This window comes from Myotis yumanensis, unplaced genomic scaffold (genome assembly GCF_028538775.1).
Source record: "Myotis yumanensis isolate MYYU_CA2020_CCGP unplaced genomic scaffold, mMyoYum1.0.hap1 SCAF_11, whole genome shotgun sequence".
In the NCBI taxonomy this organism is placed as follows: domain Eukaryota; kingdom Metazoa; phylum Chordata; class Mammalia; order Chiroptera; family Vespertilionidae; genus Myotis; species Myotis yumanensis.
The window spans coordinates 11,388,484-11,663,667 of NW_027223762.1; the positions used below are offsets into that span (position 1 = coordinate 11,388,484).

Genomic DNA, 275,184 nt, shown 5'->3' on the forward strand with positions numbered 1-275,184 from the left:
TATTTTTCCTTCATTGACTGGCTTGTTTCACTTAGCATAATGCTCTCCAGTTCCATCCATGCTGTTGCAAATGGTAAGAGTTCCTTCTTTTTAACAGCAGCATAGTATTCCATCGTGTAGATGTACCACAGTTTTCTAATCCATTCATCTACTGATGGGCACTTAGGCTGTTTCCAGATCTTAGCTATGGTGAATTGTGCTGCTATGAACATCTGGGTGCATATATCCTTTCTGATTGGTGTTTCTGGTTTCTTGGGATATATTCCTAGAAGTGGGATCACAGGGTCAAATGGGAGTTCCATTTCCAATTTTTTGAGGAACCTCCATACTGCCTTCCATAGTGGCTGCACCAGTCTGCATTCCCACCAGCAGTGCACAAGTGTTCCTTTTTCTCCACATCCTCTCCAGCACTTGTCGTTTGTTGATTTGTTGATGATGGCCATTCTGACAGGTGTGAGATGGTACCTCATTGTTGTTTTGATTTGCATCTCTCGGATGATTAGTGACTTTGAGCATGTTTTCATATGTCTCTTGGCTTTCTGAATGTCCTCTTTTGAAAGGTGTCTATTTAGATCCTTTGCCCATTTTTTGATTGGATTGTTTATCTTCTTTTTGTTAAGTTGTATGAGTTCCCTATAAATTTTGGAGATTAAGCCCTTATCAGATATGACATTGGCAAATATGTTTTCCCACGAGGTGGGTTTTCTTGTTGTTTTGTTGATGGTTTCTTTTGCTGTGCAGAAGCTTTTTATTTTGATGTAGTCCCATTTGTTCAGTTTCTCTTTAGTTTCAACTGCCCTAGGAGCTGTATCAGTGAAGAAATTGTTTTGGCATATGTCTGAGATTTTGTTGCCTTTGTATTCTTCTAGAATTTTTATGGTTTCCTGTCGTACATTTAAGTCCTTTATCCATTTTGAGTTTATTCTTGTGTATGGTGTGAGTTGGTGGTCTAGTTTCATTTTCTTGCATATATCTGTCCAATTTTCCCAACACCATTTATTGAAGAGACTATCTTGGCTCCATTGTATGTTCATGCCTCCTTTGTCAAAAATTAATTGAGCATATTGGTTCGGGCTAATTTCTGGACTCTCTATTCTATTCCACTGATCTATATGTCTGTTCTTGTGCCAGTACCAGGCAGTTTTGAGAACAGTGGCTTTGTAATACAGCTTGATATCTGGCATTGAGATCCCACCTACTTTGTTCTTTCTCAGGATCGTTGCAGCTATTCGGGGTCTTTTTTTATTCCAGATGAATTTTTGGAGAGTTCGTTCTAGATCTTTGAAGAAGGCCATTGGTATTTTAATGGGAAGTGCGTTGAATGTATAGATTGCTTTGGGTAGTATGGACATTTTAATGATGTTGATTCTACCAATCCAAGAACATGGTATGTTCTTCCATCTGTTTATGTCTTCCTCTATCTCTTTTTTCAACGTCCTGTAGTTTTCTGAGTAGAGGTCTTTAACCTCTTTAGTTAAGTTTATTCCTAGGTATCTTAATTTTTTTGGTGCGATGGTAAATGGGATTGTTTTTCTGATCTCCCTTTCTGAAAGTTCACTATTGGTGTATAGAAATGCCTCAGATTTCTTGGGGTTAATTTTGTATCCTGCTACATTGCCAAATTCATGTATTAAGTCTAGTAGCTTTTTGATGGAGTCTCTAGGGTTTTGTATGTATAATATCATGTCATCTGCAAATAAGGACAGTTTTACTTCCTCTTTTCCAATTTGGATGCCTTTTATTTCTTCTTCTTGCCTAATTGCAATGGCTAATACTTCCAGTACTATGTTGAACAGGAGTGGTGAGAGTGGGCATCCCTGTCTTGTTCCTGTTCTTAGGGGAAATGGTGTTAGTTTTTGTCCATTGAGTATGATGTTGGCTGTGGGCCTGTCATATATGGCTTTTATTATGTTGAGGTATGATCCTTCTATTCCCACCTTTCTGAGAGTTTTTATCAAAAATGGGTGTTGCATACATGTATATTTTATGTGTTAACATTAAGTTCTTCGTTTGTACACCGCAAACCGCTGAAATGTAAACGAGAGCCCAGTGGAGGAGGGAGCAGATAAAACCTTGCCCTTCTCTTGTAACTGAAAGCACTTTAAGAGATTTCCAGACAAAAGGGAAATGCCACCCGGAGAGTTTTAGATTTTGTGTCTGGTGAAAATGATTAGAGAGGGCAGACTAGTCAACTGATCAGAGACCAACTGAAGGGAAGGACCAAGTTCTATTTAATACATTTTAACTTTTAGGAAAATTTTCTGGTTGGACCTCAAGTCATATTTATGCAGGCACTCAGATAAAGCTTATATACCTGTTAATATATTTAAAGTTCTTGGCAAAGCGTTAATTAGAAGATTATCATCTTCCTCCAGTTTTCTTCAAATTGTACTAAGCAGGATACCAGTGCAACCAACACATGCCCCATGCCCTTCGTGTGCATTTCCTCGTGTAGTTGTCACAACAAGGTTAAAAGAATGTGTTATGATCCCCACATTCTGTGGGGGAGCTAAAGCTTAGATGGATGAGCTAATTCTCCAAGGTCAAGTATCCAGAAAGTAGCACAAAAGATTCCAGCCTGTAGCCTTTGTTTCCCAGGAGAGAGCCTAGATTATAAATAAATCTAAAATCAACTACTGGGGACATTCACAACCTCAGGTTTGGGTGCAATTTTCATCAATGTTCCAAGTCGACAGAGGACTTCGAGGCAGCTCTTCTCTGACCAAAGGAGGTGGGTCCAAGAAAGAAGAGAGGCAAGAGTCCAAACGAGGCCCACTAAATGTTGCAGAAAACGTTTACTGCCACTAGAGGGCTCCCTCCCCCTGGGCAAGAAGTGCAGCATGGACCTGACGAAGCTGCTGTGAGGCGCGGAACTGGGCTCCACTCTGCCTCCCCAAGCTGCCCGGAGGACTCCATAGGTCAGTGCCCCAACCTGGAGAAGTGCGGGAAAGGACGAGTTATGCCCCAAGTTTTCACAGCCACACCCCAGGCTCCCCTTCAAGTTGGGGTTTGCCGAGCCTGGACCAGGGGTCCTGTGGGGTGGGCTCATTTGGGGGCTCCCTGCCTAAGCTCATGATTGGGGTGAGGGCAGTAAGCCTTCCTCCCAGGAGATGTGGAAACTCAGTGGAGGTCATCCAGAAGTGCGTCCCCCAAGTGCAGCCTGGCCTGCTCCAGGCTGTAAAGGACTCCAGGATAGAGAGGGCAGGGGCTGTCATCCCCACCGCAAAGGACCGCGAGGCAAGTGACCCAGGGCACCTCACCTCGGCGGGGTCTGCGGGCCAGCGCCCGGGTAGATTTTGCTGGAAGGGGAGGGGACACCCTCCAGAGTAACGAGACATGGTTTGTTTGAAAATATCCCGCCGAGGGACCCACCTCTCGGGGCTGAGCAGCCGCAGCCAGGAACTCCCTCACCTCCACCCCCCACACACACACCCCACCCCCACCCCACCCCTCGGGCCGCAGGGTAGGGGCTTCGGCTGGGAACGGGAAGAACAGGAACGCGGGATGGAGTTGGAAGCAAGGACTCAGTGCTGCACTTTAACACCATCTCAATGGCAGTGCTTTTGGAGTGACATTCAGTCAAAAGAAGCAAATTACTAAACTGTATGTAAGCTATTAGTACAAATACGTAAAACAACAGACGGTAAGGGCTTGAGGGGATCAGGAGATGGTACGAAGGCGTAATGATCCTCTTTTTTTAGATTTGCTGTTTTTGCTAAATTATGTGCACCTGTAAAGCGTGAAGATACAAGGTGGAGCAGATGTAAATGGTTATCAAACATGTCCAGGGGCTCCGCCGTCCCCCGAATAAGGGGTATCGGAAATAGGGCGGCGGCTGGACCCGAGGGCTCTGCATGGAGAAGCCCTAGCTGAGCGCCAACAGGAGTGAACTCGGGTTCGAGCCACAACAGAGGGGATGTGAGGACGTAGGTGGCCCGGAGTGGCCGTCCACTTTGTGCGGGAGGACGTTTCCCCATAATGACAGCCCCTGCCCTCCCTATCCTGGAATCCCGCCGAGTGTCCACTTCGAAGGCGTCGGTCTGGGTCTGGGTCTGGGTCTGGGTCTGGGTCTGGGCAGGAACGGGGAGGCTTTAGCCCGGCCTGCAGCGAAGGGCAGGGCCTGCAGCCGCGGGGGAGAGGCGGCCGGGCATTGTTTCAGCCCCTCGGGTGGGGTCCTGCAGGGGGAGGGGAGGCGGTCTGCCCTCGGGACCGCCTCGTCCTCCCAGGGGACCAGTGCATCAGCTCGTCTGAGAGCCCGAGCTTTGTGAACAGTCGGGAGTCACCATGGAAACCCCAAGGAGCGCGGCGCAGGTCACGAGGGGAATTGGCAGCGGATGCCGAGCCTCGCCCTCTGCCCCGTCTCGGACCCGGGTCCTGCAGCAGGGCCTGTCGGGAGTTGTAGTCCCAAGGCGGCGGCCGTGTGCGTCGCAGAAGATGCCGGGCACCGCCTGTCCCCGCCTCCCCCTAACCTGCTAGACTCGAGCGAGGTGGGGGGGCGCTGGGGCGGAGCCGTGGGATCCGTGATTGGCCGAGGTCGCCGCCAGCCCCCACCCACACCCCCTCCCCCGCTCCCGGCTTGGGGACTCCAGCGCCCGGCGCGCCACGGCAGCTCTTCAGCGAGCGCGCGTGGAGCCGCCGCCGCCCCGGCGAGACCTGCGAGAGCCTGGCGATCGCACGGACCCCTGCAGTCGCAGCATCCTGGAAGAGTGGGTGATGGCGGGGCGGGCGGTGGGCTCCTTCTCCCCGGCCTGGGGCGTCCATCTCGCGACCTCTGTTTCTCCGAGAGGCTCACAAAAGGGCGGGGATTGCTGTGCGCCCAGGGGCCCGGCTGCAGGGAACGTGGAGGAGAGGATGAGTTGGGGCGGTGGGCGGCTAGCGAGGCTAAACGGAGGCCCGAATCCGGTCCTTTTTGTACGACCGCAGAACGCCGTGCGGTGCCTGGTTCACACAGTAGGCGTTTAATGTGTGCTCGTGGGATTGCAAAGAATAGGAGTGAAGAGGCGGCGTGGTTGAAAGGGCTTCACCCCTAGGACCCAGTAGGCGCCCAGCCTCGCTGGTCCAGGCGCCGTGAAAGGCTGGGAGGCTGGGTGGGGGCTCCTTCGGCTGCGGGCGGGTCCTGCCCGAGTCCTGCCCCAGCCCCCGCCCATACACACACACCCTCCGTCCTCCCCGCCTTCGAGATGGGGTTTGCCTAGCCTGGACTGGACCCGGCAGCCTTTTCCACGCGTCTGGCTAACGGGGCGGACGCCTAAGGACCGCTCGCCTGCCGCCTCCGAGGCACCTGCCTGCACCACAAAGGCCGCCGCCTCGGCCTCTGCCTCCGCCGGGCCGGGGAGGGCGCTGAGCCGGATCCCTGCGTTTGCGCCCTGGGCGGGAGCCCTGCCCGCAGCACTGAGCTCGGGGGCGAGGGGCCGCGACGCCCCCGGCCTGGGTAGGGGCAGGAGGCCGCGCTGGAGAGAAACTGCGATGAGGAGGGGCGGAGGCGAGGCCACTGTTTGAGCCAAGATGGGGAGATGGGGAAGCTGGGTGGGGACAGGTGCCTGGTCTGGGAGGAGGGAGAAGTGGAGAGCAGGGTTTGAGGTAGAAAGACAAGGGGGCGGAGGGCGGGGGGGAGGAGGGAGGGAGGGAGGGAGCTTGATGCCTGTGGCCCCAGGCGAGGCTGGGGCTGATGAAGAATGAGGCCGCGAGGGGCGATGCTGGAGGGCGGAGACCGTCTAGGTTTCTGGGTTGACGCGAGGGAGGAGGAGGCTCGTGGGTACGGGAAAGGGAGGTCTCTGGGGAAGGGAGGGGCCGGCAGCTAGGAGGCGGGCCTGCGGCCTGAGGACCCTGGCTCTCGGCACAGGGGCTGGAGGTCCAGGTGGTGGGCTGGGCGTGGCGCTACAGGCGCGGATCTGGACCCGGACTGCTCGGTCCCCGCAAGCAGCTTTGTCTCCCGGCCGCGGGGTCTGTGATCGCCCGCAGCGCCGCGGGCACACCCTTTTCTCGGTGGAGCTGAAAGGCTGGGTCCGGGGGCAGATGCTGCCAGGGAGGCGGAGTGGGAGCCGTCTCCCGCCGGGGAGACCAGGAGAACAATAGCCGGCCCTGGTCTCCGCCCGACGACGAATCCGCGCCCCCAGAACTCGTGCGCAGTTTTCTGGGGCAGAAAATGCTCCCGGGCCCATCTCAGGGCACGTGTTGGGGCACCGAGCCCCGCCGTTCGTCTGGGTGGGAGCCGCGCGTGGCGGGGCAGCCGGACAGCCGCCGCTCCTGGCTTTGCTGCCTTCGGGCTGCGGCACCATCGCCTGCCCCGCGCTGCTGCCCGACCGCGGAGACGCCTCGGTGTGGAGCGGGCTCCCCGAGCATCTGGCTTTGTTTTCGGAGGCTGCTGTGTGTTCATAGAGGAGGCAGGCAGGGCTGGTGTGGATTGTGGTAAAATAGGGAGAAGCGGCCGTGGAGTTACGCGCCAAGGATGGGGCTCCTGGTCTGAGAGCCTGCAGCCAGGGCCCAGCGCGTCTCTCTGCCAGTGGCCACACCCAAGCCAGTATCTCACCATCCTTTGCAGATTTCGCCCATATTGTCTGCTGACCTCAGACAGGGACGGCTCTGGGGTAGGAGGTGGCTGCTTGCCCATGGGAAAGCAGACGAACAGCTCTGGAAACACAAAACAGGGATTCAGCAGAGCTTGCCATGCACTAAGCACCCTTTATGTCAGGCTGCAGCATCTTGGGTGAAACGACAGCTCAAAACCAGAATTTTGTTTTACAGGTTTTCTTTGATCATTGTTTAGCTGACATTAAGGGTGATTCGTTATCATAAGGTTTATAATTTCTGTCATTCATTAAAATAAAAAGAGCAAGGCAAAATCATTTTTATTCCACAGTGGAGGAAGCTTGGCTAAAAGACAGCACTGAAGGACTAAAAGGTGTGATTTATATTTGCCATTACGTTATCTGATGCATCTGTTGGCCTCTTAGCCTTGAAACCTCCAGATCTTCTTTCTTACCCAGTTGATGCAGATGGTGAGGGGCTGTGATAATGACGGTTGGCTCTTGCCCACATGTATGGCAGTTGGTAACGTGAAGGTCTCTTGCCTGGGTTGTACCAAGTGGCCATGGACAGCAGCAGTAGGCTCTATCTTGCTGGTTTAAAAGGATGGTGCTTCGCCCCAGCCTGTGTGGCTCAGTTGGTTGAGCGTTGCCTCATGCAGGAGAGATCGCCAGTTCGATTCCTGGTCAGGGCAAATGCCCAAGTTGCAGGCTCAATCCCAAGTGGGGGGCTTGCAGGAGACAGCCAACAGATGTTTCTCCCTCTCATCAATATTTCTCTCTTTCTCTCCCTCTCCCTTCCTCTCACTCCAAAATGAATGGAAGCATATTTTAAAAAAATAAAAGGATGGTGCTTTGAAAAAATGGCTCTCAGAATTTTCGAAACTACTGAACGTACTAGCTGGAATATTGCTCATTGTATGTTTTTAACTAAATGAGCAGGTCTGCCTATATCCAGAGTTCATGGAAACCAGGTATCCCAATATAAGAAAATTAGAAATCTGACACTGAAGGTTTTTCTTGTGGAAAAATGCCAATGGGAAATGTGTTTTCATGTCATTACCCAAGAGCAAAAGTTTTAGGAGGGGATGTTTCCTTGTTTTATTTTTTATTTTTTTGAAAGAATTTTATGGATTTGTTTAGGAGCGTAATCCTGTCCTGGCCGGGTAGCTCAGTTGGTTAGAGCATCTTACCGATACGCCAAGGTTTTGGGTTCGATCCTGGGTCAGGGCGCATACAAGAATCAACCAATGAATGCACAAATAAATGGAACAACAAATTGATATTTCTCTCCCCGCCCCCCTTCCTCTCCTCTCTCTAAAAAAAAAAAAGTTTGTCTTTAATTTTTTTTATCGATTTCAGAGAGGAAGGGAGAGGGAGAGAGAGATAAAAACATCAATGATGAGAGAGAATCATTAATCAACTGCCTCCTGCATGCCCCCTACTGGGGATTGAGCCCACAACCTGGGCGTGTGCCCTTGACCGGAATCGAACCTGGGACCCTTCAGTCCACAGGCTGATGGTCTATCCACTGAGCATAACACGCGAGGGCAAGAGTTGTTTGTTTGTTTGTTTGTCTGTTTGTTTGTTTTAAGTGTAATCCTATTAAGACACTGTGTGAACATCTATCTTTTTTTCATGGTGGGGAGTCCATAGATGAGGAATGCCCAGTATGACCAGCCCATTGCTACAGGGAAGATGGAGAGAAAAGCATCGTTCCCCTCCCACCTCCTGTGACAATGCCTAGGAGACCGCGCCCAGAGGGGAGAGGCAGGTGGCCCTAGAAAGGACTTTATGTCCCCAGAATTCTGGGGTGCCATTCCTAATCCCATCTCCAAGAGCCTGGAGACCTTGGCAAGGTAGATAGAAGGTGCTCATGGGGCATGGCCTGGCCATTTTCAGCATAACCTCTCCAGGAGGCAGATGGAACCAGAGGAGTTTCCATATTCTCAGTGCACTGCGTGTTTTCGCCTCTAGAAACAGTTCCACAGCAAGGCAACTTTACACCACTGGTGACAATTGGGTTAGGGGGCTTGGTGTAAGCTTCATCTGTGGTTCCCCCTCTTCTCTCTGTCCTCTCTCTGCCATGGACATCTGAGAGTTTCCCCCCAATAGCTGCTCCGACCCAGGGTTCAGCCTGATCCTGCATTAGCGCCAGGAACTGTAGGCCAATGGCCATCACAACTGTGGACAAATCTCAGGGAAATTAGGATTTAGATACATATTGAGAGCCAGAGAAGTCGGTGTTATTAGAAAAGAGTGTCCAAGACCCAATCTATCTTTCTGGTGTAAAAATTAACTAAATTCGGATAGAATCTCATCCTGTGTGTACGTTTTTGTTTTCTGTACTTTAAAAAAATATTTCAGAGTAGTCGTCTAAGGCTAGGTCACCGGATCCTGTAGGAGAACAATAATACAGAACACCCTTGCAATGTGAAAACCTGTGGGAAGAAGGTGGCTTCATGAAATCGAATGAGAATAATAAGTAGGAAGGTGTTTGATCTTATTGCACTGCGAGTAAATAAATGAGAAATCATCTCAAGATTGCTTTGTCTTAAATTTTTTATGTGAAGATCAAAGGTTTAAATATGGTATGAATGAATCTTTAATGAACTTTAATGTTTACATATAAAAGCAGATACAACATATACTTTACCAGAAGAAATTCATGGTGGAATATTGTTTATGATTTGTTCTATTTCCATTTTTAAAACTCGTTAATTTAAAATAAGTTGACTTAACCATCACATTCCCTGAGCCCCTCATGCCCTTCCATCAGTCACAGCTCAGTTTAGTGCTTGTGCCTGAGCCTGTGCCCGCTCCCACCAGGACCCCCTCCTCACCATCCAGGCTCAGAAGCAGTGTGTGCAGGAGGGAGGAGGGTCTGAGATGCCTCGGTGTGGGTCAAATGCCAACTTGGCCACATTCTGTTTGTCTATCCTTAGGTTAGGTTCCTTTCTCTCAGGGACTGTTTCTGGGTCCATACGTAGGGATTATATGAGTGAACATGTATAACCTCAAGGGCAGTGTCTGGCACTTAGTAAATGCTCAATGAATGTCAGTTATCACCATCAGCATCGTCTTCATACTCTTCCCCTGGAATGTGTGTTCACAAATACAACATTTGGATTTCCTAATCTTTCATGCCAAGGGGCCAGGCAGGCTGCTGTGGGTATCAACAGTAGGAACAGAGAGAATGACTAGGACCCCTTTCTGAAGCTCGTAAATAGTAGGAACAGCTCTGTGCTGAGTCTGAGCCGCTTTCAGCACAGCTGTTTATAGCAGCTGAGAGCTTGCAGAGGTAAGAATGTTCCAGAAGTGCTCTGACCCCAGCTTTGCCAAATTATCCCCATGTATAGGGTTGGCCCGGTGTCCCACCCTGCTCCCGCAGCTGTGGCTGGTGAGGCTCTGTTTGTTCATAGGCTGTTCTGTTCTTGGTGTGGGAAAAAGCGATCGCGTTTGGTTGGTGGCAAATATTTGATCTCAAGTTTTCCAGCTGAGAAGTACACTCGGCTCCACAGAATCACTTATTTAACAAACACTTTTAAAGTCCTTACTCTGTGCTAGGGGTTGTTGCGGTTCCCTTGAGTTCGGTGCTAGTATTATCCCCATTTTACAGATGAAGTAACAGAAATCACCCAGTGAGAGAAGTGGCAGAGCCAAGCTTCAAACCCAGGAGTCTGCTTAGAGTTGGTATAAGTTGGGGTTCCCCAGAGAAACCCAGCCAATCAGGATTGGCTTATGTGATGATGGGGGCTGGCAAGTCTGACATGTATAGGGCAGGCGGGGGTGATGCTGAGGTCTTAAGACAGAATTTCTTCTTCCCCAGGGAAACCTCAATTTTTCTCTTAAGGCCTTTCAACCGAGTGGATGAGGCCCAACCACATCATCAAGGAAGTCAACTGATTGTAGTTGTCAACCACATCCACAAAATACATTCACAGCAACACTTACAGATGAGTTTTGGATAACTGGGTACTATAGTTTAGCCAAGTGGATGCACAAAAACTAACCATCACAGGGCCCACACTTTTAAACACTCCCCCAGGCTAAGAACCTTACATATTGGGTCTAAGATTTACAATAAACTAAAGATAATTTAGTAACGGGCTATCCCTTTACAAAATGGTCCTCCTCACCTAGTTTCAACTAGAATTTGAACCTCCTCCTTCCTCCATGTAGCTTCTAGCACAAAATATTGCTCCAAGTAAGTGTGCAATTGGTAATATTGAAAGAATGAGCAACTGGATGACTTAGGTGATATTTTATAAGACTTCCCAGGCATTGAGACCTCTGGCTCCCCGTTTAAATTTAAAATCATTTTGCCCGAGGAATGTACAGGTTTTATGAACGACTAGATTTCCTTGAAAAATGGAGACTATCTGCATTTTGAATTGAGCACTGTGTCACTCCCCACACCCAACATCTGTCCATTTTCATTGGCTCATGGAAGATTTTGGGGGTCTGTCACCACCTCGACTCCTTGTGAATGTGTCTCCCACACTTGAGCAGTGCCCAGCACCCGGTCACACCATCGCTGTGTCATTCCAGTGTCCGTGTACAGACAGCTCCTTTGTTGATTTCAAGTCCGCCCTGGGTTCGCTCTGATTTCTCAGGCCTTGGGTCTTTATTCTGCCCGCTTTTGTCTGGTCCTGCCCTGCCCTTTGTCCTTCTGCAGAGCAGGATCCACCATTCATGGAGGAGCCGCCTCCTTTCTTCTTTTTACCACTCCAACCAGTTCTGTTGTTGCAGATCAATATGTTCATTCTCTTATAAAAATTCAAACACAGCCCCCGGCTGTCATTCAATGTCCTTTTGCTCCTGTTTCCAACACATGTGAAACTCGACTTTAATGCAGTTGCTTGGATTGGTTGTTTTAAATTTGCCATATTACTGCCGAAACCGGTTTGGCTCAGTGGATAGAGCGTCGGCTTGCGGACTGAAAGGTCCCAGGTTCGATTCCGGTCAAGGGCATGTACCTGGGTTGCGGGCACATCCCCAGTAGGAGGTGTGCAGGAGGCAGCTGATCGATGTTCCTCTCTCATCGATGTTTCTAACTCTCTATCTCTCTCCCTTCCTCTCTGTAGAAAATCAATAAAATATATTAAAAAAAAAATTGCCATATTACCAATATGTGGGCAATAGATACAAAAAATGGTGACTTTGTGGGGGGATAAGGGTGTATTTTAAAAATAAATTAAAAAAAAACTTTTAGTGAAGTATAACATATACAGAAAAGTATACAGAAATCATAAATGTATAGCTGAATAAATTTTCAAAAACTGAGATATCTATGTGATCAGCACCAGATCAAGAAACAGATTACCAGTATCCAACAGCTGGTAAACCCCCTCCCAGTCCTTACTCTTCCTCCATGGTCACTAACCACGCTCCTGACTTCATACAGTATAGATCAGCTTTGCCTGTTTTTCAACTTTTTACAAATGGAATTATAGAGTGGAGTACTCTTGCATACGTGGCTTTTTTTTTTTTTTTCTCAATGTTACATTTGTTGCACTTAATTCGGTCATTTTCATTGCTGTATAGCATTTCATTGTGTAAATGTGCCATGATTTCCTTATCCATTATGTTATTAATGGGTATTTGAGGAGTTTCCAGTTTGGCATGTCATCATGAATAGTGCTATTGTGAACATTCTGATACATGTCTTTTAGTGAACATATGTGTTTCCATTGGGGATGTACTTAGAAATGGAATTGCTGGGTCAGGGGTACGCATGTGTTGTGGTTTAGTAGACCATGCTAAATAGTAAGATTAATGGTGAATTAAAAAAAAAAAAAAGATATTCTGAGTATGCCATGCTGTGATGGAACTATTTTCAGAAACCCTAAAGGCTGGTAGAATATGTGGCTTGATCAGAGAGATTGGTTTCAAACTCTTATTCTTCAGCAAAAAGTAGAACTTTAAGCGCTGACTCCACGGTAGCTGAGATGAACATTTTTAAATGGTTGTGCTTCAGCCTTAGTCTTGCTATAGCAATTTCCTTACTCCTGTTTCTTAAGGAAGAGATGAGAATCAGATTATTGTTGCAACCTGGGTCTAAAGATTACTCCAGGGATGTTCTGTCAGCCTTGAACAAGATTAACAAGTGACTTTTATTCTGTTAACTATTTTGTATTTCTTATATTGGGTCAAATAGCAAATTTGAATTGTATAAGTTCTGTGGCCTAAAAGAAGTCCTGAAAAGTATCAGGTTGGAATCACAAAGTTCATGTTTCTTAATTGGGAATTCAAATGATAGCATATATTCCATTTTTTGGTGGCTTTCTAAAAAGAGGAAAAATGCACATGATTTTTACATCTGGGTTATAATGGAAAAGAGCTCTGTAGCTACTGACAAACAATACAGATGAGGCACAAAAATACGCACAATCAACTTCCGAGTGTGGATATAAGGCAAATCCATCCCATCTCCATGGCTTCATTGTTGGCCCAGGAGAGATGGTGATAATGAAGGCGGCCAGTGCAAACCAAGGGCAGGAATTGGGCCTGATTATGGGATGCGGGTAGTGAAACCCCTGCCACCAGAGGAGCATGACAAGGCCGTCATGAATTCCTCACGTGGCTGACTTGTCCTTCTGAGCCCATTTACTGCCCAAGTTGCTCCTGAGAAAGAGTTTTCTCCTGTCACCTGTCCTGCCATGCTTGGTATTGGTCCTCAAGCAAGCAGGTGAGTGACATCAGATGTACCAGTATCATTGCTTTAAAACCTAGATTTACTGCTTGAATTGTGAGTCCCCTAAGCACTTTTGTTATCTAGGACTTAATTCTACACTTTAAAATGTATAAATATGATCTGATATGTAATCGATTATAAACCACCTACAGACCGTTTTCCTAATACAGCTAATGCGATTTTTGCTTTTTTCATCAAATCCTTGTCCATATGCTTGCATAATTTTTACAGATCCACTTCCAGAAACAGCTCCAGGCTTTTGGCACCCCTCCTAAAATGCTTGTAATTTCCTGAGTGATTGGAGTGAACCGAGTGTCTTTTTCTTATTCATAATAAGCCCCTTTCAACCATACCTGAGTTTATGCTAATAAGGTGTCTCTCCAAGGATGGGAGCTGGTTGCCAAGGAAACCCACTTGGTGATTAGAGAGTTGAAACTTTTGGCCCCACTCCCTACCACCGGCCCCACCTCTGGGGAGAGGAAAGGCGCTGGAGATTGAATAAATCACTAGTGGCCAATGATTCGGTTGTGCCCATGTAATGGAACCTCCATAAACACCCTAAGGAGTTTGGGGAGCTTCTAGGTTGGTGAACATGTCCAGGTGCTGGGAGGGTGGTGCACCCCGAGAGGGTGTAGTCCCAGGTCCCCTCCCCAGACTGTGCCCTATGCATCCCTTCCATTTGGCTGTCCTTGAATGTTACCCAGTAATAGTAAGTAAAGTGTTCCCCTGAGCTTTGTGGGCTGTTCTAGCAAATTATCAAACTCAAGGCAGGAGCGTGGGAGCCTCTGATGTATGGTTGGTTGGTAGGAAGTAGAAGTGACAACCTGGGCACCTGCGGGGAGAGCGGTCCCGTGGGACAGAGCCTTTGGCTGGGAGGGTCTGCCCTAACTCCAGCCGGTAGTGAGTGGATAAACAGCTTTCCTCTGGACAGTGCCACAGGATGTCCAACCGTTCCCCTTCGACGGGGATTAGTTTGTCTCTAGTTTTTGTTGTTGTTGTTGTTTTGCCCGACCAACAGTGCTACAGTGGCCCTCTCTGTACATGTTTCTTATGTTCTTACGCTTTTATTTCTACGGATGGAGTCCTAGGAGTGGAGTTGCTGACTCAGCGATCTTTCTAAAATTTTAATAGAAGTCTTTTCAGGCTGTTTTCCCAAACCATGTAATTCACATTTCCACCAGCATCGCCCACCAATCACTCCCAACCTGCCAATCCAGGGTACCACCCTGGAATTTTTGCCATCCTGATGGATGTGAAGTGCTACTTCCTTGTGACTTTCATTTGCATTTCCTTGATTGCTGGAAAGGTTGAACATCTATTCAGATGTTGTAAGTCATTAGATTTGCTCTTCAGGGTATCACTTATGCTATTATGAGATAAATGTGTTTGTAATATTATAAGCTGCCTCATTCTGCCAATTCTCAGAAAAGCAATGGGACACAATGAACTGCAACAGAATCGTGCAGATTGGCAAGGGCTCGGACCAGAAAGGGTGGGGTCAGGGTTCAACTAGTCACAGACACTGGAGGAATTCATTCCACTGAGCAAAAGGACCCGTGACAGCAGAGACCACAGCTGGCAGGGGACCCAGGCAGGCATATGGCAGAAAACAGGCAGGTAGAGCTCAGCAGCAAGATTGTGGGCACAGGTGGTGCGAGGAGGCAGTTTATGTCAGGAGAGTGTGCCAATAGGGAAGGGGGCCTCAGACCCAGATGGACAGGCATTGACTCCCTGGAGAAGGTGATAGGCAACAACAAGGGAGGGTGTGCCAACCTACTGGAAATGAGATCGAGAGCAGGCCCTTCACCTGATGGGGCTTGGGCACAGGGAGTCAGGTACTGATGTGGAACCTGGAGTCCGACCCTCAGGAGCAGAGGAGTCGGAGCACAATAAGGGCTTGTCCAGCGTCAGGTGTCCTGACCTGGAGTCTCCGTGTGTTGGAATCTAGTCTTTAGACTTGCCTTCAGGGCTTGGTCTTTGGCCTGGGCTGGATGTAGGGAGGAGGCTACCAGGGGCTGGGAAGGAAGGGAATCTGGCCAGCCCTTCTGGGAAGTGGAAGGGAACTAATTGTATTTATTAAGATAATTAGGTGTCTGCCATCAGCTCCAGCCCCACCTCGCAAGAGCAGGTGGAGAGGAAATGCTGGCATCCAGCATGAATGAGAGGGGCAGGCATCAGACTCCCCATCACTCCCCTCTACTTGTTTTCAAGAGATGGAGGCTTATTCATCTCTTTTGTTGGCAGTTGTTCGGCAGGTGCTCCGCAGCCCAGCAAGGGCTCCACGGAAAGGCTCATTCCCTCTTTTTATTTAAGTAAATGAAGGTATCTCCATTTTTTCAGACTTAACTCTCAGAAAAAGCCTTTGAACCCTAAACCATCAATTGCTCCATCTCTCCAGCTATTCATTCAAGGAAAGCTGCAGCCAGATGGACGAGTTAAAGGCTGTTCTGCTCTTACTTTGCAGCCATTTGAGAAGATACCGTGTTGCCTGGGGCCCTGGTGAACAGAAGGGAGGAAGGGGGCCATCACTGTTGCGGTGCAGGCGGCCCTGTCACTTGCTCCCCTCGCTGAAGATGAGGTCCTTCGTGCTGGCTTGCTCCCAGGGTGGGGGTTGGAGGGTCTTCTACTAAGGTGGGGGACACAGGAAGAGGAGCCGGGTGGAGACAGAGGGTGGTGAGCTTAGTTTTCGATGTAATGAGTGTGAAGGGCCAGTGAGACATCAAAGGAGAGAGACCCAGTAGGCCATTAGATGTACAGATTGATGGAGGCGATGTTACCTCGCTAATGAACTGCCTGCCCTGGCACTGATTTTCTCTGAGTCTCCTCCGCGGCTGCTGCCCCCTTGGCCAGGGCTATTGTCGATTCCACAGCTGGTTTGTTAGAGAAATATTTTTACAGTAACACAGTATGGAGAGATTGAGTCTGGCTGTGATTCTTTTTGAGACAACGGCAGTTAATCGTTTAGTGAATAACCTTCCCGGTGTTTCATACCAAAAGCTCATGTATGTTTCAGCGAGTTTTCATAGATATATATGAACACGCGTAATGACAAAAGTGGGTACACAGGCCATGAGCCCTTTCTGTAACCGACGTCCTTCACGTCTGTGTCATGGCTAGCCTGCCATGTAATACTGAGCCGTCCACATAAACCTCTTCAGGGGCTGCACGGCCTTCAGCTACGTGGCTATGCCCTTGTTTATTTAAACAGTCCTCCTCTTGACAGGCCTTAAGCTTGTTCTCAAACGATTTGCTCTTATAAACAATGCAACCAAATACACACAACACATTTTTGTGCAATGGTCCGATTATTCCCTCAGGAGACGCTCTTCGATGTGAATGCACATTTCCAGTTGTCATCTAGCTTTTCCGATATCCTTCTGGGAAGGTGTACCAGCTCCCGCTCCTGCTAATAGTGCAATGGCCTTCATGCTTTCTCACTTGTTCCCTTTTCTCTGTGCCGTTTTGATAGGAGAAAAAAAACGTCATCTCCTTGTTTTCATTCCAGTTTCTGTAACCGTTAATAACGATGAACCTCTTTTCATTTGCTTCTTAGCTATTTATGCCCTCCCCACTGAACTCTTTGGGTTGCCTATTTGCATCCTATGCCTATTTTTCCTATTGAAATATTTATTTGTCTTTCTGTTAGGATTTATGCATGCTCTTGCATATTACAGATATTAATCCCCGGTTCTATGTTGCAAACACGTCCTACCCATTTTTACTTGTCTTTATTCAAAGCAGTTTGCGGTCTCTTTTGTTACACCACAGTTTTTCATTGTTATATAGTCATATCTAAATCCATCACATCTTTCGTGATGTCCAGCTTTGGATTATGCTAAGAAAAGCTTATCCCACCCAGCATTTATAAACATATCTTTCTATGTTGGGCTTTTTAAAAATATTTTATACTTTTTATTTTCCCCTAAAAGGCAAACCTAATGAGGTCGTTTCTCTGCTTGCCATGCCAGCAAGCCTTCCAGCCACACTCAGCAGCTAGCCCCCTCTCTCAGCACGCCTCCCCGGGCTTCCCACCCTCATACAACAAATGCACCAATGCTGACTGCGCGAGCGAGATCATGCCGGCTTCTGTCTAGAATGCCTCGTCGGGTTTCTCCCCGCCCCCTGGTGAACTCCTAATCAACCCTCAAGACTCATTCACCTCAAAGGCATGCCCTCTGAGAAGCAGTCCTCTGTCACCATCAGAGATCAGTGCTGCCGCTCCTCCTGGTACCCACACGGCCCTTCTCTCCACTCACATTGAAATCGTTGTCTCCGTATTTCTTTCCACCTCAAGCTTGTGAGTTCCTGGGGATTGGTGCAGCTTCTGGCACGTAGTATAGTGCCGTAGTGTAGGAGGTGCCAAGCCTGCCTCTGTGATCTATTTGCATCTTAGCAAGCTCACTATGCTGAAGTGTAGAGGCGTGGAGACCAGTTAGAAGTACCCAGGCAATAGGGATGTCGTCGTTCAGGTAGAGGGTAAGGGTCTGAATGGAGGCTTTGATAAGAAACAGATTTAGCAGGTAGAATGGCCAGTGCCTGAGTGTTTGGTTTGCAATGTCTCATAAATGTTCAACACACGAATAAGTCAAATGTTAGCCCATCGGCATGTCCAGATCTTCTGATTCTGATGTTATTTGGTGTTTGGAATTACCCCTGCTTCTGTGTCTTTCCATAAAGCTGTGTGACCTGGGGTAGTCATCGCTTCCATCCATCCAGGGGAAAGAGCACATCACCTCCAAGGGCACTGTGCGGTGGTTTCAATCGAATGCCGTGTGTTAAGAGCCTTCACGGCCCCTGGCACTCGGGAAGTGTTCTCCGGTCACCTCCTGACCTTGGGGTGTTGGGTCAGTTACCAGCTTCTGGCTGATCTAAAGGATGGATTCCTGGAGAGAGAAGCTGAAATCCGTTTTGTTACTGGGTTTCCACAGACCACAGGCGCCCTGACAGCTGGTCGCCATCTGTCCACACCAGTCTGTGCTCTGTCCCGTTTGCCCACGCCGCCATTCTTACGTCGTCCCCAGTCTCTCCTTCCCTCCGGAGAAGCTCCCGCATTCAGGCCTTTCCCAGCTCTGCCCCTGCCTTTCCTAGTCTGCGGCACCTTCTACTTAACCCACGACAACCGATGCCTGGGTGACCGCAGTCTCTGCTCCCCCGGCCGGCCGTCACCCTGGGCCAGGTAAAGCAGCAGGAAGACCGGCCCCCAAATCATGTCTCATCCCCCAGACATACTCAGCATCTCATGCTCTGGATTCTCCAGGCTGCCCTGGGCCCTCAGGCCTCACTCAGAAGCCTGCGCCTCTTTTTTTCTTTTTCTTTTTTTATTAAATAACTTTTATTTTTCCATTGATTTTTAGAGAGAGTGGAGGGGAGAGAGAAACATTGATTGGCTGCCTCAAGCCTGCAACTGAGGTACATGCCCTTGACCAGAATCGAACCCCGGACCCTTCAGTCCCTGGGCTAAGGCTCTCTCCACTGAGCCAAACCGGCTGGGACAGAAGCCTGCACCTCTTACCCTGTCCTCCTTGACTTCACACCCTGGCTCTCCAAGCCGCTTCCTCATCTGTCTAACCTCCGGCCCCAAGGCCATTTGTATATATAATTACTCGCTTGCCATCCCCAACCCACACTTGCTGTCTGCCTCTTGTCCTCCCAGAGAATGCCTGCTCTGTCCTCCTGCCCCAGGCTCTGCACCAAACACCCTCCCGACCAGCACAGAACCCTTGAGACACCTTCCTTCCCATCACCAATAGCCCGTAGCTGTGGCGGACGCACAGAGTGCTTTCACACCACTGTCTCATCCGATCAGCCCTCCTTCCCTCAACCAGCGTGTGCGGAGTCCCCTCTGAGGGCCGAGCCCCTGGAAGGCAGAAACAAGGCCTAGGCTCTGCTCTCGGGGTTCCCGTCGAATGGTGTGAATCCCAACCACAGTCTCCTCAGCCACAGCTCGGGACAACAATGGCTAATTACCTCCAAGGTTGTTGTACGATGGACATGACGTGTGGGAGCCAGAGACACAGAGTTCAGCAGCAAAGGTCTGCTGATGGTGCCCACGTTGCTGCTGAGAAGACGGGTGTGGGGCGGTTACGGATGTGCCCAGTCACACAGCTAGCGGGGCAAAGCCAAGTTTGGTGCTAGGGGCACTGGCCTACCCATCACCCACCCCATCTCCTCCTCAGAGTCCCCCTGCATCTTTGGTGTTCCCACCCACTCCCGGTCCCTGCTCTCTAAAACAAGCCTCTGAAATGCAGACACCAGCAGGCAAGTGGCATTGCCGCCCCATTGGAGGGCAGTAGGTCACCTTCACCCATCGTCCTTCTTAAGTCTCCTTTGAGTGCCCACTTGGCCCCTTGGCACAGTGCTTCCTGCGTGAGCCGGGCTGTCTCGCCTGAGTGAGTTTGTCTCTGGCAAGAGAATGATCTAGCCCGCAGTGGCTCACCGCCTTGCGCCCGTCTCTTCAAAACTGGGTTCCATGTTCTGTGTATTTCCACAAGCACTGATGCGATTGCTTCTCAGGCTCCAGGGATTTGGATTGGGGTAAAAATGCCTGTTTGTCTCGGTGATGGAGCTGAGTCGGTCGGGCCATGAGGAGACAGCTGGCAGAAGCAGGCACAGACGGGGGGTTGTCACTGATTGGGCAGAAGCGTCACTGTGTCAAGTCCGTGACGAGTAAAAGCATTACATTTGGGAGAGAGAGCTAGGAGCACATTTTAAGTATAAGAGGGACTACCCGGTACCTCTGCAGGCATCTGTCATCACAGAGGAAAAAGCCTGCGCCCTTCTGAAATCTGTTTCAGTCGAAATAAGGAAAAGACGGGTTTGTCCTGCAGCCCAGTCCTTTCAGGAAATCTTCCAGAAGGTGGCAGATGAAGGCAAGACTTCCTACGCAGAAGAGGGGCAAGCTCTCACCTTAATTCAATTTTTTTTCAAACAATATGAATGTATGTATGTGGCTTTAAATGACCATCTTCATTTTTCATTATAAAATCAATATAATCTGATATAGAAAGTTTGAAAAGTTAGAGGAGGGAATTACCTATGATCCCATAACACAAACCCTGTTGTTCCCATGAGTCTGTTTTTTGTGTCCATATTTTTACGTGGTTGTCATAATACTTGACATGTCCTTTTTGTTTGCTGGTATGCAGTTGTGTGTTTTTGTAATTTGGCCAGGCTGCCCCTGCCTTTTCTATCCTATGGTGCCTTCTAATGAACCCACTACCACCTCGCCTGGGTTACCTCACTCTCTGCTCTCCCCGCCTGCCTGGACCAGGCAAAGAAGCAGGAAGACCAGCCCCCGATTCATGTCTCATCCCCCATCTCTGGAGGCTCTAGAGCAGCGGTTCTCAACCTGTGGGTCGCGACCCCTTTGGCAGTCGAACGACCCTTTCACAGGGGTTGCCTAAGACCATCCTGCATATCAGATATTTACATGACGATTCATAACAGTAGCAACATTACAGTTATGAAGTAGCAACGAAAATAATTTTATGGTTGGGTCACAACATGAGGAACTGTATTTAAAGGGCCAGAAGGTTGAGAACCACTGCTCCAGAGAGACATGCAGAAAATATATATGTAGAGTTTAAAGCATAATTTAAAGCGAAAACCTGTGTAATCCCCCTCCCAGGTAGACTAGGTAGGGTAGATGCAGCTTTTAAACAGCGTCCCGCACAGGTACCCTCTCTAAACTCAGCCCCCCGCCTCCCCCCCCACCTCCCTCCATAACCATATTCTGACTTCTCTCCTAATCATTTCCTTGGTTTGGGTTTTTCTTCATTTCTCTATCACTCTCTGCCTAAACACTGTAATTCATTTGGCCTGATTTTGAATGTTGTATGAATGGACTCATACCATATTTACGATTTGGTGTCTTCCTTCTTTCCCTCAATTGTTTGCCAGATGTTGGTGGTGGCTGTAGTTCATACTCATTTTCAGTTCACAAGGAAAAATAAATGTAGTCTTATTTTCCCGCTCAATTTCTTCCCCAAATCTGGACTTTGTGGGGTAGCCCAGGTTTGTGATACTCTCGTAACTAGGAAAACTCATTCTCTCCCCCTTTCTGTGACTTTCCCCGCCCCACATCCGAGGATGTAGGTCTCAGACCAGGAGGGCCCTCGCCGGCCGCTCTGCCCTTTGGCTGTGGTTCTAGGAAACAGCCCCTCTGGGCCCCTGGAGGCCCTTGATCCACAGCTGCCACCCTGGCCAGGGCGGCGATGGAATTCCTTCTGGGGCCTGGAGACAGCTGGTGGGAGCGTGGAAAGCTCAGCAGGCAGAGGAATCCGCCGGGGGGTCAGCCGGGGAGGGTGGGTGATGGTGACCCCCCTGGTCACGAAAGGCCTGGTGTTCTCTGGCTCAGGCTTCGGTCAGGAGCCAGGAATTCTCGTCTCTGGTGTGTGCACACCCGCCTCGGCCCGGCTCCAGGGCCCGGGCAGGAGGAGTGAGCCCTCACTTACTGCTGTTCCCCGTGCTCGGCCCCCCTGAGCCTCCGACGAAGAGGCTCCTGGCCGCAGTGGTGGAGCGGGCACCGGAACCGAGCCAGTTCGCTGCTTCAGTGCGTGTGTGGGCTGTGTCACCACGAAGAGAAGCCTCGCACACACCCTCCGCTCTGCCCTCCGACAACTGCCCTGTCTCTCCTCGCTAATCTGGTTGAACAAGTGGTCTGCTTCTTGCCACCCTCTCCTGGCTAATCCTTTGGAATCTCGCCTTTGCCCCCAGCGCACTGATGGTGTTTGCTCGCTAAACCCAGCCGCACTGGGCCCGGCCAGGGCATCTGAAGCCCGGGATTAAAACCTCTTACTTGATCTTAGCCTGTTAAGGACTCCCACGCCCCCTCTCCCCCACCCCCACTCCCCACCCCCCATGTCCCAGTTGCCATTAGGATTGGCTTAAATGCCACGGGTCCTTCACGTCACCGGGCAGCTGTGTAGCTCTTGTCTCCCATGTTCCTTGATATCACAGGGCCGGTTTGTAAAATCACACATTTTTCTGTGGGTGCTACCCAAAAAAATGAATGTGAGTCTTAAGCCAATGCCTGCTATAAAGAATAAATGTATGCCTTAAACCAGTCCCTGTCAGATTAATTTCAAGTCTTTATGTGCAAGAAGTGTCGTCTTCGCACCATGCTGGCCCCGCGTGTCTGTGCCGAGCCCCGAGCCCCGGTGTCCTCCGGCTGAGCTGCCGCAGGACAGACTGTGCCGGCTCCGCTCGTCTCGCACCTCCCGCAGGCACAGGGGAGCTGTGGAAGGTGATGACAGACGCAGGCGACTCCAACACCCAGTGCTGGGGCTGTCATTTCCTTGGCAGGGCTAACCCCGGGCGCCTTCCAGGAGTGAGAGGTGTGTGCGTTTCATGAATGAGAAGCAGCAGCTGCAGGTACCTTGACCCCCCTCGGCAGGATGCCCCGGTGCCGTGATGCATCGGAACTGCTCCACGGCCGTGAGACGGGCAGGAGGTGGCGGTGCGGGAAATTTCCTGTTAACCAGCAGGACAGTTATTGGGTGGCAGGTAGCAATAATGGCTACTATTTTAAACATGAAGAGGCTCTCTCGTGAAAGACTGCACTCCCGGGTTATAGTGTCACTCCCCCGACCGACACCGGAAGTCCCCGTTTCCCCAGCTTGCACATCACCAGCTTCTCACCGATTTGGGAGCATAGGGAGCCCAGGCCACAGAATGAGGAAATTGGGGAAAACAAGATGTGTACAGTTGGATAACTCTGGCATATCCAATGTACCCAACATCTTGCTATGGAAGGCATCATTGTTTCCCTGAACAAGTTGTAAAATCTTTAAGACCCTTATATTCGCAGCATAACGTCACCCATAACACCATCCTAGATTGGTTCTCTTCGATTCAAGGGTCACTGTCAGTGAAGTCCAACAGACCCAAGGGTGGACTGGATGAAGCTAGGCGGCTCTGGAATTCCCCATCTCTGATTTATTTTTCCTAATAGCATGTAACTATTTGGCATATTTTCCATTTTTGCCTGGGAGGACAGACATGTGGTTTGAATTCTTTCATTTGCATAAACAAAATAGCTGGATGATCAACGTTTTTGGCTAAACAAATAGGAATGTGCAATATAGCCAGAAGTCTTTAAAGGAAGTAGCATTTCTTTTAGGGCCCAGTTGTTACTTCATGATGATTTGATTATAATGTTCATTTCTGTCTAATGTGGTATCTCAGGCAGCTTGAGCTGCTCTAATAATACCATAGACTCTGTGGTTTAAACAACAGAAACTCATTCCTCACAGTTCTGAAGGCTGGGCCGTCCAAGATCAAGGCGCCCATTAATTTAGTTCCTGGTGAGAACTTCCTTGCTTGCAGTCATCTGCTCTCTGTATCCTCATACGGTGGAGAGAGAGAGAGAAATCTCATGTTTCTTCTTATAAGGGCACTAATACCACTTAGGAGGGCCCACCCTCATGACCTAAGTACCTCCCAGAGATCCCATCTTCAAATATCATCACAATGAGATTAGGGCTCCAAGGTATGAATGTGAGGGGGACATAAATATTTAGTCCATAGCATGAAGTTAGCCAGTGGGCCAGATATTGGCTCACTGGCTACATCGCATTTTAGAGTAAAATGGGTGACTTGAAGCATCATAAATGAGTAAAACTGACCCTTCTCTAGACCGTGACCACTGACTAGAACAGTGATGGCGAACCTTTTGAGCTCTGTGTGTCAGCATTTTGAAAAACCCTAACTTAACTCTGGTGCCGTGTCACATATAGAAATTTTTTGATATTTGCAACCATAGTAAAACAAAGACTTATATTTTTGATATTTATTTTATATATTTAAATGCCATTTAACAAAGAAAAATCAACCAAAAAAATGAGTTCGCGTGTCACCTCTGACACGCATGTCATAGGTTCGCCATCACTGGACTAGAATATTTCTGAATATGCCGTCCCAACCAGAGCAGAGGGAAAGACAGTCATAGCCAGTGGCTTGTGCGGTGCTTAGGAGCATCTATTTTAACAATTGTGCTCAAGTTCTTCCCCTTTGGGGGGGCTCTCCTAAGAGGTCCAAGGTACCTCCCCACCCACCTCACTCTGTTATGTTTACACACTTGGACACAGACACTCTGTGGGAATAGATGCCAGTAACAACTTTCCTTTGTTTGGTTTAGAACAGACTAGCAGAGAAAGCTGTAGGAAGCACTAATGAGGTTACTAGGGAGGTAAGAAGCATAATGAATGTCAACCGTCAACAGCAAGGAGGCTTAAACAGCAAATTTATTTTCTCACAGTTCTGAAGGCTGGAAGTCTGAGTCAGGGTGCTGGAATGGTGGATTCTAGTGAGGACTCTTTTCCCAGCTGATAGATGGCCGTCTTCTCTCTGCATGTGCATGGTGCCCAGAAGTAGGGAGGGGAGAGCACTCTAGTGTCTCTTCTTATGAGGACACTAATCCAGTTCCATCAGGGCCCCACCCTTATGACCTTAATTCACCTTAAAAACTTCTTTAGAGGCTCCATCTCCAAATACAGCCACACTGGAAATTTGGGAGAACATAAGCATTCAGCCCACAATAACTCTGAAGACAACAGTCTGCCTCTCAATCCTTACTCTCTTACAAACTAGGTGTGTAGCTTTGAGGAAATTCTCTAGCTTTAAAAAATATGGATTCTGGGGACCCAGTCTGGATCAAATAAATTTGAATTTCTGGGGGTGGGGCTTGAGCATAGGTACTTTTCAAATCTCCTTAGATGAGCTTATCAGTGTGCAACCAGCTGAGTAGTGGAGTTTTTGAGGCAAATACAGGAGGTCGAACTGAAGCAGAATCCGTCTGAAGAATGATGTGAATGAAACAGCTGTGAGGCTTGGAGAATTTGGCTCTCTGATATCTTCATATGGCGTCGTGGGGACATTCTCCGTACAAGACATCTGGGTTTGACTCAGCTACTTCTAGCCGTAAATTCCTTACTTAGCAGTTTTAGCCTTCTCACCTCTAAAACGCCAGTCCTCAGGTTTTCTCTGGAATAAAATGAGATGGTAGATGTGAAGGAGCTCTAGAACCTACATGCATTTCAGGAAGGTAAACACTGAGGCTTCTTTGGGCCCCAACTTCACCCTGACCGCCAACTGTGTTGTGATTCCCAGTAAGTCCCGCTATGAGGTCAGTGACCCCATCTGTAGGACCATAGAATCTATTGGCTATAGGACCAATGTCCTCCGGCTGTGGAGACACTTCCTCCTCATCCCCACTCACTTACCTCTGCCCATTGACTTTGAGCTCTAATGGGGAGGGACGGGACCTTGGTGACAGCGAAAGGGGACTTCGACCTTGACCAATGTCCCCCTCTCCTCTTCCGTAGGAACATGCTTGCCAATTCAGCCAGCGTGCGGATTCTCATCAAGGGAGGCAAGGTGGTGAACGATGACTGCACCCACGAGGCCGATGTCTACATTGAGAATGGCATCATCCAGCAGGTGGGCCGGGAGCTCATGATCCCCGGCGGGGCCAAGGTGATCGATGCCACTGGGAAACTGGTGATCCCCGGAGGCATCGACACCAGCACCCACTTCCACCAGACCTTCATGAACGCCACGTGCGTGGATGACTTCTACCACGGGACCAAGGTAATGCTCCTCTTCGCCGAAAGTGCCCTCTGCTTTGGCGTCTTCTCTTTCTGGGGCTACTCCTGAGTAGACACCGGTGAACCAGGTGCTCCCACTGTATTGCGAGAGGAGAAGAGTGCTCTCGCGGGAGCCACTGTGGCAACTAAAATGAAGTGTAGACGTCAATGATCTTTAGTATATTTACCATAAGTTGGTTTTAACTATGAAAATGAAGTCAAGCGGTATGTACCCTTGTGTTGGCTTCTTTTGCTCGACGTTATTTTTGTGAAATTCACCCATGTTGCTGTGCATCGTTTACTTTCATTACTTTATAGTATCCACTGTATGATAGACCACATATCGCACGTACTCATGCTGCTATCAGTGGGCACTTGGGTAGTTGCTAGTTTGAGGCGATTACCAACACTGTTGCCCTGAGCATTCTCACCCCTGTCTTTTGGCAGACGTGTCCGCACACATGTCTGTTGGGCATATTCCTAGGACTGGGATTGCTGGGTCCTAGGGTAATGTATGTTCAGCTTTTGCCAAATCATTTTCCTAACTGGTTGTAACAGTGTTAACTCCCAGCAGTCATGTAAGAGAGGTCCCAGTATTTACCATCAACATAATGCCGATAACCAGACCCGTCCGTGTTGGGGTCCATTCTGTAGTATGCTCAGGCCTTGCACCAAAAATTATAGCTTCCTGGTTACTTTCCCCACCTGGGAGACCTTTAGTCCAGGGCCGGATGCCACACCGTCACTACTCTGTTTCCTAGCCTCTCGGAAGGCAGGCTGGCCTTCTTTGTCTTATGGTCACACTGTCATCTGCCAGACCTCATTAGCCAGGAGTGACAGCTTTCCCCCTGAGAGCCTTTAGCTCTTCAGAGCCAGTGAAGACCTCTGCACATGCATCTCTGTGCAAGGTGGTGGGTCGCTCTTGATCTTTTCCAGACCTCTCATCCATGGGAGCCGCTGCCTCTGGAAATCACAGAAAAATCCCTGTGTGATTCAAGGCCCCAGCTCTCCCATTCCCGCAGGCTTGGGCTGCCTCAGGCACCCCCTCTATGCCAGGCCCTAGTGGTGGGGAATTTAAGGGTCCATAGACCCTGAGCCGCCCTGGCTGGTGGTGTCACCTAACAGACCCTTTGGTTATATCCACCCCCTAAACAAGATTGCGCCTTGTCCTTGTCCCTCAGCTCATATTGAGAAAGGCAGTCCTCCCTGGACCCCAGGACCCCTTCAGTAGACCCCTTCCAGAGTCCTGCCTGTGGCCTCCCATCCTCCCAAGAACTGGCTTCCTGTCCCATTTCCCCTCCCTCCCAGGATTTCCCCTCCACAGTGGTGCTCCTACCATTGGATATGTTGGCTTCCTCTTTCCTCTAGTTCCTGACCATCTCCTGGGGAGAGAAAGTGCTCTCCTGTTGCAGGCTGCTCCCGGGAATGTGTGGATTCAATTATTCACGCGGCCTGTGGCTCTTGTACAGTCTGCACCCTGATCCATTGCCACTGACCTACTTCGTACCTTCTAAGAAAGGCAGCAGTGGATTCACTTTAAGCATCTGGGTTTATAATGGAATAATAATCCCAAGGAAAAGCTCACCCGAGTGATTAGCCCAGAGAAAAAGAGAGATCAAGTTGCACCTTTTTGTTCTTGTCCGACAGATCCGTGGGGCCTTGAACTCCGCACCCCCTATGCTCCTGCGGGCTTGTCAGTTTGGCGGCAGCAGCCAGGCCTGGGAAAACAAGACTGTGAAAGCCTGGCTTTTCTGAAAGCATCTGGGACTCCATTGTCCTGGGTCTGAAGGGATTTCTCCAGCACGTCTTAACAAACGCCTTGCCCGCCCTTGCCTCTGTCAGAGGCTGTGACAAGCTCTGCCTGGCTCCCCTGGCTCTGCGTCTCATGCTCACAGCTGGTCACTTGATCCTCCTCCCCACACCCCACACCCTCCCAACCTTTAGACCCCGCCTTCCCCAAGGCCAGTACCTGGGTTTCCAGACCACCAGGACCACCTGCTTGTTAATATTGCAGACTCCATCGAGGACAGAGGTTATCTCCTGTGGGGAGGCGAGGGAATGCGGGGAGGAGAGAGGACCAGAAACAGCAACTGGGTTAATAAAGGTCTAGGATTCCAGGTGGCCATGGGGTCTTTTCTTCTTCTTCTTCCTGACTTATAAGTTATACTTATTCTTTAGTGTATATCTAATATTACACAGTAAATAATGTCAGTGCACCCCACCAATGGCTCTCCCTGGCCAGGTGGGAATATCAAAATAAGCTTTTTAAACTGCTGGCACAACCCCTTCACTAAGATTGGGGGCGGGGGGTGGGGGGGGCGGGGAGCATGGACAATAGAATAAAGAGCTTCCTAGATGCCTTTTCTGCTCCTGCTCCTCCAAAAATAAATCAATAACCGCCGTGTAGGCTAAGGATAGGGAACCTCTTTTCTGCCAAGGGCCATTTGGATATTTATAACATCATTCACGGGCCATACAAAATTAGCCTGCTATATTTGGGCATCATTTAATTAACTCACCCCTAATGCCTTGGCAGGACCAGGCTAAATGATTTTACCAAATGATTTCACAGGCCTTATATGGCCTGAGGGCCGGACGTTCCCCACCCCTGGTCTAGGCCAATGGTTTTCAACCCTTGGCAGCAAATTATAAGTCAGAACTATTTGGGGGATTTTAATTTATTTTTTTAAATATATTTTATTAATTTTTTTACAGAGAGGAAGGGAGAGGAATAGAGAGGAAGAAATATCGATGAGAGAGAAACATTGATCAGCTGCCTCCTGCACAACCCCCACTGGGGATGTGCCCGCAACCAAGGTACATGCCCTTGACCGGAATCGAACCCAGGACCCCTCAGTCCGCAGGCTGATGCTCTATCCACTGAGCCAAACCAGTTAGGGTGGGGGATTTTAATTTAAATAATACTAGTATCCAGGCCCCACCCAGACCAATGGAAGCAATGTCTCTAGGTCTGCCTCTCCCCATTGTATTTTTTAAAGCATCTTTGATGATTCTAACACTGGCAGGCACCTTATAAAGGAACTTTCTCAGCTGTTTTGAATGGCACGTTGTCCTGGCTGTTACTTCTGTCACCTACTGACCCTCACCTTTCGTGCCAGGGCTGACCACTGAATCCCCTTTGAAAGCTGGGGCCTGCCTTCCCCTTGCCAGTCTTATTTATTTCCTTGTCTCCTATGTACATGCCAGGGTCCCAACAACAGGCTCCCAAACCCCACCCTGTACTTGCTAAGTTTCCCTGGCCCCGTGTTCTGCCCTCCTGTCCATGCCCCATAGAAACCATCAGGGAGAGAGGAGTTGGCCGTGGTAGAGGTGTTATCAAACGGAAGTCCGGCTAGGTGCCTCCCTCTTCTTTGATGGCCCAGAGATTCCCTCCTGTCTGTGCCAGAGCCATCTGGCCCCAGAGACAGCCTCCCACTAACTCAGAATCAGTAGCAGCAGGACATCTATTCTGGTAGTCAACCTACAATGGAAGCCAAATGCTAGCCAGAAGGGTGCTTGGCCAGCGTGGGATCTGCCCAGAGAATGTTCAATGGCGTAAGGAAGCTAGGATGGCCTGCCACATCCCAGCCGCCGGGGCGGGTCCTGACACTCCTCCTCCCCCTGCAGAGGAGTCCTGAGTAGGATAGGCTAGGACAGTGGTCGGCAAACTGTGGCTCACGAGCCACATGCGGTTCTTTGGCCCCTGAGTGTGGCTCTTCCACAAAATACCGACTTCTGCGCATGGGCCACGAAGTTTCAATCGCATTGTACGTGCGCACCTGCACGTGGTATTTTGTGGAAGAGCCACACTCAAGGGGCCAAAGAGCCACAGTTTGCCGACCACTGGGCTAGGACATAAATGAATTCCCTTTGGTGCCCCACCTGCCAACATCCTCACCAAGGCCCCATTTATCCTTTGGGCAGGCTGTGAACTGTTTGCCTTTGAAATTTGCTCTCTTGGAATTAAGCCTTTAAGTGCTTCTCACTTCCTTCTTGTAGCTTGACTCCAATGTTCTGTCCGTTTCTGTTTAATTCTGGCTTGAAATGTCTTCAGTCTTTTATAAAGCTCTGTAATAACATTTCTTGCCCGGCTAGTGTGGCTCAGTGGTTGAGCCTCAACCCAGGAACAAGGAGGTTCAATTCCCGGTCAGGGCATATGCCCAGGTTGTGGGCTCAATCCCCAGTAGGGGGCATGCAGGAGGCAGCGGATCAGCAATTCTCTCTCATCACTGATGTTTCTATCTCTCTCTCTCTCCCTGTCCTTTCCTCTCTCTGAAATCAATAAAATGACATTTCCTAGCTTATTGGGATCCAGACTCATATGATCTTGCTCATTAATTGATGTTCCCAAGTTCATGCGTGTCTGCAAAAAGCTGGAAGAGACCTTAGAAATCTAGTCCCACCCTCTCATTGATGGATTGATAGGAGGGTGAATGAGTTGCCCCAAATCCCAGAGGTAATTGGACCAGAATGCAAGTTTCTCAGTCTGAGGCCCTTTTCACTACGCCACTCAGGGGTTCCTGAAACCCCAGAGCTGGACAGACACCCCTTCCAGACAGTCTGTGACTTCTTAATGGGCTTCATGCAAATAGCTGCCTTGGCTCTGTGGCTCTGAACATACCCCGGCCAGAGAAGGGCATCCCGGAACAGACATACCACAGGCAGACAGTGGAGTGAGCTCTGTGCCTCTCTAGGCAGCGCTTTACAAAACACCTCTCCTCCCTGGAGAGTAACGTAGATGTCAGTGCCTTCGAGCTGACAGCTTTTACCATTTACAAATGAATGGTTGCTCTGAGGATTAATGAAGGGATGCAGGAAAAACACTTCGCACAGCGCCTGGCACAGAGGACTAGTGTGCATGCGATAAACGTCGGTCCCCAGGCCGTGACTACCTGCTTCTACCCCAGGCCTGGCCTCTCTGTCTTCCAGTCTCTCAGGTTATTTGATCCACCCACTTTGACTTTACAGCGAAATTATTCGCTGTCCATCTAGTGCCCATGATGCCTGTGGCCCTGGGCCAGCTGCTGCCACACTGTGCCCACTCTGCCTGCTGACCTGCTGCCCTTCTGGCCTGGCTGTGCCGGTTGGGATCAGCAAAGCTGGCTCCTCTCTCTGTCTTCTGAGTCACCCACATTCGCACTAGAACCCCAGGAGTGCTTCATGAGGTGACCCCCCTCCCCAGCCACCTGGAGGACATCCCTTCTCCTACCTCTTCATCTGGCAGGCACCTCATACCTGACAGGGGATGTATTAATTTTCTACTATTTTCTAACAAACTACCACAAATTTAGCCATTTAAAACAATACCCGCTTATGAGCTCACAGTTCCGGGTCCGAAGTCGGGTCCTGGTGGGACTGGCTTCTCTGCTCGGGGCCTCACAAGGATATACTAGTAATTAAGGTGTCAGATGGGCTGTGTTCCCATCTGGAGTTCAGGATCCTCTGCTACGTTCACAAAGTTGTAGCAGGATTCAGTTTCTTGCAGTTCAAGGACTCAAGTCCCCAATTCCTTGCTGGCTATATCCGCTGAGGGCCCATCTCAGCTCCCAGAGGCCGTCAGCATTGCTTGCCATGTGGCCCCTCCATCCTCAAATCCACGCTCTGAAACGTTGCCAGTTCAAATCCAGGTCAGGGCACATGCCCGAATTGCTGGCTTGATCCCTGGTGGGGGCTTGCAGAAGTCAGCCGATCAATGTTCTGCTCCCACATTGATGTTTCCGTCTCTCTCTGTCTCCCTTCCTCTCCCTCTAAAAATCAATAATAATCTTTTAAAAAAACCTTTTTAAAGATTCCACATTTACTTTTTTTTCTTTCATCAAAAGTCACCTTGGCCACCCTTTACTTCACAGCTTTCTGTGCCTCCTCTCGTGTCCCTGCTTGAGAACCTGCAATGGCTCCCTGTTGACTAAGACATCAAGTTTGGTCTCTGGATCTGCACCCTGGGCACCTCCCCACCCGACCTTGTGTTCCCATCTATTCCCCATTCCCAGCTGCTCCCCAGCTTGTGCCCATCCATCAGGAAGGCGGTTTTCTCAGCCCCTTCCCTTATGACCATCCATGCTCCCTCCTGCCATCCCTCCCGCCCATCCACAGAACCCCTCCGCAAGGCCTACCCCACTCATGCCACACTCTTCCTCCAGCTCATTCAGATCCAGAATCCTCCTTTCTTCTCACCAACTGAAATAATTTGTCATCCTGGGGCTTTCAAATTGTGTCCTGCATAAAGTTCTTCTCAGCTAGATTGAAGACTCTTTAAGGGGTAAAGACCATAGCTTATGTTTAACTCATGGCTCACCACAGAATTCACAGAGCTCTAAACATATACTAGACATTCAAGAAATAGATGAACGTCAGCATAGCATGGTAGTTGTGAACACAAACGGGAGGAGACTGCCGGATTAGAATTTCAGCTCCACATTTACTAGCTGTGTGATTTGGGTAAGTTCACGTCTCTGTCCCTCAATTTCCTTCTCTGAAAAATGGAGATTATGTTAGTATTTTGTGAATATGAGTGACTATTTGTAAAGAACTTAAAATAGTCTTGGGTGCTTACTAAGCACAATATGAGTGTTAAGTAAATAAATAGATAGTGCTGATCGAGGACCAACTCCTGGAAAATCCGTTTGTACAGGTTCCTCATGAGTATGTATTAAACTGTTAAGCATCAAATAGAAACCAAAAAAACTGGATTCCATTTCACTTTTTAAAAAAATATGTTTTATTGATTCTTTTAGAGAAAGAGCAAGGGAGATGGAGAGAGAGAGAAACATTGATCAGCTGCCTCCCCCAATGGGGCTCAAACCTGCAACCCAGGCTTGCATGGGACGAAACCCAACCAACTGAGCCACACCAGCCCAGGCTCTATTTCAATGCTGAGGGTTGACTGTGTGTTTTAAATTTCAAATGGAATCTAATCACAATGATGATGATGAATTCTAGGTAAGTTTCTCTCATTCTCTTGTAAGCAGAAATAGCCAGTCGTAAACTCTGTAGGCATCAGGGCTATTTAAAGATGCCCTGCTTCAAATCAGTGATCTTGCTTAACAAGACTTGCTGGCACCTTTCCTTCTACATCTCCATTAATTGGCAGGCCAAAATGTAGGCCAGGCTGACCCTTCTTAGAACAAATGGAAGAGAGGAGATCTATCCTTTCTTACAAATGTTTCACATCTAGTATTGGAAAAAAATCTATGGTGCCCAAGCAGCTCCTCGATCCTTACAATAAAGAGTGTTTGCAAAGAACTTATCTACAGGGAGATTGTTATGTTTTAAAACCTTTGGCTCAAAATAGAAATAAATTCACCCTCTGTGATAGACCCCAAGCATCTTGGAAACCTTTCATAGTTCATACAAGGAGTTCTGCGTTTATACTCTCCTCCTTTAGGGTTTAAAAAAATAAAAAAGGAAGAAGGGAAACACATTACGTACTGGATGTATGCTTCAGTGATGCTTATAGTACATGAATTATATATATTTTTCCAATTTTGTTTCTTAAAGCTTGCACATTTTTTTCATATTTCAAGAAATATTTGAATATGGCCTTAGAGAATGCTTCAAAAGTCTCGGTTGGAAATATCTCTTCTCCCAGACCTCACTAAGGTTTTCCATATTCCTGTGCTAAAGGTAAGGGGCTTAGAATGCTTCATTGACAGGTGGAAATGACGGTAGACACCTTACCTTGTCCTCCTGGTGGTTCCTGCCTCCCTGTTCCCTCAGGTTGTCAGGGCAGCCAACCGTTTTTCCTCTTTCTGATCCTTCTTTGTTTCTTGTTATTTAAAAATTAGGAGCTATAGGATTTTTAATTAATGATTATATGAAGATAAAACTATGGGCCAGCTACAGTGAGAACTTTCTTATTAACCATTATCTATCTGTCATACTACACACACACATTCACACACTTAGACACTTTCACATACTCATAGTCCACACGTTCGCACACTCACCCTCACTAAGACACAGAATTCTAGAGCTGGAAATACCATTAGAGGTGAATGAATCCAACCGCTAATCCATAAATAACTTTCCTATTTAGATTAAAACTCTCCACGGTATTCTAAATTAATATTTTAAAATAAAATTAAATTTGATATATGGTGGGAATTCTATTCTTGGGAAGAGTACGTATAGAAGGGAGGTCATGATTAAGTAATCTAGGAAGCCACCTTTTTATTTTTTTAATCTCTGTGTTACTTCCCCCCCCCCCCCCCCCGCCCCCCCCAGCAACTTGATTAACGTGTAATTGACATATAATAAGCCGCTCATTTTAAAAGTGTGTAGTTTGGTATGTTTTGACATATGTATTCACTGGGAAGCAGCACCATTAATATAATAAGCATATTCGTCGCCCCCAAAAGTTTCTTTGTGGCCCTTGTAATCCTTCCCCGCCCCAGGTAGCCACTGACCTGTTTCCTTCCGTTAGGTCTCCGTTCTTCTTGGGGTCCTTGGTTACCGCCACGCCCGCGCTGCAGCTTCTCTTGTCTGGTTTGGTGCCCTGGCTCTCACCCTGCAGGCTTTTATGACACTCCAGGGCTCATGTTTGGGAGAGCGCTCTGGCTTCCGATCTCCAAGCCCTAGACTCAGTGGCCCATCAAAGGATGTTTTTCCTGCTGTGTGGGAAACGGAGCTTGTTAAGCTCCCGAAGGACTCCAGGACCCCGGCCCCCAGGTGGCACCGGGCTGCGGGCTGCGCATGGCTCTCCAGGGGACCTACCCTTGAGCTCCCATCCCCTGCCCTCCCGGCCTGGACCTCAGACCCGCTCGTCAGAGCATTATCCACTGTACCCTTATTTTGACCTTTGAAGCCCCTCAGGCAGGTCTTCTCCTTCCTTTCCCAGGGGCCTGGGAAGCTGAGTCTCAGGAAGTGAAATAACTTGCCAAGCTCATAAGTGCTGGGCCAGGTCTGCCTGCCCACCTGCCGCTCCAGCCCCCATTCCTCCAGGCCAGGGTCCCCGGAGGCCTCAGGCAGGCTCCCCAGCAGTTCAGTGGCACTGTTGTCACTTAGCTTTGGGACCAAAAGGAGGGACTCTCGGAGGGAAGAAGAGCAAGTGGGGTTACGTGTGGCTTATTTCTGGATTGTTGATACATCCCTCCCCGCCAGCATCTGCGGGCAGCCTGGGCTTTTCAGAAAGGGGGCTGTGGCCTGCTGGCTTATAAACGTTCCCACTCTGGGACGTGAAGGGGCTTTGCTAAGGAGGAGGGTGACAAAGGGCCCCTCTGTGCGCCTCTAGTTTAGAATGGTTTCTCTGGGCTTCTCAGAAGCTGGCAGCCATGTATTTCTGCCACAACTCCCTTTGAGGATCATCTCCAGTCTCCATGGTAACTGCATGTCGGGAGACAGCCGGCTCTGTGCTGTGGCTTTGTATTAAACACAATGAATTTAAATTGGATGCTCGGCAGTGAAGATAATCATTCTGGATTAGAGAGGAAGCCTGGAGCTCCTCATTTCATAATTTTTGATGTTGGCACAATTCTCAGTGTGAGCCCTGTAATCCGAGCCCAGGCCACACCTCCCTCTCTGTTTCCAAAGCGAGGCCCCATTTTCACTTGAGTTTTTCTCCATCCCTTGACAAGGGAGTCTGGGAGCCAGGAGCCCCTCCGTCAGGCCAGGGCTTGAGCTCTAGGAGGGGCAGCCTGTGCAAAGGAGACCTGGGGGCTCCGGACTCTGACGGACCCTCCTTCGGTCTGGCTGTCTGACTTCCTCAGCCTCCGTTTTCTTATCTGTAAAAGGGGAAGAGTCACCTGCACCCTCCGGAATAATATTCTTTTAAATGTTATTGCGATAAAATGTACCATTTTAATCATTTTCAAGTGCACAGCTCACAGAGACAGTGAGTGCATTCAGTGTTGTCACCACACGAATCCATCTCCAGAACTTCTTCATGTCCCAGCTGAAGCGCCTCACCTACTCAATTCTAACTTCCGTCCCCCCTCCCCTCCGCACCTGGCAGCCGCCACTCTCCGTTCTGTGTCTATGAACTGACAGCTCGTGTAAGTGGAATCCTATCGCACGTGTCCATTTGTGACCGGCTTGTTTCCTTCAGCATGAGGTCCTGCAGTTCATCCCTGCTGGAGCATGCGTCAGGATTCCCCGCTTTTTAAGGCTGGATAACCTTGCACTGTGTGGCTAGACCACCTTTTGTTTATCCACTGATGGACACTTGGGTTGCTTCCACCTTTTGACTATTTTGAATAATGCTGCCATGAACATGGGTGTGCAGATATCTGAGTCCTCTGCTCAATTACAGAGTCATTTTGAGGATCGAATTAGATGATAAGTGTTATCTAATTTGCACATAGTAAGCCATAAGCAAATGTGAATTTCTCTCCTGAAAGTGAGTTCAGCGCATGCGCTCGCTGCCACAGTGGTCCGAGCTTCCGTGAGAGTGCTATCACCTTTGGCTACGAGGCTGCTTCTGTCTCCCTGGGACATGCTGGTCTGCCATGTCTGGGAATGAACACAATTCATCCCAGAGTTTAAAGGGACTGTCTTTTATATATATATATATATATATATATATATGTTCTTATTGATTTCAGAGAGAGGAAGGGAGAAGAAGAGAGGGATAGAAACATCAATGATGAGAGAGAATCACTGATGGGCTGCCTCCTGTACACCCCCTACCCGGGATGGAGCCTGCAACCCAGGCATGTGCCCTGACCAGGAATTAAGCCCAGTCCTCCTGGTTCCTGGGTCGACGCCCATCTACTGAGCCACACCGGCCGGGCTATAGGGAAAGTCTTAAGCATGGAAATGTGCAGTAAAAACCATGCCTGTTTTTACATTCCTCCCACAGTTGGTATTCGTATATTCCTAGTTCCAAAAGGAGATATGTTAGAGCCGATGCATATAATTCCTCATCCGTTATCTATTTTAAGCACACCCTCTGGGAGACCCCGATGCTGGGGTTGGATGCCCCCAAGCTCTGAGTTTCTGTGCTTAGTTACTATTTCAGCAGATTAGATCTGTTCCCAGTATTACAGAAAAGTGTAGGATTTGGAGTAAAAATACCTAGATCCAGACTTGGCTCATCTCTAAAAAACCGAGATGATGAACATGTGTTGCATATGGTGTTTGTGACGGTTCGGTGAGGGAAGTATTCTGCTGTGTGGATATACTTTCTGCACAGAGGCAGAAAGGGACCAGGCCCTTGGGCTGGTTTGCAACTTTCCGGGAGAGTCCCTCTGGGTCTGGTTTCCTCCAGAAGTTTCCAGGCCCCTCCCAGGTGAGCATGTCTGGGTCCCAGGAACCATCCTTCGCTGTAGAGCCTCTGAAATTAGCCTTTCCTGGCTGGGCCATGAGGGCCAGCTCCCCTTTGTATTTAGGCGTTTGTGACCAGGGAAGGAGGTAGGAGCTCTGGTGACCCCTGCATGACCCCAGCTGCTCCCTGCAGGTGGAGGTCAGGCCTGTTATTTTGGGGGGGGGGGGGGGGGGGCGGGGGCGGTGTGAGGGGGCTGGGGAGGAGGGGAAGAGAACATTCATTTATTTATAAAATCACAGAGGGCCAAAACCGGTTTGGCTCAGTGGATGGAGCATTGGCCTGCGAATTGAAGGGTCCCGGGTTCGATTCCGGTCAAGGGCATGTACCTTGGTTTCGGGCACATCCCCAGTGGGAGATGTGCAGGAGGCAGCTGATCGATGTTTCTCTCTCATCGATGTTTCTGACTCTCTATCTCTCTCCCTTCCTCTCTGTAAAAAATCAATAAAATATATATTTTTTAAAAATCACAGAGGTAGAAAAAGTGATTTCTAGAAGAAACGGGCTGAGGAAATGAGTTACGGAGGTAAAGGAAGGGCCCTAGGAGCCTAGGAGTGAGGAAGGTAGTGGTACTGCGCCTTTTGGGGGAGGGGAAGGGAAAGGGAAAAGGAAAGGGAAAGGCGTGGTGGTGCTGGGGGCCGGGGGGAGCGCTCTGGGTCCTCAGTCCTAAGGGTTTAAGGGTGGAGACTCAGGGGAGGCCCCAGGGGAAGATCTCAATAGAATATTCAGCAGTTTTCCAGGTGTCTCCACTGATGGATGGGCCGGCACCAGGGCAGGGGTCATGATCCCATGCAGCTGGTCCTGAGGTCAGCAGTGGCTGGTTTTGTTGCTTTTTGGGGGGCCTGGAGCTAAAATACAACTGAGGCCTAGATGTTATCTCTAGGGAGGGAAGGTCAGGGGTCCAAACCGCGTGACCAGCAATATACTAGGGGAGAAAAGTCACCCTGGCCCGAGCCGGTTTGGCTCATTGGATAGCACATCGGCCCATGGACTGAAGGGTCCTGGGTTTGATTCTGGTCAAGGGCACATACCTTGAGTGCAGGCTCGATTCCTGGCCCTCATGGGGGCGTGCGGAAGGTAAACAATCGATGTGTCTCTCTCACATAGATGTTTCTCTCTCTCTGTCTCTCCCTCTCCCTTCCACTCGCTCTAAAAATCAATGGGAAAATATCCTCCGTGAGGATTAACAACAACAAAATGTCCCCCTGGGGGTGAGGTCCCAGGGCCTACCTTTTGGGCAGGAGCCAGGCAGGCTGAGGTCAGGGCTTTCTCAGTGCATGTCCTCATGTCCGAGACCCGAAAGCTGCCCGGGATTATGCACCTGTCGGGAGGGGGACCTGGGTTTCCTGGGAGGCCTGCACCTGAACCCCAGAACAACTCACCTCTCCTGGGAGCCAGGTTTCTTGCCTTGGTAGGAGGGTTTGCTTGGATTTCATAACCCATCCCAGCCTGGCCTTCCTCCTACCTCTTGGCCGTTCCTTCCCAGCTTCCTTCCTGGTTTTATCTTTGTCTTAATCTTCCTATTCGTGACTGCTTCTCAGTGTCTTACCCCAATTTGCCTTCTCCTTTGACCCACGTCTCAATTCGTGACTGCTTCTCAGTGTCTTACCCCAATTTGCCTTCTCCTTTGACCCACGTCTCTGCCTAATCTGGTACCCATGACTCCACATTTATAGCTACAGCTTAGACACCTCTGTGCACATCCCCCAAGCTCAGCACATCCACCAGAACTCGACTCCTCTCTCAGGGAACCCTCCTCCCGGGAATGGCACCCCATCCTCCCAAGCCAGCGCTCACTTGCCCATGACCACAGGACTCCTCAGCGATACAGCCAGAACTCGATCCAGGCCTCCGGGCTCCCGAGTCAGGCTTCTCCCTCCAGAGCATCCTGCCCCCACATGCCATCAGAGAACCGAGCTGCATTTCTGACTAACTTACAAATGCAATGTCACTCTAAGCCAGTGGTTCTCAACCTGTGGGTCGCGACCCCTTTGGCGGTCGAACGACCCTTTCACAGGGGTCGCCTAAGACCATCCTGCATATCAGATATTTACATGACGATTCATAACAGGAGCAACATTACAGTTATGAAGTAGCAACGAAAATAATTTTATGGTTGGGTCACAACATGAGGAACTGTATTTAAAGGGCCAGAAGGTTGAGAACCACTGCTCCAAGCCCTTGCCAAACTCTGGGCCTGCCCAGGGACCCCTCCCCATTTCTTGGCTGTGCTGGACTCTGCCTGGACCCCTGTGTCGGCCATCTCTGGCCCCATTGTTCCCCTCCCTCAGCACCCCAGCCTGCATTCTCTGCCCCTGCTCCTGGCCTTGCAGAGATAGCCGTTACAATGGCATGTTCACTCCAGCCCTTCCTTCTTGAGTCTGTAGTGCCTCTCCTGTACGGTTTTCCCAAACCTCATCTTAGCTCAGACCAATACTCCAACACTCCAGATTTTCCCAAACCTTAGCAAAACAGGAAATATTGGCATGATTTCCTGTTTTGCTAAGAAGTCTGGGACCTCGGGACTGGGCACCCTCATTTGTCCTCCATGTCACCTCTGATCATCTCCCTCTTCGCCCCCCTCCTGGATGGATGGGAAGAGGTGTCCCTCCAGCCCTCAGAGTCCTCATCTGCATAACGGAGATAATAATACACCTATTGTACAGGGCTCTTGTGAATATTAAACAGGCACAGAATAAGTGCTCAGTGGATGTTGGTTACAATTAGAGATTTTCATCTCTACTTGCATGTCCCTCCATTGGCTCTCTTAAGATGTCCAACATTTTTCTTCCCTCCTGAATTTGATAGTTTCTCTCCTAATAATGTTTTTTCAGCCACACAGTGCAGCACTTCCCCCATTATTTACATCGCCTCTTCTTCTGTCATCAAACCCTGCTTCTTCCAAGAAACGGGTTTCACACATGTCCCCCGCATCCCATCCCTGAAATTCAGGTCCATCATCCCGGCACTGCAGCTCAGCTCGCATCCACAGCCAGAGTAACATCCAAAGTCTGGTTTTCATGTCTCCCTCCCCCAGAAGCCTGCTGTGACTACAGACATGTGCAGGGGTGGGGTGTGGCCAGGGTCCTTCTACCCCCACACTTCCTGAGCTCCCTCATGACCATCACCTCCACACACACAAGTTGTTCATCGTTGCCGACCAGATGGAATCCAAGTTCATCAGGTTCCCCCAGTCCGGTCCTAACCAGAACTGCCTCGGCCAAAACCAAGCAGGTCTAGTCTCCGTCCCCCGGCCGTGCCCCCAGCTTTCCCACATGATCTCCTGCCCCGGGCGCGACTGCATCCCCTCCATGCAGCTCTCAGCTCTCCATCCTAAGGTGGCCTCCCCTTCCTCTGCTCTTCTGTTGAACGTCATCGTCTTGAGGAATGTTATCTTGTGATGCCTGTACTCTCACTTTATTTTGAAGTTACATCTATTAAAAATGAACTTTATCCTTGTCCTGTTTGCTAACTGGGCTCTTAACCCTTTGAGTGCCAACCAGTATCCTAAGAACTATGCTAAAATTGCCAAGGCATTTTTGCTGATTTTACAGCAGTTTAGGGAAAAAAAATTATGAATCAAAAGTAAATGAAATTACATATTCAAAAACTTAAGGAAACCTTTACTACGTTGACATATTTAGCAATATCACCATCACTAATAAAAGCAGACTTAGAACCGGACGCCATTTTGAAGCTTTGATAGCGCTCCCAGCACTTTTGGTGAAAGACAGGAGGAGCCTGAGCGCGCACCCCGGCACTCTAGGGGTTAATCTCCCTCAAGGTGCTTCCCTTTCTCACTTCATCTGGAGCAAGCATGTCAAACTCAAAGGCTCACACGGGCCAAATAAACACGGTTTAAGTGTATATGGGCCGCAAAAAGACAAAAGCTTCCATTTTCATAGAAACGTAGGTTTATTTCGATAGAGACATGCTGAATACAAAGGGCTGAAATAGATGAGTCATCGTTAACATAAAATAATAGAACATTTTAATAAGAAGTGATATCTTTTTCTTGAACATTAACTTACCAGACACTGAATAGCTGCACAAATTAATAAGCGTAACGCAAATAAACCTATTTTTCTTGTTCTCCGAAAGCGAAATATTTCCTGGTGCACACACCAAACAAGTCAGTACGAGACTAATGACGTGGCCATCGGCTGCTAAAATATTCGCTGCTAGCATTAGTGGAGAGAAATGATGCGCCCGTGCGTAAGGCGCATAAGGGAAATGAATGAATGCAACACGATTATAGTAATCAGTCATTAGTGAACGTTGTAGTTTGTTATTAATAATGATGTATAACAGGATATTGTAAAAATTAAGTTACGAAATTTTTATTAAAACGTTTCTTACATGCCGTTATATTGGCTGGGCCGCAAAAATATTCGTTGTGGGCCACATGCGGCCCGCGGGCCACAAGTTTGACATGCTTGGTCTGGAGCATTTGATACACATAATAGATGGTACATTAGTGCTACCTACAAATTATGCTTATTTATTAACTATATTATCATGGTATTGTAAATCACTACGATTTCTTGGGCTCCTACTATGTGAGGGGCTTTCCATGCATTATCTTCTTTAATTCTCATAGTAATCCCTTGAGGGATATATTATTATCCCACTTTACAAGTCAGGAAATGAAGATTAAATAGCTTGCCCAAGGTCTTGCAGCAAGTAAGTGACGGAGCTGGGATTTAACCCTAAATCTGCCTGCCTTAAAGTGCAGTTCTCCTCACTGTTCTATTCTTGCCTTTAAATATATAATGTGCCTTTAAATGACAGGGAGAGTAGGTGTGGGGAGATGTCCCTTTCCCAAAGTGCATTGTGGATTGAATGTTGCCTGTTTCCTCTGTAGAAAGTTCAAAGAGTGAAGGGTGAGTTTTAGGAACGGTGGTGCTTAGAGTGAGAGCATTGCGAGGTCAGGACTGTGTCCTCGATGATGTAGCGGAGGCTGCGCACCCTACGAGAGGACAGTGAAAGGAAGTTTAGGGGGGCAGTGAATTGCAAATGTACAACCTGGCGGAAACCAGCCCGCTGTGGGATGAGCTCAACGGGCTGCACATGATGGTCAGGAAGACGCTGGAGAACCGTATGTAGACAGAAAGGATGGCCCAGGGGACTGATCACTCAGATGCCCTGGAGAAAAGCTTGGGGGTCAGTGGAGGTCCAGTGTGTTTGTTTATTTGTGTTTTTCGAAGAAAATGGGTATTTGATGGAAGGTGTTGGGGAGACTCCAGCAGAGGATGAGGTGGGGGTCAGCACTGAAGCAGCCTGGAAGCGCCCTAACCGGTTTGGCTCATGGATAGAGCGTCAGCCTGCGGACTGAAGGATCCCAGGTTCGATTCCGGTCAAGGGCATGTACCTTGGTTGCAAGCACATCCCCAGTAGGGGGTGTGCAGGAGGCAGCTGATCGATGTTTCTCTCTATCACTCTCCCTTCCTCTCTGTAAAAAAATCAATGAAATATATTTTAAAAAAATAAATAAATAAACAGTACCGCCTTGGGTTGGTGAATGGGCACTTCTGGTCAGCCACCAGACTCCAGGAGGCTCTAGTGAGTTAGTTACCTGTTCCTTGGCCATGTCTGGAGCAATCGGAGAGGTTCACTGTCATGAAGCTGCTATTCCACTTCCTGGCAACATACCCTGAATCCAGGGACCACTCAAGTGAACTTGAGGATGCTCCAGCCACGTGTGGAGCAGCAAACGCCAGGAACTCGGAAATGAGTACACACCTGGAGGGGTGCTCACACGATGAATTAAAATGAATGAAATAAATCTACATAAATAAATTCTCAATGGCGTTGAATTTAAAAAGCAAGTTGCAAACGGATAGAGGCAATACGATGTTATTTGTATATATTTTAAAATTTATAAAATAAATATTATAAAAGCATATAATCTTAAAACATAAAAACATGAATGGGGAAATTTTTATCAACCTCAGGGGAGAGGCATGGGAGTAGGACGGAGGGCTTCAGTTATATTGAGAATATTTTATTTCACTTTTTTATAAAAAAACATGTAAGGTAAATACAGCAAAAATGTTACCCTCTTATACCAGTATTTAACTAGTGGGTTTATAGGTATGTAGTGTACTATTTTCTATACTTTTACTGTATGTTAAAACATTTCATTTAAAAGAAGATATTTAAAACACATAAGTATGGTTAACTAAATTTTAAATAGTTTTAGCTTCCTCTAAACTTATTTTAAAATATGTATTATAAAAGTAATGTATTCTATTAAATAAAAGTCAGAAAATTAGAAAAAATTAATTACTCAGAATCTTCTCACCTAAAAATGGTCATGGTAAATCTTTTGGTGTATTTCCTTTCATTTTTTTTCCTTTGTGGGTGTGTGTGTGTTTAAGCAGAGTTCCAAGCATCTTGAATGCACACTGAATTCTGCCTTTTTCACTCATTATGACATCCTCCTTTCCCATGTGATGACTTGGCCTCTGTGAGCATCGTTTCTATTGACTGCCATTGAAGCTCCACAGCTTGCTTAGCCAACACCATTTTTGCATAAAAACAGTTGTGAACATGCAGCCGTCATATGTTCATAAACATAATCCTTTTGAAAGCCCGAGGAACAGGACTGGGTGGTGCTCGGCTGTTGATTTCTGCACGGCTGTTCTGTGGGGGGTGACAGTAAAAGAGTCTGTCACATCTGTGATATCACATTCCCGAGGAGACTGACTTGTCAGCATCAGCCCGGGGGTAGGAACTGTGCATATTTCAAGAGCCAGCTCTGTGTCTCTTGCCTGAGAGGAAACAAGTGCTCCAACCTGCAGCTGGGGGAGTATTTGCTGATTCCATTAAACTCTTATTTTGAGGCCTGGGTAACAGCGGGAATAATTATTGCAGATATTTCTGTGCGCCCTCCCGGCTTGTAGATGCTCTCCAGCCCCCTGTGATCCTCTCCGGGCCCCCGAGCGTGAGGTGCAGAGCAGGCACACAGGTGCCCTGGGTTACCACAGTAAGCAGGAAAGTCAGGCCACCACCTGATGCTCCCACCTCCTTCCAGAACCTTTCAGTGATCATCCTTAGACCAGGCAATAGGAGCCATGTCTGCCCAGAGCCCACTATCCCACCTCTAGACCACAGCCTGAGTCTGTCCTCCTGGGGGCCAGACCACCAGCATGTGCACGGCTAGGGCCAAGGGCCTGATTTGCAGGGGGTGAGCAGAGCTTACTGGTAGACCTGTGGGCTGCAGGATGAATCATGCATGGGCCAGGGGGTGTGGGCTGGGGCAAGCGCAGAGGCTCAAGGCTCAAGGCCAACGTCCCCTACAGTGTAGCTCAGAAATGCAAGGTCTCTGAGAATTCTAAAATCAGGCCTGGCCTTCTTGGTCATTATGACAATATGCTTGTGGGAGTAGGAGGATGTACTGTTTCCGTGTGACGGTTGTTGGCTAGATCTGTACCTTAGATTTGGTACGTGGACCTCCTTTTCCACTCTTGCTCCAGTACCCACAGATTTTAAGAACATTCTTATCATACTCCCGTTTCCAGGTTCCCCTTTTTCTACCCAAGGCCACCATCATACTGGGGTGCAGTGGGAGGGAGGGGGGGGCGAAGAAAGCAATCTGAAACCACAGAAAATGAAACAATGATCTGACACCTCCATGTCCATGTGTAAAAGCAAGAAATGCATTTCAGCGGGGAAATGCATAGAGTACAGCCACCTGCTACGAGGATGAATCAGCCTGGCACAAGCCAGCAAATCGGAAAGAGAAGCCAGCGAGCAGCGCCGCAATCTGCCGCTCTGCCTTCTCTCCGCTTCCCGCCGCCCCCCATCACCGGTCCTCCTCCTCCGTGTGCGCCGCTCAACTGCACCCTCTGTCGGCCGCTTTAAGCTGTGCAAGAAGTCCGACCCCTGAGATTCCCCAGACCACACGCCCAGCAGAATCAGCATGGAAAATCAATGTTGCAAGAATCCTCATTTTAATTGTTGTTTGGCCACTGAACTGATTTTTTGGGGGGTCCTTACTCCCCAGCGATATTTCTGATTTGTGATCCAGGATTTAACTGAATAGGGAAGCATGAATCATTAAGGCTATTTCCTTTTCCCCTACAGAAGACAAACAGCTATTCTGAATGATTACACACACACATTAGGACAAGACTTTACAAGTCCATTTTGTCAGTGAGGGTTCCGTTGACTTTCACAGCTACCCAGGAAGGAAGCTATCCCCCCTCGAGTAGGAAAAGAATCCGCATCTCAGAGAGGCTAGGTCGCCTGGCTGAGGTTGTCCAGCCGGGAGGTGGCAGCGTGGGGGCCGGACCTTGGGTCTGACTCCAAATCACTGTGAGGGCCCACATGGAAGGACTTTTTACCACCAGAAAAAAGAGAGAGTTTCCTTACATCGTCAGAGTCCTCGCAAAATCTCTCACAAGATCCTGTCTCAACTGTTTTCATTTTAATCAAGTTTTGTTTGAGAACAGCACATTAGCCTAGAACAGGCTTTGGTCCCTACTGGTTTTAGAAGCTCGTGGAACTCGCCTGACCAAATTTGGTTTTTAAAAAAGGTGTGTTGGGGGAGGAGGGGTGGGGAAAGGGGAGAACTTTAATACAGATTTAGTCATTATTCCTGGAACTATGCTTTGTGGTTGCCAGTGAGGCTTTTTAAGATTTCTTTTTCAAGTGGTATGTTGTGGAGATGATGAGCTGGACCATTTTTCACTGATAATTTATACAGGGACCTAAGAAGTGCTCTGTCTCAAACAGAGAGAGGGGGATGAAGTTCGTGTGCATGGAAAACTGAAGACAAAGGCCCCGATGTTGAAGAAGCATGTGAAAACTTTGAATAGAAATGTGAGAGAGTAAAACAAAGCCATATACCCAAATTAACGTTTTATTTATAATGGTTTAAATAGGTAGGTACAGCTAACATTAATAAATATTACAAACATTGGATCATCATCTGTATTCTATCATATCATATATTATCTATCGATATTTGGTTGTGTCATCTGTGTATTCAAGTGGGCCAAAAATTGTGTGGTGGGTCTTCTCACTGGGAAACAGGTTGGCTGAGGAAGAAGCAGGTTTATGTGCTGGATCCACGGTAAGGATGGTTCCACGCTGGCCCCTGCGCCTTCAGGCAGCTCACAGCTCCCCAAACATTGCTGCCTCCGGGCCTCCCAGCCTCTTGGGAGGTAGGGTCTGAGGTTGTCCGGGATGCCCACCCGAGGACCCCGTGCTTCCCCGTGTCAGAGACTTGGGTGTGGGAAGAGAAGTGACGAGACTGCTTTTCCCATCTCCCTCAGGCAGCGCTGGTTGGAGGGACCACCATGGTCATGGGCCACGTCCTGCCTGACAAGGAGACCTCCCTCGTGGAAGCCTACGAGAAGTGCCGGGGGCTGGCCGACCCCAAGGTCTGCTGTGACTACGCCCTCCACGTGGGGATCACCTGGTGGGCACCCAAGGTAACAGTGGCCTCCCCAAAGGAAGAGAAAATGCTCTATTAGGCGGAGGGGCCACTTGGTGGGGGGCAGCTGGGGTGTGGAACTCTCCCGCAGGTGTGGGACACCCCTCCCACCACCGTCGTTACTCCCCCAAATGCCAAAAGCTTCCTCCGTCGCCCCTCCCAGCGTTGGCCTGGAATAGCGGGCACAGTCAGCGCTCAGCAACTCTGAGGTCAGAGCAGCCATCCCAGAGGTCGCGGGGACTTCCCTGCATCTAGAATTTTAAACTCGTTTTTCTTATAATCAAATGTGATTTCCAACTATAGATTTTAAAATTTAGAAAAGAAAGAAAGCCCATAATCTGGTCACCCCCAGCACAATCACTATTTGTTGTTTAGCTTCTTTCCTTCCAGTCTTTTTTTCATACACGCTTTTTACCTGGTAACTCTTTTGCTTAAGCGTGAGCATTTTCTGTTTGCCTGCACGATCTTCATGACCACTGATGTAGGTGACCATCGATTATTTATTCTGTCAAATAAATAAAACTCAACTTACTTCCCTCTCATCAGACCCGTGTTCCATTTTTTCCTAATATGAATAATGTTGGGGTGAATCTCCTTATTCACATAGCTTTGTACCTAAATTAGATTTACCTTAGGGTCTCTGGATTTTTAGCATTACTGTGCCTTCTTTTAACACCTTTTTTTGGGTTAAGGGGACTAGGCCGGAGGAGTAAAAGGTATTAGTGTGTTTACCAATAAGGCTGATTTGAAGTCAGAAACACAGAACAGCCTACGTGCTAGGAGAAACATGCCTAGGAGGTAACAGTAGAGTCCCTATATTTGTGTCATGCTTGACAATATTCAATACACATCTTCATCCATTTGCTCGTGGGACCTCACAGCAGCCTGGGAGGTGGGAGGAAAGGGAGATACTGCGAGGCTGCGAGTGGTCCTATGGTGACTCCACTGACCGAGCCACAGCTCCTCCGTGCCCGGCCAGCACCGGCCAGGCAGCCTCTTGAGCATCTGTCCTCACGTGGCATTGCCTTTCATGTTGCTCTCCAGGTGAAAGCAGAAATGGAGACACTGGTGAGAGAGAAGGGCGTCAACTCGTTCCAGATGTTCATGACCTACAAGGACTTGTACATGCTGCGGGACAGTGAGCTGTACCAAGTGCTGCACGCTTGCAGAGACATCGGGGCGATCGCCCGCGTCCATGCTGAAAACGGGGAGCTCGTGGCCGAGGCAAGGCGGTAGAGCCTGGCGGGGGCGGGGGCGGGGGCCGGGGCGCCAGTCCTCAGGTGGATTCCTGACCACCCACCTCTGTCCCACAAGGTTCAGATGAAACAAGGGGTAGAAGAAAGTGTGAGATGGTAACACCCCCGATGACAAATCTTGGTCAGAAAATTCAAACTTTCCTACCGTCTGTGAAAAACAAATCTCTATCATCCAGAAGGGTTTCTGAGTCTTAAATGATGTCTTCATTCTAACACTATATTAAAATTCCAGTGTAGCAAAGGAATCTGGAGCAGCGCTAAGAAATATTTTGATGAGATTTCCAGCAGGGAAATTCTGATGTTCAGATCAATAGATCTTGTCTCTGGTGTCCCAGGCTTGCCCTCTAGTATTTTTAAGAGGAAAAGATATTTTCAATTATTACGAAGTGAGACAGCGGAGAGCCCTCCTGGAAGGGAGCCCTACTCTGCGCTCTGCAGAAGATGGGTTTACAGGAGTGAGAAGGGAGCAGGCCTATCAGAGTGGCGTGTCTGGCATCGTTTACTGCCCCTTGGGCCAGGTATTGTTTGGTGTCACCGTGATTCTCTCAGTGTTCTTTCTTTTGCTCCTTTTCAGGGTGCTAAGGAGGCGCTAGATTTGGGTATCACGGGCCCGGAAGGAATTGAGATCAGCCGTCCAGAAGAGGTGAGGAAGACTCCTGCGTGCCCTTGGTCAGCTTCTGCCCCGAGATTCGCAGGCACCAGTAAATGTGAGCTGTGTGGTAGCATTTTCTCCGTGGGCGAAGGTCCACGGGGCAGCTTCACACACACACACACACACACACACACACACACACACACACACCGGCTGAGGCCGGCTTGGCTTCAATTGATTCTGATTTCAAGGATCCGAGGAAGACAATGTGAGCACCGGGGGTTGCTTGACTCAAAATTGAATCGGGAGAGAAAAGACAGACGGAAAAGGTGTGCTTCTTCAGATGTTAGAAGAAATTTCAGACTAGACCGTGCTGACTCAGCATTTGGGGATGGGATCCCCTTGAGTCTGTGAGGAAAACGTTGGACCCTTCCCACCGAAATGAGAGGCCACCTCACTGCTCGCTGCCCTCTGGTCTTGCCCGTGTATAGTTTTGCAGGATGTCAATTCAAATCCCCCAGGGTCCCCGGGTAAAGAATTCTGCTCCAGAGGGACCACATTAGACAGATAACGCCTTCTTGCCCTATGACCCTGTTCAGACATCCCTGACCCTTTGTTAGGGGAAAGCTGTTTTCCATTTCTTCAAAGCCTTAAGTGCAGAGTGGCGGTTGGATGTCCATGAGGGATCGATGAGGAGGCCTTGAGGGAGGAGGCGCTGGAGGCAGGGCGTGATAGTCCTCCCATCAGACAGGAACAAAGTTGGCCCTTGTGGGTCAGCTTGGGGGAGGGGTCCCACCTTACTCCTCCCCAGGGGCTGTCCCTGTCTGTCCGAGTCCTTGAACATAGCTCCTGTTTTGACACCTAAGAATCGGTCAAGAAAGATGCACCAGATTCAGCCAAGTGAGCACTGTGCCTGTGAGAACCGGGGCGGGTGGGGAGCACAGGAGTGGACGTGGTAGAGTTACGCAAGGGGAAGGGCAAAGCTTTGACTGCGGTTGTGGCAATAGCAAAATTTATCATCGTCCTCGTCTGTTGGCCAAAAGGGAGGGTCCTGGGTCTACACCAAGGGTGATTTTTCTCCCCAGCAGACACTTGGCAATGTCTAGAGGCTTTTTTTAAAAAAAAGAGTTGGTTTTTCTAATGCTTTTATTGATTTTTAGAGAGAGGAAGGGAGAAGGATAGAGAGATAGAAACATCGATGTGAGAGGAACATCGATCGGCTGCCTCCTGCACGAACTCTTACTGGGGATCAAGCCCACAACCCAGGCATGTGCCCCTGACCGGGAATTGAACCTGTGACCTCTTGGTTCCTGGGTCCACACTTAACTGCTGAGCCTCACCGGCCAGGCTAGAGATGCTACCGGCATCTAGTAGGTAGAGGCAGGGGATGCCGCTAAAGATTCTACCGACCCCAGACATCTCCCCACCACAAAGACTTCTCCAGCGCAAAATGTCAATAGTACTGACGTCCAGAAACGCTGATCTAGGCTAATTTCCAGTGTGAAATCGATCCGTGTCGCTCCTTTGCTGCTGTGGAGAGAATACACCAGGAAACAGGGAGAGATGCAACTCCAGGCTTTCGTTCGCTTTTGTTTCATTGCCTTTTCATTAAGCCCTGAGTAGCACCCAGCAAGGATGCGCCTGGGATTCTCTCAGGGTGAGCAGAGGTGGTTGGAGCCGGTGCCCCTGCCCAGCCTGTGGGTGCAGTTGCCCCCCTGGCTCTGTGTCAGGCACTCCAGCACCCGTGCTAGGAGGTGGGCTGGCTTGGGAGAGACGGTGAAGCTTGTTTCCTTTTGCCCTTTGTTTCTAACAGCTGGAAGCTGAAGCCACTCACCGAGTCATCACCATTGCAAACAGGGTAAGTAGACCCACCACCCCCGGCACCCGTCCCAAGTCCATTCTCGACTCTGGGCTCAGAAACCAGCCCGGACAGTGGAGTGCTGTTCTGTCCTGGGGGCCAGCATCATGCCTGGCTCACAGGACCCCAACACTGAATGGACATGGTTATTCCTACAGACCCTTGTTTTAAGTTATAAGTAGCCTTTTGTCGGTTGGTAGAAAATGTGAGGTTCAGCTCTCGACATCTTGCCCCATGTCCCCCTGCTGGGCTCTGGCTCAGGGTGCTGCCTGCCCCTCTCTGCATCATGCATTTCCCCTGCAGCTTGCATCCTGGCTGCCAGGCCTGCATTCCCAACGTCAGACCAGCACCCGAGGGTGGGGCTGAGCGATGCAGGGGGAGGGGCTAGGCCCAGGGTTTGATTTGGCCGGGGTGATGGGCGGGGGTGGGGGGTGATGCTGGTGCTTGTTAGGTTTGTGGGGTTGATGCTCTCCTTCCACTGCATTTCCACGTTTAGACTCACTGTCCGATCTATCTGGTCAACGTGTCCAGCATCTCGGCCGGTGATGTTATCGCAGCTGCTAAGATGCAAGGTGAGTCCTTGAGCTGGGATGGACAGAGCACGTGTGGTAGGATTGGCGCCACAGGGGGCCCGCCAGGTCCATTCACTCCGTGGCCCCAGCTCCCGAGGCCCGGCCTGCGCCTGCCCTTCCTCTTCTCCACCCGTCTTCCCCAGATGCACCCGCGCTAGCCTCGCTCAGTCCATTAGAATCGCAGTTCCTCTGCACATCTATATGCGTAACAGCTCTACAGAGGTATCTGTCACCTCTCTGGGTCGGGCAACATTTTCAAGTTTTCAGTTGACTCATTAATTGGCATCTTTTTGGCTTCTTGGATTTTATTTGTGGTTGCCTTGGTAACCAACATGAAATCCTGGACCAGCTCCAATGGGCATTTCAGGGGATGCCTGGGATGTCCTTAGAGAAGTAACAGTGTGTGGGCCCAACTTCCCCTGTGGCCGCCTGGAACCTGTGAATGAGCCCTGGGCACCTGTTGTGACTCCTGTTGCTGAGCAACTGGCAACACCTGAAGACTCTGTACTTGCTTATAGTGCCAGCCAGGCTCGGGGTGCCAGCGAGGTCCTGGAAACGGGGTATAAATCAGGAACAAGGGCAAAAAATTCTGAACTGCCCCTTAGCGTGGCATTCACAGCCCTTCATCCTCCCGTCAGCACCCATGCTCCAGCCAACGTGTGCTCCTTGATGCGCCATCAGTGCTGCCCCCCCCCGCCCGGTGACTTTGCCCTTCTGTTCCCCTTGCCCGCAGCCAGTTTGCAAGGGGAACAGCCAGCGTGGGGATTGGGAGCACTGTGGCCTTGAACCCAGCTGTGCTCTCCAATATCGAGTGAGCTTAGGCAAGTCCCTTCCTCTCTGACTCCACCTCCATCACCTGTCAAATGAGAGGCCCAGACGAATGATCGCTCAGGTTCCCTGGCTTCCTGGTTATGGCTTGACCCGTCTCCTTCTTCCAGGGAGGGTGGTGCTGGCCGAGACCACCACTGCACATGCCACGCTGACAGGCCTGCACTACTACCACCAGGACTGGTCCCATGCTGCCGCCTACGTCACAGTGCCTCCCCTGAGGCTAGACACCAACACCTCCACCTACCTCATGAGCCTGCTGGCCAAGTAAGACCTGTTAGCCGGACCGTCGCAGCCCCATCTCATGTCATTGACTCGGTGCCATTCCAGGAATCTGTAGGTCCTTGAGGTGATGGCGCAGTGGCCCCAGGTCTGACCTAGTTTGATTTCATTGTGCTCAAAGGATGGTTTTGCTTTTGTGACCTTCTCCAGAGCTAAGTCATCCATCTCCCTGTGGATCTGGCCGAGGGTATCAGGCATTTGGCAAGAGCTGTGACTGATGAGCCCCCAGGCCCCAGCGGTGAAAGCCCTCTATGCACCCGACCCAGAACGGCTGAGAGCCTTAAGCATATGCCTCCTCGCAGGGAAATAACTTTTCTCTGCCCCCAGAATCCCCTTCTTAAGCGGGCATCTTAGAGGGTCCATGTGCACAAAGCTGTGGTGTCTCCCACAAGTAAAATGAGGCTCTCGGGTCCCCAGTGTGTGGTCCCGGCAGGTGTCCCCTCTCCCACGTGACCCCCATGCTCCATTCAGGCCCCTCCCTGCCCGCCTAGGATGTTTCCCCTGAGGTTGCCCTGGCCTGGGTGACATAGGCATTCTCTCTCCTCCGCCCTCACCATGTCTGAGGCCTGCAGAGACCTCTGAACAAGGACCAGCTGTCTGCCTCCCTCAGGATGACAGCTTGCCACCATATGTACTCTCTCGCTGTCGTCTCTGCCCCGAGTTCTCAGCTGGCTCAGGAGGAGATGGCCATGGATGGCGGTGACGGTGAACCAGTTGACTTGCCTGCCATTGCTGGCTTATTAAGACAACCTGATCTTCTGTCTTGTCCCTCCTTTCCCCTCTGGGCCATCAGAGCCCCCACATCCAGGGAAGGCTATGGCTCGAGTTCTTTGTGAGGCTGGATGTTGAACTTGTGTGCTTTACCAAGCACATGCTTGTGGCCAGCAGGGACTGGTGGGGGTTGAGGAAGGAGATGAGAGGGGGTTTGCATATGGTGCCACGGTAGTAAAACTGCCTCCACCCTCTACTTCAGCTAAACTCTTACGTGTCATTTTTCTCTTCCCACTATCTTAACTCTTAAAAGTCAGCACCCCAGAGACTCTCGATGTCTCCTGTGACCGTGATGGTCTGCCACACTCAGCACCTATTCCCATTCTGCAGATGAGTAAACTGAGGTTCTCACAGTTTAAGTAACTCGTCAGAGGTCAGACAGCTACTGAGTAGCAGAGCTGAGACTGAAAGCAGCTTTGCCTGGTTCTTAAGCAACACTTTTCCCTGCACCTGTCACCACCCTCTGGGACCCTGGCCTCCTTCCCTTTATTGGTCACGTCTTTCTCTCCGCCCAGTGATACTCTGAACATCGTGGCATCAGACCACCGGCCTTTCACCACAAAGCAGAAGGCTATGGGCAAGGAGGACTTCACCAAGATCCCGCATGGAGTGAGCGGCGTGCAGGACCGCATGAGCGTCATCTGGGAGAGAGGCGTGGTAGGTTCTTGGGGGGGCCCTTCCCCACTCTGGAGTTTCACCCTGAGGGGGTCCGGATCAACCACAGCTCCTGCTCCACTCAAAAACAAAACCAAACAGATCTTTTTTTTTCCCCCCTGATCAGAAAGGTAGTAGCCTAGTATAGAAATTCGAAAAATACAGAAGAGTATTAGAAAAAAATTTCTCCCATAATTCTACACTGAGAAATTAAACTTAATATTTTAGCATGTTTCCTCCTAGTTCTATGGTGTACTGTACATTATTTTAATAACTGGATTCATTCCTTGTTTTTCATAGAACATATCTTGAGTGTCTTCCTATATCAGTAAAAGTTCTTTAAAAACATCTTTTTTCATGGCCAAATGTTTTCTCCAGTGGAAGTATCATACTTCAGCTCATGCTTTCTTGATGTTTGAAACTTCCTGCTGTTTCAGGTTCTTGCACTGAAAAATGGGCCTGCAGAGAACCTCTTGTTCATGAGTGTGTGTCCGCATTTCTAGTGATTCCCTAGAAGAGGATTTCTGGGCCAAGGGATGTGAGCATGTTAAGGCTCTTGGTATATTTTGTTCAGTTACTTTTCGATAAAGAGAGGGACTGGGACTTGTTAGAAGACCACCTAACGGATCTGCCCGTGAAGAATGTGTGTGATTGGTCTTACCCTATCACAGACTAGAATCAGTGATGGCGAACCTTTTGAGCTCGGTGTGTCAGCATTTTGAAAAACCCTAACTTAACTCTGGTGCCGTGTCACATATAGAAATTTTTTGATATTTGCAACCATAGTAAAAAAAAAAGATTTATATTTTTGTTATTTATTTTATATATTTAAATGCCATTTAACAAAGAAAAATCAACCCAAAAAATGAGTTCGCGTGTCACCTCTGACACGCATGTCATAGGTTCACCCTCACGGGACTAGATGCAGGAGAGAGTCTGAGCCCCAAGGAGGTCTGGCGTCCTCAAGACTAAGCGCCAGCTCAGGGAGGACCCAGGACTCGGGAATCTTCTTTGAAGAGAGTCCGCGGTGCTGTCCTGGGTGGGTAGGTGGGGTAAGAAGATGCTTTTCCGGAGCCCAGAATACATGACCCTCTGTGGATGAGGGAGGCTCCTGACTCATCCCTAGTGGGCGCCCGGGCAGAGCTGGGTTTACAATCGGGGTAGATTTCCACCAGGGACGCAGCCGCTTGGAACAAGGGCCCGCTCACTGATGCCGGATGAAGGAGAGAGAAGTGAGCGAGTGCCTGGAACCCAGCCGAGCCGGTTGGTCGCCTGCAATGGTGCCCGGGGTGTTGTCCACCTCAGCACCATTGTTCTGACCGACGCGAAGGCCACAGGCCAGAGCCAGGGGCGCCTGGGTGGGAGGCGCACCCAGGCCGGGTCCACTTGACATTCTGCAACGTTCCAGGTCGGAGGAAAGATGGATGAGAACCGCTTTGTGGCCGTCACCAGCTCCAACGCGGCGAAGATCCTCAACCTGTATCCCCGCAAGGGCCGCATCATCCCGGGAGCCGACGCCGACGTGGTGGTGTGGGACCCGGAGGCCACAAAGTAAACCTGCTGCCGGTCTCCCGGGCTGGGGGGGGGCCTGGGGGCCTGGGGGCTTAAGCAGCTTGTGTTACAGAATTCCAAAAGCAGAGCCTCTCTGCACTCCTAGCACAGAGGAGTGTGACCCGAGGCGTGTTCAATGTAATGGCTATTTGAGGGCCTCCCGTGGTCCGGCCCTGGACGCATAGCAGTGACCAGCTCCGCCTGACAGTGTTTCCAAGCGGCTGCCCATCCATTATCTCATTTGATTTGACTCGCAGCCCCGAGAAGCACTCACGCCTGGGGTTCTTATTTCCTTCCCATTGACCAGAGTGTAGAGGGAGCCCCACACCCTGTAGCTAGTACGTGGCTGACCGGACAGACGGCCTTGCCCTCCGGCCCAGGCTCCTCCATCCTCTGCGCCTCTCGCTGCGGGCAGTTCCTTGAGCGCACAGCGCTGGCACCCGCGGCGTTAGTGAGCGCACCTTGAATGAGTGAGTGAAGTGTGCCGGGAGTGACCAGCAGCATGTAGGGCATCATATTCACTTGAAGATTTGGGCAGATGGGAATCGCGTTTTTAATATTACAATTCATTCAGTCGTCAAATACAGGGGTGGCAAAAATAGGTTAATAATAGTAAGTAATGCAATAATTAATTAGTTAATAATAATAGAATTCTGTTTAGCGTGCTCACAACTGTAAGCTTACGCTTGCCCACCCCTGAATTTATTAAGTGCTGTTGTTTGGCGGGCACTTTCCTAGGTGCACAGCCAGCAGTGGACAGGGTAGACAGAAATGTGTGGGAAGTTGAAAATGAAAGAAAGCCCACACAGGGTCCCCACACTGTGCCCTCCGTCAGGGCCTCGAGAAGCCCTGTTCTGCATCCTGGCACCAGGCGCTGGTCCCTGTCCCTGTGATGGGTAGGCTGTTGGTGGAAAGATACCTAGAGTTTAGCCCGTGTACGAGTGTGCGAGGGCTGCTTTAAAACATACCGCAGCTTGGGGGCTCACACAGCAGAAATGTTTCCTCACAGTTCTGGGGGCTAGAAGTCAGACCGAGGTGTCGGCAGGGTGGGTGCATCCTGTGGCCTCTCTCCTTGGCTTGCAGATGGCCATCTTCTCCCTCCTCACATGGGGTTTCCTCTGTGTGTCCTCCTGGTGTCTCAATTTTCTTTTCGTATAAGGACACCAGTCATGTTGGACTAGGGCCTACCCATATGACCTCATTTTAATTAGATGTTTAAAGGCGAAATACAGTTACATTCTGAGGTACTGGGTGTTAGGACTTCAACATATAAATTCAGGGGACACATTTCAGTCCATAACCACCAGCCTTTGGGGATAGCTTTCGTTCTGACTGAGCATCTTCCCTTCCCTCTGAGCATCTTCCCTTCCCTCTGAGTATCACCCCTTCCCTCTGAGCATCTTCCCTTCCCTCTCAGCATCACCCCTTCCCTCTCAGCATCACCCCTTCCCTCTGAGCATCTTCCCTTCCCTCTGACCATCACCCCTTCCCTCTGAGCACCACCCCTTCCCTCTGACATCACCCCTTCCCTCTGAGCATCTTCCCTTCCCTCTGACCATCACCCCTTCCCTCTGACATCACCCCTTCCCTCTGAGCATCTTCCCTTCCCTCTGACATCACCCCTTCCCTCTGACCATCACCCCTTCCCTCTGACCATCACCCCTTCCCTCTGAGCATCACCCCTTCCCTCTGACCATCACCCCTTCCCTCTGACCTCACCCCTTCCCTCTGAGCACCACCCCTTCCCTCTGAGCATCTTCCCTTCCCTCTGACCATCACCCCTTCCCTCTGACATCACCCCTTCCCTCTGAGCACCACCCCTTCCCTCTGAGCATCTTCCCTTCCCTCTGAGCACCACCCCTTCCCTCTGAGCATCACCCCTTCCCTCTGAGCATCTTCCCTTCCCTCTGAATATCACCCCTTCCCTCTGAACATCACCCCTTCCCTCTGAGCACCACCCCTTCCCTCTGAGCATCTTCCCTTCCCTCTGACCATCACCCCTTCCCTCTGAGCACCTCCATTCCCATTGAGCTGTGGCATCTTTGCCTCTCCTCAGAGCTCCCTCTTCCACCAATTCTTCCCCACCAGGACCATCTCGGCCAGCACCCAGGTGCAGGGAGGAGACTTCAACCTGTACGAGAACATGCGCTGCCATGGCGTGCCGCTGGTCACCATCAGCCGGGGGCGGGTCGTGTATGAGAACGGTGTCTTCATGTGCGCCGAGGGCACCGGCAAGTTCTGTCCCCTGAGGTCCTTCCCAGACACTGTCTACAAGAAGCTGGTCCAGAGAGAAAAGGTAAGATGCGGGATGGGGAAGAAGATGCGTGGGAAGAGGTTGAAGGCCCGTTAGGGGCATCTCATATGATGGTTTTAAATCTCAAAGGTGTGCTCTCTCTATTTTCCCACCGAGTCCTATCGCCGGAAGTGGTCACTTTGGGAACAAGAACCATAGGGAAGAAGCGCCTGTAGCAGAGTAGAATGTATTGGAAGGGCCCCCCATTCCCTGGAGCTGAGGGAACACTATGAGCTGCTCGAGGCTGAGCCGACCGCTGGTCCTGGGAGGGTTCTTGCTGTCCTTCAGGGAAGGGTTCCCTGTCTTGGCCTGGAGCTGCTCTTTCTTTTCTTTTTTTTTAAATATACTTTTATTGATTTCAGAGAGGAAAGGAGAGGGAGAGATAGGAAACATCAATGATGAGAGAGAATCATTGATCCGTTGTCTCCTGCACGCCCCCTACTGGGGATTGAGCCGGCATGTGCCCTTGACCGGAATCGAACCCAGGACCCTTCAGTCCGCAGGCCAACGCTCTATCTACTGAGCCAAACTAGCTGGGGCCAGGAGCTGCTCTTACTCAGACACCTCCGCTTCCCTTGTGATTGCAGTAGGCTGGGTGGGCTTTGCTGGGTCTGGGCCCGCCAACACTTAAGTGGTCGGGCCAGGTCTGGAGAAGTTCCTGGCCTCTTGGTAACCCGGCAAGTGAGGGGAATGCCATTGCTCAAGGGGAGGGGTGCTCTACAAGGTTAATTATCTCAGGTGTACCTGCTTCCTGGGAAAAGATCCCACCAATATTGAGAGCAAGCCAGTGGGCATCTCCTCTACACACACACACACATGCATGTACACACACATGTGCACGGGTGCACACACATGCACTATTGAGAAGGCACAAGAAAATAATTCTCCACCCCTTGTGCTCAAGGCAACGCAAGCCTTTGTGGCAGTCGTTTGGTTCCTGAGCAGAACGGCAGCATCTGGAGGCCCGGCCGCCATCGGGGAGGCTCTGGTGTTGGTGTCTGGGCTCTGATGGTGTCTTTTCCCTTCTCCTCCTCCTCCCTTCACTAGACCTTGAAGGTTAAGGGAGTGGACCGCACTCCCTACCTGGGGGATGTAGCTGTCGTTGTGCATCCTGGGAAAAAAGAGATGGGAACGCCGCTCGCAGACACTCCTACCCGGCCCGTTACCCGACACGGGGGCATGAGGGACCTTCACGAATCCAGCTTCAGCCTCTCTGGTAAGAGCAAGGGCCACTGGGACTGGCACCTGCGTCTCCACCACAGTGGGTGGTGGGAGAAGGCCGAGGGGCAGGTGGGATGTGTGCTGCTTTTCCCCTCATCTTCCCTCCCTCCCCATGGCATGTCCAGTGATGAGCGCTGGGTCCACTGCCGTGTAAGTGGCAATCGTCAAGGGAGAGCAAGCAGAGGCGCGGTGCTGGTCCTGCAGGCAGCTTTGCCGACAGCACTGGGAAGAACCTTCCTGAACAGCCTTCAGGACTAGCCCCGTGCAGACCTAGCATCCGCTCTGCAGGTGCTGTGCTGGGCCCGGAACAGCGAGAGGAGCAAGATCCCTCCTCACAGGGTGTGGCTTTTGCTGGGGGGGCAAGAGACATGCACACAGACCCCCCTAACCTGAGAGGCAGAGGGCTAAACCAGAGGGACCCCTGTGTCCAGCTGTGTGCTGGGGGCAGCTCCAGACAGAAGTCACGTGGTTCCTGTTTGAGGACTGGTAGCCTATGGGGAAGTGTCCTCTCCACCACTCCCCTTCCTCTCATTACCAAGGTAACTGCTCCCTAAGCCTGAGGGCCACTGCCACTCCCACCAGGGACAGGACACGTTTTCAAAGAGTCAGAAAGGGATCCGTGGGATGGAGTGTCCATGGGCACCCAACCTTGCCAATCCAGAGGTGTGGATTCCCATGGCTGCCTGGGCATGGCCCCCAGAGCCATGGGCCCCACTGGCTTTTGGCGTCATCTGCTCCCACCGACACCTTGGGGCAGAGCCAACACTGGGCAGAACCCTCAGACCCAGCCAACATTGAGCAGCCTCCCACCTTCCCTTTGCCCACAGCCGAATCTGTTCTCATCAGACAGGCCGAAGACTGTCCCACTGCCCCCTGGGGCACCGGGCCTCCTGTTCTAACTAAGTCTTGGTGTTTCAAAATGGGGAGGCCTTTAGGGTGTGGTTCTTTGTTTTTCCCTTTTTTCTCTCTCGCTCGTTAACGGGCCAATCCATAGTCCGAGCTCCCCGCAAGAGACCATATGTCCAGGCTTGGGAGCAGTGAAGGTGGCATAGCAGGGCAGTTAATCGTGGAGATTCTGAATGAGGAAGACCTGGTTCGAACCCAGGCTCTGCCACTTACACCCTGTGTAACAGAGAGCAAGTGACTGACTTCCCTGAGCCCGTGTCCATGTCTGTAAGATGGGATGGAGTTGTGAGGGTTCAGGGAGATCGTGCGCACAGAGGGCCTAACAGCCTCCATCAGGAGAGGCGGCCGTGCTTTTATGGACCTGGACAAGAGCAGCCCAGCTCACCCTCTGCTTCCTTCCCTGCAGGTTCTCAGATCGATGACCATGTTCCAAAGCGAGCTTCTGCTCGGATCCTCGCTCCCCCCGGAGGCAGGTCGAGTGGCATTTGGTAAAGGCACCGCCCAGCCCCCCCACATGAGGATGCACCGCTGCCACCAGCCCGCACACCCTCCCGCACAGCTGCAAGGGCAGGAGAGGCTGGGCTGGGCAGCTCACCACCTGAAGGGCCGCCGGACCCGGAGCCCTCCCCATGTCTGACACGTGACTCACTGTGCTTCGAGCCGACCCAGCAGGCCCTTTGAGATGTGTCCCTCCTGCTGCAGTCCTTTCCTGCCCTGGCCTGTGGGGCCCAGGAAGCCCACACTATGCACAGAGCCCACCGCATAGCCTGGCCAGCCCCTCCCCTCCCACCTCCGTGTGCTGGCTTCAGGAAAGCCCAGGCTCTAGTGCCCTGCCCCTGGCTGACCCGCCAGTCGCCCAGAGCACTTTAGCAGATGTGTTTAAAAGGACTCCCTCCCCCATCCCCTTAGGCCCCGTGGTCACCTTTCTCACGTTAGACAGGTGTTAGCTGCCCAGCTGTGCACAGAATGTCCCGTTCCTCCTGACTCAGCTCCGGCCCTGTGTGGATGCAGTTGGGACACCCTGGGTGTGGGTGTTGTTGGGACACTCTGTACCCTTAACCAGCTTCCTCTCCCCACCCCGCCCTCTGGGAGTCATGCCCAGAAGGGCTAGCTGGGCGGGGCGCAAGCCTGGTGCCAGGCGCGTGTACATGATTTTGTTTTGCACGTTGGTTTGCGCAGTGGTTTGGTTTGACTTGTTCGTGCATCCTGTGAAAAATAACGGTGCTTTGTGTCATAGCATAGCATAGAAACAGGGGTAGATGTGGACCTTAGGAGATGCTGCACTCCACACCAACCAGACAGCCCAGGGCATGGGGGGCGGGGGGGAGGGTGCTAGACTTACAGGCCCTCTCCCCCCATGGAGTCCTCCAGGCTGCACAGCCCCCATCCCAGGCCCTGTTCCCATCGCCTCCCCGCCTGGTCTAGTTCCCTACATTCTGAGAGGATGTTCAGGATGCTGACCCTGGAGACCTTTGGGGAACAAGAAGGCCTTTCCCGTCTCTCAAACACCCAGCTTCCTGTAAACCGCCCTGCTGTACAAGACCTGGCTGCTCCTCCTGTGTGATTGGCAAGAGGCCTGATGTCTGCTAAGAGGGGGGGAGCAGGACTAGGGCATGGCTAGCTAGGTGCAGGGAAGGAGGCCAGGCCAGCAGGACCTGACTGTAGAGCCCGCATTGCTGTGCTCTAGTCCCCTGTGGACAGCACCGTGCCCTCACCTGCTGTGGTCTCCATCCTCTCCTCCCATATCCAGTGGGGCCCTCCCTGCCTCCAAAGCTCCAGGAGGTTTCCATGGAAACCCCTGAGGCTGGTGATCTCCCAGCTGCCTGCCCTTGTGAAGCCTTGTCCTCCCCTCCGGGAAGTGATTTCATGTTGCACATTCAGTTTGAGCGCCCCAGGCTGCGCGAGGCTCCTGGACTCCGGCTAGCCGTCACACCCCGTACATCGTGCTGTTCATGTTTCCAAGCACTTCCATATCCGAGCTCTCCAATGCTTCTCACCACAGGGCATGTATGACTCTCTCCATTTCAAAGATGAGGCCCAGAAAGTTGAGGCCTTCTGACCCCAGACGTGTCCATGACTGCCCTGAAGGGCTTGGCTGTCTCCCCCAGCTGTGGAAAGGAAGAGTGGGGCGAGGTCCCTTGTAGATCCCCGGGAGTCTAATCCGTCAGAAGACTCGCTGGTAGGCGTTTTGCTTTGTTTTGCACAAGTAGGTAGGTTTTTGTCATAAACAAACTGATGCATCTTCCCCGGATGAGCCAGGACTGCTTACAGGTCGGGGTTTGGCCACGTGGTTTGAGCTGTCTCCACATCTCCATTTGTCCCTTCATGCTCATCTTCCTCACTCAGGGGCTGATCGGACAGAGACCGTAACCCAGGGAACAGAGGCAGCAAAGGCACTGGTGGAGGGAGGCAGCCATGGGCACAGGAGTAGGGAGGGCTCTGGGCCTGGGGGGCCATGGCACTGACCCCTTGGTACAGTGCGCATCGTCTTTATCTCTTCAGTCCTTGCTGGGTCACGGGCCTTGGGCAGATGCCAAAGAGCCAAGCAGGGGCGGCGGCCCATGGGCAGAGGATCCCTGCTCCGGCTAGGAAAGCTTTACCTTCTCTGAGTGCCTCCGCCTGAGCGGTGCATGGCCCGGGGCCCTGGGAGGCCACGTCTTCACGTGGTCCACCATAGGCCTTCCGCTTCATCCACCCTGATCCTTACAGAGACCCCACCCTTGCCCAGGAGCTTCTAGACGGAAATCAGAAGGAGGTTCAAGGAACCAAATCAATGGTTAGCCCCCACCGCCTGCTCCTTGCCCCTGTGCAGGGCTCCAGCCGGCTCCATCACCAACCCCACTGGCTCCTGGTTGCACTGAATGCAGCTCTCAAACTGGTCTTGTACTTGCTGAATAAATACTGTTGTTCTTGCCTTAGCTGCTCTCTAGGTTTGTGGGGTTAAGTTGCAGAAAATTGTGCTACTGTGTGTGCGTGTGTGTGAGTGTGTAGTGCTAGGAGTCCACAGTAGGTCTCTGTCAAGCCAATGCCGTCATGAGGGCTTTTCCAATACCGACCCAGAAACCACAGAACCACACAGAAACCCAAACCCCCTCCAGCTGCCCAGGCGGCAGGCACAGCCCGGGGTCGGGATGGAGCCTCCGGCACCCCAGCACCCGGGTGACTCACTCCCTCACTCCTCTGTAAAAGTCATGGTGCTAAGATTGTGTCAACCCCAAAACAACACATGGTCCTGTGCTTCGACCACCCATTGGAGGCAGAAACAAGACAGCCCGACACATTGTGTTCTGGTGCAGGTTTGTATTAAACTGTAGCTACTTCTCACGTGGTCTCAGTTGTGTTTCTTCAGAGGAGAGGGGCCTTGGCAGGGGACCCCTCCTGCAGTGGCCGAGGCAAAGCTCACGGGGCTGAGGAGGCTCGGCGTTGGCTTTTCACTCGTGCTGGCAGGTGGCAGCTTCCTGGGGGGCCTAAGCAGAGTCTGCAGGTGCAGAAAAGTTGAGATGGGAGCCGCAGTGACCCCACAGCTGTCCGTTCTGACTCCTGGTGGGAACAAGACCAAGGTTCATGGCACCAGATTTCCCAGGACAAGGTTGCTGAGTTCTCTGAAACTAGGACAATCAGGGGGAAGCATCTATACTAATAATAGCCTAGGTGGTCGTCACGCCATCACAATCCCACAATCCATCACCAAGAGGCTGCGGGCGCACGGGTGGGTGGGGACTTGATGGTGTGTGCACAGCGCAGAGGCAGGGCCCGGCAGCTGCTCCACACGCCCCAGCTCCGGCCTACCTCTTTGGAGCAATCCATCGAGGAGCCCCGGTGGGTGGGCGGGGCCTACCTCTTTGGGGCGATCAATCGTGGGATTCCCACACTGTGAGAGGGCACAGGCCAGGCTGGGGACACGTCCGTCCCCCCCCCCCCCCCCCCCCCCCCCAGTGCACAAATTTTGTGAACCAGACCTCTAGTTAGATATAAAAGAGGGGGACGGGCTTTCCTACCTCCCTTTTGTCACCTGTTCTCTTGGCTACCATTTTGGAAACCCTCTTCACGCAGTGGAACCCTTAGCTGATGGGACTACGGCTCAATCACACGGCAAAAGGTTGCCCCGAGGCCAGTATGTCTGAGGACCTTCAGAACCTTACCCTTGGATTGGCCCACTGTCCCCGCAAACCCCATCGCCTGCATCAAGACTCCTCTGCCTTCTCTCTGGGTCTCAGCGGAGGAATGATCCACTCAGTTTCCCACTACAGAGTGCGTGAAATTGTCACTTCCAGTACTAGGGAGTCACGTGTACTTATTTCTGAGCCCCCAAAGACAAAACCCTAATGAGGGGATTGTAGGTCCTGTGGGGAAATGGTTGGCAGCAGGGGAACTTCCCCGGCGCTCACCAAATCAACCCACCTGCAAGTAAGGCAGCCTGGGACCAAAAGCAATGCCTGGCGCCCCGCAGCCAGGGCAAAGCACTTGGTTATGAGGGAACGAGCTGTGTGCACAGCTCCCGTGCGGTGTCTGAGCCAGGTGGAGACACCATGACATGGTTTGCAGGATGCTGAGTCCCTGGGATGGTACTGGGCCAACATGTCTGTGTTACCTTCTTTTCCCATAACGTGGGGTCACACAAGAATTTTATTAACTGCCAAAAATCCATTGTGCTTGGATGAAAATGACATGACCACACATTTGGCAGGTTTCGGGTGGTTTAAAGAGAAAAATAAAGGTACCCAGGAAGACACTGGATGCCTTTGTATGCATGTAGTCATGGAGAAATAAAAGACCACAGACAGTGAAATAAGGCTTGGCCAATTATAATAATATGCATTTGGGAAAATCTGAACATTGGACAACACAGAACCACCACTGTATCCTTTTATAGTATCTACTTGGGATACTATAAAGGAGGAAAGGCCTTTTAAAATGAGGCAAGGGATTAAAAAATCACAAAGATCAGTTAAAGCAGCCCAGCCTCAATGGCTCAGTGGTTGAGCGTTGACCTATGAACCAGGAGGTCACGGTTCCATTCCTGGTCAGGCACACGCCTGGGTTGTGGGCTCAATCCCAGTGTGGGGCGTGCAGGAGGCAGCCGATCATTGATTCTCTCTCATCATTGATGTTTCTATCTCTCTCCCTCTTCCTTCCTCTCTGAAATCAATATATATATATTTCCCATTCTGCATGTAAGGAGTTTGGAAGTCTCTACTCTATCCTAACAACAAGCAAAAAACTGAACAGACTGAAAAATCAACAATGATCTTGGATCCATAAGAGAGGAGGGAGGACACAGGGTTAACACTGCCCCCGAGATTAAAGAGAGGCAGATAAAGTTGAGGGGTCACACTTGCTGATTTTAAAAGCTGCTACGAAGCAACACTAATCAAGACAGTGCTATGTAGGACTGGCTTAAGGGTTGACATTTAGATCAATTGAATAGAATTGAAAGTCCATTTAAAAAAATGAAGTGTCTATGGTCAACTTAAGTTTTACCAAGATGCCAAGATGATTTAATGGGTAGAAAGAATGTTTTCAACAAATGCTGTTTGGACAACTAGATATCTCCATGCAAAAGAATGAAATTGGAACTTTACCTCATACCATATATAAAAATTAACTCAAAATGGAGCAAAGACTTACCTGTGAGAGCTAACACTATAAAACTCTTAGGAAAAAAACATAGCGGTAAATCTTCATGACCTTGGATTTGGCAATGAATTCATTTATATAACAGAAAAAGCATGTGCAACAACAACAACAAAGTAGATCAATTTGACTTCATCAAAATTTAAAACAGTTTGTGCTTCAAAGGACACTATCAAGAAAGTGAAGTGACAACCCACAAAATGGGGGGGGGGGGGGATTTGCAAATTATAGGTCTAATAAGGGATTTGTATCTGGAATATATAAACCACTCTTATGACTCAATAATAAAAAGATAAATAACTCCATTAAAAATGGGCAAAAGATCTGAATCGACTTTTCTCCAACAAAGATGTGCAAATAGCCAATGAGTCCATGAAAGAAGCTCAACAGCATTCGTCTGTAGGAAGATACACATCAGAACCACAATGAGATTTCACTTCGCACCCACGAGGATAGTTACAATGGAAAAGACAGATAAGGATGAGTGTTAGGAAGGACGAGGAGAATTGAACCCCCAGGCACTGCTGGTGGGAATGTAAAATGGGGCAGCCACCTGCAAGGCCTGGGACCTGCAAGGAACAGCTGGAGACGCAAAGGATCTTGGGAGAGGGAAGCCCTGAGCAATGACGGCCTTTGGAGAGCGAGTGCCTTCAGGTCCCAGGTGGCCAGAACCGCAGCTGTAAACTGAACGTTCCGGGGCGGTGTGTCGTCCCCTGCCTCCTCTTCTCCTCTGTCCCTTCCTTGTTTGGCTTTTCTTTGCTCCCCAGAATCCTGGGTCCCTGAGATGGCCCCTGGCCAGAGTACTACCCATAAGAGCCTCCAGGTGGCGCTGTAGGCCCATCAGTGGCTACTTTCTTGATTTAAAGATGCGAAGCTGATTAAATTAGGTGAACAGGTAAGGCCCAAGAAAGACAGATCTGTTTAGGTTACCATGGCTTCAACCCCAGCCCCCAGAGCAGCTCAGGGTCAGGTCAGCCTGGAGCGTGACTGAGGGCCGTAGCAGCCTTTCTCCTTCCAGGAGAACCCCTGGGGAAGTCGTCCCTTATGAGAGGCCAATCTCAGGGGTTAGGTGAAGGTTGTCAAATTTACCAAATAAAACTACAGGGTGCTCTATTAAACTTGAACTTCAGATAACAAATAATTTTTTAGTATTTTTAGTGTAGTTATGTCTTAAATAGTGTCTGTGTCGTACTTATACTAAAAATTATTTGCTGATTATCTGAAATTTAACTCAGCATCTTGTATTGATCTGGAAACGCTAGTTTAGTTTACTTGTATGAGTTTTCCACCTTCCATTTAATGTATGCTGCTGGGATATCTGCCAGGCCTGTGTTAGATGGCACAAAAATGAATCAAGTGCAGCTCCTGCATGTACAGATTTGGGGAAAAGAAACACTGACAAGTAATTATTGTACAGAAAGTATAGGAAGCCTGGGGTGATGGAAGAAGTTTAGAGTTTTGTGTCGGCTTTAGGTTCACCCTGCTTCTGATGTTCATTAGCTGTGTGATCTTATACAAGTGAGTTAACCTCTCAGGGTATCTGCTTTTTATTGTGAAAATGGACATGAGCCCTGCTGGTGTGGCTTAGCGGTTGAGTATCGACCTATGAATCAGGAGGTCCCAGTTCAATTCCTGGTCAGGGCAGGTGCCCAGGTTCCGGGTTCGATCCCCAATAGGGCCATGCAGGAGGCAGCTAATCAATTAGTCTTCTCATCATTGATGTTTCTCTCTCTCTCTCCCTCTCCCTTCCTCTCTGAAGTCAATAAAAACATTTTTTTAATGGAAATGATACCAACCTCAGGAGATGACCAGGGAGGTTATAGGAAATGGTATGCATTTCAAGCCTGGCTGTCAGTAGGAGCCGAATAAATGCTAGTTTCCCCTTTATAAATGAGGAATACTGTGAGAGACAGGCAACTAAAAGTGTCACGGGAAGGTCTGTGCACAGAATATAACACCTCACTTTTAAAATAAAATGTACTAACTGATACTGTTCATTGAAAGCCCACAGCATGAGAGTGTTACCCTAAGCACCTGATAAACATGACCCCATCTCATCCTTACATTAACCTCTGAAGTTTTTACTATTATTAAGAAACAGAGTTCAATAGCATGCCACAGCTAGTGAGTGACAAATGTAGGATTTCAACCCAAGTCCCTCACCCATGCTCCTAACCTCTGTCTGATGCTGCCTTTGCATGAATTGGCCTTGATGCTTGAGTTGGTGGTCACTAGGAAGAGAGGCACGATGGGTGCCCCCTGAGCAACAGGAATAACTGATAGGGATGCAAAAGCTGGAAGAGTCCTGGGACCTGAAGCCGCTTCTAACCCATCCAAGTGAATCCAAGCCTTTCCCACCCACCTCATTGTCGTGGTGTGTGTTTCCCACAACAAGTAGGGTAATGTCTTGCCATCTAAGCCACTGGCCTAGAGTTGCTGTTCATTCTGGACACAGTAGGTCATAAATTTTCACAGGAGATTTGTCTTAAGACCTTTGCAATTCTAAAGTTGCATATTTGCTCCCATATAATGTAACAGGGTATAACTGAGAAGGGTCCTCTTGACCCTAATGAGAGTTTCTGTTATTGTTGATAGTTACCATTTATAGGGTATTTGCTGTGTATCGTGCACTGCTAGGCATTTTTCATATATTACCTCATTTACCATCACAGCACATGAGAAAAACCAAGGCCCAAGGTCACGTAGCCAGGAAGTACTGGACCCAGTGCTAGAGTGGCTGCCGCAGGGCGGAGGGTTGGGTTCACGCTCTAGATAAGGACTCATCTGCTACAAGTTGTGTGATTAAAATTCATTCCTCGGCAAAATTACGTATTGCCTACACGAGTCCTTGAAAACTTTAAAACCGTGTCAAGGGTTTCCTCTATGTAGGAATCGGTCCTATTTGAGTGCCCTGTTCCACTTTCAGCTGCTTTCAAATGAATAATGAACACTGTTGGTAGCAATTACCGGCATCACTGCTCCTCCCTGCCTCCACCTCACACCCAGGCAGGACCGCTCTGCCTGTTCCAATCTAAAATCAAACCCCCACCAGCCAGAGTTCACCCACTTTCTTATGCTCCCTCCACGACCTGGCTTCACCAGTGACCCTGGGGAAAGTGCAGAAAGGGCAGATTGTGTTTAACTTGCTTGGCTGTTCTTAGTCCCACGTGAGGTGCTGAGAATACAAAGGTAAATAAGATATACTCTTTGAGTGTGAGGACCTCTAGTGGAGAGAGATGTGAACAACATGGTGACAAAAGACGAAGGGAGACCGTGGTAAGGAAAGGATACCTGGTACCAAAGAGAAGGTGCCAACTCTGTGGGGGAGGTCCGAGACGATGTCACAGAGGAGATGACACTAAAGCTGGTCTTGCAGGAGTAGGAGTTTGCTCAATGAAGGGAAAGGAGAGACTCCAAGCAGGGTGAACCCCATCAGGCAGGCTCAGCGGCGAAACAGAACTGCTCGCTTGGCCAACTGCAGTGTTTGCTCTTTGTGGCTGACATATGATGGCGAGAGGTAGCGAGGGAGTAGAGAATAAAATGAGATGGGAACCCTGGACATCTTCATTGTTTAAGGGCAGGTTTAGGGAGCAAGGGAGAACGAAAGAAAGAATATCAAAAAGTCAGGAGCGCCCTAACTGGTTTGGCTCAGTGGATAGAGCGTCGGCCTGAGGACTGAAGGGTCCCAGGTTCGATTCTGGTCAAGGGCATGTACCTTGGTTGCGGGCACATCCCCAGTGGGGGGTGTGCAGGAGGCAGCTGATCAATGTCTCTCTCTCTCATTGATGTTTCTAGCTCTCTATCCCTCTCCCTTCCTCTCTGTAAAAAAAATCAATAAAATATATTTTTAAAAATCAGGAGGACCCATGTCCCTGGTGAATGGCCAATTCCAGGGCTGGGGCAAGGAAGGGCCAAGATGAGCCTGCAACATCTTGTGCTAGGAAGCAAGGAAATGTTCCGAGAATGATGGAGACAAATCCAAAGCTACACGGGAGCTTGACGTTTCTTTCACCGGCCAAATCTGTGACAAATTGAGCCTCAAAACAAATCATCATAGAGAAGGATTATAACCAACTGGGGGAGAAAATCCATGTCAACACTGAAATAAATGAATGGCTGTGAGTCCAGGCTCTGAACTAGGGCCTGGCAGCAATGTGGGCCTGGCTGGATTTTAGAATTGCTGCAAAACAGTAACGGCTGTGTGTGCCTTCTGTTTGTCTCCCTTCTGAAATGACGACGTCTGGAGCAGTTATCCTCTGTCTGTGCCACTAGTGTATGCTAGGTGCGCGTGGGGTGAATGCTGTGTCTCTCTACTCCACAGGTTTTCACATCAAGAGGACCGGTACTCAAGGAGTTATATCCAAGGAACTGGACCTGAGGAGCCCTATCCACCCTGGGACCTGAGATAGATGTGAGACCCTGGACTTCAAGGTGGTGCTATGATGGGATGAGTTGGGGGTCTTGAGGGGAGGGGTGAGTGTATGTTGCATTGAGTGGGGTGTGAATTAGTGTCGTCAGAGGGTAGCGTGTGGCAGATCGTATTTTCCAAAGAGAATGTCAACAATATCTCCCAGCCACATGCTCTTATTATGTGACTTGGACATTCCTCCCATTGAAAGGTGGGGTCTATGTTCACTCCCCTTGATATTGGGTAGACTTTTGCAATTTTTCTCAACCAATAGTATCTGGCAGACGTGATGTCAAAAGGGCTGGGTTAGAGATAATAGAATGGTGAGGTGCGAATGGTGAGGCAGGATTCATGGAGGAGGTCAGCACCCAATGAGGAAATTTACTTAGTAGAAACATTTGGGAGACTAGGTAGAGGGGGGGATTCAGGAAATTAATTTGAGTCTCAAATTAGATGACTAGAGTTTTGGCATTAAGATGGAGGGCTAAGGGAGTGAGTTATAATAGTAGTAGTAGTATTTAAAAGATTAAATACAGGTAAAGATCATAAAGAAAATGTTTATTGAGACTCTGGGGTGGTTAGGTCAGAGAAAGTGAGGAAGAATGGGAAACTTTTATTTTTTACCTTTTGACCCCCTTCACCCACTTCTTTGGGGCCAAAGGAAATCTTTGAAGAATCTTTGAAGAAAATCTTTGTCCTCACTTGATTCAATTACATAAACACTTATTGGGGAACTCCACAATACGTTCCATTCTGTGCCTAGATGCTGAAGGGGCTGATAAGGCAGAATTCCTGCCCAAAAGGGGCACAGAGTCTGGGGAGACAGACATGTAAACCAAGGACAATACTATAGAATGTGGGTACAGAGGTAACCTCAAGACATCCCTGGAAGTCAGGGCTGAGGATGGGAGGCCAGAAGTCATCTGCACAAAGAACCAGAAAGGGGGTGAACAGAGTGGAGCCCTGGGCAGGGCACTGCAAGACAATACTATCAGTATGCATGGACAGGAAGAGGAGGGCTCTAGAACTGGAGAGATCCATAAGAGCAGACTTGGAAAAGGGGATTCGGGAACACCAATGAACATATCAAGGAGGGAGCTAGTTATGAGGAGGTAGAAGCTGAACCAGCTAGTGGGCAAGATGGAAAAGCAAGAATTGTTTACAAATGCATTGGGAGAGAACAGTAAGGTTAATAAAAGTTCAAGTAATATGTTGTGTATAGATGATTTTCTTAGCTCGATTTAGGAGTAAAGTTATAGACTTTCTGGTAAGACATGTTTAATAATTCCTTTAATTATAAGGAATGTTTAATGCAGGTAGAGGAAAATCGAATTTGGGGTTTGGAGTAAGAGGCTGTGATAGAAAGCCATAAACCAAGAGTGGAGATTAAAAACCTCGCTTTCGCTCTCGCGTTGTTGAAAGAGAAGAAAAACTCTCCACTTTTTGCTGTGCAGTAGCTGTGAGACACGTAAGAAACCGTCATCTGGCTGCTATGGAATCAGGTGTAAATGGTTGTTCCTTCTGTGATGAGACACACTGCGTGGAGGAATTGTTACCCTGTTGCTAAGGGAAAAGGAAGGGGCTGTTTCCGGTTGCTATGGTGACGAGGTGAGAGCGTTCCCTCGGTACCGCGGTAAATTTACGAGGCTGGGTCGTCTCCTTGTTGCTATGGCAATCTAGAGGGACTGTTCTCGCCGCCCCCCACCTCGCGCCGCCGTCGCCGCCGTTGCTAAGACAAGGTGGAAGCAGGGGCTGTCCTTCTCGCACCACCCGGTTGCCTAGGAGACGGCGGGTGCCCCGGCCCCGCCCCGCCCGGAGTGACAGCGTTGGCCGCATCGCGCCTGCGCAGTGCTCTCTTCCCCCCGCAGTCTCTGTGCGTTGACGCCGGAGACCTCGGCGGCCTCTGCTAGGACCCTCCGCCCGGGAGCCGCCGGCCGGAGCCGCAGCCTCTCCGCAGCGCCCCCGCCGCCGTCCCCTCCCCCGCCGCCTCCTCCGGAGCCGCCTCGCGCACTGTGAGTCCTGGCCGAGGCAACGGACGCCGTGAGGCTGAGTCAGCGGGAGGCCCGGGCCCGGGCTGGGGGAGGGGAACCGGGCCGCCCCCCTCGCCTTTCCACCCGCACCCCAACCGCGTCCACCCCCCGCCCGCCTCCTTCCCTCCCTCCCTCCCTCCGTGCTGCTCGCCCGGGCTCCCTGCGGCCACAGCGGTCAGGCCTCGGCGAGCCACTCCCCCTCCCCTCCCTCCAGACCCACCTGGGGGTCCTTGCCCACTGGATGCGGCGCTACCGCACTGATTCCCCCCGAAAACTGCCTTCCGGCCGCGCGCGTGCCTTCTCCTCACTCCCCCCGGGCCTGACACCGCCGGCCTGTCTGGTTGCCCCAGGGCTGTGCCAGAGAGAGTGACCAGGAGAGCGCGAGGGGCACTTGGGGGAGGAGGAGCAGTTTGCCTGCCCGAACCGTGGGGCCTCCGGTTTCCTACCCACACGCTCCTGCCCTGGCCGGTGTGGGAAGCGGGGCGGACAGTTCTGAGTGGCTGCTGGGCGCTCGTGGGGCTTTCGGAGTAGATGTTGCGGAGAAGGGTTCTGTCCCTTCGCCGTCAGCTTCTGTGGAGTGAACACCCGCTGGTGCACGGTGGCCTCCGAGGATGGCCTTCGCGGGTGCAGAGGGACTAGCGGGAGTGGGAGGGGATTGCGAGTGGGAGCTGAAGTTCCTGCGGGTCCGATGTGTTGTTGTGAATAAGCATCTCGCAGGACTCTTTAAAAGCCCCCCCACCCTATTTTATTTTTATTTTTATTTTTTTGTAGTACAATCCTGACATATTGTGAGGTTTGGAAACAGGCCTGGTATCATCCATAGCAAGTGCTTACTGTGTGTATGTTGAGGGGTTGTGACAGACTTGATCTTGTAATGCCTGTGAATTCCATGTGGTAACCAGTTGGGCAATAGTTTTAACATAATGTGCAGATTAGAGAGGAACTGAGGTTTCTCCGTGGTGTAGGTCTGAAGCCTGTACCCCTTGGCCTCCTGCAGCTGTGCGTCTTTATGGGGGCTGTCACCTGATAGGGGTTCTAGCATTTTGGACCATTCCCTGGGCTGTGTTTGCTACCCATCCACCTGCCCATCTTGCATTCCCTGATCTGGGGATAGAGGAAGATTCTAAACTGTTTTTCCTTTTCCAGCTGAAGTCTGAGTTGTTGCCCACAGCTAGAAATTGTTTCTTAACAAACGTGCCTCAACTCGAGGGCTCCTAACTACTGAGTGTGCACCTCATTGCCAAGTTCCTTTGATTCTTCTTTTTTTTTTTTTCTGGCTTCTAGATTTCAGTGTACTTTTAGAAAATATATATAAATATCAGCCAGTTAAACTATACCTGAGGCTTTGTGAGCCTTTTTACTCCAGGCTGCAAAAAAAAAGTAGATGGTTCACTCCTAAAACTCATGCTGAAGGACCCACTCATGTGGACTTTCTGGAATTGCAAATAGTGACAAATGATTTTGCTCTTTGACTTTGCTCAATCATGGCCTATTGGCAGCCTCTTCAGGGCCACTCCCCACCCCCATGCCCATCAGATTAGTTTACAGAAGCAAAGACGGCTGTCGCCCTACTTTTAAACATGGAGATGGAGTTCGGGAAAACTACAGCCCCCATGCAGCAGCGCAGTTTCTTCTGTTTCAAATGCCAGTCGGGGGTTTGGCGGGATGCACCTGCCTGTGGGGCGATGGGAACTGTGGGGCCTGAGAGTCACATTCCTTCTGTGTGGTCCTCTCTGTGTCACATAGTTCACGGAAATACCCGGGCAGGGCAGGAGCAGACAGCTGTGCTGGAGAGCTGCTCCTCCTGGGCTGAGTGTATTTTGGGAATCAGCAATATTACTGGGGTGGAGGGTTGTGAATTAAGAAGCAAGAAAATGTGCCAAGGCTAGATAGATCAGGAGGGTGTGAGTAAAATGTTCCCTTTCCAATTTGCTGTGGGATAGTACATTTTCAGAGCATCACAGGAGTTTTTATATGGGTTATATTTGCCTTTGAAATCCATACCAGTGTTTTATGAGATAATGTTGGATTGCCTTTTAAACTGCTACTGTTGGGAAACAGGACTAATAACTTGTCTCTTACACATTGCCAATCCAGTTGTTACTGAATGTAATTGTTAAGATCAGGGAGAGGGACATTATTTGAACCAAGCTAAACCTAAATCTGTGTAAATCTGTTGTGGTTTTGTAGCACTATATTTTCTTGATTCTAAGAGATAATAACAATTTACCAACACTTTTTAGGTAAAACAATTTAACACTACCAGATCAAAATATACAGAATGTATACACACATTTTGAATAATTATAAAGGCAGTGTTTATTAAAATACGTTTCATTTTCAAAACTGAGCTATCAACTGTTAAAGTGTGTATACATTTTTTGGGACACCCTGTACATGTTGTTCTAAGGTACATCCTAATTTCATGAACATGAAAACAGCCAGTAAATGGCAAGACTTTAGGGCGGGATTTGTGTGTCTCAGGGCTAAGCAAGAATGATATTTGTAATATTCCTGGGTGTGTGATGATGCCATCACTTGGTTAGCATCCTGAGAGTGCATGCATTGTGAGGAGGGATTTCCTCAAACCCTTCCCCCAAGCCATGTATCTGAGATGATTGGCTGGACTTAGGCATGGTAGTTGGCTACTGAACACAGGAAAGTTCCTATGTGGGACGACAGCCCAAGGCCATCATATGGTACCCTCCAGAAGCTTAGTGAGCCACCTGGAAGCAGATGTCTTATGAGTTATACCTGAATTTAGCTAAATAACAGCTCTCAGAAGCTGAACAGAGAATATGATTTTCGTAAACCGGAATGCCTCTGCCCCGATTTGTTTACAGATCCTGAGACACATGCGCTCCTCCTCAGGATGTTAGAAGTGGAGGAGACTTCAAATGGTATAGTTCAGTGTCCTCATGTCCAGACTTTGACACAAGACACCAAAAGTTAAGTGACTTGTCCAAGGCCACCCACTAATGTAGCGAGCATGTGAAAACGCTGTAGACTGTGTATGCCATGCACATAAACATTGGTGGCTACTAGTGGCTGAGTCAGGATTAGAACCCAGATTTCCAGACTAGATCTATTCTGCAATACCATGTTGCTTCATCCCTCATGTTTAGTATTCCAGAGGGCTTTAATAAAAATAATTTAGTCATCTGTAATTAGCCCTGTAGACAAGGGCTTGTTTTATTGTCTGAGATGTTGCAAAGCCAGGCGAAATGCAGTTGCACTGTCTAATTATATATTTATTATTGCCACCTTACAGATAATAATTTTTCCTTACACATTTCAACCTCAGGAAGGTCAGTCGTTTTTAAATTTGCATCATCTAACATAAAGCAAACGTGAAGGTGGGTGAAGTCTTCTCAACTTCCTCTGTGAGCTGCTGAGGCGGAGACGGCTCAACGGGCGGAGAGGAGGAGGAAGCTGGATTCTCTTCCAGCTCCAGAAGGTAGCCCTCAGGAGTCCTGGAAGCCATAGGGACTTCTGGTCCCACCTTGGGAAAGTGAGGCAGTCTGGCCTCTAGAAGACAGACCTGAGTTCAGATCCCAGTCCTCCACCTCTTGGCTGTGTGGCCTCGGGCGAGTTGTGGGGCCCCTGAGTGCTGAGTCCCTCCCCTGCAATCCTGGAAATAACTGGTGTACATGGTGGTTGTGAGGATCAAATGAAAGAAAGTTTACACAGTGCCTGCTTAATAAGAGACAGCGACCTTTACTTTTTATTACTAAAGTGTAAAATAAAAAAAATAATGCTTTCAAACACTTATTGTGACTTCAATCCATCTTGGACCTTCAGTTCAGCAGCAGCCCTCATCTCCTGGCAGCCCTCTCGTGTGTCTGACATGCACAGAGAGATTGTTTGTCGTGTGAAGACCTGGCACTCGCAGTGTTATTTCGACTGCCAAAATAGGAGTATATGAAATGCCCCTTTGTCTCCATGTATTCAGCTGACCTGGTTATCTGAAAGGCTGGCAGGGCGGGAGCAGTTGACGAGGAGAGCACAGACTTGGTGTGTTTGTGTGTGTTGTGGGGGCGCTTAGTCCTCCAGCTGGGGAGGCCGGTCTGGGAAGTGATCTTAATTTGAAATGGAAATGCTGCGGAGCTCTTGCTTGTGAATAAAGCTCACATGGCCTGCACTTACTTCCTCCACTGTCAGAGGCGTCGCTTTCATCTTGACTTTGCTCAGATGGGCTTCTGCGTCCAGGAGATCTGCAGGGCCAGGGAAAGGAGCGATCCATCTTCAGTAAAGGGAGGTCGTTTTGGATGGCAGCAGTTCCAGATGGGCTCGAGGCAGACTACCAAGTAATTAAGGAGCCAGGGCCATTCAGTTAGGAAAACACAAATGAATTTAAATTTCTGTCAATTTCAAGAGGCAAGAAAATACCCATCCAAAGACTGAAAAAAGTAAACACAGTAGTGTTTACCTCTGGGAAGTGGGATTTGGTTGTGGAAGAGGGAAAAAGAGACTCAAAGGGGAACTTTTACTTTATATATGCTTCTATATACAAGTTGTTACAAGAATCGTGTGCTTTTGCAATTTAATGAAGATCAATAGAATTGGCAGTGGCTGGTTTTTGGTAAGTGCATTTTGGCACAAAAAGAAGCCTTCAGTGCATGGGGCTTTTAGGGTTAGACTGCTGCCTTTGAGCAGGCCATGCCCCTTTGCATCAAACCAGGCTCTTAAGTGGGGGCAGGACCCTCCAGCGTGGCTGCTTCCCTGGCAGCCCAACATACTTCATTGACCTCCTACCTCAGCACCTCTTCTTAGTCCCATTTCCTTCTTGAGAATAGTCCCTTCCTTCTCTTGACCAGTTGAAGTAATCATTACTATTCTAGTAAGCTAATTTAATTTTCAACTATTAATGAAAATGGCATCAGACCATATGAGAGAGGGAAAGAGAGAAATATCAATGTGAGAGAAACACATTGATTGGCTGCCTCCTGCACATGCCCTGACCTGGGCTCTTGCCTGGGGAGGATCCTGCAACCAAGATACATGCCCTTGACCGGAATCGAACCCGGGACCCTACAGTCTGCAGGCCGACGCTCTAACCACTGAGCAAAACCGGCTGAGCATACAGTCTTTATGAAAATTCCAAACCTCTTACTTCGCATCAAGAGGGCTTGAAGTTCAAAGGAACCCTAGCTGAAATGCTGACAGACTCTGTTACCATGGCTGTGTAGATCCAAACTGGCTGATAGAGCACACCTTTCAAATAGGTTTATTTAAATGCTTCTCTTAAGAATTAGTGATAAACTATGACAACTTTTTAAAGTATTATTGAGCTTTTAATCATCTCATATGTTGTTGTGTTTCCTAGCCAGACGTCCTGTTTATTATAGAAAGATGACACACCTATCATTTGGACATGTGCTCACATACCCAGGAATTAAGATGGGTTATGCTGAGTAATCCGCATTCCATCACCCAGTCTTCCCTTTCGGCCAGGAGTACAAATGTGTGTGACAGTTGGCCAAGGTTGGTGAAGCACCCTTTGGCCAGTGATGGTTTTCCCTTTCTGTAGAGTTGACTAGCCAATACTGGCCTAAGCCCTAGATATTATTCTCACTAGCATTGTGCCTACCAACTTGGCTAAACTAGCCAGGTAGCATCAACTTTTTAGCATAATGCCAGTGTTTTGAGCTCTGGACATTTCATTTGTCTGAAGAAAAGGACTTGGCCTATCTAAAGTGTATTAACTCTGTGTAAGGTTATTTTTTTCCTGCAACTAATTTCTTTTTTTAATCCTCAACCAAGGATATTTTTCCATTGATTTTTAGAGAGAGGGAAAGACAGAGAAATATCAATGTGAGAGAAACACATCGATTGGTTCCTCCTGCACACGCCCCAACCAGGGCCTGGGCCGGGGAGAAACCTGCAACCGAGGTACGTGCCCTTGACCGGAACTGAACCCGGGACCGAACCCAGGCCGAGGCTCCATCCACTGAGCCAAACCGGCTAGGGCGCATCTATTGTCTATATATAGGAGATACATACCACTGTGTGATACGTTTAAAATAACTGGGCAAGAAACATAGCTTTAAACCTGCTCAGTAAATTTGACAGTATGTATCAAAAGACTTAAAAGGACATATGTTCTTAGACCAGAAATTGTCATTCCAGGAATATTTAGAAATCAGCGGTGTATATAAATACTTGTATAAGGCCCTGGCTGGTGTGGTAAGTGGTTAGAACATTGGCCCAAGCACCAAAGGGTCCCAGTCAAGGGCACGTACCTGACTTATGGGTTTAATGCCCGGCCTGGTTCTGGGCAGGTGCAGGAGGATGTGGGAGACAACCAATCGATACTTCTCTCTCCCCCCCCTTTTCCTCCCTCCCTCCTTTCCAGCTAGGACTGATACCATTTATGTAAAGAAAAGTATGAAAAGATGCTAGAAGAACATATTTCAAGCCATAAGCGATTATTATTAAGTAATGGGATTATAAGTGAATGTTTTTCATAGTACATTTCAGTGCTTTTCACAATTTTCTGCGTTAAGCAATTATAAATTTTATTACATTTTTTTAAACCAGTGATTTGCAGACTCCATGTAATAGAGCAATCTCTAAGAAAATCACAAGGTATTAACTTTTTTATGATTGTTTTGTTTCACTATTGTCATGATAAATGGTAAACGCTTCTCAAAGGTGTTCCTTTGGAGAGCTACTTCATTTCCTTTTGGAGAGAGAGCGTGCCTGATGTAGTATTGTGTGGGTCTGTGACTTAAAAACAACCTAGAAACACCAAGTCCATCCATCCAAAGTCACCTAATCGTGACACAAATGATATATAAAAAAATTTATGAATAGAAAGTGTCTTCAGATAGTTTACTTTGTCTCTTAACTTTTGCTGTTTAAACTTATCAGAATTTATCAGGTTTCAGTAAAACCCTGTATACCATAAGGCTGTTTTCGGTGGGATTTCCTTTCCCATTTCTTCAAATTCTCTGGATTCCCAGTGTCTCCGGGGCCTTATTTGAGACCATCTGAACTATCTGTTTTGAAAGACTGTACCCAGGCCTGCTGCAGCCTCCCTCCTCCCTTTGCCCTTGGGTATATCCTGACCAGCCATCAGCTCAGAGGCTCCGGTTCTTCCAGGGATAGAAAAGGTTGAGTGCCCACTAGTGACCACCTGATGGGCAGGAGCCCTCTGCAGGGACAGGCTGGGCAGCTCCCTCTTTGCTACACCAGTTCCCTGGAACTGCTGGTTGTGAAGGGAGGGGCTGCCTGGCAGCTATCCTCTCACCTCATCTTGCCCATCCACACACACATTGAACATTTCCTCAATGGCCCCGTCCAGTGGACTGATACCTGCCTTCTACCAGTGGTGGAGTCTGCCCAGCTCTGAGCCCTGGGGATCTGGGACCTAGAGTTGAGGGCCATATGGCCTGTCACACACCTCAGCCTGGACTGCAATTGATGTTTGTTAAGCAGGATTTGCCTTTTCTTCTAAATGGTTCTGCTACCCAGGCACCTGTCCCCAGTGGGGCGGAGGCCTTCCCTGCCTCCTGGGGTTATAGTGAGTAAGTCTTCAGGAATGGCTGCTGGAGACGCTCCACCGCTCGCTCCGAGAGAGTGATTGTCAGGGAAACATTCGTCTGCTCTTGAGGGTGTTGTTATCCTAGTCACCTTGTAATTTAAATGGTGTTTCCTGACTGGTAAGAAATGACATCTTAGCTGCTCTGAGTCAGCGAGATCCTAGTTGGATTAATGTGTGTTGTGCCATGTGAAGGGGGCAGGCCTTGGACCTCTGGATGAAATGAAATATCCTTTCCCATAGGAGGAGTGTTTCACCGAAGGCTTATCTCCGGTGGTGTAATATGTACTGTGTAGCCAGACTTTTCTGCAGCACCAGACTCTTGGCAGACAGCCGCCACCCCCCACCCCCTTCCCTGAAGATTATTGCCACTTATCAGGGACTCTGATTTAGTCTCGGATTTGTTCTGATTTTAGATAGGCACTGTTCTCAGCCGAAAGCTCCAAGTGTTGGCATCCTCTTCACACCTGTACGTGACAGGACCGCTGCTAAGTACAGAGATGTGTTATGCTGGCCCCAAAATAGCAAGGTGCAGTGTTTTAGACTTGATAAGACTTGTATTCCCTAGGAAGTATAGTTTCCAGGTTTATAGGTTATTCATGTAAATTTGCATATTGTCTTCACTATTGTCAGGCCTATTCTAAGTATCCTCTTAATAAGTACTCTCCAATTCCTTTCTGTTTTGTATTAATAATCACTAGGAATGTAAGAGAAACGAAATTCAACCCCTGTCCACAAGGCGATGGTAGTCTGGTTTGGAAGATAAGATGGATACGTGGAACGATTAGTGTATATGACATCAGATGTCAGTAATACATCTGTGGTGCTTTATTGTCTAGACATAGTCTTTGCCTTTAAGAAACTCAACTTATGTTCTGGCGAGTAAGTAGAACACAAAATGATATAAGTCACGACAGCACAAGAGGATGGGAACTCCAGCAGCAATGAGAAGGGGTGCTTCAGCAGCCCAAAAGGAAGAGTGGCCGAGAGCCTATGGGAACCAGGAAGGCTTTCAGAGAGGGAGACACACTGGAACGAGAGTACAAGGTGATGCAGAATCTTGCCCACCAGAGGCCAGGTAAATGCCTAAGGGAGTTCAGGCAAAAGAAATGAAAAGAACAGTGCGTGGTGTGTGTCATTGGTACTGTAGAGTCTAACTCAAGAAGGATTCTGGGAAGAAAATAATCGCTGTGAACTGAAGTAATTGGGGGAAATCACAAAGGTAGCAGAACCTGAGATTGCCCTGAATTGAGTAGACAGGACCCCAGAGAGGGCTCTCCATGCGGTAAGGCACAGCATCCACACAGGGACAGCGGGAATGTGTGGGAGGGGGAAGAAGGCCGCCCTTACCACACTGAGCGTATGAGCCGGGTTTGAGTTTGGGAAAACATTGGTGACATTAACAGAAGTTAGGAAGTTGGAGATACAGTTTGAAGATGAGTTCAGTTTTAGACATGAAGATCTAGAGGTGACAATTAGAGACAGCCAAGTAGCTCGATCACATAGAACCAGAAGCTGAGGGTGAGGCAGGGATGGAGCGTTAGATGTGGGAGTCAACAGCACAAAAGGGATGGCTTTCCTGAAAAGGGATCTCTCCAGAGGTCTTGGGTACAGAATACAAAGACCAGAGCGCCAAGTAATAAGCTTTGAGAATTGTCCATAATTAGGTAAAAAGTGAAGGCATATGGGGAAGTTTGGATGGTTTAATCGCAAGGGAAGAGAAGATATTGAGAGCTTCAGTGCTACCAGTTTAACTAGACCTAAGGATTTATCTAGAAGATCATGGTGATTGCTAACACTATCAGTCCAGTAAAAACACTGCGATGGAACCCAGGCTGCATAGGGTTAAGGGGGAAACCAGATAAAGAGAAAATAGAGGCAGTGTGGGGTCACCAGACAACAGCAACAGGGAAGGGAAGAAAAATAGTAACCAGAGCAGTGGTATCAAATTTCTTACTGTTACAAACAATTCTATTTGTTGTCAGCAAACATACATAAAATTGTAATAAGTGCATAATATTTGTTTATATATATGTTCCTGTATTAAAATGTGCTTCATCTTCAGATTTCTCTATATCAGTGTAATTCATATATTTGTCACTCCAAATATCCTATTCCTTCTGTGGTATGCCATCATACTGATACTAAAGTATGGTTAACCATCAATCTAGTATTGAGCAATTGGGGTATTTCCAACATTTTGCAAGTGTAAATATCCCTGTTCTAAACATCACTGTACAAGTTGTTGTTTTTCTTCTGTGGGTTATTTCTTCAGGAAACATCCCACGATGTGGAATTACAGAGGCAAAGGGTATACACAGTGTTATTGTCGTGTTTATTGAGATGTAATAGACATGTGATATTATGTTGGTTTCAGGTGTACAGCATCAGGATTGGATATTTGTATATGCTGTGAAAAGATCACAATAAGTCTAGTTAACATCCATCACCACACATAGTTACCAGCTTCTTTTTCTTGTGATGAGAACTTTTAAGATTTATTCTCTTAACAACTTTCTAACTAGTATTGCTGACTGTGGTCACCACGATGTACATTATATCTCCAAGACTTACTTATTTCATAACTATAATTTATACCTTTTGACCACTTCACCCATTTCGCCCATGCCACCTCCCTACCGCCTGCAGCCTCTGGCAACCACCATTCTTTTTTCTGTATCTATGAGTTTGGTTTTGGGGGCTTTGTGGTTTTGGGTTAGTGGGTGGTTTTAGATTCCACATATAAGTGAGATCATATGGTATTTGTCTTTCTCTGACTTATTTCATTTAGCATAATACCCTCAAGGTCTATCTATGTGGTCACAAATGTCAAGATTTTCTTCTTTTTATGGCTGACTAATATTTACGTATACATACATATATATGTATCGCATCTTCTTTATCCATTCACCCATCGATGAACACTTGGGTTGCCTCGATGTTGTCGTTGTTAATAGGTTTATTATATATTGTTCTCTATGGTGATCCAACTAACCTACAATTAGAGTAAGCGTTTGGTATTGACTTGGGGTGATTTCTGATAACAAGGAGAAAGGGAAAAAGACTTGAGGAAAATAATGCAGGTGCAGGAGAGAAAGGGAGCAAATAGGAATGGTCTTGATGCCAGGGAAGAGGTAACTTTGCAGGGGAGGGGCGAGGTCCCTTCCTCTGAGACTGGTGGGAGTGGGTGTGGCTTACCCCTGACTTGCAGTGTGAAGTGCAGGGGGGATGGCTGGAGTTCCTGCTAAGAAAAGACCTTTCCACTTGCTGAGGTGGGGGTGAGGGCCTGAAGGCCTGAATGAACCACTGTGAGGAATGAGCCTGGGCGTATGCGAGATGAATAAAAGTCTTGTTGCGCAGGGGTGAGGGCTGCGTTGGACCCATGAATTCATAATGGGCCAAGTCTCTGAAGTCCTCCAGCCAGGAGAAGCAGCAGTGAGTGACAGAGCATCAGGGTGGGGGTGTTGCTTGGCAAGTTTGGGGCAAGGTTCCTGAGGAGGCAGAATTTAACATGGCCATGGAGCCGCTGGCCCTGAGGTCAGAGGTGGGGGGAAGCTACAAATCCCAGGCAGGCGCTGGTTGTCAGTAGAATGAGGGGGCAGAGTAATTCATTACAGGCTCCAGTGAGAATAGAAAGCTGGGTTGGAGTATGAGGGATGTGCAATAAGGAGTTTATTGACAGAGAAAGATTCTAATTTTAAAATGTGGGAGAGGCTGTTCTTACTTGAATTGTTTATCTTTGTGTAATGTTTGGATTTCTTTTTTTACATGGACATGTGTTACCAGTAACATTTTTAAACTAATAATTAAAATCCTGGGGGTAGAGCTGTGCCCCCGGGTGTGTCTGGATTGCTCCAGCCTGAGGAAGAAGTGAAGGTGGAGGAGGATCAGAGTCTGGCTGGGTAAGGTGTCAGAACTGGGAGGTCTCTGCCTGTCAGCCAATGGCTGCCTGGTCTCAGCTTGTCACTAGGGAGCCGTACCTAACCACCAGCCCTGCCTACCGCACACCAGGAGGTTAAAACCGAGGAGGCGGCCTTCCGAGGCTTGACAGTCATCTTTTCAAGGTGCTGTTGTGGGTCTGGCTGTTTCCAACTCCGACCAGCTGCCCTCCTGAGCCAGTGCCCTGGCCTCTGTGAGTGGAGGTTCCTCCTCTGGGCAGAGAAAGCCCCTGGCCAGGAATGCAGTTCTGTGAGTGGAGTACGGGTTCCATTTCAGCTTCACTCACCCGCTCCGTGGGTGCTTCGTGCAGTGTACGAACTGAGCAACTGTATGTAACAGCCCTGTTTCTCTCTCGCCTGTTTTGAAGCTTGGCCTAAGGCTCCTGCCTCCGCTGACCCCTCTCCTTCTCAGGTCCTCCTAGATCATCCACTGTGCCCCTGACCCTGTCTGACACCCTTGGTTGTGGCCTATATCTCACTTGCAGGATTCACATTAGCTTCGTGCTGCACAACTGGAGCATTTGCCAGCTAACCATGCACGCAGTTACACGGGCTGATGGGGAACTGAGGAAGGTGGAAACACGAGGGAATCAGGTGCGGCATCAACATGGGGAGGTGGGAAAGCCGGGCCAATGCTCTGCATTCTTCCCAGGCCCTGCGGCTGAGTCTGAACCTTGCTGGAGCATTTTGTAAATGGCTTTTCATTAAAGCCAGGACTAAGCTGGAGTGTGGCTCCCTGCCAGTCCCTACCAGGAAGGAACAAACAGCTTGCAGTACAGGCCTCAAGCCAGGTGGGGTAGGAGCTAAGGTGCATTGTTTTGCGTGAAGAATTAAATGGGCTCTTTGTAAACATAACCTCCTGCCATTGTTCTTTTCTCTTTTCTCCTGGTCAGGCGAGGTGAGAATGATTAGCCCTTGGACCATAATTAGTACTGATCGGCTGCAGTACTTTAAAGAACCTTGAACTTGGAGTTTAGAGACTTGGGCTTGGAGTTATGTTGGACAGATCACATCTCTCCTTGATCCCCAGTTTCCTTTTCTGTAAAACGAGGAGTTTTTGTATATGCTGTCCCCTCAGCCTGGAATATTGTCTCCTGGCCTTTTGGGGAGAATTCTTCTTAACCTCACATGTCATTCCCTCAGGGAAGTGTTCCATGACCTGCACCCTAGCCTCACTCCAGGTTGGAGCCCCTGTGACAGGGTTTTTCATATTTTGTATCACAGCCATTAGTTCGTGTGACATCAGTTTATTGGGTTGTAACCAGAATATTTTACATGAATAGACCAGAAAGTATCAGAGTGCATTGCTCACAAGAAGAGTAAGAATTGTTTAATGAAACGTTTGTTTTATTATATATGTCTGTATGTGTTGTGTGTTTGTGTGTGTGTGTGTGTGTGTGTGTGTATATATATATAGGATTGTAATGTAAAATGTATTTTATACTAAAAGGTTGAAAGCTATTGCTTTCAAAACAGTCTAGCACTTAATGTGATTATAATTATATACTTATTTGTATGATTATTTTATTACTGATTATCCATTTCACTAGATAACAAGTTCGGTGAGTCAGGGACCAAGATTGACTCACGCATTGATATAAGACCTAGAAATAGTTGAGGCTCAACAAATAATTGCTGGATGAGTGGATTGCTGGGGGGTATTTTGCTGTTGTCATCCTTAGCAAAGTGGTTCCCAGGAGTAGACAGTGACTGCAATAATAGACTAAAAAGCCGTCACATCCATCACCAGTGGACAAGAGTACCAGATGAGGAGTAGCTCTGGGAACCGGGAAGGCCCACACCAGCTCCTCTCAGAGGAAATGGGGGGGGGGGGGGGGAATACCACGGCTCCTACCCTATTCATTGGCCTCACTTTGCCCTGGCTCACTGGTTAGAGTGTCGACCTGGGCACCAAAGGGTTGCAGATTCAATTCCTGGTCAAGGGCGTGTACCTAGGCTACAGGTTCGAACCCTGGCACATGTCCGGGCACATGTGGGAGGATGTCACATTCTCTCCCCCCCCAACCCCCCCCCCCCAACATCACCCCCCTCCACTCTCTAAAAATCAATGGAAAAAATAGTCTAGGATAAGGATTAATAAAAAAAACAATAGGCCTCACTTGGGCAGAGTTAACTTTCCAATAAGTAGAAACAGGACTCAGACCAAACCCACCACATAATCTGTTCTTACATAAAAAAGAAGTCGGCTTGTCCAGTGTAACCTCTTCCAAGGGCCCACGTCCCACTCTCCTGGGTGTGGGCAACGAGATCCTGACCCAGCAGCCTGCTGGGTCCCACGTGGAGACACCAGAGCTCCCTGCAGCACCCCACCCTGACTGCCAGCACTTTCGGAGATATCTTCTGAATCTAGCCAGCCTACCAACAGGTAGAATGAGGGCCCTGTGCCTTCCCAGATGTAACAAGCCTCTGACTGTAGCCCCAAGAACTTCCCATGGCTGGAAGGCTCCATTAGCAAGACCCAGCCGGGCACTGCTGTGGCCCAGAGCTGTTCTTGGGTGTTCTAAAGGCCATAGCTCAAGAGGACTTGTGCCTCTTGAGGGCATTGGAAGCCCATTGATAACACAGGCTTTGGCGGGAGTACTTAAGAAGGTCTAATTTGCCCTGTTATCTTTAAAGTTCATCATTGAAGTTTCTGCCGGCATCTGGTATCCTGTGGAAAGTATGTCACTTGCAGCCTGGAGCAGATGACCTCTTTGGGAGGGATGAGGGAAATACTACTTGTTTTAGAGCTCCCAGAACTATTAGCTGAAATATCTCAATTTATACACTGCTTTCAGCGTGCTTTTCTGGAATTGATAGTCCCTTCTAACAGCCTTTCAAAGAGGCAGCCTGTCAGCTTTTTGAGGGACGCTTTCCCATGAACTGGCTGCATTGGTTGTTGGGCAGGAGGTGAACGGAGAGAAACAGCTGAGGAGCCGGTGCCTCCAGGTCATCCTTGAGCAGCAGCTGCCTCCCCTCTGGTCCCTCCTCGGAGGTGAGGACTTGGGGTTTGGAAAGAAAGTCCTGAAACTGCTGCAAAGTCCTCAGTCGTTCCACTCTTGAGAGTTTTTGCATCACTTGTCTCACTCTCACCCTAGTAATCCATACATCCTAATTTTTTAAGAATTAGTCTCAAAACTCATATTTTCAGAGGAGCATTGTGTGTTTAATGCCTCTAGTGTATAGTAGTCATCAAAAAACCCTTTTTTGGATAACAAATGTAAGTCAAAATTGCCTTTAAAAATACTTTTAAATTAAAACATTACAGAAGTGCATAAAGCAGAGAGTAGATTCTCTAGTGTCCCCCCAAAGAGAATCACTGCCACTATTTTGTTGAATGTTTCAACTTTTTCCTACACACATACTAACATAAGATTTCTTTCTACAAACATGGGATCTTACTAGTTTTCATTTGGAGAAAAACTGGGTAAGGTAGAAAAGAGTAAATGAGAACATAGCACCAAAGACTGGCTTGGGTGGACTTTAGTGCTGCCCAGTCCCAAAGCCACCCAAGGAAACATACCAGTGTGTGCTAGTACGGCCACTGCAGCATCAAGGCCTCTTCTAGCTCTCTCCCCCCAGATCAACAGCCTAAGCCCCTCATTCAGAAAACCAGTTGCCACCATTGCTGTTTACTACAGTGAACATTATTACTGCATTTTCTTCTAGTTTTTAACTAAATTAGAATCATATCCATTTAGGGTTTTTCCAGTAGTCGCGTTCAAGTCCCAGTACAAAACACATGTGGAAAGCACTTCCCATTGCCCAGGTCACAGTATATTTGGTTTGGCTTTGTCCCTCATAGCACTGTTTCCAAGAGACTGAGATAGCGTGTCAGGGAACTTTGTTCTGAACTCAGCCCTGGGACATGCTTTCACTGGAGAATGCCTGGAGCCACCAGAAACAAGAAAAGGCAATGAACAGTTTCCCCCTAGGACCTTCAGAGGGAGTGCAGCCCTGCTGACACCTTGGTTTTGAACTTCTGGCCTCCAGAACAGTGAGAGAATAAATGTCATCCGGTTTGTGGTAATTTATTAAAGCAGCCACCGGGACTGATACCGTGGGCTAAAGTCAAGGTGTCAGCAGGGCTGTTTCTTCTGGAGGACCCAGGAGAAATCTGCTCCCTGGCCTTTTCCAGCTTCTGGGGATGCCTGCGTCCCTGGCGCTGGCCTTGCATCACCCCCACTCCCAGCCGCCATCATCACATCTTTCTGACCCTCTGCTTCCCTCTTGTAAGGATCCTTATACATTAAGCCCACCCGGATAATCCAGGGTAATTTTCCCACCACCATTTCCCTTTACTTTAATTACATCTTCAAAGCCCCTTTTACCATTTAGGTAACTCATTCAGAGGTTCCAGGGATCGCAACATGGACATCTTTGGGGGCCTACCACAGTTTGTATAACCCTAACAGGTGTGACTAGGAATGGTGGACCTGTCCACCACATCCCCATGTTCAAATAGATGCTAGTCCTTGAAGCAGGAAAGTCAGTATCCAAGGGAACGCCTCTTTAGGCAGAGGTAGGGAACATGAGATGCATTACCCTATTAGGTTCTTCTAGGCAGAAAATGTCAACGGCCAAGGTCAGCTGTGCTAAAAAGGTGGAGGTATGAATATGAGCGAGGCAAGGTCAAGTTCTCCCTTTAAGCTTTTGAGATGATGATGATGTTTATGGGGTGGGCAGTCTTGTACAGCACTCCCCTTTGGTGCCTATCAGACAGACTAAGCTGAATGGGCCTTTAAGTGCATTTCATGCAGCCTTCAGTCATAAAGCTGGTGCCTGTGAAGACACAGCTCCCTGGGATGAGACAAAGGATGAGTCACAAAAAGTACACCTGGTCCTGGGATTGGAGGTAATGGGAGAGTTACAGGGCACGTGGGAGATGTTATGGCTCCCTTCATAAAAGATGGAAGTGGTTCATGGGGTTGTTGGTGAGAAGCTGAAGAGCTACCGTTGGAACATATTTCCATCAAGAGGCAAGAACTCAGGAGGGAGCGACCCAGTAACAGTTGTTCTTGAAGGCAGATGAAATTGCTTGAGTCAGTTTACATCTACATCACCATCAAAAGCAGAGTTCCCGTCCTGCTTCTGCCCGACTCTCTAGCTCTGGGAGATAATCATTTCTTCCTCAGAAGTAAATAAAACGTCCTGCTTGGAGAGGATGGGAGCACATTAATTATTCATGTTTATTTTCATATTTACAGATGAAAGGCATGCTGACTTCAAAGAAGTAGAGTTGGGACTGGGAAAGAGAATTAATTCTCAACATTAACATTATCTACTAGAGAACACTCATGCCTATTTTGGAAAAGTTTTTGATGGTTGAATATAAAGTTGGAGAATTTTACAAAAAGATTTGACAGCCAATAAAGGGGTCAGAGGAGAGTCCATTAGGACAGAAATGCCTGTGTTCCTAACCACTCAAACTCATTTCTAGGACGAGGCATTAGACAAAGGTGTCCTGTGTGCTATGAAACATGAGATGCCATGGTGAATGCTTTGGAACCTTGCCAGATAATTAATGGCTTAATTCTACTTCAGCTCCTCTTTTCATAACACCAAGACCTGAAACTCCAATTAAGGAATTTCACTTCAAAACAAGCAGCTTGTTGGATACTTGCTCTAGTTTAGAGGATAAAGCTCAAGGTAGGGGGCAAAAAAGAACCCACCAAACTGGGGCCACTTCTCTTGACAATTCTCCTCCCACATCCTAGGCAGGTGGGCCTGTTGGAGGCCAGGTTCCAACAACCAGGGCCACTGTTACCTGGTGTGTCTCCTGGCCTGCTGGTCTGAGCAGCCATGGTGATATGGCACCCATGTCTTTCACGAGACCAGCATCCTAACTTGGTGGAAGGGAGGCTCCTCCTGGATAATTTTTAATGCAAGGACATTCCAGCGTCTCAGCAGCCTGTGATGGTGTGAGATAATATCTAGCTCAGTTTTTAAGTTTGCATACATTTAGCTGCTTTTTGGATGGTAGCAAAGGGCAGCTCTCTCTGCAGAGATGCCCATGCCTTCCCCCACCCTACCCCCTAGGCATGTCTCTCTCTATAACTTCTTTCCTGAGCCCATTTCTTCTGTGGCTCACTTCTTCCTCTGTGACTTTCTAAATAAACTTTCTCTTATATAAATAAATAAATAAACAAACAAACAAATAAATGGTGGCAGAAGAAACCAATTAAATAAGTGGTCATTAATAGCTATGAGACTTCATTGACATTTTTTCGGTATCCATATAGAAAGTCAGCATATCTATATATATAAAAGTCTAAGTGACCATTCAACCGGTCGCTGTGGCGCGCACTGACCACCAGGGGCAGAAGTAAATAAAACATTCGTAGCAGAAGCTCCGACCGGTAGGTTAGCTTGCTGCTGGGGTCTGGTCAATCAGGACTAGGCGAGATGGGCTGGACATGCCCTGGACAAATCCGTGCACCGGGCTGATTTTGGCCAAACCCTGCAGGCCAGGCTGAGGGATCCCACCAGTGCACAATCAGGGCAGGGAGGGACTGCAGGAGGGCTCCAGGGCATGTCCGGCCAGGCTTGCCCAGTCCCAATCTGGGCCAATTGGGTCCAGCCGGCCGGGGAGGGACCCCACTGGAGCATGAGTCCGTGCACCGGGCCTCTAGTTTCTTCATATTTGTCCTCTAAGTTGCTCTACTCTGTCACGACATTCTGGAATCCAAAGGGGAAGAAGACTGAAGGTTGGAGATGAGGAAAAACTGCACTGTAATAAGTAAAAAGCACATGCTTTCCCAGGACTTAGCTTGATGCTAGACAGGCCACTGATGGTTAATAGGGACAGGAGCAGGTAAATGGGAAATTGACATGGGTTCTTTTTTTTTTTTTTTAACATATTTTTATTGATTTCAGAGAGGAAGGAAGAGGGCGATAGATAGAAACACTGGTTGCCTCCTGCATGCACTCCAGCCAGGGCCAGGATGGAGCCTGCAAGCTACGTAGCTACCCTTGGCCGGAATTGAACCTGGGGCCCTTCAGTCTGCAGGCCGATGCTCTATCCACTAAGACAAACTGGGTAGGGCAGTATGTGTTTTTTATGGCAGGGTGATCTCAAGTGTGGTCCTACAACTGACTCACCAGGAAAGCCTGTGAAAAATGCAGACTCCTGAGCCCCAGCCCAGAACTGTCCCCTTCCTGGGGGTGGGCTCACGGATCTGTGTTAGTGATGGACCAGTCAGGTGATTCACGTGCACACAAAATTCTGATAACCTCAGCTCTAGAGAATGTTCCTTCTTGAGGTACGTGAGTGAAGGTCCTTGGCTTCAAAGGCTTTGTCCAAAGCCAAATGTGACCCTGCCACTCCTTAGCAGAAAAAGAATTCTGCCTTTCTCTTGTCCCCCCTGGACCGAGGAGAGAGTCGTACACTAGCTCAGCACCACAGTGCGCTGCGAAGTCCCAGGCTTGTTCTTCATTCTTGCCGTCTACCAGGCAGACAGCTTCACCATCTCAACATTTTCACAAACAGCTATGCAATTACAGCGCTTGTCTCCCGAACTGACACAGAAGCAAAGCCTTGACATGAGCTGTCCGCCTCTTTCATTCTTCGATGGTATTTTGAAGTTTTTCTTGTTTTTTAAATATTTTTGTTGATTTCAGAGAGGAAGGGAAAGAGGGAGAGAAACATCAATGATGAGAGAGAATCATCGATCAGCTGCCTCTTGCACACTCTACACTGGGGACCGAGCCCGCAACCCGGGCATTTGCCCTGACCAGGAATCAAACCGTGACCTCCTGGTTCATAGGTCGACAATCACTGAGCCACTCCAGCTGGGCTTGAAGTTGTTCTTGACACCCTTACAAGAAAAGGTTCTGCGGAATTTCTGGTGGCTGTTTTGCAGAGCATCACGGAACACCCACTGAGCTCCAGAGCACCTGGGCAGCCCCTGCTTGGTTGTAGTCAAGGAGAGAAGTAGCTTGTCTCTGCTGTGAGTTGGGCACTGTGTGGGCTCTTTTCCAAATGCTGCCTCGATTAATGAGGAAAGCGATGCAGAGTCTGTGTAATATCATGAACGGATGAAAGGCAGCCTTGAATTCTGTCTTCAGGTTCAGTGTTGACTCACCATGGTAGGAAAGTGAGTTCTCTGGTGCCTCTGTTTATCCTTCTGTAAAATGAGGTTGTTACCTGTTCTCATTGCCCAATCGTGAGTTCAGTGTTGGGAATACTTTGAACTTCTCAGATGAAAGCTGATATAAAACTACAAAGTAAAGAGTTGGTATAGAAGAGGATGCTGGAAGACTAAGAATGAGATGGCTGTGTGAGAACAAGATGTCAGGATGTTCTACTCTGCTCCCATGAGGGCTTTCTGGGCCTCCCTATGCCTTGCTGTGTGAGGGATGGTGTGACTGCACACTGTCATAGAAGGAGAGGCAGCCTAGAGCAGTGGGTTAAGAGCAAAGACTTTGGGTCCAACTTACTGAATCAGAATCTCAAGGTAGGGGATGGAGCAGCTGCAGCTTTAAGAAATCCCCAGGGTGATTCTGTTGCACATTAAAGTTTGAAGAGCAGCATGCCCTCACTAGACCGCTGATGGTCCCCAAAGAAGCTTTGTATTTCCACACCCTCTTACATGCTCAGCCTGTCCCCACCCCAAACCACCTCTTCCTCTCAGTCCTGCCTCCACGCATGCATCCCAAGCTTTTCTCTTGGCTTTGCTTACTACTAAAGGAACTCCAACTCTTCCTTCAAGGCCAGACCACATATCACCTTTGGCCCAAAACATCCCCTAACCTTTTCAGAGAAATTAATTATTCTTGGATACAAATGAAATCAAGGAGAATCAGAAAAGTAACCAGGATATTTTTAGGGGTAGGGAGGGCAGTCACAGAATATTTACACTTTTCTTCTGTTCTTCTTTAAACTGTGGAACAAATATGTGTGTATATAATTTGAATATGTATATTAAAAGATCTGAAGAATACACATACCTGATACCAGGAAATTTTGCTTTTTATTTTATATACTTCTATAATTACCAGAGAGTAATTGTTCAAATAATTGCCAGGGGCCTGGCCAGTGTGGCTCAGTGGTTGAGCATCAACCCATGCACCAAAAGGTCGCTGGTTCAGTTCCCAGTCAGGGCACATGCCTGGGTTGCAGGCTCGATCCTCAGAAGAGGGCATGCAGGAGGCAGCTGATCAATGATTCTCTCTCATCATTGATGTTTCAATCTCTCCCTCTCCCTTCCTCTCTGAAATCAGTAGAAATATATAAAAAAATAATTACCAGGGAAGAATTGATTGATGTTGTAGCTCTTGTAGATGATGTTATCTTTGTATGTCTCTCTCCATGGTTTAGCTGTGGGCTCCTTGATGGTGGGGGCCTTGTCCTGTTCATCTATCACCAGAGCCCAGCACCGTCCCTGACACCTGGTGGGTACACAGTGCATACTTACTGAATTTATGGGCTCTAAAACAGAGCCTGGGTGGCTTGGTGGGTCAGTTCTGGGGACAGTCTGCTGCTGAGGCACCGCCTTCCCAGCACTTGGCATGTCATCCTAGTTGAAGGACAAAGCAGAACGGAAGTGACAGTGGTGATTGAACCAATGCTGCCACAGCCTTGATCACAAAATAAAGAGCTTGAGGCGGTGTTAGTGAGGAGAGAACTTTGGGGGTAGCAACTGGGCACAAATGGTCTGTGGGTTGCTACTACGGTATTCGCTTTATTAAAAGTCACTACAGCCCCACCAGGGTGCCTCGATTGATTGAAGTGTTATCCTGTACACCAAAAAGGTTGTAGGTTCAATTCCTGGTCAAGGCACTTACCTAGTTTGTGGATTTGATCGCTGGTCAGGGTACATGAGGGAGGCAACTGATCAATGTTTCTCACATTGATGTTTCTCTCTCTCTCCCTTCCTCTCTCTCTCAAAAAAAAATTAATAAACATATCCTCAGGTGAGAATGTTTTAAAAAAAATCACTATATAGTTATGATTCCTGTCTGCCTGCTCCAAAGTAACACCTACTTTTTCTTTTTTTTTTTAATATATATATATTTTTTAAATATATTTTATTGATTTTTTACAGAGAGGAAGGGAAAGGGATAGAGAGCCAGAAACATCGATGAGAGAGAAACATCGATCAGCTGCCTCCTGCACACTCCCCACCGAGGATGTGCCCGCAACCAAGGTACATGCCCTTGGCCGGAATCGAACCTGGGACCCTTGAGTCCGCAGGCTGATGCTCTATCCACTGAGCCAAACCGGTTAGGGCAACACCTACTTTTTCTTACAAACTGAGTAACACTCCCCATTCACTTTGTAGAGCCCTGCACAAATAAAAAATGGGTTCATTTTCACACAATTTCCTTAGTATCTCCTTTCTGCCTCTGTCCCTCCAGAATTCTGCAATCATGAGATTGCCTGGAAGGCTCTGGCAACTTCTAGGCATCCACTCCCAGTCCTACATTTCTAGATCAGACTCTCAAATCCTTAATCCGGCCAGAGGCACACAGATAATAGCTGTCTGTGTTCTCTCCATGCCACTGAAATTAATGGGCATTCCTCCTCTCCTTCCCTTATTGAAATAACTCACTTATAAATCATGCTGGACTTTTCACTTTGACCTTCTTTGTCCACACATGTGAGAACTGGTTCCCTGACCTTCACCACCACCTCCCACACATATCCTTCCTTTATGCCAACTTCCTCTGAGAAACTGGTGTGTATAATTGTTTAATTTCATGATTTGGGGAAATCAGAAACTGTTATTACTCCTGTAACTAAGAAAGAAGAATAAATGAGATCTGTTCATATTTATTATACTTACATCTAAAAGCTATAGCAATACTTTTATCAAAATTAGTAATAAAGAATGGTTTGCCAGTTGGGAAAAAACGTTATTTTATTACTTATTTTTTAATCCTCACCTGAGCATATTTTTCTATTGATTTTGAGAGAAGAAGAGAGGGAGGAAGACAGAGACATATCAGTCTTAGTAAGAGAAGCACATCGATTGGTTGCCTCCTGCACACGCCCCGACCGGGGCCCCGGTTGGGGAGGAGCCTGCAACCGAGTACATGCCCTTTACTGGAATCGAACCCAGGACCCTTCAGTCCACAGGCCAACTCTCTATCTACTGAGCCAAAGCAGGTAGGGCAAAACACATTTTAAAGTGATATTTTAGAGGGAAAAATACACTCATTTTCACAGAGTAATGTTCTCGGATGATTGATTGATTGATTTTAGAAAGTGAGAGAAACATCACTGTGCTGCTCCACTCATCCATGCATTCACTGGTTGATTCCTGCATGTGCCCTGACCAGGAATGGTACCCACAACCTTGGCATATCAGGAGAATGCTCCAGCCAACTGACCCACCAGGCCAGGGCAGACAGTTTTAAAAACAGTGACTTATTCTAGGAGTTGGGGATGGATTATTTGAGGGGCAGAGAAGACAGATCATTCAACAAATAATTAAGCACCTACTTTGGGCCATGCCTTGGAATTAAAAATACAAATATGAGGCACTGCCCCAGCCCCTGAGCTCATGTCATTTTAATGTCCTCTGCCGTGATTATTCAGTGCCTGTGGGTGTGATTCGCTGCCCAGTGAGGTGGTGCAATTGAGGTCCAGCTGGTGAGCCCTCTACCCTTTTTCAGTCTAATGCTAATGTTTGCTGGACTTTAGAATTAGGGCAGTTCTGGCTCTTTATCCTACTACTATAGGCCCAGTGTGGTCCTGACCACTGGTTGGGTCTGAAAGATCATGTCTGTCAGGAAAGCCAAAACTACCAGTATAATGGGAGTCTTGAGAACCGTACTTTCCTAAGGGGGGGGGGGGGGGCTCCCACAAGACAGAGACTTACTGAGAACATTAACTTAAAGGAATGCTTCCAGGATCCCCCAGGATTTGGCTGGAGCCCTAATCTTTGTGGGCGGGAGCTGTCCAACATTTCAGCATATTTTTGCATCTGCCCACTTTGAAAGAAATGTAATGATGATCTGGCTGTTTTATTGTGTGCCGAGTTCTAAGGAAATTGACAGAGTTCAGAATCTAGCCTCTCATGTCTTTAGATTTGATATTTTAATGACCAGCTCTCCTTAAGGTCACTGAGCCCTGAGAAAACCGACTTACATTTATTTGCTCAGGCACATTTGTACCAAAAAGTCAATTTAATAGAGCAAGGGATATACCTCTTCCCTATTTTGTGGTGTCTTGAAAATCAGAAAAGTAATCAGAGCTTGCTTTGCGAGCACAAAATCAGAGCAAATAGAGTTAAGAAATGGTATGTCATCCACACCGTGGTCAAGCTTGATTAATTCTTCCCTCCGCTAGAAGAGACACTGTCCTAGTGACCAGAATACCAATGTCTACTAAACAGAGCACCACTCCGTTGGACAATGTTAAAATTGCACTAGCATAGTTTTACTCCCTGGCCATCCTTTTTTCTATATTCCATAGTAACCACTTCCTCTGTTTATAATTACAACCAGGTGCTACGTCATGACATGTTACCGTGTTTCCATGTGTGTAGCTTATTTTGCGTTGAAAATGGTGCTGCCTTGTGACATCCAGGAAGATATACTGGTCTTACTGTGTCTCCAAGTCACACTATCTATCACACATAAATACTGATTTGCAGGGACCAGCATACAATTTCCATAAGGCCAGATAGCAGATATTTTATGTTTTGCAAGCCATACAGTCTCACTCAAAACTAAGTCTGCTGTTATAAATATGAAAGCAGCCATAGATAGACAATAGGTAAATGAGTGAGCATGTCTGTGTACCAATAAAACTTTATTTTTTAAAAGGCTCTGGCTCTCTGGGAACGGGACTGAGCGTGGCCATAACTGCTCCCTCCGCCCGCCCTGTTGATCCCGCCCCGCCCAAAGCCTGCGCACAGCCATTTGCCGATCGCCTCAGGCAAAGGCTGGATTAGCGCCTCCACAGAAGACAGACGTTTTCCGCACAGCTGATTCCTACAGCCAGTCGGCCTGAGGGTCAAATCCCTCTAGTGTTAACTACAACAATTAAGGCTTGGCTAGAACAAGACTGCGCACAGAGACCACAAGGGGGTGCACCAAGAAAGCATAAAAGATGCGGAGACAAAAAAACATGACAGAAATGGAGGATATGGAGCTAAGAATCGCAATTTTGAGGGCTTGCCATAAATTTGTGCAGAACCTCACGAAAACTAATGAGACCCTCGATGCTACGATAAAGAAATTAGAAAGTAAGCATACACGGACTGAAATAAAGAATATTATACCCAATAGCAGACCAGAGGAGTACAATAATCAAACCAAAGATTCGACAAAAAACACCCAATTGGAAAAGCAAAATGAAAAAAGAATCCGAAAGTGTGAAGATAGTGTAAGGAGCCTCTGGGACAGCTTTAAGCGGTCTAATATCAGAGTCATTGGAGTGCCAGAAGAGGAGAGACAGCAAGATATTGAAAACCTATTTCAAGAAATAATGGCAGAAAACTTCCCCCACCTGGTGAAAGAAATGGACTTACAGGTCCAAGAAGCGCAGAGAACCCCAAACAAAAGGAATCCAAAGAGGACCACACCAAGACACATCATCATTAAAATGCCAAGAGCAAAAGACAAAGAGAAAATCTTAAAAGCAGCAAGAGAAAGAGGCTCAATTACCTACAAGGGAATACCCATACGACTGTCAGCTGATTTCTCAACAGAAACTTTGCAGGCCAGAAGGGAATGGCAAGAAATATTCAAAGTGCTGAATACCAAGAACCTACAACCAAGATTACTTTATCCAGCAAAGCTATCATTCAGAATTGAAGGTCAGATAAAGAGCTTCACAGATAAGGAAAAGCTAAAGGAGTTCATCACCGCCAAACCAGTATTATATGAAATGCTGAAAGGTATCCTTTAAGAAGAGGAAGAAGAAGAAAAAGGTAAAGATACAAATTATGAACAACAAACATGCATCTATCAACAAATGAATCTAAGAATCAAGTGAATAAATAACCTGATGTACAGAATGAACTGGTGATTATAATAGAATCAGGGACATAGAAAGGGAATAGACTGACTATTCTTGGGGGAAAAAGGGGTGTGGGAGATGCGGGAAGTGACTGGACAAAAATCATGCACCTATGGATGAACACAGTGGGTGGGGAGTGAGGGTGGAGGGTGGGGTGGGAGCTGGAAGGAGGGGAGTTATGGGGGGAAAAAAGAGGAACAAATGTAATAATCTGAACAATAAAGATTTAATTTAAAAAAAAAAAAAAAGGCTCTGGCTCATAATTGCTGACCTCTGCTTATTAGTCATAATCAGAGCAGGGGCTCTTATTCTTTCCTAATTTTGCTTAGTCCTCTTCTATAATAAATAGTCCCTTTTGTTCTAAAGTGCCTCTCAACTTTGTTCATAGTGAAGGCTCCCTGAATTCACCACTATAATTCTAAGGTCTCCTTGGTGAAATCATGCCAGGACTTTCAAAATAAGGATAGACAATTGAGCTACATGCTCACCAGGAAGATGAATTCACAAATCTGGGTTAGCGTAAATGCATGTAAGAAGCAAGAACCTGGCCTGCAGGGGCACAGACAGGGTTAGACTGAGACAAACCCAGAATTCTGGGAACAGTCCGTCCAAAGAGTTGCTTGTGCACCTGTGTCTTCTCGGTCCCCAGCCCCCGCCCAATGCCTGGACCTTCCAGCTACCAAACCCCTACCAGATTTGTGGTTCCAAGAAACAGGAAAATATGGAGAGATCTTGCCCAGAGCCAGACTCTCATGGACAAAGCAAGAACAAACTGAGGAAAGTTCTCATTGGGTTTTTTGTAGTCACCAAAAACTGGAAGCCACCCAGATGTCCTTCACTGAGCGAATGGATAAACTGGTACATTCATACTTGTACTATTGTTTGGAATATGACTCAGCAATAAAAAGGACTAATCCATGCAACAACTTGGATGGAACTCAAAGGTGTTATGCTGAGAGAGAAAAAGAAGCCACTCTCAAAAAGTTACTGTAAAAGGGGGTGGGAGCGGCCTGGGAGAGGTCAATGGGGGGGAAAGAAGACATATGTAATACTTTCAACAACAAAGAATTTAAATTTTAATTAAATACATAAAGTTACTGTATGATTCCATTTATATAATATTCTTAAAATTACAAAATTATGATGATGGAAAACTGATCTGTGATTACCATGGGTTAGAGTGTGAGAAGGAGCATGGCTATACAGGGCTAGTGCCAGGGCGTTTCTTGGAAGTTACAGCAGTTCCGTGTCCTAGAACGGTGGTGATTACATGAATCTATATATGATAAAATGTCATAGACTGTGCCCCCCAAAAAGTGCATTTAAAAGCTGATGGATTCCAAGTCAGGTCTGTAGCTTTAGTTAATAACGTGCCAATGTCAGCTCCCTGGTCTTAACAGTTGTTATGTAAGACGTCACCGGGGAAGCTGGAGGGAGATATGTGGGAATTCTTTGTCCTATTTTGCAATTGTGAGTCTAAAATTATTTCAAAATAGTTTACAAAAATACGGAGGGGCACTGAAGCAGCACTTAGGACTCTCTTCAGTTTTTACTAGAAAAGATAAAGCCTCAAGAATTATAAATTCTATGCAGTTTCTAAGCACTATAATTTCATTTGCTATAATTTGGATTTGGAAATTATGCTGTTATTTTAAATACAGAATTTTAAAACATATTTTTGGCCCTAGCTGGTTTGGCTCAGTGGATAGAGCATCGGCCTGTGGACTGAAGGGTCCCTGGTTTGATTTCAGTCAAGGGCACATGCCCGATCCCCAGTAGGAGGTGTGCGGGAGACAGCCAATCAGTGATTCTCTCTCATCGTTGATTTTTATTTTTCTATCTCTCTCTCCCTCTCCTTTCCCCTCTGAAATCAATAAAAATATGTTTTTTAAATTTTTTGTATTATTACAGCTATGTTGTATACATGAAAAAAAAATTCCTTGGTGAGTTTGCCTCAGGATGAAATAGCTCCTGAACTCCTTACAGAGCTCCTGGCATGTGGCTTCCATATATATATATCATTGATTTCAGAGAGGAAGGGAGAGAGAGAGAGAGAAAAACATCAATGATGAGAGAGAATCACTGATCAGCTGCCTCCTGCACATTCCCCCTAGGGATCAAGCCTGAAACCCGGGCATGTGTCCCGACCAAGAATCGAACCGTGACCTCCTGGTTCATAGGTCAATGCTCAACCACTGAGTCACCCCGGCTGGGCTCCATCTACCTTTTTAACTGCATCTCCTTCTGTCCCCAACATTCATTCTGGGGTGAACTATTTGTAGTTCTCTTCCTCCTCCAAGTCCATTCCTTTCCTCTTGAATCTTAATTTGCTTGATAAGCTTCTCCTTCAAGACCGAACTCAAACTACAAAGCCTTCCCTGACCCAGGAAGCCGCATGCCATTCCTGCATCTGGGGGTTGTAGTGTAACATGGCGCCCTTTAGCTATTTTCTTCACTTGTCTAGCTCCAACCCTAGTCGGTGAATTCCTCAAGGGCCCAGACTGGGTCTCATTCCTTCTTACAGGCCGCATGCCTGGCTCAGCGCCTGGAACACACACTCCAACACATGAGTGAGTGTGTGTTAAAGTCTCTTAAATTCTTTAGTAATAATTTTTTCTATTCTACCCTATCTTAATAGAGTAAAGTTTTTCAAAAGAAAAATTTCAAAGATCTAACGAGATTCTGATTAACCACAGAATAGTAAATGAATATTTAAAACATTCAGTCTAGTTAAGGCATTATCCTTAAATGTTTTCCCATTCTTTCTTTTTCTTCATTACACAGTGTTGTAGGAAGATTTAGAAAGACCGTGAGGTTTACTCACGAGCCTCCTTGGACAGAGGAGATCTAGAACTTAGGGTTAGGATCTGGATTCTAAAGAGGAGGCCTGGGGTGTCAAGAGAAAGAACACAAGCCTATGTTAAATCTGTGTATCACTTCCAAGTTTTACTAAAAGACACAAGGTGTTCTCCACCTTGCAGGCAGTCACTCTCCGATCCACCTGCCATGCTGCAGGAGACAGTCCGGACTTCCCTCCTCAGCACCCTCATGACCTGGACTCCATAGCTCTCTGCGGGTCTAGCTTCTGTCCTCAGCTTCCAGCAAGTGACTCAGTGTCTCTCCATTTGTTCTTGCGCAATCTAATGACCATTTCTCTATCTCAGGTCTGGTAACTTCATTAAACAGAGTAGGGAACCTCCTCCTTGAGACTGGTCCCTCCCTGGGCTCCTGAGACACCACTGCCTCTCCTCCCTCCTCTCCTGATCGCATCCCCTGACATTCCTCTAAGATTTAATCATTGGTTTCATGCTCATTTTTAAAAATAAAAGTGATAATAAACATGTTTCCCATGTCCCAGGTTTCCTACTTCCTCTTCACGGCTTCCTGACGTTCTGTTATCTCTAAAGGCCCAAATTAGGGGCCACTTCCCCAGAAGCCATCTCACTACTGAGCCCCCTCATCCTTTCTATTCTCCTGGAGCACTGATAAGCCACATGCACTTTCACCAGTTAGTCCCTCATATATTCTGGTCTGTGGGGTCTCTTGTTTTATGAATTACTCTTCTTTCTTCAAACAAAGGCTCTTTAAGGACAAGACCCATGCCTTAAAATGGCCCCGTGTCCTTGTGGGGCCTCATGGAGTGGTTAGCACATTGTGTCGGTGGCCAATACACACTTACTGATGGCGATGAAAGGAATGCTGCAATTGGGAGAGAGAAATATAAAGAAAACCTTTGAAATGTCCCTTCCCTTCTCGTAATGCTCAAGGGCCTACATCAGAGTGAGTTATGCACTGGAGCTGTGCCAAATCGAATCGCTCTTCCTAGCACGGTGTGATGGTCCGGAAAGAGCGTAGGGCTTGGGTTCAGAGGTCTGCGTTCATGCTCTGGCCTGCCAGTGGTTGAGCTTGAGCTTGAGCAAATCTCTTAATTCCAGAGCCTTCACTTCCTCATATTCGAAACTGAGATAACATCTAAGGCTTTCTGGAGACAAATGCTATAATCCAGAGTGGCATTGGTGGCGGGGATTTCAGGCACCATGTGGACCAGGAGAGAAGCTGTTTGAAGTTAGGCAAGCCTTCTGGGACCCCTCCCATGCTCACCCCCACTTCGGGGCCCACTGTCTCCTGCAGGGCCGGCAGGGAGGGTAGAGTCCTGGGGGTGTTCAGAAGGACATGCATTCTGTGTGAGAGAGGACAGAGAATCTAACACCAAACATGGTCATCATCAGAATAGACTTGCTGGTGGAAAGGTTAAGGGATTGTATGAGCAGTCTGTCTAAAAGGCAAGGAAATAAAATGAGGATTCTGAGAGGGATTGGCTGTGAGTGGGAGGAGCTATGAGAGCAGAGAAGGGCTGAGCCTGGGTCAAGGAAAAGTAGGCTGAGCAGCGATGAATCCAGGGGCTCCAGAGGAGGGGCAAACACACCACTTTGCGTGATGACAGCTGTGAGCCGGACAGTCTGAAGGAGCGTCATTCTAAAGGAAAATAAAGTGGCCTGTACCTCGGAGGAGCAAGCGTGCTTTGGAAGTGCGAAACGTCCTTAAGGAAACAGCAGGCTCCTTAGGGCTATAGAAACGAATGTTCTCTCCCAGCATGGCACAGCCTTGTTCCCTCTCTCTCCTCAGGCTAGCCGCAGATGGGCCAGCAACCACCCCCCAGAGCAGGCACGGGAGAGGGGCTCCCCCACCCTGTGGGGGTGCACAGAGCTGGGATGAGAGGCAGTCCTGACCCGGGAGTCCTCCCAGCAGGTTAACAAGTTCTGTTCTCAGAACCATCCTAATGCCCTGCTCTGAGGAGCCTGGCAGCACCTTGTAGTTCCTCTCTTACTTGCCTCAGAGGAAGAGCTGTTTTCAATCTCTCGTCGAACATCCAGAGGCTTCGAGCTGCGTCTGGATGTGCGGCCAGAGAGTGCAGCTAGCGTTCCACTCTCCTCCCTTCTCCTCAGGGCGACAAACAAGAAATGAGGCCACACAGCCATCCTTTCTGAGCCCCCCTATCACCTGAAACCCCACACTGTGCTTTAACCTCTCCCATTCATTCATTCAACAAATATTTACTGAGCAGCTATTATGTACAGGGCCTTGAGCCAGTGCTAGTTAAAGAAATGGGCTGCATAACTCCCAAGTGTTGGCTCTGTCTTTGCGGCCACAACCAGAAGCCAAGCCTGTCTTACTCTCTCCCTGCTCAGGACCCCAGCAGAGGTCTGTGGGGAGTGTGTTCAGGGTGCGGGAAAGAATGTGAGTCAAATACGCTAGTCATTCTCTGCCTGCTGTACAGGTTGCTCAGTCCCCAAAGTCAGGGTGGTGTTGAACCTCTGGTTCCCATACACAAGGTCCCTCATTAACCTCCCAACATCCCTGTGCTCAGTAGTTGTCATCGCTCTAATTCTCAGACCTGAAAACTGGGCTTGGAGATATCAAACCACTTGCTCAAGGTCTCTCAGGCCGTGAGCGGCAGAGCCTGCAGCCAGCCAAGCCACCTCTTCTGCGAGGACACCTCGCTTCACCCAGGCATGGCTTCCAGGAGGCTGCTGCTGGTCGCCTTGGATCGATGGACGCTCCCATCCTGGAGTCCATTGACTTAAGCAGATGTTTGAGGAACTGGAAGATCTCCAGTGGAGAACCTTTAGAAAGAAAGGCTTACCGGTCTCTCTGCCCACCTAGATGGACCCTACTGAAATGGGTTAATGGTAGCGAGTGATGAGTTCTGTTTACTCCCCTCCTGGGTTTCCACTAACGCTTTGAGATGGAGACAGAGCAGTCTGGCCAGAACTCCCCAAAGGTCTCCTTCCCTGGACAGCAGCTACAAGGGGTCTGGCAGCAACATCCAAACCAGCTTGGAGGAAGCCTCGTTAGGAGTTCAGATCATCTTTCAGCAGGTCACATCTGGGACTCCAGCAGCTGGGGCCTCAGTGGGATTCAGGGTCTTAAGGAAGAGCTACAAGACCTAAAAGTGTTCTGAGAACAGAACCCTGGAGAGCTCCAGTCCTCGTCTGAACCTACACCGTCCAGCTCCCAGTCCTGATGGGCTGTGTGAGCACATACTGGTTCCCTGGCAGCCCGGACTACTCCACCTGCCCCATCTCTACCTTTGACTACTTCAGCTCTGAGAGGCCGAGCCTCCCTATGAGTCAGGTCTTTGCTCAGCCATGAGAAGAAGGTGATTGGCTGGGTCTGCCAGGGCTTTGTGACCCGCTAGCCAGGCTCCCCCAGTCCCTCAGCACCCTTCATCCCTGCCTGCACATATTGCCTCCATGTAACCCCAGAATAACCTGATGTCTGATCCCAGGGGGCAAGGGAGAGCAATATCGCAGATTTTCCAAACAGGTGACTTTAGCTCCCCTGGGCCTGGACGGAAGGGGTAGCCCAGTGACAATGGGCATAGCCCCATGTCAGGAGCAGGAAACATTTGGCAGACTCTGCAGAGTTCTCTCTCTCCTGATCCCACAGCATCTGTTCCAGTTTTCCTGGCCGGTAGGATGGCATCTACAAAGCAGAATCTAAGAAAAATCTGGAGTTGGGGTGGTATCGTGGTCTCAGGCCAACCTTTAGGAAGCCCAGGTGGCTCTTTCCAGGTCGAAGGGGCAGAGAAAAGCACAGTGTGCAGTCCCCCCTGGACTGGCATCTTGGACACCCGAAGCTCATGTGCATTGGGCACCTGCTTCTCAAACAAGTGCCTTGATTTCTCGCTGCCTGCCCCAGTAACACTGATAACACTTACCTGGTGTTACTGAGTGCAGGCTCTGCTCAGCACTTTGTATACATGGCTCAGTTAATCTCATATCAGCTCTAGGAGGTGGGAACTATTACTGTTCCCATTTTATAGATGAGGAAACTGAGGCCCAATGTCAAACAGCTAGGATTGGGTAGAGCCAGGATTGAAACTAAAGTGGTCTGACTGGAGACCCAGTATTCTTTAAGCAGCATCCTCTAGAGCCTGCTGGCAGCACGCCCAGCACCCACTGCAGGAGGGAAAGACCTGGTGTGTCTTTCATTGCCATGCTGGGCAGAGGGTAGAGGCCTGGGAACGTCAGAGGGGTCCTCTAGGGACCAGAGAATTAAAGAAGACTGTGGGGCCCTGAATTATCTTCAAGATATATTTGTAGAAGACAGATTTCCACTGAAGACTGAAAAACAAAAAGCCAAAATTAGATTTGGTCTGGTGACAAGGTTCTTAAATATTACATGTGAAATTTCAGAGTTATGCAGACTTGGTTATGCTTTAGGAATATAAAGACCTAGATCTATGTGCAGTCCTAAGTATCTGGGAAGGAACTGGATGATCTCTCAAAACTCTTCCGGCTGTGGGATGAGATTTGGTCAGGATGACCATTTGCAAGGCCTAAGGCAGAATGACCGTCCGCTCCACCCCTCCTGATGAGAGCTAACACAGCCTTTCTGTCAGTCAATGAATCGTGACCCTAGCTTAGGAAATGACTTAGCAAAATCACCAGATTAAACCTCCTCAACCTTTCTGTCCCATGACTGCACCCCTGGGAGCAGGAGTCCAGACCCTGCAGAGCAGGCTTTCCCCAAGGTCACGTCCTCTGTCTAATCCTGAACGGTATTTCAAGGGCCCTAGAGGATGACATGTCAACCAAATTGGGGTTGTTTCTTGTGGCAGTCACCTTGTGCCAAAGAATATGGTAAAAACATGGGGACTGGGTTGGAAGACCCCACTATTTAGCCCTTGAACAGAGCTTCCCCTCTCTGGCCTACTATTATCTCAGGGAAAGTGAAGAAGCCCTTGCTAAGGAGTATGTTAACGTCAGAGTTTTCTCAGACTATGTCTCCACTCTAATGGGAGGCGACTGGTCCACTTAGGGCCAGATGCTTGAGCAAATGCTTTATATACCTCTGCCCCTGGAAGCTGGTCTGATTTGAGTCTAGGCATGAGTCAGCCCCGAATAAAAAAAGTTGGACCCGTGGATAAGTTTAACATGTGACTTTGGGGAATAGGGAAGTTGAGTTAGTTTAGTCCCGAATCTTAGAGAAGACACAATCCTAAGCCATTCCAGTTGGTCCAGCCCTTCTTAGAGCTGTCCAGGAATAAGCACTCCATCACCCCCCTGCCCTGGCACTACCAGCTTTTGACCCAGACAGGCTCCTCCATGGGGAACCAGATCAAATTTAGGGGCCCTTCTTTTCTAAATGAAGCTAGGGAGAGGGGGGTTGGAGGATGAGGAAACTTTTAAAGGAGTCTTTGCTCAGGACCTGGGTGCCACCTGCTGGCCATAATTTAGTTGTACTGTATTTACAGGGCCAAATCTGTAAGATTTGGAGAGGAAAATCAAGAGGGCACCCGGCCGTCCCTGTCATATGAGGGGTAAGGGAACTGCTTTCTTAGTGACCTTTGAACAAGTGTGACAGAGAATCCTTGCTGAGACCCCTGGTGCCTTGGAGGAATTCTTCTGAGCCAAAATGGACCCAGTCAGGGCAGGGGTGGCATCACTTGGAGACCCTGAAGCAGTCCTGAGTGGAGGCAAGGGCACGGATCCTAGTATCAGATGAGGTCTGTGGTTCTAATCCCTGGTCTGCTTGGGCACCAGTATCACCTGCAGTGTTTTTTAAGACTACATATATGTAATATATGTATATGTATACATATGTATAAATGTATATGATATACTATATATTCTACATGGTATATTATATTATACTAGAGGCCCAGTGCATGAATTTGTACACTAGTGGGGACGCTTGTCCTGGCCTGCAGACTGGGCGGAAACTGGCTCTCCGACATTCCCCGAGGGGTCATGGATTGTGAAAGGGCACAGGCCAGGCCGAGGGACCCCACCAGTGCACAATCAGGGCCAGGGAGGGACACAGGAGGTTGGCCAGCCAGGGAGAGACCATGGGAGGGCTCCAGGGTGTGTCTGGCTCATCTCCCTCAGTCCTGATCTGCTGGACCCCAGCAGCAAGCTAACCTACTGGTCAGAGCGTCTGCCCCCTGGTGGTCAGTGCACGTCATAGGGAGCGGTTGAGTGGCCTTAGCATATCATTAGCATATTACGTTTTGATTGGTTGAACAGCTGACCGGTCGACTGGACACTTAGCATATTAGGCTTTTATTATATAGGATAGTATTTTATATAGTTATATGCATAACATATGGTCTATTATGTATGATACTATATAATAGATAATAAATAGAATAGTTACATATAATATGGATAGTTATTCACATATACACACACACACACGCATGACTTGGGCTTCACTCCAGCCTATTGGCAAGTCTGCAGGAGAAGCTCAGGTCCTCTCCCAGTGCAAAGCCTTGGGAGTGCATGGCTATGTGCCATTCCCTTTTGGTTCCAGACCAGACCTGATAAAGCAGCAGAATAGGTCTGGACAGGAAAGAGGGCTGGGTGCATTCTTCCTTCAGGGACACTTTGCATATTAAGCCTAGAGGAATATTCTTCACTCCAGAACTACGCACTGTCACAATCCTGAGTACATAGTCCTCCATCTATCTTCTGTTTCTCCGTTTCTGATAAAATCTAGTTACAAGAAATATTTCCCTCTTCCCTTCACAGTGCATGTCAGTGCTAACAGCTGGCACTTGGCCTTTGCTGGGAGATTGGGGGAGGGGCTTCCACCTGCTCTACTCAGCTCCAACATAGGTTCTGTGCAGGGAGCATAGGCCCAGGATCGCTATAAGAGGCCAGAAGTCCCGAATTGTTTGCGTGACGCATCCCAACTTTAAAATAACGGGCACTAATTCAAAAATGTTTCCAGCACTGTGAGTGCTAGAGTTCAAGTCTGCAAGGCAAATTTTGCCAATGGGTGTCTCCTCTGTGACTGCTGATTGCCAGGGCTTTAAGCTAAGAGTGATGTGGCCAGGGCTGCGTTTAGGTAGGTTCTGACTGCAGTAGTGTCAGGGGGGTCTGGGGGAGACCAGAGGCTGGAAGGCCTTCCAGGAGGCTTCTGCTGACCTTGGCCAGAGAATGTCCACATAAACCCCAAGGTGGCAGGAGAGATGGAGAAGAGCAGGGCCATTGGGAAGACAGAGTTGCAGGACTTGATTCAGTATGAGGATGAGGGGGAGTGGGCTATCTAGCCTGGTGACTGGGTGACTGGTGGTGACATTCATGGCGATAATGAATACAGGAGCAGAAGCATGTCTTTTTTTAAAATATATATATTTTTTATTGATTTCAGAGAGGAAGGGAGAGGGAGAGAGAGATAGAAACGTCAGTGATGGAGAGAATCATTGATCGGCTGCCTCCTGCAGGCCCCCACCTGGGATCGAGCCCGCAACCGGAACATATGCCCTTGACTGGAATTGAACCCAGGACCCTTCAGTCCACAGGCTGATGCTCTCTATCCACTGAGCAAAACCAGCCAGGGCCAGCAGCTTGTCTTAAGGTTCTGGACAAGCAGAATGTAGGTGCCCCTGGGTCAGCCAGCAGGCCACACGCCACAGGCCCCACAGGAATATGGAATCTGGTCAGGCAAAGGTTAGCTGGCTTTCTAAAACACAATCTGGCCAGGACAGTGTCTGCTTAAACACCTTCCCATTGTCTAAACAGAGGTCAGACTCCTCCTCCCGTAAACAAAGTCCTTCCTGATCCCTGCCAATCACGCTGTGCCATGCTCAACATGAGCCTGCTCCCCAGCTCCGCCAAGCAACTGGGAGCCCTGGAATAAGCCATGCCTTTGTTCTTGCTGATCCTTGGATGCAGTGCCCTCTACATCTCTTTGTATGTTTGGAAAATTCCTACTCCTTCCACTCCACATCTCCGCTTGGAAGCCTTTGCTTGCCTGCCAAGCAGAAGTGGTCCCTCCCTTCTTTGTGCCGTCCCTGAACTTAGCATGTGCCCTGATGTGTGGGGATTTGCCTGTCTGTAAACTTCTTGAAGGAGTGACCACATCTTAACTTTGTTGCACCCGTTCTCAACACGCCTCTAGCATATAGGAGAAGCTCTTTAGAGAATGAAGAGGTCCCCTCTCCAGGAGGGAAAATGCAAGGCTGTCTGGAGGAAGACAGCTCTCATTCCCCAGGGATCATCCCACGCCTGCTCTCCGAACAGCTAAAGAGCAGCACGGGTCCCTGGTGCTGACCTTGCCTCTCTCCATTCTTTGCAGCTGGGGTATGGCCGTCAATGTGTACTCCACATCCGTGACCAGTGAGAATCTGAGTCGCCATGATATGCTTGCGTGGGTCAATGACTCCCTGCACCTCAACTATACCAAGATAGAACAGCTCTGTTCAGGTAGGAGGCTGGGAGGGGGCAGTGGGCCCTGCTGGAGGGGAGGCGGGAGGCAAAACAGACACAGCAGAGACTGTAACTTGTAATTAGGTTTAGGAGGAGAGCTGCAGAGCCCTGAACTAGTCAGTGTTTGGAGCTGAAGGGCCTCCACGGATGGGGAAGCGCAGGAGGGGCACAGGCAAGGGCTGCAGGGGGGGACGGGGCAATGGCCCAGGCAGTGAAGCCAGAGGCTGACAGCAGAAGGGCCAGCCTAGCCACTCTGGGTCCAAACCTCAGCTCTTCTTGTAGTGCACCCTGGGCAATCACTACACCTCTCTAGGCCTCAGTTTTCCCATCTGTAAAATGGAGATTATATCACCTATCTCACTAGGATTACTGTTAGATTAGATTACATAATGTAGTGTTTGCTATGGTGCTGGCACATAATTGCATCAATAAGTAGTAATTGCTCTTATTCTTGGAACGCTGGAAGATTCTGGCAGGGTCTATCCTGCGAGTAGGACTGGCCACGCCCCAGAACAAGGAGAGAAAAGAGGAGCTGGGTGGTTTGGGGGAGTAGGCCGGCAGAGGGGCTGGCTGAAAGGGAAGCAAGCAGCCTCAGTCAGCCCTGCTTCTCCTCAGGGGCAGCCTACTGCCAGTTCATGGACATGCTCTTCCCTGGCTGCGTGCACCTGAGGAAGGTAAAGTTCCAGGCCAAGCTAGAGCACGAGTACATCCAGAACTTCAAGGTGCTGCAAGCTGCTTTTAAGAAGATGGGCGTTGACAAAGTAGGTGCCCGTGCTCCCGGGGCCTGAGGAGCTGTGTGACTTGGGAAGAAGGCGGCCCACCAACAGGGCAAAGGGCCATTCCATCTGCGCCTCTCTCCACCCCCTACTCTCCGAGAGAATGTCCCCCAGCTCAAGGCACAGTGGAAAACCCCACATTCTTCCCATCCCATCCTAATGACATTCCTGCCCCTTCCTCCTCTCTGGACCATATCCACCCATTGAGGCTTGGTACTCCTATCATTCCTTCCCTAGGGCCCAAGAAAAGGCTTTTGCTCACTCTACTGCCTCGATGGCCCCAGGCCCTTGGCTCCAGCAGCCCCCACCCCACATGGAGGCAACAGCACCACGGCACTCCCCCCACCCAGTTTCTCCCGTGTCCTGGCGCCATGGGAGGGGCAGGTGGAAGAGCTGGCGGCCACTGCAGCAGGGGCTGGCTCTCCTGAGAGCGGGGCCCTCACAGAAGAAGGTAGCCCTCCATGCAGGTGGCTAAAGTTCTCTGCTTATGTGGTCTGTTTCAGATAATTCCTGTAGAGAAATTAGTGAAAGGAAAATTCCAAGATAATTTTGAGTTTATTCAGTGGTTTAAGAAATTCTTTGACGCAAACTATGATGGAAAGGAATACAACCCTCTGCTGGCGCGGCAGGGCCAGGACGTAGCGCCACCTCCTAACCCAGGTGATCAGATCTTCAACAAATCCAAGAAACTCATTGGCACAGCAGGTAACATGCTGGGGGAGGGAGTGTGTGGGGCCGGGCCAGCCAGGAGCGCCTCCTGGGCCACTCGCCCGCCCGGCCCTGCCCACCGAGAGGAGACTGTTATCACGGAGTTCAGATGATGCCGCCTGCTGCCCCCTTAGACCAGGGGGGTCACAGCAGGGAGGAGAGGGCTCCAAAGATGGCCACAGAAGGAGCGCCACTGGCACCAGCCAAGGTGGCAGGCCCAGGCCCTTCCCTCTGCAGCAGGAGCTGACAGGTTTGCCTCGAGATGACAGGGCAGCACGTGGCATGGTTCCTCCGTCCAGGTCCATCCACTCCACATCCTTCTCGCCCCCTGGACGCCGGGGACGGGACTGCCAGGCTTGGTCATATCTTCCCCCATTCCACAGGCCCATAGTCCTAAGTCCTCAAGAGACGAGCCTCTGGAAACAAGGCTTTGTCGGGGTTCTAGAGAAGAAGGGAAAGAAGCATAGGGCCTTTGGGGGACGGGAGGGTTGGGAGAGAAGGGGAGCGGAGCGGCCCCAGCCCGCATCTGAACCCGTCATAGCAGAGCCCTCCTGTTTGCGCTGCTGCCCCGCCTGGGCCTGGCCCGCTCACCTGCTTGCTTTGCGTTAGAAGCAGCGGCTCTGCCTAGGGAGCTGCCCAGCTAGAGAGCAAGAGCCACAGCATGCTTGTCCCGGGGCAGGCAGCGGGAGGGAGGGCAGGTGTCTTTTCTGTCCTCCAGTCCCGAGACTCTGAGGTCACCCACATGGAGAGTGGCTTTGGGCTGCCAGGAGAGCTAGATCGAGACCCTGCCCCAGCTGCTTTCCTCGGGCTTCAGCTGTCAGTACAAGAGGCACCAACCCTCCCAGCCCCACTTCCCCAGTTCCCTAACCCCGTTTCCCTCATGTCTCCCTCTGCCAGCTCTCCTCCCTCCCACACCTCACCTGCCTCAGTTCCCTGTAGTCCCTGCTCTCCCAGGCTTGCAAAGGGCTGCCCAGCTGCTATGGTGTCATGTGTGGCCGTGGCGTGAGGCCTAGATGTAGAGCCCCCGAGTGGGAGAGGAGAGGAGGGCAGAGCACCTGCCTTTAGCAGGGGCCTGCCGCACACTCGTCACACCAGGCCGTCTCCTGCCACGGGGCTCTGGGCTCACATGGCCCCTCCGAATTTCCTCCTCTGCGCAGTTCCACAGAGGACGTCCCCCACAGGCCCCAAAAACATGCAGACCTCCGGCCGGCTGAGCAACGTGGCCCCACCCTGCATCCTCCGGAAGAATCCCCCATCGGCCCGAAACGGTGGCCATGAGACTGATGCCCAAATTCTTGAACTTAACCAGCAGGTGAGTGGGGTGGGCGGGGGTAGCTGAGACAACTCTGCCTCCACAGCCAGGCCCCGGGTGTCAGGGTGGGAAGGGGAGCCTGAGGCGGGACCTGCGGCTGGAACCCCACCTTCGCCCGCGCAGCTATTGGATTTGAAGCTGACCGTGGATGGGCTGGAGAAGGAGCGTGACTTCTACTTCAGCAAACTCCGGGACATCGAGCTCATCTGCCAGGAACACGAGAGCGAGAACAGCCCCGTCATCGCGGGCATCATTGGCATTCTCTATGCCACCGAGGTGAGCCCTGCCTTCACCCGCGAATGTCCCGGGTCCCCTGGGCCCTCCCCCATCCCGCCTGGCCTAAGACGGGAAGAGACAGGACCCGAAGGAGCCTTGGAGAACATGGACGGTGAGGACAGCGAGCTGCAGTCACAAGCCCCAGGTCACAGAGCGTTAGCAGGGAAAGGAGGACTGGAACCTTGCTCCCCAGCTACCTATACAATCCACACCTCCGCCCGCCCGCCTGGCTCACCTGTCCTCTCCCTTCCCACCTCCAGGAAGGCTTTGCACCCCCTGAGGACGACGAGATTGAGGAACACCAACAAGAAGAACAGGACGAGTACTGAGGGCGGCTCCAGCCCTGGCTGACTGCACGCCCCCTACCCCACGCCCACCCCCACATTATAATCCTTTCCTTAGAGCGTCGGCCGGGTGCTTTGTGTCAGTGCCGCAGCATTGGGGAGTCAGGCGAGGGGACTGGAGGGGATGGGGCAGATGGGCAGGCAGAGGCCCGCACTGGCCAGTGGGTGGGACCCCTGCCCATTCCCCACCCCTATTTATTTCCGTTGTCTCTATGCTGTTTCGGCCAACACTTCCCAGGGTGCTGTGCCACCCGCCCCCGCCAGCCGCCTGCTCCCCTGACAGCCAGCAGCTGTATATTTGACAAAGTCATTGGTATATTTTTACTTACTGGATTTTCCTTGCACTTTACCTGTTCTTTTCCCAGGGCTCACAGCACGGGCTCCAGGGCAGTGTGCCTGGCTTGGCTTCCCTTCCCCATTGCCGGGCCATGGCAGGACTCACAATTCTTATTTATTTTGTCTTTTGACTCCCCAGTAGTTGAGGGAAGGCTGATGTCAGGAGAGGGAGAGGGGGACTGAGGAGAGGGTGCCTTAGGCCTCGGTGGTCAGGGAGAGGGGGGGGAGCATGCGAGGGATGAAAATGACCCCCTGGCACCAGACTCACCCACCCTGGGCCCCTTTCCCCAGCCCCAAAGCCCAACACTGCCCCGAGGCCCCCAGCCACTCCCTCCGCAGCCCGTTCATACCACACAGACTGCCCTGACCCTCCTGTACGTCTGCCTCCCATCCCCCCACCTCCCCACCCCTGCCTCCTTGGGCCACCCAGCCTGTGTATGTGTTCACTTTTATTTAAATAAACTTGTGTGGTAAAAGTCCATGCCATGTCTCCCTCAACTGAGCTACAGTCTGGGTCTCAAAGCTTTGCTCTCCCTGAGCACTCCCCTCCCAGAGCCATGGCCCCGCACACAGCACCACGGTGGCCTTCCCTCATGTCTGCACACCACCGCTGGCACTCGGCTCCCAGAGCCCAGCCCTGACCCAGCCCCCATCTCCCAACACTGACGCCAGGGCTCTAAGACATAGATGCCTACCCCAGTCCCTGAGGAAGAACAAGGTTTGGAGCCATGGTGGTGAGGATAGGCAGCCCAGTAAAGGGCCGGGGTGGGGATGGGGGGGAGGGGGTAACAGGGTGGCCTGGCCAAGGGGCCAGTTAGACTTCATGTTGTCCCCCACCTTTGTCAAGGGCTCATCTGACAGAGAGAGCTGAGTGGGTTACAAAGAGTAAGCACTCTGAGCACTGAAGTCCAGAGGACAGCCGTGCCCATGAGGCTCCTTCTACAGAACAAGGTCTCATGGGAACCACGATCAAGAAGCTTTCACGTCATCCACACAGCCCTGCCTGCCTGGTGTGTGTCCCAGCAAAGGGCCGTACTAACCAACGTCCTGGACGTCCAACAAGCGCTACCAGGCCATTCAAATGAAGCCTTGCCGTCATGCTGCCCAGCGCCTTCATTTACTGATGAAGGGACCAAGGCCCACCTGGGGCATGACTTACTCAAGGTGGTAAAAACCTGGACCAGAATTCACACCTCCAGGTTCATGGTGGAGTACTCATCCCCAAAGACCACGGAGTTGTGGCCCCCAGAATGTTCCTCTGGTTCAGGCTAGTCCCAGTAGCTGTCTCTTCACCATCCTGAGAGTGACCGAGCTACCTATACAATCCACACCTCCATCCACCTGCCAGGGGCTGCTGCTGCTGCAGCCCTGCTCCATGACCCTTCTTCCAGAGGACCCCCATTTCTCTAATGGCTCCAGACAGAAGCCTAAGATAAGCAACTCTTGCCTGCTCATTCCTCATTCACTTCTCCTCCTCCTTTTGACTCCCACCCCACATACAGACACTTCTGGCTTTATTTTATCTCTCTCTCTTTCTCCTCGAACAAGTTCATTGCCTGCTTTTATTGATCTTTTTTTAAAACTATATTTTTATTGATTTCAGAGAAGAAGGGAGAGGGAGAGAGAGAGAAACATCAATGATGAGAAAGAACCTTGATTGGCTGCTTCCTGCACGCCCCACACTGGGGGATCAAGCCCACAACCCAGGCATGTGCCCTGACCGGAAATGGAACCGTGACCTCCTGGTTCATAGGTCAACGCTCAACCACTGAGCCATTGAGGCTGGGCTGCTTTTATTGATCTTTGTGATTTTTTAATCCCTTGCCTCATTTTAAAAGGCCTTTCCTCCTTTATAGTATCCCAAGTAGATACTATAAAAGGATACAGTGGTGGTTCTGTGCTGTCCAGTGTTCATCTTCAGGCCCAGACCTCACCCTGCTGATAAAGTAGGTGTGGTAGGCAGAAGAATGCCTCCCCCCAAAGATGTCCACATAATTCCCAGAACCTGCTAGGTTGCATAGCAAAGGGGAATTAAGGTTGTAGATAAAATAAAGTTGCTAATCAGTTGACCTGAAAATAAGGAGAGAATCCTGGGTTATCCAGGTATGAATCTCATCCTCACATGTAGGAATGTATACAAAATAGCACGTTTCCTTAATTGTGATAAATTACTTTCACTTCACCTTCCCTCGTCCGCCCCTGCTGGGAAGCTTCAAGCTTTGTGGTCTCACATTATATTACAAGCAAGGCAGGAGGCCCTCCAGGGATAGTGAATGTCTGAGCAGTCACCTGTTGGAGTGGTTCCTCCGGTTTTTTGTTTTAACTTATTTGTATTGATTTTAGAGAGGAAGGGAGAGGGAGAGAGAGATAGAAACACCAATGATGAGAGAGAATCATTGATCGGCTGCCTCCTGCACATCCCCTACTGGGGATGGAGCCCGCAACCCAGGCATGTGCCCTTGACAGGAATCGAACCTGGGACCCGTCAATCCACAGGCGGACGCTCTATCCACAGAGCCAAACCAGCCGGGGCAGGTCTGCGGCTTTTGATCACTTCCCCGCCACGTCTGGGACTTGGGACTGACAGCAGCCAGAGCCAGAGCTGCTTCTTTTCCATAGTCTGCAAGAGGAAACCCAGCCCTGGCTGTCCCAGGGCCCCAGACTCTTCTCTGCCTCCATTCAAAGAACTCTCCACTCTCCACCCTCCAAAAAGCGCCTCTTCCCTCGAGCTCCATCCTCTTCCCTGTTCCTGCACAATAGATTTTTACAGCCCATTCAACTCAAAGTTTAATCACCAGCAACAGAACACGAACACTTTCCTAGAGCGAAGGAAGCGTTTAATCTACAAACTCTCCTGGAGGGGAAGAGAACTGTTTCCATGCCATCCTTCTAGCACTACGAGAAAGAAAAACCGCATCAGCTAAATTAGCAAGTCACCTGATGCAGCGACCCTCACACAATAGGTGCTCCATGACAGTTCGCTAAGCGCAATAGCCTCCGTCTCAACACCTTTGGCAGTTGGTTGCGGCGAAGGAGCCCAGACGCCCGCCCCCACCCACACCCCCACCTCTCGCTAGCGATAACCTGGCCAAACCGAAAGACTACAAGTCCCAGGCCGCCTTGGGGCGGCGTCACGCGCCGCGAGGCTCTGCAAAGAGACGTGGCAGAGCGCGGCGCGTGCACTTCAGCCGGAAAGCCCGGGGAGGTGGCCGACCGCGGCGGGAGGGTGGGAGCCATGGCGGCGATCACGGCGGGTGCGGGGCGCTGGGAGGTGGTGAAGAAGGGCCGGCGGCCGGGGGTCGGCGGCGGCGGCGGCGGGCGAGGCGGCGGAGCGGACCGCCGGACCCTCGGGGAGGCGAACGGCGTGTGGAAATACGACCTGACCCGTGAGTACCCACCCGGCCCGCCGCCGCCCGGACCAGAGCTCGCCCCTCCCGGGGCTACCGAGCAGCTGACCTCCCCGGGCTCCTCCAGACGCGAGCCGTCCTGCCGATCGGCGCCTCGGGTTCCGCGAGCGCGACCCTTGCCTCTTGAGCCTCACACATCACATGGCAGCCGGCGTGAGGGAGGTTGCTGCCCTGGCCTCGCAGATGCGCACACTGAGGCCCAGTGGAGTTAGATGCCCAGAGTCACCTGTCAGAGGGACAGGGATTCGGGTCTGCACGCCGGGCGCCCCGCACACACCCGAGCAGCTGTTGCTGGCCCCAGCCTGGCCTCTCCGGGCTGGTGTCCGAGAGCTGGGAGGAGGCATGCTTGCTCATGATATAAGGTGCCCCCTCCTCAGGGACCAGCAGGCGGGTGAGGGGAGGGTGCACAGGGGGCCCCGCCGCGGAGCCATGCCCACCGCACGCTAGACACCCGCCAAGCCTTACTCTCCGTGGCGCCCGTTCCCCCAAAGCCTCCCAGAGGCGTGGAGAACGCTTGCCACTTGTTGATTAGGGAGTTGTCACATCTGAACCCGGAGGAGCTGGGGTAGAACCAAGATGTGCAAATCCTGACCTCCCAGACTCCTAATCTCTCACCAAAGGAGCCAGCCCTCTGCCCCCCAGCCCTCCACTAGCTCCCGCATCCTCCGACTTAGTAGCAGACGCCTCGTCTCTGCGGGAAGGCTTAGGAGCCCGCTGTGGCGGCTGCAAGGCGCAGCGGGAAGGCTCCCTGGCCTGCTCCCTCAGCAGGACAGCAGGGAGGGGCTTTGCGGCAGCTCCTCCCTGGAGGTGAATCAGGTGCCAGGTGGGAGAAGGGACCCCTGTTCCCGTGGGGTCCTTCTGACCCGAGGGTGGCCCCTCTTTCTCTGCCCGTCACCACCTCAGCTCCCATCCAGACGACCAGCACCCTTTATGAGCGGGGCTTTGAGAAAATCATGAAGAAGCAGAATAAGGAACAGGTCCCACCCCCCGCTGTGGAGCCTAAGAAACCCGCCAACAAAAAGCAGACTAAGAAGGTGGCGACCCTCACCAACCAGAACCAGAAGCAGGGCCGCTTCCGCAGCCTGGAGGAGGCACTGAGAGCTGTGAGTGCGCCTCGCCTTTGGGTGGGGGGAGAAGGAGGACCTGAGTGTGGAGGAGACGAAAAGGGGGGAGGAGGACGGGCAGCTGATAGCTGATGGGACGCTGTTGGCCGAGAGGAGGCATTCGGGGAAGGACGGAAACCCCATCAATTAAAGTAGGTGTGGTAGGCGGAAGAATGCCTCCCCCAAAGATGCCCACATCATTCCCAGAACCTGCCAATGTGTTAGGGTGCATAGCAAAGGGGACTTAGGTTGTAGATAGAATTACTGCTCTCAGGATAAGAAGGACATGAGAAGCTCGGAGGGAAACATGGATTAGTGAGAAGGGAGCCTGGACGCCCAGAGACTCGAGGGAAGGTTAGAGAAACTGCTTTTGTTTCCTCGCCCCTGGGAGCTTCTTGCCTTTTGTTTTTTCCCCTTGAACATGTGAAGGGCCTGCGAGTACTGGTCCTGGGGGTCAGCGGTTCCAGTTTTCCTAAACTCTCTAAAGATCTGGATGCAGCAGAATTGTGGCACTCCACATCCTTATGTTGAAAAGCAGAAACCCTTTGTTCCTCCTCCCGCAACTGACCGTGTGGGGCCTGTGTCCCTGGCAGCTGGACGTGGCAGCTCTGCAGAAGGAACTGGACAAGAGCCAGAGTGTGTTCTCTGGGAACCCGTCCGTGTGGCTGAAGGACCTGGCCAGCTATCTCAACTACAAGCTCCAAGCCCCTCTCAGTGAGCCCACGCTAAGCCAGCACACTCACGGTTAGTTCTCTCGGCTCCCTCAAGCTCAGACAAGTTCGAGAAAATTCTGAAATGGCTGTGCGTAAGCCCATTGCTTAGTAACAGACCCCAGTGCTCCCCACCGCCCTGATTTCCATGGGCGGAGCTGTTCTCAAACCATCGTGGCGTGAACGTGTCTGGGCCTTATTGGGGTAGGGAGGGTGCCAGCCTCCGTGTGGACCTCGGCTCCACTCACCGGCCTCGGAGCACAGCTGGCAGAGGCTTCTGGTCCCAGCGCTCACGTGGAGGCCTATTGCCCAGATTACCCCTATAGCCTGGTGAGCCGCGAGCTGCGTGGGATCATCCGAGGGCTGCTGGCAAAGGCGGCGGGGTCCCTGGAGCTCTTTTTTGACCACTGTCTGTTCACCATGCTGCAAGAGCTGGACAAGACACCAGGTGAGGGGCCGTGAGGGGGAGCCAGCCCCATCTTGGGGGCCTGTTTCCTTTTTTCTTGCTTCAAAAATGGCTGGGTTGTTTCCAGTAGAGAAACATGCTAATCCTGACACTTGGGGAAAGGGAGGAGGAAGTTAGGACTTGTTGGCCTGAGCTCTGGGCTTACAGCTGCCAGTAGGGAGATTTCAGGTGTTGGATGTCTGTTCCTATGTGTGGGTCTAAGAGCATGTGTCTCTCCAGGGGAGTCGCTCCATGGCTACCGTATCTGTATCCAGGCCATTCTGCAAGACAAGCCCAAGATCGCCACCACGAACCTGGGCAAGGTGAGCTCAGGACAGTGGTAGGAACACCAGGAGGCTAGGACTGGGGCGGTCGGGCAGAATCTACCCTGTTGGATCCAGTCAAGGGCTAGCAGAAGACCCTGTAAGACCAGTCATGATAGCTGACACTATTAGCACTTACTGTGTGTCTGATATATATATACACACACACACACATACACACGAGGCAAGTACTGCTGTTATTCTCCTTTTATAGATGAGAAATTGAGCCACAGAGCGGGTCAGTAACTTTCCTAGAGTCAGTCAACCAGTAAGTGGCAAGTATGGGTGAAGGCCACAGTCCGGTGCCAGAGCCCACGCTCTGAGTCACTGCACCACACTACCACGGTGCCCCACTGGCCCAGTTGGCAGCTCTTCCTGCCTCGTTTTGGGGGTGCTTCGGATGCGTTGCCCCACCCCAGCCTGCCTCTCTTACTTGGCTCCTCAGTTCTTGGAACTGCTGAGGTCCCACCAGAATCGACCAGCAAAGTGTCTGACCATCATGTGGGCCCTGGGCCAAGCAGGTTTTGCCAACCTCACCGAGGGACTGAAAGGTAACAAGGCAGTGGGGAAGGGGGGTGGGCTTGGAGCCAGGAACTTCTCTGTAATGTCCAGTGGGTCTGAGCCTGAGGCCTCCTCCCTGACCTTTGTCTCCACAGTGTGGCTGGGGATCATGCTGCCTGTGCTGGGCATTAAATCCTTGTCCCCCTTCGCCATCGCATACCTGGACAGGCTGCTCCTGTGAGTAAAGGGGAGATGGGAGGGGGAGGGCCCAGGAGTCTCCAAGTGGCTATTTTAGTAAAATGAGATGCTGGGATCCTGGTCTCCATAGAGACCAGGACCAGCTCCTCCCAGCTCAGAACGTGATGGTGAAGAAAGAAGGGGAGGGAACCATTAAGGGGTGAGGTGTGGGGTAGAGTCTATGCCCTTTTTCCTAGTTCTTGGTCTTAGCTGGGATCACAGACTAGGTGGTGGTCCCCAACAAGCCTTTCTTCCCCCCACAGGATGCACCCCAACCTCACCAAGGGCTTTGGCATGATTGGCCCCAAGGACCTCTTCCCACTTCTGGACTTTGCCTATATGCCCAACAACTCCCTGACACCCAGGTAGGGCCACCCTGGGACATAACTGCTGTGAAGGATCCCAGCAGGGGGCCAGAAGCAGGCAATATATTCCTGTCCCTTCTTCAGCCACCCTAAATCTAAGATTCTCAACCTGCAAGTTCAAGGGATCAGTAAACACCCTGAAATTTTATGGACCCTTGAGTGTGATTGGCATGTGGGCATTTTCCTGGGGAGAGGATCTGTGACTTGCAGCAGATTTTCCAAGGAGTCTCTAAATCTAAAAAAGATTCAGAGCCATTACAAGGTTCTGAGACTCCCATCCTCGGGTAGGGTGTGGACTCTGGGGCAGGCAAAAGGGACACAATGCACAGCTCCCTTTAGAGCCTTGTGCCTGGCTCTCCTCCCCACCCCCACCCCAGCCTGCAGGAGCAGCTGTGTCAGCTCTACCCCCGATTGAAGGTGCTGGCATTTGGGGCCAAGCCGGAAGCCACCCTGCATACCTACTTCCCCTCCTTCCTGTCCAGAGCCACCCCTGACTGCCCTCCTAAGATGAGGAAAGAGGTGAGAAGATGGTGGGAGGCTGCTTTTTCTCTCCCCGGGGTCAGCTGCAGGGTCCCTGTCTGCAGACCAAGGCCCTTCACAGACCCGTTTCCTGAATGTCCCTTAGCTCACTCCTGACAGCCTCCTGCCCCACTCGGTCATGTTCTACCCTCAGAACAGAGCTGGAAGGGCAGCACGTTCAGGTCTGGCTGGTCTCTGAAGTCTTCCCCCTCGCAGATGTGTGAGCTTTGAGGTCAAGGTCTAGCTCAGGACCCCAGCCTCCCCCTTTACAGCCTCTGAGATTTCTGGGGTCTGGCACGATTTGTCCACCCTTTAGGGTGGATGTGTTGCCTGCATGGTCTCACTTAGAGAAGGGGATTACTTCTCAGCTCTCTCCCCCCGACCAGCCCCATGGCCCAGCGGTCTCTCTCCCTCTCTCCTGTCTCCTGTGCAGCTCCTGAGCAGCCTGACCGAATGCCTGACGGTGGACCCCCTCAGTGCCAGTGTCTGGAGGCAGCTATACCCCAAGCACCTGTCACAATCCAGGCAGGTGGGGGGGGCGGTGTCACCTACCTCTCACCCACACAGGAGAGCCTTAGTTCGTGCCTCCCAGCCTGTCCCTGTCCTAGAAGCAGAAGGGGAACATTTGTTACTGTTTTTGGGGCTCATGCCTCCAAGTTGAGTGGGAACATTGCATGTGGCTCTTGGGAAGCAGTTCCTGTGCTGGTGGGGGTGCAGTCTTCAGCCAGAGGCAGCAGGGGCCTAATGGAGGATGGGAAGGGCCAAGTGGGCCCCCTGATTGGAAGGGGTTGTGTTTTCCCCACAGCCTGCTGCTGGAGCATTTGCTCAGGTCCTGGGAGCGGATTCCCAAGAAGGTGAGGAGCTGGAAGGACATGGCAGGCTGAGCCTCGTCTGGGTTCTGGGTTCGTACCCCCAGCCACTGTCCCCCTTCCCTGAGAAGGTGTTCTGCTAGTACATTTGGCCTGGAAAATGAAGCATGGTGGAGGGTTCCCTCACGGGCCAAAGCTTATGCTCTCAACCCAGATGTTTCTTATCCTATAGGCACAGAAGTCTTTGCAAGAAACCATTGAATCCTTCAAGCTTACCAACCAGGAGCTGCTAAGGAAAGGCAGCTGCAATAACCAGGATGTCGTCACCTGTGACAAAGCCTGCAAGGTGTCAGCACCCGGTCCTCCCCAACCCACACACTGTTCTGCATCTGTCTCGGCACACCCTGGTTGGGCCTGTACCACATTCCTGCCCCACCTGTCCCTGGAGCCCCCACTGCCTCGGGTATGGGGAGGGCTTGGCCCTCTCCCTGGAAGGTCTGGCTTGAGGTCTGCCTTAGGAGGCAAGACCAGCCCCATCTCCCTTCTGACCACAGCTCCTACCCCCTTTCCTCCTAGGGGCTGCTGCAGCAGGCTCGGGGGTTCCGGCTGCCCTGGACACGGCTACTCCTGTTGGTGCTGATCTTTGCCATAGGTGTCCTGTGCCACGACTTCCGGTCACACAGCTCCTTCCAGGGTAAGCAGGGATTGGCGGGCAAAGCAGGTAGCATGGGGTGGGGCATAGAGCTAGCTGTAGCACCCCTGTCCCAGCACACAGCTCTGCCTTGATGCTGCAAAACAAACACTTTCAGACAGATGGTTGTGTCCACAACTGTGACATTACCACTTCAGATTGGGCCAGTGCTTTGCAGAGTAGAAGGGCTTGCGTGTTCATGGTCTCCTTTAAGTAGGTGTTATCTCCTTTTGGATTTTTGAGTAAATTGAGGCTCAGAAAGATTTATCAGTTACTGTAAGATCACAGCTGGTCAGTGGAAGCCCTGTGAACACACGAAGGTCGACCCCATCCCTCACTGGGCCTGCTCGGGAGCCTGTAGTGTCTGCCCACTCCCTGCCCCCCCACCTCCCAGCTCACAGAGACCCCCTTTACTCAGACTCCTTTTCTGGCCGGTTGCTTCAATCATCTGGTTTCTTGCCTGCTGGCCAAAAAGCATGTGCCAAGATCTACTCCTACAGCCTGCAAGGCTACAGGTGAGCACCTCGCAGGGAGAGGGGGAGATTTGGATGGGTGTTCAGGGTGGTGATGGCATTGACAGTCAGTGGGAAGCAAGTGTGGTTTTCTTTTCCCAAGGCCTCCCTCCCCAGTTCTGGGGAGCCGAGCTGCCTGAGGAAACTCAGCCCTCCTCTCTCCTGTCATTGCAGCTGGCTAGAGGACACGCTGCCGGCCTGGGGCTCTCACCTGCTGACTGTGGTGAGGCCCAGCGTGCAGCTCGCCTGGACCCACGTCAATGCCACAGTCAGCTTCCTTTCTGCCCACGGTGCCTCCCACCTTGTCTGTTTCGGTGACAGCCTCGCTAGCCTCTCCCAGAGGGTAAGCCAGAGACGGGCTGGTCTCCCCAGCAGCTGAGTTCTTGGGAAGGTGCAGCCCCGCATGGACTGGGTCCTCGGGGCCAGGATGCATTCCGGGAGCACCCTAACCCCATGCATTCTCCGTGCTCCAAATCCAGCTCCCTGATGTCCTGATCCAGCTGCTCCATTCTCTGAGGGAGCTGCTCCTGCTGCTGTACCACAGTGTGCTGTTGCCAGTGTGGCACCTGCTGCTTGAGGCCCTGGCCCAGGCCCAGCAGCACTGCCACCAGGTGTGCAGGTGAGACCCTCAGCCAGGACCCCAGCAGGAGCCCCAGTGACCCCCACGCCCTTTTTCCAGGGACAAGGCTTCTCTGTTCAGGCTCTCTGCCCTGCCCCTTGCTCATCCCTTGGCCACTGGTAGGTGGTTGTGGGTCTGAGTTGCAGCATCGTGGCTTGACACAATTGCACACCACTACTTCCCAAGCCCCACGGATGTTCTGCTTTCCTCCCAGAGGTCCGGTGACCTGGGACTGCGTGAAGACACAGCTCAGTGAGGCTGCCCACTGGACCTGGCTCTGCCTACAGGATACCACAGTGGCTTTCTTGGACTGGGTGCTCGCCATGATATCCCAGCAATAGGCCCTGCCTCCTTGGCCACTAGTCTCTGTCTGAGACGGGCCACCTGAGACTGCTGGAGGCAGTTCTGCATGGGGTCTTTTTTACTTGGTGCCTGAGTTCTGTACTCTAGGCCAGTTGTCTCTTGCCCAGTTTTTGGTGATGACTGAGCCCAGGGGTATCTCAGCCTCCTCCACGATTCCACTGAACACTTCTCTGGCCCTATCGCACATAGCTCCCAGCATCTGCCCTGGGCTGGTAGCCTCTCTAGCCTCCTCTCTCATCTCCTGCCTTCCATCTCACTCCCGAAGCCCCAAACACCTCATCCCCAAAGGTGGGTCTCCAGTGAGTGGCTTCTGCATTCTTTGATGAATGATTTCTGCTCCCACACTTCAACCACAGCAGGAAAAGGAAAGGGACTCCCAGAAGACTATGGCACCACAGTGGGGAAGAGCAGCTTCACTTCTACCCACAGCCTGCACCGCAAAATGCCCAGTGTAGGTCGTTCCAGGCCCCTCTCTGCCCCCTCCATCGCGATCCTTTCTCCTCACCACTCCCCTTCAGTGCTGGGGATGTGGAGGGCCTCCGCCTCCAAGTCCAGCTTCTCGCTGTCGCCTGCCCTCCATCTGTCGGGGGAGCAGAGTCCAGTTAGTTGTGTGCCTCGGCACGGGGAACCTTCCAGCAGCCCGTTGAGACAGGCTTCAGTATATGGCTCCTGGATATGCCTACAGGTGGAATAAAGGACACAGCTTTGATTTCTAGCTTTCCTCTCTGCCTCCTCTTATAGGAATTCCCATAGCTGTGGACAGGATAAATACAGGCGCCTGCACATTCCCCTGGGCCCCCTGCCCACCGAAGGGGCGCAGCTCCTGCAGTAATTGCACTTCTGGTTAAGGAAGCCCACACCCATCCCAAACTTGGGCCTGTGGAGGGTTCTGGACCTCTTCCTGCGCCCCTTGTCTCACTGTCACTGTGATTCATGTCCCACTTGTGATTTGCCTTGACGGCTGGTGTGATTTATGCGTGGAAATGCAGGGAAGAGTCTCCTGGGGGAATTCTTGGCCAGCAATCAGGTGTCTTCCTTGCCAGGACCTTATTAATCGGTTTGTTTTCTAAGGCAGCGAGTGAAAGATTTAGAACTCTAAGAGGCAGGATCAAGGGTTTATCACCAGAGTCTCTTTTAATTTTTGACTTGAGACTGTCATAACTGCGCGGGTTTTAGTTCTCACCGGGTTTTAGTTCTCACCTCGAGTTTCTTGGATGTTTCTAAACCAGCAGCACCAGAGGTGCACTGCCCACTCACATTTTTGTTCCCTTGTTAGAATGTTACCTCTTGGGAGTTAAATAGCCCACGTTGGGCAGAACCCAGCTCTCCTAGTGGCAGACAGCCATGACCATTTTTTCACAGAAATAGGAAACCCTGCCTGGCAAAGAGCAGTGGTCTAGGACTGCTGGACTGGACTGCCTAAGGGTCCCATAACGTGTCCTATTTCCTCAATTCTTCCTCACCAATCAGAAACAAATGGGTTCAATTCTTAGGAATAGTGAAGCTTTGGAACTGGCCTGTATTCATGGCAAGTAGAAGGGGCTGGTATGATCCTCCACTGGCAACAGCAAAGGACAAAGTGATGACACTATCCTGCAATGTCCTTGAGTCCAGCCAAGACTGCTGGGCCGAGTTCTTGCAATCCAGCAACTGCAAGGATGCTACTTACAAGTGCTTCACTGGCTTCTAATGTGTGCACTATACTGGGTTCCTTTCATTTCTGACACAATCTTGGGGTGCAACATTTCCCCTCAGCTTAGGTTAGCTGAGGTGTCCACAGGACACTAACACCTGAATTGGCTTTGATAGATGTGTTGGTTGACCCAATATTGGAATTGCCAAAAATTTTTCCTGTGTCAAGGGAGTAGGCCAGCGTTTCACCTGCTGGCCAGTAATGCTAAACCAGATATCCAGATGTTTCATTTTTGCAGAACTGTCAACAAACTAATCCAAACAGCCAGTGAGTTGAACCAGTGTGGACTAGTGGAGCGAGCACACTGGTGCTGACAGGTGGGCAGGGACTGTTGGTGTTATTAGAACAGAGTCTGACACCTCAGAGGGTCACATCTGGACATGGTAACTACTTTTCACACACAGCTGGAGTTCTATAGATAACGTGCCATAAAGCTGAAGGGCAGTTTAAATATGGTTATCTCTTACTGACTTCAGTTATTAACAAATGGTGTTGAACTGCAAATTAGATCAAAAGACTCATTTGAAACACGTTTTTCTAAGCTTAAACTGTTTCCACATTCCTCTGGTGATTTGTACCCAGTCTACAGCTTTAGAGCAGGCCAACTTGATGGACCAGCCCGACTTACTGTGGATAGATGATCTTGCCAGGCAGATAACGCTGGTCTCACACCTGCTGGCCTGTTCTCAAATGCCCCCACCCTTGAGGGGAAGTGTTGCCCACAGAGAGGACGTGCCTTGCCTGCCCTAGTCCAGAATGACCCAGTTGTCAGTTACACTGAAATTTCAGTGGTTGGATGACCTCAGCATTTTAATGCTGCCTTATCTCCTAAATGAGTTTGAATTTAAGTGAACACTTCAAGTGATCTAACTTTTTTTAAATTTTTCTTCATGGTTCTCCCAAAAGCGCTTGAGGGGATAAAGGACTTTGCTTTTCCCCATGTGATATTCCATTTTACTGGGTATTTTTCATTGCCCCACACTTGAGGTAGAAGAAATTTGAGGGGACGGGAGCTTCCATTGTTCAGGGTATGAGTGAATATTTATTGAATATTGGATATTCTGCCTATGAATAAAATAACTGAATTCAGACACATTTTTGGATATGCCTTGGTGTAATTTTTTTACTGTGTTAGCATACCAGTTATCAAATTTTTAATGGACTTTATTTTTAGAGCAGTTTTACATTCACATTAAAGTTGAGCCAAAAAAGACATAGCCCTTGCCCGTACACTTGCACAGCCTCTCCCACTGTCAACGCCAGTGAACCTCCGACACATCACTGTCATCCAGTTTGTAGTTTACATTCATCATACTTTGTATTATTTCAATCTTTTTAAATTTGTTGAGACTTGCCTAAGGTGAGCTATCCTGGAGAATGTTCCTGTGTGCTTGAGAAGAATGTGTTCTGATGCTGTTGGGGGGAATGTCCTTGTCTGTCAGGTCGAGTTGCTGTGTTGATCAAGGCCTCCATTTCCTTATTGAGCATATCATACACACATCCTAATGGAAAGAACACAAATCAAGAAAGCGCTAAACACAATAAAAATATGGACAAAAGACAATTCATAAAATAAATGCAAATGAACCATAGACTTGAAAAAAGTCATTTCATTGGTTAAAAAGTGCAGATTTAAAATAAGATATCACTTTACTTTTGTATATAACATTGATGAATTTTTTTTTTTACGATAATATACTCAGTAAATGCTATGGTAGAAAGTAGTATAATGTTTCTGGGAAGTAATTTGATACTATTTATCAGAAGGTTTAAAACTTTCATACTGTTTTACCAAGTAATTACACTCCTAAAAATATATTCTGGCTTTTTGCATAATTCTGAAAGAATTATTTATCAAAATCATGTGAGGCTCCAAACTGTAAAAATAATAAAATATTAACAAGTATATACATTCTTGAGAATAAAAAAGTAAGCCGAAACATGGACAAAGATTTATATTTCAGAACATTTATTGTAGCAGTATTAATAAAAATTTGGATATAAACTGTGTCTGGCAATAAGATGAATATTTAAATAAATTGTGGTAAAACCAAAGGACTTCTCAAATTATTCCAAAGAATCTATAATGTTTATAATTAATTGAGCTTAATTTATTGAAATATTGCCTATAATAAAAAACACAGAAAACAAGTGCTGACAAGGATGTGGAGAAATTGAAACCCTCCTACATTGCTGGTGGGAATGTAAAGTAGTTCAGACACTATGGGAACAGTCTGACAATTCTTCAAAGAGTTAAACATATAGTTACCATAAAACCCAGAATTCCACTCTTGGGTACATAACCAAGAGAAATGAAAGCATATATTCACACAAATTTCTTCATGAATGTTTATAAAACCATTATTCATAAAAGCCAAAAGGTGGAAATAGTCCATCAAAACAGGAATGGAAAACAAAAACACAACAGATGAATGGATAAACAAAGTGGTATATCCATACAAGGGAATAGTGTTCACCATAAAAAGGGAGCAAGTACTAACACCGGCTACAACCTGGATGAGTCTCAAAAACATTATAAGTGAAAGAAATGAGACACAAAAAGTCCCATGTTCTGTGATTTTTCCCCCCATGAAATCTCCAGAATGGGCAAGTCCATACAGTCAGAAAGCAGATTCGTGGTTGCCAGGGGATGGTGGTTGGGAGTAATCGCTTAAAAGGGTAGGAGGTGTTCTTCCAAGCCTGGTGATTAAACAAAAAGTTTTGAAACTAGAGAGAGGCGGTAATTTGCACAACATTGTGAATGCACTAAATGCCGCTGAAGTGTTCATACTTTAAAGTTATTTATTGTGTTATGTGACTTTCGCCTCTCCCAAAGAAATAACATAAATGCGTTCTCCTTCCCAGTCTTCCCTCCCCGCCCCCAAAGAGAGTGCTAAACACCCCAAGCTAACGCTCGGAGACACAATGGTACCATTTGCAGCAACAGAGACAAGTTAAAATCAAGATGTTACCATCCTGCTTTGTGGGTGGGAGCAAAGCGGAGTTGTGCTCAACGGCATCGGACCTCGGGTTTAAAAGCATAGCTCCCGAGAACCCAAAAAATGTCGGAGCGGTGCGGGGCTTGAAATGGTCACCAGGTTGCACAGGCAGCTGGCCACAGAGCTGGAAATGGAGGTCAGGTCTTCCCGCACACCCACCCCATCTGACGACCAAGCAAGGACTCACACAGGAGTTAGGTTTTAGTTTTCAGGTTTCCTTGTTTTTAAACCCCCGGACCCCCTGATGGGCAAAGGATTGTGGGCTGGCTTTGCAGCCCGGGAAAGAGTGAAGGTGTGAGCCGGGGGTAGGGGCGGGGCCGGTGGACGTGGCCGTGCCCAGGGCCCCGCCCGCCGGTCCCACCTCGCGGGGTTTCGGGGCAGCTGGATCCCGCGCCGCCCTGCAAACCTCGAGCAGCTCTGCGGTTTGTATCTTTCTTGCCCTCGTCGGGACGAACAGCCGACAAAACGTTGGTTAATGGACTGAATGAATGTCCTTCCCACCAGGAGAGCAGTAGGGTTTTATTGGCTTCCCGGATAAAGCGAAGGGGAGTGGGGAGCAGAAAGAGCAAAAGCAAGCCGTCGGCTGGGCGAGCGGGGCTGGCGCGTGGCAATTGCAGAGCGTGCGAGGGTGCCGGCCCCGCTGGGCCCCGCTGCCCAGAAGGTCAGGGTCGCGAGCGGGGTCTCCAGGAGTCCGCAGTCCTACGGAAGCCACCGGGAGCGGCGGCGGGAGGGGGTGCATTGTTTTGTGGGAAGCAGGAAAACGGAAAGGAAATGTATTGCCCGCGTTTCCTCCGTCCGGGGTTGGGAAGTGGGTCCTTTGCTCTCACTCGTCTCTGCCTTTCTCTGTTGCGCGTGGCCTGGAGGGGCTCGGCCCCTGTGAGCTTCTACAGAAAGTGGAGTCCAGGCTCTGGAAAGCTCCGCGATCCCGGGTAGTGAGGCCTCGTAAGCATTAGAGGGCAATCTGCGGACGCCTCCACCAGCGGGGCCTTCGATAGCTCAGTTGGTAGAGCGGAGGACTGTAGTGGGTGAGCTGTGGCAATCCTTAGGTCGCTGGTTCGATTCCGGCTCGAAGGACTTCGTACAATCTTTTTAACCTCCACCCACCTTGGGACGCTGGGGAGGCTTATTCGAAGGGAGACTGAATTCCTGAACACTGCCGATGTTCTGTAAAACATATGCAAACTGGTCGGGATACGTACAGTGTAAGTACTTTCTTGTGGGTTAAATGCAGATATTTTAGGTGTTTTAATTTCTTTACTATTGCTTACGTGTAGTTATTTCTACCTTTTAAAATTTCGCCTATGGTTCCCTCATACTCTGGTGCTAAATAAATGTCCAGAATTCTGGTTCTTCATTGGTCAGCAGACATCTTGTAACAACCTGTAAGGTAACTGGAAGGGAAACAGCCACAGCCGGGGGATTAGCTCAAATGGTAGAGCGCTCGCTTAGCATGCGAGAGGTAGCGGGATCGATGCCCGCATCCTCCACTCAGCTTTTGCCCTCCCTCCGGGGGGAGCGGGAGACGAGCCGAGCCGGTTAAGTGTCTGTAACAGAGGAGCGCGGCCGGCGGTGATCACTCTCACACACGGCCCCTTGGCTTTTAACGTCTTTTCCGTTTACTACTCTGTCCCTTCGTCCCCTCCTGCCGACAGGCCGGCGGTTGACTATCTGCCGAGGAAGCGCTCGCGCAACCTCCCGCCCGGCGGGCGGGTCAGCCCCAAACGGCACCGGCTCAGGTACCGCGCGCCCGAGGAACCCCGTGCACTGGCCAATGGCAGCGGGCTTTACTGGGCAGGTGGCCAGCTGTCCCCGCGGCCAATCGGCGAGAGACTTCTTGTTTCCTGGCAGAGCGGGGTCCCGGCACCGCGGCGCTCAGGTTTTGTTTGGGTCCTGGGTGCCGGGGCCCGAGGTGGCGCTTCGCTAGCGGGAAAGGGAGCGGGATCGCCGGCCCCGAGAGAGGTGAGGGGCTGTGCGTGGAGTGCGGGCCCCGCCCGCCCCGGCGCCGCCCCCTTTTCAGCCCCGAGCGCCCCTGGAACCCCGCCCCGCCCCTCCGCCCGGGCCCCCGGCCCCACCCCCACCCCGTGGCCTCACCTCTGCCTCCTTTCCCGGCCCCGCCCGCCCTCTACCGGAGTTGGCCGTGCCCCATTCCTGCTCCAGCCCCACCCCGCCCAGGGCAGTCCCGGTCCTTCAGGGTCCAGGGTGGTGAAGCCGCCCCCGCCCCCAGTGGGACTCTACCGGCCACTTTTTAGGGGTGCTAACAGCACCCATTATTCACCCGCAACTCCGAGTAGCGGGACTGCGGGGCTTGCGGGGCTGAGGAGGGTGGAAACGGACTGCGCCCCAGGTGGACTTGAGCTGCAGCCTCTAGGTGAGCGAGTGGCTTCTGCCCACTGCCCGGTGGTTTGGCAGAGGCCTCACGTTTCTAGTTTTCTTCCATGGTAGGCAAAGGGCCATGACAAACGGGAAGAGCCGGCCCTGGCAGGGCCCAGGAGCCACACGGAGAGCCTGGCCAGTGCCTGCGAGGGCAGAGGAGTGGAGAGGAGACAGGACCTGCCCACGGCGACTTAGAAACTTGGTTCTTTCCACTCTGCCTTGCTGGCGAGTGGGGGCTCCTCTTTCCAGGTGGCCATGTGTATCCGGGCTGGGTTTGGGCAGTCCGACCCCTCTGATTATAGTCTCTAATCCTTGGGCTGCGAAGAAGCTTCGAGTTTAGTATGTCGTAGTATTTCCCAACCTAGTTCAGTCGCCCTGTAGTAAAATGGAGTCCTTTAGGTCAGTTGTAACCTCAGTGTGGGGCAGGATGCTGCTGCTGCTTGGCCTTGGCTGGAAGGCCACTCCTGTCATTTCTGGCAGGGAGAGAGCCTCTCACTTCGCAGGGCACTCCCTCGGGGTAGCGCTCATCTATCTGGAGATATTGCCCCCCGCCCCCCCCCCCCACAAAAAAGAAAATTGTTGTCCTTTCCCTTCGCTCTCCCTAACCCGACCCCCCTTTTTCTTCAGCTCTCAGGGCCAGAGTGGAGCAGGAGGATGCTTTCCCGGCCCCGCCATGGAGCTGCGCTGTGGGGGACTGCTGTTCAGTTCTCGATTTGATTCCGGGAACCTCGCCCATGTGGAGAAAGTGGAGTCTGTGTCCAGTGATGGGGAGGGAGTGGCAGGGGGCGCCTTACCCCCCACCAGCAGCACTGCCTCTTCCCCTGACTATGAGTTCAACGTGTGGACCCGACCAGACTGTGCTGAAACAGAATATGAGAATGGGAACAGGTGAGAGGATAGTGGAGGGTGGAAGGAAGAAAAGAGGGGCGACGTCCCTGTCCCCAGGCCCGTGCTCGGTTAGCCCTTTGACTTGCAGTTCATACCAGCACACTGTCCTTCCTTCTCTCCCTACCCCTCCTTCCTCCCTCTCTCCCCCTTACTACCCTCCCACATGTCCCCTCTCCGACCCTCTCGATACAATGACCGGCCTCTCCTACTCTGGCCTTCAGGTCATGGTTTTACTTCAGTGTCCGGGGAGGATCGCCAGGGAAACTCATCAAGATCAATATTATGAACATGAACAAGCAAAGCAAGCTGTATTCCCAGGGCATGGCCCCCTTTGTGCGCACACTGCCCAGCCGGCCACGCTGGGAACGCATTCGAGACCGGCCTACCTTTGAGGTAAGTTTATCACAAGGCAGAAAGGAAGACCTGGGTGCTAAAAGCAGAGGAGAGAAAGGAAGAGGAGTTACCCTTGATACTGAGCACTTGGCAGGCAGGAGGGAAAGGAAGAGGAGTTACCCTTGATACTGAGCACTTGGCAGGCAGGACACCGGGTTTTGGTACCTGCTTTCCCTGCAGCGCTAGCAGGAGTCCCAGAGAAGCCCCTGCCTCACGGAGCCCCCAGGAAGCTGATGGTCATGTGGAAAGTCTCAGAGGGACTTTCTGTGTGTGTGTCGGTAAATGTGATGGGAGGGAAGCTGGTAAATGTGATGAGGGCGTGAGGTCAGTCCCTGGTGACTCCACTACAGCCTTAGTTCTGACAGCGATGGCATGTTGCCCCTCCCTCTTCCTCTGCTCCTCAGATGACAGAAACGCAGTTTGTGTTGTCCTTTGTTCACCGTTTCGTAGAGGGCCGTGGGGCCACCACCTTCTTCGCCTTCTGCTACCCCTTCTCCTACAGTGACTGCCAGGATTTGCTAAACCAGCTAGACCAGCGCTTTCTGGAGAACCACCCTACCCATAGCAGGTGCCAACCCCATTCTTACTCCTGCCGCACAGTCCTGGACCACACAGCACCTCTGCTACCTCTGGGACTTGCCCTAAGACCCTGAACCAAAACTTCATCAGTTCTTTTCTCTGTACAGAATGTGGGATTTGGGGTACCTTTGGCAAATATATTACTGTGTGACCTTGATCTCAGCATACCACCACCTACACTCCACTCACCCCCCTGTGCAGTTGAAGCCCTTAATACCCCAGCTCCCCAAGGGCGGGGGGGAAAAAAGGAGACATACGTAATACTCTTTGTAATACTTTAAGCAATAAAACAGTTAAAAAAAAATACCCCAGCTCCCATCAGTTATCCAGAATTTAGTCAGCACACCTTTTTTTCTGTCCCAACAGAGGGCAGCTCTTTGTCTGTGCAAAATAATTTATCCTAGGGAGCCAACAACTGGGGAAAAAACAAGTTGATCCTGTCCTGTACTCCGCATTCAGGCAATGCAGACCCACCCAAATCCTCAGCTCCCTGTAAGACTATGAGGGACTGTAAGGTCCCCAAGGCAGGATGAAGTACCAGACCCTACAAATCCTGGGCTCCTGACAAGGCCCACCTCTTGCTAGGACTTTAGGGACTTCTAATGGCTTAATGATTTGTATCCCTACAGCCCTGTGGATACCATCTATTACCACCGGGAGATCCTTTGCTATTCTCTGGATGGACTTCGTGTAGATCTGCTAACGATCAGTTCCTACCATGGGCTTCAAGAAGATCGAGAGCCCCGTCTAGAGCAGCTATTTCCTGATATCGGCACCCCCCGACCATTCCGTTTCACAGGCAAGAGGGTGAGTGGGAATAGTATAAAGACCAGACCTTGACCATTCCTAGTGCAGGCACTGTTGATAGCTTACAGTCACGTTATCGCTAGGCATCTTCATCACAGGCTCAGCCTGCATTCCGAGGCAAGGGTGACAGCTCCCACTCCACTTACAGACTCAGCCAGCTGGAAATCCAGTGGCTCTTCATTCCTGCCTCATCCCCTTCCCCACAGCCCCACCCTGATACTGGTCCAGTAGAACTAAAGTGTAACTGACCTAATGGCTGCTCTCTTCTCCATATCAGATATTCTTCTTGAGCAGTCGGGTGCACCCTGGAGAGACTCCATCTAGCTTTGTCTTCAATGGCTTTTTGGACTTCATCCTTCGACCTGATGATCCCCGGGCCCAAACCCTACGTCGCCTCTTTGTCTTTAAGCTGATCCCCATGTTGAACCCCGATGGTGTGGTCCGGGGCCACTACCGGTAAGAAGCCTCCCTGATCTCTGGGGGGTCTTCTGGTCCCCCGTATGCCCTACAGCTCAGTGAGACACTATCATCTACTCTTCCTGCATTCCCAACCCTCTGGCACCCTAATAAGGGTGAGCCCATCTAATCGTCCAGTGACCTGAGAAGGAAATGGATCCCATCCCCTAGCACTCTCTGGAAGGAGCAGAGCTAGCATACCTGCAGGTCCACCTGGGAGCTGTCCTCAGGAGTCTGTGCAGGAGTGACAGCAGATTAAGGAGAGCACCTACCCTCAGTTCTTTCTTTCCTGATGCAACTTCAGCCTCTCCTTTTACAAGTCAGTCTCCCATAGTCTCTTTTCATCTACTCTAGTGTCTGTCTTGCTGGTCCAGCCCTCTAGACTCTGCTTCAGCCCTTGTTCTCCTACAGCACAGACTCGCGTGGAGTGAACCTGAACCGTCAGTACCTGAAGCCGGATGCAGTCCTGCATCCAGCCATCTACGGGGCTAAAGCTGTGCTTCTCTACCACCATGTGCACTCCCGTCTGAACTCCCAGAGTCCCTCTGCACAACAGCACAGTCCTCGTCTCTGCCCTGAGGCCCCCCTTTCTGACCTTGAGAAAGCCAACAATCTCCACATTGAAGCTCACCTTGGGCACTCATGCGACGGGGATAACCCTGAGTCCTGGACAGAGACTGAGCTTGCAGAACAGAAGGCCAGCAGTGTGTGGATTATGCCACCAGGGTCCACTGAGGCTGAGCAGCCAGCCCCCGACACCATCCCCCCCAAAGAGAGTGGTGTTGCTTACTATGTGGACCTGCACGGACATGCTTCCAAAAGGGGCTGCTTCATGTATGGAAACAGCTTCAGTGATGAGACCACCCAGGTAGGAATCACAGAATGTCATGTGAGTGTGGGAGGGGTTGCAGGTTAGGGCAGAAAGGTTGGGCCATGAACAGAGGGAAGGTGACCTGTCAGGTCAGGAAAGCATGTGGCTGCAAAAGGTAGACTACTGCCCTAGCAGGTTTGGCTCAGTGGATAGAGCATTGGCCTGCGGCCTGAAGGGTCCTGGGTTGGATTCCGGTCAAGGGCCCATGCCCAGGTTGCCCACTCGATCCCCAATAGGGCGTGTGCAGGAGGCAACCGATCAATGATTCTCATCATTGATGTTTTTCTCCCTCTCCCTCTTCCTTCCTCTCTGAAATCAATAAGAATATATTAAACACACACACACAAAGTGGACTACTTCCAAGGGTGGACTACAGCTTCAAAAGGCCAAGAAGGAATGACACTGGGGCCTGTTACATCATGAACCTAAAAGAGGCTCAAACTGTTGGCATCATAGTCTTTTCTAGAATTGGGGAAACCAGGGGGAAAGGAAAAATTTGCATTATTGAAGAGCAAAATCTAAGAGCTTAAAAAGGTAGAACGGTACCTTTCCAACAGCTGGAGATAATGTTAAGCATCCCGTGAGAATTCAAGGAACGCTGTCTGATGGTTGTGAAGGTATCTTAGTCACGTGGCCCCATGCTTGCCATGTCTTCCTTGCCCTCAGGCTTGCTTCCTGTCTCTGAGTTGCCTTTTTCCTCCCCAAACAGGTGGAAAATATGCTTTATCCAAAGCTCATCTCCTTGAACTCAGCCCACTTCGACTTCCAGGGCTGCAATTTCTCAGAGAAGAATATGTATGCCCGAGACCGCAGAGATGGCCAGTCTAAGGAGGGAAGCGGCCGGGTTGCAATCCACAAAGCCTCAGGGATCATCCACAGGTTGGGTGGAAACTGGGATACGGTAGATGAAATAGCTTCCCTAAAGAAAGCAATACTCGGGGTTTGCAGGGCAGGGGCGGCCCAAGTCTTCTGAAAAGGCAAGCTCACAGTTAGCATTATTGGCTTTAGTCTGGGAGTCTATCTTTTTGGGACTTCTTGTGTATGTGATAGAGTGCCGAGGTCTGTTGCTGGTGGCTAGGAATTAGGACTTTCTATTTGTGTCCATTTTTTCCCCAAGTAATTACCTTCTTAGATTACTAGGCTGTCCCCCATAGTTCTGTCCTGTTCTGTCCAGGCAGGACATTGATGAAGGTCTCTGTGTCTTAGCTACACACTTGAATGCAACTACAACACTGGACGCTCAGTAAACAGCATCCCTGCCGCCTGCCATGACAACGGGCGTGCCAGCCCCCCACCCCCGCCGGCTTTCCCCTCCAGATACACTGTGGAGTTGTTTGAGCAGGTATGAATATAGGGATAAGTGGGGGACAGGAGAACCTCAAAGTCTGGGAAGGCCTTCTCTCCTGCTGCCTGACTCTAAGCTCCTCTGATGAGAGTCTCACCACTGGCTCTTTTCCTCAGTTAATAAGAGTAGGCCTCTGACTGTAATAGTGTTGAGAGGATGAATGGGCTCTATTTCTGACCCCAGCACCACAGAGAATCCCCTCGCACATCTAAGTCAGATTCTTTGCCTCTGAGCTTGTCTTCCTTATATTGGGTTAGTTCACCCCTGGGCTAAAAGCCGTGTGCTGTGATCTTGATGATCCCTGGTGTCCTAGGGCACAAGAGGAGTAGGAAGGGCTGTTGGTTATAGAAGAGATCAAAGCGCCTTCTGCTGGAAGAAACCCTTCCTGGTGCAGCCAGAAAGCACACCTGCCCCAACTCATGATGGATGAGGGCCCCAAATGAACAACAGTTTAGGGAGCAGCTCTAAATACACTATCAGTAAACGGCCTGGCACAAAGATTAGAGTCCCCCATTGAACAAATCTGAGGTCTGGCCTCCCCTTCCACTGTGCTGTGCACCCCACCCCAACACAGCAGCCTTGGTTGGAAGACCAAGACACTGAGCCAAAGTGGACTCCCCCACAGGTGGGACGAGCGATGGCCATTGCAGCTCTGGACATGGCAGAATGCAATCCGTGGCCCCGGATCGTGCTGTCCGAGCACAGCAGCCTCACGAACCTCCGAGCCTGGATGCTAAAACACGTGCGTAGCACTCGAGGCCCGAGCAGCACTGTGAACATGGGTGTCAACAAGAAGAGAGGCTCTCGAACTCTACCCAAAACTAACAAGTAAGACCAGCAGGATGGAAGGGAGAGTATGAGAGTGAAATAGGGCTCTAAACGGGGAATTCCCAGGGGTCTGTGTCCCTTTCCTACTTCTAAGAGGACCACACGGTAAATATTTTCAGGGAAAATTAAAATGAGTAACATCAGCTCATTTTTTGAGAATGGATCCTCTTCCTTTTTACCTGGAGCTACATGCTTCCTAGGTATCTGGGAATCAGAGCCCTGCACAAAGTCAAATATAATTGGGGTGGGGGCAGGGCTCAGCTTCCAGTGGTTGTAACTGGTTGAGGGGTCCAAAAGCCAGCACCAAGGCAACGGGAGGAATTTACACTCGTTTAAGATGCCCAGGGATGGCCCTTCCGGCTCCTGATGTATTTTCTGCAGGAGCATGTGTGTGAACAAGAGCTCTAGGCATTCTGAGATCAGCTGGTATGCCCCAGTCAGACAGCAAAAGAATTCCTCCCTTTTCCCTTTGAATGAGTCCCTATGCGTTTTCACCCCAGAGGTGAAGTTTTACTGGGCATCGACCCTGGGGAAAGACTTGGGACACAATCTCCCTGGATCATGGTTGACTGGCATCTGCTTCTTTACAGTGGATTGCCTGTTTCCTGCTCTGAAAATACCTTGAGCCGCGTGCGAAGTTTTAGCACTGGCACAAGTGCTGGCGGTAGCCTCAGCAGCCAACAAAACTCTCCACAGATGAAGAACTCCCCCAGCTTTCCTTTTCATGGCAGTCGGTCTGCAGGGCTGCCGGGCCTGGGCTCTAGCACCCAAAAGGTCAACCACCGGGTGCTGGGCCCCGTGAGAGGTAAGCTAGTCTGGGAGCCTCTGCAACAGGTGTTTAGTTGTTTGGGGCATTGTTGGGGGAAGTGAGAGCTTGAAGATATTCACTTGGACTGGAACCAAGGAAGCGAATCAATAAAATTAGTTCATAGCAGAATTTGCAGCCTCTCCTGTGACCTGGTGTTCCCTGCGGCATGAGCTCCAAGCGGTATTTGTGGCAGAGGCAGTGTGCTGGGTGGCTGTGCTTCAGCACATCGGGAGGCAGGGGAGTTTGTAAGGATGAAACGCCAGCTGAAGCAGGGCCACACAGACATGGAGCCTCCACTTCAAGGACAGTGTCAAGCTGCCTTGTTGGAGGCAGTGTCAGGAATGCCCTCAGTCCAAATTGCGGCACTGTGAAATGATGGAGAATCCTACCCAAGGTCCCATGAGCTGAAATCATTCCTGGCTTCAGAGCCTATTCAGAAAGTTATCAGAAGGATTCTAACGTTTCCAAAGAAAAATGGCCTGCAGACAGAGTCTGTTGTAGGCATACCAAGCAGCAGTCTAGCCCCTTCCAGCAGTGGTCACAGTTGCTCAGCTCTGCATCAGTACCCCTAGTTTGGCCTGATGAGACCCTGCCTGATAAGACAAGAGATTCTGGGTCAAAATATATACCAGAAGCAGCTGGGCCTGGAGGGAAAAAGAAGGGGAAAGTACTGCGGAGCCATTTCTCGGAGTGGCCAGGCTGTGGTGGGGAGACTGTTGCAGAGCCACTTCTGGAAGTGCACTAAGCCGCAGATACATTGTATGTGGCTTCCAGGCTACAGAAGTCTTGCCAGAGTATGGAGGCTTATAAGCTGGAACTAAGCTTTGCTGGTCTCCAAGCCACACTCAACCTTGTTAGCATTTCCCTGCTATTCAGCTTCCATCAAAGCTTTGGTGCAGACCAGAAACATGCACTGGGTCGTTGCTGTGGGCATCTGACTGCCCTAGTTTGAGTAGCCAGAGGAGAGCAATGGTCCTTCCCAGCTTTGACCAGTATCATGTTTGATCTCTGACATGCATCATCGTTACCTCTGCTTATATTCCAAGTCCCATTCTTTGAGATTCTATCTTCATTGAAAAGGGCACTTTTGTACAGTGTTTGAAGGGGAATATTAAAGTAATAAAATGCCTTATATGTAAATAACATTAAACAGTGAACAAAACAGTATCACATATATATTTCATTTAACACTCATGAGGTCCGTGTGGAATGGATGGTGTTTCTATTTTTCTGATGAGGAAACTAAGGCTGTTCAAGGGTGACTTATCCAAAATTGCACAGCTGTTTAGTGGCAGTTATTCACACATGTTTTTTCATGCCCCAGTATACTTGAGTTTCCCATCTTTCTTCTAATTTCTTTTCCTCTTAACTCATAGTTCCTATATCAGCATTATAAATTCTCCTTCCCTTTCTACAAAAGGGACATAGTAAAGAACCTATTCTACGTCCTCACGGGAGGATTCTCAGCCATTTCAAACATCCTCCCTGACCCCTCCCAATGCAGAGTGCTGTATTGAACTTCTTGAGGGAGGGACAAGAACTGGGTTTCTCAGTCAGTACAAAGTAATTTTTAGTTGGCTGATTTGAAACTTAATAGGGACACAGGACAGTAAACTCAACATAAAAGTACACACACATTATAAACATGCAGGGAACTTGGGGAGCCACTGTCATAGGTAAACAAGAGGGTAATTAGCCAAAGAATGTTTAGTTGAGAAGTGGTTTTGAAGAATGGGTGTTGGTATATGGTTTGACAAAAACATTCCAGAGATGAGAATGATGGCCAGACCAGGGCTGCTGCGTAGACAGGACAAAGAGCAAGTGTACTAGCTGGCTCCAAGGGCCAGACCTTTCACCATGGGCGTCAGGTGAAGAGAGGTGGGAGGAAGAAGGACGTCTTGAAAACAAAGATGTGTTCATGAGACATAGGTGCTGCTTCTGAAAATGGTGGGAATAAAAGACTTAGGTTAAGAGAGCTGTCTGAACTGTGTATATCGGCAAGGCAGGAGATGTGGGTCCTTAGAGTGGGTTATGCATGAGACTAGCACCTGTATCAGGTGTAGAGAATTAGAAACGGTGGTAGGCCTCGGTGATGGTGGAGAGAGCTTCAGGGCTATAAGCTAAAGAAAAAGATCATGGTGGCACAGACATTGTTGGAAGAAAAGGTGATGAGTTTATCTATATGGAGATGTCCTGCAAGCAGAAGGGCCAAACTGCAGAAAAGGTGACATCAGGATCGGGTCTAGGAGTCATCCACATACAGGGCAGGTAAAACCAAGTGAGACCCTATGTCCCCCCAGGTGAATGAGCTTAGCAGCAGAGAGAACTGGTTTGTGTAAAGAGACATCCCAGGGACTTGAGTAAATATTTGTAAGAACTACGAAACTATGTCTACAGTCAAGGGGTCAAGAAGAGGGTTGTTGCTAATACCAAACCAGGATACTATGAGCAGCTGAAAGGTCAGATTCCAGGAATCCTGCCTCCTATGTTCTCTTGGGCATTCACTGGTGCTGCAGTGTTTGCTGCTTCGTCTCTTAAAGTCCCTGATGGGACTCGAGGATGGTAGACTGGCCCTGGCTTGGAATAGGGACCTGTGATGCAGACACACTTGGTTCTGAAACAGGAAGAACATGACCTGTATCTCTGAGATCCAACTATAAAGCAGCTATACTTTCCAAACCCAAAAAATGGGATTGTGATCTGACAGATTTTCTTCACTTATATAGTTATTTATAAGAAAATTTCCTCTAATGTATAAAAATTATATCACACTTAACTATACATTTAACTGGTGACTCTCCCTTATTGGCTAGAACAAAACGTGGGATTAGGCTATCCAGGAAATTTCAGAAAAGATCCAGGCAACCCAGTCAGAAGCTTAAGGTGGAGGTTCAGGGAACTAGTCTGACGGATTCTGTCTTCGGGGGTGACATTTTAGAAGGCTAACAAGTAACCAGCTTGGGCTGCACAGGAATGTTCCGGGGGCAGGAGGCCAGAAGAGCCTTCACTCCCAACGCCCTTGACCATAGTGCCAGGATCTTCTGCACCTCCTTCCCCGCCGGCTGCCAAAGAGGCCATGAGCACCGCCTTCCCAGACCAGGCTCAGCTCTTGCAGAGGAGGCAGGAGAGGTCATGGGGAATAGCTAATACAAGGGTGGAGTGAGGAAAGTCAAAAGTCTACGAGATGCTGGTGTAAAAGCAGATGCAACAGAGGCCAAAGGAAGGCCAGGGAGAGGGCGGAGAGGCAAACCAGCTTCTGTTGGTTACATACTGACGAAAACAGGGCAAGGATGGGGAGGCCAGTGAGGTGCCCAGGCCACACACAGAAGAAGGCACTTGCTCTCAGGGTCAGGCCAGGGTCTCCTTACATGTGCGCCCCAGATACCTCACTCGCTTCATATTGGTCCTGGCCCTGAATTCAAGCAATAGTGTCAATAACTGAAACACGCCCTGGCCCTCCAGACAATCCAGCGGGACACTGGGGTAAAGGACAAGGGACTTACTTTTTTTACATCTTCAGCTCTTGTCCTCCACCACTGCCCTCATTCCTCCCAGCTCTGGTGCTTAACCTGAGGTTACGAGAACCCTTTCCTGGCCTCTGATGCCATGGCTCAGCTGACAGGCAGCTTTTGGTAGAGAATAGTGAGGGGAGGTTCCTTTGTGAAGTGAGTCAAAGGACACAGGAAGAATGCCTCTAGCACTATCACCACCTTTACCTTTTCTACTGCAAACAAAAGTTTCATGTTAAAACTTACTTGATGGCAGGAAATGTCTCATAACATATCTATTTATCCCTATCACCCAGCACCTACCTGGCACTTATTAAACGATCAACAAATATATTGCTGAACAAAAACTTGGGAGCTGTAGAATAGCCATCCTAATTCATACACCGGTGAGGTCAGTCTGGCTCCTCCTCTCAGACCTTTGCCCCAGGACTATCCTGTCGCTGCCAAAACGGAACCTATAGCAGATGACCAAAGAACATCATCTCACAACCTCTAGAAGCAGAGCTGATCGCCTATCACTCTTGCACTCAGCCTTAAGCTGCCATTTCTATACCTCAGAACCAAGAAACAATAGAATTGGGGCTCTTCCCTTTCATTCTTGTCTCAATGGGGACTGAGAAGGCCAGAAGCCAAACATGAGAAACTGCTGTGGGCTCACTGTGCCAGACTTACAGCAGGGCTGGCTGGATCTTAAGAGTCTTTGATGAGTTGAAATGCTGTCTAAATGCCTTACACTTTCCAGATCAGCCTTCTACCTTAAACCAGACCTTGTCTTCTACCCTGAAACTCTCCTTAGGGGCAGGATTCCTGAGTGCATCCTTAGTATCTTTCCCATGATCTCTACATTTCACACTGACTTTTTTTTACATCATTTGCCTATTTTGCTTCATACCTCCTTGACTATCATGCAGTTCCTTACTAGAACCTACAAACATCCCAAAGGCTTTCGCCCACTCTTGCTTGTTTTCTCTCATCCTTTCTTGGGGTGGGTGAGGCTTCATCCCTTAATATATTTTCAACATGCGTCTGTATGGAGATTTCTCAGACCATCTAGAAACCTGCTGTTTCCCCCTCTATCAAGTACATTATTTCTGCCTACAGTGCACTGTCCCTTGGAAATCATAGTGACATCCCTGTTTTAACCAAAAATTACCCAGGTCTGGGCTCTACAGCATCTCTGTGGTGGGTAATGTTGCAGGTTAACTGACTCACATTGAGTCTCTGACTTCTTTTGTCTTGTTGGCATTGCTGTACCAACTCTTCCTAGCCCGCTAAGTTCTGGTTGTTTCTGACTCTTGGCTGCAGTCTTAGCCTCTACTTGGTACCCAGCATACACAGTATTAGAGAAGGTCCCTACCCTCAAGGAACTCAAGTTCTAATTAGAATATCGGCAAACATTATTGAGTACTTAGTATGTGCCAGATACTATTTTAAGTCCTTTACATGTACTAACTTATTTAATTAGGGAGAAACCATAATTACTAGCCATGTGAATAAAGGACAATGAAGAGAACAATTAATTCTACCAGTAACGGTCAAGGAGGCCTCACAGAGGTGACATTTGAGATGGGACTCGTAAGATATCCAGGGTTTCCCTAGGCAACAGACATTTTAGAGGAACCGCACAGCTAGGAGCCCCAGGGGTTGTAGCAGAGGGTGTGAAGGATCAAGTCAAGTCAGCATCCTTCTGAGGATGAGTAGACCTGAATCAGTGGGCAGGGCTTTGAATGCTGTGTACAAAGGTTTAGACTCTGTCCTTTAAAAGACCTTCAGTATCTCCCCCTTCTCTGAGCCAAAACAATTTTTGACCAGGTCTATGTTTTAGAATAGCAATTTCTGTCATCTGCCTAAAGAATGGATTGTAAAAAGGAAGGAGGGGGCCAGTAGAGAATATTTTTCAAAAGCCTGAATGAGCTAAAGACCTATATCTGGACACTGGCAATAGCAAGGTAGAATAAAGAAGAAATTCAAATGAAGGGAAAGGTAGAATTGGTTAAACACAAATATAAATGTGAGGGAAGAGTTGAAAGATGAAACAAGGTTTCTAGCAAAATCTTCCCGAAGATAGGGAGAACAAAAGAAAGGGTGGGAGAAAATGGATTTTGTTTGGGTCATGAAAGACTGTCTGGTAGAAAAACGTCCAGTGGACAGTTAGAACTGCAACTCAGGAGCAAAGGGCTAGAGGGAGATTTGAGAGTTTAAAATATGCTGAGCAAGAGAGGACCAAGGATAGAATGGTGAGGAACACCACAATTTAAGGGGCAGGAAGATTAGTTGAAGAGCAGTTAGAGGTAAGAGGAGAACCTAGGAAAGCTGTTTAGAAGCCAAGCTTAGTAATTCCTTTGCCAAAAGAATGAGCTCGTGGGTAAGTTGGTTAGCCAGAGAAGTGAGGATGAGGGCTGGCTGAGAACTGGACACTGGAATAAGTATCAGAGGACTTTATACTCATCTTAGGTTTCTTCAGACAAGGGACGCTGGTGTGGTAAGTTTGAAAATGGGCATTTTCTGACCAAGGAGAGCCAATGGGGTGGTGGACTGACCGTGCCTCACTTACTTGCCCTCTCTGCTGTGTCCCTTCACTCAGAGCCCCGAAGCCAGGACAGGAGACGGCGGCAGCAGCCACTGACCTATCACCTTACTTCAAGCAGCCTGTCCTCATCCCCAACTCCTGTCAGTTCTAGCCTAGCCTCCTCACGCAACATGGGCTCCTGCCTACTGCCCAGCTCACTCAGCATATCAGGTCTGTATGCACTGCCACTGAAATCTAGGTTGGCAGCCTCCTTCCTTCCTTACCACGCTGGGTGTAGAGCAGGCTCCTGAGGAAATCCTGCAGCTCCGTTGCCCCCGGACCTGGCCCTCCTTCTTGACTTGATGTGATAGAGGCCTCTGTAGACCAGGGGCATCCGTTATCGCCCAGAAGATCCTAAACCCCAAACACCCATGCCCTTGTACAGGAAGCTGAAATTTAATGAATGTCTTTGTATAATAGTAGTTCCCATTTATTGAGCATTGACTATGTGGCAGGCACTGCTCTAAGTTCATTATCTCATTTAATCCTCACTTTTACAGTTGAGGAGCATGATGACTTTTCCTACCTGCTACTGATTGAAGCTCCCTGCCTCCAGGAGCTGGACAACATTAGACAAAACTACAGAATGAAAAAAAGGATAGGCCTGCCTTCACCACAAATGTGTGACCATATCAAGCACACAAAACCTTGGCCATCTGCTCTCCTTTTGTTCTATCCCAGCTGCCACAACATTAGTAACAAAGAAACAGAATTTACGGAGGATGAGGCCCAGAAATCAGGATTTTAAAAAGATTCCCAGGTGATTCTAATGTGCAACCAAGGTTGAGAACCACTGCTGTAAGGTCTATAAATTCAGAGTAATTCAAGCTCTGATTTGCTGCTCCACCCCTTGAACAAGACTAGAGCATGCCAAGCTTCTTAACCAAGGGCAACCACCTCACCACCTCTGCACATGTGCCAATGTCTAGAGACATTTTGGGTTGTTACAAATGGGGAGGGGCAGGAAGAGGAACACCCTCTAATCCAGCGGTTCTCAACCTGTGGGTCTCGACCCCTTTGGCAGTCGAATGACCCTTTCACAGGGGTCGCCTAAGACCATCCTGCATATCAGATATTTACATTACGATTCATAACAGTAGCAACATTACAGTTATGAAGTAGCAACGAAAATAATTTTATAGTTGGGTCACAACATGAGGAACTGTATTTAAAGGGCCAGAAGGTTGAGAACCACTGCTCTAATGGGTAGAGGCCAGGGATGCTGCTAAACATCCTAGAATGAAACAAAGAATTATCCAGCCCAAAATGTCAATAATGCCAATATTAAGAAACCCTGATCTAAAGGAAGTTCCCTCTTCCCCGTGGCCCCTACCCTGATATGTTTCTTTTGTTCTCAGGGAGCAACTGCTCACTCCTGTCCTCAGGGGACAAGCCAGAGGCTGTCATGGTGATTGGGAAAGGTCTACTAGGAACTGGACCTCGGATCCCCTGTGTCAGGACCCGATTACAGGTAACATTTTTGGGTCTTCCCATCCCCAGCATAACAACTATGGCAGAACCCAACAAGCAACTGTTCATCTGGTAGTCAGAGGGGGAATGCCCAGCACTGCTTTACCTCTCCCCAACCATATAAGAGAGCTCTTCTGGTGTCTCGAGTGCCTGTCTGTCCAGTGTCCCATCCCCTTCAAGCCAGGTCTCTTGCTTGCTTTCAACCCCATGTCCCTGCCGGATATACCCCGACCTCAGCCTGCTAGCTTTGGCTTTGTCTGCCCCTGCCCTTAGTTTCTCCTCTCTTTCTGCCCAGACCTGCCCGAGGAGAGTTCCCGCCAGGAGGGGTCCCGGATTCCCCAGGTAACACATCTGATTGCTGCTCCTAGGAACAGCTGTGCCACCAACGCCAATTCAGTCCAGACCCCCATGCTAGTTGGCTCAAGTTGGGTATAGGCAGAAGGTGAATGGACGGGTGAAACGTAAGCTGGTCTGGCAGGGGCTGAGGCACAGAAGGCTGAGAAAGATCTACCAATCCTCCAAAAGCTTTCTACACAGTACTTGTCTTTGGTACAAATCTTGGCCATGATATAGCCATGGAGGTTAAATGGTGGATTCTTTTGCCTCCCCTAGTTAAATAAGACTCAGAGTATATAGTTATAGATTGAACCCGAGTTCTCTATTATCCTCTCAGCTAGGGAACATGCCCAGGAATTAAAGGTCCTAGTACCTGTGTTGACTGCTAAACTACACCCTTACTCATGGGAACTCTAGAAGCACAAATATTCACCGAAGAACCCAGCTTCTTAGCCCACCCCCTGTCCACAGGCTAGGTCCAGGTTGGGCTGGGGCTCACCGCCGACTTGCAGAGGGATGAGAGGCTCTTCGGGCCCCACATCCCCTATCCTCTGGACCAGGGAGAGCAGTGAGCCGGAGCCGGGACCCCCGCTCTGCACCAGGGTGAGCACAGATTGTCCCTCACCCCACTTCTCGTTTCTACCCCGTCATTCCCAGTTCTGCCACTCAGGATCATTTCCTTCCTGAATCCTTGACCCCCAAAAGACTAAATGTACTTTCATTAGGAATCTAGTACGTTTTTTCCCCCCATAATGGCCTCAGTCTTCACTCCAGTGAATAAGAAAACTGTTAGGGTCTAAGGCCTAGGAGCTGGCAGGTTCCAGCATCGGACCACTCTGCAGTACTCAATACTGTGCCTATCCTTACCCATCCCACCTCTCACTTCCCAGCCCCTGGCTAACAGACCAGAAGAGGAGCAAACTTTTCACAACCCTGATTCCTCTCTTTTCTGTTGCAGGCTGCCTCAGGCCGCACCTCCACGGCCCCACTCTGCCCCTGCCATTTCTCCTATTTCCTGTAGTCTATCTGACTCCCAGTCTCGGACTTGTTACAGCGGGGGGCCCTTGGGCCAACCTGAGGTTTGTTTTGTCCCTAAATCTCCCCCATTCACTGTTTCTCCCCGGGTCTGATGCCTTGACCTTCATGCCCAGGATATAGCCACAAAATGGGGAACACTGTGAGAAATGTGCTAGTCCCCTGCCTCAGCTGCTGATTCCATGTGACAACTCTAACTCCTCAGAATGCCATTCACACCGTGCTGAGGCATCACAGAGCATCACCTTGAGACAGGACAAAGCAGGGAATGTGTCACCCCTTCCCTCCCTCCACAGCACAAGATTTTGGGACCACAAAAATATCTATATTTTTATATCGGGGGGAGGGAGTAGAAAAGAAAGCAGCCCTATACTGGGCCCTACTCAGTGGCAGCTTCTTGTTCCATAGGGTTAAGGAAGACTTTGAGGAAATAAAAGTTGTTTGGAAAAATCCAGGTGTAGTTGCTTTATATGCTGTGATGGGTAGAAGGGATGAAGTGAAGTGTGAAGGCCCCTCTCACCCTCCATCTTGCCTCAGACTCTGTCCTGGAGCCCTAGAAAAGAGGGAAGACCGGAGGTAAGGAAAATGCTGTTTTACTCGGAGGAATCCTCCGGGAATCAACTCCCATCCACCCTCTCTCCCCTTTACATTGCGACCCACACTTAAGGTTGGTCTCCCAAGCCCTTCCTCCTCCCCCCCCCCCCCCCTTTCTTCTCTATGACTTGGGTCTATAGCCGCCAACCCCTAACTCAGTGTCTCTTGCCCCAGAACATGGAAATAGAATTCTATCTTTACAATCCCTCTCTCACACACACAAAAAAACCTGCCTAAATAAGTCTAAATAATCTTGGAAAAGTGAGGGCTGTTTAAGTGAAGAAGAACTCAAATCCTCATTCGTGGGCGGCATCCTCAGTACCCTCATTCCTACCTGGCAGTGCCACCTTGCACCCATACCCCCAACTTGGGCACCTGGGGCCTAGGAAACCCACCCCAGGGGTCAGCTGAAGCGGGAGGGACACTGCAAGGCACTCTCTTCCCTGTGCGGACAAGGGCCCAGTGCTGGCGCTGCATGCTTGGCCCCTCGCTTTCTGATGGGAAGTTTCGAACCCCGCAGGCCCTGGCACGGCCTCGCCACTCCGGGGCTGGGCGCTACAGCCCCAGACCGTTACCTGGGGCGGAGAAAGCGCCACTTTCATTCCTGCTTCTTGGGATTGTTGACGGCCACGTAGTGATAGAGAACGACAAGCAGGAAGAGCGACACGCCCAGCATGTTGGCGAAGATGGCGAGCTGCACGTCGGTGATCATCCTGCGGAGAAGAGGCGGGCTGAGCCTGCGGCCGGCACCACTCCCGGCCCAGACCTGGGCCCGTCCTCGCCCCCCTGGTCGCCTGCGCGCCTCTCACCTGATCAGCTGCACTCGGCTCCGCGGCGGTCTGCGATCCGGCTGAAGGTAGGAGACCTGGTCCGGAAGTTTGTGGCGCCAGCTCAGTTCCAGGACAGGCACTTCCGGCCGGGTCGGTCTCTCTAGCCCCGCCGTCTCGCCTGCTCCCCGCCGCGCTCGCAAGGGGCGTGGTCTGGGGCGGGGCTGCCGCGGGGTGGCGTGTGTCGGGCCCGCGCCGCACAGCTGGGCGCAGCTGGGCGCAGCTGGCGCGGCGGGGGACGTGGTTAACAGCGCCGGGGCCGCCTCCCCGGAGCCGCGGGGTGCTAGGGCGAGGGTGCGGTGGCGGGGCCCGGCGGGAGGCTTGGCCTGACCTTAGACTCTGACACCCCTTCCCGTCCCGCCCCCCACAATGCTGCTCACCCTTTCCCGGCCCTGCCGGGCCCGGCCAGGTGCTTCCTTTGGGCCCTGCCCTCGGATCCCCTCCCTGGCCCGGCGGTGGGGTGAGGGATGAGAGGTGGTGCCTAATGGAGACGGGGCTGGGGCCACTGGGTGCTGCTCTCCTCGGAGCCAGCTCTTGCGCCCCGTACCCTACAGGTCGATCCTGCCTGTGATCTGACCAGCGCCTCCCTTACCCTGGCTCCCCCCACCCCCACCCCCGAGGTAGGCGTCGGAAATAGGGCGGACCCTCCCGAAATCTAACCCCAAATCGTGGGACTTCGGCCAAGTGGGAAATCACCCCCCGGATGTGAGGGAGGGAGCGGGGAGGAATGGCCGGGATGAGCCAGAGGGGCCGTGGGTTCCGAGCAGAGCAGGGTCACGAGGAGGAAGAAGAAGGATGACGGGGTAGATGCCGGGGTCCGGTGAGGGGAGAAGCCGCTGGGGCTCTAGCCCCCCGCCCAGCCAGAAGCTGCTCACTCCGCCCTCACCCCTGGCTTCCCCGTCCCTCGGCTTCACCATAAAAGGGAACGGCACGGAGCCAGGCTGGGCGGGGGGCTGGGCCGGAGCTGACAGGGGGTAATGGAAGCCAGTTGCTTTGCGGTAGAGGGGGCCCGGGCTCAGGGGACGCTGCTGCTCCTGAGCCAAAGAAAACCACAGGAGTTCCCCTGGGGCCGGGCAGCGGGTGGGGGACCAGTGCCGCCTGTGTGCACAGTGCGCTGGTGTGCACTCGCCCAGCGTGGCCTTCCTGGCCTGGGACCGTCACCAGCGTGTCCGCCATGCTCTGGTCCAGTAACGCCTAAGCTCAGCCTCTGCCTTTCGTGGTCCTGGCTCCTCTGGCCTCCCCACTCACCCAGCCCTCACCCAGTATTTCCCAGAGGTTTCCTATTTAGAATCCCAAGCCCATGTCCCCTCCACGTAACCTTGAAACCCCAGAATGTGTTTCCTCGAGGGGCCAGTCTGTCCCTAGCTCTGCTCGGGGAGAACGAGGGTCTAGGTCTTAAAGGATTACACACATTAGGCTTCATGTCCCCTGGAAATCTGAAGCAGATTCAAGTCCAAGCAGATCTTACAGCTACGACTGGAACAGAACTAGATCCTGGAAAGCAGACTTTCCAGACTGCCAATGGCATGAGGTGCTGCAGATTTTCAAGCCTGTCCTGAACCCGCTCAGCTAGGTGCCAAGCTTCCTAGACTGTCAGAGCGGAAGGGTGCCTCCAAGATCGTTTTATAAAGAAGGAAACAGGCCCAGAAGGCAATTGATTTGACCACGGTTCTACGACCGGTTAGAGACCGTGTCACCTGATTCTCTTTCCTCTGATCCAGTGAACCCAGAACCACTGATTTATTTGATATCAGTAGGCTGTCCTGGGTCAGGGACAGGAGAAAAGGACGTATTTTAGAGCCATCCAGAAATGTCCTTCACCTCCCACAACTTCCTGTGCCTAGGTCACTGCGCCTTTATCAGCCTTGAATGGGTCACTTGGCCTGGTGCCTAGAGGAACTGAAAGAAAAATGGTCTCCAGGACAAAACTAGACCCAGCTAAGAACAAATAAAGCTTGAAAACAGCTTGGGTAGCAGAGTATGTGGGAAATGGGACAGGCACAGCCTCATCCTGTGAAGAATTGGAGGAGGGAGAGGATCTGGAGGGGGCACATGTGCAGCTTAATCTTTGTGATTAGTGTGACATTTTCAAGGAAAAGATGAGTTTAGAATTAGACTCAGGAGAAAAAATCAACCAGACCTGGGAGAAGGGGACTGAACCCTGAGTCCAGGGAGGTTGGTACCTAAAGTATTGGGTTGGAAGGAAAAGGAAATGTATGCATTTGAGAGGAGGAGTAGACTTTTGCTCAAGAGTCCCCACCAGTTTGAATTCCCATCTGGGTTTGCATGACTCAAGGCCTAATTCATATTATTCCCCCCTTTTCCCCTCTCAATATTTGTCTCTGACAGATGCTTAGACATGAAGTGTTCCTTACTGCTACTGGTGGCCCCTGGCCCGCCCGGGCACGAGCTCGTTGCTCAGTTAGTGATGGTCGACTGAATGAGTTACGTCGTAGAGCCAAGATTGCCCACTGGCACTAGACCCTTGGAAATTCCCCATCTTGGAGTGGTTTTAAAATAGATACTGCCCTAATGCCCCAGGGACTTAGCCTAGTTGACCTCAAGAATTCCAATTGCTTTGGAAATTTGTGGCCATCTGCCAATACTACCACTGCAGCCACCACGGCATTCTCCCTCATGTTAGTCTCCCCAGCAGCCTCTTGCCCAACGCCTCGGGCCTCCCCAGTGAACCCAGAGGCACTGATTTATGTGATGTTTCACAGACATCCCTGTCAGCCCCGAGGTCTCGGCCCCTAATTATAGGACTAAATGATATGTGACATACTGCAATTGTATTTCAAAGCCAACATTTCTGACTTGACACACTTAAAATATAACCGGTTTTTAAACTTAAGGGGGCAGGCAAAGGGATGGGTGACAACTGGGCAGTGACGAGATAGCTGGGATGACTCCTCAGGTTGCCAGAGGCCTCCCGAGGGAGAGAAGAGGGGAAAGAACAGAGAAAGAAAGCCCACAGCAGAGGCCAGGACAACCTAGAGAAGAAATGGGTTGGCTTCCTGCCAGAGCCAGGGCCTAGAACTGATGCTGAGACCAGGGACGAAGCTGCAACCTTCCACCGGCAGCAACTTTGAAATCAGGATCTCCATCCGACACCTCTAAGGGGCAGCCACAGACTCCCATGTCTGTTGGTTCCAGTGCTTACTCTCACCATCCCGTCTTCTTGTTGCATTGCTCCCAACCCTTAGCATTCATAGGACCTCAGAGGCAGGTCATTCGGTCACATTGAAGAGTTGGTGGCATCCTCCCATGGCTTCCAATCATTGCCCTGCGAATGGTTCCCAGAATCAAGATCCACATTTTGAATCATCTCCTGGACATCTATTTCTATTGAGATGTGTTACTCTCACCTTATACTCAGTACAGACCTACCTCGGAGATATTGCGGGTTCTGTTCCTAACCACAGCAATTAAGTGAATATTGCAATAAAGCGAGTCGTAATGCTTTTGCTGGTGAAGGAAGTAAATTTGTAAACATGTGTAACATTTTCTATTTGTAAAAAAAAGCAACATCTGTGAAGCCTAATCAAGCTAAATTCCTGTATGTTTAAATCAAGGTCATCCTTCTTTCCTCCAAACCTGCTCCTCCTCTCAACCTACCCATCCTGGCTAGAACCCTGGCATCTTCGCCGGTGTCTCCCTTCATCTGCTCCCCTGGCACCCAACCTTCTCTTTCAGTGCAGAATTTGGAAGGGACCTTAGACAAACAGACCCCCAGTGGAATCCCAGGACTTGCTCAAAGTGATAACGTAGTTAGAGGAGGAGCTGGAACCAGCATCCTCGTGCCCTAACACCCTGCCCACTGTTCTTGCTGACGGTCTTCGGTCTTCTCTCTGCGGGGATACTGATCCCCTCCTCAAAATTGTGCAATCCAGGCTCTTAGCCAGTCCTCTGAGGCTCTCCCTGATTTTTCCGCAATGCACTTCTCCGACTTTCTGTGCTACTTCTTGACACAAATAAAAGCTAACTGCGCATTTACCACATGCCAGGCAGTATTCTAAACTCTGTGTGTGTTAACAGCCCTCACAGACCCAGGAAGGAGGCACTGTTATTACTCCCAAGTTATAGATGGGGAAAGTGAGGAGGACCACATTTCCCCACCTGAAACCTCTCTGTCTCTTCCAACACCTCTTTTCTGACTCCCGCAGCAGCCACTGTCTTTCTGCTCCTCTTACCCACAACGTGCCTCCTCCATCTGCCTGGCCCCCTAGGCGCTCTGTCTATCCCGCGTTATGTTAGTTTCTGTTTTGGAGCTTGCGTCCCATTCCTCAATAGCCCCAGCTGCTCCTTACTGAGTCATACATACATGCCTTTGCACCTGGGCGCCTCCACAGTGCTCAGCACACAGCGCTCTCCTAGTACTTCCGCTCAGCCTTCCCAAGTGTCCCTCCACACAGGACCTGGTCCAGAACACAGCACTGAGGGCCAGGTGGTGGAGAGGGGCCCGCTGATGGAGAGGGGCCCGCTGACAGATCCCAACATCCCAGGAGGCGCTGCCTGTCGGGTCAGGCTGACGCTGAGTCCTATGAGTCCCCAGCTGCTACAGAGGCTATCAGACTTCCTTTACTCCGTAGTACGGCTCAATTTGTCTACCTCCCTTCCCTCCCCCACTTACGGCCTGACCCTCCCCAAGACTAGTCTGGGGCCCATATTCATTTGGCCTTTTTAGAATGAGAGTCTCCTCTCGCCCAAGTTCTCCATGCTTGACAAGGTTGCTCCCCATTTCCAGATTCCTTCCTTCCCCTCTGGCTTCTCTGAATCTCCTGCCTGCCTCGTGGAGTCCTTGTCCTTTGCCCTGGCCCAGTAGCCCTCTCTCCTATTCTCCTTTTTTCTCCCAAGTCACTGACTAGGTATTTAGATTTTAATCTCAGCTCTGCTCTTAACTTGCTGTATTACCTTGGACAAGTTCCTTTCCCTCTCTGAGCCTCAATTTTCACATCCGTAAAAGGAGGGAGCTAGACTGGATGGTGAGTGACATTCTGCTGAGCTCTCCAGGCTCTCCTCTCTTCACAGTCCTCCCCTCTTCCTCTCACCTTTGGGCCCCCCCCACCCCCACCCCCACCCCACCCTCCGCTGTCAGGTCTCTCCTCCCAGGAGAGGCCTGCCCTCGCCCAGGGGAGCTGTGGCTTCAGCTCCTGTTCCCTAGCTAAGCGGCCAGCCCTGGGCCTCCTCCCCAGCCCTGGCCCCGGCTCCACTCCATGTGGCCCGTCTGAGAGGCTGGCTCCAAGCCCGGCGGCAACTCCACATTTCTGTTTTTCCTTTTTTCCCCCCTCTTTCCCGGAGTTAACTAGAAGCAGATGTGGCGCACGATGGTTGGAGAGGTGGGGGGAGGAAGGGGGAGGCTGGACCGCCAGCCAGACAGGGGGGAAGGGAGGGGAGTGAGCAAGAGAGGGAGGCAGGAGGCCAGGGCCCGCCCCGCACAGCCACTCTTGCGCCTCTGAACGGCCACAGGGGTAAAGTCCTGTCACCCCCAGGATCCAGTCATTGGGGAAAACGGATAAGGAGACCAGAAGAGGGCCAGCTGGGGTGAGGGGGCGGAGGCCCAGGAAGCAGCATCTGAGAGGGGCTGGGACCGGGTGCAGGAGGCCTGGGGGCGCCGAGAACAAACTCCCCTCAGAGGTGGAGAAGAGGAGAGCGGAAGGAACCGAGGGAGGGACTGACGGACGGGAGCCTGAGGCGGGAGGAGGAGGGGGAGAGGGGTCAGGCCAGGAGGCCAAGGAGGAGGCGTGTGGCTGGGGGCTGCTGGCAGGAAGCTGGGGACAGGACCCGACCTCGGAGCTGCGGGCATCCCCGCTCCAGACAGAGGCGCCGGTGATCAGGCGGGATGTGCCTCTGAGGGCCACGGCCCAGCGCCCCACCATGGCCCCCAGGACCCTCTGGAGCTGCTACCTCTGTTGCCTGCTGACCACAGCCGTGGGGGCAGCTAGCTACCCCCCTCGCGGGTACAGCCTCTACACAGGGAACGGTGGGGCCCTCAGCCCCGGGGGGCCCCAGGCCCAGAGCGCCCCTCGTCCTGCCAGCCGCCACAGGTAAGTGTCTGGTGAAGAGGGGCCCAGCCCAAGGCTGATGGTAGGTGGGAGGGTGGGTCAGAAGTGGGTATCGAGGCCCCCCGCTTTGGCTGCCCTCTCCTGGGATGTCTCCCCAATGCAGGGAAGAGAGGGAGAGGAAGCCCATCCATCAGATGGCTCCTCACGAGCCCACCTTCCTGCTGGGCGTTTCCAGGCCCCCCCCCCCCCCCCAATAGATAGGTCCTCTTGTCTAACCTCAGGGGATCAGCTCCCTTGGCCTCCCGGGACCTGAAGTTAGGTGTCCAGGGGGACGACCTGAGGGGCATGGCCGGGCCTTCCTGCCCTGCTACCAGCCTGGGACCCTCGGGCAGCCCTTTCATCCCTTCCTGGGCCTTCCTCAGCCCCTCCAGGGATCCCTGATACTGACACGCTTTTGCTGTGCTCCTTTCGGCCTCTCCAGCCAACACAGATCCGAGGCCAGCAAACCCCCTGAGGGACAGGGCTCATCAATGGCTTATTCTCTGCTTAACCCTGAGCTGGACCCCTGCCTGCCAGGGCCTCTCCCCTGAGGGGTTGGTGGAAGCCAGCATCCAGGGAATCACCGAATCACCAGAGGGCCCCAGCCAGCCGGCTCACACAGGCCACGCCAGGCTAGAGACTGAGACAGAAAAGGGACACGAATGAATGGGTGAATCCAGAGGCTCCCCGGGACCCCCGCCCCAGCTGTGAGGATCGGCTTCTCATAGTTGTGGTTTTCCATTCTGCGCCTCCTCTCCTGTCTTGAAAAGTCTTTATCGAGACTCCGGGGTGGACAGGAAGGCGTGGGGGAGTTGCCCCTGCCAGAGCCGGCTCCCACTGGTCCCCCAGGGCCCTTCATCCTTTGACACCCCCCCCCCCCTCCGGCCCTCTGGTGGCACTGGGCCCTCCCCGGGTGTGTGTCCCTGGCTCTTGGGTCTACGTGGGGTTGTGCCTGCAGGAACTGGTGTGCCTTCGTGGTGACTCGGACAGTGAGCTGTGTCCTGGAGGATGGAGTAGAGACCTTCGTCAAGCCCGACTACCAGCCCTGTGGCTGGGGCCAGCCCCAGTGTCCCCGCAGCATCATGTGAGCCCAGCACTGGGGAGTGGGTGCTTGGTGGGGGCCGGGCCAGGACAGCACTAGGGCGGCCAACTCCGGGAATGTGCACCAAGCAGGTATTGAGGGGTACGACCAGGGGCTTCAGTCAGAGCCATCCTGAGGAGATGCTGAGGCAACAGTTTGGCTGGTGGGCACACTTAACTAGAGCACTCTGCCACCCCCTCGATGCCTTCTCTGGGCTGGTCATGCTCAAGGAGAGGAGTTCAAGGCTCCAGCACAGGACAGTGGAGGAAGAACAGCGATTTGGCCCTTGGCCAACAAGCTAGCTGACAGCTGTCAGCTGAGCAAGACCACATGCTGAACGGTGAGGGGGACCCAGCCCGAGGGACAGGCCTTGCCCACAGCAGCTGCCCATCTCTGAGGACAGGGGCCACGGTCACCGACAGTGCAGGGAGGAGTAAAGAGCCCTCCCTCCACCTCTCCCAGGTACCGCAGCTTCCTCCGTCCTCGCTACCGCGTGGCCTACAAAACGGTGACGGACATGGAGTGGAGGTGCTGTCAAGGATATGGGGGTGATGACTGTGCTGAGAATCCTGCCCCAGTGCTGGGTCCTGCGCCGACCACACCACGCCCCCGGCCACGGCCTGGCCGCCCCAACCTCTCTGGCTCCAGTGCAGGAAGCCACCTGAGTGGACTAGGCGGGGAAGGTGAGTATGGGAGCCCTGGAGAGAGTAGTGGGAAGTGGTGGAGGGCAGAAAACGGGGGACCAGGCTGCTGAGGGAAACCTCCATGTTCCAAGTCAGAAAAAAGGGACAGAAAAGAGTTAATGGGATCTCTGAGATTCCCTGTCCATGTGTGTGCGAGTGCATTTGCATGTGTAAGCGTGTGTGTGCGCATGTGTGTGTGTACACAAGACAGAGATGGAGAGATTGAGAAGGACCAGAGAAAAAGGAGGCAGAGAAAGTGAATGTGCTTACACATGCCCACATGTGGCCAAGATACTTCCTGGTTGGGAACAGCTGGGGGAAGAAGGGGGAATTCCTTCTGAAGCTTGGTCCAAGGGGACAGACAGTTGGGACTACAAGTCCCAGCATGCACTGCAACCAACTACAGGTCCCAGGCCCCTCCCTGGCCTCTGGAGACTGCAGGTCCCAGAATGCAGCAGTCCCCGTTGCTTTCCCTCCCCAGTGTGCTGGGCCCTGCGGATGTGCTGTGTTTGCTTGCCAGGGAGCAAGTCATGTTGTAATTATGGAAACAGGAACTTCTGGCTGACTCTCCCCTCATCCAGCTGGAGCCCCCAGAGGCCTGCCACAGAACTCATCTGTGTCCTGTGGTGTTGTGGTGCGGTGCTGCCCAGGAATGGCCGCTGTCCTGGGGCCACGGAGCCGCCCCACATTCCCATTTTACTTGCCAGGGGAGTGGCCGTGTCACACCTGTTTCACAGAGAAGGAAGCCGCTTCCATAGCGTTAAGAGGCCCTCTGGACAGTGAGAGGACGTGGGCTGGGTGGTTAGACGATGACCTGGGTGTGAAACTTGGCCCTGCCGCTTGTTTAACTTGTAACCCATGGCCCAGCTACTTAAGCTCTCCGGTCCTCTGTTGTCCACTCTGCAGAATGGGAAGAGCTCACGGTAGCTGCCCAATGGAGTGTTGCAAGGGGGAAAGACCTGGCCCTCAAGGCATTCAGTGAATGAGAGTTTCTGTCTTTTCTTGCTCAAATCACCCCGCTTAAGCCATAGTCAAATCAGTTAGGACCTCTGACCTCTTGCTGGAGTTGGACCTAGGAGGCTGGCCCTGAGTCCAGCCCCGCTGCCCTATGTCTTCTCCTCTCTGCCAGGTCCTGGGGAGTCAGAGAAGGTGCAGCAGCTGGAGGAGCAGGTACAGAGCCTGACAAAGGAGCTGCAGGGCCTTCGGGGTGTCCTGCAGGGACTGAGTGGGCGCCTGGTGGAAGATGTCCAGAAGGCTGTGGAGACGGCCTTTAACGGGAGGCAGCAGCCAGCGGACGCCGCTGCCCGCCCTGGCGTGCACGAAACCCTCAATGAGATCCAGCAGCAGCTGCAGCAACTGGACAAGCGTGTCTCCACCCATGACCAGGAGCTGGGCCATCTCAACAACCATCACGGTGGTGGTGGCAGAGCCCTGGATCCGGCCCCAGCCTCTCCCGGCCACAGTGAGGAGCTGCTGCGGGAGGTGGAGCAGCGGCTGCAGGAGTCCTGCTCCGTGTGCCTGGCGGGGCTAGATGGCTTCCGCAGGCAGCAGCAGGAGGACAGGGAGCGGCTGCGAAGACTGGAGAAGCTACTGGAGGAGCGGCAGCGGCAGCTCGCCGGGCAGGCCGTGGGCCGCAGGCCCCCTCAGGAATGCTGTCCTCCAGAGCTGGGCCGGCGACTGGCAGAGCTGGAGCGGAGGCTAGAGGTCGTGGCCGGTTCAGTGACCGTGCTGAGTGGGCGGAGAGGCACGGAGCTGGAAGGTGCAGCGGGGCAGGGGGGCCATCCCCCAGGCTACACCAGCTTAGCATCCCGCCTCTCCCGCCTGGAAGACCGATTCAACTCTACCCTGGGTCCCTCGCAGGAGCAGGAGGAGGGCCGGCCGGGGCGTCCTGGGGGCCTGAGCCACTGGCTGCCTGCTGCCCGGGGCCGGTTAGAGAAGCTGGAGGGGCTGCTGAACAATGTGAGCAAGGAGCTGGGTGGGCGGCTGGACCTGCTGGAAGAGCAGGTGGCAGGGGCCGTGCAGGCATGTGGGCAGCTCTGCTCTGGGGCTCTGGGGGAGAAGGACTCCCAGGTCAGTGAGACCCTCAGTGCTTTGGAGCGCAGGGTGCTGGACGGCGAGGGGCAGCTGCGGCTGGTCATCTCTGGCCTAAACAAGGTGGGAGCAGCTGGGGAGACACGGCAGGCCACGCTGGAAGGGTTGCAAGGGGTCGTAGGCCAGCTCCAGGGTCGTGTCGATGCTCAGGATGAGGCAGCTGCAGAGCTCACGCTTCAGCTGAATCTCACAGCTGCACGGCTGGGCCAGCTAGAGGGTCTGCTGCAGGCCCGCGGGGATGAGGGCTGTGGGGCCTGCGGGGGGGTCCAGGAGGAACTGGGCCGCCTTCGGGATGGTGTGGAGCGCTGCTCCTGCCCCCTGCTGCCTCCACGGGGCCCGGGGGCGGGCCCGGGTGTTGGGGGGCCGAGCCGTGGGCCTCTGGATGGCTTCAGTGTGTTCGGGGGCAGCTCAGGCTCAGCCCTCCAGGCCCTGCAAGGAGAGCTTTCCGAAGTCATCCTCACCGTCAGCTCCTTCAATGACTCGCTGCATGAGCTCCAGGCCACGGTGGAGGGCCAGGGTGCTGATCTGGCCGACCTGGGAGCCACCAAGGACCGCATCATCTCCGAGATTAACAGGCTGCAGCAGGAGGCCACAGAACATGTCATGGAGAGCGAGGAGCGCTTCCGAGGCCTGGAGGAGGGACAGGCGCAGGCTGGCCAGTGCCCCAGCCTAGAGGGGCGATTGGGCCGTCTGGAGGGAGTCTGTGAGCGGTTGGACACGGTGGCCGGGGGACTGCAGGGCCTACGTGAGGGCCTTTCCAGACACGTGGCTGGGCTCTGGGCTGGGCTACGGGAAACCAACAGCACCAGCCAGACACAGGCAGCCCTGCTGGAGAAGCTGCTGGGGGGGCAGGCGGGCCTGGGCAGGCGGCTCGGTGCCCTGAACAGCTCACTGCTGCTCCTGGAGGACCGGCTCCACCAGCTCGGCCTGAGGGACCTCACTGGTGAGGGAGCAAGAGGGGGCCTGGGGTGTGGGGGGGACCCCTTTCCAGTTCTTTCTCCCTCTCTCACAACGGCCCAGCCTTAACCCCATCTACTTTTTCTTTGCTCTGCTCAGCATGAATTGCAGAGCCCACCCTGTCCCAGGGGTTGATTTATCCACAAGAGATGATCCCAGACCCCAGCTCCCCACCTTCCCCGGGCTGTGGGTGGGGGTGGGGTGCTGCTCTGCCAGCCAGGCAACCAGCATGGGCAGCCAGGGGTCCCATCAACCTGTCCGTGGAACCATCACCCTCTCTGTCTTCTGGAAACTCCTTGTATGGCTCTCCTACAACAAACTTTTGTCACTGTAGGGCCTGCAGGTGAAGCTGGGCCCCCAGGGCCTCCTGGAGTACAGGGACCCCCAGGCCCCGCCGGGCCTCCAGGACCCCCAGGCAAGGATGGGCAGAAGGGGCCCATTGGGCCACCAGGTATGTGGGCTGAGATCCTTGAGCAGCCAGGGTTACCACCCTCTGACGTTCCCCTTTGAACTTGACAGGGAAGTGGGGCAAGGGATGGGGAATGGGGTCCCAGGTGGCTGACAGTGATTAGGAAAGTGACCGGGCCCTGGGATAGGCACTGTTGGCTGACTGGACATGGTGGCCTCACTGCTGACTTGAAGACCAAGGCTGAGCCTACAAGGGTTGTGTCAGGTGTGAAAGGCTAAGGGCATAGGCCCAGCAGTTGACAGCGTGGCCCTGCTCCTCCTCTCCGTGGTACCCCATTCCTGCTTTGAAGTCCGTATAGCACCTAGCACAGCCGGACAGATTCGGCAGATGTTTGCTGAGTGACTTAGAGCTTCTCTCTCTCTCTCTCTCTCTCTCTCTCTCTCTCTCTCCTCTTTCCTCCTCTCGCAGGTCCCCAAGGTGAACAAGGTAAGTTCTCATTTGAGGCTGGAGGGAGGGGAACTGAACTAGGGGTTGGGGGATGGAAGGCCTCAGGCAGCCCTGGGGGTAGAGACTCCCGAGGGGAAGGAACTGGCTGAGCATCTACTCTGACACCCCCCCTACCCCCCTCAGGAGTGGAGGGGGCGCCAGCAGCCTCCGTGCCCCGGGTGGCCTTTTCAGCTGCCCTGAGTTTGCCCAGGTCTGAGCCAGGCACAGTGCCCTTCGACAGAGTCCTGCTCAATGATGGGGAATTCTATGATCCAGAAACCGGTAAGCCGGGCAGGGGGCTGGCTGGGCCCGGGGAGGAGGGACGGCGGGGGGGGGGGGGGGGGGGGGGGGGAGGGGGCGGGGGGGGCGGTGGAGAGGCCATGCAGTGAGGGCCCATTCCCGCCCTCAGACAAGGTGGGTCTCTTCCTGCTCCTATTTGGTTGGGAGAGTCCCAGTCCTCCCTTCATCTATCCATTTCACCACAGCTTGGCTGACTGCTGGGGTGGGGAGGGGAGGAGTCATTAGCTCAACAGCTTTTTTGGGGGGGGGGCACTGTTTTGAGTGCTGGGGGTGCGGGAATGAACAAAACACCGGATCTCCTGCGCTCGCTCGTGGAGCTTACAGTCTTGTGGCAGAGCGGTGAAAAGACCCAGCAGGTCCCTCCCTAGTCCAGGAGCTCTGGGTCCCGAAGCCCGCGGGCCCCTGCCACCTGCCTCCCCCTGACTGCCATCCTCGTCCCCAGGCGTGTTCACAGCGCCGCTGGCTGGACGCTACTTGCTGAGCGCCGTGCTGACCGGGCACCGGCACGAAAAAGTGGAGGCGGTCCTGTCCCGCTCCAACCTGGGCGTGGCGCGCATAGACTCCGGTGGCTACGAGCCTGAGGGCCTGGAGAATAAGCCGGTGGCCGAGAGCCAGCCCAGCCCGGGCGCCCTGGGCGTCTTCAGCCTCATCCTGCCGCTGCAGGCGGGGGACACGGTCTGCATCGACCTGGTCATGGGGCAGCTGGCGCACTCGGAGGAGCCGCTCACCATGTTCAGCGGAGCCCTGCTCTACGGGGACCTGGACCTGGAGCTGGAACAGGCGTAGGCAGGGGGCCGGGCCGACCGGCCTGAAGTGTCTGTGCCTCCAAAGAGCCATCTGGGGGGGCGGGCACCCCAGCCCCAGGTGCATCGCCGTCTCCAGACCCGACCGGCAAAGGCACCCAGAGCAGCCTCCCCCCGAGACCCCCCCCTACCCCTGCAAACGGAGCGTGACAGGTGGGGGTCTCCGGAGTCCCCTCGTCCAGACTGTGAGCCTGATCGCTGTCCCCCGCAGGCCCCGGGTTGCGGAGGAGCGGGTCCCGGACCCTAGAAGCTCCCCCAGCGGCTTCTAGGCCGGTCCCCCGGGTTCCAGGGCGCTCCTGAGGCGCTCCGCCACCACCGCCATACTAAACTATTCAGGAATAAAGACATTTGGTTTTTATAAAAAAACAGAACAAAACGAAACACACCGTCTGCTTCAGTATGTCCGGGGATAGATGGGCGTGCACAGGACTCTGCGCGGGTTAGCTCCGCCCGCACCGGCGATGGACGCGTGGGCGGTGACCTGCGTCTGCGGCTTCGAGCCCCAGCGGGACCCTCCTCCCGGTCCCGCCCGTCTCGCCGGTGTCCGCCAGGGGGCGCTGAGCGCCACTCCTCGTCACGTGACCAGCGCCGCGCACCTGGCGGCCCAGGGCGGAGGCGGGGCCCGGGTGCAGCAGTGCCTCGGCTTAGCGGGACGGGCCGCAGCCGCGAGGCCGGCGCCAACCCGCGGATCCAGCGTGCGGAGCGTCAGCGGCGGGTGCAGGAGAGGGCGGGGCATGGGCACCTGCTCATGAGCGTGCCTAGCCGCACTTCAGAGAGGTCTGCATTAGCTCCGAGTCCGTCTGACAAATGAAGGACCTCAAGCCGAGAAGGGGGAGGTGTTGCCATCTGCAGGGCCACGCCGCCTGCTAGAGCGAGGCCGGGGACCGAGACCTCGGAGTCGGCGCTCCCAGGACCGCTTGGGTCGGTGGGCGGGGGGAGCAAGGGCCCGGCGGCGCTCTTTGCACGACGCTGCACGCCCGCTGCTGCGGGAGGCTCTCTGGAGGCGGAGCTCGGGACGCGGAGGAGGAGCCAGGCAGCCTCGGGCAGCGGGGACACAATCCTACGGCATAAAACCCCGAGCCCCGGACGAACTGCTGCACCCTGGCCGGCGGAAAGCTGCGGGAGCGGCCTCATGGGAGAGAAGCAGATCCTGTGCGTGGGGCTGGTGGTGCTGGACATCATCAATGTGGTGGACAAGTATCCGGAGGAGGACACGGACAGCAGGTAGGGGCGCTCGGGCCCCTGAGATCCCAGGGGCCTCTGCAGCCCCGCGTTGGTGCCCGGAGGCCCAGACTACAGGGCTGGGGCTGTGAGCGTCCAGCCTCAGAAGCGGGGCCCCGCGCCCTCTGTGCGGTATCTGGGGAAAGAATTGAGTCCTCTAGTAATGAGACCCAGGCTTCAGATAGTGTGTTCACCGATTCCCATTTCAACCCTGGGACTCTCGGGCATGATTATCCCCGTTTTACCCACAAGCAAGTAGAGACCCTGAGAGGGAAAGTGATTTGTCCAAGGGCACGCAACTAGTCCGGTGCAGGGCCAGTTTTTATTATTATTATTTATTTTAACAACAATATCTATGCCCTTGCCTCTCACTAGCATTTACTTCTAATTTATTTACCACATATATATCTCATCTATTTCTCTTTTTTAAAATATATTTTATTGATTTTTCACAGAGAGGAAAGGGATAGAGAGTTAGAAACATTGATGAGAAAGAAACATGGATCAGCTGCCTCCTGCACACCTCCTACTGGGGATGTGCCCGCAACTAAGGTACATGCCCTTGACCAGGATCGAACCTGGGACCTTTCAGTCCGCAGGCCGATGCTCTATCCACTGAGCCAAACCGGTTAGGGCTCATCTATTTCTTTTTTTAAATAACTCATTATTGTTGAAAGTATTACATATGTCCCCTCCCCCCTGTTGACCCCCTCCAGCCACCCTCCCCACTTTCACCCCTCTATCATCCATTTCTTTAAAGAAATTGAGGGAGCTTACAATTTGTATGGTTAGTGAGACTGGTCAGGAACACAAAGTATTTGAGCTTCACTATAGCTCAGGGCTTGCTGGCCCTGGAGGGGCCGTTGGAGGTGCCGTGGGTTATGGATGGAGCTGGTTCATGTGCCAGGACAGGCCCTTCCCCTGTGTTACACGCTGAAAGTTTACCAGAAGTCCCTTTTACAGAAGTCAGTGGGAAACATCCTCCTCGCTGGTCTGGTGGAAGTCCAAGAGTCATTGTTGGTTCTCATATTTACTCTTGATAAGGAGGACACCGTTACACTGCAATCCCAGGAAAGCGTTCTGTGGGCGGAGTGCAGGGCTTCCTCTTGGGGCAGCCCAGTGCTTGGGATCCTGGGAAGAACTGCTCCTTGGCCATCCGTTGTCTCAGCCACAACTGGATAAAAGGCCAGTTCAAGGCTGGGCCCAGCGAGACACGCCCGTCTGATAGCCTTGAGGCGAAGTGAGCGGCGAGGCCAGGCGTTCCTCAGGCATTGGGTCCATCCAGCCCTGTTGGATCACAGCAGCCCAGGGGAAGTGTGGAAAGACCGGCCAAGTCCTTTCTTGGTAGATGTGGAGGAATTAGATGGTTGTTGTGAGGCCGTGTGCTTAATGAGCGGCAGAGCGGCAGCCGCAACCCAAGCCTCCTGACTCCGCGTCCGGTGCTCCAGCCCTCGTCCTGCACAGTCATTGCTTGTACTCCCTGTCCCGCCGGAGCTGACCCTCTGCTTTGGCTGCTCTGTTTGCCAGGGGTTAGAGCCTCTTGCCAGGGGTGCAGGGGCCGTGGGGGAGAGGCACAGGGTGTGCCTGCCTCCGGAGGAGGCTAGGAGGAGGACACCTGCCCCCACCCCCACCCCCTGGACTGGGGCTGGTTCCGAAGGCAGGAATTAAGTGAGGGCCGCTCTGAAGACCTTGCCCTGCTCTCCATGCCCCTTGCTCTTTTTTTTTTAAATTGTTTTATTGTTTAAAGTATTACAAAGAGTATTACATATGTCTCCTTTTTTCCCACCCCCGCCCTTGACAATCCCCTGGCCTCCCCTATCCCCCAGTGTCTTATGTCCATTGGTTATGCTTATATGCATGCATACAAGTCCTTCGGTTGATCTCTTACCCTCCCCTCCTGCCCCCCAACTCTCTCCGGCCTTGCCCCTTGCTCTTGTGTGTGTACCTCCCTCCCCCTCACACCCTTGGCTCGGCTGCTCCGCAGAGCACTCTGGTTGAGCTCAGGGCCTCTCTCCTGTGCTCCCATCCCACCCAGCCCAGCTCTTCCACGCTGCTGTGCCTCCCAAGTGAGCAAGCCTGAGTGGGAACCCCGCCCTTCCCCCACTGTCCCAGGCTCTCTGTGCTCCATGGGCAGCGGGGGCCTCTCGGGAGCTGCCACCCGGGACTCGGCCAGCCCCTGAGGAATGGCCCTGCCTCGCAGAGGCCAGGCCGAGAAGAGCCTTCCAGAGAGCGAGCATCCTCCTGGTCAGCAGATCCTTTCTGAACGTGAGGGTGGGTGTCGGTGTGACTTTGAAGGGTGTCCACAGAGTAGAACTGTATCGTCTTCCTCTGAAAACTCCTCCAAGGTGGGGCCTAACTGCTCTTCATTTAAAAATACGGAGCGCATTGTGGTTTGGGAGTGAGGAGTAACTTGGTGTGATTTTGAGCAAATCGGATTCCCCTCAGCTCCTCTCTTCTCTGCTTGAACATTTCTCTAAAGGTCACAGCTTGAGAAAGGTGTGACCCTTTACAAATCATTCTCCTTCTTCCTAATGCGATCATGTCTCCTTTTCCCAAGGCGGAAGGGGAGTTCAGGGTGACGTTTGTGTACAAGTAGACCTTTGTCTAGAAATTCTGCTGCATTCGTTTCCCTTCACGAGTGGTTCTTTGGGACTTGGTTCACAGTTCTTCTTCTTCTTCTGGAACTGGGAGAATAGAAATAGCAGCCTTCACTGTGTACCTCCCAGTGTCATTGGAGCACAAATGAGAAATCATGAAAGCTTTTTGACTATTCTGCATGTTACCGTGTTTGTTTTTGGTGACGCCAGTGAAGTTATACAGGTGTATTTTGAGTTAGCTTCCTCTTGTTAGACTTTCAGTAAAGATGGAGAAAAAATAAAGGACCAGAAGGTAACTGTGTGAGGTGGTGAATGTGTCAACTAACCTCATTTGTGGTAATCATTTCTCAATATGTGTGTATATCAAGTCACATGGTGCTGCTTAAACTTACAAAATGTTAAATGTCAGCTACATTTCAATGAAGCTGAAAAAGGGAAAACAAAACAAAAATAATGGAGGAATAACTGGTCTTCACCTGATAATCTTTTTAACAGTTAGCGCTCCTCTTCTTACATGATCACCATGTCCAGGGTTACTTCCTGTCTTAGTTTAACCTGAGTTATTATGGAAGCGGCTGTACTCACACAGGAGCAGGCAGTAAATTGAACACCTTTGGGAAGTGGCACTTGGAGTTGTCCAGCTCTTAAGGGGAGGCGGACGGTACAGCAGCTGTCCCCGGTGGAGAGATGGGCCATTATGATTGGGGAGGAGCTAACCCAGAGGGAGTGGAACCCTCGCATTGTAATGGACCTGAGCGAGTGGTTTCCTGATGTCGTAAGAATAGGTGGAAGATGGAAATTAATTGCTCTGGCCAGGGATCGAACCCGCAGCCTTGGTGCATCGAGATGATGCTCTAACCAGCTGAGCTACCCGGGCAGGGCCTGGCCTGGGTGCTCTCTGGGGGTGTTCTAGCTATTACATCCTTCGAGCCCAACCCAGGGCACTGTGGTCGGCCCTGGTCGCCCCAGGAAGAGCCTGCTGAAGTTGCAGGGACCCTCCTTGTGTTTTACAGGTGCTTGTCCCAGAGATGGCAGCGTGGAGGCAATGCATCCAACTCCTGCACCGTCCTCTCCCTGCTAGGAGCCCCCTGTGCCTTCATGGGCTCACTGGCGCCCGGCCATGTTGCTGAGTGAGTGGAGGAGGGAGCAGGGGAGGCCTGCCCACACAGGGGAAGGGAAACGCAGTCTTCACTCTGGACGGGTGGGCTGTAAGAAATGGTCTGTGGCCACCAGGAACGGGTGGGAGGGCACGGAGTGGAGAGCCGGCCTCCCGGAGCCTCCCTGGGGTGGCTTATCTGCCGCTCAGATGTTAACGCTGCTCCTGTTAAAGGTTTCGTTTCCACAGCCTGGTTCCTGGGCCCGTCGCTGGAGCCTGCTTCAGCTTCCCCACCTTCTCCTTCCTTGCTTCCAACAGACTGCGGTGGTGCGACTTTGCCCTTCTTAAATCCCTTACCCTGGCTGTGCTTGAGGCAGAAAGCAGTGAGGGACCTGCTGTACCCATCCTCCCCCAGGGTTGTCCATCATCCATGGTCCAAGGGTCCAGGCTTACAGTTTCTTTCCCAGTTGAGGGGGTGGGACCAGTGCTCCCGTCCCCATTGTTCCCTGAAGCAGCAAGAGCACCCTGGCCCAGGAGATCCTGAAGCCACATGTTAAAGCTGGGCCAGCCCCAGGCCTCCCGGCTCATCGCCGTGAGGCTGTGCGTGGTCCGTAAGTGGCCCACGCGCACTCCATGCTGGCTGCCGCAGGGACCAAGCGCCCTTTGACCCCTGGCACTGCCGACTCAGCAGGCGTTTATCAGGAGGCGAGGCCCACACTTTGCCCACTGCGGGCACCGGGCAGGCTCCAGGTTGCTGGCCTGTGAAGCCCAGCCCTTTGAACCGTGGTTTAGGAGGACCTGCTGCCAGCGCCCAGCACCCAGCGCCCTGAGCCACAGCCAGATTCCTTTCCTTGATGAACTGGCACGAAGCAAATTGGGGCGAGAGCCTGCCCTGTGAGGTGGGACAGAGGGACCCGGAGCCAACAGCTGGTCACTCATTAACCCTCTTCAGCAACTGCCTTCCCCCCAGTTAGAGGCAAGACCGGCTCTTGCTTAGAGTAGTGGACCCACCTTTGTGTAGCAATCGTGCTGATGGCGGGCCATTCCCCATTCTCCCCGCGTGTTCCACATTCAGTGAGCACCTGCCATGTGCCGGGCACTGGGTACAAAAAGTTATTTGGCAAACAGACCATAGTTTCTAGGCTGTGGAAAAGCTACTATTTAAAGGGTCCTTGGGTCTGAGACAAGGACCCATGTCCCGACCTGCTGTGTGAATTACCTGCCGTTGAGTCGGCTCCAGCTCCTGGCGACCCTCTGAATGAGTGCTGTCCACAGTGTCCTGTCCTCACCAGCCCTGCTCAGCCCCTGTGGCTTCTCTATGGAGTCCGTCCATCTCAGATTTGCTCTCCCTCTCTTCCCGCTGCCTTCCTTTCCCCAGCATTATTGTCTGGTCACCTTTACACACACCTGTGTTGTCCAGCTCTGGTGTTGCCAGAAATGGGGCCCAGCCTCAGTGAGAAAAGCCAGGATGACGGCTGGACGACTGGCGTACGTGCCAGGTCCTGGGCACAGGACTGCGTTTTCAGAGAGGGCCCGGGGGGCGCAGTCTTCCTGGGGGGCTGCCCCTGCCCGACTCACTCTGATGGGAGGGGATTCTGGGTAAGAGTCCTGTACCAGGCCCATAGGGAGGGCCAGAAGGCACTGGGAGCCAGCTCACTGCCCGGAGGGTTGGCTTGGCTGCAAGAGGCGAGGGCAGTGAGCAGCTCACCAAGCCCCAGCTTCCTGGCCGGGCATCATGGAGGCAGGTGTAGAATGTGAGGACTCCCTGTAGGACTGGAAGGGACTTCGGAGAGAGGAGAGCCCTGGGGACCTGTGCAGAGGGCGGCGGGGGCAAAGTGTCACCTTGGTAATGATTAATTCTGCCTGGGCCTCGCATGAAGCAGGCCACGGTGTCCTCACCTGCCTGCTGCAGACAGGGCAATGCTGTAGGCCCCAGGTCTTCCCGGGAACCTTATGAATGAAGCAGATCCTTTCCAGCACGAGTCGGGACCTGAGAGAATGTCCCTTAGTGTGTTTCTCACTGAGCTCCAGCCTATGCGTTCCTGCCTCTCCCGCCTCCTTGCACAGCCTGACAGCCGGCGATCTCTAGTTCCCTCCTGGCCCCCTCTGCTTGCACCCTGGGTCCTCGCGGCCCGGCCAGTGGCCTCCGGGCCCCCAAACCTTGTCAACTGCACCTCCCCCGGGTTCCTCCGCCGGCAGTTTTGTCCTGGATGACCTCCGTCGCTATTCCGTGGACCTACACTACACGGTCTTTCAGGCCACGGGCTCCGTCCCCATCTCCACCGTCATCGTTAACGAGGCCAGTGGCAGCCGCACGATCCTACATGCCTGCAGGTTCGTACACCGTCTGCGCCTCTCCAGCTGCCGCCGCCATCGCTAAACTCGCAGAACAGGCCTTCTCTTGCAGGAGGGCCCTCAGCACCCGCGTGCTCCAGCACCTCCCCACCCCCGTGGAAGGTCCGGGCCACTTGTAGGCTCTAATTTGTGTCTCCTTGCCCTTCCCTTGGCCCGGGCTCCATCCCAAGTTTCCTGGTGACTGACTTCAGGCAGCGGGGTGTGGACGTGTCTCAGGTGGCCTGGCAGAGCCGGGGGGAGACCCCCTGCTCTTGCTGCATCGTCAACAACTCCAATGGCTCGCGCACCATTGTGCTCTATGACACGTAAGGCCCCTTGGCCTCGCCCCGCCACACCCACCAATCAGCTCTCTCCCTTGCCGCCACGGGCATCCCAGTTGCCCACCCTCTGTGGCCTCTCTCTTTGTACCAGAAATTGTCCCTGTGCCAAGCTGCTCAGTGATTTCTGAATTGTTTTCAATGAGGGGAGATGTGAGGTGGGAAGGGGTGGGCTTTGCTCTGCTCGGCAACCTGGCCTTGGTCAATACCAAGGATGGGCAGGCAAAATGCACCAAATGTAATTTGTGATGTGATTCCTCCATCATTACTCAATCAGCAGCCCGCGTTTGGGAGTGGGGAAGTTTTTCTGGGGGTGGAGGGATGGGAGATGTGATTCAAACCATCTTAAGCCCTGAGGGGACCCGGTGGGATTTCCAGGGTCAGCCTCAGAGCTGCCGGCCTGCAGCCTGGCACCAAGGAACTGGGGTTTGGGTGTTCAAAAAAGATGAGGCCCTGCCAAGGTCCCAGCGTAATGAAGCCAGCCCACACGCACACACCATTCGCAGCCATTGATGTGCTAAAAACTGTGGAGAATCTCAGAGGGTTCGTTTACTGGGCACATAACATGTGCCAGGGGCTATGTTAGGGCTGAGATGGCCTAAACTCAGCTGCCCTGGGCTCAGGCCCTCCCTCCCGCCCAGCGTGACCACTGCATCTAGAGAGACAGTCATCCTAGGACAAGCTTTGTGGCCAGGGGTCCCTGGGCTCTGTGCGTCCCAGTGAATGAGTGGGGGGCATACATGCTAGTGGCAACATTCACATGGGGCAATCCTAGTCCTCTGCCCATCAAGCATCAATCTGTAGCAACTCTGATCAAGGACACAACATGGGTGTTCCCAGGAAGGGAGGCAGAGAGCTCTGAGGAGAAGTGTTTGTTGCCTGCTGCCTCAGTCCAGGCATGGCCACACTCTCTGTTACCTGCAGCCACCTGCAGAGGCCTGTGAGGCTGGGGGTTGGGGCCCATTTCCCGGGGAGGTGCAGGTGCCACAGCTAGCGAAGTGGATGGAGGCTTCGGCTCTGGATGCAGAGAGGACATGGGCTGTGTGTAGGCCTCTGGCCAAGGAGGTCAAGGCAGAGCCTTGGGGGGTGTCCACACCGAAATTAGTCAAATATAAACTCATCCTCGAGCACTAAGCTTAACCACACGGCTGTGACACGGAGCCGCCAAACTCCAGGCCGTGGTGCTGTCGCTGCTGTGGTGCCAGAAGTGAGCTCCCAGCAGAGGAGCCATGTGTATGGCTAGCAAGGGGGGCGGGTCCTGGGAATTGTAGTTCTTGGTGCTCTTAGGGCATTCTGGGAGATGTGGTCTCCAAGGCACACAGAACTGGCACCTTGACACATACTTCGGTTGAGTTTGCCCTTACAGCACATCACAGCCCCCAACACAGGAAGGGGCGCCCTAGCAGACTGCCTCCAGCTGTCTGGGTGGAGCCAAGTGGGGCGAGGAGTGCTGTGAGTTTAGCTGGGGACGGGGTCTGTCCCGGAGCTGAGCCTCGGAGGCCTGTGCTGTAGATCCAGCTTCTGTCAGGGCCAGGCATGAGGACGCCAGCAGCCTGTTGGACTCCTGGCCCTGGTCAGCCTCTCACCATGCCACGTCTTCTCTGTCCTTCCCATCTCGTGACGCAGGAACCTGCCAGATGTCTCTGCTGTGGACTTTGAGAAGGTTGATCTGACTCGGTTCAAGTGGATCCACATTGAGGCAAGCTCTGCCCTCCCTGTGTCTCGAAGGGCTCAACCTGCCACCCCTCCTCGTGTTTTGCCTCCTTCTTGGTTTCTTTGAACCATGAAGTGCCTCAGAGATGAATGAATCTGACCCCCATCCCCTTTCCATTCTACTCTATGTTTTTAGGTAGAAAACTAAGGCCCACAGAGATTGGGTGACTTACTCAAGACCACACAGTAGGGTGTAGGCACCAGAAGCAGGATGCTGGCCCCAGGCAGAGCCCCGTGCTCTGTGCTACAGGCCTCCCCACACTGGCAGGAGCCTGGCTGAAGGAGGCCTGACCCATACCTCCCTCCCACGTACAGGGAACTAGAATCTTCATTGCAGGAGAGGTTTTGGATGGAGTCTGGGGGGGAGGAAACCCCAAGAAGCCCCGAGTTCTCATCCTAGCCCTGTCGCTAACTTCCTGTAGGTCCTTAGGACAGTCTCTTTTATTCTCTAGTCTCTTCATCTATGAAATGCAAGGACTGGTTGGTGATAGCTCTGAGATTTTTAGATTGAGAATGGGGTTCCCTCACCCAGAGTCTCAGCAGGAAGGGACGAACGAGCCGAGTGGCTGGGCAGTGCCCAGCAGTCCTGAGCGGCCCTGCTCTGCTCCAGGGCCGGAACGCGTCGGAGCAGGTGAAGATGCTGCAGCGGATAGAGCAGCACAATGCCAGGCAGCCTCCAGGGCAGAAGATCCGGGTGTCCGTGGAGGTGGAGAAGCCCCGAGAGGAGCTGTTCCAGCTGTTTGGCTATGGAGACGTGGTGAGCGTCCCGGGCCGCTTCTTGCCGCATCCAGCTAACGTGGTTCTTAAAAGGAGCCGGAGAATTGCCTTGTCCTGCCCGCCGTGCCTGGAGCAGCTAGCTCCTCATGGCCCGCTGGTGTTGGCAGGAGGGGGCAGAGCAGAGGCCGGTCCCCAGCTTTGGGCTCTGATCCCCAGCTCTGGGCTCTGGTGCAGGCCTCTGCAGTAGCCCAGGAAAGCGTCTCTACCCCAGGGGGTGCGCAGGTAGGAGGGAGCCAGCCAGAGGGTGAGCCTGTGTGGAAGCATCTCCTCCCCGGCCTCCTCGGTCTTCTCTTCAAAGGAGGGAGAGGACTGTTTTCCGAGGTGTCCTCCAACTCTGGGGAGGGTGACAGGCTGTGGGAGCCACTCGTGGGTGAGGGAGGATGGTCAGGGGGCTTGCACACGTGGATTTGAGCAGGGTGGGGTGTAAATGGGGTCGGGTTGACAATCTTAGCATCACTGCGGGAGCTGGTTAGTCGTCAGCCTTGGCTGCAGGTGAAGCGAGATGGATGCCTGAGCCCCACCCCTGTTGGTTATTTGATGGGTCGGGGTGGGGCTTGGGCTAAAGTATTTTTTTACCAAAACTGTCTCTGGCAATTTTTAAAAAATATATTTTTATTGATTTGAGAGAGGACGGGAGAGAGAGAGAGAGAGAGATAGAAACATCAGTGATGAGAGAGAATCATTGATCGGCTGTCTCCTGCACGCCCCCTATTAGGGGACCGAGCCTGCAACTTAGGCATGTGCCCATGACTGGAATTGAACCCGGAACCCTCCAGTCCACGGGCCCATGCTCTATCCACTGGGCCACACCGGCCAGGGTGGCAATTCTAATTGTGGTTGGTGTGAGGTCTCTAAGGTCCGTGATAGCTCTGTGGTTGGTGTGAAGCAACTTCCGAGGCCCTACCCCTTTGTTTTTAAGATGAAGAAACCAGACCTAGAGGGCAGAGTTGTATGAGAAAAACAAACCCCAAACAAAACTGCCCCGAGAGTTGGTGGTTTCAGTTGGCAGTGGTAGATTCCACCCCGAGATGGCGCTCCAGGCTCACTTTGGGTTTCCAATTGGGAGGAAATTCATGGATCTTAGAACAAACAGACCAGGGCGTGTGCCCCATTCACAGGCTGTATCCTGGCATATCTTGAGCATGAAAACGTGTTCCTGTGGGGCAGCGACATGCTATTTTGGGGGTTGGGGTGGCCACGTGGGAGGAGCGGGGTCATAATACGGGGGCAATGCTAGGCTGCTGGCGGGAGTGCCTGAGCTCGGACTAGAGTCAGGGTGATCGTCAGCCTCTCCCACTGTGCACAGGTGTTTGTCAGCAAAGATGTGGCCAGACACTTGGGGTTCCAGTCAGCGGTGGAGGCCCTGAGGGGCTTGTACAGCCGTGTGCGGAAAGGGTGAGCTGGGGGAGCCGGGAGGGTGGGTGTGGGAAGTGGGGGAGCCTGGACTCGGGGTCTGCCCTGGGGAGAGGGACTGAGACTGGGGCCGGGGTGGGCTCGCACCCAGCTAAGCAGAGGGTCTGGCAGGGCTACGCTGGTCTGCGCCTGGGCTGAGAAGGGCGCCGACGCCCTGGGCCCTGACGGACAGCTGCTCCACTCGGATGCCTTCCCGCCGCCCCGCGTGGTGGACACCCTGGGGGCCGGCGACACCTTCAATGCCTCTGTCATCTTCAGCCTGTCTCAAGGTGGGTCCCTCGCAGCAGGCACCAGGCGGGGCCGGGCCCTGCCCCGACGGCCTGGGCCTGGCTGATCCAGCGGCTTGTCCCTCCCTCCAGGAAAGAGCATGCAGGAGGCGCTGCGGTTCGGCTGCCAGGTGGCCGGCAAGAAGTGTGGCCTGCAGGGCTATGATGGCATCGTGTGATGCCCTGTGGCGGCAGGCAGCAGCTCACACCCCCTTGGGGGCCAGCGTCACCGGCTGCTGCCTTCTCCCCTCTGTCCAGCCTGGCATCGGGGCGGCCCTGCTCCTGGGCGGACGCTGGCCGTGGGAGGGCTCCACTGCACCTGGGTCCCGGCGTCTCACACCGCAGAGCCACAGAGCAAATAAACCTCCTTCCCAGTGCCCGTTCCTTCTGGCGGTCTGTCTGTCCTTGCCCTCCCAGCTCCTCTGGCTGGGGCTTCCCCCCATTCTCCCGGTTCACCTCCCCACCCAGGCCCGGAGGAGGGGCTGCTGGGCCAGAGCAGCAGGCGATTCCAGGCTTGCTGCCAGCTGTGCCCGTGCTGGAGGCCGGGTGCAGGGATCGGTCGTCACAGGGAGCCTTCCTGGCTGCGGAGGACACCCCGCTGCCTGCCGCTGGCTCAGGGAACCTTCCAAATAGCCACAAATCACGAGAAAAGCTGCTCTGGGCCCTGTGCTGTCACCAGGCCCCGGCTCTGTCTGTGGCCCCAGGAGCGGCTCAGCTGAGCCGACTCGCTCGGTGGTTTGGTGGGGACTTTGCCTCCAAGAATAGCTTCCCAGTGACCGCCCTGCAGCCTGAAAGCCCCACCCACGGAGCCACCCTGCGGTTAAGGCGGTGCCTCAGCCACAGATGTGACCCGGGTACAGGGTGCTGCTGTGCCCGGGGAGACCAGGGCTGAGGGCACGGGGAGTTGGGGCAGGGCGTGTGAGGCCACAGGCAGGCCTGAGTGCTGGGTCACCGTGGGTACCTCGCTGAATGCAATCTTCCTCAAGGTCCTTATCGAGCGGAGCTTATTCCGTGGTCGTGGAATTGTTGTGAGGATAAAATCACACAATGTGAAACGCCCAGTGTAATGCAGGTGTGTACGAGGCTCTTGATAAATCGCAGTTACTGTTAATATTAAGGGGGGGGGGGGGACAGGGTCATGGGGCAGATCTTCCCTGAGCTGCAGGCGGGCACCGGGTGTCTGAACACCAGGTGAGGGGGCACAGGGGTGTTTGGACCCCAGGGGGACAGGGAGAGGCGGAGCGCTCGCACCCGCTGGGAACACACGGGGAAAGCTGAATCCCTGCCCCTCCAAGAGGCCTGTCCAGTCCTCATACCCCCACCGCCCTCCCTGAGGTCTGGCCAGGCTGGACCAGTAGACAGATGGCCCAGGGGGATGAGTTTATTCAGTTCTTTATTGGTTGTCTGGGCCCTAAAGCTGCCCCTCAGCATAGGATCTCCATGAGCTGCACCTACTGGGACCAGGAGGGGCCAGAGGTGTCCTTGTCCCTACACACCCCCCGCCCTTCGGAGCGCATGTTGGCACGGAGACTTCCCGGCACACACCTGCATCCTCGAGGCTTATATCTCGTCGTTCTCCAGTTGAATAGCATGAACCTCAAACTCACTTGGGGGGTTCTTAGACTCCTGTGTTTCCCCTGGCAGCTCCTCCGCTTCCTTTCCAGCGTCCCTGGCCTCGGCCTGGGCCCCAGCCTCCCCTCCGGGGCCTGGGGCCTTTTCCCCAGCCTCCTGTCCAGGCTCCAAGGGCTCCTTTCCGGCCTCCACCTGTCCCTCCTCTCCTCTGGGGCCCAGGGCCTCCTGTGCTTCTTGTCCTGATGGGCTCTTGGCTAACGGGGGCTGCCTCCCCAGATCTTGTGGCTCCGGGGGCTCTTGGTGCTCAGAGTGCCTCGGGGCCGCTCCGGGAAAGTTGACGAGCTCTGCCGGGGTCATGAGCCCGTCCCCATTCAGGTCCTGCGTCTCCAGCACCTCGTCCACGACCAGGACCACCTGTGGGAGCACACAGCTGCCCTGGGGTCCACAGTGACGGGCGATGCTTCCCGGAGCCCTGACCCTCCCAACGTCCCTCCCCCCTCCCTGACATGCAAGCTGTGAGCATTCCTGGGGATTCGCCAAAAGAGTCAAGATGAAAAAGACCAAAGCCCCAGGGAGCTGGGTCTCCTTTGAAGGAAAAGGGTTCCCCCCCATCCCCACCCCCACCCCCACCCCGACCCCCACCTCCAAGCAGGGCTTACTGGGTTGGTGGTGGGAGAGTCAGCGGCTCCGGGGGCCAGAGCTGCTGTCAACATGGACATCAGCTCCAGGCCGTCCAGCTGTCCACTCTGGTCATAGTCATGGAGGGCAAAGAGGTAGAGCAGGACTAAGGGAGAGAAGCTGGGTCAGAACACACCCAGAGGACAGGAGGAAGCAGGAGGCCACGGACGGCTCGAGGCCAGTCCCCGCTCTGGCTGCCCTGAGCCTCCCGTCCACGGGCCCCTCGGCCCAGCCCCTCACCCTGCTCCCGGCTCATGTGCTCCGGCTCCTCTTCCATTCTCTCTAGTCCCTTTAGGTAGCTCCGCAGAAGTCTGCCGGAAAAGCGGACAGTCAGCCCCTGGAGGCCAGCCTGCACCCCGAGCCTCACTGCCAGGCCCCCAGCCCAGCGACTCACCGCAGCTGCTCCGGGCCTGGCTGGAAGGGGTTGGGTAGGGGCTGCTGCTGCACTTCAGGGACCGGCCTGGAGGACGGAGGGGGGGACCGGCCTTGCAAAGAGCTCCCTGAGGGCCCAGCCTCCCAGCCTCCCACCCCCAAGCAGAGTTCTCGCCCCAGACCCAGAGGGAGTTGCTTTCCCCAACTCCCCAAAACCTTGCGTGGGGAGGCCCTTCGGGCTCCTCAGAGCAGAGCCTTACTCTCTCAGACTGTGTTTGCAGATTCCTACCTTAGATGGGAAGTGGAAACCCCATAAAGCACCTGACCAGGTAGAGCCAGGTGAGGCCACACCTCGCCCAGACAAGTTGGAGGCCCAAGAAAACAGCGCAGTCAGGGGTAGGGCAGTGTAGATCGGGGCAGTGATTCTATTCTGATGCTGGGCCAACGGGCAGGTCTCTGGCTGAGCTCAGAGGCACTGCCCACCTTGATACAGGCCCTGTTTACACCAGGGCGCAACTGGCCTCTTTATTTTCCCAAGCTGTGCCACCTATGTTGGTTTTGGAGTTTAAATCTGCGTGGGGTCTCCGCCCGTCTTTTTTGTTTGTTTGTGGCAGTCTTTAAAGCTCAAGATTTGCTCTCAGGTTTGGAAGAGGCTATTTGGCTGCCCGAGCCGATCCCGACCTGTGACGCCAGGGAGCTGGCAGAAGCCACGGCAGCAACTCCGGTCACTGCTGCCGGCCCTGCCGCTCCTTGTCTGTCCCCCGCCCCACCAGCACCCCCTCTGCACCCCCTCTGCATCGGTAGGAGAGAGGTGCTCAGAGAGGTGCGATGACCTGCTGACCCCCTAAATCTTCGGCGTTCCCTCTCTCAGTCTTGATGAGAGGATTACACCCCTTCCCTGGCCCCAGCTTCTTCCCCGAGCTTCACGCCTCATTGGAACTGAGCTCCTGGCTCCAATGAGTCCAGCAAACACAGATCACGTGCCCACTCTGTGTAGGGCCCTCCACCAGGCTCAAGGCAGAGAGGTTGAGTGGGTGGGCAGGGATACAGAGGTGAGCAGCGCACATCCCCGTCTCCTGCCTCCCAGGGGGCCCCCCACACCCTCGGGTTCTCCAGAGACTCTCCTTCTCCCACCCACGGCCCAGAGCCCGCCTGACCCCATTACCTCGTGGTTCCATCCCTGGGGGCGGCCTGACTGAGGGGCAGCAGCAGCAGCAGCACTAACATCATCGTCCAAAGTGACATCTCTCCTGGAGCTGGAACGGGGAACACCTGCCCTAGGAGCAGAGTGAGGGGGTCAGGGGGAGGGGTGTCTGCACAGAGTGGGGATCGGTGGGGTCCACGGGAACGTCTCCTCTCCCTGCCTCCACCTCTCCCTGCAGCCCAGGTGACAGGACACAGGGACATCAGTGACCCCCCCCTCAACCCCCCCCCCCCCTCCCTGTGGAACTTTGCTCAAAGTAAATTTGACTCCAGATCCAGGTGTGAAGTGCAGGAAGACCCGCCCTGGAAGGGGGCGGTGGCAGGAACCCCTCCCACACCCGGTCCTCTGGCCCTGCAGCGTGAGGAGCTGCTGGGAGGAGGCAGTTCAAGTACATCTGGTTCAGTTCACTCGCTTCACAGATGAAACCAGCTCAGAGAGGTTAAGAAAAGGGCCAAATTGGAAACGCAGAGAGAGAGACAAAAAGACCAAGACTTAGAGAGGCAGGTTGTTGGGTTGTATTTATTAAACCTCACCGAAGAACAAATCAAAAGAGACGCAGACTCCTTGAAACAGGTCTAAACTCAGGTAGGGATTGAAAACACAACAAACAGTGGCCCCAGGAACTGGTACTTACAAAGTGCAAGTAGGAAATCAGATCCCAATATGAAGGAAAAAACAAAAACTTCCCCCTTAGACCTACACCGTGCAGGCCCATTGGCAACAAAGCCACTTGATTACAGAAAAAGAGAGAGAGAGAGGAGCATGAAGCTTTCTGATTGGCCCCGTGTGTGGGCACATAGCTGAGCGTTCCTGAGGAAGCAGGAGCAGCAAAGCCGAGACCCGAGACCCTCTGCCCATCTCTAGGTGGCGAATCGCCGGTCAGGCAGGGGCTGAGGAACCCCCTGAAGCGGTGCCCTGCACATTGGCTGGCACTGAATTTTTCTGGGAAAAAGGTTCACAGCGTTTAGTGCAGTGGTTCTCAACCTTCGGGCCCTTTAAATACAGTTCCTCATGTTGTGACCCAACCACAAAATTATTTTCGTTGCTACTTCATAACTGTAATGTTGCTACTGTTACGAATCGTCATGTAAATATCTGATATGCAGGATGGTCTTAGGGGACCCCTGTGAAAGGGTCGTTCGACCACCAAAGGGGTCGCGACCCACAGGTTGAGAACCGCTGGTTTAGTGGATTCTCCAAGAGCACCAGGACCCCGACAAGGTTCAGAACCACTGCAAGGGGTGGCAATGCTTCCCAAGGGGTGCGGAAAAGCAGGGAGCCCCTGGTTAACAGGGAGATACGGGTGGGAGCCTGGCCATGGCTGTGCCAGCAGAGCTGCCCCGCGAAGCACAGCTAAGCCTGGAAGTCCACACGAAGATGAAGCTGCCGAGAGTCCTAGGAACCGTGTTCAGTTTCCTATGCATCCATTGACCCCAAAGGATATAGTGAGTCTACACAGTTGGTCCACAATCGCCAGTGGCCAGATGGGTTCCGAAGCCACAGCTGCCCAAAGGTGTTCGCAAACATCAGCTGGCAACATAGGTCCTTGTGCTTCAGTTGTTGGACCCGGGAGAGAACATAAGGTCCTGGGCCCCTGCAAGGGAGGCAGCTGGAGCTGAGATCCTCTGAGTGACTGGGGACCCTCGGAGGTCGCACCACAGTGGACACCCCCCGGTAGAAGAGTGGACTAGAGAACTATCCGGGCCTCATGTCTGGGAGGCTGCTGGTAGACGTCCCAGTGAAAGTAACTGCAGAGCTGGGCAAAAATAGAAAGTATCTTTTCAAAGGTGATGAGTTGGCAAGAAAGTAAGAAATTCTCAGTACAGAAGCAGTAAAACCAGTCATCTCGAGGAAAAGTGAGCTTGTAGTCAGCCTTTGCCTTGAGAGTTTTGGCCAAACCCAACCCCGGTGAACTAGAGCTATCAGTTTGAGTGCTGTGTGCAACAGAGGAGACAGAGAGAAAGCCTGGACCATGCAAGGTGAGGAGACTAACAGGAGAGCCCAACAGCTCAGCTCTCAATCGAAGGATGAGCAGAAAGGAAGAAGGGCAGCGCAGAGTCCTGCTTGTTTGGACCTTGGTGCTGAGTAGAAAGGAGAAAAACATCCTCCCTGAGAATGTGTGATAAGCCTGCTCTAATGTGGGTTCGAGGCCAAATTAATGCTACCTCTTTGCTCAAAACCCTAAGCAGATCATTTATTTTGAAGTGGCCCCTGGCTGACAGTTCCTCCGTTGACTGACAGAAGAAAATGTCTACAACTGAAGGAACACAACTCCAATCCAGGGCTCAAAGAAGCTCCATAGGTAAAGGTTCAAGGAGCATGAACTCACGGCCAAAAGTCATAAACATACGAGGAAATAAGACACTGTGAATAAGAGCCAGGTAAACAACAGCAGGCAAACACCAGAGTTGTGAAAACTAAAGATATTACAATAATTCTCACACACATGACATAAAGAATATTTAATACGTTTTAAGAAATTAAAGAGAAGCTTTCAACTCTGAGAAAGGAATAAGAACATAAGACCAAGTAGATGCGAAGATGAACCAACTATAACGTATGCAAATATAAAGAAAAGATGGATTTAAAAAAATACAATGAGTGAGTTACACAGATTAGACACCAATGATGTGAGAATTAATGACATGCAGATATGCACCAGGGAGCCCTGAGCCACCATGGCAGAGGTCTGGCGGCCCTGAAGCCACCATGCTGAAAAGGCCAAGTAAAGAAACATAGAGATGCCTGAGGAGCCCCAGCCATTCGAGACTCCAGCTGCTCACACCTTCCCAGCCCAGGGACCACACAGGTGAGAGAGCAAACCTTCAGGTGATCCCAATCCCCGGCCTTCAAGCTGCCTCAGCCAACACAGAATGCAGCAGAAATGTACTTGTTTCCATGCCGTGCCCAGACTGCACGCTGTGAGCAACGGCAATGTTCTTGTGCTCAGCCACTAAGGTTTGAGGTAATCTGTTAAACTGTCACAGTAATTTTTAAAAAATATTTATTGATTTCCGAGAGGAAGGAAGGGAGAGAGAATCAGAAACATCAATGATGAGAAAGAATCCTTGACCAACTGCCTCCTGCATGCCCCCTACTGGGGATCGAGCCCTTGACCAGAACCGAACCTGGGACCCTTCAGTCCACAGGCCGATGTTCTATCCAGCCAAACCAGCTAGGGCTATCACAGTAATTTTTGTTTTAATCCTCATCTGAGGATATTTTTTCCATTGACTTTTAGAGAGAGAAGGAGGGAAGGAGGAGGGAGAGAGAGAGAAACATCAATGTGAGAGAGACACATGGATTGGTTGCCTCCCACATGACCAGGGCAGGAATGAACCTGCACCAAGGTACAGAGGTACGTGCCCTTGACCAGAAATTGAACCCGAGACACTTCGGTCTGCGGGCCGATGTTCTAACCACCGAGAAAACCGGCCAGGGCATCACAGTAATCAGAACTGGTTTCATGAGTGTGTGGCCTGTTCTAGGAAGGGCCCTGTGCTTAGTCTAATGCTCTGCTCTCATCGTCTTGAAATTCTTAATCTTATTTTAGCACTGGGCCCTGAAAAGTATGTACTTGTTCCTGAACACTGCCCACATGAATTGCTATCACTCTCCTCTTCGTTCTATGTATCTTCACATTTATGCAGTTATTCAGTATGTGCAATTGACAGAGAACAGAGCTTTGGAACCAGCCAGACTTAGGTTTGAATCCCAGGCTCACCACACTGTCCCTAATTAACTTGGGGAAGTTAATTATCCTCACTAAACTTTAGTTATCTTATCTGCATAATGTAGAGAGTACTTACATCATAGGGTTAGAGTGAATATTAATTGGGTAATGAATTACCTCTTGCACAAACTAATGAGTAGCCTCTCATTCTTGTCCCTGCCTGTGCTATCTTCTCCATTTGTTTTGGTTTTATTCTTTTTTTCTATCTTCTCCACTTAAAGACCCCTCCATACTTATATCAGATTACTCTTCCTTTGCTGGAACTCCACTGCTCCAAAACCTTCAATGGCTCCCTATTTCTATTACAGTCCAGAGTCCTCACCTGGGCATTCAAGACCTTCTACAATCAGATATCAAGTTACCACGTTAGACTCATTTTCCAGTGCTCCCTCACACTAACATTTTGCTTCGGGGTTAGTGGAGTCTCCTGACATACTTTTCACTTTCACTATTTTTTCGTTTCTTTGGTTATTGTTTTGTTTTTTTTTTTTAATATATTTTATTGATTTCTTACAGAGAGGAAGGGAGAGAGATAGAGAGTGAGAAACATCGACAAGAGAGAAACATTGATCAGCTGCCTCCTGCACACCCCCTACTGGGGATGTGCCCACAACCAAGGTACATGCCCTTGACAGGAATCGAACCTGGGACCCTTCAGTCCGCAGGCCGACGCTCTATCCACTGAGCCAAACCAGTCAGGGCTGGGTTATTGTTTTTTTGTTAATCCTCACCCGAGGATATTTTTCCCCATTGATTTTTAGAGAGAGTGGAAGAGAGAGGGAAAGACAGAGAGAGACACATGGACTGGTTGCCTCCTGCATGCACCCCGACGAGGGCCCAGGATGGGGAGGAGCCTGCAACCAAGGTACATGCCCTTAACCAGAATCAAACCCAGGACCCTTTGGTCCACAGGCCGACACTCTGTCCACTGAGCCAAACCAGCCAGGGCTTTTCACTTTCATTTTCAGAGTTTTTGCCTGAGCTGTTCCACTCTCTCCCTGGAATATCCCGGGCCCTCGTGACGGCCTTAACATTCTGGTTGTAGTACACTTCACAAACTTAAGTGCTGTGGACTTTTCCTGTCATCTAATAATATTCTCTCAAGTCATGCTTCCAACGGTGACATTTTTGGTACAGGTAACCCACCTCCCTCCATTATTTAAAGGAAGTCAGGCTCCGCCTGGTCCGAGCGGCTCAGTTGGTTGAGCACTGATGGTGTCCTGAACATTTGCCAGTTTGATTCCTGGGTAGGGCACATGCCTGGGTTGTGGGTTTGACCCCCAGTCAGGGAGTGTACAGAAGGCAACCAATCAATGTTTATCTCTCTCTCTTTCTCTCCTTTCCTCTCTCTAAACTTGTCCTCAGGTGAAGATTAAATAAACAGATAAAGGAAGGAAGTCAGGCTAAGGCACTTCTAGTAATGAGTAATGAGGTGGGCATAATGCGATTCATTCACACACATTTCTAAGTATTTACAAAGCATTTGTAAGCAACAGAAATAAAGCAATTATTGAACCACTGCCTGTCAAATAAAAATGTTCCTAATCATTTTCTATAACCATACGTGTAAACATAATTTACCCTAATGGCCACATGAAAACCACAACTGCCGGTTAACCGTTGCGATGTAATTCAGTAAAGTTATTCACATCCTACACATACGCGTGCGTGCGCGCGCGCACACACACACACACACACACGCACGCACGCTCACACATGCACGCAGACACATGCGCGCACACACACACACACACGCACACACACACACACACGCACACACACGCGCACACACACACGCACGCACACACGCACACTCACACATGCACGCAGACACATGTGCACACACATACACATTCCCAGTGACCCTCTGGCCTCTGCTTTCTTCAAGCCTTTGTGCCTGTGCATGAGGCGAGCGGCCTTGGGGTTAGACCTCTGATCAAATCCTGCCTCTCACAGGCTAATGGGGTGGTCTGGGCAGGTGTCTCTGGCCCTGGGATCTTCATTTTAATAACCCAGGGCAGCACCTCTCGCAGGGGAAGGGGCGGCTGCCACACCATGATGTAGGTTAGCTAATGGCTGGCAGCGAGCAGATGCTTCTTGAGTTCAGAGTCTCTAGGATGTGGCAGGGCCTTTGGCCTTGCATCCAGGGCAGAATGTCTCCCCCAGCGCCCTGTCCCCGTCCATGCCATTCCACCTCCGCTCCACTTCAGGACGGGAGCCTGGCACCCACAGGGCATCCATTCATTTCTTGCTAATTCTGTCAGGAAGTTACTTGGAACAGAATCCTCTGCCTTAACTTATCTCTGGTGCCGCCAGTGCTCCCAGCATCACCCCCACTCCCATACCTCTACCCCACTCCCCCACCCCACACCTGTACCCCCACTCCCCCACGCCACACCTCACTCCGCTCCCCCCGCCCAAGAGGCCGTGGCTTACCCCAAAGGGGTCCCCCCCTGGGAGCTGGCTCCAGCCTGCCCCGTCCCGCCGCCGGTGGTGTCCTCGCCCGCCCCGTGTCCCCCTCCGGCTGTCTAATGAGGATGGGACTCCTGCAGCCCCTCTCCCAGGCTGTCAGGCGACAAACGAGACCACCGGAGGGAAAGGCACTTGGGTGACTGCGAACCCGCAGAGCCGCAGGGAGGGAGCCCGGCTCCCGCCTCGTCCTCCCCCTGCTCTCAGGGTCACCCCTCCCGAGGCGCCCGGAGGCGAAGGCCCGCTGCGCCGCGTCCAGCCGCAGGGGATGCAGAGGGACTGCGCCTTCAGCATCCGGCGCAGAGGCCAGGAGGCCGCCTGGGCCCCGCGCCCGCACCCCGCACGGCGCGCCCCCGAGTCTGGGACGAGGGTCCCCGGCCACCCCCCGTCCGCCGGCCCCGGGGGCGGGGCTCGGACCCACCTGCGGCAGCGCGCGAGGCTCCGGCAGGGGCGGCTTCGGCGTGGCCGGGGCGGTGCGCCAGCTCCTCGCCGCCGCCCTCCCTGGGCAGCTCCACGTGGCCGCTCCACGTCGCCCTCCCGGCGGCAGCCGCCGCCCTGGCCGGGGCAGAGTCCTGGTCGCCAGCCGGAGGGAGGGCAGGGCAGGGCAGGGCACCCACACCGCCCGGATCCACCCCGCCTGCCCTCCGCAGCTCCACCAGTCTCCCTGCCTGCTCCCGCTGGGAGGGGGGGAGGGGGAGAGAGAGAGAGAGAGAGAGAGTGAGAGAGAGAGAGAGAGATTGGTGCACGTGGCTGTGTGTTGCAGGAGCCTGTGCCACAGCAGGGGGTACTTTGTGTGGCTGTGTGTCCGGGTGACAGTATGGGCCGGACCGAAGTGTGGCCAGCGTGTGACTGGCTGACTGGTGTGTGATGGTGCAGGAGCATGTTGGGTCTGGGTGTTGGGGTGTCTGGGTGAGCTCTTCCTGAGTTTGAGATTCGCAGTGACAGCTGTGACTGCTGTCACAGTGCCGGTGTGTGTCGTTGTGTGACTGTGACTGTGACTGCACATCTCGGACAAGCGGCTCCGTGTGAGGCCTGGAGGGGTCTGGGAAGCGCCTCCTCTTAAGGGTGATGGTGGCAGCTGTTTGCCAGCGCACAGTGTGGCTGCAGCTTTGTGTCAAAATGGAGTGTCATCAACTTAGTCACAGTGGTCAGTCCCTCCACCAGGCTCCAGACTACGCCTTTGCCCACCGGCCCCAGGACTTAGTTCTTTGAATCAATGACTTCTTACCTCGCTGGAGTCTTCATCTTCTCCTCCTCCACCAGCTTCCATCACAACAAACCCGCTCTCATCAGGGTCCTCCTGCCACTTTCCTGGTGAACGACTCCACCTCCTTGGATCACAGTACCTGTTGGTTTTGGCAACACCATTTCTCTCTCTGTTGTCATTTCTTCTTCGTTTTCTTCATGCTTCAGAATTCCTCTGGGCTCTTTCCTCACTCCCCATCTGTTCATGTGCTCATCTGTTCATGTAGCTTCCATCACTCCGTATTATAGGTTGAACCGCATCCCTCAAAATTTTACACGTTGAGGTCCTAAGCCCGAATACCTCAGAATGTCACCTTCTTTGCAAGTAGAGTCACTGCAGGAGCCCAGGATGACTTCATACTGGAGTGGGGTGAGTCCCTAATCTAATATGACTGGCATCCAGATAAAATTGTGGACACACATGGAGAAGAGCATGTAAAGACACAGGCAGAGATCGGGTGAAGCTTTGACATGCCAATGAAAGCCAAACATTGCCAGCAAAACATCAGAAACTAGGAGAGAGGCTGGGACTGACTCTTTCTCGCGGCTGCCAGAAGAACTCAATCCTGCGAGCACCTTGATCTTGGACTTCTAGTCTCCAGAATTGTGAGATTCTAGTCTCTAGAATTGTGATTCTTCTAAAACAAATCTGAACATGTTGCCCACATCTTCATCAAACTCTCTGATGGCTTTGCTCCACCCTTAGGATACACTCTAGCATCCTTTATGTAGCTGCTCACAACCTGGTTCTTGGCCATCTCACTGGCTCCAGCCACACCAAGTTTATTTGGTTCCTAAGAAGCCTCTCACCTCCAGGCTCTGCTTAGGCTGTTCCCTCTCCTGGAACAACTGTTCCCTGCCTGCCTCCCCCTTGCCTGCCTGGAAATCTACTTGTCTTTTGGTTTCGCCTTAAGTGTATTGCCATTTAACATCTGGGTATACTTTCTCTGATCCCATGGTGTTAGCACCATGCTCTATTGCAGGGTTTCAACCCGACTACAGACTTGAAGCTTCCGGAGAGCTTTTAAGTTATATTGATACTTAAGCTCTGACTCAGACCAACTACAGGGTGCCCCCCCCCCCCCCAAAATGTATATGCACTTTGAATGATTACCAAACCAGTGTTCATTAACACACAGTTCATTTTCAAAATTTAAAGAGTCTACAGAAGTGAATGATTTTTTTTTATCAATGCCTATTTTCAAACTGATGACCGTTCTGGTCCAGGCACTGCTGATAACTCAAAGCAATGGAATCACAAACTTCAAGAGTCATTTTGTTTGGTATTTGTGTGCCCTCAATTTGTCCACTGTTGCTGGTTTTGTACTGTAAACTTTATCTTTTATGTACCCCCGTGAAATAAAGTCTAGTGGCACTATAGGATAAATATTTTTTGTTGAAGTTTAGCCTGGCTTCCTCCATTATTTCAAATCAGTTAAACTTGAAAAGGGGTAAATATTGAGTCATCAGCTGTCAAAGTGTGTTCACATTTTATGTATATAGGTCGGAGGTGCGGCCTGGGCACTGGTCGGCTTTAAAAGTCCCAGATGATTCTCCCATCAGCCAAGGCGGAGAGCCACTGCTCTGGCAGGCGGCGTTTCTACATCCCAGGGAAGCCAGGGACAGCGCTGGGTATCCCAGGGCCAAGTGGGTGAGGAGTGAATGTCTGCTGCACTCACTTGACAGGATTACATCACAGAGACTGACGCTGTCTGAGCGACTTTAACCCGTGTGTGGGACTGTGTGTGAGCCACCCACTCAGTGACCGTGGAGCGTGGCACTGTGAATGGTTGTGTCGTGGGAGGACCAGGGTGAATGGCTACACTGTGACACCGCAGGGTCAGCCACCACGTGAACTGACCACTTCCTGAGTGTCAAGGTCACTGTGAGTGGCTGTTCTGTGTGACAGGGCAGGGCGTCACCGCTGGAGTGGCTGAGTCCCGTGCGTGAGGACCCAGGCTGGGCACTCACCTCGCCAGGCGGCCAGGGGAAGGGACGGCGGTGCCCCTCGGAGATGGCGGCTGCGGGCGAGGCCGCCCGTCCCGTCCCGGCGCTGCCCCGCATGTGACCCAGAGGAAGCAGGAGGCGGCGGGGAAGACATCTGCAGGTCACTCGGTGCAGCTCCGTGGGCGGGACGCAGCCCCGCACCCAGCGCCGCGCTCTCCGCCCCGGGCGCACAGCGGGCGGGCCGTGGAGGCGGGACCCGCGCAGCGTCCAATCGGTTGCGGCGGTGAGGCCGGCGCTCACCTGCGGACCTGTAGTCGGAGCCAAGGCCCTGGAGCCAGTCAAGACCTCGGGAGCAGAAACCCAGCCACGCGATGCTGAGTCTCTCCCTGTGTCCCGGGACAAATCTGTTCTTTCTGCTTTTGAGCCTTGGCACTGCCCTCTACTTGGGCTACTACTGGGCATGTGTGCCCCAGGTGGGTGCGGGTCCAGAGCTCTGGCCGGGGAGTTGGGGGTGCTCGGGTCTAGGGGGCAGCTTCCAGCAGGGAGCCCGAGCCCTTTGTGGGAGCTGGCATGGTTGGGCCTCGCTTCCCAGGTGAAACCTGACGCCCCAACCCCACACCACCCCGCCCCGCGCTCCAGCCAGGCTCACTTTGCTAATCACTGCCTTCTGGAGAGCCATTCCTTTGCCTGCCTAGATCTTCTGCATATCTCCGGCTCCGCTTGTCAGATGGGCCTTTCGGGCATCGGAGGGGTTCTGCTCTCCATGATGTGGACAGACATTTGGGGAGACGGGGTGGAAGGCATACAGCACGCGATGTTTCCTTGTCTTCCCCAGCAGTCTAGCGAAGTTCCTCATTAGCTGCACTGAATGAAGGAACCTGAGCCTGGGGGTTGTGGCTAACTCCCAACACCGCCCCATCAGATAGCAGTAGGCCTTGCTTCCCCGGCTCAGGATTAATGGATAACCCAACTGCCCTTGCTCATTCAGCCTTGTTTTAAGTCCTGGGCTCTCCATGTCTAGTGAAGTGAGAAAGTATGAAGAGGTTGATTTTGATGAACTTGGAGATTATATTCTCACTGAAATTTAGGTAAAGTACATAATTTACATGTCCAGAAAAATCTAAAGATTTAATCTTTATTGAACTCTGTTTTAAGTAGCTGAGTCTAACAAGAAACCTATTGATTCAAGCCCTTTATGAATAGGGAATTTTAATGTTACCTAGACTTTTCTGTATTTCCAGAGCTTTCAACATTCACATATATTTTTTATACAAGAAGTCTGCCTTGATAAAACCATTTAAAAAGTCCAAACCTCACAATACCCTATAAATCTTACTTTATATGTCTGATTTGGAAGTCACTTATTTCAGACCTTAACATTTTCCTTTGCTTGCAACAAGCCACACAGAAGTCAGAGACCTCTGGCACTTCATTCTGCAAACCCTTCCTTGACTTTCACTACTGGTTAAAATGCAGGAAAAGTGCCATTCCGGAGGCCCTGACAATGTGGCGTTTGAATGGTCTAGCATGGAACAGACTGGTTTTGATTCATCCACAGCAGTGGTTCTCAACCTTCTGGCCCTTTAAATACAGTTCCTCATGTTGTGACCCAACCATAAAATTATTTTCGTTGCTACTTCATAACTGTAATGTTGCTACTGTTATGAATCGTAATGTAAATATCTGATATGCAGGATGGTCTTAGGCGACCCCTGTGAAAGGGTCGTTAGACTGCCAAAGGGGTCGCAACCCACAGGTTGAGAACCGCTGATCCACAGTGACCAATGGGCGTGTGACTATTTAATTCTCAGGAATGAGGCAGGAAATACTTCACTGTAGTTAAAATGAAACCCACATAAATCAAACCTGTGACCTAATTTATTAGGACCTTATTCTACACCACTGAGCTGCTTGACCAAGAATTTAATAAATTGATAACTCAAAATCTCGATGATTAGGAGGTAATATATAGTATAGTGACTAATAGCACAAGCTCTAGAGTTGAACAGACTTGGGTTTGAATCGCAGCTCCCCCACTAACTAGGTTTAGCAAGCTTCATGACCTTTGACAAGTTACTGGACATTCAAGCCTGTATCCACAGAGGGATCACATTACTTAAAGAGCTGTTGTGAAAAATCACAGGATATAATCTTGTAAAATACTTAGCACAATGCTTGGAACACAATGAGCACTCAATAAATTTTACCTCCTAGTATTAGTGGTAATATAACGTTAATTCTGCTTTGCCTCTTGCTTGCTGTGCAATTTTGGGAAACAACTTAATCTCTGTGAGTGATAGTTTCTTCACTTATAAAATATCCTATCTCATAAGGTTGGGCTTAGCCTAGTGCCTGAACGTAGCACACAATGAATCACAGGTGTTATCCCGGGGCTTAAGGGCCAGGGTGAGATCACATCTCAAACACACTACCAACCTGGCCTCACCAGCTCATCATTTACCTAGCCCCCTTCGAGAACCAAGACTGCAGAAGAGAGAGGAATCTGGTCCTCAGGTTCCTTAGGGCCTCCTTCATACGCCTCCTATGTGGCTAGTCCTTCTCATTCACTTGGTCTACCCGGAAGAACCAAGCAGAGGGGTTGTAAGTCAGGGTGGAGTGCTCACTCACCTCACCTGTCCGTGTTGTCCCATCCCTGTTGCCTTCTCCCCGGCTGGCATGAAGGAAGAGGAAACCTAGTCACATGTGGACTAGTCCTTTAGAGTATGACCAAACAGCAGGGGCCCAAGAGGGAGACAATGAGGTGCTGTGGCAGGAAGGAGCCCTTCAGCAGTGAGCACACAGTAGGGAACAGGAATATGCAGCTCAAATCAGGGAGCCAGCTCCGCTAGCGCTAGTTTTAGAAAGATTGACAGTGTGGAAAATGCAACTTTAAGACAAAGGTCACAGGTTGAATGGTGCTACATTTCTTCAGCCTCTGTCTGGGGTCCCAATCCTTCCTGCAGGGGATCAGCTGGGCAATTTATCTATATTACTGCTCTCTCCAAAGTGGGGCTGGGGCATGGATAGGCTAAGTGGGGGAGTCAGCACCCAGTCAGCTGCTGCAGCTCCCAGCCTGGCTGAGTCTGCAGGGTCAGTTCTGGAGAGGTGACACTCCAGGACGGCAGTTCTCTGGGCCTCTAGCTGGACTGTACCAACACAGGTGAGTTGGCCATTCCAGACTAGGGTATGCTAGACTCATTCCCAGCTGAAGCAATGCCCTCTCTGGCTTGGCACAAAAATCAGGGAGTGAGGCAGATTGTATTGTGATTGCAGAGGCCTCAACTGGTGACTGGGTCCCGGTTTCTGGCCTTCCTGAAGCAGCACTGTCCAATCACTGTGGAAACTTTCTATCCGACGCTATGGTGTTTTGAGGGGCGGCTACAAACCATCTTCCGAGCCTTACTGCATCCTCGGCCTCCAGTCTCTTACTGGAGGTAAGAAGGGAGAGAGGGGGGCACACCAAGCTGCAAGTATAGGGCAATCTCTTTTAAAATGAAGGTAATCTTTGCCATCCACCTCACAGTGTGTTGAGGGTAAAAACGAGTGGCTATATGGAGGGCTATTTAACTGCACAGCCATGAGGTAATATTGAACCTTTTATGTCCCTATTACACCTTGTTTTGTTTCGCATAATGTATGCCCGCAAAAGATGGCAATGGGAAGTTTGGGAGTTGTTTTGGTGGGACAGGGGCAAACCTCTTGAAGTATATGGAGTTCCTAATGGTATCTTTGTGTGTCCTTTTTTCCAAAACCACAGTGAAGTCCTCCACACTCCAGATGGAGGACAGCTCCTGCTAGACTGGGCTGGCCAGCCTGACAACAGTCAATACCCTGACCCTGCCACCCAGCCCATTGTGTTACTGCTTCCTGGTATTATAGGCAATAGCCAGGAGACATATATCTTGCATCTAGTTGACCAAGCTTTGAGGGATGGTTATAGGTAAGGATGGACCCAACCCAGAGGAGCAGGGTGGTATCTGAGAACTGGCAATAGGGAGGTCAATTCAGAGCTATGGGGAGGTGGTACTACCTGGAAGGCACCTTTGGCCGGGGGGTCTTTCTGAAGGCTGGCAAAGGGGAGGGGCTTCTAGACAGCCTGGCTAAGATGTACCCGTGTGCCACAGGGCTGTTGTACTCAATAACCGGGGCTGCCATGGGGAAGAACTGCTGGTGAGTACCTGCTTCCTCAGAACAGCTCTGAGGAAGATCCTGGAGATCCTGGGCCCTGGGGCTCTACCTACCTCTCCTCCCATCTCCCTCCCATTTCTCTGCCTCTGGCCAGGGCTTCCCTCCTTACCCAATGACCTGGTTTGCCTCAGACCCACAGGACCTTTTGTGCCAGCAATACTGAAGATCTGGAGACAGTCGTGAACCACATAAAGCGCCGCTACTCCCAAGCTCCACTGTTGGCCGTGGGCATCTCTCTTGGAGGGTAAAGGCCGCCTGGACTTAACCCAAACACCCAGTCTCCCTGTGTTTCTTTCCCCCTCTGTCTCCTCTTTCCTAACTCACTAATGCAAACCCTTCTTTCATGGTCACCGGTCCAATCCTGCAGGATATTAGTGCTGAACCACCTGGCACGAATGGGGCAGGCTGCAGGGCTGGTGGCAGCACTGACGCTATCTGCATGCTGGGATTCCTTTGAGACCACCAGCTCCCTGGAGACCCCGCTCAACTCACTGCTCTTCAATCAGCGCCTCACTGCCGAGCTCTGCCGAGTTGTGGACCGGTAGGGTCTTGGCAAGTGGGAGGGGGCGGCAAACAGGGTAGGATGGCAGGCATGCCAGGTCCTCCCAGTGCTTGGGTCAGTTCTATCTGGGCTTTTTCACTCATGAAATCAAACAGAGGCCTGGGGCTCTGGGTCAGGTCCAGGAGGAGAGCCAAACCTGTGCTCTTTTGCAGAAATAGAAAGGTGATGGAAAAGGAGGTCAATGTAGACTTTGTGATACAGGTATAGTCTTTCAACCATCTCCCCTCTTCCAACTACTCTTCCATTATCTTCCTATTCCTTATCCTTAACCTAGCCTATCCCACCCTCCACAGGCCCGCACAATACGTCAATTTGATGAGCGCTACACAGCTGTGGCCTTTGGCTATAAAGACTGTACTACCTACTACCAGGCAGCAAGCCCAAGAACCAAAGTGGATGCCATCCAGATACCTGTGCTCTGCCTCAATGCAGCGGACGACCCCTTCTCCCCAGCCTGTGGTGAGCACCCCGAATCTTGATGCTTTAGGCCCCAAGGACAATGGGCCATGTGGTGTAAGTGGAGAGAGCCTGGGTTCTCAGACCTCCTCTCCAACCCCTCCTCCAGCCTTTCCGCTACAAGCGGCCCAACAATCGCCCCACGTCGCCCTGCTCGTCACAGCCCAGGGCGGCCACATCGGCTTCCTGGAAGGCTTGCTCCCCTGGCAGCACTGCTACATGAGCCGCCTCTTCCATCAGTACGCCAAAGCCATCTTCCAGCACTCGGCAGAACTGCTGGGCCGCAGGGCTCTGTCACCTTCCGAGGGAGGCAAGAGCTGACAACAGTGCCAGTTGGGTCTCAGTTCAGTCTTCCCTGTTTATTAAATATCAACTTTTCCTGTCGAACGGGCTGAGGTTCACTTTCCCTTTTCTCAAAGCTAGGGTAGACCATCTAGGAACTTATTGCCTATTTAGCCTGGCTGGCTGAGAGCTACCCAGCTGAACCCACAGATTACTGCCTGGGTCTTCCTTTTGCTCCTTCCTTCCCAGGCAGGTGCTTGCCCCAGCAAACACAAGGGGCTCATGTGAAGGGCAACGGGCCACAGGTTGTGAGGGAGGAGAAACGGATTGCTTCTGCTGAAAGGACAGCAGTGACTCCAAATTCTGGGGCACCTTCACATATTTCTGGAGAAAGGATAAGCTCTACTCTGGAGCCCCTAGCAGACAGAGGAGAGGAGGCAGGTGGTGTGGCCGGGGCTGCAGACACCACTGTCCTGAGTGGATCCAAAGATGAATTCAGGGTTCCCAGAACTCAGTCACACAAGGCCACAGTCAAGCTTTAACTGGGAAGGGCAGTTCCTGTCAGGTCTCCTCAGAGGCCACCTCTGCTGTGGACCCAGGTAGACGTGGAGTGAACAATGGTGTTGGGGCCTCCACTCTGGTCCAGAAGGTGGCAGAGTCCCAGGCCCCTGGTTCCTTGGGAGCAGGAGACTAAAGAAAACCTGGAAAGGCACTCTGGAGCAGCAGAATGGTCATGACAATAAGCCCAACACATAGCAGCAGCAGGAGCCACACAGGAACACTCCCTGCAGGGTAAGAGAAGAAGTCAGTGGGCAAAGGGGCTTCACATCCCAAAACACAGAACCCTCAACCGACTCCATTCAAGGAGGGGACAGATGGCTATAAACGAGCAGCCCATTCTCCACGAGGCAAATTTTTGCTACAGCTAAAGGTGGGGTGGAACCTGCCCGCCCCAATGACTCACGTCGTGAGGGTAGCAGGTGCAGCTGGCAACGACTATCCACAGCCACAGAGAACAGGGCAGTTTCGTGGGACCCAAGGAGCTCTGGACCGCGACCCTTCTCGGGTAGAAAGGCCACGTCTGTCACTACAATGCCATGGGCCTCCCTCACGTAGTACAAGCGCTAAGGACAGGAGAACAAGGGAAGGAAGGCTCAGTGGGAAACATTCCTTCTGGAAACATGTCCCCTGCCCCCCAGGCTTTCCCTCTACAGGCTGGGCCAGACTCCTCCCTGCACTCATGGTAGAAGCAGGCCTACAGTCCCCACCCCAAAGAGCCCCCAGGACTGTGCCCACCTCTGCCCATTACCTGGAGAGAGAAAGCTATGTAGATGGCAACAGATCCAGTGACTGTTCCCAGGCCTAGGAAGGTGCCCGATTCACTGCAACAAACAACAGAGCGTTCACTGTCCTGGAGGCCTGCGCAGCAACACTCCTTCACTAACAAGAGTCCTCAGGGACTCCAGCAGGACCTTGTGGAGCCCCCCCAGCCACCCTCACACCGAGCCACGCCAGCACTGTCTCAGACCTGACAGTAAGGCAGGAAATGACTTCATGGCCACAGGGTTTGGTCCGAAGAGGCAAGAAGGTAGAGCCGTCCCAGGCTGTGAGGTAGCAGGGTGGGGGCTGGCGCAGACGCTTGTGGGGAATCTGCACTGTGAAGAGTCGTAGCCCCGAAGGCTGGTCTGGAACCTGCCCAAACCTGGGGGCCGGTGAGAAGCGTTCAGCTCCTGGGGCCTGCCCAGCCCTCCTCAAGAGTTTTGTACCCTCCTGCACCCTGGTTAGGCCCGAGGTAATACTCGCCAAGGCTACCGGCTTCCCCCAAGTCTTTTCCCACTCCCCTTCCACACCGAGGTTGAGCCTTTGAGCCACCCTCCGGGACCTTCACACCTGCAGGCCTGGTAGCGGTAAGGCGTGTTAGAGAAAGTGGGTCCGTTCTCTTGCCAGTGCAGCTGTGTCACCAGCTGATCCTTCTGCCACACGAAGGCCTTAAGGTCCCAGCCCACAGTTACCAACTGGTCGGGAATCAAGAGTTCGAGGAGGGACAGTTAGGAGATCCACGTACAGAACAAGCAGCATCATCACCTTTTCCCACCCTCTCGCCTCCTCACCTTGCCATCCGGCCCCAAAGCCAGGTCCTCAATCTCCCCTTCGTGGGCTTTGAACTCCAGCACTTTCTCTAGGCTGGGTACCTGCAGCCAAACCACCACCACGGTTATAACGCCCGGGTACCCACCAGAGCGCGGCGACTCCCACCCGCTTCTCTTCTAAAGGCCGCTGGCCGCAGACTTCGCTCACTACTTCCCAGAACCCACGTTGGCTTTCTCACAATTCTGGCCTTGCTGCTGAGGACGCACATCCGCCCTCACCCCCGAAAAACCGTACCTTCCAGACGCGCACGCAGCCATCGGTGCCTCCCGTGGCCAGCAGGGTGTTATCGTGGTTGCAGCATACAACTTTCTGCAGCGGATCCGGGCTGAAGTCTGTCTGCACGGCCTGCAAATTCTCTACTCTCAGTTCCACCCCCTCCTGGTGGGTTTCAGCTCCAGATTTCGTCTCTGGGGGGGCCGCCCCCTTTCTTTGTCGAGGCCCCTGCTCCTTGTTGCCTGCCACACAAACAGCCCACCAGCGTCCAGGCTTCTGTGAGTAAGGGATACCGGCTCCCCCTCTACCCAGCTGGTGAACATCCAGCTTCCCGCCTGCGACCATGACCCCCTTCCCGCCCCTCTCCTTCAGAGACCAAGGTGGGAACGAGCTGACCCGTTTCATCCCTTTCCCAAAAGCTGGGGTGCCGGCTTCTTACCTGCCTTCTCTGCCTTGCTTTTGCCCTTCGGCTGGAGGGTCTGGAAGCGCAGGAGCTGACAGTGGGCATCCTGCCCTGCAGCAAGGATGTTGCCAGCCAGCGCCAAGTTCATAGTAGCCCGCGTCTCCGTGTCATGGGTGTGCAGCAAGGAGGCGCTCAGCCGCCCGTTAATCTGCTCCAGCTGCAGAAAGTGCTGTGGGAGAGGGGACCGGCATGGGCGAGGTTCAGGGGTACCGGTTTAGCGCAAGGGCAAACCTGCCTCCGGTGGTCTGACACCTGACCCTTTGCTGACCGCACTTCCTAGTTCACCAGGCTTTCTCCAGCCCCCAATCCTTGTTTTTTTCTGAACCTCACAAATCCGTACAGCAGGCAGGGCTGGGATCATTACCTCCAGGTCACAGAGCTATAGGGAGACGCTTAGAAGAGGGAGGGAGACCGAGCCCAAGGGCCACACGCAGCACGGTCGTCGCTGCTGAGCTCGGCTCGGGGCTCGGGGCTCGGGGCTCCCGGAACAGCCAGGACAGGACGGCCCGGAGCTGCCCCCGGGGTGCAGCGGAAGCGCGACTTTACCTTAGCGTCTCTCCACAGCCCTGTGCTTAAGCTCTCGGCTGAAATTCGCGTCGGACGCCCGGCTCGCCGGGGGTTTCCGCGGGGCGGGGGCGGGGTCCCACGCTGGGGTGCGGCCCGCCCCCGCGACCCTCCCGGGGTCGCCCTCCGCCCTCAGTGACCCGGCCAGAGTGGCCTGCGCTCTCACCACTCCATTCTTTATGCCCGTCTTGGCGGCGCCGCCGCCGCCCGCAGCGATGAGCAGCCCCGTGCTGGGGTCCACCTGCAGCGCGTACAACGGGAACGGGGCCCGGTAGAGCTCGGGCGCCCGGCGCCGACCCATCCCGCTCGCCGCGCGCTTCACCGTCCGCCCCGCGGCCTCCGCGACATGCCGCGCCCGGCCTTCGACTCTGCCGCCGCCACTGCTGAACTTGACCCGGCCGCCGCCGGGGGGACTCCCGACCCGCTCACCCCGCGGGGACGCCCAGACTCCACCAGCACACAGCAGCCGGCGTCTGCGCTCGCGGCCACCCACCCCGGCCTGGCGGACCCGCAGTGCGCAGGCGCGCCCGGCCCGCTCCCCTCGCGCAGGCGCAGAACCGCCGATCCGCGTCAGCAATAGCCGGCCGCGGGGGGAGGGGGCCGACCTCCGGCGCCGGGACCCGGCTCTCCGCCATCTTTTTGCGGGGCGGGAGCAGCGCGCTCTTGCCTCGCGGGCATGTCCCGGGTGGAGAGGAGCTCATACAGGCCAAGGGAGGTTCGTGGACCTTTAACAAGGACATCCTGGGGTTGGGGCTGTCTGCCTTCCGGACTGATACGCAGACGCATACAAGCGCCGCCTTTACGTTTTACCCCAGAGAGGAAGTGATTTGCCCCACGGTCACACGCTGGACATGTGGCTTGTCTGGCCTCTGAATGCAGGCAGTGCGAACCTGAAAACAAACCTGGCTTCAAAGCCCGAGCCCACCGCTTTCTAGTAGGAGGAGACGATTTACCTTAACACCTATCCATCCTCGTGGCTCCGACCCTGCACCTGGGGCGGGGGCTGCTCCCCTTGGACATCACAGAGGCTGGCAATCCGGCCCCCAGCAGGGCAGATCTAGTCTCCACCCTCCCGAGGGGGCCCTTGGTTTCTTATCTCCAATGGGGGCATCCTGGTGGTTCTCTGCAAGTGAATGCGAAGAGTGCCCTTTCCTGCAAGGAGACACCTCCGGTTGCTCCCCTGCCCACATCGGTGTGCATCCTCGTTAACCTAAGGTGCACCCAGCGGAAGGGACCCAGTGGCTTCACCTTTGGGGATGCCATTATCTGCTTCACCAAATTTAATGTGCCAAGGGCCAGCCAGAGCCCGGCACATCTCAGGTGCTCAGGCCTTGTGGGCCCCTTGCCCTTTTCGGGTACATGGCATCCACTCTCCCTGGCCACTCTGTTTCCCTTGACTCTCCCCGACCCCTTGTTGGGTTCTGCCCCACCCCCTCTGCCCCCATAGGTACCCAGGGTGTCTGCTCAACAGGACACAAACACAAGTTTTGCAGGGTTAAGCTTTATTGGATACATTGAAGGCTGAATGGGGCCTCCGGTACCCTTGGTCCTCTTCAGCCAGGAGAGAGCAGGCTCCACAAGGGACTTCCAGGGTTCAGGGCTGGAGAACACACCTGCCCGCCAGCCAGCCAGCCCTTCAGGGTGTCTCGGGGGCTCCCCGAGATCTGGGGCCTGGTGGGGACGGCAGGGTTTAGAAGAGGTGCTCCAGCGAGCCTCCGTGGCTCTGGAAATAGGATGGCGACTTTTGGAGAATAGGCTCTGGAGAGGCAGGCCTTGGAGCCGACGAAAGCCCGGGCTTCAGGGAGACCGCGGCCTGTTTGAGTGCCTGACGCGGAGGCCCTGAACATCGAGTGGAATTTGGTGATGGAGGGCCTGCAGACCTGAGGCTCCCGGTCCGGGAGGGTTTGCCTGAGGCTGAATCTGCCCAGGCCTGAGCTGCTGGGGCCTGAAATGCGTGGGTTTGATACCCAGGGGCCTGCATGGCCTCGCCCTGAGGTCCTGCTTCCTCCCGTCTTCTTTCTGGCAACAGATGCAAAGTCCTGGCCTGGCCTTGAGGCAGGCGGAGAGCAAAGCCGATGCCTATGCGGAGTGGTCTCGATTCCTGGTCTTGTGCACAGGGCAGTAGCTGGGGGAAGGCAAGCAGCCGGGGTCCAGTCCTGTACCTGGGGGTGGGGCAAGAGGGACTGCGGGGCCGGAGACACACCAGGCATATAGGGTACTCCACAACCGGAGGCTGGTCGGTTCTGCCTAGCCACAGGCTCTGCAAAATGAGTAACCGAAGGTCGTGTGCGATGCGACGGTACCCCAGCTGCACCACCAGGGCCTGGGCCAGGGCTCCCGGGTTCCTGAACTCTGCAGCGTCCCTTTCGCTTGCCACGCATCCCTCCGCCACCCCAGGGGATCTGGTGTCCTGGTGCTGATGCCAGTGCCATGTCTGCCTATTGGGGTGGACCCCAGGACAAGGTAGGCTGAGGTTCTGGGAAGTGAGCGTGGAGCTAGGTAGGTCTTCGGAGTGGAAAGGAGACTGGCAGTGTGGGAGAGAGGAGTTCTGTGGCTGAGAGGGATTAGAGGACTGAGTAGGGGGCAGAGAGGGGTATAGCTGGCAGGAGGGAGAGGAGGAACGTGGAAGGGAGAGAGACGGGCAATTCTGATGAAAGAAAGCGGGGGAACTTGGGAGAGAGGAAGAGTAGGGTTGTAGGACGAAGTCAGAATTTGAGTCAGAAGAGGAGGAATGGGAGCCAGGAGAGTGGGACTGTGGCGGAGGGGAGCAAGGTGGAGGGGCGAGAGGGAGCGATTTCTGCGGAGGCAGAGGCTGAAGGTTCTGAGGAAGGGAGTCCACAAGTTGTGAGGGGCCCTGAGGGGGACGCCCAGGGGGCGCTGCTTTCTGTAGCAGCCCTTGGTCCTTGTTTTGAGGCAACATCGCCTTGAAACCGGAAAGGACTGAGGCGGCAAGACCAGAGATTAGAGACCTGGCAGCCAGGACTGGTATCTCTGGTTGCAGCGTAGGAGACACCCAGCCCAGCAGCACCAGGCTCTCTGGGTGTTCAGGCAGGAGGTGGGATCTAAGCTTGGCTTCTCTCTTCTTTGCAGTTGGCCATTTGATGAGGGATGTATAGGGATGGAGAATCCGAGCTGCCTCTGGGAGCCTGGGGGTGGCAGCAATTATCTGAATGGGCCAGGGAGGAAGGCACAGCCCATAGGACCTGTAGAGAAAGAAACAGCGCCCAAGATATTGAGAGAATGGGTCCATTTCCAGCTGTGCCTCAGGGGCCAGCTCCAGGCTGGTTCACTAAGACCCTAAACCCCTGTCACCTTTGGGGGCAGAAGAGCTGGCAAAATGCTCAAGGGAAGGGTAGAGCTGAGGAGGAGAGAAATAGGGAGGGAGAGAGGGTAGGAAGGAGTTGGAGAAGAGGCTATGGGGGCTGAGATGCGACTAGGAATTGAGGGTGTTCTGGTGGTGTAAGCTCTTACCCATGAAGGTTCCTCTGGACTGTTTTACAAGGCGCTTCAGAAAGGACGGGACCTGGGAGAAAAAGGAACAGTCACCAAAGAGTGGATGCACCCCTCTCTGCCCCCAGCACCCTCTACCCTAAACTCACTCTGACCCAGATTTCTGTCCGAGCCTGGTCTTCAGTCCTCCTTAGTCAGGAAGGGGTCTTCTGTTACAGGCTTTTGTTCTCCTAAACCTGAATCGGGGATTCTGCAAGCATCCTGGTTTCCTGCCAGTCTGGTTCCCCTGACCCCTTGTTGCCCCTAATGCTGATGTCCTCTGGCTCAGCCTGGCCCTAGTCAATATGGCTTATCACACCCAACGGCAGCAGGAGTATGTGGCTAGCTGGTGAAAGCCTCTGAAAGACTGGGACTTTGTCTAAGGGGTGGCACTGCCACCCCCCTTGGGAGCTAGAAGTCCCATTTCCTGGGGGTAGTTCTCCGTGACATCTAGTGCCTGTGTCACAAAGGTCAGGTGTGACATCATAGGTTCTCTGCCTCTAGGCTCTGGGACCTGCTTTCAGAGACCGTCCACAGGCTGGCCTTTGACAAAACTGAAGCAGGAAAAATTCTCTGGGGCACTTGTCTCCTTTTCGGGCCCCCGTTACCCCCTCTGCTCTCTGCCCATATACCACTACCTCCACCAAGGGTTCCCCTGAACCACACAGCCTATTTGGGCTGGGCCCTCCCTTCAACTTCTTATTTTCCCTTGCTTTCTGAGCAGGGCTCATGCTCCACACCCCCTTTAGGATATCCTATATAATAAAAGGCTAATATGCAAATTGACTGAACAGTGGAATGACTGGTCACTATGATGTGCATTGACCACCAGGGGGCAGATGCTCAATGCAAGAGCTGCCCCATGGTGGTCTGAGTGCTCCCACAGGGGGAGTGCCGCTCAGCCAGAAGCCGGGCTCACAGCTGGTGAGCTCAGCGGCAGTGGTGGGAGCCTCTCCTGCCTCCCTGGCAGCGCTAAGGATGTCCGACTGCTGGCTTAGGCCCGCTCCCCATTGGAAGTGGGCATAAGCTGTCAGCTGGACATCCCCAGAGGGCTCCCAGACTGTAAGAGGGATCAGGCCGGGCTGAGGGACTCCCCCACCCCCCACCGAGTGCATGAATTTCATGCACCAGACCTCTAGTGTTTATATATTTTAATAATTATTTTCTTAACAGCTTTATTGATATATAATTCACATACCATACAATCCACCCATTTAAAGTGTGCAATTCACTGTTTTCCAGTATGCTCACACGGTTGTGCAGCCATCAACACAATCTAATTTCAGAACATTTTTATTACCCCCTGTCCCCAAAAGCCCATCCCCATTAGCAGTCACTCTTCCTTCCTCCCTTCCCCTAGGCCCTGGAAACAGTAAACCTACTTTCTGTCTCTATGGATTTGCATATCTAGGCGTTTCATGTCAATGGGATCATAGAATATGTGGCCTTTTGTGTCTGGCTTCTTTCACTTCACATAATGTTTTCAAAGTTAATTCATGTTGTAGCATGTATCATTACTTTATTCCTTTTTATTGCCAAATAATACTCCTTTAAATGCCTATATCATATTTTGCTTTCTCAATAATCAATTGGTGGATATTTTGTTGGTTTTACTTTTTTGGTAATTATGAACAATGCTGCTATGAACATTCTTGTACTAGTTTTGCATTGGCATACATTTATCTTGAATAGATAACTAGGAGTAGAATTGGTGAGTCTATATGTAATTTTAAAAATCTTTTAAAAACTGTTTGTATATTGTCCTAGCCAGTTTGGCTCAGTGGGTAGAGCATCGGCCTGTGGACTGAAGGGTCCCAGGTTTAATTCCATTCAAGGGCACATGCCCTGGGTTGCAGGTTCAACTCCCAGTAGGGGATATGCAGGAGGCAGCCAATCAATGATTCTCTCTCATCATTGATGTTTCTATCTCTCTCTCCCTCTCACTTCCTCTCTGAAACCAATAAAAATATATATATTTTAAAAATCTCTGTTTAAAGAAAACATTTGTATTGATTTTAGAGAGGATGCTCTAAGGAAAGAAAAAGAAACAAGAAATATAAAGATTGGAAAGGAAGAGATAAAATTGCCATTATTTTATTTTATTTTTTTTAAAATATATTTTATTGATTTTTTACAGAGAGGAAGGGAGAGAGATAGAGAGTTAGAAACATCGATGAGAGAGAAATATCGATCAGCTGCCCCCTGCACACCTCCTACTGGGGATGTGCCCGCAACCCAGGTACATGCCCTTGACCGGAATCGAACCTGGGACCCCCCAGTCCGCAGGCCGACGCTCCATCCACTGAGCCAAACCGGTTTCGGCAAATTGCCATTATTTTATCTACTTAAAAAACCAACAGAACCAACAGGATATTAAGACTAATAAAGTTCAACAAGATTGCTGGATTCAAGATAAACTTTTAAAAATCTAGTAGCACATCTTTGGGATGGTGGCCTGCGATACGGAAGACGAATGGGAATGGGATAAAAGGAAATGGAGGGCAGGTGGGAGCGAGGCCAACAACCGGCCCTGTGTGTACCGAAGACGCCGTGCCACGAACTGACACGAATTGAGTGTATGTTTAAGTCTCTGTATCCGGCGTAAAAAAAAAAAAGGAGAAAACGCTTGGTGCGCATCTTTCAGTCTCCTTTCTCTATGTTCACGTAAGTGCATACACCTTCACACAGCTTTGTTTTTGGTGTTCTTCATCCTGGCTGGATCTGATTATGCCCGTTGGTTTACAAATAAGTTTTTTCACTTAATTGTGCAGCTCGGAGAGCTTTCCATGTCATCTTACAGAGGTCTGTCGTATTCTTCCCATTACTGATGGACATTCAGTCAGTTTTACTTGTCTTCTCTTTTCCGTTCTCTCTGGCCAGCTGAGTGTCTGCCTCGCTGTACCTACAGTCACCCCTGTTTCTTTGTCCTCTCTGTACCTTCCCTTTACTTATTGGGTCTCCCCTGGAGTTCAAGATTGAGGGACAAGGGACATGCAAGACGATTCTGCTGCAGGCAGAGGTTGCAACTTGAGGTCAGGCAGGGGCTACTGTGGCAGATTTGCTATTTCTTCAGCCGCCTGCTCCTAAGTAGCTGTATGGAGGATACGGTGCCACTCAGCAAACATCCTGGTCCTTGCCTTCAAATCCCTCCCGTCTGGCTTGGGGACAGACAGGTGAGTAACTCAGCCCCGGCAGAACAGTATGGGGCCAGGGCAGTCTTCCAAGTTCACTAACTGCCTGGGTTTCCATACCTGCATCACTTGCTAGATGTTTGACGCTGGGCAAGTTATTTCACCTCCTGACGCTCAGTTTTCCCATCTGTAAAATGAGGATGTGAGAGTGTATTTTCTTATAAGGTTGAAAGAAAGATAATACACGTAACGTGCTTAGCACACTGCCTGGTAGTGATTTGAGGACTTTGAACTGTTAGGAAGCCAGCCAGGGTGTGGTCAAGCATAAACGGAGCCCCAGTGAAACAGCAAGGCCTGGGCTCCGGGTTCCGGGCCTTCCCAAATGAAGGCACAGCCTGCAGGATGAGCAACCTTCCCCTGGCAGAGTGGGAGCAGGCATTCCAGGGGACATAGAGGTACAAGGAAAAGCACTGGGTTGAGAACCTGAGGTACGCATGGGGAGTAAAAGTCCTTCTAAGGATGTGTGCAGAGAAGAAGGAGGTTCAGGGCCCCTCCATGAACTCGAACACCAAAGTGAAAGCCGCAGGTCTGTCATAAGACTGCTGTCAGGGTCAGGCAAGGCTCCTAGAAGGAAGCTCCCTTCCCACCACCCTCCTGCCTTCTTCAGCAGGGCCTCCTCCCAGGGCTTGGTCACTCCCAGCATGCAGCACCCCCACCCACCGCTGGTTGGGAGGCAGGCAGGAGGTTTTTTGCGGGGGCTGTGCCGGTGGGCGGTTTTCCCAGAGCACGAAGCGAGGCAGGACTGCGTTGGCGCCAGCTCCCTCAGATATAGACGTCGCTGGCCAGATGACCAGCCTGCCCGGCTAGCTTGAGCCCAAGGACTCCCTCAGGCACTGTGTTCCTGTCCTGGGAGCTGTGACACCATATCCCTGGGGTGTGGCATGTCACAGAGAAAGGCCAGAGGGGCACTGGCCATGCCGGGAGTGGGGCAGAGCCCGGCGAAGGCCAGGCCCAGGCTGCTAGCAGGCACCCACAGCAGGAGGAGCCGCCTGAGCAGGAACAGGCAGGACCTGTGGGAAGGGACCGGCTGGAGCAACCAGAGGTGGAGCAGAGCTGCCCCTGCCCCCAGAGGGGCCGGCCCCGGGAGCCTGGCTGGTGTCAGGGTAAGGAAATAGGGCCCTGCAGAAGGAGCTGGGGAGGCAGGGGGTGGAGGGGTTGAGAGAGGTCACCCCGATGGCAGAGCGTCAGTCAGTGTTACCGTCCCTGCCCTAAATAGAGGACCCTGGCCCCTTCGACTCGAAGGCTCCATGCTTTGTGGTTGGGATAAGCTGAGAGTGTGGCTAAGAGACCTGGCCCAACTCCCTTCTCTCCAGGACACTAAGCCTGGAGGAGTGATGTGAATTTCCCAAGGCCCCAGGGCAACAGTCAGCAACCGCAGGGCCAGGACTTTAGTCTGTGATTTGAGCCCAGTCTGGTGTCATTTCCTCTTTACCACAGCTGCCTCTTCTTCTCAGATGAGCCTGGGCCAAGGGTCATCTCTACCGAGCAGGACATGGTTCTGTGCTCCCTGTGGCCCAGGGCACCTGATCAGCAGGATTCAGACCTGGGTGTGGATGGAAGGAAGGAAGGCTAGAATGAGGCACCCGGGAAAATTAGAAAGAGTACAGGATCTCAGGTTCTGGGCCAACCTTTGCCTTCCTGTTCCATCGGACACCAGGCGAGGCCTTCTCTCCATTCCCTCAGCTGTAACGTGGGGCAGGGCCAAGAATGGACAGATTGGGGTGATGTCGCTGGTCCCTGCTGTTCAGAGTGCTACCACTCTGACAGAAGACCTCACACTAGAATGCTCTTAGAAGCCGGGGACTGGAGGTGGGGGTGAGGGGGTCCGGTCAGACTCACTCGCCTGGTCCTCTGTGCAGAGTGAGGTCAGTCCTGAGAACGCCGCGCGGGAGCGGAGCCGGGTGAGGACGCTGCGCCAGGCCTTCCTGGCCCTGCAGGCCGCTCTGCCTGCTGTGCCCACGGGCACCAAGCTCTCCAAGTTGGATGTGCTGGTGCTGGCCACCAGCTACATAGCCCACCTCACCCGCACGCTCGGCCACGAGTTGCCTGGCCCCGCCTGGCCACCCTTCCTGCGTGGACTCTGCTTCCTGCACCCTCTCAAGGTAGGCCACGGGGCCAGGGCCTCGGGGAAGGGGGTCTGGGGTAGAGGGATATTGAACTCGGGTCCCCGGCCTGCAATAGGGAGTGGTGATTGGAAATGACTTTATGATGTGGTTCCAGGGACATTCATGGAGGCCCCAAGACTCGGGAGTGCCTAGTGTCAGGGAAGAAAAAGGAGCAGGTTCCAGGCTGGTGCCTGGGAAAGGAAACTGCGCCTCGGAGAGTCCTGGATGTGGGGGGTATCGTCCCCTGTCCTCAGGACTTCTGTGGCAGGAGAGATGCCCTCTGGGAGAGCAATAGTCTAAGAAAGCATCGCTCTAGAAGCCACCAAGCTGGGGGCACCACCTACCAGACTGCAATCCACCTGTCCCAAACCTTGCTTATATTATACTAGAGGCTCGGTGCATGGATTCGTGCAACGGGGGGGAGGGTGTCCCTCGACCTGGCCTGCGGGGATCAGGCTGAAACCAGCTCTCAGACATCCCCTGAGGGGTCCCAGATTGCAAGAGGATGGTTCTCTGGTGATACATCCTAGAATCAGGCTCCCTCCTCTCTGGTTCCAGTTGTGTCACCCAAGAACCCCAGCTGCCAAGTCACCTCAGCTCAGCAGCTCCTCAATTGAGCATCTGCCCCCTGGTGGTCAGTGCATGTCATAGCTATCAGCCGGTCAGTCGCTTAGGCTTTTATATATATAGATGTGGGAGGAAAGGTAACATGAGTCTTACTTCTCTTCCAGGCTATGAAATGAGACTACTCATAAAAAGTATAATTAACAGTAAATCACCGTCTCAATAACAGCTAACAGTATTTGGATGCTAAAGTCATGCCAGGAGCTGTGCTTATTGCATTTTTATCTTTTAATCCACACAAGAGCTAAAGCAGGGCTGCTTTACAGATGAGGAAGCCGAAGTTCAGGGAGATTAAGTGGCTAAATGTTTGAACCCAAGAGTGTCTGCCTTCAGACCCCCTCCCTTGCTCACAGCCACCAAGCAGGCCCAGGAGACCGCGTGCAAATTGCTGGTTGTGGGGTATAACTGTGCTACAAAGGAAGAGACATTCTACCCCTGAGGGTAGCATTGTAATGGGGTCAACTTTATTTTCAGGGAGGCTACTTTTCACCATCTGTCTCCCCTAAACACCATAGTTCTGAAATGTCTTGAAACTTGAGATTTTTTAATTTTATTTCATGCGAATGTAGCCAAAATGCAAGAATTTGAGACTAAATGGGGGCAACTCTGAAGTGCTGACAGTGGCACCTGGGGTACATAGTTGTTGCCTTAGCTGTAAGATGGTGATCAAAGAAAGGCCATTGCATGGAGGAAGCAATGGATAAATGTATTGAAGAACGAACCAATGAGAGCCTGGTAAGGTCTGGAGCTCTGACAGTGGAGCTGCTGAGCCAGGAGCAGTGCCCCTCACCCCAGCCCCCAGGTGGAGGGGTTGCCAAGGGGAGGGCAGACCTCTGGGAAAAATCAACCTGGGACAGTCTAGGACTGCCCACACTCCTGCTGGAAGGAGGGACAATCTTGGGAGGTCCCCAGTCATAGGGTGTGGGCACTGACGTCTGGGTCAGAGGCACTTGGGTGGGAGGCTGTGCAAGAGAAGGGGTCAGGACTGATCAGTGTCAGGAGACTTTTCTTGCCCTCCCCCCACCCCACTCCCAGCTCTTACTGTGGGGTCGGGGGAGGGAAAGAAAAGGCTGAGGGCTGAGCCGGCCCCTCAAGTGCTTCCCCGCCAGGCTCAGGTGGTCAGGAGAATGCATGTGGCCAGGAATGGTGGTGCGTTGGAGCCTACTGTCATCAGAGCAGTCACGACAGGGGAGGGTCTCAGGGAGGGGGGCCAGGGAAGGCGGACTTTGGGTGCCAAGGACTACGAGGGGCTGCAATAGTGAGCGTGACTCACTCCTCACTTTCCATCTCCGTGTCTTGCAGAAGTGGCCAATGAGATCTCGTCTCTATGCTGGAGGCCTGGGGTGCTCTGGCCTTGACTCCACCACAGCCACCAGCCTGGGCCAAAGAACAAAGGAGGCAGAGGCCAGGCCCCAAGTCCCTGGAGAGGCAGATGCTCTCCTCCCCACCAGGCCACTCCCACCTGTTCTTGGTGATAAATGACCATCACGCTCACCTTCACTCCTGGACTGCGACTCAAGCTTAGGGACCTGGTTTCTTCTCTACCAGGCCCTGCCTGTCTGCACGCTGACTCTTACCCTTTGGATCTGACTCAGCCCCCAGGTTCCAGCCTGCAGACCAGACAAAGCCACAGCACGGCTGTAATGGAGTGCTCAGGAGCACCAGGGAGTCCACCCTCATCTTGGCACCAGGGGGCGACTCCCAGTGGCTCTTTCGTGGCAGCTACAAGGGAAATGGGAGAGGAAGGGGTTTGATTGGGTTGGAGGTTGAGTTATGGCACTACCCCTTTTTCTCCCCCCTCCCCCCCCACCCCTCACCCCCTCACACCCCAAAGTTCCTGCAAACCCTCTGGAGATTGCAAGCAGAGGGAGGGGCCTAGGATGGCAGCAGCCGCAGGGGCTGATGGGACCAGACAGGCTCTTGGCCGCTGGTCGTGTGAACAGAGCTGGGCTGGGGTCGCATGAGCAGAGGGGAAACTGAAGAAGGGAACGTTTTGTTATTTCACCACGACGTACAGGGATGCCAAAGAGGCAGGACGGCGCTCAGGAGGCTTGTCTCTGCATTATGGTCTCTCCAGCTGCCCCTCACCTCTACAGTGTCTCCCCCTCGGGGCCCTGCACCCTTCCACTCTTTCCTTGATATGAGTTCTATTTACAGGTGAAGCCAAAAAGCTCGCATGGCTTACATTCCAGTTTCCGAGACACTTTTAACCCCCACTGCCTCCTCTGAGAAGACCTGACCCCGAGGCAGCACCCTAAGGCCTCGCATAAGAAAAATGTCGGTTGGTTCAATCACATCCTTGAAGGACCTTAGGAGAAGAACGTGTATCTCTTCCAGGGGATGATAATTACAGTCTTCTCTTTCCATTATGTTAGGAATCCAACCTCCAGGAAAAACAAGGTCCGGGTCCAGAGGGATTCTTGTATGATTTTGGCCTAAGGACTCACTGGCTCCAACATTATTTCTACAATCTGTCTACAAATGACCTCTCTCGGGTCAACTCCTCCCCACAGACACTGCCCTCCCAGGCTCTCCCTCAGTCCTGCCATGGGGAGCCAGAAATTTGATAGAGTTCCAATGGAATTTACCTCTGGTCCTGAAGAAAGAATTTGAGGACTAATCACAGAGTTTGCACATACTGGAAGGAATCTTCCAGATCAGGTATCGCTTCAGGAGCCAGAAGTCCAGACAGAGAAAGAATCACCTTTTTGTTGAGTGAAAGGGGATGGGTGAAGACGACTAGAATCCCAAGAGTACAGAGTACCCGCCTTAGGGCCACCATCGCCACCATGAGAGTAAGTGAGGTTTGGGGCCGGCTGGCAGTGGCTGGGGGTCACCGGTGTGAGGAGTTGCTGTTCTCCCACAGGGCTGGCCCGGGGGGCAGGGGGAAGGGGACTGAAGGGGTGACTCAGCAAGTTGGGGTGGAGGCAGGAAAAAAGACACAGAACGTCCTAGTCAGGCTGCATGGATGTGGGAAGGCAGCTGGTCTGTGGCTGGGAGCCATGGGGAGAGGGCCTGGGCCAAGGCCGACCTCGTAAATCTACCGAGTCTCTGCTGAGGGCCTGGAGAGCTTGTGCAGAGCTGCTCTGGGCAGCTGGACGGGGGCCGGCAGGGCCAGAGACCAGGTGTGGGTGGGCACGAATGCAGTGCTCTTCACAGACCATAAAAGTCCAGCTCGAGTCTCCTATTCTTCAAACCAATGAGCGGCATCTTCCTGGTTGAGTTTGAAGGTGATAGGAAGAGGAGCAGGTCACAGTCTCCTTCCAGGAATGAAACTGGGAAAGCGGGCACTGAGTGTGCATGGGGAGACCCTACCTCACCCCTGATCCTGCATGTGACAGCTCTACCCGCCCCCCCAACCCCGCCCCCAAAGCATCGGGTTTCTTCTGATAACTGAGGAAACTGGTTTGGCGCTTGCCCCATCCCACCCAGGCCAGACTCAATCCTGTGCCCTGGGTGGGTGGGGTGGGGGGCGCCCACGTCACCCTGGGAGAGAAGACAGGAGGCAAAAGGGAGAGGAAGCCGGTGGAGGGCTGAGGAAGGGCGAGGGCCACATTACAGGTTCTAAGGCTGCCTCCGGCTTTCCCCCGGCAAAGCTGTCTCCAATGTGGAAAACAATTCTTTTTCATAAAAGTGTTATATATGTTCACACGTAGTAGGTTAATAAATGTTATTTTAAAATAAATATTCTTTAAAAGTCTCTATTTTAATTTCTAATATGGTGACTGTCAAGGGGTCCTGAGACCGAAGGATTTATGGTTTTTGCTCTGGAAGAAATCCGTGATGGTCAAGGGAAGATCCCCCCTCATCCTGATCCTGGACGTGACGGCTCTGCCCTCGGCCTTGGGCAGCAGTGAGCTGGTTTTGGTCTTTGAGAGACAAAGGGCTTGGGGTCTTCGGGGTGCCTGGCAGAGTGTGGGAGAGGCCTGCGTCCTGATCGTTAGGTCTCCTGGAGAATGAAGGTGGGGCTGCTCCCCACGTGGACTGGGCCTTCCTCAGGCTCTGCCACGGCCTCCTCGACTCTGATGCCCTTCAGCATCCCATGACTCCTCTTCTCGGGGAGCACTGCGGTGCCCCCCAGAGAGGTCCTGCGGACACCGAGCAAAGGGTGTGAGGTGGGGTGAACAGGAGACAAAGGGCTGGGAAGCAACTCAAGCAGAAAAGGCGAGAGACCCTGCTCCGAGCCCAGCGAGAAGGGAGAGCAGCTGGAGGGGAGAGGAGAGGAGAGGAGAGGCCAGCACGCGGTGCTCTCTCCCCGCTCAGACCCTTCTGCCCACCAGGCCAGAGCTCTCCTGAGGAGCCAGGGCAGCTCTGCAGCCTGGTCCAGGCTCAGGCAAATACCAGAGGAAGGGGTGCTGGGTGGGGGAGACAGCAAAGGGATGGAAGGGAGCCCGGAGGTCTGGCAGCAATCTGGAGAGGGAAGGAAGGGGGCAATCTGACAACACAGGTGCCACCTGGCTGTAGCTTTCACAGCTTCTGAGGACACAGGCAGGAAGGCAAGGAGTCTTGGCAACACGGGGTAAATGGTCTGAGGGTTCAGGATTCGCCCTGCATTCTCCCTGAAGGCAAAGGAACCTTTGAGTCTCTTACCCTGTGACCCGTGCACACCCAGTAAGCACACAGCCACCGGTCCCCATGCCCCGGCCTCCAAAGGAACCACCACAGTCCCTGCTTCGATGACGAGAACCCTCAGGGGTGAGTATCTAGCTCCTCTCAGTTGAGCCTGGGCTTCCCACTCCTCCCGCCCTAGGGGGTTGGGGGGCACATATAACTTCACCTCTCTGGGGGTCTTGCCCCGCTAGGGCCTAGGTTGGGAGAGGATCGCCTGACCCCAACACAGCAAGGCATCAGCTGCTGAACAGCCAAACAAAGGACAAGGGACCAACCTCCTCGACTGCCTAGGGCAGGAGCCGCAGGAATCCGTGTAACTGACAGGAGATACTCGAAAGACAGAACTGACCACCAGCCATCCGTGAGATATTAGTGGGGACAGAAGCAGGAACTAAGGACCAGTGCCATTGAATAAGCTGAGAAGTGTAAAGGGGCAAAGATGACTGAGGGTTGTTTTTTTTAACCTAAAAATAAATTCTAAAGAGGTATAATCAGAATAGAAACCATCTTCCACATGAAGGATCCCGAAAGGAGAAAAATCACTGAGTGAGACAGGCTGGCCTGAATGACAACAGTTACATCAAGACTTCAGGGGGTGCTCTAGCTGTTAGACTCCCTGGATAGAGCGTCGGCCTGCAGACTGACATGCCCAGATCACAGGCTCAATCCTCAGTATGGGGCATGCAGGAGGCAGCCGATCAATGATTCTCTCTCATCATTGATGCTTCTATCTCTCTCTCCCTCTCCCTTCCTCTCTGAAATCAATGACATGTATATATATATTATATATGTGTGTGTGTATATATATATATATTACTTCAGGGGGTCAGAACCTCTGGTTGGGTCCAAATTGGATGGAAATAGCTTCTGTACCACACATCCCAGAAACCACAGCTCATTGCACGGGGCTCTGGTGAAATACAGGTACTCTCACTCTCTCCTTGGGTGAGGGTTAACAACAACAACAAAGATGATGCATAAAACATTAAAAGCATTTTTTAAATGCATTGTTGGGCCAGTAGGAAGATAAAGAAAAGCAATAACAGAAGGGATAAAAAAAAAAAAGCATAAAACCAAAAATGGTAAGCCTGCACCGAGGCCAGTGCTGCCTTGGCAGTAGCTCCAGATTCCTCTGCCCAAGGCCAGGCCTTTAACAGACCAAATCTGGGGACTAGAGACAAAGCCTAAGGCCCACACCAAATAGGATATTGAGTCAGAAACCCTGACATAAAGCAGGGATCCCCAAAGGCAACACCCTCAGTCTATAAAAGAGAGATAAGGATACTTGTCCAAACAGATCTTGGCTCAGGGTGGGAGTGGGGGGAGTCTTAGATTGCTAAGCCCTTAAACTTTGGGGCGGGGGTGGGGTGGGGGGGAGCGGGGGGCTGGGAAAGCAAAAGTTTCAAGTGGTCTTGATTTAGGAGTGTTTCTAGGCATGACCAAGTGCAATTCTCTGGAAGAACATGCTTTAAATCCAGGCTTTGAAGGATTCCCATGGATAAAATTTTAACAAACTTTCAAATTCATAGCAAACAATTCTGAAAACCAGAAGGAAGCATGCCCCCATAAGGAAGCGAGAGCAGGAACATTGGACTGTAAACTCACACTTGAGGCGACAACAGATATTGTAATTTTTAGGTACAAAAAACATATTACATATGTTGAGTACATTTAAAGAAATAAAAAGTAATTTGAAAAGACAATGCAGGAACGAGAGCTATCAAACATGACCAGGTAGGAGAGAAACCAAGATGGCAGCATAGGTAAACACCGGAGTTTGCTGCCTCGAACAACCACTCTAAAAATACAACTAAAAGACGGAACGGACATCACCCAGAACCACAGGAAGGCTGGCTGAGGAGAGACTCTTCAACTAGAAGGAAAGACAACAGCATTCCGAGGCCCAGAGGAGGCGCAGTGTGGAAAATTCAAAGGTACGGTGGTGCGGCGGTGCGCGCGCAAAGCGGGCTGGTGGCTGAGGGCGCGGTTGTCGTTTTCAATCAGGAGGGAGTCTCAGACTCTGGGCTACAGATCCGGGCGAGTCTCTAGGGACCCAGACTCAAACGGGAGAAGCGGGACTGTCTGGCTACGGTCCCTCCGAGGTTTGCAGCAGTTGTGGGGACAGAGAGGCAGAGCCCCTGGAGACGGACTGAGAGCAGCCATAGCTGCTCCCTCCCCCCCGCCCTGTTGAGCCCGCCCCGCCCAGGCCCTGCGCAGAGCCATTTGCCAGATCGCCTCAGGCAAAGGCTGGACTAGCGCCTCCCCAGAGGACTGAAGTTTTCCACACAGCTGATTCCTACAGCCAGTCGGCCTGGTGGTCAAATCCCTCTAGTGTTAACTACAACAATTAAGGCTTGGCTAGAACAAGACTGCGCACAAAGACCACAAGGGGGTGCACCAAGAAAGCATAAAAGATGCGGAGACAAAAAAACATGACAGAAATGGAGGATATGGAGCTAAGAATTGCAATTTTGAGGGCTTGCTATAAACTTGTGCAGAGCCTCACGAAAACTAATGAGACCCTCGATGCTACGATAAAGAAATTAGAAAGTAAGCATACACGGACTGAAATAAAGAATATTATACCCAATAGCAGACCAGAGGAGCACAAGAATCAAACCAAAGATTCGACAAAAAACACCCAACTGGAAAAGCAAAATGAAAAAAGAATCCGAAAGTGTGAAGATAGTGTAAGGAGCCTCTGGGACAGTTTCAAGCGTACCAACATCAGAATAATAGGGGTGCCAGAAGATGAAAGACAGCAAGATATTGAAAACCTATTTCAAGAAATAATGGCAGAAAACTTCCCCCACCTGGTGAAAGAAATGGACTTACAGGTCCAAGAAGCGCAGAGAACCCCAAACAAAAGGAATCCAAAGAGGACCACACCAAGACACATAATAATTAAAATGCCAAGAGCAAAAGACAAAGAGAGAATCTTAAAAGCAACAAGAGAAAGAGACTCAATTACCTACAAGGGAATACCCATACGACTGTCAGCTGATTTCTCAACAGAAACTTTGCAGGCCAGAAGGGAATGGCAAGAAATATTCAAAGTGCTGAATACCAAGAACCTACAACCAAGATTACTTTATCCAGCAAAGCTATCATTCAGAACTGAAGGTCAGATAAAGAGCTTCACAGACAAGGAAAAGCTAAAGGAGTTCATCACCACTAAACCAGTATTATACGAAATACTGAAAGGTATCCTTTAAGAAGAGGAAGAAGAAAAAGGTAAAGATACAAATTGTGAACAACAAACATGCATCTATCAACAAGTGAATCTAAGAATCAAGTGAATAAATAATCTGATGTACAGAATGAACTGGTGATTATAATGAATCAGGGACATAGAAAGGGAATGGACTGACTATTCTTGGGGGGGAAAGGGGAGTGGGAGATGCAGGAAGAGACTGGACAAAAATCATGCACCTATGGATGAGGACAGTGGGTGGGGAGTGAGGGCGGAGGGTGGGGCGGGAACTGGAAGGAGGGGAGTTATGGGGGGGGGGGGGGGGGAGAGGAACAAATGTAATCTGAACAATAAAAATTTAATTAAAAAAATTTAAAAAAACAAAAAACAAAACATGACCAGGTAGAATTGGAGAAAAAATACAATTTCTAGAAATTAAAAATATATTATTTTCATAAAGAACCCAGTGGGTGGTTAGAAACTGCCAAAAACAGAACTAGAAAATCAGAAAATAAAGCTGAAGAAATTACTCAGAAATCAGTACATATGAACAAAGAGATAGAAAAAGAATATAATGTAGGAGAATATCTTCATGACCTTGGAATAAGGGACTATTTCTGAAAGAAGACACAAATAGGATTAACCCTAAAGGAAACGACTGATAAATTGTACTACATATAATTGGGAACATCTGCCCTGGCTGGTGTGGCTTACTTGTTTGGAACATCATCCTGTACCCCTAAAGGTTGCAGATTCTATTTCTGGTCAGGGCACATACCTAGGTTATGGGTTTGATCCCCATTCAGGCGCATATGGGAAGGCAACCAATCGATGTTCCTTTCTCACATCAGTGTCTCTCTCTCTCTCTCTCTCTCCCTCCCCTCCCCTCTCTCTAAAATCAATAAGCATATCTTCAGGTAAGGATTAAAATTTTTAAAAAAAAGGAACATCTATTCATCACAAGACATCACTGAGAGAGTGAAAAAGGCAAGTTCCCAGGCTGGAGAAGATGTTTGTAATACATATAATCAAAAGGGCTTGTATCAAGAATATATTTTAAAATCTTCATAGACAGAGCAATAAGAAAATTGTACATGGGCTAGAGACTTAATCGAGCGCCTTTGTAAAAAGGATATCCAGTTGGCCAAAGCTGGTCAACTTCAATAGTGTAATTTGAAATACTGTATGCAAATTGGCATCACAGTAGTACCACACATGGTTAATAAGTGTAGCTATTAAGTCAGCAATTACACGCCCAGGTATATAACCCCAAATGTGAGTGCACAAGTGCATCAAAGGTTATGTAAAAGAATGCTTGTAACAGCATCACCTGTCACAGCCCCAAACTGGAAACATATTCTTTTCCTAAGCTGCTGGAGCTGGGCTTCTGCAAACCACACGTGGATTTGTCGCCGGCACCTTGTGAGGCTCTGCCAGTAGGGGGCGCTAGAGGAAGCCCGCAAGGCTGGAGGAAAGCATCTGCTTCTTGCAGTTTGCTTTGGGCACCTGGGGTGTCCTGGTGGCAACAGCTCTTCACCGTGGCAGCTGGGCTTGATCCGCCTTTTCAGCTTTTCCCTGTTCTCAGAACCAGCTGTCATGGTGTACTCAAACACGTTGCTCCAATTCTCCCTCTGAGGTCTGAGTTCCACTTCCCCTCACGCTCTTCCTCCAACCTTCTGAATTCCAGTAACGCCCACTTCTCCCCTTTGCTCACCCCAGCTCCTCCCGGGGCTTCCTTCAGTTGCCACCTCTATGTTTCCTTTGGCCTTTGTGGTCCTTCTAAAAGCTCCCTCTGGTTTTTACGTGACTAGCTGCAGCCAAGACTCAATTCTTTTGGCATCTGACCAGCCTCCTGTTTTAAACAGGGAATCTCAGGGCTGCGAACTGGTTGATAAGGGCCGCAGAGCCTCACAGCCTGGCTCGGTGGATTGTCGATGGCTTCTTGACATGGTTACAGAAATCGACCAGAGCCAGACAGCAGAGCATCCTGGGGGTTGACTGCCGTGACTGCCCCCCAGGAGGACAACTAGGGTCACAACAATCTTTGTGAACACTGGCTGGCTGGGCTTTGATTTTTCTCCTGCGAGTGGGAAAATGGCGTCTTTTTCAAAGTCTTCATGGCCTTCCTCAGATAGGTTGCTGAGGAAACTGGATTTGAGAACCTCACATTCCAGGGGCACCATGCTGTTACTATGGCCACCACCGTGTACGTGTGCACCAGTGTTTAATAACGTCACTGCGAGGGCTGATTCTTTAACCAGATTGTAAACATGTGTACGGAGCTTGCCCAACAAAGGAACAAAACGTTTGTGTAATTTGTAAGCAAAACAATGTGAGCTAAGCGCAGCCTGCGTGGCTCGGTGGTTGAGCGTTGACCTATGAATCAGGAGGTCACAGTTCAATTCCAGGTCAGGGCATATGCCCGGGTTGTGGGTTCGATCCCCAGTATGGGGCATGCAGAAGGCAGCTGATCAGTGATTCTCTCTCATCACTGATGTTTCTATCTCCCTCTCCCTCTCCCTACCTCTCTGATAAATAATAAAAATATATTTAAAATAAAATAAAACAACAACGTGAGCTAACATCTCAATGGGCCAGGATCTTTCAGTGTTCTTCCCCCACAGGCTTGTCCCAGCCATTACGAACGATTTCTCCTGCCCCCAGAAATCCCCGGGGTATGTAATTCTCCTAACCCCGTTAAGCACGAACCTCTATAGTTCCCACCATTTTCAATCTGTGTCTAAAGAAAGCAGAACCCAAGCTGCTTATTCAAACATCTATTTTTCGTTTTAAGCCAGCATATTCTCACAAGGTTTTTCCTAATGTTATACGTTCTAGATGGTGCCAATCTTTAGTCTTCCCAGAGGCCATACCCAACATCTTGGGATCTCAAATGCTTCTGACCTCAGATGCAACTTCCCTCATGTCTGCCACTCCTAGAGTCACGCCCTGTACCCCATCTCCAAAATCTCTGTTTCAGGAATTCTGATGTGGTATTTTGACGCCTATCTCCTAGTCTTCTATCTCACTTAGGTTAGTATTTTCGGTCCAGTATCCCTTCAATCTTACTGATGAGATAGGATGAGCCTGTTTTTTAGTTAATTCTCCCCTGAGGATATTTTCCCCTGCGTTTTTAGACAGTGGAAGGGAAGGGGAGAGACAGAGAAACATCCATGTGAGAGAGACACGTGGATTGGTTGCCTCCCACACGTGCTGGGGGGTGTGGGGGGCGGTAGGGCAGGAATCGAGCCTGCAACCGAGGTACGTGCCCTTGACTAGAATCGAACCTGGAACCCTCAGTCCACTGGCTGATGCTCTATCCACTGGGTGAGCCTTTCTTAAACAGATAGGAATGCTTTTCGGTTCTGAAGCCTCTCCTAGACCAGGTTAGTTTCCCTTTGGGGGCTCCCCAAGAGCTTTGCTCTGCACCTGTGCCGGTGAATACCAGCCCCCGGAGGGAACCTGGGAAGCAGAGACACCTACCCTGCGCCTGCGTGAGGAACCCAGCCCTCTAGAAGCCAGACCCCAACAGCAGTTCAGGAGCCGTATTCTTCATTAAGTGTGTGCTCCCTCGATGCATCAAGCCCCCTCTGCCTTGTTTTCAGTAAACCTCTTCTTTTTGAATCTGTTTCACCTCCTCTCTTGATTTCTGTCCTTGAAAGGTGACACGGAGACCTCTGATTCATTGACCACCTCTGCTTACTAACCATCTTCCCTCGGGTCCTTACCGCCTCTTTCCTCGTCCCAGATTCCATGTTCATTACTAGAATCGCTCCCTTGTAAATGACCCTCATCCCCTGCTCCTCCCCCTCCATTGCTTTTGCTTGGCAGCATCTTGACCCTGTGCTATCATCACTGTCATTCCATTCCAGGCCTTTCCTGCACACACCACTGTGCTCCCTGGCCTCCCTTGAAAGTCTCACCACGAGTCTCAGATGGGTACCCAACACTCTGTGGCAGCCTTCCCAGATATATTTTCTTTCCCACGTTCTAGCACATTTATTTCCCACTTGCCTTCACCACACTCTTCAAGGAGAAAGCAAGAGCCGTCGGCAGGGACACCTCCATCATGATACCAGCCGTCACACCTGCCGATTTCCCTGCTGTGTGCCCAGGCTCACGCTGGATGAGGCTTGCCCTTCTGAAGAGCCCCAATCTTAAAATCATTCCCTCTGGAACTTTCTATGCATCACTCATCCATCAGCTCCTTCAGAGGATCCGCCTGAGGCTCCTCACGTGGGAGTGACGCAGTTCTGAGGCAAGTATTGTTTGAGGCTTTGAGGTGTTTTGAAATAAGTAAATTGCTTTTGCCATAAAAAAAAGTTTACGTGTCTAATTCTGTACGAAAAACTGGGAAGTGGGAGGCTACGGACGGAAAGCATAAATTAGGAGCTTGTTGATAAAAAGAAAGGAGGGAAGGAACGAAAGAAGAAGGAAAAGAAGAGCGAGGAAAGGCACGCTCGTCTGCAGGATCCTCATCAAAATGTTTCCCAAGTCTTGAGATCTGAAGGGGGAAAATGGCATAGGCAGATCCTAATATTCTAAAACCGCAATCCGACTTTCCGCCTTGGGAGTCAGAGGGTGAAGCAGCTTCCTGCCGGACTCAAATCTCAGAGGGAGGAGTGTGTGCACCTGCTAGGGAAGTGAAGCCTTTGTTTAAGAAGGGTGACCACACGTCAACAGAGGGAAGAAGCCCAGGCCCTTCCAGGCATCGAGGCCACTAGTCCCCATCACCGAACCTGCTGCACACACACCTGCTGCTGCCTCCAACACAAGTCATCATGCCTCTCGGTAAGAAGAATCAGTGCCCCGAGCCTAAACAAAGCCTCCAGGCCCAGACAGAGGCTCCAAGCCTCGGGGCTGCACAGGTTCCTCTAACTGAGGAGGGAGCTGCCTTCTCCTCTCTATCTGCTTTGATTCAGAGCATCACAGAGGCTGCGCTTGCTGCTGGAATATCAAGTGTTGCCCAGAATTCCCAGAGAGCCTGCCCCTCCTCCACTGCCATCAAAGCCACTCCATCGAGCAAATCAACTGAGGCCTCCAGCAGCCAAGAGGAGGGTCCGACCACTTTGCAGCCTCCACCAAATCCCGAGTCCTTGTCCACTGAAGTGCTACAGAAGAAGATGACTGAATTGGTGCGCTTCCTGAGGAACAAATATGTAACAAAGGAGCCCATCACAAAGGCAGAAATGCTAGCGAGTGTCATGAGAGAGCACAAGGATCACTTCCCTGAGGTCTTCAAGAGAGCCTGTGACTGCATGGAGACTGTCTTTGGCATTGAAGTGAAGGAAGTGGACCCCCCCAGCCATTCCTACGAGCTCGTCAAATTACTAGGCCTCACCTACGATGGGATGCTGAGTGATGACCAGGGCATGCCCAAGACTGGCCTCCTGGTATTTATCTTGTGCATAATCCTCGTGCACGGAAACAGTGCCCCAGAAGAGGTAATCTGGGAAATGCTGAATTCGCGTGGGGTGCATGCTGGGAAGAATAATTTCATCTATGGGGAGCCCAGGAAGCTCATCACTGAAGATCTCGTGCAGGAAAAATACTTGGAATGCCGGCAGGTACCCGGGAGTGACCCTCCGCGCTATGAGTTCCTGTGGGGTCCAAGAGCCCGTGCTGAAACCACCAAGATGAAAGTCCTGGAATTTCTCGCCAGGGTCACTGGGAATGAGCCCACTGCTCTTGCAGACTGTTACGAGGATGCACTGAAAGATGAGAGAGAGAGAGCTGAGGCCGAAGCTGGCCCCGGTGATGGTCAGTGAAAGTCCTGGTGTCACATCCGGCAGCTTCTGCCATCTTGAGTGAAGTCTGAGGAAGCCTCTCAGCTTGGTGTTTGAAGAGGGAAATCAGGGTTCTAACTAGTGGATGGATGAATTGCAATTTTTTTCTTCTTTCTTTTTTCTTTTTGTTTCAAATGTTCTGCCTCCTAAAAGAATTATTAGCTTCAGAGTCTAGGTTCATGAATGGCATTGGTTATGTATTTAGTGCTGTTTAACAGGGTTAAGGATAAGGATTTTGCTGTTCTATAAAACAAACTGGGGAACCTTCCATTTTACTTTGTGATCTGGAGCAGGATAGCATGGCATTGGAATAGGAATTAGAAATGTAAAAGCGCTCAGCAATGAAATAGATGAGTTCAAGAAATAGAGGGAAATGTACAAGACGGTTGTCCTAGGATTCCTATATTACATTTAGTCTGCTGTTTTGTAAATTTAAAGATATATACCTGGATTTGTTTGACTAATTAAAGAATGTATGCAAAATTAAATCTTAATAAATGTTAGCCCCAGCTAAAAAAAATAAAATAAAGTAAAACTGCAATCCAATTGCATAAAAACATAAATTTGAATCTAGGAAATTTGAGAGAAAATATTTAAATATTTTATGTTTTTGTTTAGAGCTGATATCTATAAAAATTCATTATATTACACAGACCTATATTATAGAGATTATATATACAAATATTTTATTACTTATGCAAAAAACATGATTTGTTGTGGGCTATAAACTATGGCTTTCTCGGGTTTCGCTGCTACTTGATGGTTCTGAGTATTGGCTTTCTGACAGGGTCTGGAATGAAGCCATTTTTATTAATTTAGTTCGTGGCCCCTTTCCGCCCTCAGGCCTCTGTTGGGAAAGTTTTACCTGTGCAAATGTCCTCCGATCTTCTTGTCCTTTTTCTGTAATCACAAAAATGTCTGTGTTATTTGTAAGAACTTTCTTGTAGACATTTGGCCTCCAAAAGCTTCATACTATCCCCCGTAGATCAGAAATTTATCTTGTAAAATAGCAGTCAGTCTCAAATCTGTACTTACTTAAGTAGCTACTTGAGTTTCTGCATTTTTAAAAATATATTTTATTGATTTTTTATAGAGAGGAAGGGAGAGGGAGGGATAGAGAGTTAGAAACATCAATGAGAGAGAAACATCGATCAGCTGCCTCCCGCACACCCTACTGGGGATGTGCCTGCAACCAAGGTACATGCCCTTGACCGGAATCAAACCTGGGACCCTTGAGTCCGCAGGCTGACGCTCTATCCACTGAGCCAAACCAGTTAGGGCAGAGTTTCTGCATTCTGTTGTTTGTCCAAAAAGTTGTAGTTTTATTTTGCTGGCTTCTTCCTTTTGTCAAAGAATTGTTAATATAATCACTAATATAACATATTAGTCGTCTTAAAATGTGTTAGAAGTTTTTGTCTCTGCTCTGATGTAAACAGATGCAGGCCAAGAAGCCCCCCTTTTCTTCTTCGCTGGATGAAATCAGCTCCAGGCATGGTCTGGAATTGCTGCAGCCACCTTGAAACCCCAAGTGGAAACATCACCTACCTGCTGAGAACGGCAAGACAGAAAGATGGACTCATTGGTGGATCTGGGTCGGTAATGACCTTCTCAAGGCTCTGGGCTGACCTTGGACCACCGAGCCCCTAGGCATCTTGTCTGGGGTAATGACTGTCCTTGGTGTGTGTGTGTGCGTGCATGTGATTACAAAAGCAAGCAAGAATTTATTGACTGCAGCAAAATATACTGCAACAAGGAAGGGCATAGCAGAAGCCCACAGGAGAGCCTAGGCTGGGCTGCCTTGGCTCCCAGGGAAGTCAAAGAACAGGGGACCTTGGAGACAGGTTCAGCGGGTTAGCCTGGGAGGAGCTGCTGCTGCTCGTAACTCCCCTGGGTACAAGTCTCAGGGGCCCCTTAGAGGTTAGGGGATAGGTGCAGTGATGGTGGGGGGGTGGGGGGGGCAGGAAGGAGAGGGGGAAGGAAATGCTCTCTGGAGGGAGAGCGAAAACTGTCCTTATTGCGGGCTGTAGTTTTCTTTGCTTGTGATGCCATTGCTACAAACTGCCAACAGGGGAACACCTGTCTATTTGTTTCTGTTGCCCCAAGTCACAGAAGGATGAAAATTACAGGTGGTAAGAAAGTGATTGAGGTGCAAGGGTATTTATGTGAATGTTGGCTATGGCACCAAAGGTCAAGTTTGACAGCCTAAAATATCCTGTGCTTAACAACTGTCAGTTTGGGAAGCTAAACCAAGCAAAGACAGTTATGCAAGAGAGCAGCATTATATATGACAAAAGGCAAATCATTAAATGTAATATAAACAATACTGGTTTGTTTTTTTTAAGTATCCAAAACTTTTGACATTTACCCTGATGACTGCTGAGTCCTATATGTACAACTGCAAAAATATTTGTGCATCCTGGGATGACTGTCTATTTTTGAGAAAACTAATTGGCAGGGAACTTTTTTTTTTTTTTTTACATCAAAAAGGTGATTAAAGAGCATCTAAAGCTCCAGAAAAAAATAGCATGGTGCAATGGTGTTTGGCAGCCTTTATACAGGATGTCACAACACGTTTCCCAAAACTCTCTTGATGGGGATCCTCCCAGCAACGCACAGTAACAGTGAGCTTATTTCATGTGAAATGTGTGAACACGGTGGATGTGGATTGCCTGGAAGGCGGGCAGTGATGGAGATTAAAGTGAATGCTGTCACTGAACATTTGCAGCCTCAGACTTCGGCATCCTAGCCATCGTTCAAAACATGCTCTAACTGGGCAAGAGAGGCCGCATGATCAATTGATTTGAAAGGCTAAAATGTGGACGCAAACTCAGTGTCCATTGACGATGAATGGATAAGCAAAATATGCTGTTTCTATGTACAATGGAATATATGCTTCAACTTCAAAAAGAAGGGAAATTTTGCAGCATGTTACAACATGGATGAACCTTGAGTTTCATACAGACAAATACTGTATGATTCCACTTATGGGAGGTACTTAGCGTAGTCAAAATCATAGAGACAGAAAATAGAATGGTGATGGCCAGGGGCTGGGTGAAGTGGGAAATGGGGAGTTGTTGACTGATGGGTATAGAGTTTCAGTTTTACAAGATGAAAGGAGTTCTGGAGATGGGTGGTGGCGGTGGTGGCACAACAATATGACTGTATTTAATACCTATATTCTTAAAAATCCAAAGCTATATTCTTAAACATAGTTAAGATGGTAAATTTTATGTTATGTATATTTTACAAAAATAAAAGTTTGGGTGGTGGGAGAAAGCTGGAGTGGTTTTATTGAAGCATCCATCTTATATAAAAACTGCTGTCTGAAATTTTAACCCTGCTATTTTGGCTTCTGTAAATACTTGCTTGCTTAAATAATAAGGAAAATAAGACCACTCCCATCCAGAGAGGCCGTAAACTAGGCCCCAGGCAGAGTTGTCAGTGCTGGCGCCAGGCCAGGCCTTGAGATAGGGTCTCATGGCCCCTTCCCAGCACACAGGCCTTCTTTCTCAGAAGGCCCGGGAGTCTCCTTCCAAATCTGGGAGACAAAGGGCTGGAAAAAGTATAAATAGAGAAGTTGCCTCCATGTTGGGGGGCCCAGAATCTGAAGGACACATTTTTCTCTGGGCCTGCGCAGAATTTAATAATAAAATGTAACTCCCTTTCTTTAAGCATGGCTTGGTTTTTCTCCGGTCTTCTGTAACATTATTAATGTCAGACAAAGTAAACTGCAGAGCAATGAAAAATACCCGCTATAAAGAGGGACATTTTATAGCAATAAAAAGAGTCCATTGACAAGGCAGGGAACACACACCGAGCCAGTTATCAGGCTGCTGTAATGAAGTGCCACTGGTTGGGTGGCTTGTAAACAACAGAAAGTTACTTCTCACAGTTCTGGAGGCTGGAAGTCCTGTCACAGGCCGGTAAGCTCGAACAAGCAGAGTTGGGAAACCAAGACAGTGAAACAAGCAGTTTGCAGCCATCTAGTAAATCCTATCTTCCTTAAACCAGGCACACTTATGAGTGGATGATTTGTACTTCTCCTCCCAGCCAGGGGGTAAATAGCTTAAATCACCCTACTCAGGGAGACAGAGAGCAGAAATCCGTTCGTGTCATTTGCCAACCACACCCAAGGACAGATGAAGTTAAAGGAATAAATCTCATTTTGGCACATCAGACTGCACCCTCTCCAATCCGGGACCCTTTGGGGGATGTCCGACTGCCGGTTTAGGCCCGATCCCAGGGATCGGGCCTAAACTGGCAGTCAGATATCCCTCTCACAATCCTGGACTGCTGGCTCCTAATCACTCACCTGCCTGCCTGCCTGGTCGCCCCTAACTGACCACCGCCCCCCCCCCCCCGCCCCCGCCAGCCTGATCGCCCCTTACTGCCTCTGCATGCTGGCCTGATCGCCCCTAACTTCCCCCCCTGTTGGCCTGGTCGCCCCTAACTGCCCCCCCTCCTGGCCTGGTTGCCCCCAACTGTGCCCCCTGCCAGCCTGGTCTCCCCTCACGGCCCCCCTGGCAGCCTGGTTGCCCCACGCAGCCTGCTGTTCAGTTGTTTGGTTGTCCCTCACTAACCCCCCTGCTGGCCTGGTCATAGGCAGCCATCTTGTGAGGGTGTGAGGGTTAATTTGCATATTACCTCTTTATTATATAGGATGATCCCATTTATATAAATTCCTGGAAAAAGCAAAAGTATAGGGATGAAGAACCAATGGATGCTTGTCAGAGATACACTGCGTCTTCAGTTCCTGCCCCTTTGCTGTGTTCTGCTAGGACACTGGACTTTTTCTGTATTGCTGTGCCCCTCACTCCCTCTCTGCCTGAAGCACCCCTCCCACAAGCTCCCTTAGGTTTAAGCCTCTACATTCTGCATATTAGTTTTGGCTCCTCATCTGCTTTCATTTTCCAAAACTGTGTTGACTTCTCTTGACACCATCATCATTTTTCCCTTCTCTTTAACCCTATGGGTTTATGGTCTTTTTATTTCTTTACTGTTATGACTGTGAGGATTTGGGAGGAAACAGATAAATACATATTCAGTGTACTTACACAAGCTCTTCTTTAATCAAGTCTAAAACATTACAGTTTAGCTAATGGGTATTATTTTCATATATGTTTTATCTCTCTGGCCAACCTCAGAAAGCGTAGATGTTTACCAGACATGATCACTGTAAGTATCTCCATGCAAGCCAGTGGATTTTTGTCTCCCAGAGTGGACACACTTAAGAGAGTTGTCACGTGGTTTCAGGTCTGGCAGCCAGAATTTCCAGCAGCTGCCTGGGGTGTGGGCCAGAGTTCCTGGGAATCCGTCAAACCAGTGGTTTTACAAAGGGCTGTGGGAACTGGGCTGCCCACTAATAGTGGTGAGCTGGTGACTTGGCAAAGGAGACGAGGGCCTTTGTATGTCTGTGAGCAGCATCCCAGTAGTCACACTTATAATCAGGACCCAGAAATGCCTTTTCATCACTTACATCATAATCATCCCTTCACAGAGAGGCACAAAAATAGAGTGGAACTGGCACTGACTCCCGTAGGCATCATTCCTGTTCTAATTTTTCCTACGGCATCTTGACCTTCAATCCCAAGTGGTCTTTGACAAGACAGTAATACTCAAGTCTTCCACACCGAGAAAACTGCAGGGTCCCAGGCAGCAGTGGGGCGTGTGTTCCCCTCTTTAGCTGCCACAGCAGAGCTAAAGTGGTGCCAAGTGGTGGCTTTGAAAGCTTGGGCCACACAAATGTAGATTGCAGGTTGTAACACGCCCTGTATACACACATCTCATTTTTTAACAAATCTGCCACTGTTTATCTTTGCCAGCTGGCCCTAAAATTTTAGGTTTTATAATTTTATAAAACTACTAGAGGCCCAGTGCATGGATTCATGCACATTGAAAGGAAATTAATTAAAAGGTGGCTGGTGGGGTGGGACTGGTCCAGAAGGGCCAGACACGCCCTGGAGTCAACCTCCCACGATCCCTCCCTTGCCACTGCACCTGGGGCAGCGCCGGGGCTCTAAGGGCATCTGCAGAGTGAGCAGGGTCCCTCTGGCAGGTGAGCTCCCTCGGCCTGACGTGTGGGCATCCAGCCAAAACCGGCAGTCCAAGGGGTCCCGGAGTGCAAGAGGGCACTCTGCAAAGTTGCTGTGGCTCAGCAGCTCCTGCATTGAGAGTCTGCCCCCCCTCCCCCCAGCCCCTGGTGGTCAGTGCACGTCATACCTACTGGCTGGTCGCTTAGCCTTTTACATATATAGATACAGTATATATATAGATGATCTTCTGGGCCAGGTAAATCAAGATTTTCTTTTGAAGGGAGCGGATACAGTGAACTTTATTGGTACATAAGATAGGACTCCCTAAGCTCCTCCTCTTCCTCAGAGGTTCTGGGATAGAAACTGTGTTGAGGATAGGATTCTCAGGGTGTCAGGGGTCAAGTTGGTGTGACGACTCCCCGGCAGCTGAGGGCCCCTCTCTTCCTCTGTCCTCTCATTGGGGCTCGTGGCCCAAGGACTCTTCTTGGAGGTGATTTGAACCATAAGGTCCACCACCTATTGCTATAGACAAACTCATTGTCGACCCAGGAAATGAGCTTGACAAAGTGGTCATGGAGGGCAATGCATCGAAGATTGAAGAGTGGGTTAAAGTTGCAGGAGACAAGCTGGTCCTGCGTAGGCCAAGATGCCCTTTAGGGAGCACTTTGATGCTGCCTTTCCACCTTGATGTTATCATATCTGACAGTTTTCTCCAGATGACAGTTCAAATCCATGACCAGCACATTGTGGCTGGGGACACAGAAGGCTATGCCCGTGTGCTTCCATCCAGCTCAAGGATGACCTTGCCCACAGCACTGTCAGTACCAGAAGCAAGAACGATGTCCTGGGCAGCCCCTCAGCCATCATGACACGGCTTCTGAGGGGCCATCACAGTCTTCTGGTGGTAGAGATGGCATGGGCTATGGCCATGTCACTTAATCATGCCCAAGTTGTCATTGGTGACCTTGGCCAGCGGAGCCAGGCAGTTGGTACAAGAGGCATTGCTGACAATATTGAGGAAGTCATACTTTTCATGGTTCACGCCCATCACAAATATGGGGGCTCCTTGTTTGAATGTCCGGTTTGAGCCTCTTTAGGTGGGTGTTCTGTTTATGCTGCTGGAAGATTCCTAAATGATTCAGCTGAATGTATTTTGAATCTCAGCAGGTTATAATAGACCCAGTCTTAGCTGAAGAACCATATCCTACCCAGGTAAAATTATTTTATTATAACATCACTGGCCTAGTAGTACTGCATGGGTTTTTCTCAACTTGTCACGAAAGAATCACAGAAACTCTTCCACAGATTGTTGGTGGGGGGGACGAATGGATGCGATACAGTGATTCTTGCTTCCTGGGATGGAATAGTTTTTATTTATTAGCAGTCCTCTAGGTCCTCTGTTACTGACAGCTTCAGAGATCTGAACTGAAGTGCTAGCCAGGCAGGCCAACTTTATGAACAGACGGATGCAGTTTCACAATTGTGGGTGTGAGAATGGCAACCTTTAGTTCAGAAGTTGAGGGTGGTGATCCTGAGACATCATTAGCATCTGTGCTGTCACTTTTTGTTTTGTTAATCCTCACCCGAGGATAAGTCCCCATTGGTTTTAAGGGAGTGGAAAGGAGGGAGAGATAGAAATATCAAAGTGAGAGACACATCGATTGGTTGCCTCCTGCACGTGCCTTGACTGGGGATCAAGCCTGCAAGCGAGGTACCTGCCCTCGACCAGAATGGAATCCAGGACCCTTCAGTCCAGGGGCCGATGCTCTACTAGCCAAACCGGCTGGAGCTATGTATCCTTTTTATTTCTATTTGTGCCTTTTATTTTTCCTTTGTCATTTTTTTGCCAGAGTTGAAACCTATCACTCCTGTTGAGCAATGTAAAATTCGACTGCAAATCCATGAGAGCTGGTTTACAGTATGTGGATAAATATATTGAAGAATGAACAAATAAAAGTCCAGTTTGGCCTAGAACACTGGCAGGCAGCTCTGGGGTGGGGTAGTTGGCCAGGAGCAACGTCCCCTCGGCCCCCAGGTGGAGGGCCTGCCACGAGGAAGGCACCTCAGGAGAGCCAACTTGGCTTTTCTGGGACTGTCCACAGATCTGCCTGGGACCAAGTCTCTCTTGAGGGGTCGAGAGCTTGTGCAGACTTGTTTCTGGGTAGCTGGACAGGGCCAGCAAGGGTAGAGACCAGGCGTGGGAATCAGCAGTATCCTTCGGACCGTAAAAGTCCATCTTGAATGTTCTATTTCTAAAGCCAAATAGCGGCATTCTTCCTCTAGCCCCCAAAGTGAAGGTCTCAGAGCAGCAGGGAGGGAGCTGCACACGGTCTCCCTTGCTGCTTCTCGGCCCTGGGGCTGGACAAGGGACAGACTGCGCCGGAAGGATGAGAAGCAGCAAGGAGAGGATGTCTCCCACCCTGATGAGCATGAGCACAATGCTGCCACCTGCAGACACGCCAGGGACATACATGACTTGAAATCTCACGGAGACTGAGTTTCCCGTTTCTCCTTAGAAGACCTGTGCATGGGAAATGAAAGCTCTTTTCCTCTCCCGGGAAGGGACTGGGGTGGACAAGAGCAGCTGCAGAAAGAACAGGAGCCCAGATTCTAGATGCAATGACAAATTTATTCCCTAGGAACAAAGATATGTGGGAAGGAAACTCCAAAAGGAAACAGGAGCATGAATAACAAAATGATACTAGGGAGGTGTGGCTCAGGAGTCAAGATGGACACTCCACAGTGGAGCTGGTCATGCCCTGGTTTCTTAGATTAAATCTGCGCCACTCCCAAGTGCTCATTGGATGTGGGGCTGGAGGCAGCGGGCGGAACGCTTCCCCTATTCTACACAAAGGAGATGAATGTACCTGTCTGTTCTGAGAGGCCTCCCAGGAACACCAAAACCTCCCTCTCAAGAACGGAGGTAGACAGATAAGAACAGAGGGGCCTGTGTGTCACCGATAACCTGAAAGCAGGCACAGCGGCCCTGTGGCTTCGCTGGGCGCATGGGAAGTAAAAGCACTTTGTGGTGGAGGTGGTCGACCTTGCCAGAACAGGCCCATGGCAGTTGCAACCTGCACTGCAGGCTCCACTCACTTCAAAGGAACTTTATCCTCCCCCCAGATGTTTTCCTTCTATCTTCTTTTCTGGCAACACCCTGTCCCACCCTCACACCTCCAAGGCCTGACAGCTCCTAGCACAGACCCCTAGGATTACAGTCCTTTGGTGTGGGCCCGGTCATCTGGCCATCCAGCCCCCTGCAGTACACATCAAGCAGTGCGTCCCTGTTCCACAGGGTAGACTCAGGCTGGGCCCGAGTCCAGATCACAGTGAGGTCTCCTGGACGATGAAGGTGGGGCTGCTCCCTGGGTGGAGGGGGCCTTTGATAGGCTCTGCCACGGCCTCCTTGTCTCTGATGCCCTTCAGCATCCCATTACTCATCTTCTCAGGGAGCACTGTGGTGTCCCCAAAGAGGCCCTGCAGACACAGAGCAAAGCGAGTGAAACAGGAAGTAGCAGACAAAGGGCTGGGGAAGCGACTCAAGCAGAAAAGGTGAGACCCTGCTCTGAGCCCAGCTGGAAGGGAGAGCAGCACGAGGGGAGGGGAGAGGAGAGGCCAGCACGCGGTGCACTCTCCCCACTCAGACCCCTCTGTCCACCAGGCCAGAGCTCTCCTGAGGCAAATACCAGAAAAAGGGGTGCTGGGTGGGGGAGAAAGCAAAGGGGTGGAAGGGAACCCGGAAGGTCCGGCGGTGGTCTGGAGAGAGAAGGAGGGGGCCATGTGGGCAATAAGGGCGCTACCTGGCTGTGGCTTTTGCAGCGAAGTCGCTTCTGGCAGGACACAGGCAGGAGGGCAAGGAGTTTTGGCACCACTGGGTAAATGGTCCGAGGATTCAGGGTCCGGCCCCGCATTCCCCCTGAAGGTCAAGGCGCTTGCGTTTTACCAGGTAACCAGTGTTCACAACCCAGAAAGCCCTCTGTTCTCAGGGCTCCCAGCTCCAGCCCTGCCCACCTGCTAGAGCTCAGCCAAGAAACCTGATGGTTAAAGATACCAGGAGCCCAGAAGGCAGGGTCAATTCTCCCCCCAAAGTCCGGATTCCCTGAGCGCCCTCCCTGTCCATCCCGCTCCGGGGTGATGCCTCCCACACCCTCTCACCAGTGAGGAGACTGACAAGCAGGCCCACCACAATGACTGTGGTGGAGTTGTGAGCGCTGTACCACAGGTAGGACAGGGAGTAGAGCCGCTGCAGTCCCGTGGGCCTGAGGAGACAGAGGGGAGGACAATTCGGTGACAGGGTGTTCCCTGGCCACCTGGCTCCGCTCACCTGCAGGGACCTAGGATCCTGGGATCCAACATTTCCCTGAGGTTTCTGGTGGCCCATTCCTTATCAGGGCCCCTGGGGAACCCCTCAAAAATGAGCTAGTCTCCCTAAAGCTCCCCAAGGAGAAAGACAGTGAGGCCCAACTCACCTGGAGAGGGTGGTCGAGGGCATCGGCGTGGTCATGGCGATGGTGGACAGATTGCTGGGCAGGGAAAAGTGGGACCCATTCAAGGGCAAGGGTGCCGGGCCAGAGCCCATTCTGGTCACGATGCTCCCAATGCCGATCCAGAAGGCCATGATGAGTCCAGCCAACAGGCCCACAACGGCACCCTGCCAAAGACGGCACACTCTCGTCACACTGCCAGCCCTGCCAACCTCCACACCAGTTCCCACACTCATGGTGACGGCCCTGCCGAGCCGTCTCCCAGGTCCGTCCCTGCATGGACAGGGGAGCAGATGGGTCACTCACAGGAGGGTTGGCGCAGGGGAAGAACATCCCAAGGCAGAAGAGTCCGAGCAGCGGCCCCCCCACCATGCCAAAGATGCTGATGGCTGCCTGTGGAGAGCAGGGTTGGGAAAAGAACACTTAGGCTCAGAGACGCCAGCCTCACCAACACTGCCTCAGAGCCCCAGCTCTCCCACCGGGAGCCCACCCCATGCAGGATTCCAGACGTCAGGAATGGGAAAGGCAAAGTGCTCTGGGCTCTGCTCTGAAGTGGATCCTGAGAGGTCCCAGGAATGACCCTGGGGCTTTCGGCTACTTGAATCTGTTTCCAGCTAAAGGCAGCCCAATAAAGCAGAATTTCTGATGCCTGCCCCAGTCATTCCCTTCACAATAGCTACCTCCTCAATTTCCAGTTTCAATCTGCTTCTTCTCTCCCCACAAATTGCTTTCTTCCCCCCACAGTCATTACCTGCAGCACTGGTCCCATCTGGGAGGAGATATAGGCCATTCCCAGGCAGAGCAGCCCATAACTACAGGCTGGGAAGAGAAGGGAGGAAACAAGAGGTGAGTCAGCATACCAAAAGGGGAGGGAAGTAGAGCAAAGCTCCTTCCCCACACAAATCACTGCCTGTGTCGTCGGACACAGGGCACACACTCCATGCCCTGACTCCGGTCCCTCCCGCCCTGTCCTCACACCTGTGTGACTCAGCGACCCCGGGCAGTGCCCTCAGCTGCGCACGAGGTGGGTGCTTCACTCGGCAAGCAGCAAATGCTGAGCCCCGGCTAAAGGTGGGGCTTTAAAGCAGACGGTGACAGTGCTTAGGGCGAACTCGAGAAAGACGCGACTGAGAGGAGGAAGCATCATCTCACCAAGGATTCTGGAAAGCATGGTGGCCCGGGCTTCTGAGAACTGAGGGAACCAGGGTCGAACCAGGTCTTCCATCGTAACAGTTGCCAGTGAGTTAAAAGCAGAGGATATGGTGCTAAAAGGAGGAAGAGAAAGACAAGGTGCTCTGAGAGAAGCAAACCAACAAGGGAGGCTATTGAGGGACAGCGCCCTGGAGGTAGAGGACGGTGCAGCCAAGAAACCTTCCTCCCAGGTGGCAGCCCAGGAAGAGGTGGGGGGGGGGGGGGGTAAAGACACGTGACCTTTTCTGCGTGGGGTACAGGTTTTATTCTGTAGATCAACTGCTATTATAAATAAACGAAGACTCCTTTGTCAAAGGGAGCATCTCCAGAGAGGACGTGCTCCATCCTACACGGAGGGGCTGCCCCTCGTCACCCAGATGGATGGCATAACGAGGGATCGTCCCCTCTGCCCCTCACTCTGTACTAAGCAGGGTCAGCTGCGCTGAGCCCGAGGGGAAGGGTCAGAGATACCTGAGGGAGCCACTGAAGAGGCAGGCGACGAAGAGCCCAGGCAGGCCGGGCAGGCCCCTCAGGAGATCCATCACAAAGTACAGCACGAACTGCGGGCAGAACACAAGTGCACAGCTCCCTGAGGGGAGCCCTTCCCCAGAGCAAGACGCACAGGAAACCCCCTGTACGTGCCCCAGCCAGTATGGATCATCAGGAAGAGGGCCAGGCACTGAGGGTGACCCCACAGTAAAAAAAGAGAAAATGGGTGGTGGCAGCTCCCAGCAAGGCATATGTGTCCCTGGTGAGCCATCCAGCAGGGTCAGCAATGTGATCAGTGATGCTCGGGTCCTCACCAAATGGACAGAATCCCAAAGTGGAAAAGAACGCAAATCCACTTGCTGCCCAGGGTGGGAGTCCTTTCTGCAGCCGCCCAGACACTCCTCTTCAGGGGCCCAGTTGACCCTTCCTGGCACAGAAGGCGGCCAGGAAGGCCTCCTCACCTGGTCGGGCGCTGCCTCCGACTGCTGGGTGCTCATGGGATACTCCTTGTAGTAGGTGAACATGACCAGGCCAATGAGGCAGCTCATGCAGAGGACCACCTGCTGGCAAGGGAAGACCGCATAGCAGGAGCTGCAAGAAGCCAGGGGAGAGAGGGGCTTAACAGATACCCTCAAGCATGTCCCTGAGCCCCAAAAAGCAGACTCACGTCCTGACCCCAATGGGGGGCTGTGAGCTCTGACATCCTGTCCCCACCCAGCCTGCCTCCATGGACCTAGGGCTCTCTCTCCCTCCAGCCCTTGCTCCTGCCCTCCTGTCCTCGCACTCACAGTATAGCAGCCTTCTCCGTGCGGGAGCTGAGGTAGCGCTGCACCTGCGCCTGGTTCACCCCATACAAGGAGAGCATCATGAAGACACCCCCGAAGGCCAAGGTCCAGAAAGTGTGCCGCACAAAAGGGTCCGGATCTAGCCTGCAATAAACGCCACCTGGTCACTGTGCCATAGTCCCAGAGAGACCCAGCCCTCCTCACTCTCCTTCAGCGGGGCTCAGAGGGGAGCAGAGACACCACTATGAGGGCTAAGGAGCTGCTGAAGGCAAGCACTGGATGGACTCAAGAGATGGTAGCAAGTTGGAGGGAGGGCTCAGTTCTCCAACCTAGGCCTAAATACAACCTGACCCTCCTTAACCACCCTCCTTAACCACCAGCCACACCCGTGATCAGCCCCCACCTCTGTAGTGCCGGCTTCCCACCTCTCTCGGTGCCGCACCTAAGGCTTCCACAGCTTGCCCTCTGCTCACAACCCTGAGCTCAGACTCTAGGATAGGTCCAGCTCCTAGGCACAAGAGACCCCTAGGCATGAGGGGTGTACTTACTCGATCCCAGAGATACGGCCATGCTGGGAAGCCACATCCCACACACGCTCCAAGCCGCCCACCTTGGCCGACCCCACAATGATAACCGCCAGCTGCCCTAGGAACATGACCAGTGTCTGGAATACATCTGTCCAGATGACTGCCTTCAGCCCACCCTGTAAGAAAAAGTGCATGCCTGACACCATGTCTTCAAAACCATCCACCACTGAGGACACCCTACCACCAGCAAGGGCACTAGACTGCTGCCAGGGGCATAATTACTGAGACCCCATCCCCTACCTTCATATGCCATCCCCTCTACTACATCCCACCCACCATAATCCCATCCCATCTCCTATATCTCATTTCATTCCACCTTCTCAACTATATTCTTTTTTGGGTGTGTTAATCCTCACTCGAGGATATTTTTCCACTGATTTTTATGGAGAGTGGAAGAGAGAGGGAAAGACAAAGAAACATCGATGTGAGAGAAACACATCAATTAGTTGCCTCCTGAATGAGCTATGACTAGGGCCTGGGCTGGGAGGAGCCTGCAATCAAGGTACGTGCCCTTGACCGGAATTGAATCCGGGACTCTTCGGTCCGCAGGCTCAACTAAGTTCTTATCTCATCTCCTACCTTCTTATCTCATCCATCCCTTCTTTTCCTTTTCTTCCCATCCTCACTCCTTACTTTATCTCTCCCCCCTCCCCTAAGACTTATTGCACTTACCAGAGCAGTGTAGACAGTACAGACAATGCCTAGGGTCAGCACTGAGAGCCAAATATCAAAGCCAGTCACTGTAAAGAGATAAAAGTCACATTTCTGTCTCTGGAAGAGGATTGCCAGGAGGGGATGCCACAGAAGCCCTGGTAAGACAGGAAGCACCTGGTCACCTGCCCCTCCCACAGGAGATTTCCCAGCCTGGGAGCCAGGGGCTAGGACTCCTCACCTGCATTGAGCGCCAGTGATGGTGCATAGAGCACAACCCCCATGTAGATCACCTGTTGGGTAGGAAAAGGAGAACGTGAGGGGAAGAGATGAGGGTGGGCAGAGGAGGACAGATGGACCTCAGCTCCAATATCCCAACGGCCTCCTCTCCCCTAGGCTCACTACCCTCTCCCTTCTGCCAAAGTTTGGCTTGCTGCCACCCTGCTGTCCGTGCTGGAACTTGAAGGGATGGAAAGCAGGGTGCCTCTGGGGCTTCAGTAACCCTGACCCCGAGCAGGAATTATAAACGTGCCAGTTTGAGAGCAGGGAGGCTCCAGCTGCCTCAGCAGCCTGAGTTCAGGTCCCCCTCCCATGCTTTGGGCTCAATTCTAGCCTCAATCTACTTACCATCTGAAAGATGAAGGTAATGGTCCCACAAACCCGCACAGTCTTATTGAATCGGAGCTCCAGGTACTAGGTAGTATAAAAAAAAAAAAAGAAAAAGGTATTCGTCCCTACTCCACCCCCCACAATTTCCCTCAAAAGGTCCAGAAACACAAGGGAATATCCAATTCATATCCACTCTTGGCCCCGCTCGTACAGCACCCTCCTCCCCCAATCTGACCTCACTTGGAAAGAACCTATGAACACACGATATGGTGCTGTCACTCTCACTAGGCAGAGGTAATCTGGGGCTCCAGATCCCTCATCTGTGCCCTGTTCCTCCTCTCCTTCCCCAAGAACCTGAGGTTTCAATGTGCCCCTCCCTTCCTCTCTGCTTACCTCATAGGCACTGGTGAGATGCAGACGGTAGAAGACAGGGATGAAGATGTGTGCAGGGATCAGCAGCCCCAGGAAATAGGAGCAGCCCAGGAACCAATACTGGGTCCCAAATCGGTAGATCTCGGACGGCACACCCAGGATGGCCACAGCTGACTGGAAGGTGGCCAGCAGGGACAGTGCCACGGGAAGGCAGCCCATTTTGCGGTCCGCCATCTGCAGCTGACCAATGGTATGCCGGCCCCAGCCACGACAGGCATGGTAGAGCCCAATGGCAAGGGAGAGAACTAGCAGCAGGGCGAAGACCACATAGTCCACAGGGGAGAAGGCAGTGGATTTTACCGTGCTTGTGTTTGAGGCAGGGGAGAGAGGAGCGAAGGTGGTCACCCCCACTCTCATGTTCTATCTATGACCTGCAGCCACTTGCTTCTCCTGGGGTCTGGGCTGCCACTTGGCTGGGCAGTGGCAAGCAAGTGGCTACCACCTGGCTCTCAAGCACGTTTCAGTCTTCCTTCTCCACCAAGAGACACTGTCCAGGGTGGCCTGCAAAGGAATCAGCTGCTAGTCAGGCCTATTGTGCCTTCGCGGCCCCCCACTCCCAGGCCTGTGAGTCCCACACCCACCAATCCTGGACCAGCCACTTCGGTGGCAGACCTTGAAGGTCTGGAGGTCTTCGTATGACAAAAGGAGGGAGGAAGCAGCAGAGTGAGGCAGCCAATGTTATAGACTAGCAAGAAGCTAGGACACTTCCAGGACAAGTGGAGCAGGGAAACTGAGACAGAAGGTCCCAGGGCGCTCTCCCTCCAGGGAGCATGCCTGTGAGATTCCCTTCCCCTCTCTTCCCCCACAGGCATGTATCCTCTAAATTCTAAGGGACCCCATGAGACTTGCAACCAGGGGAGCAACGTGCAGCAGCAACTTGTCCTGGGTTACCCCCCTCCCCCGCCCCCACCTGTCTCCAAGGCCCTCTTTCCCCTCTTTTCTCAGACTTCCCAGTGAGCCAAAGCAGTCCAGCCAGGCTCTCCTATTGCTTCTTCTATGCCCTTCCTTGTTTCACTGCCCTAAGTATGTTTTTACTGCAGTCAATAAATTCTTGCTTGCTTTTCTACACTTTGTCTCTTGATTGAAATTTTTCCTTCAAGAGTCGAGGTCTCCTCCTCTCCCCAGTAACACCAGGAGATAACTACTTGGCCAGCACCTTTTTGAGCACACACAGCTGTGAAATATAAGAACCTTCTTAGGTCTCCACCCCATAACTAAAGAAAAATCAACTCTAGCCCATGTGTCTGCCCCCCACTTGTAGGCGCAGACCCAGTCACTACAATATACTAAGCCAGCAGAGCCCAACCTGGCGCCACAGCCCAGTGGGGAAGAAGAAATGGAGACTATTAACAGCATGGTTTCCTCCATTCCCCCTGACCTCAACTCCCACTTCCCATGATTCCCAGTTTCATCATGCTAACAGCACCTCTTCTCAGCACTGATTCCCAATGAGATCATCTCCATGGTAGCCCCAAACTCCATTCCAGGCATCGCTAGGTCAACCACTCCATTCTCCCCAACACTACTAACCCTGCCACTTATCTCTCAGCTACTCTACCTGCAACACCACAATCAATAGCAGATCATGGAAGAGAAGTGGGATTCAAAAGTGAGAGGGGTTTCCTGCACAAAATGCAGGTGAAGCCACAGAAAGCATTCCTACTGCACAGCAGGAGTGGCCACAGCCCCGGCTGAGACGGGCTCTGGAACAGAACCTGACAGCGATGAATCAGTGGCAGAGCCCGAGGAACAGATTCCACACAGGCCACCACAAGCCCAGCTGGCAGCAGCAGCTGAAATCAATGAAAAGGCACGGAAGGCTATGTCCAAACTGGGTCTTCAACAGGTTACAGGGGTTCCTGGGGTCACTATCTGGAAATCTAAGACTATCCTCTTTGTCGTTATAAAACCAGATGTCTACAAGAGCCCAGCTTCAGATATCTACATAGTTTCTGGGGAAGCCAAGATCAGGATTTATCTCAACAAGCACAGCTAGCAGCTGCTGAGAAATTCAAGTTTAAGGTGAAGCTGTCTCAAACATTAAATAAAACACAGACTCCAGAAAAAGGTACTTAAGAGAGAGAAACCAAGATGGCGGCATAGGTAAACACCTGAAATTGCTGCCTCGTACAACCACTTCAAAAATACAACTAAAAGACAAAACAGACATCATCCAGGACCACAGGAAGGCTGGCTGAGTGGAAATTCTACAACTAGAAGGAAAGAGAAAAGCACACTGAGACTCAGAGGAGGTGCAGAAGTAAAGTGCAGAGGTACGGAGGCGCACACAGAAAGGGCTGGCGGCTGAGGACACGATTGTCTTTTTCAATCGGGAGGGAGTCACAAGCTCCCGACGCTCTGAACTCCAGTTCTGCGAGTCTCTGGGGAACCAGACTCATACAGGGAGAAACTGGACTGTCTGGTATTGGGTGGAACTCGAGGGCGGCTTTCTCTCAGAGATGCTGGCAGCGATTACCGGGACACTGAGACGTGGAGCCTCTTAGGATAGGACTGAGGAGCAGCCATAGCTGTTTGCTCCACCCTGTTGATCCCCTGAGACCCCGCCCCACCCAAGCTGTGAGCAGAGGCTTTTGCATATGAAAGGCCTGGCCCTTTGAGATCTAAAACTACCTAACAAACTGCAGCTGGGTCAGAGAGACCCAGAACATCCAAAGGAAGGCTCAAGGCCCCACAGCAACTTGCATTGCTTCACAGCTGGACCTCATCTGGGCACCTCCAAACCCCAAACAAGGAAGAGGAATCTGCAGATCTCTCCGTAGCTCCTGTTGGGTCGCCTCAGGCAGAGGCTAAATTAGCACCTCCTTAGAGATCCAAGAGCCAGTGTACCCAGTGGTCAGAGTGGGACCATCCAGATGACAACTCCTCAGATCCATAAGGGACACACTCAGGGGGCAGACTCAGGGAGCACCAAAGCCCCACTGAAGCAAGTCTTGCCCCAGAAGGGTGTCTTCAGCACAGAAGTTCTCCCACTGCAGATACAGCTGATTCTCACAGACAATTGGCCTGGAGGTCAATTCCTCCCAGTGAAACCAACAACAATCAAGGCTTAACTACAACAAGACTGTGCACACAGCCCACAAAGGGGTGCACCAAGAGTGTCCACCTCAGGTAATTGGGGAGGCTGAGCCACTGGGCCCTATAGGACACCTAGCACAGAAAGCCACTCTATCAACACTGGGAAGCAGCCAAAATGAGGAGACAAAGAAACAGATCACAAACGACAGAAATGGAGGAAAGCAAACTACTGGATATGGAGTTCAAAACCACAGTTATAAGGTTTTTCAAGATTTTTCTAGAAACCGCCGATAAATTTAGTGAGACCCTCGAGGATATGAAAAAGGACCAACTAGAAATTAAGCATACACTGACTGAAATAAAGAATAATATATAGAGATCCAACAGCAGACAAGAGGATCCCAAGAATCAAGTCAAAGATTTGAAATACGAAGAAGCAAAAAATACCCAACCGGAAAAGCAAAAAGCAAAAAGCAAAAAGAATCCAAAAATATCAAGATAGTGTAAGGAGCCTCTGGGACAACTTCAAGCACACCAACATCCGAATTATAGGGGTGCCAGAAGAAGAGAGAGAGCAAGATATTGAAAACCTATTTGAAGAAATAATGACAGAAAACTTCCCCTACCTGGTGAAAGAAAGACTTTCAAGTCCAGGAAGCGCAGAGAACCCCAATCAAAAGGAATCCAAAGAGGACCACACCAAGACACATCATAATTAAAATGCCAAGGGCTAAAGACAAAGAGAGACTCTTAAAAGCAGCAAGAGAAAAACAGTTAGTTACCTACAAGGGAGTATCCATACGACTGTCAGCTGATTTCTCAACAGAAACTATGCAGCCAGGAGGGAGTGGCAAGAAATATTCAAAGTGATGAATACCAAGAACCTACAACCAAGATTACTTTATCCAGCAAAGCTATCATTCAGAATTGAAGGTCAGATAAAGAGCTTCACAGATAAGGAAAAGCTAAAGGAGTTCACCACCGCCAAACCAGTATTATATGAAATGCTGAAAGGTATCCTTTAAGAAGAGGAAGAAGAAGAAAAAGGTAAAGATACAAATTATGAACAACAAACATGCATCTATCAACAAGTGAATCTAAGAATCAAGTGAATAAATAATCTGATGTACAGAATGAACTGGTGATTATAATAGAATCAGGGACATAGAAAGGGAATGGACTGACTATTCTTGGGGGGGAAAGGGGAGTGGGAGATGCAGGAAGAGACTGGACAAAAATCGTGCACCTACGGATGAGGACAGTGGGTGGGGAGTGAGGGCGGAGGGTGGGGCGAGAACTGGGAGGAGGGGAGTTATGGGGGAAAAAAAAGAAGAAAAAATGTAATAATCTGAACAATAAAGATTTAATTTAAAAAAAATTATGAACAACAAATACATATCTATCAACAAGTGAATCTAAAAATCAAGTGAATAAAAAATCTGATGAACAGAGTAAACTGGTGAATATAATAGAATCAGGGGCATAGAAAGGGAGTGGACTGAAAATTCTTGGGGGGAAGGGGGTGTGGGAAGAGACTGGATAAAAATCGTACACCTATGGATGAGGACAGTGGGGAGGGGTAAGGGCAGAGGGTGGGGTGGGAACTGGGTGGAGGGGAGCTATGATGGGAAAAAGGAGGAACAACTGTAATAATCTGAACAATAAAGATTTATTTTAAAAAATAAAAGGTAAAAACAAACAAACACAGACTCCAACTGTACAGAAGTGAAGAGGAAGAGGCTGATGAAACAGATGTGGCAGTTAAGGACATAAAATTAAAACAAGACTGCCTGACCCAGGGTGGCTGTGGTTGAAAGTCGACCTATGAACCAGAAGCTCACGTTTTGATTCTTGGTCAAGGTACATGCCCAGGCTGTAGGCTCCATCCCCAGTGCGGGGCATGCAGAAGGCAGCCAATCAATGATTCTCTCTCACCATTGATGTTTCTCGCTCTTTCTTCTTCTCCCTTCCTCTCTGAAATCAATCTATAATAGTAAAAGGGTAACATGCTAATTAGACCGGACATCATTCCGGGCGAAGGCCGGGCTGGAGGGAAGCCCGGGTCCTGGGTGCCTGCTGGTGGCCTGAGCGAAGCCAGAGTCCCGGGTGCCAGAGGGAAGCCGGTGCCGGCAGCTGGGGGAAGGAAGGCCTACTCTTGCATGAATTTCGTGCATTGGGCCTCTAGTAAAAATATATTTAAAAATAAATAAACACTCTTTAAAAAATAAAAATGAGGACTTTTTTGAGTTTCAAAAAAGTAACTGCAGCTTGGTTTGAAATTTGTCCTGTTTCTATCATTAATAAAGTTATAGCTTCTTGAAAAAACAGTGAGAGGGCAACGTGCTGGGACCAGCAGTTCAGAGTCAGGATCATAGAATACTTTTGGGAGAAGCAAACCAGCCAAGGAGCTGGGGCCAGGGGAACAGCCAGGGCGAGTGGTCTTATCCTGCTGGGGCAGACAACTTACCTAGAGAAGCAATCCCGGTCTGAGGCAGAGCTGCCTGGAGAAGCTGTGTCTGGAGCTAGGCAGACTGAAGGTCTGGCTCTATATAAGCGGCTATTGCTGAGATCAGAAATTGGAAGGCGAAGGGAAACTCAGCAGCTGTTTGTTCTGGCCCCTTCAGGGAACCAATCACTGTGATCCAAATGGCCCTATTTCCCTAGGACCCCCAACACCAGCTCCAGAACGGGAAGCAGGGAGCCCACAGGCAACAACATTCCTAGATGGATTAGGCTTTCACTCTAAGTCACACTTGGCACCGTGTCTTAAAGGGAACTGGAAAGGAGGGGCTGAAAGGTGGGAAAGTTACCTTTCTGACTCCAGCACAAGAGATGCTAATCCTCAAAGAATATACCATTGTCCTGAGAACAAGGACAGGATCATAGTATTTAAAAACTTAAAGGGATCTTAAGAGATCACTAAGATAACACCCTGCTTTACAAAGACACCAGGCGGAGATAACTCAGTGATCTTTTCAAACTGCAGAGCTGATTGTGGCCACAGGCTAAATTAGAACCCTGGACTAGTGTTTTCCCCACCCATCCACTCTCCATTAATACCATATGGTCTTTAGAGACCTTCCGACCTTTTCAACCTTTTTCATCTCACCGCACACACAACCTAATTACTAAAATCTCACCAGTGGCCCAATCCTTACTAACTAGGACAGAAACAGAATGTTCATTGTAGTCAGTCATTTGTGGAACAAAGTTTAGATTTCAACTAGTCTAGACACAGATCGTGCCTGATCAGCATGGCTCAGTGGTTGAGCACTGACTTATGAACCCGGAGGTCACAGTTCGATTACCGGTCAGGGCACATGCCCAGGCTGCGGGCTCGATCCCCAGTGGGGCACATGCAGGAGGCAGCCAATCAATGATTCTCTCTCATCATTAATGTTTCTATCTCTCTCTCCCTTCCTCTCTGAAATCAACAAAAATATATTTTGAAAAAACAGACAGATCATTATAAGCGATGTCTTCTGTTCTCGCCCAGTAGGAGAGAGCCTGGCTGTCTCCTGGCTCTCCCATGCTGTGTTCTTGGGCAGATGTTGCCTGCTGGAATGATATGGCCTCACATAAATGAAACCTGAACTCTGAAACTCCTGGGGCCAATGAAGAGAGGAAATCAAAGCTAGCAACTCTTGGATCACAAGTTACAAATGTCAGTATTCTGAACAATGTTCCCAGTAGGCCAGGTGGTTTAACCTAAAGATGCCCCGGGTCTTTGAAGATTGCAACATCATGAGTTTTCTCACTCCCAGCAAATCTTTTACTGCTGTGATAGAGGTGACTGGAACTGCTGGAAAGTAAGAGGTGGTGCTGTGTGCGAACAGCACATGTAGTGGTAAAGCGTTCGTGATAAGGATAGGCAGGTAGTTGGAGAAAGGAAGACTCTAGTATAAACTAGAACACAGGCATGCAGACCTGGAGACAGCGGGAGTAAACTCACAGGGCTTCCTGGTTAAGTGTGGGGAACCCTCCTAGACGGCTATCTAGACAAGACAGAAAAAAACTTGACCCAGTAAAAAAAGTCTTCATCAGACAGGATTCTAAGAACAGGACAGTGGCTAACAATTCTACACGGATCCAAACCCCATGGCCTTGTATCTCTGAAAAACTGTGAGCCAAAAATAAGAACTGAGTTGCGTCATTACCATTGCAATACACAGGGCACAGATAGCTGGCGGTGGGACCCGTTTTAAAACACCTATGACGCCCTAGCCGGCTTGGCTCAGTGGATAAAGTGTCAGCCTGCGGACTGAAGGGTCCCAGGTTCGATTCCGGCCAAGGGCACATGCCTGGTTGTGGGGGTCGATCCCCAGTGGGGGGGTGTGCAGGAGGCAGCCGATCAATGATTCTCACCATTGATGTTTCTATCTCTCTCTCCTTCTCCCTTTCTCTCTGAAATCAATATATTAAAAAAACAACAACAACAACGCCTAAGACAAGGAAGATAGTCTTTCCGACCACCCTACCCCCTACCTACCCTCACTCAGTCACAAGCTACATCGGATTGCTGGGACTCCTGCAAAGGATACGGGGCGACGGCGGGACCAAGCGTCCCCAAAAGATTCCTTCAAAATCTTGTGCCTAGAATTCCCGATGGTCTGAAAGGCTTTAAGGGGCCCTCACTAACATGTTAATGTTTCATTTACTAACTTCACGCTCACTTTAATTTCTAAGGCCTTCATTCTCAGCCTCAGCATCGCCGCCCCGCACCTTTGGCCAGAGCCCCGGGCACCCGAGGACAGCGCTCGCCTTTCCTTACCTCGTGGCTCAGGCGGCGCTGGGAGGTCCCGTCGCTCTACCCGAGATCAGCATCGCCCCCTTTTCCTGGGGAGGGAAGGGGGATGAGGCTGCAGGGGAGCATCGCTCCCGCCCCGACCTCCGCGCCAGGGCTCCCGTCCCCGCGTGCTCCCGGGACGGAGGTGAAGGGGACAGGGCGCCCGGCGCGTCCGCGCTCGTCTCCTCCCGCCAGGGTTCGCCCTTCGCCCTCCATTCCTTCGCGCTCCTGTCCTCCTGATTTCCCGCTCTCCACCTTCCCTCCACGGGCGAGGTGGCAAGGGCTACCAACCGCTTGGTCGCCCGCACCTGCGATTTTTCTGGGACCCACGCCGGCACGGCCACGGGCCACGGGCCACGGGCCACGGGCCACCCCGCCCCCTCGCCTCTAGTCCCGCCCTCCTCGCTCCGACGCGGTGCTCCACACCCTTCCGGCTGCCCCCGACCTGCCCACCTGCCAGGTCTCCACGCCTGGGCCTGGCCGCCCGCCAAGGACCGGCACGCGGCACGCGCGCCGGGTGTGAGCCGGGACCCGCCCCAGCCCGCCCCGCCATGTCGCCTGGGGGCCGGCGGTGTAGCCCAGAGACCCGGCGGAGACGCGACCTCGGCGTCCCGGCGCGAGGCACTCGGGGCCGAGAGGGGGAGCAGGAGGGGGGCAGGCCAGTTCCCCTCCGGGGACCGGGGCGCACGCAGAAGGAAGTTGACCTCGGCGGGCAGCAGCCCCTAGTCCAGCCGGGCCAACCGGCCGGCACCCCCTAGTCCCCGCCCCCCGGGGGCGGGGCCGCGGCGCAAGTCTCGCGAGAGCTGAGAAGGACACCGAGGGCCGGAAAAATGTCCCCTCGCGGTCCTGGCAGCGCTCCGATCCCGCTGCCCTTGGCCGCGGCCCTGCTCCTCGCTCTGCGCGTGGGAAGGGCTCTGGCGCTCCCCGAGGTACAGCAGCGGGTCAGAGGCCGCCCGCAGCCGAGGCGCGGGGCCGGCGGGTGTCGCGCTCGCCGCCCTCGGCCCTCCCCAGCCGGCGCGCAGCCCCGGTTTTGCCCTTGAGGCCTTCCCAGCCCTAGATGACTAGTATGACCTCCCGCTCACGGTGACTCACTCTGCGCAGGTTTCCCAGCGCCCTAGTCCTGCCGACAGCCCCAGACCTTTCACCTTTGACCTCCTCGCGCCTGGATCTCTGAATAACTAATGAGCCCTTTGGCTCTTGTGCAGACTCTCCACGCACGGCTGCCGCGTGTGCAGTGCGGGGGCAGGACTGTCCTGTCTGTAAGGCTTGATGAGTGTGTACCTGCAGTCCTGTCACACCCCGCCAAAGCCCGCTGTCAGGTTGAGAACTCACTGGAGGGGACATAATAAATACGTTCCCATAGTGATCTTCAAGGACGAGAGCTTTCCCTGGGTGTGGTCTGGGGCTGGAAGGCCCTGGTGCGCTGATTTGGCGCCTGGGAAGATAGGTGTCTGTCAACCCTGATGCAAAGGTAGAACGCTTCCCTCTGTTGGAGGGATTCTGGAGAGGTGTACTGGCATGTAACTTTTGTTTGTTCTTTCTTGGTGGTGGTGGTGGTTGTTGTTGTTGTTTTTCTGGGTCCTAATAGTTTTCTCTCTTCCGCAGATATGCATCCAGTGCCCAGGGAGTGTGGGAAATCGGTCAGAAGTGGCCCATTATTGTAAGCAGACGCCAGAGCTAATGTTGCACGCCCGCTGCTGCCTGAATCAGAATGGCACCATCCTGGGGTGAGGCAGAAGGCTTCGCTGGATAGTGGGAAAGAGTTCCAAACCCAGATTCGTCAAGGCTTGCCTGACTGGCTTTTGGGATAAATATCTGTGCTTATTTTGGAGGCATCTCAACCATAATTCTCAGACTTCTAAACCTGTTACAGCATTTTTGGCTGGAAAAACAACCCTGTGGTTCATCCTGGTTGGAACTGCATACCAGTTTGTTTGTTTTTTAATGTTTTTATTTCTTTTAGAGAGAGAGGAAGGGAGAGGGGTAGGAACATCAATGAGAGAGAACCGGCTATCGCCTACCTCTTGCATGCTCCCTACTGGGGATCGGATTCCAACAGTGACCTGGTTCATGGGTCATGCTCAACCACTGAGCCATACCAACTGGGCTCCATTCTTTAATTCCAGCATCTTTTGTGAATTCTCCTTACTACTAAATACCACAGTAATATATTTTTTTTACTCCCACTAATCCTTAATGTCTGTACTAATCAATTTTATTTCTATACTGCCCTGTGATTTATTTCATACTAGAGGCCCGGTGCACTATTTGTGCACCGGTAGGGTTCCTCGGGGGTTCCTTGGCCTGGACTGCGCCCTCTTGCAATCTGGGACCCCTCAGGGGATGTCAGACTGGCGGTTTCCACCCGACCCCCACAGGCCAGGCCAAGGGACCCCACCAGTGCGCCATCTGTTGGGGGAGGGCTCTAGGGGGAGGGCTCTAGGGCGTGTCCTGCTGGTCTAGCCTAGTCAGGATCAGCTGGACTGTAGCAAGCTAATCTACCGGTCAGAGCATCTGCCCCCTGATGGTCGGTGCGCATCATAGCGACTGATCAGATAGTCCAACAACACTCAGCATATTAGGCTTTTAATGTTTATATTGATCCTATTTTTGGTCTTGTTCTTGTACTACATTGTAAGCCATTTGAAAGCTAAAAAAAAAGAAAGAAAGAAAGAAAGCAAGCTAAGATACTGAGGGTTTTATTTTTACATTCCAAATTTGTGCAGTTAGGTGCTCCATAAATATTTGTAGAATAGAGGAACAGACAGCAATAGATACTTAAGAAAATAAAGTAGCATGCTCCTTAATATCCAGCATTTTACATCCAATCTGTGGTAGAAAATGCACTTGGAAAAAACTTTCAATTATGTGATTTGGATTTTTTTTCCATTTGAAGGTCCTTTGTGGATCTGAGGTCATATCATAATATGAGATTCACTCATCTAGACAAGAAACCAATTTCTTCCAATATATGCATAGATACAAAGAATTTTCTGCCATGATGGAAATATTCTATATCTATATCATTCAATACAGTAGCTGTTACCCACATGTTAATGGTTAACTGAAATATGGCTAGTGCAAATGAGGGACTGAATTTTTTAAATTTAAATTAATTTCAGTAGCTACACGTAGCTAGTTAGTGGTAACTAAATTGGACAGTGCAGCATTAAAACATCTACTACAGCACCTAGTTTGTGGCCCTGAACACATCTGTGTTCAACTAATATTTAGCAGAAAAAGGGATGTGTTAGCCTCTAATGGATAAAGAGAGGCACTGATTACCTTATTTCCTCAGGTTGGATCTCCAGAACTGTTCTCTGAAGCACCTTGGCCCAAACTTTCCTCAAGCACATACTGCTATCATCATGTAAGTGCTTAGTTATCCTCCTTACCAAAAAGTGACTATGACAGAGCGTTGATGGGAAAGTCGTTGAGGATGTACTCCTCAAAAAATGTTTGGATACTGATACCTAAACTTGGACAGCTCAGAATGAAAACCGGAATACCAGTCCAGGAACATGGGTTAATAGAGTGTTTTTCTAAAGCACGGTGCTAGTAGTGTGTGCTTTTCAGAGACCTGCACGCAAACCCCCTCAAGGATGACTTGGCCAACACCTTCCACGGCTTTATCCAGCTCCAGACTCTGTGAGTAAGGGTATGGGGTCGGGGAGAGAATCAAAGAGGGGCAGTGCTGTGAGCTCAGCAGCGTAGGTTGCATATTAAGACTGCTTATGCTTGTTCAGGATACTACCAGAAGATGTCAACTGTCCTGGAGGTATTAATGCCTGGAATACTGTCACATTTTACCCAAACAGTCAAACCTGTGAAGGACAAAGGAACCTTTGCAATAGCACTGGGGACACAGGTATGCTGTTTCCTCTCCACCCTTTTGGGGAACTGCCTTTCCTCCTTTGGATTCTCCCCATGAGATCAGATAGTAAAATTGCTCATGCGCCTTTTTGTTTAGGTTTCTGAAGCTGTAACCCCTTGGAAAGAAAGGATCTTAAAATATATTTATATTATTATGTTCTGATTATCTATACTCTTCTCCTTTGACATGGAAATAATTGAAAGAATCTAATTTGAAGCAGATATTTGAGAACTATGAGATCTAGTGATGTTCTCTGTTTCTCTCTGACTCCTAGAAATATGTCCTGAGAATGGATCTTGTGTGCCTGATGGTCCAGGTCTTTTGCAATGTGTTTGTGCTGATGGCTTCCATGGCTACAAGTGTATGCGCCAGGTGAGGAATTAATTCTTCTAATTAGGGATGAGAGAAATGCATAGAGCAAAAACCTCTCAGAAAGAAGAGCCATAAGACCAGGAGTTGATGCAAATCACCTTGTGAAGGAAACTGAAAGAATTGCCCCGGATGAAGGGATAGTTATAATAGGAAAAAACTGGGTGTTAGGATGTAGCCCTTGGAGTAACACTATATGAGGTGTATGAGGTTTTTTTAAAAATCTTTTATTCACAGGGCTCGTTCTCGCTGCTTACGTTCTTTGGGATTTTGGGATCCACCACATTATTCATCTCCATCCTTCTTTGGGGAACCCAACGCCGAAAAGCCAAGGCTTCGTGAACTACCTAGATCTTCCTACTGACCTAAAGGTCATCCCGCTCCATCTTAGCCCAGCCAGGGAGATTTGCTTCCGAGACGGGCTGGCCAGAGCCTCTTCCAGGACAAGGCCAAGGTTGGAAGGAAGATGGAACATTGCACAGTGCTGGGATGTCACACTCCAGTCGAGGAGCGGACTAGTCCCAGGTCCCATTTGTGCTGCTAACGATAATAAATTTTTTTTTAAAGGAAGGTGCCCCGTCTTTGTGTGTTTCTTGGTTGGGGTGGAAGTGGGTTTTCTTCTCCACGTTTCTCCAGGCTCAGCGCCAGGTAGTCCGACGCCTGTGACCTCGCCGCCGCCCTGGCCCCGCCCCTTACGTGCCGGCCCCGCCCCTCACGCCGCCCGCTTCCCGCGCCGCCGCAGTCCGCCGCCTCCCGGCACTCCTGGGGCTTCTGTCGCCGCGCACTGTCTCCAGCCGGGCGCGCCGCTAGCCACGTGTACCTACTCCGGGCTCCCGGTCCTCACGTGGCCCCAGCATCGGCGGAAACTTGCTGTGCTTCCAGCTCTCGGAGTGCCCACGGCTCGGAGCTCCGTTCCCATGGCGACCCTGGTGTTGGAGGATGGGTTGGTCCTGCGGGGTCAGCCCTTTGGGGCAGCTGTGTCGACTGCCGGGGAAGTGGGTAAGCAAGCCCGGTCCGGCTGCCGATCTCGTCCCACTCTCTGCCGCCTTTCTCTGCCCGGTCTGCCCTGGCCAGACCCCGCCATTTTCCCGCCGACACAACCCCACCCCCACCCCCCCTTCGGCGCCCAAGTGCCCAGCCCAGCCCCCTCCATCTCACGGTCACTAGGGCATTCTCGCGGAGTGGGGCAGTGTGCCCACGGGGCCCTCCTGAGCCCCAGCCCTGCCTCTTCCTTGCAGTGTTTCAAACCGGCATGGTCGGCTACCCCGAAGCCCTCACAGACCCATCCTACAAGGCACAGATCTTAGTGCTGACATATCCTCTGATCGGCAACTATGGCATCCCCCCAGATGAAGCGGATGAGTTCGGTCTCAGCAAGGTAACCACACCCAGTGCCTAGGGGCAGTATTTCTCGAACTTGTTTTGTCATGATTCCAGGCTTCCTGAGCCTCAGTTCTTCATTTGCCTTCCACTTGGGAGAGGGAACTCTAGGTGAGGGGCATGTTATTCCTCCAAAGGACCACGTCTCATCACAAGCCTATGACTACACTGCATTCTAGTTTACAGTGCAGTATCTTGGTTAACATGTCCATCTCCAGTTTTGTCAACTGTAAACACACTCACAAAATTGATTGTATAAACCTGCAAAATTGAGGCCCTGACAGAACCAGGGTAAGGCCTCCTAGAGCCACCGGGTCACCACGGATGCTTTTCAGTCACATGTGTTGTGAACACACTTGTCCATGTGCAGACTGGTCTTCCTGGACACTCAGGGTTCTGCCAAACTATCCTTCAAATCCCTAAGTAACAAGCTCCATACCCATCTTTCTTTAAAAAACTTCCACTAAGCAGAGGTAATTTGAATATGCAACTCCCTCCCACATAAATGACCCGTTTCTCTAGTTATTACATGCTTATCTGTTAGATAACACATTTCTGTTATCTTTTATGTATATAATCAATCCCCTGTGAAGGAGGAGGGTATAATCATGCCTAGGTATATTCCCTGAACCTTTATCTTTATTTAGTAAGGTATTGTGCACCCACCTCTTACACTATTTTTATCACACTGTGTAATTGTAATCTTGTTTATTTACATGTTACCTTGTTAATTTTCATGCCCCTAAGTAACAAATTAACATTGTGACCATACGGACCTTGTCTTTTTTCATGCTCACTGCCCCTCCCCCAGCTCTCAGTAAATGTTTATTGGCTACTATCATGTATCAGTCACCTTGTTTTTGAGTTCACAGTTCTGTGAAAAAGACACAAACTTGTTTTTTTGTTGTTTGTTTGTTTTTTAAATGTATTTTTATTGATTTCAGAGAGGAAGGGAGAGGGAGAGATAGAAACATCAGTGATGAGAGACAATCATTGATCAGCTGCCTCCTGCACGCCTCCCACAGGGGATTGTGCCCACAACCCGGGCATGTGCCCTGACTGGGAATCGAACCATGACCTCCTGGTTCATAGGTGGATGCTCAACCATGAGCTACTCCAGCCGGGCCACAAACTTGTTTTTTCCTGATTCCAGGCTTCCTGAGCCTCAGTTCTTCATTTGCCTTCCACTTGGGAGAGGGAACTCTAGGTGAGAGACATGTTATTCCTCCAAAGGACCACGTCTCATCACAAACCTATAAACACACTGCATTCTAGTTTTCAAGGCAGTATCTTGGTTAACATGTCCATCACCAGCTTTGTCAACTGTAAACACACTGACAACATTGATTTTATAAACCTGCAAAATTGAGGTTTTATGTAAAAAGAACAGTGGAAATGATGTGAGCCTACTGAGCTCTAAGGAGGAGGCACAAGCTGCAGTGGGTGACTGGGGGTCGCTTCACAGAAAAGGGGATTTGTGATCTCAGTTTTGGGTAAAAGAAAAGGAAGGAGGAAGGAAAATATCATTTTCAGTTTTTGAAAAAATGTATTTTTGCCCTGACCAGTTTGGCTCAGTGGATAGAGCGTCGGCCTGTGGACTGAAGGGTCCCAGGTTTGATTCCGGTCAAGGGCATGTACCTTGGTTGTGGGCACATCCCCAGTAGGGGGTGTGCAGGAGGCAGCTGATCGATGTTTCTCTCTCATCGATGTTTCTTTTTTATTTTTTTTAATATATTTTATTGTTTTTTTACAGAGAGGAAGGGAGGGGGATAGAGAGTTAGAAACATTGATGAGAGATAAACATCGATCAGCTGCCTCCTGCACACCCCCCACTGGGGATGTGCCTGCAACCAAGGTACATGTCCCTGACCAGAATCAAACCTGGGACACTTCAGTTCGCAGGCCGACGCTCTATCCACTGAGCCAAACCAGTCAGGGCCTCTCATCGATGTTTCTAACTCTCTATCCCTCTCCCTTCCTCTCTGTAAAAAATCAATTTTAAAAAAATGTATTTTTATTGATTTCAGAGAGGAAGGGGGAGAGAGAGAGAGAGAGAGAGAAACATCAATGATGAGAGAGAATCATTATTTGGCTGCCTCCTGCACGCCCCCTATTGGGGATTGAGCCCACAACCCAGGCATGTTCCCTTGAGCAGAATTGAACCTGGGACCCTTCCGTTGCAGACCCACGCTCTATCCACTGAGCCAAACAATCTAGGGCTCATTTTCAATTATTAATCAGGCACCTTGGGCCCATGTGTTCAGTGTTTCATATGGGGGGTAGCACTGCTGGTAAAGGGCAAAAGCATGAGGGGCTTGGTGTGTTTAAGGAGGGATAGGTCGTTCGGTGTGGCTGAAGCACGGGGTTCATGCCACACAATGGGAAAAGACGACACAGCGAGGTCTAAGGCCCTGGGCTCCTCACGATCTCTTCCTTCCATCAACAGTGGTTTGAATCCTCGGGGATCCACGTGGCAGGATTGGTGGTGGGAGAGTGCTGCCCCACCCCTAGCCACTGGAGTTCCATCTGCACCCTTCACGAGTGGCTGCAGCAGCATGGCATACCTGGCCTGCAAGGTATAGTGCAAGCACAAGTGTGGTTGGGCAGAGGACTGGTGCCTCGATGGGAAGAATCAAGAGAAGATCTCTGTGCACTACTGGGACTTGAGTTCAAGGCTGTGATAGAATCTGATTTGAATGTTAGATTGGGTTCTGGAGCAAGGAACTGAGCGCTTCTCACATGGAAAATTTCAAACATACAAAAGGAAAGAATAGCATATAATTAACCCCCAGCTTCCATAGCCACCAACTCAGGGCTAAACTTATTTCATCACCATTACTGTAACCCCCAGATTATTATTATTTTTTAATATATGTTTTATTGATTTCAGAGAAGAAAGGAGAGCGGGAGAGAGAGAAACATTAATGATGAGAGAGAATCATTGCTTGGCTGCCTCTTGCACACTCCCCCGTGGGGATGCAACCCGGGCATGTGCCCTGACCGGGAATCAAACTATGACCTCCTGGTTCAATCACTGAGGGAAGCCAGCTGGGTACCCCCGGATTTTTTTGTTTGTTTGTTTAACGAGAGTTTTATTAGGGTCTCCATACAAATAAGTCAGGTCATAGTTGGGGCAGGAAGCACATACAACTCAAAAGCCGAACTGAAAAGTTTAGTGAAGGGACTAACTACTCCAAGGAGAGAGCAGGTTCATGAAACCTAACAGGAGATGGCCCAGAGCCCTGAGAATAGCAGTACAACGTTCTAGCGGCAAACAGTTACCAGAAGCCAAAGAGAGTACCTGCAGGAAAGGGGTCCCTGACGGGAGCATGGCCACAAGTCACCCCCGGATTTTTTAAAGCTTATCTCAGATATTGTATCACTTATCCATAAATATTTAAGTATCTATGAAAAAGGAAATCCTTTTAAAACATGACCGCAATAACATCATACATTCTAAAAAGTAACAGTAATTCCTTAATATCAAATATCCAGTCGAGGTTTACAATTTTCCCAGTTAGCTAAGTTATTTTTTTCATTGTTTCTTTGAATCTGAATCTAAACAAGATGGGTACATTGCATTTGATTATATCTTTTTAATCTATGGGCCTTGTAACCTATTTGACAGAAACAGGTCAGTTTTTCTTTAGAGTATCCCAGTCTGCATTTTGTCGATTACATTCCCGTTGTATCATTTAGCAAGTTCTTTTTCTATAAACAGATAAGTCTTGATTGTATTTTCTGTAAACAAATAGATCTGGAATCATGGTATAGTTCAGATGTGAGATTCGTGGCGAGAATACTGGCTGGTAGTGTGATTCCATCAGGGTGGCTTAGGACTTGGGTGCCCATAGACCAGCTGTGTGTGACTGGGCTCTGGGATGGAAGCTCTCCGGGAAGCCTTAACCTCACGCACGGCTGAGCTGGGGGAGGGGAGCTCTCAGAGTGTGCTGCTTTGACAGGAGTGGACACGCGGGAGCTGACTAAGAAGTTGCGAGAGCAGGGGTCTCTGCTGGGGAAGCTGGTCCAGGATGGGACAGATCCTTCAGCCCTGCCATTCTTGGACCCCAATGCCCGCCCCCTGGTGCCGGAGGTCTCCATTAAGGTACAGTGGGCGAGTGTTGCAAGCTGTAGCACAGTAATTACAGTCTGTCCATAACCATGGGGAGCACTTGAGGTAGTCAGAAGAGGCCTCAACGTGAGGGGGTTGGTGTGTGCCTATCTATACCCACTGGTCACAGCTGTCAGCCGTTGCCCTTTCTTTCTCAGGCTCCACAGGTATTCAATACAGGGGGTACCCCTCGCATTCTGGCTTTGGACTGTGGCCTGAAGTATAATCAGATCCGATGCTTGTGCCAGCGTGGGGCCGAGGTCACTGTGGTCCCCTGGGACCATGCACTGGACAGCCACGGTGAGTAGCTGGGGTCTTTGTAGGACCACAGACACACGGTACGTGTGGAAGATCTGTCCCTTGGTCTAACTGCTAAAGCCAACATGAGTTGCAGGGAAGACAATGGAGATAAGGGCTTGTGCTCTAATGGTAAGGCTGCAAGTGTGTCTCTAGTTGAATACTGGTTATGACGCCATCTTTTCTGCCCATTCCAGAATATGAGGGTCTCTTCCTGAGTAACGGCCCTGGAGATCCTGCCTCCTATCCCAGAGTGATATCCGCGCTGAGCCGTGTCTTATCGGAGCCTAATCCCCGGCCTGTCTTCGGGATCTGCCTGGGACACCAGCTGTTGGCCTTAGCCATTGGGGCCAAGACTTACAAGATGAGGTGGGATTTATGGGGAGAGGAAGAGCCTGCACTACTGACAGGAGGGGTGGGGAGTCTTGGGAGAGGGCCTAGAGTTGGTGTTTATTCGTGTTGAAATAGAGCAGGAGCTGGTGAGAGTCCTGAGAGTAATGAGAGCTGGGTTTGGTCCAGAGGTGAAGGGAGGGTGAAAGGGGCCTGTGACCCAGCATGCTTCCATCCCCAGGTATGGGAACCGAGGCCACAACCAGCCATGCTTGCTGGCGGGCTCTGGGCGCTGCTTCCTGACATCCCAGAACCATGGGTTTGCTGTGGAAACAGACTCCCTGCCGGCAGGCTGGCTTCCTCTCTTCACCAACGCCAATGACCATTCCAATGAGGGCATCGTCCACGACAGCCTGCCCTTCTTCAGGTGAGCCTGGGTGCTTCTGGCAGGGACTGATGTGTACAGCTTGGAAGCCCCCTGGGACTTGAAGGTCCAAAAGTAAAGCGTGATCGCAGGCCCCAGGCATCTATCCCACTCCCCACCTCCGAGGCTGCCGCTGCCCCGGCCAGTGAAGGTGACAGGTTTCGTGGTCCAATCTCTTCACCAGTGTCCAGTTTCACCCAGAGCACCACGCTGGCCCTTCAGATATGGAGCTCCTTTTTGATATCTTTCTGGAAACTGTGAAAGAAGCCAACACTGGAAACCCTGGGGGCCAGACAGGTAAGCACCTGAGAAGAACTGGGTTGTGGAACCAAGAACAGGGCTGGCTCTAGGGTGGACGTACCCCAGGAAACGGGTACATGTTTGGCAGGTTAAGGAGGTGGGGTGGGAAAGCACCCAAACCAAGATGATTTATTTATTCTTCTGTTGAAAGCAGCTCCTGACACGAGTCCTGGGTTCTGGTTCTCTCTTTTTTTTTTTTTAATATATTTTATTGATTTTTTACAGAGAGGAAGGGAGAGAGACAGAGAGTCAGAAACATCGATGAGAGAGAAACATCGATCAGCTGCCTCCTGCACATCTCCCAGTGGGGATGTGCCCGCAACCCAGGTACATGCCCCTGACCGGAATCGAACCTGGGACCCCTCAGTCCGCAGGCCGACGCTGTATCCACTGAGCCAAACCGGTTTCGGCTCTGGTTCTCTTTTTTATTTTAGCGAGTAGAAGGGAGAGGAATAGAGAAATGGAAACACTGATATGATGTGAGAGCAGACACCAATGGCTGCCTCCTGCACGCCACCCACTGGGGATCAAGCCTGCAACCCGGGCATGTGCCCTGACCAGGAATGGAACCGTGACCTCCTGGTTCATAGGTCAACGCTCAGTCACTGAGCCACACCGGCCAGGCTCTTGCGGTGGTTGTTCTCACCTGAGGATATTTTTTCCATTGATCTTTAGAGAGAGTGGAAGGGAGGGGTAGAGACAGAGAGAGAGACGTCGGATGTGAGAGAGACACATCAGTTGGTTGCCTCCCGCACACGCCCCAAACAGGGCCAGGAATTGAGCCCATGACCCTTCGGTCCACGGTGGGTGCTCCAACCACTGAGTCAAACTGGCTAGGGCTGGGTTCTGGTTCTGACTCTGCCATTCACTAGAGCAGTGGTTCCCAATCTTTTTTTGGCCATGCCCCACCTAAGCATCTCTAAAATCCTGATGCCCCCCCCCGCCCCATGACATATAATTCTTATTCAAAAAGTGAGTTCCTGTTCACGTGGAGGGAGCCTAAAAGGCTATTAACTTGGTCTAAGCAAGCTTTCAAAGAACATGGCACCCATGAAAGAGAAAAATACAAGAATGAAAGGACAGTTGAAGTATTGAGGAAGAAATCACTAAGGAGTTGTTAAAAAAAATAATAATATGAAGTGATAGGAAGAAATGGCAAATAGCCCAACCAGCTTGGCTCAGTGAATAGAGCGTCAGCCTGCAGACTGACGGGTCCCAGGTTCGATTCCAGTCAAGGGCATGTACCTTGGTGGCAGGCACATTCCCAGTAGGGAGTGTGCAGGAGGCAGCTGATCAATGTTTCTAACTCTCTCTCCCTCTCCCTTCCTCTCTGTAAAAAATCAATAAAATATATATTTAAAAATCTTTAAAAAATGGCAAAGTTTCAAACAGAATTGAAATGCATAAATATGTCAATACATATTTATATACTGTATATAAGGCCCCTAGATCCCTAAGAAATGCAAAAAATTCACTGTTAATAACTCATTCTCGAATTGCCCCCCTTAAAAATCAGATTGCCTCCTGTGGGGCGTGTGCCCCACGTTGGGAACCACTGCATTAGAGTCATTACTTGTTCTGGATTCTTCTGTGAAATGAGGGGGTTAATCCAGATGATTCCTCTCAGGTCTCACTTAGTTCTGTCCATGACTCGCTTTGTTTCCACAGTTCGAGCGCGGCTGGCTGAGCGCCTGTGCCTGCCAGGGGCTCCCAGCCCAGGCTCTGGGCTTCCCCCACCACGGAAGGTCCTGATCCTGGGCTCGGGGGGCCTCTCCATTGGCCAGGCCGGCGAGTTTGACTACTCAGGTTCTCAGGTAAGTCATGTCCACATGCCCCTCTGGGTGTGTGAGCCTCAGCAATGGCTAGAGTCTTGAGGAGAAAGGCGGAGGCTGAACCTTGGTTGTGGGGAGGAAATGAAGGAGGAAGTTAGGGAACGTGGGAGAGGTGAGGTGCTGAGGAGGAGGAGTTGGCTGTCAGGGGCTAAGAGTACAGGGAGGAAAGAAGACGGAGACTGCTTACAGCCTTGCTTCGGCAGTCGAGGTGGACGTGCCACTTTTGTCTCCCTAGGCAATCAAGGCCCTGAAGGAGGAAAACATCCAGACGTTGCTGATCAACCCCAACATTGCCACCGTGCAGACCTCCCAGGGGCTGGCCGACAAGGTCTATTTCCTTCCCATAACACCTCACTACGTCACCCAGGTACGACGGGGGTGAGGCTGGACTGAGGAGGCACACTGGGTTTCTGAACTCCTTTGATCCATTTCCTAACGGCAAGGTCCTAATGCCTGTTACCCCTCTCTCCTTCCTCAGGTGATCCGTAATGAGCGCCCAGATGGCATATTGCTGACTTTTGGGGGCCAGACAGCTCTGAACTGTGGTGTGGAGCTGACCAAGGCTGGAGTGCTCGCTCGCTACGGGGTCCGGGTCCTGGGCACCCCCGTGGAGACCATTGAGCTGACTGAGGACCGGCGCGCGTTCGCCTCCAGGATGGCAGAGATTGGCGAGCACGTGGCCCCCAGTGAGGCAGCAAATTCTCTTGAACAGGTTTGAGAGGGGGCGGGAGGGAGGTAGAACGGTGTCGTTTTCTTTATATTTTCTTGTCTCTGTGTCCAGGAACTCTCTGTGCAGCCAGCAGTCAAGGCCTGACCTGTTGGTTTATCTCTTCTGCTCCCTGCAGGCCCAGGCAGCCGCTGAGCGACTGGGGTACCCTGTGCTGGTGCGGGCAGCCTTTGCCCTGGGTGGCCTGGGCTCTGGCTTTGCATCCAACAGGGAGGAGCTCTGTGCTCTCGTGGCCCCAGCTTTTGCCCATACCAGCCAGGTCCTGGTAGACAAGTCCCTGAAGGGATGGAAGGAGATTGAGTATGAGGTGGTGAGAGACGCCTATGGCAACTGTGTCACGGTGAGTAGACGGAGACAGGGTGGGAGCCGTGTCGGGCAGTACGAGCTCTTGTAAGAGCAGGGGCCGGGGCTCAGATCTTTGTGCGTTCAGTGTCCCTCAGAGCCAGGACGGGTACAGCCACCTGTCTTTCCGGCCCCCCTTGGCAGTGACCGCCATGGAACCCTCTCTTCACAGGTGTGTAACATGGAGAACTTGGACCCACTGGGCATCCACACTGGTGAGTCCATAGTGGTGGCTCCGAGCCAGACGCTGAATGACAGGGAGTACCAGCTACTGCGGCAGACGGCCATCAAAGTGACCCAGCACCTTGGCATCGTCGGGGAGTGCAATGTGCAGTATGCCCTGAACCCCGAGTCTGAGCAGGTGAGACTCTAGTTCCTGGAGCTGATATTCTAGCTATTGGATCTCCTTCTCCCCCCGGTTTTTTACAAATACATTTTTATTGATTCCCGAGAGGAAGAGAGAGAGAAACATCAGTGATGAGAGAGAATCGTTGATTGGCTGCTTCTTGCACGCCCCACACTGGGGATCAAGCCCGCAACCCCAGGCATGTGCCCTGACCGGGAATCGAACCGTGACCTCCTGGTTCATAGGTCGACACTCAGCCCCTGAGCCATGCTTGCCGGGCCCTCCTTCCAAAATTTTGAGGCCTCAAGGCCAAGAGGCCTTTTGGCCCTACAGACCCTGGAGTAGAAACTGGGATTGTCTTTGGTAGGGTTGGGCCTCGGCGGTAGGGGGCTGTTGCTACCCATCCCTTCGGGGAGGGCTTTATTTTCTTACCTTTCTGAGATCTCCTAGGTGGGCCTTCTAGGCCAGTTACCTGGTGACTCTGTTCTCCCTCTTTGCAGTATTATATCATCGAAGTGAATGCCAGGCTCTCTCGAAGCTCTGCTCTGGCCAGTAAGGCCACAGGCTATCCACTGGCCTATGTGGCCGCCAAGCTGGCGTTGGGCATCCCTCTGCCTGAGCTCAGGTACAAGGGTTGGGGCGAGATCAGGGAGGTAAAGAAAACTTTCAAGGACGGGGAGTATGAAAAGGACATTGGTCTGGAGGTATGGGGATGGAGAGAGCTACCTGGAGGCTCAGCTGGTATATCTCCCCCTCTGTCCTTCTGGCACCCCCACCCGATGGCTCCCAGGAACTCGGTGACAGGGGGAACAGCGGCCTTTGAGCCCAGCCTGGATTATTGTGTGGTGAAGATTCCTCGCTGGGACCTCAGCAAGTTCCTGCGCGTCAGCACAAAGATCGGAAGCTGCATGAAGAGCGTTGGTGAGACACGTCCGGAGACCCCTCCCCAGATCACCCCACGGGGTCCCACTGTCCCAAGAATCTGGAATGTCAGAGATAGTTCCCTGGCATGGCCTTTCAGCATCTCCATTAGCAGCTTTTGGGAATACAGTTCCTCAGAGCTAATAGGGACATTTCAAACTAAGAAAGGAGGTCTTGTTACTAGGAGTGGGGATCAAAGACATCTGGAAATCTATGTCAGAATACGCACACACACACACACACACACACACACACACACACACACCCAGACAGCAGGTCAGACTCTGTGGGAGGGGTGCTAGCCATCAGAGAATCCCATCTCTCATCTTACCATTGAGTAACTGAGGGGACCACGAAAAGAAAGTGTTGTGGCCGAATAGAGGGCAGAGCCAAGAACTGAAAACGACCTGCTTGCTGGCGTTCCTCTTACAGTGAGGCCGGTTCCGTGAAACTCCACCCACAGCATTTCATGGCATTTTGCCCACGGCCTTTAGGCTGTTAATGGCAGTGACTGTGCTAGTTTAAAACTGATGCTTAGGGCAAACACTGGCTGCTGTTTTTCTGTGAACCCTCTAAATCCACGTCAGCACAGTGATAGCCATTCTTTTTTTTTTTCTTTAAATATATTTTATTGATTTTAGAGAGGAAGGGAGAGGGTTAGTGGTCTGCAGACTGGAGGGTAGCCATTCTTTTGTTGTTGTTGGTTTGTTTTTTGTTTCAGAGAGGAAGGGAGAGGGGGAGAGAGGTAGAAACATCAGTGATGAGAGAGAATCATTGATCAGCTGCCTCCTGCACGCCCCCTACTGGGAATTGAGCCCGCAACCCAGGCATGTGCCCTTGACTAGAATTGAACCCGGGACCCTTCAGTCCACAGGCCGATAGATACTCTATCCATTGAGTCAAACCAGCTAAGGCAGTGGTGGCCATTCCTAGCACATCTCCTTTCCTGGGCCCTTTCTGCCATGGTCACTAAATGAGATTTTTTTTTTAACACAGTGTATAAGATGAGAGCAGGATTTCAGAGACCTTTTTCTTTTCTTTCTTTATTTCTTTTAATTTGTTTTTATTGACGTCAGAGAGAGGAAGGGAGAGAGAGATGGAAACATCAATGATGAGAGAGAATCATTGATCAGATGCATGCCCCTTACTGGAGATCGAGCCCTCAACTCAGGCATGTGCCCTGACCAGGAATTGAACTGTTACCTCCTGACTCATGGGTTGATGTTCAACCACAGGGCCACACTAGCCGGGCTCAGAGGCCTTTTCATAAAAAGAAGGAAATTTAGTGGTGAACAGTGAGTGGTCGGCCTCCGAGCGGTGGTAGGGCATGCTGGGATTGAGTTAATATGTTTTCTTATCGTGTCCTTTTAAGTCGCCTTAGGCTGTCCTCTAAGACACATCAGCCCACCAAGCACGTGTACGAACCAAAGCGCTACCAGCCTTTATTGTGTTCATATTCCCATTAAGAACAATAGTAGCCTTTACACAAGTTAAGTCTAAGCTCAGATATTATTTCAGAATTTTTAGAAATCTTACAAGACTGCCAAGTTGCTCCTTCTGGAGATGAATTTGTTATATGAAAATTATAGTAAACTTGGGAACAAAGCCATAATTAAATTGTGGCTAAAAGAAGTGGGTTGGAAATAGGACAATCAAAGATTGATTCCTAGATGAGGCATCTCAGAGTTTTATATCTATTCAAGTATTCTTGGAATGTGATCTTTGGTAACTTTTATTATACTAATAAGATACACCTGTCATTGAGAAATTAGAAAAGATAGTTTAACCAAAGAAGAATCACTTGTAATACTGTCACATAGAGATTAATTTGGGCACATATATGAGTCCAGGATTTTTCTAGGCCTGCAAGTATGAGTGTTGGGTTTTTCTTTTACCCAAGATAAAACTCTTATGATATAAACACATTACAAAGGAATTAAAATCACTTTTTTTTTTTTAAAATATATTTTATTGATTTTTTACAGAGAGGAAGGGAGAGAGAGATAGAGAGTTAGAAACATCGATGAGAGAGAAACATCGACCAGCTGCCTCCTGCACACTCCTTACTGGGGATGTGCCCGCAACCCAGGTACATGCCCTTGACTGGAATCGAACCTGGGACCTTTCAGTCCGCAGGCCGACGCTCTATCCACTGAGCCAAACCGGTTTCGGCTAAAATCACTTTTAATCCAGTTCCTTAACACTGCTACTAGTATCTTGGTGTTTTAAATTTTTTTCTAAAGAAGCAAATATTAGGATTGTAAATAAATACAGTTGGTAAGAAATACTTGAAAACCATGGAGTAAATTTTCAGAGGACATGAACAAAACCTTACAGAACAGGAAATCGGTAAACAAACGGGGCCGGGGAAGGAGGGGGAGCTCACTCTTAGTAATAAATAGAAATCTAGCCCTGGCCTCGTGGTTCAGTTGGTTGGAGTGTCCTCCCATACACCAAAAAGATTTTGGGTTCAATCTCCAGTCAGGGTGTGTACAGGAGGTAACTGATCAATGTTTCTCTCACACCAGTGTTTCTCTCTTTTCCTTTCTGTCTCTCCCTCTCCCTCCATTCCTCCCTTCTCTCCCTCTCTCTAAATCAATAAAAAGCATGTCCTCTGTTGGGGATTAAAATAAATAAATAAAAGCATCATCCTTGGGTGAGGATTTAAATAAATAGAAATCTAGTTAAATGAGATAATCTGCTTAACAAAAATTTTTTTGTGTTAATCCATCTGAGGATATTTTCCCATTGATTCTTAGAGAGAATGGAAGGGAGGGGGAGGGAGATAGAGAGAAACATCATTGGTTGCCTCCTGCATGAGTCCCAACCTGACCAGGGCGGAGATTCAGCCTGCAACCAAGGTACATGCCCTTGACTAGAATCAAACCCAGGACCCTTCAGTCCTCGGGCTGATGCTCTATTTACTGAGCCAAATCGGCTAGGGCTTAATAAAACTTGTTTTAAATGATGATACACATTTCTTAGAAGGTTGGTTAAACGTATACTTTGTATTATAAAGCACAAACTTTTATAAAGCAATTTATACTTAACAAGAGCCAGAAAATGTATCTTACCTGTTGCCCCTGCACTTCTGGAAATTTATCCTAAGGGACTAACCCAAAGCATAGAAAACAGCCCTTGCTGGGTAGTTCAGTTGGTTAGAGCATCATCCTGATACCCCAAGGTTGCAGGCTTGATCCCCGGTCAGGACATATGTAAGAACCAACCAATGAATGCATAAGTGGAACATCAATTTGAAAGAGAAACATTGACCGGCTACCCCTTACACGCCCCCTACCAGGGATTAAGCCCACAAACCTGGCACGTGACCTGACCAGGAATTGAAGCGGCAACCTTTTGGTGAATAGGATGTTCCCCAACCACCTGAGCGACAATGGCCAGGGCCCATTTTAGGCATTTGAATTCCATATTCACTAATAAAACATGAAAATCGTAGAGGGCAGAGCTGAAAGTTTAAGGTGTTTCAATAATGAAACACCATAAATCTCACCACCATGGGACCCGAGGACCTCCCGGAGGGGAGGGTTACTTGACTAAACCATAGACCTTCTGGGCAGCTCCCCGACCACCAGGCCCTCAGTCTTTCCATCCTGTGTCTCCAGGTGAAGTCATGGGCATTGGGCGTTCCTTCGAGGAGGCCTTCCAGAAGGCACTGCGCATGGTGGACGAGAACTGTATGGGCTTTGACCACACAGTAAAGCCAGTCAGTGACATGGTAAGTGGACGCTGCTGCTCTCTGTCCCCAGCCCAGGAGCCCATGACCAGCAATAGTAACAGCAGTCTTCAGTGGACACTGGCTGTGTTTTCACTTTGCTGAGGATTTGGGGATGTCATCTCATTTGTTCTATGAGGACGTATCAGACTTGGTTTGATAGAGGAGGACACAGACTTAGGGAGGTGGTTGAACTTGCTGGGCGCCGCCTTGGCAGGGAGGGGCAGGGCCAAGATCCATGTCCAGGTTTTCACGACTGCACAGCCTCTGCGCTGGCCTGCAGTTTCCTCTTCTAAGATGACAGTCATGCTCTCGGCTGTCTGAGGTGCCGACAGTAGATTGGGAACATTTTGCTTAACATCCTGCCATCTCCTGCCTCTGCACAATGCTTCGTACCCATCTGTCTGCCCTCTCCCATTAGGAGTTGGAGACGCCGACAGATAAGCGGATCTTTGTGGTGGCAGCTGCTCTGTGGGCTGGCTACTCGGTGGAGCGCCTGTACGAGCTCACACGCATCGACCGCTGGTTCCTGCACCGCATGAAGCGGATCATCGCACACGCCCAGCTGCTGGAGCAGCACCGTGGGCAGCCTTTGCCCCCACACCTGCTGCACCAGGCCAAGCGCCTTGGTTTCTCAGACAAGCAGATCGCCCTCGCGGTTCTCAGGTGAGGTGGCGGCGAGGGCCTCGGGCTGAGAAATGTGGGGCAGTGACCCTTGGTACCAGTGAGAGGCCCCCAGAAAGGGAGGGTGGGGGGCTTTGGCGGCCTCTGACCTTCCTTAGGGTATTTTCCTCTGTGACCCCTGCCCTGGGATCTTCCTCCGCTCCTCAGCCTGCACCGCTCGCCCAGGGCCTATGTTCCTGTCCTCTTTCCTTTAGCACAGAGCTGGCTGTCCGCAAGCTGCGGCAGGAGCTGGGGATCTGCCCGGCGGTGAAACAGATTGACACAGTGGCCGCTGAGTGGCCAGCGCAGACGAACTACCTGTACCTGACGTACTGGAGCACCACCCATGACCTCACCTTTCGGACGCCTCACGTCCTGGTCCTTGGCTCCGGCGTCTACCGTATCGGCTCCAGCGTCGAGTTCGACTGGTGTGCCGTGGGCTGCATCCAGCAGCTCCGCAAGGTCCGGGAGCTCGTCTCTCACACTGTTTTCCCTGCTGCTCTGTTCAGCTCCAGAGACTGCCTTCCACCCGTGCTCCATCCTGGCACTTCCTGTCAATTGCTACTCTTGGCATCAATTGTAGGGCTTTGGGTTGGAGCAAAGGTCCCCTGAGCCTGTCTTGTGCCCCACACAGGCATGTGTCTCCTTTCCAGCACTTGGTGCCACTTCTCAATACCTGCGGTGCCGGCCCCACCTCCCTCCCAGGGGGGTGAGCTGCGCGGTTACTGAGGAAGCTGAGGCGGTACTCTCCAGAGTAGGGGCTGTGGCTTAGTTTCTCCATCTCTTCCTCTCACCTGATTGCTAATCTCAGTCCCTCCCCGTTGCAGATGGGGTATAAGACCATCATGGTGAACTACAACCCGGAGACAGTCAGCACCGACTATGACATGTGTGACCGACTCTACTTTGATGAGATCTCTTTTGAGGTGAGAGGGATGCAGGCTCTCTCAGCCTGAGGGGCCGGGATCAAGTGGGAGCAGCTGGCCGACGTAAGATCCTTTGGAAGTTGTGGGATGTGAAGGGACGTGGTGGCGGGTGAGGAGCAGTGAGCCAGAGGCCGAGGCCCTGACCCCACTTGTCCCCACCGCCATTTCTCCTCCTGCCCTGTAGGTGGTGATGGACATCTATGAGCTGGAGAGCCCCGAAGGCGTGATCCTCTCCATGGGAGGGCAGCTGCCCAACAACATGGCCATGGCTTTGCATCGGCAGCAGTGCCGGGTGCTGGGCACCTCCCCTGAAGCCATCGACTCGGCTGAGAACCGTTTCAAGTTCTCCCGGCTCCTTGATACCATTGGCATCAGCCAGCCTCAGTGGAGGGAGCTGAGTGACCTGGAGGTGGGCTGGGACCTGGTGGGAGGCTGGAGGATGGCATGGGTGAGTGCGACCAACCGAGCTAAGCTCCCTGCACCCTTAGTCTGCTCGCCAGTTCTGCCAGACGGTGGGGTACCCCTGCGTGGTGCGCCCCTCCTATGTGCTGAGTGGCGCTGCTATGAACGTGGCCTACACTGATGGGGACCTGGAGCGCTTCCTGAGCAGCGCAGCAGCCGTCTCCAAGGAGCACCCTGTGGTCATCTCCAAGTTCATCCAGGAGGCCAAGGTAGGCTGCAGACAAAGAAGTCTCTGAGGGCAGCCCCTCTCTGGTCCTGCAGACGTTCATAGGCACCGTGGGCTGGGAAGGCTGGGTTGCACCAGGGCTCTTAAAACAAGGGAGCACCTGGGGCAAGTGGGAGAAGACAGTGGTCCTTGCTCTACCTCACATTGCCCTGCGCACACACACGTCCCCTCCCCCAGGAGATTGACGTGGACGCTGTGGCCTGTGATGGTGTGGTGGCAGCCATCGCCATCTCAGAGCATGTGGAGAATGCAGGCGTGCACTCCGGGGATGCCACGCTGGTGACCCCACCACAAGACATCACTGCCAAAACCCTGGAGCGGATCCAGGCCATTGTGCATGCCGTGGGCCAGGAGCTGCAGGTCACGGGACCCTTCAATCTGCAGCTGATTGCCAAGGTAGGGGGAGAGGGGGTTAAAGGAAGGGACGAAAGGGCCACAGTGCCTCCTCGTTCTGTGCTGGCCCCAGTGCCAGGGAGCTCAGCCCTCTCTCCGGCCCTCGTGAAAGTAGGCACGAAGGCTGGAGGGACGGGAGGTGACTCGGACCCACAGTGTCAGGGTTTCTGACCTGGTTGATTCCTCACAGAAATAAGTGAGGGGATGAGTCGAGGTCAGGGAGGTACGTCCGCAATCCCAGCCTGGGAAGGCCTGACCGTTCTTCTCTGCCCCAGGACGACCAGCTGAAAGTCATCGAATGCAACGTGCGTGTCTCGCGCTCCTTTCCCTTCGTCTCCAAGACACTGGGCGTAGACCTGGTAGCCTTAGCCACGCGGGTCATCATGGGGGAAGAAGTGGAGCCTGTGGGGCTCATGACTGGCTCTGGAGTCGTGGGGGTCAAGGTAAGGAGGATCGGCACCCTGAGGTTCGCAGGCAGCAGCCGGAGGCAGGGGGAGAGAGTTCCCTCACGTGCACGTTGTCAGTCAGCATGTAAACCCAACACCTGCTGTGGGCAGGCGTTGCTCGGCCATGGAGCGATGAGGTGGCCTCTGTCCCTTAGGAGCTTTCACTCTAATGGGAGGCGAGAGAAGTTGGGTCCAAAACAGCTTGTTTATAGGACAGTTTCTAATAGGCCTACATAGTAGAGATATGAAAAATGCTAAAGGAGTTTGCAGACAGCAGGTACCACTTCCAAAAAGGGTGGCCTGGGACGGCTTCAGAGGCACGGTGGCACTTGAACTAGGCCTGGAAGGACGGTTGGCTGTTTGATTTGCAGAGCTTGTCCAAGGCCAGGGGACAGCCGAGGGAAGGCCCAGGTGTGCTGGGGAGGCAGCTGGTGGTGGGTGTAGGGCACACGTGGAGCAGCAGCAGGCAGGCTAACCCCGCTGTTTGGATGGGACCCAGGGGAGGGTCTGTGGCTGCCTCTCCCACTGTGGGGAGGTGGCCTCTCGCCCTGGCCTCTCTCACCTCCTGCTCCCTCAGGTGCCCCAGTTTTCCTTCTCCCGCCTGGCGGGTGCTGACGTGGTGTTGGGTGTGGAAATGACCAGCACCGGGGAAGTGGCTGGCTTTGGGGAGAGCCGCTGTGAGGCCTACCTCAAGGCCATGCTCAGCACTGGCTTTAAGATCCCCAAGAAGAACATCCTGCTGACCATTGGCAGCTATAAGGTACAGAACTGGGGGTGGGGGTGGATGGCCTGGCCTTGAAGTGGGAGACTGGAGAGCATAACCTCATCTTCCTCTGCTTGGTCAGAACAAGAGTGAGCTGCTCCCAACTGTGCGGCTGCTGGAGAGCCTGGGCTACAGCCTCTATGCCAGTCTGGGCACTGCCGACTTCTACACCGAGCACGGGGTCAAGGTACAGCCTCCACGGCCTCCCCACACTGCCCTGCAAGGGTTCGAAAGCACCAAAGAATTCTTTCCCTCTTCCCCTGCTTTTATTATTATTGTACAAATCACGTATATTCCATTCAGAGAAAGTAGAATATGCAGAAAAGAAAAAAGAAAAAAGCCCCGAGAGTTCTCTACCACTGTTAACATCTCTATAGAAGCCTAAGCTACTGTTAAGGCTGGACAACCGGACCAGCTGGTAGCTGTTACATGCACTGACCACCAGGGGGCAGATGCTCAACACAGGAGCTGCCACAGCCAACCTCCCCCTGACCGTCTAGCCCAGATCAGCCTGATCGCCAGCCAGGCTGAGGGACCCCACCCGAGCATGAATTCATGCACCAGGCATCTAGTTCTAATATATTTCCTCCCAGAATTTTATCTGTGTGTGTGTGTAGGCTCATCCTGCAGAGTCCTTCATTGCAAGTTTAGATGTCTTCCCTGTCAAGAAATAGACTGCCACTAGCAAATAGAGGCGGCCCTGGTCCCCACCCAGTCTTCTCATGGGCTCGCAGGCCTCCTCCCCTCCCTTCAGGCCGGCCTTCCTGACCCTGCCAGGCTCAGATTGGCCCTGCCCTGTCTCTGGGCCCCAGGTAACAGCTGTGGACTGGCACTTTGAGGAGGCCGTCGATGGTGAGTGTCCACCACAGCGAAGCATCTTGGAGCAGCTGGCAGAGAATCACTTTGAGCTGGTGATTAACCTGTCCATGCGTGGAGCTGGGGGCCGCCGTCTGTCTTCCTTCGTCACCAAGGGCTACCGTACCCGACGTCTGGCCGCTGACTTCTCTGTGCCCCTCATCATTGACATCAAATGCACCAAACTGTTTGTGGAGGTAACAGACCTGGGTGCAGGGAGGGAGCCAGCCAGTGCTAATGGGGGAGGAGGGAGAAGTGAGCAGTCGTGGGTTGGGAAATCTCAATATGAAGCAGCCACGCCAATAATCCGACTTTGTGGCTGCAGAGAGAGAAGGTGAAGATAGAGAGGCAGGAGCCTGGTTTATGGGAAACCCAGTCCCTACCTACAACTCCCAGGAAGCCCTTAAGTCAGAGCTGACCGTGGTTTTCATCTGCAGGCCCTGGGCCAGATCGGGCCAGTCCCTCCCATGAAGGTGCATGTTGACTGCATGACCTCCCAAAAGCTTGTGCGGCTACCTGGTACGTGCAGCTCAGGAGGATCTGGCTCTGGCCGCTGGGAACAGCTGTCAGAGACCCTGGTGTGGTGGGGAATGGCCGAGGGCCCACCTCTGCCCTGGACTGCACAGCGTGGACGCCCCGAATCTTGGTCACTCTGAGCTCCTTCACTCCCCAGTCCACAGTGCCCTTGATTGAGTTACCTCCCATCTCTCGCTTTCATTTTCCTGCCGCCCCAGTCACTTCCTGGATGCCCTTCATGTATGAATCTTCCTCTGATCTTACCGCCTCCCCATTCTCCCAGGACTGATTGATGTGCACGTGCACCTGCGGGAACCAGGTGGCACACACAAGGAGGATTTTGCCTCGGGCACAGCTGCCGCCCTGGCTGGAGGTGTCACCATGGTGTGTGCCATGCCTAATACCCGGCCCCCCATCATCGATGCCCCCGCTCTGGCCCTGGCCCAGAAGGTGAGCTCTTGCACCCCTGCTTCATGGTGACCCACGTGTCCCCACCAGCCTCCCCCTGCCCCTCCCCAGGGGCCCAGGCCACTGGTGCCAGACTGGCATGGGTGCGCTGGGCCCTTATCTCATATTGTCCTCCCCAGCTGGCAGAGGCTGGTGCCCGCTGTGACTTTGCCTTATTCCTGGGAGCCTCGTCGGAAAATGCAGGGACCCTGGGCCCGGTGGCTGGGTCTGCTGCAGGGCTGAAGCTCTACCTCAACGAGACCTTCTCCGAGCTGCGGCTGGACAGCGTGGACCAATGGATGGAGGTAGGGAGTGGGCAGTGGGGGGCGGCAGCCAGACAATCCCTGCTGGCTGGAGAGCCCCACAAAGTGGGCCAACAGCAGTGAGGAGCCAAGAGAGCTCTGTGAGGGCTCCAGGCTCTCCCAGAAAATCCTTTCTGCCCCCAGCATTTCGAGACGTGGCCACCCCACCTTCCCATCGTGGCCCACGCAGAGCGGCAGAGCGTGGCTGCCGTCCTCATGGTGGCTCAGCTGACCCAGCGCTCGGTGCACATCTGTCACGTGGCACGGAAGGAGGAGGTGAGGCACCAGGAGGTCAGGGGAGTCCTTGGGGGCAGTGAGGGTCCGAGGAGCCTGGAGCTGGACCCTCAGCTTGTCCGCCCCATAACTTTCAAGAAGGGATGTTGGCCTCGGGGCTTGTGGGGCAGGGCGTCGGGAGAGGCCTCCTCTGCATTTCCGTGCTCTCCCCCCAGATCCTGCTGATTAAAGCCGCCAAGGCCCGGGGGCTGCCCGTGACCTGTGAGGTGGCGCCCCACCATCTGTTCCTGAGCCGAGACGACCTGGAGCGCCTGGGGCCTGGGAAGGGGGAGGTCCGGCCGGAGCTGGGCTCCCGGCAGGACGTGGAGGCCCTGTGGGAGAACATGGCCGTCATCGACTGCTTCGCCTCAGACCACGGTGAGCGGGCCCGCAGTGTGCCTCCTCTGCCCAGCAGGGCCCGTGCCCAGCTCAGGGGATCTGGGCCAGGCCCCTGGCCCCACGAAGACTGGGGCTTGATCTGTGCAGTGCCCCAGCCCCTATACAGTGCCGGGTGCGTGGTGGGTGCTTGGTAAACGTTCAGTGAAAGAATGAACAAGGACATAAGTAAAATGGTACACGAGAGACCATGGGGAGGGGTGGGCCCCAGAAGATGGCAGTCGTTCCTGTTCACCATTTCCCGATCCCCAGAGAAGAGAGTGCCGGGAGGGAGGCGGCAGTCCTGGCGTGGCTCCCCGAGGTGGAGGTGACAGGTGCTGAGGGTCTGCCCTTTCTCCAGCCCCCCACACCTTGGAGGAGAAGTGTGGGCCCCGGCCGCCCCCTGGCTTCCCCGGGCTGGAGACCATGCTGCCATTGCTGCTGACGGCTGTGAGCGAGGGCCGGCTCAGTCTGGACGACCTGCTGCAGCGCCTGCACCACAACCCTCGGCGGATCTTTCATCTGCCCCCACAGGAGGACACCTACGTGGAGGTGGGGGATGGCGGGATGCGGCCCAGAGCGGCGGGGGCCTCTCCAACCCTGGGCTTCTCCCGTGGGTGGTCTTTCCCTTGCTTCACTCTTGACTCCGGCAGGTGGATCTGGAGCATGAATGGACAGTCCCCAGCCACATGCCCTTCTCCAAGGCCCACTGGACACCCTTTGAGGGGCAGAAGGTGAAGGGCACCGTGCGACGTGTGGTCCTACGAGGAGAGGTTGCCTATATTGATGGGCAGGTACGTGTGTGGCCGGTGCCCAATCCCAGTTGTGTCATTTCATCCCACCCAGCACATCTGTGCTGCCCACTACCCCTCCAGCTGCCCTGGTTCAGTCCCCCAGGGCACTTTTTCTCCTTGCTGGCATCATTCCTTCAATCCCAGTCGGGCTCTCTTCTCATTCCCCGCCCCTGCCTCCTGCCTGCAGGTTCTGGTGCCCCCGGGCTACGGACAGGATGTTCGAAAGTGGCCTCAGGGAGCCGTTCCCCAGCTCACGCCCTCAGCCCCTGCCACCAGCGAGGTCAACACGGTACACACACAGCTGGACTGGGGGGAGTCTGGGAGTGGCAGCCAGGGCTGGGGTTTCAGGGTGGAAGGCTCTTTACTTGACAGTTAAGATCCCCACCACCTGCTTCTATCTGCTGCAGACCACAGAATTAACTGTCAGTTTAGGAGGTTGCCTGTGGGAAACACGGACCCATTAACCAGAGATCTCGGGGGCGGTGGTGGGGCCAGCACGCGCTTCTAGAAAGCAGAGTGTCTGCCCTGCTGCGGACAGCACCGTGCTCGGGGAGGTCCTGGAGAATGGAGTCCATGTGGACACTGAGCAGTTGGCTTTTCATGATGGGGTGAACTTGAAGGGGCTGGGTCAGTGGTTTTTCAAACACGAGACCAGTGTTTGCTCTGCAGACGCCTGAAAGGCCCCGCCGGGGCATCCCAGGGCTTCCCGACGGCCGCTTCCACCTGCCGCCCCGAATCCACCGAGCCTCGGACCCAGGTCTGCCAGGTAAGAGGCCTATCTATCATTAGGGTGCGCCACCTGGACGTGGAGATGTGGGGTAGCCCCTCTCCCCTGCGCCCCCAGTATCCCGGATGCACCAGGGGCCTGGGAGCTGATCCAGGCCCTCCCCTCCCCGCACCTCATCGCTATCTCCTTACCCCGTCCTTCCTGCCACCCCCTCATCCTAGTCTGACCCACTGTACCAACCTTTGCCTAAATCACTCTGCCCAGCGTCAGGTAGGCCCCCACAGCTTCTTCTCACAGGCCCTTTTTGTTGTGGGCAGCTGCATTCCTGCGCCTGGGAACTGGGATCCCACAGGGCAGCAGAGCGTGGGGTAAATCCAGGGGGTGATGTGAGCCTGGCCGTTCCCTTCCCTAGGATCCCTTTGCCACTTGGGAGGGCCCGGGGGGGTTGGGGGCCACTGCTCATCTACAGCAGCCCCATGGGAAATCACGTGTGCCCCCAGAGCTGCTAGTCCTTTGCCCTCCCCTAACCTGCTGGAGCTACTGTGGTGTGAGTCAGTTTAACACAGACTCTGTCATTCAGAGTCCGGGTGGGAGGGGGAGGGGAGGTCTTCTCAGCCCTCACCCCCAGGCTTACATCTGTGCTGTTGCCTGTTTGCAGCCGAGGAGCCAAAGGAGAAGGTGTCTCGGAAGGCGGCTGAGCCAGGTGAGAGCCCCCCTCCCCCCGACACACTCGCCTCGGGGACCTCTGATCCGGCCTGGCAGGAGGGACACTCTGACCAGCCTCTTCTGCCCCGTCCCTCACAGCAGAGCTGATGGGAACCCTTGATGGCACCTGCTACCCTCCACCACCAGTACCTAGACAGGCATCACCCCAGAACCTGGGGACCCCTGGCCTGCTGCACCCCCAGACCTCACCCCTGCTACACTCATTAGTGGGCCAACATATCCTGTCCGTCCAGCAGTTCACCAAGGACCAGGTGCCTGGGGGCGGGGGACCGGGGCACCAGAGCGAAAGGATCTGGCAGCTTGGGGCCGGGACCTCCAGGCGCTGCCCTCCCAGCTGACTCCGGATCTTTCTTAGATGTCTCACCTGTTCAATGTGGCGCGCACGATGCAGAAAAAGCGGAGCCTCGACATCCTCAAGGTCAGGGTCGGGCCGTGGGCTGAGGATCCTGGCCCCAGTCAGCAGGGCTGTGCAGTGGTCAGGGGGGCCTCCCTCCCCTGCTGTAAGCCCCTCGTGTGAGTCCGAACCTCCCTCTCACTCAGCTTTCTCTGCTGGGAGGGCCTGCTGCTCCAGGTCCCATGTCCTCCTGTCAGCATGCAGCTGACGCGCGAAGCCCTGAGCATCAGCCCGCTCACCTGGTCCCTTGGTCTGTGCTGATGGACTCGTGGGGGAGAGCTGGGATGTTTCCTTTTCTCCGGAGAATGTGTCTCATTCAGATGCTTAGCAATGGCTTTTGGAGGCAGAGCCTTTAGCTCAGCATGACACAGATGGTGGCATTCGTGGGGAGGGTGGGGGGGGAGGGGTCCTCGCAGACTCCCTTGTGTAAGCTGCGGAGAGGCAGCCTGTGTGTGCCCTGAGAGGAGCACACACGTACACATCCCTCTCCCCCAGGGGAAGGTGATGGCCTCCATGTTCTACGAGGTGAGCACGAGGACCAGCAGCTCCTTTGCAGCAGCCATGGCCCGGCTGGGGGGCTCTGTGCTCAGCTTCTCAGAAGCCACATCCTCCGTCCAGAAGGGTGAATCCCTGGCCGACTCCGTGCAGACCATGAGCTGCTACGCCGACGTCGTGGTGCTTCGGCACCCCCAGCCCGGAGCCGTGGAGGTGAGGCGCCTGGGCTCCTGTGCCCGGGACCCAGGGAGGGCGGGGCTGAGGCTGGGAGACGCAGAGGGCAGGACTCTCCTCCCTTGTGCCGTTTTCACAGCTGGCAGCCAAGCACTGCCGGAGGCCAGTGATCAACGCTGGGGATGGGGTTGGAGAGCATCCCACCCAGGCCCTGCTGGACATCTTCACCATCCAGGAGGAGCTTGGCACTGTCAACGGCATGACGGTGAGGGGGGGCCTGCCCAGGGAGGCCCGGCGAGGGAGGCGGTGGGAAGTCGCTCCTTGACCCCGGGCATGCTGCATCAAGGAGGCCCACATGCGGGCCAAGGCCAAAGCTCTGAAATGGGAAGGGGTGCTCAGTATGGGGGCCCTCTTGTGACGGGGTTCCTCCCCTAGATCACGATGGTGGGGGACCTGAAGCATGGGCGCACAGTGCACTCCCTGGCTTGCCTGCTCACCCAGTACCGAGTCAGCCTGCGCTATGTGGCGCCGCCCGGCCTGTGCATGCCGCCCGACGTGTGGGCCTTCGTGGCCTCCCGTGGCACCAAGCAGGTGAGGCCCCGGGAGGCCCTGGGGGGCCGGGGTCAGGCAGGCAGACCCGGCCCTGCATTCACCCCGCCTCGGCCTTGCCCTTCAGGAGAAGTTTGAGAGCATCGAGGCGGCGCTGCCCGACACCGACGTGCTGTACATGACGAGGATCCAGAAGGAGCGCTTCGCCTCTGCCCAGGAGTATGAAGCTGTGAGTGCCGGGGCTGGTGCACCGGGCACCCCGACAACAGGCCAGGGGGGTGGGGGGAGTGGGGAGGCTCCTGGAGCTTGGTCAGCGCCCTGGGTGTGGTCACGTCGTGTGGGTTTGGTGGGGACCTGGGGGAGCCGGGGCTGTGGTCTCATGCCCCCTGCCTTGAGGTGCTGACAGGGCCCCCGTCTGTCTCAGTGCTTCGGCCAGTTCATCCTCACTCCCCACATCATGACCCGGGCCAAGAAGAAGATGGTGGTGATGCACCCCATGCCCCGCGTCAATGAGATCAGGTGACGTGACCACAGAGTGGAGGCTCCCCTGGGGGCTGGCTGGGGGGCCCACTGAGGCCTGGCTAGGCCATCGCGGGCTTTGTGGTGACTCTCGCCTTCTCTCGCAGCGTGGAGGTGGACTCGGACCCCCGAGCAGCCTACTTCCGCCAGGCCGAGAACGGCATGTACATACGCATGGCTCTGTTAGCCACCGTGCTGGGCGTGCTGGGCCGCTTGTAGGACCCCGCTCCTCAGCCTCCGGCCCAACTGCTGGGCACGGAATCCGGTGCCCCCCACGGGGGCCGCACACGCCGATGCTCTGGGGTATCCAGGTAGCTCCCGTGCTCATATGCACACATGTGCAGACCACACTCCTGGTATTGGACTGGACGGAGCTCTGCAGCACAGGGGTTAAACTGTCTCCCGCTTGCACCTCAATTCTGTACAGTTTTTCTACTGACTTAATAAATAGCTTAGCTGCCTCTAGTCCTGCTTCCTTGCATGTCTTTTGGCTTCAGCATAGGATGCCAAGTGTAATAAGCAGAGCTTTCTTCCAGAAAATGAGAACGGCAGGCTCCTGCTCGAGCCAGGGCTGAGCAGCCAAGTTCCGCATTATCGGAGCCATGGCTCTTTGGGGTCTGGGCAGGAACATGCTGTTCTGTTGGAGACCTGAGCCACACGGATGTATGTCAGCCCTCCTTCCTCAGTTAAGTTGCACTCCAAGTCCTGACATGAGTCCTGGTGAAAGAAGGCTGAGCAGCCTGGCTGGTGAGGTTCATGATCCTGTAGGCCTCTTCTCTCCTCTGCCTGGTTGGTCCTTCAGTAGCTAAGGCGGCCACTGATCCTCACACCTCGCCTGGAAGTTCTCAAGCTGCCAGCACTGCTGGGAGCCCCTCCTGTCTGTTATCCATGGGAGCCTCTGCCTGACCTGGGACTTTTCAGACTGGACTAGGGACAGAGGGACAGACGTCCTGCAGGGCTGAGGGGCACTCTGGCTGCGAAACCCTGGGGTAGGGGACAGGTGCAGTAGCTCATGCGTCTGCAGGTTAGGGCCTCCCTGGATCTTTCAGCGTGTGAGCTGTTCCATCCCAGGAACTTCAGTAGCATTCGGGACATGTCTTGATCCCACAGACTCACTGAGCGCCCTCTGGGTACAAAGCACCACGCACGATGGGAGTACAGGGACAAACAAGATAGTTCTGCCCTCGGTTTTGAAGCCTCGGGTGGCACGGCATTAGGCACGCGTTGGTTGAACACGTTTGCACGAGATGGCCCAAACATCACGCAGTGATGGCTCCAGCGTCACCCAGGAAGAGCCTGCTTCATGCAAAGAGCTAGTGGCATGTTTCAGCGGTAGGAAAGGAGAAGGAAATCTTTTTTTTTTTTAAAGAGTGAACAAGAACTTAACACATTTTTTGTTTGGTTTTTGGTTTTTGGTTAATCCTCACCCAAGGATATTTTTTCCATTGATTTTTAGAGTGGAAGGAGGAGGAGAGAGAGAGAAACATCGATGTAAGAGAGACACATCGAGTGGTTGCCTCCTGCACGTGCCCCAACCAGCGCCAGGAATCAAACCCACAACCCTTCAGGCTGCAGGCTCTAACCCAGTGGTTTTCAACCTTCCTAATGCCATGACCCTTTAATACAGTTCCTCATGTTGTGGTGACCCCCAATTTCATTGTTACAAATTGAACATAATTAAAGCATAGTGATTAATCACAAAAACAATATGTAATTATATATGTGTTTTCCGATAGTCTTAGGCGACCCCTGTGAAAGGGTCGTTCGACCCCCAGGTTGAGAACCGCTGCTCTAACCACTGAGCAACTGGCTAGGGCAACACATTGTTTAATCTCATGCCAACTTTTCAACTGTTTCTGCAGATGCAGAAATTGTTACTGCGTGGCTTACCAGTCACATGGCTAGGGTTCACAACAGGACTACTAACGCATCCATGGGCAGCCAGTTTTCAGAAAAGAGCAATCAGCACAGATCTGGAGTCAGGAAGGCCCACGGAGCTGGGACTCGATTCGGGCTGGTTCCTGAGGAAGGGGCGGGCTTTGGCAGGTGGGTGGGAGGAAGATGAAGACACTTCTAGCACAGCTTGCATGGCAGTTCTGTGTCTGCAGCACATCGAGGAGACCCAGCAGGCGTTCCTGCTCTGTCTAGTTAGAGTTGAGAGCCTGGTAGGCCAGACCAAGGGATCTGGATGTAGATTCCAACAAATGGGAATTCATATCCACAGGTGCTGTTTGAACAGGGTGGGTGAGCTATTGGGCCATCTGCTGCTCAGGGGAGCTGAGCCCTCTCCTGTCCCACTAATAACCCTTCCCAGGCTTCCAAACCCCAGCCCTGGCGAGTTCTTCCTCAGGTACTTGGAGGACTTGGTTGATTGGAAAAGAGAGTTATCATTTAAAGAAGCTGCTGGTCCTCTCCAGAGCTCCTGTTACCCTTCTTGGGCTATTCAAACAAGTCAGAGATTATTCTCCGACGAACTTGGGAACCTGTCACACACAGATTCCCACGGAACTCGGAGAGCCTCGTCCTCAAGTGGAAGCAGTGTTTGCTGCCAAGCGGCAGGCACAGTGTACTCAGTTGCTAAGTGGTGGGAGGTGTTTCTGCCCTGATCCTTTCTTTGGCTCTCCTCGCCATAACACAGCTCTCAGTTGACTAAACTCTTCCCCCTTTCAACCAGAAATGAGATCTTATTACACTGGGAAATAAAAGAAGCTACAAGAAACAAAAACAGCCCGGCCTGTGTGGCTCAGTGGTTGAGCATCAACCCATGAACCAGAAGGTCACTGGTCCCATTCCCTGTCGGGGCACATGCCCAGTTGATGTTGATTCTGCCCCACTGATATTTCTATCTCTCCTCTTTCTCTCACTAAAAAATCAATAAAAACATATTTTTTTTAAAAGAAAGATATAAAAACAGTCCTTTAAACAAAATACCCATATCTGAGCCTGTTCTACATTTATTGAGAAGGTCATAGGCCCCAGCTAATTATTAACCATAAAAAGTTTCCTGGTCTTTCCTCCTGAGATGTGTAAGAGATTTGATCTTTTTTTTTTTTTAAGTTAACATAGCTCTAGTCACGTGCCAAGGACTGTTTGTTCTAGCACTTCGCAATATTCACATTCTTTTTACTTTGACTTTTGGATGAACCCTTATTTCCCCCCAACTCTCGTGAAAAGAGGTCCGACCTAACATGTTCACTTGTCACTGCAAAGTCATTTCCCCCAATTATTCACTGTTTAGTGAAAAAAATCGCCTCCAAATAGGCATTCCATTTGGAGCTCTGTCGCCTTCATCCTGTTCCTGTCTCATCACTAATGAACGGCAACCGGCGCACCTCGGGGCTTCAAGTTGAAAGGGTAGAGTTGGGAGTTCCCGAGGTAACATTGGCAGGCGTCTCTGATTCTGTAACAATATCCCATAGACTGTGGGAGACAGTGGCTGGTGGAGGCCTGGAGCAGAGAATGAGCACGAGGTGGAATGAGTGCATGGGAAGATAGTTCAGGAGCAGCATCTGAAAGAGATGGGGGTAGGAGCCATTCCACCACCCATTAGGATGTTGCACTAAATGCAGACGATGGGTGAAGAGGGTCTGGACTAACATACAGGAATGGATGCTATAAAATACTAAGGTCGGTGTGGCTCAGTGGTTGGGCATTGACCCATGAACCAGGAAGTCACGCTTCAATTCCAGGTTGGGGCACATGCCCAGGTTTTGGGCTCAATCCCCAATAGGAGGCGTGCAGGAGGCAGCCAATCAATGATTCTCATCCCTGATGTTTCTATCTCTCCCTCTCCCTCTCTCTGAAATCAATAAAAACATATTTTAAATAAGTAAAATACTAAGATAGGAAAGAATGGAAAATGACTCCACGGTGTGGGGACCTTGAGATTGGGAGAATGAGGACTGACATAGAGCAGAGAGCCAGTTTAGGGGATGGAAGGTTGGAGTATTTGGGCATTATATGGTCAGTTGTTATGGGGCATCTATATGGAGATGTCATTTAGATAATGAAGCTGGGGAACTGGGGAAAGGTACAACAGAAAAATATGTGACATTTATCTATATATATAAAAGCCTAAGCGACTGTTATGACCAGTCGACTGGTTGCTATGATGCGTACTGACCACCAGGGGGCAGATGCTCAGCGCAGGAGCTACCCTCTGGTGGTCAGTGTGCTCCCACAGTCAACCTCCCACGGCCGGCCAACCTCCTGCAGTCCCTCCCCCAAGCTGGACAGCCCGATTGGCCCCAATCAGCCTGATCGGGACTGGGCGAGACGGCCCCAGTCGTCAGCCAGGCTGAGGGACCCCACCCGTGCACGAATTCATGCACCGGGCCTCTACTATGTGATAACACGGTGCCATCGAACAGGAACTTGATTCACTAGGGTATCCCAAGCATCTAAAACAGTATTGAGTACTAAAATAGTAGATGGTCAATAAACATTTGTTGACTGAATCATCAACATAAGCAGCTTTGTGGTGGTAAAGTGAACACCAGATTTTATGGGCTTAGTGAGGGAAGGACTGGTTTAGAGGCTGGGGTCCCAAGAGGCAAAGGAAAGAGGTGTTGGGATGGGACCTGAAGGAGTGTAGGAAAGGCTGGGAGAGCTGATGAACCCACAGGAGACTAATGAAAGGGTCGCTGAGTTGGGCTCAAGGGGGAAGGTAGACACTGTGAGTTTGTGGTAGTTTTGGGGAGACAGGGGCTGGGCAGGGCAGGCATGTCACCCACCCTGAGGACCCCTAGAACATAAATTCCTCCCTCCTCGAGAGGGCCCTGGTTAGTTACCACCACAGGCTACGGCAGATTCGCCCTGGGGAGTCAACGTGTAAGGCATCTGGGGGGAGCCTGGGGACTGAGAACACGTGATGGGCTTTGCACTGACCCCTCGGCCATTTGTTCACCATCTTTCCATCCTTCCATTCCTTTACCCACAGTCAGTACTCAGTGCCAGGCTGTGAGCTGGGTGCTGGGGAGGCAAATATGAGGAAAGCAGTGCCTTCCCTCAGAGCAATCTGCCGATCAGCATCTGTAGGGCACACTCTCCCCCCACCTTACCCCCCATTATTGTGCCTCCAGCAGTCCTGTGAGTCCTGATCCAAACCCTGCTCTGGTGCAGCAGGTGGGCTGGAGGGAGGGGAGCAAGGAGGCGATCTGACCTCTGGGCAGACGTCAAGGTCAGGGAAAAGCAAGTTTGCTATCGTAGGGTCTCAAACCTGCTTATTTTGGTGAACGTTAACTGCCTTACTTCCTGGGTTTGGTCCCCTTGTTTCTCCCTAGGTTTTTGGCTAAAGTCCTGTTGAAATGTATAACCTATTTTGGCTGAGCCAAAGGAAACAAGAGGCTGGAATTGCATGTGCAGACTGTTTGGGTCAAAGAGAAAGTCAGGCAGCAAACCCTGGCACAGATGCCATGGGCACAGGACCAAATGGAAGAGGAAAGCTCGGGCGGGTGGCACCTGGAGACCCACCCACACAGTGCTTTCCTCTTCTATTCTGAGGTTTCATGTTTTAAGAATGGAAAGTGCTCTGTACACGAGCCTGCACCTTTCCCTCCCAGTGTAGCTCTAATCTAGGGCAGGGGAGGCTGCTGATGGCTGCACTTTCCTTCTCTC

The 275,184-nt window shown here is 51.7% G+C and overlaps 16 protein-coding genes and 2 non-coding genes across 30 annotated transcripts; 13 read left to right on the forward strand and 5 right to left on the reverse strand.

Moving 5' to 3' along the window:
* Positions 1 to 4,626: 4,626 nt before the first annotated feature.
* On the forward strand, positions 4,627 to 62,206 carry DPYSL5 (dihydropyrimidinase like 5). Of its 2 annotated transcripts, none has more exons than XM_070428855.1 (13): positions 4,627 to 4,706; positions 25,545 to 25,809; positions 46,344 to 46,502; positions 47,549 to 47,728; positions 48,335 to 48,403; positions 50,166 to 50,210; positions 50,707 to 50,782; positions 51,721 to 51,877; positions 53,179 to 53,320; positions 54,726 to 54,868; positions 56,957 to 57,164; positions 58,209 to 58,377; positions 59,695 to 62,206. In XM_070428855.1, the coding sequence occupies exons 2-13, from the start codon at positions 25,549 to 25,551 to the stop codon at positions 59,778 to 59,780; spliced, it is 1,695 nt and encodes a 564-aa protein (XP_070284956.1). In that variant the 5' UTR covers positions 4,627 to 4,706; positions 25,545 to 25,548; the 3' UTR covers positions 59,781 to 62,206. The 2 variants fall into 2 exon arrangements, with proteins under 2 accessions (XP_070284956.1, XP_070284957.1); XM_070428856.1 differs by lacking the exon at positions 4,627 to 4,706 and adding an exon at positions 5,374 to 5,431.
* An 8,983-nt stretch (positions 62,207 to 71,189) lies between these two features.
* MAPRE3 (microtubule associated protein RP/EB family member 3) lies at positions 71,190 to 112,263 on the forward strand. 2 transcript variants are annotated; one of them, XM_070428858.1, is made up of 7 exons: positions 71,190 to 71,342; positions 107,902 to 108,029; positions 108,648 to 108,793; positions 109,312 to 109,513; positions 110,674 to 110,828; positions 110,952 to 111,104; positions 111,365 to 112,263. In XM_070428858.1, exons 2-7 carry the CDS (start codon positions 107,909 to 107,911, stop codon positions 111,431 to 111,433), a joined length of 846 nt encoding a protein of 281 aa, XP_070284959.1. In that variant the 5' UTR covers positions 71,190 to 71,342; positions 107,902 to 107,908; the 3' UTR covers positions 111,434 to 112,263. The 2 variants fall into 2 exon arrangements, with proteins under 2 accessions (XP_070284959.1, XP_070284958.1); XM_070428857.1 differs by having other exon boundaries at positions 71,259 to 71,342; positions 109,312 to 109,468.
* A 2,724-nt stretch (positions 112,264 to 114,987) lies between these two features.
* TMEM214 (transmembrane protein 214) lies at positions 114,988 to 125,176 on the forward strand. The gene is made up of 17 exons (XM_070428859.1): positions 114,988 to 115,170; positions 116,095 to 116,294; positions 116,888 to 117,038; positions 117,318 to 117,452; positions 117,690 to 117,772; positions 118,218 to 118,323; positions 118,429 to 118,510; positions 118,774 to 118,875; positions 119,253 to 119,394; positions 119,828 to 119,919; positions 120,200 to 120,248; positions 120,436 to 120,549; positions 120,780 to 120,897; positions 121,313 to 121,409; positions 121,581 to 121,749; positions 121,886 to 122,025; positions 122,240 to 125,176. The coding sequence occupies exons 1-17, from the start codon at positions 115,020 to 115,022 to the stop codon at positions 122,364 to 122,366; spliced, it is 2,058 nt and encodes a 685-aa protein (XP_070284960.1). The 5' UTR covers positions 114,988 to 115,019; the 3' UTR covers positions 122,367 to 125,176.
* A 2,889-nt stretch (positions 125,177 to 128,065) lies between these two features.
* Positions 128,066 to 128,154, forward strand: TRNAY-GUA (transfer RNA tyrosine (anticodon GUA)). Its single transcript is given in 2 exon segments — positions 128,066 to 128,102; positions 128,119 to 128,154. It is a non-coding gene; the product is annotated as a tRNA-Tyr (tRNA).
* A 12-nt stretch (positions 128,155 to 128,166) lies between these two features.
* On the forward strand, positions 128,167 to 145,893 carry AGBL5 (AGBL carboxypeptidase 5). Its single transcript, XM_070428860.1, is given in 16 exon segments — positions 128,167 to 128,282; positions 130,081 to 130,341; positions 130,563 to 130,734; positions 131,139 to 131,302; positions 131,943 to 132,120; positions 132,398 to 132,576; positions 132,988 to 133,444; positions 134,157 to 134,326; positions 134,654 to 134,789; positions 135,418 to 135,620; positions 136,211 to 136,425; positions 142,522 to 142,677; positions 143,865 to 143,977; positions 144,784 to 144,897; positions 144,899 to 144,915; positions 145,271 to 145,893. Coding segments are annotated over 15 exon segments (2,661 nt in total). The 5' UTR covers positions 128,167 to 128,282; positions 130,081 to 130,126; the 3' UTR covers positions 145,443 to 145,893.
* Positions 128,495 to 128,567, forward strand: TRNAA-AGC (transfer RNA alanine (anticodon AGC)). The gene has a single exon. It is a non-coding gene; the product is annotated as a tRNA-Ala (tRNA).
* On the reverse strand, positions 145,664 to 146,858 carry OST4 (oligosaccharyltransferase complex subunit 4, non-catalytic). Its single transcript, XM_070428862.1, has 3 exons — positions 146,751 to 146,858; positions 146,517 to 146,654; positions 145,664 to 145,900 (listed from the first exon to the last, which is right to left on the reverse strand). The coding sequence occupies exon 2, from the start codon at positions 146,651 to 146,653 to the stop codon at positions 146,540 to 146,542; it is 114 nt and encodes a 37-aa protein (XP_070284963.1). The 5' UTR covers position 146,654; positions 146,751 to 146,858; the 3' UTR covers positions 145,664 to 145,900; positions 146,517 to 146,539.
* A 5,324-nt stretch (positions 146,859 to 152,182) lies between these two features.
* On the forward strand, positions 152,183 to 159,996 carry EMILIN1 (elastin microfibril interfacer 1). 2 transcript variants are annotated; one of them, XM_070428863.1, is made up of 8 exons: positions 152,183 to 152,815; positions 153,771 to 153,896; positions 154,356 to 154,576; positions 155,706 to 157,610; positions 157,959 to 158,075; positions 158,502 to 158,519; positions 158,664 to 158,801; positions 159,262 to 159,996. In XM_070428863.1, exons 1-8 carry the CDS (start codon positions 152,646 to 152,648, stop codon positions 159,603 to 159,605), a joined length of 3,039 nt encoding a protein of 1,012 aa, XP_070284964.1. In that variant the 5' UTR covers positions 152,183 to 152,645; the 3' UTR covers positions 159,606 to 159,996. The 2 variants fall into 2 exon arrangements, with proteins under 2 accessions (XP_070284964.1, XP_070284965.1); XM_070428864.1 differs by lacking the exon at positions 152,183 to 152,815 and adding an exon at positions 153,276 to 153,482.
* A 279-nt stretch (positions 159,997 to 160,275) lies between these two features.
* Positions 160,276 to 171,754, forward strand: KHK (ketohexokinase). 3 transcript variants are annotated; one of them, XM_070428866.1, is made up of 8 exons: positions 160,276 to 160,846; positions 164,454 to 164,570; positions 166,736 to 166,870; positions 168,835 to 168,907; positions 169,532 to 169,678; positions 171,005 to 171,093; positions 171,223 to 171,380; positions 171,471 to 171,754. In XM_070428866.1, the coding sequence occupies exons 1-8, from the start codon at positions 160,755 to 160,757 to the stop codon at positions 171,554 to 171,556; spliced, it is 897 nt and encodes a 298-aa protein (XP_070284967.1). In that variant the 5' UTR covers positions 160,276 to 160,754; the 3' UTR covers positions 171,557 to 171,754. The 3 variants fall into 3 exon arrangements, with proteins under 3 accessions (XP_070284967.1, XP_070284966.1, XP_070284968.1); XM_070428865.1 differs by lacking the exon at positions 166,736 to 166,870 and adding an exon at positions 167,062 to 167,196 and having other exon boundaries at positions 160,279 to 160,846; XM_070428867.1 differs by lacking the exon at positions 166,736 to 166,870 and having other exon boundaries at positions 160,283 to 160,846.
* A 999-nt stretch (positions 171,755 to 172,753) lies between these two features.
* Positions 172,754 to 184,704, reverse strand: CGREF1 (cell growth regulator with EF-hand domain 1). 2 transcript variants are annotated; one of them, XM_070428870.1, is made up of 8 exons: positions 184,622 to 184,704; positions 182,634 to 182,751; positions 181,827 to 182,082; positions 175,165 to 175,276; positions 174,022 to 174,087; positions 173,868 to 173,938; positions 173,609 to 173,733; positions 172,754 to 173,363 (listed from the first exon to the last, which is right to left on the reverse strand). In XM_070428870.1, exons 2-8 carry the CDS (start codon positions 182,673 to 182,675, stop codon positions 172,938 to 172,940), a joined length of 1,098 nt encoding a protein of 365 aa, XP_070284971.1. In that variant the 5' UTR covers positions 182,676 to 182,751; positions 184,622 to 184,704; the 3' UTR covers positions 172,754 to 172,937. The 2 variants fall into 2 exon arrangements, with proteins under 2 accessions (XP_070284971.1, XP_070284972.1); XM_070428871.1 differs by lacking the exon at positions 184,622 to 184,704 and having other exon boundaries at positions 175,165 to 175,271.
* On the forward strand, positions 184,488 to 190,190 carry ABHD1 (abhydrolase domain containing 1). The gene is made up of 9 exons (XM_070428869.1): positions 184,488 to 185,070; positions 187,871 to 188,031; positions 188,355 to 188,537; positions 188,722 to 188,767; positions 188,917 to 189,029; positions 189,153 to 189,326; positions 189,500 to 189,548; positions 189,641 to 189,806; positions 189,913 to 190,190. Exons 1-9 carry the CDS (start codon positions 184,969 to 184,971, stop codon positions 190,122 to 190,124), a joined length of 1,206 nt encoding a protein of 401 aa, XP_070284970.1. The 5' UTR covers positions 184,488 to 184,968; the 3' UTR covers positions 190,125 to 190,190.
* PREB (prolactin regulatory element binding) lies at positions 190,144 to 193,974 on the reverse strand. The gene is made up of 9 exons (XM_070428868.1): positions 193,643 to 193,974; positions 192,889 to 193,081; positions 192,471 to 192,691; positions 192,197 to 192,277; positions 191,976 to 192,100; positions 191,614 to 191,787; positions 191,395 to 191,467; positions 191,050 to 191,209; positions 190,144 to 190,870 (listed from the first exon to the last, which is right to left on the reverse strand). Exons 1-9 carry the CDS (start codon positions 193,775 to 193,777, stop codon positions 190,776 to 190,778), a joined length of 1,257 nt encoding a protein of 418 aa, XP_070284969.1. The 5' UTR covers positions 193,778 to 193,974; the 3' UTR covers positions 190,144 to 190,775.
* A 1,192-nt stretch (positions 193,975 to 195,166) lies between these two features.
* Positions 195,167 to 196,396, reverse strand: PRR30 (proline rich 30). The gene has a single exon (XM_070428576.1). The coding sequence runs from the start codon at positions 196,394 to 196,396 to the stop codon at positions 195,167 to 195,169; it is 1,230 nt and encodes a 409-aa protein (XP_070284677.1).
* A 4,641-nt stretch (positions 196,397 to 201,037) lies between these two features.
* Positions 201,038 to 204,451, forward strand: TCF23 (transcription factor 23). The gene is made up of 3 exons (XM_070428393.1): positions 201,038 to 201,259; positions 202,016 to 202,258; positions 204,188 to 204,451. The coding sequence occupies exons 1-3, from the start codon at positions 201,038 to 201,040 to the stop codon at positions 204,365 to 204,367; spliced, it is 645 nt and encodes a 214-aa protein (XP_070284494.1). The 3' UTR covers positions 204,368 to 204,451.
* Positions 204,452 to 215,470: 11,019 nt separating this feature from the next.
* Positions 215,471 to 216,457, forward strand: LOC139019609 (putative MAGE domain-containing protein MAGEA13P). The gene has a single exon (XM_070428577.1). It carries the CDS (start codon positions 215,471 to 215,473, stop codon positions 216,455 to 216,457), a length of 987 nt encoding a protein of 328 aa, XP_070284678.1.
* An 8,658-nt stretch (positions 216,458 to 225,115) lies between these two features.
* Positions 225,116 to 240,297, reverse strand: SLC5A6 (solute carrier family 5 member 6). Of its 4 annotated transcripts, none has more exons than XM_070428872.1 (17): positions 240,011 to 240,297; positions 239,543 to 239,607; positions 231,697 to 232,236; positions 231,322 to 231,387; positions 230,936 to 230,987; positions 230,716 to 230,783; positions 230,005 to 230,159; positions 229,460 to 229,600; positions 229,133 to 229,262; positions 228,654 to 228,742; positions 228,144 to 228,256; positions 227,743 to 227,810; positions 227,298 to 227,384; positions 226,977 to 227,158; positions 226,663 to 226,766; positions 226,308 to 226,423; positions 225,116 to 225,984 (listed from the first exon to the last, which is right to left on the reverse strand). In XM_070428872.1, exons 3-17 carry the CDS (start codon positions 232,090 to 232,092, stop codon positions 225,832 to 225,834), a joined length of 1,920 nt encoding a protein of 639 aa, XP_070284973.1. In that variant the 5' UTR covers positions 232,093 to 232,236; positions 239,543 to 239,607; positions 240,011 to 240,297; the 3' UTR covers positions 225,116 to 225,831. The 4 variants fall into 4 exon arrangements, with proteins under 4 accessions (XP_070284973.1, XP_070284974.1, XP_070284976.1 ...); XM_070428873.1 differs by lacking the exon at positions 240,011 to 240,297 and adding an exon at positions 239,866 to 239,931; XM_070428875.1 differs by lacking the exon at positions 240,011 to 240,297 and adding an exon at positions 239,849 to 239,916.
* A 74-nt stretch (positions 240,298 to 240,371) lies between these two features.
* ATRAID (all-trans retinoic acid induced differentiation factor) lies at positions 240,372 to 244,370 on the forward strand. 2 transcript variants are annotated; one of them, XM_070428394.1, is made up of 7 exons: positions 240,372 to 240,486; positions 241,163 to 241,284; positions 242,856 to 242,927; positions 243,134 to 243,205; positions 243,304 to 243,425; positions 243,706 to 243,803; positions 244,038 to 244,370. In XM_070428394.1, the coding sequence occupies exons 1-7, from the start codon at positions 240,388 to 240,390 to the stop codon at positions 244,140 to 244,142; spliced, it is 690 nt and encodes a 229-aa protein (XP_070284495.1). In that variant the 5' UTR covers positions 240,372 to 240,387; the 3' UTR covers positions 244,143 to 244,370. The 2 variants fall into 2 exon arrangements, with proteins under 2 accessions (XP_070284495.1, XP_070284496.1); XM_070428395.1 differs by lacking the exon at positions 240,372 to 240,486 and adding an exon at positions 240,844 to 241,028.
* Positions 244,371 to 244,565: 195 nt separating this feature from the next.
* CAD (carbamoyl-phosphate synthetase 2, aspartate transcarbamylase, and dihydroorotase) lies at positions 244,566 to 271,240 on the forward strand. 3 transcript variants are annotated; one of them, XM_070428877.1, is made up of 44 exons: positions 244,566 to 244,799; positions 245,039 to 245,178; positions 247,627 to 247,756; positions 249,143 to 249,285; positions 249,450 to 249,591; positions 249,786 to 249,957; positions 250,160 to 250,345; positions 250,527 to 250,639; positions 252,311 to 252,456; positions 252,710 to 252,841; positions 252,953 to 253,186; positions 253,320 to 253,541; positions 253,716 to 253,904; positions 254,390 to 254,514; positions 254,680 to 254,810; positions 258,434 to 258,546; positions 258,965 to 259,209; positions 259,422 to 259,668; positions 260,034 to 260,132; positions 260,317 to 260,541; positions 260,621 to 260,803; positions 260,998 to 261,216; positions 261,489 to 261,656; positions 262,237 to 262,419; positions 262,505 to 262,609; positions 263,235 to 263,474; positions 263,715 to 263,796; positions 264,077 to 264,243; positions 264,381 to 264,545; positions 264,687 to 264,818; positions 264,992 to 265,193; positions 265,552 to 265,742; positions 265,844 to 265,984; positions 266,172 to 266,273; positions 266,654 to 266,750; positions 267,370 to 267,414; positions 267,516 to 267,688; positions 267,793 to 267,855; positions 268,327 to 268,539; positions 268,640 to 268,765; positions 268,936 to 269,091; positions 269,177 to 269,278; positions 269,474 to 269,568; positions 269,676 to 271,240. In XM_070428877.1, exons 1-44 carry the CDS (start codon positions 244,718 to 244,720, stop codon positions 269,785 to 269,787), a joined length of 6,678 nt encoding a protein of 2,225 aa, XP_070284978.1. In that variant the 5' UTR covers positions 244,566 to 244,717; the 3' UTR covers positions 269,788 to 271,240. The 3 variants fall into 3 exon arrangements, with proteins under 3 accessions (XP_070284978.1, XP_070284979.1, XP_070284980.1); XM_070428878.1 differs by having other exon boundaries at positions 267,519 to 267,688; XM_070428879.1 differs by lacking the exon at positions 268,936 to 269,091.
* The last annotated feature ends 3,944 nt before the right edge of the window (positions 271,241 to 275,184 follow it).

Excerpts from the sequence above, each read along its gene's own strand:
- ABHD1 (XM_070428869.1), top strand. The coding sequence starts at position 184,969 with ATGCTGAGTCTCTCCCTGTGTCCCGGGACAAATCTGTTCTTTCTGCTT. Across the intron at positions 188,032-188,354 it reads CCTCCAGTCTCTTACTGGAG|TGAAGTCCTCCACACTCCAG; the intron begins GTAAGAAGGGAG and ends CCAAAACCACAG. Across the intron at positions 189,807-189,912 it reads CCCCTTCTCCCCAGCCTGTG|CCTTTCCGCTACAAGCGGCC; the intron begins GTGAGCACCCCG and ends CCCCTCCTCCAG.
- EMILIN1 (XM_070428863.1), top strand. The coding sequence starts at position 152,646 with ATGGCCCCCAGGACCCTCTGGAGCTGCTACCTCTGTTGCCTGCTGACC. Across the intron at positions 152,816-153,770 it reads CGTCCTGCCAGCCGCCACAG|GAACTGGTGTGCCTTCGTGG; the intron begins GTAAGTGTCTGG and ends TTGTGCCTGCAG. Across the intron at positions 153,897-154,355 it reads CAGTGTCCCCGCAGCATCAT|GTACCGCAGCTTCCTCCGTC; the intron begins GTGAGCCCAGCA and ends CACCTCTCCCAG.
- TMEM214 (XM_070428859.1), top strand. The coding sequence starts at position 115,020 with ATGGCGGCGATCACGGCGGGTGCGGGGCGCTGGGAGGTGGTGAAGAAG. Across the intron at positions 118,876-119,252 it reads AACAACTCCCTGACACCCAG|CCTGCAGGAGCAGCTGTGTC; the intron begins GTAGGGCCACCC and ends CCCCCACCCCAG. Across the intron at positions 119,920-120,199 it reads AAGCACCTGTCACAATCCAG|CCTGCTGCTGGAGCATTTGC; the intron begins GCAGGTGGGGGG and ends TTTTCCCCACAG.
- ATRAID (XM_070428394.1), top strand. The coding sequence starts at position 240,388 with ATGTCCCCTCGCGGTCCTGGCAGCGCTCCGATCCCGCTGCCCTTGGCC. Across the intron at positions 243,426-243,705 it reads CAATAGCACTGGGGACACAG|AAATATGTCCTGAGAATGGA; the intron begins GTATGCTGTTTC and ends TCTGACTCCTAG. Across the intron at positions 243,804-244,037 it reads GCTACAAGTGTATGCGCCAG|GGCTCGTTCTCGCTGCTTAC; the intron begins GTGAGGAATTAA and ends TTTTATTCACAG.
- SLC5A6 (XM_070428872.1), bottom strand. The coding sequence starts at position 232,092 with ATGAGAGTGGGGGTGACCACCTTCGCTCCTCTCTCCCCTGCCTCAAAC. Across the intron at positions 227,385-227,742 it reads AGATGGGACCAGTGCTGCAG|GCAGCCATCAGCATCTTTGG; the intron begins GTAATGACTGTG and ends TGCTCTCCACAG. Across the intron at positions 227,159-227,297 it reads TCCCCTGCGCCAACCCTCCT|GGTGCCGTTGTGGGCCTGTT; the intron begins GTGAGTGACCCA and ends CGTCTTTGGCAG.
- CAD (XM_070428877.1), top strand. The coding sequence starts at position 244,718 with ATGGCGACCCTGGTGTTGGAGGATGGGTTGGTCCTGCGGGGTCAGCCC. Across the intron at positions 254,811-258,433 it reads AAGCTGCATGAAGAGCGTTG|GTGAAGTCATGGGCATTGGG; the intron begins GTGAGACACGTC and ends CTGTGTCTCCAG. Across the intron at positions 261,657-262,236 it reads CTGGAGTCGTGGGGGTCAAG|GTGCCCCAGTTTTCCTTCTC; the intron begins GTAAGGAGGATC and ends CTGCTCCCTCAG.
- LOC139019609 (XM_070428577.1), top strand. The coding sequence starts at position 215,471 with ATGCCTCTCGGTAAGAAGAATCAGTGCCCCGAGCCTAAACAAAGCCTC.
- DPYSL5 (XM_070428855.1), top strand. The coding sequence starts at position 25,549 with ATGCTTGCCAATTCAGCCAGCGTGCGGATTCTCATCAAGGGAGGCAAG. Across the intron at positions 50,211-50,706 it reads TCATCACCATTGCAAACAGG|ACTCACTGTCCGATCTATCT; the intron begins GTAAGTAGACCC and ends TTCCACGTTTAG. Across the intron at positions 53,321-54,725 it reads TCATCTGGGAGAGAGGCGTG|GTCGGAGGAAAGATGGATGA; the intron begins GTAGGTTCTTGG and ends GCAACGTTCCAG.
- PREB (XM_070428868.1), bottom strand. The coding sequence starts at position 193,777 with ATGGGTCGGCGCCGGGCGCCCGAGCTCTACCGGGCCCCGTTCCCGTTG. Across the intron at positions 192,101-192,196 it reads CTTTGGGGCCGGATGGCAAG|TTGGTAACTGTGGGCTGGGA; the intron begins GTGAGGAGGCGA and ends ATTCCCGACCAG. Across the intron at positions 191,210-191,394 it reads ACATAGCTTTCTCTCTCCAG|CGCTTGTACTACGTGAGGGA; the intron begins GTAATGGGCAGA and ends TCCTGTCCTTAG.
- OST4 (XM_070428862.1), bottom strand. The coding sequence starts at position 146,653 with ATGATCACCGACGTGCAGCTCGCCATCTTCGCCAACATGCTGGGCGTG.
- CGREF1 (XM_070428870.1), bottom strand. The coding sequence starts at position 182,675 with ATGGAAGCTGGTGGAGGAGGAGAAGATGAAGACTCCAGCGAG. Across the intron at positions 175,277-181,826 it reads AGCCTCGCGCGCTGCCGCAG|GGCAGGTGTTCCCCGTTCCA; the intron begins GTGGGTCCGAGC and ends CTCTGCTCCTAG. Across the intron at positions 173,734-173,867 it reads GCACATGAGCCGGGAGCAGG|TCCTGCTCTACCTCTTTGCC; the intron begins GTGAGGGGCTGG and ends TCTCTCCCTTAG.
- KHK (XM_070428866.1), top strand. The coding sequence starts at position 160,755 with ATGGGAGAGAAGCAGATCCTGTGCGTGGGGCTGGTGGTGCTGGACATC. Across the intron at positions 171,094-171,222 it reads TACAGCCGTGTGCGGAAAGG|GGCTACGCTGGTCTGCGCCT; the intron begins GTGAGCTGGGGG and ends AGGGTCTGGCAG. Across the intron at positions 171,381-171,470 it reads CATCTTCAGCCTGTCTCAAG|GAAAGAGCATGCAGGAGGCG; the intron begins GTGGGTCCCTCG and ends CCCTCCCTCCAG.
- TCF23 (XM_070428393.1), top strand. The coding sequence starts at position 201,038 with ATGTCACAGAGAAAGGCCAGAGGGGCACTGGCCATGCCGGGAGTGGGG. Across the intron at positions 201,260-202,015 it reads GGAGCCTGGCTGGTGTCAGG|AGTGAGGTCAGTCCTGAGAA; the intron begins GTAAGGAAATAG and ends TCCTCTGTGCAG. Across the intron at positions 202,259-204,187 it reads GCTTCCTGCACCCTCTCAAG|AAGTGGCCAATGAGATCTCG; the intron begins GTAGGCCACGGG and ends CGTGTCTTGCAG.
- MAPRE3 (XM_070428858.1), top strand. The coding sequence starts at position 107,909 with ATGGCCGTCAATGTGTACTCCACATCCGTGACCAGTGAGAATCTGAGT. Across the intron at positions 108,030-108,647 it reads GATAGAACAGCTCTGTTCAG|GGGCAGCCTACTGCCAGTTC; the intron begins GTAGGAGGCTGG and ends GCTTCTCCTCAG. Across the intron at positions 108,794-109,311 it reads AGAAGATGGGCGTTGACAAA|ATAATTCCTGTAGAGAAATT; the intron begins GTAGGTGCCCGT and ends GGTCTGTTTCAG.
- PRR30 (XM_070428576.1), bottom strand. The coding sequence starts at position 196,396 with ATGTTGCCTCAAAACAAGGACCAAGGGCTGCTACAGAAAGCAGCGCCC.